The following is a 288,358-nucleotide window of genomic DNA, read 5'->3' as shown; positions in this document are numbered from 1 at the left end:
CTTAGCGCTCCTGGCCACTGGGGGCGAGGATGCGGGAAGATACCGGCTCTACACGTAAGCTATAGAATCTAGCAAACGTGTTAGGTGTCGCCCAGCCCGCAGCTCTACATATGTCTGTCAGCGAGGCGCCTTGCGCCAGCGCCCAGGAAGAAGCAACACTCCGAGTGGAGTGAGCTCTTACACCGAACGGGCAAGGCACGTCTTGGGACTGGTAGGCCAAGACTATAGCATCCACTATCCAGTGGGCTAACCTCTGCTTGGAGACAGCCTTTCCCTTCTGCTGGCCTCCGTAACAGACGAAGAGTTGCTCTGAGGTCCGAAGGCTTTGGGTCCGGTCAACGTAAGCGCGAAGAGCGCGGACCGGACACAGCAAAGCCAGGGCTGGGTCTGCCTCCTCCGAAGGCAGCGCTTGCAGGTTCACCACCTGATCCCGGAAGGGAGTGGTAGGAACCTTGGGCACATATCCGGGCCGGGGTCTCAGGACAACGTGAGAGTTACCTGGCCCGAACTCTAGGCACGATTCGTTGACCGAAAGTGCATGCAGGTCCCCTACCCTCTTGATCGAGGCCAATGCCGTCAGGAGCACTGTCTTCATTGACAAGATTTTCAGCTCACAAGATGCCAAAGGCTCGAAGGGAGGGCTCTGAAGTGCTCGGAGCACTAGAGCTAAGTCCCAAGAGGGTATCGAGGATGGACGAGGAGGATTTAGTCTCCTCGCACCTCTGAGGAACCTGACGATTAGGTCGTGCTTCCCCACGGACTTACCTTCTACTACATCATGGTACGCTGCTATTGCTGCAGCATATACCTTGAGGGTGGAGGGAGACAGCCTTCTCTCCAACCCATCTTGCAGGAAGGAAAGCACGACACTGATCGAACACCTTCGGGGGTCTTCCCGGCGGGAAGCGCACCACTCAACGAACAGGTTCCACTTCAGAGCATAGAGGCGCCTCGTAGAGGGGGCTCTAGCTGAAGCGATGGTATCTACGACAGCTTGTGGTAGTCCATCTAGAACCTCCGCGTCCCGTCCAGGGACCAGACATGAAGATTCCAGAGGTCTGGACGCGGGTGCCATAGCGTGCCCCGTCCCTGAGAAAGAAGGTCCTTCCTCAGGGGAATCGGCCAAGGAGGGGCTGTCGCGAGGAGTGTGAGTTCTGGGAACCAGGTCCGGTTGGGCCAATACGGCGCAACTAACAAGACCTGCTCCTCGTCCTCCCTGACCTTGCACAGAGTCTGTGCAAGAAGGCTCACTGGGGGAAACGCATACTTGCGTAGGTCCCGGGGCCAGCTGTGCGCCAGTGCATCTGTGCCGAGGGTACCCCCGGTCAGGGAATAGTACCACTGGCAATGGGTCGAGTCCGGAGAGGCAAACAGGTCGACCTGTGCGGCTCCGAACTGGTCCCATATCAGCTGGACCGCCTGGGGGTGGAGTCGCCACTCTCCCGGAGGTGTCGGCTGACGAGAGAGCTCGTCGGCTGTCTGGTTCAGCACACCAGGGACATGAATGGCCCGAAGCGACCTCAGCTGCTTCTGACTCCACAGGAGGAGGTGGCGGGCGAGTTGGAGCAGACGACGGGAGCGTAGACCACCCTGACGGTTGATGTACGCAACGGCCGTGGTGCTGTCCGTACGGACCAGTACATGCTTGCCACGCAGCGGCCCCTTGAGGCGGCGGAGTGCCAGATGTACTGCCAGTAACTCGAGGCAATTGATATGCCAATGCAATTGCGGCCCCGTCCACAGACCAGCAACTGCATGCCCGTTGTACGTGGCCCCCCAGCCCGTGGTGGAGGCATCCGTGAATAGCACAGCATGCCTGGACACTTGTTCTAGGGGCACCCCGGCCCGGAGAAACGAAGTGCTGGACCACGGGCTGAAGGTTTGGCGGCAGTAAGGAGTCACTGGGACCCGGTACTGACCGCTCTGCCACGCCCACCTCGGGACTCGGCCATTGAGCCAGCGTTGAAGCGGTCTCATATGAAGCAATCCGAGCGGCGTGACCGCGGCTGCAGATGCCATATGCCCCAGGAGCCTCTGAAAGAATTTCAGTGGGACCGCTGTCCTGCTCTTGAACATATTCAAGCAGTTCAACACCGACTGGACTCGCTCCTCGGTGAGGCGCGCCGTCCGGTTGACCGAGTCCAGCTCCCTACCGAGATAAGAGATCCTCTGTGTGGGACAGAGTTTGCTCTTCTCTCGGTTGACCCGAAGGCCCAACTGGCTGAGGTGACTGAGCACCAGGTCCCTGTGTTCGCACAACTGGTCCTTCGACTGGGCTAGGATCAGCCAATCGTCGAGGTAGTTGAGAATCCGAACGCCGCGTTCTCTGAGTGGAACAATGGCTGCCTCCGCGACCTTCGTAAAGACGCGGGGCGACAGGGACAGCCCGAAGGGCAGGACCTTGTACTGATATGCTTTCCCCTCGAACGCAAAGCGTAGGAACGGTCTGTGTCGAGGGAGAATAGACACATGGAAGTACGCGTCCTTCAGGTCGATCGCTGCAAACCAATCCTGGGGACGGATGCATTGGAAAATGCGTTTCTGCGTCAACATCCTGAACGGGAGCTTGTGCAGGGCCCGATTCAGAACTCGCAGGTCCAGGATTGGCCGTAACCCACCCCCTTTCTTGGGCACAATGAAGTAGGGGCTGTAAAACCCCGTCTTCATATCGGCTGGAGGAACCGGCTCGATCGCGTCCTTCGCCAGTAGGACCTCGATCTCTGACCGCAAGACTTGAGCATCGCTGCTTCGCACGGAGGTGAAGAGGATGCCCTTGTACTTGGGTGGCCGGCGTGCGAACTGAATCGCGTAGCCGAGTCTGATGGTACGGATGAGCCAGCGAGACGGCCTGGGGAGACCTAGCCAGGCCCCCAGAGACCGTACAAGCGGGACCAACGGCACCACAGACGTGCCCGGGGTGGGGCAGCGAAGCGGAGTACTCTGGCCCGACTCGGGAGGCCCGGAGGCGGCCCGTAGTGTTGCCTGAGCACTCCTGGTTTGGACAGAGAGTGGGTGAGAAGGCCCGGGGGCGTCCTCGGAGCCCACTCTGCTGTCCACTGCCCGGAGGCAGGGAAGTGAAGCACTCAGCCCCGACCCGGAAGGCCCGTGGGCGGCCCGGAGTGTTGACTGAGTGCTCACAAGAGAGGCAGTGTGTGGGTGAGAAGGCCCGGGGGCGTCCTCGAGGCCCACACAGCTGCCCCCTGGCGACGGGAGGGTAGGAAAGGAGTGACAAGGCCCGTGGGCGTCGCACACTGCCAACCTGACCCTCTTGGGGCCCAGAGAGAGAGGAAATTGCTCTTTTGGTGAAAATGTGGGTACCGCTGGACTCCGGAGAGCCAGCGGCAGAGATGTTGTGACCAGTGTTGCCCCCCCGGTCCTCCTCCGGGGGGGTGGGAGGGATGCGGACATCATCTCCCTCAGAGCAGCTCCTCTTCTCCCTGGGCTGCCCGTCTCAGGGCCGCTTCCCCTTACGCTTGCCGGCAGGTTTGGCGGGCCCTTGGACGGGTTGGGCGGCCCCCTTGCGTCCGGCGCCCTGCTTCGCGGGTGGAGGCTGCTGCTTGGGCTTGGCAGGGGCGGAGGCGGACGCTGGAGGACGCCCTCGGCGACGAGCAGACTGGGGGGCTGCCCCGGGCGGCTGGGTGGAGGCAGCAGCGGGCCGCCGGGGCAGGATGTTTTTGATGGCCTCCGTCTGCTTCTTGGCCACCGAGAACTGCTGGGCAAAGTCCTCGATGGCGTCGCCGAAGAGGCCGGCCTGACAGACAGGGGCGTTTAGAAACCGAACCTTGTCCGAGTCCCGCATGTCTGTCAGGTTCAGCCACAGGTGGCGTTCCTGGACCACCAAGGTGGACATCGCCCGACCCAGGGAGCGGGCCGTGACTTTCGTCGCCCGGAGGGCGAGGTCCGTCGCGGCTCGCAGTTCCTGCATAACTGCCTGGTCGGAACCACCCTCGTGCAGTTCCATGAGCGCTTTGGCCTGGTGGACCTGCAGGAGCGCCATGGCATGCAAAGCTGATGCAGCTTCTCCGCAGGCTGTGTAAGCCTTGCCCGTCAAGCCGGACGAGAACTTACACGCCCGGGAGGGGAGACGCGGGGCGTGCCTCCAGTCCGCAGCGGTCTTAGGACACAGGTGCATCGCAACCGACCGCTCGACTGGAGGGATCCCCTCGTAGCCCTTAGCTGCACCACCATCGAGAGTGGTGAGGATGGAGGAGTCAGTCGATCGCTGGCGTACGCTATACGGCGCTACCCAGGACTTCGTGAGCTCCTGATGCACTTCCGGGAAGAAAGGCACCGGGGCGGGACGCTGAGAACCAGCGCGACCCGTCCCGAGAAACCAATCATCCAGCCGCGAAGGTTCGGGACGTGGTGGAGGGTTCCACTCAAGCCCGACACTTGCGGCGGCCCGGGCAAGCATAGCCGTAAGTTCCGGGTCAGACTCGGGCAACGCTGTCACACCCGAAGGGGGCAACGCAGCCGAGTCTTCATCCTCGGAACCCATTAGCTCATCCCCCGATGCAGCAACCGACATCTGGTCCTCCGCCGGAGCCCCAAAAGAGACGACTGGCGCTCCACGTGGGAGGTCAGCGCGCCCTTCCGGAAGCTCCACCGGTACAGTGGAGGGGGGAGGGGCCCGAGGAGCCGTGAGACCCGTCGGGTTTACCCTGACCGACACCCTCAGGTCCCCACCAAGGTCATCAGCCAAAGTAGTAGCCCTCTGCTTTGCAGCTGGAGGACCACTAGATCGGGGGATGGACGATGGTGTTCCACCTCTTCTGAGGTACTGGAGACGGGACCGCAACACTGCAATGGACATATTCCCGCAATGGGAACATGTCTCATCCACGAACGCAGCCTCAGCGTGCTGTGCGCCCAGACACGAGAGACAACGAACGTGTCCGTCAAGCGGGGACAGAAATCGACCGCACCCAGAAACACACGGCTTGAATGACATCTTGAAAAAGACGCAGGGTCAAACCGTGTTGCTCTTTTGTGAATGGAAGTTTTGCTCTTTTAGTGCTGAAGCACTCAGGGAGATGACCGCGGCTCCACGCAGTTCGATAGTGCAAGCCTGCGTGAGCTCTCAGTGATATGTATGTGTGAGCGCCCAGCGAACCAACTGTAATGTGTGTGTGTAAGGAAACGCTCAGCGAACCAAAGCTCTTTGTACACTCTATCACTGAAGTGACGGTCTCTCGCTGACGCGCCGTATCACCCGCACTGGCAAACTCTTTCACAGGATATTCAAGACTCGTAGTCAGAAAGCTCTTCGTAGAAACAGCAATGAAGACTGTTCGGCTCCGAAGTAGAAAGCGCTGATCTACCATTCCACTTCCTATTTATACCCGCGCTGCGGGGCGGAGCGTGGAATGCGTGATCGCATGCCAAATTTCATTGGCTCGTTGTTAGATGCTCGAAGTAGGATTGGTCTCTAAAGTAAGATCCCATTCGTCGGTTCAGTTCTGACGTACGTCGAACGTGACCGACTGAAAGGGAACCCAAAATTCCTAACTCAATAAAATAGCATATTTCATCCAACCAATAAAAGAAAAGTGTTTTTTCTTGTGCAAAAAAAAGTCAACCTTCAAATAATTATGTTCAGTTATGCACTCAATACTTGGTCGGGAATCCTTTTGCAGAAATGACTGCTTCAATGCGGCGTGGCATGGAGGCGATCAGCCTGTGGCACTGCTGAGGTGTTATGGAGGCCCAGGAGGCTTCGATAGCGGCCTTAAGCTCATCCAGAGTGTTGGGTCTTGCGTCTCTCAACTTTCTCTTCACAATATCCTACAGATTCTCTATGGGGTTCAGGTCAGGAGAGTTGGCAGGCCAATTGAGCACAGTAATACCATGGTCAGTAAACCATTTACCAGTGGTTCTGGCACTGTGAGAAGGTGCCAGGCTGTGCTGAAAAACGAAATCTTCATCTCCATAAAGCTTTTCAGCAGATGGAAGCATGAAGTGCTCCAAAATCTCCTGATAGCTAGCTGCATTGACCCTGCCCTTGATAAAACCCAGTGGACCAACACCAGCAGCTGACATGGCACCCAGACCATCACTGACTGTGGGTACTTGACACTGGACTTCAGGCATTTTGGCATTTGCTTCTCCCCAGTCTTCCTCCAGACTCTGGCACCTTGATTTCCGAATGAGATGCAAAATTGGCTTTCATCCGAAAAAAGTATTTTGGACCACTGAGCAACAGTCCAGTGCTGCTTCTCCGTAGCCCAAAAGTGGCTTGACCTGGGGAATGCGGCACCTGTAGCCCATTTCCTGCACACACCTGTGCACGGTGGCTCTGGATGTTTCTACTCCAGACTCAGTCCACTGCTTCCGCAGGTCCCCCAAGGTCTGGAATCCTTCTCCACAATCTTCCTCAGGGTCCGGTCACCTCTTCTCGTTGTGCAGCGTTTTTTGCCAAACTTTTTCCTTCCTACAGCACTCTGGGAACAGCCTATTCATTCAGAAATTTCTTTCTGTGTCTTACCGTCTCACTTGAGGGTGTCAATGATGGCCTTCTGGACAGCAGTCAGGTCGGCAGTCTTACCCATGATTGCGGTTTTGAGTAATGAACCAGGCTGGGAGTTTGTATTAGCCTCAGGAATCTTTTACAGGTGTTTAGAGTTAATTAGTTTATTCAGATGATTAGTTTAATAGCTCGTTTTGAGAACCTTTTCATGAAATGCTAATTTTTGGAGATAGGAATTTTGGGATTTCATGAGTTGTATGCTAAAATCATCAGTATTAAAACAATAAAAGACCTAAAATATTTCAATTCGAGTGCAATGAATCTAAAATATATGAAAGTTTAATTTTTTATCATTACATTATGGAAAATAATGAACTTTATCACAATATGCTTTTTTTTTTTTTTTGAGAATGACCTGTATGTTGCGACTAATTTATTTGAGATTAGTAGCTGTGTAATAAGCAGGACAATGTACACCTATATATTATTATTATTATTATATTATTATTATTTTTTATTTTTTTATTTTTTTCCATCTCAAATACAACAATCTTTTTGAAAAATTTCAGTCTGGTATCCATTCTGCACACAGTACTGAAACAGCCCTGGTTAGAGTCACAACTGACCTACGGATGAAAGCTGATGCAGGCTCACCACCCCCCCCCCCCCCTCTTACTCCTTAATCTGTCAGCTGCTTTCGATACAGTGGATCATGGCATACTCCTTAAACGGCCTCATCAAACCACTGGACTCACTGGCACTGCTTTGAACTGGTTTAAATCGTACCTCACTAACAGATCAGAGTATATTTCACTTAGAAGTTCAAGGTCCTGACAACACACAGTTACCTGTGGGGTCCCTCAGGGGTCAGTCCTTGGCCCCATTCTCTTCATCATTTACATCATCCCCCTTGGCCATGTCATTAGCCGCTATGGAGTCTCATTTCACTGCTATGCCGATGACACACAACACAACTATACATGAAATCAGAAACACACACCTCTGCAATTTCAATACTCACTGCCTGTCTGGAGGAGATAAGGGTGTGGATGAAGCACAACTTCCTCCAGTTAAACAGCTCTAAAACTGAGGCAATTCTTGTTGGCACACCACATCAAACACAGTTGTCCTCAATAACTGGTATAACTATTTCTGGTCATGACATTCCCCTCTCCACAACTGTCACCAATCTTGGTGTAAGATTTGACCCACAACTCGGTTTCGAAGCCCATATTAAAAACCTCTGCAAGACATCTTTGTACCATCTCACAAATATTGCTAAACTCTGTCCAACACTAACCGTAGCAGATGCTGAAAAGCTGGTCCACACCTTTGTCTCCTCCAGACTGGATTATTATAATGCACTTCTCATCGGATCCCTAACAAAAGCTTGCAGAGACTGCAGTCTGTTCAGAATAGTGCACCAAGGATCCTGTTGAGAGTTAGAAAATTTGATCACATCACACCCATTGTCCATTCGCTTCACTGGCTTCCTGTTTCCACCAGGATTGAATATAAGGTCTTCCTTCTAACTCACCAGTGCATCTATGGAAAAGCCCCCTCCTATCTGAAAGAACTACTCACACCTCCAACTACAGCTCGATCACTTCGTTCAACAAATTCAAACCTCCTTCATCTTTTCCAAGACTAAGCTCAGCACTATGGGTTATCGGGCCTTCTGTTCTGCCACTCCTCAGATTTGGAATCGCATTATGAAATAAATGCTTTTCTCCAAAACACGTTGGCCACAATTGTTGTTACCCTTTTATTAAATACTTTTTGAAACCTCCTTTTGCCAAGATAACAGCTCTGATTATTCTTCTATAATGCCTGATGAGTTTAGAGAACACCTGACCAGAGATCAGAGACCATTCCTCCATACAGAATCTCTCCAGATCCTTCAGATTCCCAGATCCATGCTGGTGCTTCTTCTCTTCAGTTCAGCAACATTATCTTCTATAGGATTCATGTCAGGAAACTGGTATGGTCATGGCAGAAGCTTCATTTTGTGGTCAGTGACATATTTGTGTGTTGATTTTGATGTTTGTTTTGGATTGTTGTCCCGATGGGAGATCCGACCACTGCCCATTATAAGATTTCTAGCAGAATCCATCAGATTTTGATTTTTATCTTTTGGTATTTGCTAAAATCCATGATACCATGTGTCTGAACAAGATGTCCAGGACCTCCAGCAAAAAAATAGACCCACAACATTAAAGATCCAGTGGTATTTTTAGCCGGGGGTATGGGGTACTTTTTATCCCTGTTTGCACCAAACCCATCTGGCAGATTTGCTGCCAAAAAGCTACTTTATAGTTTCATCTGACCACAGAACCAAGTCCCTTTTGACTTTCCAGTCGTGTCTGACAACTAAATATGCTGGAGTTTGTTTCTGGCTGAGCGAGGAGGATTTTTCTTGAATCCCTCTCAAACAACATGTAGTTATGCAGCGGTTGTTTCGAAAAAAAAATAGGCTTTCTGACCCCAAGACTCAACTAATTATAATAAAAAATAAACTGTGATTCTCCATCTGTGATCCTTGGAGAGTCTTTGTGCACTCAAACGTTCCTCCTCGCCATGCATTAGGACAATATACACACATGTCCTCTTTAAGGCAGATTTGTAACATCTTTAGTTAAATGGAGCTTCTTAATTATTGCCCTGATGTTGGAAATGGGGATTTTCAATGCTTTATATTCCTACAGCTGCTTTCTATTTTGTGCTCAAAAATCTTTTGCTGCACATCAGAACTATATTCTTTGGTTTCACTCTATGTGATAAATAATTAAGGGGATTTGTCTTTTATGCCTCCTTATATTTATACTCCTCTGAAAGAAGACATCAGCTGGACAATTTCATGTTCCTTGTCACCCTGGTGTGCTAAAAAAAAAAAAAGAAATATTAATGTAATATACTTCAGAGATATTTTACTCATTTAAAATTCTAGGGGTACCAACAATTGTGGCCAACGTGTTTTAGAGAAAATAATTTATTTCATAATGTGATTTACCCCCATTTTCAATTATTTTATTTAAATGAAAGGTTGGATTTTTGTGATTTTTTAAATAAAAAATCAAAAGGATAAACAATCCAGATTATTTTTTTACAGCCATATTTGATCATATTTACCAACAATTTTGACCACGACTGTGTGTGTGTGTGTGTGTGTGTGTGTGTGTGTGTGTGTGTGTGTGTGTGTGTGTGTGTGTGTGTGTTTGTGTGTGTGTGTGTGTGTGTGTGTGTGTGTGTGTGTGTGTGTGTGTGTGTGTGTCACCTAAAGGATTATTAGGAACACCATACTAATACTGTGTTACTTTCTAGCATCTGTAAAACCGCATTCTATCATCTTAAAAATATATCTAAATTACGGCACATGCTTTCGACGCAAAATGCTGAACAGTTAGTACATGCGTTCATGAGCTTGAGGCTAGATTATTGTAATGCTCTACTGGGTGGTTGCCCTGCTCGCTTAATAAACAAACTACAGCTAGTCCAAAACGCAGCAGCTCGAGTTCTTACTAGAACCAGGAAGTATGATCATATTAGTCCAGTTCTGTCAACACTGCACTGGCTCCCTATTAAACATCGCATACATTTTAAAATCTTGCTTATTACTTACAAAGCACTAAATGGTTTAGCTCCCCGGTACTTAAGCGAGCTTTTAACACATTATACTCCATCACGTCTATTGCGGTCTCAAAACTCTGGCCAGTTGATAATACCTAGAATATCTAAATCAACTGCAGGCGGTCGATCATTTTCCTATTTAGCTCCTAAACTCTGGAACAGTCTTCCTAGCATTGTTCGGGAAGCAGACACACTCTGTCAGTTTAAATCTAGACTAAAAACACATCTCTTTACTATGGCATACACATAGAACATTTTTAACTTTCATTATTCAAATCAATTGACTGATTGTTAGGCTGCATTATCTAGGTCAGCCGGAACCGGGAACACTTCCCATAACTCCTGATGTACTCGTTACATCATAAAAAAGAGTGGCATCTACACTAATGTTAGTCTCTCTGTTTACCCCGAGGTTTATCCCGGATCTGGGCCCTGTCCGGATCGGATGGTGGACCTGCCTGGACATGACCAGCTCATCCTGGAGTGTCTGCTGAGCCGTGTCAAATGGTGTCTCCTCCGAATTTGCCTCACCAGCACTACATGCTCAAAAACCCGTCTCCGGCGCAATAATTCCGATCTTTCATGTATTCATACTCTTGTGTAATCGACACCCCATCCTAAATAAATCCGTCTCTTCCTTGATACCCTGAAATTTTGAATATTCCAATCTAATATGATTTCTGACCTGTAAGGTTGCCAGAATAATAATCTTACACGGTGTGTTAATAGGCCAGAGGAGAACTGGCACCCCGACTGAGTCTGGTTTCTCCCAAGGTTTATTTTTCTCCATCGTGCCCCGATGGAGTTTTTGCCACTGTCGCCTTTGGCTTCGCTTGCTCAGTTGGGGACACTAAAATTTCAATTAAAGTTATTCAACTAATTATATTAATAAAATTTATGAATTAGGTTTTATTTAATTCTATAAACTATAATACTGATATGGCAACATATGATAAATGAAAATAAGCTGATAACATCACAGTTTTCTCCAGAACGACTGTACAGCCAAATCTAATTTTGTTGCAATATTGTCCTGTTTGACACTGTGAAGCTGCTTTGACACAATCGTGATTGTAAAAGCGCTATATAAATAAAGTTGATTGATTGATTGATTGATTGATTGATTTGACCCCCTTTTGCCTTCAGAACTGCCTTAATTCTACATGGCATTGATTCAACAAGGTGCTGAAAGCATTCTTTAGAAATGTTGGCCCATATTGATAGGATAGCATCTTGCAGTTAATGGAGATTTGTGGGGTGCACATCCAGGGCACAAAGCTCCCGTTCCACCACATCCCAAAGATGCTCTGTTGGGTTGAGATCTGGTTACTTTGGGGGCCATTTTAGTACAGTGAACTCAGTCATGTTCAAGAAACCAATTGAAATGATTCAAGTTTTGTGACATGGTGCATTATCCTGCTGAAAGTAGCCATCAGCGGATGGGCACATGGTGGTCATAAAGGGATGGGCATGGTCAGAAACAATGCTCAGGTAGGCCGTGGCATTTAAATGATGCCCAACTGGCGCTAAGGGGCCTAAAGTTTGCCAAGAAATCATCCCCCACACCATTACACCACCACCAGCAGCCTGCACAGTGGTAACAAGCCATGATGGATCCATGTTCTCACTGTGTTTACGCCAAATTCTGAATCTAACATCTGAATGTCTAAACAGAAATCAGGACTGACCAGGCAACATTTTTCCAGTCTTCAACTGTCCAATTTTGGTGAGCTTGTGCAAATTGTAGCTTCTTTTTCCTAGTTGTATTGTACAAAATTGTCATTCTGACATTTAGTTTGGAGTTCAGGAGATCTTCTTGACCAGGACCACACCCCTAAATGCATTGACGCAACTGCCATGTGATTGGTTGATTAGATAATTGCATTAATGAGAAATTGAACAGGTGTTCCATCCTTTAGGTGAGTGTATATATATTAAAAATGAACAAGTAAAAATATAGAATAATAAAAAAAATCAACCAACACATAACAGTTAAAGGCTTTTCGAACGGGATTAGTATTACCCAAAGTCATTTTTCCAGACCCTTTTAATGTCCGTAATGATTACCGAGATGGCACATTCGGACAGGACTAAAATCACAGAGAACCTCTGGTAATAATTACTTTACCCTCACGTCCCCATGTTAAACCAATCCCGTCCGAATAGGGCTATTGTCCGTAATGATTCCCGAAATGGCACATTCGGAAAGGACTAAAACAGGTGTTTTTTTTAAACAGAAATTTATTTATTTCACTAATTTCATTCAAAAAGTGAAATTTGTATTCTGCATCTCAAAAAGTGAAATTTCATTACACACATACTGATAAATTTCAAATGTTTTTTTATTTTAATTTTGATGATTATAACTGACAACTAAGGAAAATCCCAAATTCAGTATCTCAGAAAATTACAATCTTACTAAAGACCAATACAAAGAAAGGATTTTTAAAAATCTTAACCAAGTGAAAATTATATACATGAAAAATATGTGCTTGTACAGCACTCAATACTTAGTCAGGCTCCTTTTGCCTGAATAACTGCAGCAGTGCGGCATGGAGTCGATCAGTCTGTGGCACTGCTCAGGTGTTATAAGAGCCCAGGTTACTCTAATAGTGGCCTTCAGCTCTTCTGCATTGTTGGGTCTGGCATATTGCACTTTCCTCTTCACAATACCCCATAGATTTTCTATGGGGTTACGGTCAGGCAAGTTTGCTGGCCAATTAGGAGCAGGGATACCATGGTCCTTAAACCAGGTACTGTTTGCTTTGTCACTATGTGCAGGTGCCAAGTCCTGTTGTCACTTTTTGTTATGCTGGTTGAAACTTTTCACATCCTGATAGCAATCATTAATAGAAGTGGTCTAAATATATATTTTTTTAAATTACATACCTCCTGTGTTAGTCTCAGGACCATTTTTTTTGTATTCAATAATTGCATTCAGTTTGTATGCAATGATGTGCTACCTGTCTGTAACATATGTATTTCCATTTCCATACCTCCACGCACCTGCTCGTGCATGCATTACATGCCATCAACACGTTCGGTAAGGTTATGCAGTGTTAGCCAATCACAGAGCGCCAAAAACAAATAGCAGCAAACTTTTACAGTTCCTCTTGAACCAAAACAACAAGTTTATGCTGCGTTCACATTGTACTAACCTTAATTATAAAAAGGCAACCCGTGACGTTCTATCCAGAGCTGTTCACATCCTCAGACTTGGATTTATGCATTTCTATGTCAACACTATCAGCGGTGGAATTAATCTGCAGCAGTCAGGTGGTACAAATCAGAGACCTGTAAGTTGTCTATGTTCATTATTATTGAAATGTTATGTGCTTTGAGATATGAGGTAATTTAATGGTGTCTCTCGTCTTGTGACACAGCAGACTCTGCTATACTTATTCATGTGTTTTGAAGGAGGTGTGGCTTTGGAGACGCTCTGAAGGGAGGGGGGTCTCTCATGCTTTGAATGCTAACTTGCTAGAGCTAGCTGCTCCAAAATAGCCCATCCTACATTTAAGCAAAATGATACTCACTATTGTGCTGTTTTTCTGAATATCAGCATTGCTGTGATTCAGCAGCAGATATTTCTAACCACAGCACTCTTGCTTATATATATAGTTTTACTTATGATAATTTATAATAAAAATCACCTCACAAAAATTCCTCCCATGATACATGATACAAATTTCTTGCAGATAAAGGTTAACTCTACCATGCATCCATGGTGGGAGGAAATGTAATTTAATATAGCTCCTAAAATGTTTGCACTGGACACATCATAGAAAAGATTATGTTACCAAGACTAAAGCCCTATTCGGACGGGATTAGATTAACATAGGGACGTGGGGGTAAAGTCATTTTACCTCAGGACATCTGTAATTTTAACGGCCAATTTGCACGGGATAAGACATCTCAGTAAAACTAGCAGAAGTGGGAGGGGTAACTTGCTTTACGCACCACAGTAAACTCCGTTTCATCATGTGTGTATGACGTTACTGTTATCACGTGAGCAAGAGCGCACGTCTGAACTCTGTCTCCAATATGTGTGTTTTAATAAACATTTAGGTCCAGTCTAACGATTCTGATTGGATTGTGTTGGTAATAGACACTTTCCTAGAGCTAAAATAAGTGTTGTGTCTCTAATAAGTGCTTTTGATCTTCTTTTTGCTTTAAATGATATGCAGAAAATACTGGACATTTGACAAAGATTTGTCCTACCACCTAAAACGCAACTGAATACTTCAAGCGCCTCCAAGCTCGCAAAAGTGCTTTTTTAACTTTTAAACCTATTGTCCATAATGATTACCGAGATGGCACATATTGGCATAAGCCCGAATAGGGCTTAATACACTACACTAATAAGAGTTATCAGATACAATTGAGAATAACCTGAAACTACAGTTAAAGCATTTTAAAAAGCCAATGTGTGCCAATGTGTAATTTTTGTTCAAAATACCAGATCCTCCCAGCTAGACAGGAAAGCCTCTGGAGGTCTAATCAGAACACAGTATTCTCGTGCTCTTGCTTCTGCCATGGCAACAATAGTGGCAGTGTGGACTGGTCTGTATTTCTGGGACAACTCAAAGGGGTTCATTGCTGTGTCAGCGATCCCTTTGCAAAGGAGCCATTGACAGTGCAGTGAAGATCGATTGTTATATCAACTTTATTGCCCCCTACAGCAGCAATATTTTCTCATAAATAAATGTGTGGGGAATATGAAAAATTCATGAGATCTGCGCATACAACATGCACATACTCATACAATGTACAGATTCACAGGGGCTTGATATCTGCAGCTGAACATTTCATTTTATCTTGTATAACAGTACTGAAAGACATCATTGAAGAGGGGAATTAACCACACACAGACACATCTCCATCTCCCCTCTTGAAGGTTATTTAGCAGCTGTTTGATAAACAGCACAGAAGGCGACGCATTTATTCCGCCTCCATTTGTTTGTCTTGCTCATTGATTAGCCCTGATTGTTTTCTTCTGTAGGTTAGGCTGGGATCACTGCAGTACTGCAGCTATACACTGTAAAAAAATATTGTTGGTTTAACTTTTAAAAAGTAACCTTGTTTATTGAAATAAAAAATTTGAGTTAATACAATTAAGGAAACTGGTTTAATAAATAGAAACAAAATATTATTGTATCTGAACCACAAAATTTTTGATAAATCTTGAAAATAGCACAATTTGGCATGTTTCCCTGCATCATAACAACTAAAATGCACACAATTACCCAATATTCTTAAAAAATATATATTTTAACAATATTTGAATAAAGGTTGTCGATTCTCAAAAATTTACATTTTATGAACTCAAAATTTGAAGGCAACCAGGTAACTTATTTTTTAAATCATTTGTTACAGGGTACTGCATATTGTGGACATGCCAAAGTTTATAAACTACTAAAAAATAAAGGTTCCAAAAAGTGAGAAAAGGTAATGTAACACAAAATTCAACCCAACACTGAATATGACATGAAAAAATCTGAGTGTGGTATGGCTTTTTTGCAGTGTGTATACTGGTTTGAACAATAGCAGTCTAACAATGACACACTTATCTTAGCTTGACATTTAATGCAAACACACTTAAAGATTATAAATAAACATAATTAGTGATGTTGCTTAAAAAATACTTTGCACTGTCAATATAAGATATTTAGGAAAACCAGCAGCATTTTGAGAATAATTAAGAAAATAATCCTTTGTGAAATTAGAAGAACAAACAATAACATTCTTGTTCAATCCCCCAGGCACGTCATTAAAAAAAGAATTTCAGCCATGCATTCATAATAGTTTGATTGTTTGAAAGAGTATGCACAGTTTTCGGAGGTGCAGTTTGTCTACATCCAGGGATAGCACAATTTTGTGACTGATAGACAGACATGAGTTATTAAGGGCACATTGCCTTGATTTACATACCCTTGTTCTTTTCAGACATACAAGACCAACTACTATCTGCTTGAATAGGGGAAGACCGATATGTCTAAATGGTCACAGTAAAAAAATAAACAAAATACTGACCATAAATTAAATCTGACATCAACCATATCAATAACTTTGACCAACTGAAAGGGAACCATCTATTTTCAAGGCTGCTTCATCAACTTCTTTTGAGTTCTTATGAATATTAATTTAATTAAAAGTCTTTAACAATAGTTAAAGACCAAAAGTTTGGCTCTTTATTGAAGATGGGATTTCCTTCAATAAAATGTACAAATTGGCATTGCATTTTCTCCTTTTTATTGTAACGTGGACCTTCTCTGTGCAATATCGTCTCTATGATAATTCAGACCCTGAATCCACAAGGGTCAATTTAAAAGTGGATTCCCTTTAATAAATTACACGTCAATTAACAGAGGTACTCTGAAGCCAATATTCATGTGCTTACTGTGAAATAAAGAGCATTTTATTCCAATGCACAATTATTTAGCAGATGCTCTTTACTGCTTAATATCACAGTTAGAGCTGAGAATCAGATTCAAAACATCTAAGTTTTAGCAAAGAAAAGAGCCAAAGTCGCTCAAGTAGCCTCCGATGCTAATCTCACTTTCTTTATGTAGCTTCAACAAAAACTCAAAGGGGGACTGACCTTTCCTTGACATAATTTGTCACTCATTGAAATGCTAAAACAGCTGCCTAAAGCCCAATCAGGAGGAATGAGACCTGTGTCCTTGATTTGTTTTCACATTACAGTCTGTCGACTAGCACAACTCAATAGACAAGACTCATTACACAGGCACAGATGAAAGAGGGTTTTTCTCTGGCTCTAATGATTTAAATACATGGTTATTTTCTAACAAAAAAAGTACTCTAAGAGATAAAAAAGGAATCAGTTTAATTGCAAGTAAAAAAAAAAAAAAAAATAGTGAGGATATGTAAAGTATTCCCAGGCACTGTATGTGTATTGTCATGTTAAAATTTTAAAAATAAATAAATTAATTAATTAATAAATATGTTAATATATAATAAACTCATAATAATGCCATTGGTTTATAATTATTAAGTACCAGTTTGTATATTTTATATTTTATATTAGTATATTTTTTATCCACCTTGATTGACCTGGCTGTGTGGCATGGAGCATTGTCCTGCTGGAAAAAACAGTCCTCAGATTTGGGGAACATTGTCAGAGCAGAAGGAAGCAAGTTTTTTTTCCAGGACAACCTTGTACATGGTTTGATTCATGCGTCCTTCACAAAGACAAATCTTCCTGATTCCAGCCTTGCTGAAGCACCCCCAGATCATCACCGATCCTCCACCAAATTTCACAGTGGGTGCGAGACACTGTGGCTTGTAAACCTCTCCAGACCGCCGTCTAACCATTAGATGACCAGGTGTTGGACAAAGCTGAAAATTGGACTCATCAGAGAAGATGACTTTACTCCAGTCCTCTAAAGTCCAATCCTTATGCTCTCTTGCAAACCACAGACTGGCTCTTCTTTGCTTCTCATTGATGAAGGGCTTTTTTTCTAGCTTTGCACAACTTCAGCCTGTTTTGAACCGTTCTCACTGTGCACTTCACTCCAGCTGCCTTTTGCCATTCTTTTTGTAGGTCACTTGATGTCATCCTACGGTTGTTGAGTGACATTCGAATAAGTTGGGGGTGATTCTGGTCAGTGGAGAGTCGTTTTCGCCCTCTGTCGGTCTGTTGCTTTGTTGTCCCCAGTGTCTGCTGCTTGACCTTGTTCTTATGAACCTCTGTCTTTGAAAGTTTAATGATGGAAGCAACTACCTTTTGAGGTACTACTAGCACTGTTTTTGCCATCCACCTGGTCCTACTGCAAGAGTTCTGTAAAAAAAAAAAATTGAGAAACCTTAAAGGGTTACTTCAGCGATTAGCATATGGCTTTGTATAAGTAGAAACCCTGGAGTATATTCAAATGATTGTGCTAACCTCCCAGCCAGGAAAAAGTCTGGAAATATCATCAATTTGTGTCATCGGAGGACTTTTTGGCCAGAGACTAAAGACTACAGCCAGCAGAGGGAGCTATTTTGTCATTTTCAACGCCGCATGGGGAGTGGGATCGCACTCACAGCACTCAGCTCGGGCAGGCATGCAGGCTGCAGGCATTCATGTAAATGGAGCAATTACCGGCGGAGAAAAGTGAGTGTTTCAACTTCTCAAATTAACTCCTATTAAAGTTAAGCTTCCAAAGGCATGACTGAACATGCGCTGTGAATGTATATGCCGCAAGCGCGGCTGTGATTACCTCAGCTCTCATCATGACAGCTCATTCAGCTCGTTCATCATTGTGAATGTAATCTGACTACTGCTACGTTTGTGCTGTGAGACTCCCTCAGCGGCTAAATCCCATTATATTAAACAGACACGTTCAGTTTTTAATTGTAGTGTCTGTTCTTTAACTGAACTGATTTTATGAAAATGAATGCAGTGGGCAAATGATCCAGTAATCCAGTAGCGGTGGCTTTGGGAATGGCCTCGTAGGGCAACAAAGCATTCTGGGAATTGTTGTCTTTCATCCCCATGAGACAAAAATACATTTTCTGTCTTCTCTCAGTCTAGAAGGCTACTACATTAATGACCCAGTTTAAATACAGATTCATCCTCCCAGCGCTAAAATACCCCTTTAAAAGTTTAAGGCAACTATCTGCAGAACATTTTTGAGTTTTCTCAACTTAGGGCGAATAGTTGTACAATAGTTGTTGAGTTATCTCAACTTTTTTCATGTTAAATAGTTGAATAATCTTTAAAAGCTGAATTTGTCATGCAAAACATGAGTTGGATTTTTTTACAGTGAGGATAGTGATGACCACATATATATATAATTTTTCTTATTAAATAAGATTTGGTTCAGGTGATCACCTAATCAGCACCTCATTCAGTAGAATGAGGTTTGCCTGTGTTGGAATTCAACAGACATTGGAATTGAATGGCTTCCATACTTGTAGAGATGCTGATTTAAGAAAAAAATTGCAGTGGTCTCTTAATTTTTTCCAGAGCTGTATGTAATTATCTCAACATTCTGATACGTTCCTGTGTTTCTTGCATATGCACGCTCTGCAATAAAGCTCTGTGTCGAGTCCATCTTCCATGTTTGTCCCTTGATTCAGTGTAACAGTCATAATATTTAGAGAATTTCAATGCTACTTTTTTTATAAAGAATTGTTTAAAAAAAACTGTTGACCAATTTTCTGTACAATATAGCATAAAACACTAAAAATATATAGTTGTTGTAACAAATATATGGTTGCAGCAGGTGAAATAAAGAGATGGATTTAGGCGCAGCAGTACAGATTGAAGTACAAAATTCTAGGATGACAAAATAGAATTTCTCACAGGTAATTTAAGAACAGGAACAAAACAACCACCAAACACATTGCCAACAATAGAAACTGAACAAAAGAAAGGGCCTGTGCCCGAAATCTCTACCTATATCATTAAACAGGGCCCTTTTTGAAGAGACAACTACGTTTAATAGTATAGTGGCCGTTGTTGAGTGCTCTCATTCAATCCCACAATGCACCGCAATAACGAGTGTACAACCGATGTTCGCTCAAAGGCTACAGAATACCAATAATGCACTGTGAGAGTTGAATGATTACCCGCATCTGACCAGAAGACGGCACCCGCAGTTGAATCATCTATCCATACATTTTCCAAACCACTGGTCCAATGTGGCTACAGCGTAATATCATACAGGTTCATACAAAGTTCCTTTTTTGTTTATTAAATTGTTTCCATGGCAGATTTCAAGATACATCTTTGCATCACTACTGGAGCTGGCAGTTTGCAGTTTTATTAAACAAGCACAAACTATGCAAAAGCGGCAGCCCTTCCGGTGCACTCAGTGTCTGAATTCACTCACTCATTTTCCTTCACTCCCTTAAGTGAACTTTATTAGTGGAGTAATGTAGGGAGTCATTAGTGCAGTAAATTAGAGTATAGAGGGAGATTTCAGACACAGTCAGGGCTTAAAGGTGCACTATGTAGTATTTTTGAAGTAAAATATCCAAAAACCACCAGGCCAGTGTTATACATTTTGTTCAGTTGAGTTCTTACAATATCCAAAATGTTTCCAACTATTTGTAAATTGCTATTTTAACCAAAGAGGATATTTTGCTTAATAAAATGATCCTGCCAGAAGGATTGTGTGATAACTTTATGATGTCTGTATCAACTCAGTGAGCTTTTATTAGGTTTTACGCATGCGCAGTAAGTTGAATTTGGAGTTTACTGACGTTTCAGTGTGGAAGAGAACCTTTTGGAAAATGTAAATGTGGACAGAGGGTATTTTGAAAGACAACTCAAATCTATCCGGATTAATGTAGACGAACCTATCATACAATGTCACGGCAGGTGGGACACCAGTCTTGTTTGGTAGTTTCAGCCAGACGCAGTTAGCATTTTCACGTCCAGTGCATTGTTTAAATAGCAAATGCACTTGCGCCCATCTGTTCGCCCATGGGCATGCTGGCCTAAAAACAAGGTGTGTTCAGGTGCACGTTGGTATTTTAAGGCAATTGAAATCAACTGTGCAGTATTTCTTGTGTTATTTAAAGGGTGCATTATTAAAATGCACCTATTGGAGGGTACACAACACGCATACACTGGACAATCACTGTAGAAGACACTGGAGACGGGTAAGTAACATCGAGGGAGTCCTTAAGGTAAACAGAAGAGGTTAGTACCTTTCTCAAACGAGACCGGACAGTGACTGAGTGCGTGTGTGTGCCTTTTGTGCTCCTGGTGATTGTGGTGATGATGGGTTGCAGGTATGCGTGATTAGTACTCTGGTGAAAGCATGCACTATGTGTCTGTGACGTGGGAGCCTGGCGTGTCTGTGGCATTACCCCCCACCCACTGGATTCCAGGAAAGAGACTTGGGCTTACTTCGCAGGAGGTGAGTGAGGGGACTGGAGATGACACAAGTTCTGGATAAATCTTTGGTATAAATTTGTAAACCCTAGGAAGCGTTGGAGTTCTTTGATGGTGGAATGTGTTGGCCAGGTCTTGATGGTGTCCACCTTCCCCTCGTCCATCCGGATGCCACTGCTGTCGATGTTGTAACCAAGGAACTGCACTGAGGGCTGGTGGAAGGAGCATTTCTCTGCCTTGAGATATAGATGGAATTCCCTCAGGCGTTGCAGGACCTCCGCAACGTGGTGCCGATGGTCGCCCAGGCTCCGCGAGTAAATCAGGATGTCGTCGATGTAGACCAAGACAGACTTGTGGAGGAACTCCCGGAGCACCTTGTGGATGAAGTCCTGGAATACGGAGGGGGCGTTAGCTAGGCCATAGGGCATCACCAGGTACTCGTAGTGGCCAGTGGGGGTCACGAAGGCGGTCTTCCACTCGTCCCCCTCATGTATCCGGATGAGGTTATAGACGCTGCGGAGGTCCAACTTGGTGAAGACAGTTCACCAAAGAGATGTTCCAGCGAAGTTGGGACGAGAGGAAGGGGATAGCGGAGCTTAACAGTTATCTTATTAAAGGCCCGGTAGATGCAGGGCCGCAAGCCTCCGTCCTTCTTGGCCACGAAGAAGAAGCTGGATGCAGCAGGGGACGTGGATGGTTGAATATAGCCCTGATCGAGTGCCTCCTGGATGTATTCTTCCATGGCCTTCTCCTCTGGCAGGGAGAGGGGATAGATTTTCCCCTTGGGTACTGGCTCACCCGGAAGCAGATCAATGGCACAGTCCCATGGCCGATGGGCAGGCAGCTTGGAAGCCCTAGGATCACGTCAGCGGTGGATTCCTCCAGAACCAGTAGGTGAATGTTTTCCACATGAAGAATATGGACGGAGTGCGAGTTGTCTTTTGGTGGAGCTGACGGCAGAGGGCGCCGGAGATGAAGTTCCCACTGAACCGGAGTCGAGGAGAGCGGAGACTGGCAAGGAAACATTGGCAGTAATGAGGTTCACAACAGTGGTCAGTGGACGACTCTTGTAAGTAGCAGGATAGATTACACTCGCCAGAGGACGAAGAGGACGTGTGGGGCACTTGGCGATGTAGTGATCCGAAGCTCCACAATATAAGCATAACCCGTGTGCCAGCCGTCTCCTCCATTCTGCTGGGGTTAACCTTGTATTTTCAATTTGCATGGGTTCAGAGACTGGTTCTGGGGAGCTGACAGATTCTGGTCAGCGGAGGGATGGCAGGCTCAGACACTGGTCCTGGTGTTCTTAGAGACAAGCTTGCATACGAGTGGCGGAGCGGATGAATAACTGGATGAAGCGTTCTAGCCCGATGGAATCCTCATATGCAGCGAGATGCAACCGCATGGGGGGATCCAATCCTTGACGATAGGTAGTCAGAAGGGATTGCTCGTTCCATCCGCTGGCGGCTGCCAAGGTCCGAAACTGCAAGGCATACTCATTTACAGACATATTATTTTGCTTTAAGTGATACAATTGCTCACCTACTGAAGTATCCCAAGCGGGCTTTCTGAAGACTTCCTTGAAGTGAGCGGTGAAACTGGACAGCGATTACACGATGGAATTATTCTGGGCATACAGGGTTTCCGCCCAACACAAGGCTTTGCCACTCAGTTGGGATACGATGAAAGCCACACGGAAACTATCGGTCCGATATAGGTTCGGCTGCATCTCCAGGACCAGTGAGCACTGCAGAAGGAATCCATTATAATCCTCCGCCGATCCAGAGAAGGGCGCTGACTTGGCCATGGGACTGGTGAACAGGGGTGACATGGAAGAGGTGCTAGTGGATGCGGAAGTGCTCGCCGGCGTTTGGGATGGTGGCTTGGATGGTAGAGCGTGGCGAACTGCATCCACCAGTTCTTGAAAGGGATCTGGGTGGCTCATACTGGTTCTCATGGTTGTGGTCCGGTCTTCTGTTACGGTACAGATTCTACGGAGACAAGATGGTGAGTATTCAGGTTTATTGAGCAACCAGTAGAGGAATAACTTGATGGAGTGAAGATATGCTGGTGATGGCTCTGGTCTGTGATTCTCAGGGTGCACTTGGAGATCGTAGGAGGATTCGCAGGAGAGGAACGATGGAGAACACGGAACACACACACGCTGGACACTGGAGATCGCTGGAGACTGGGTAGAAGACACTGGAGACGGATAAGTAGCATGGAGGGAGTCCTTAATGTAAACAGAAGAGGTTAGTACCTTTCTCAAACGAGACTGGACAGTGACTGAGTGCGTGTGTGTGCCTTTTGTGCTCCTGGTGATTGTGGTGATGATGAGTTGCAGGTGTGCATGATTAGTACTCTGGTGAAAGCATGCGCTGTGTGTCTGTGAAGTGGGAGCCTGGCGTGTCTGTGACAAAATCTCATTAACAGACTATAGGTAACCCTTTTGGACCATGCGTCAGGCGCACGCAACCATTTTTTGGGGGGTTGTTAAAATAGCAAAAGTCGATTCAGACTTGGTGCATCTGCGTCATGCACTTCAGACAATGCACTCAGATTGTTAAAAATAAGGCCCAAAAGCTGTCACAACTGCATGAATAAAATTACATTTAAAAAATTGCTTGATGCATTTCACAAACAGGCAGTAAATGCAAGTGAACAAACGTCTCTCCTTGGGCACAAGAGTGTTTCACAGCAATCACAATCTACAAGGCCAACAGCATTATTAGAGCAATACCAATGTCTGGCATTGCCATAGTAACAACTCACTTCTGCCTAATGCCCAAACACTGTGCATAGTTCAGGTGCAGATGCATTATCTCTGAAACACAAGAACAAATCAACTGAATCCAGCATTACACTCTCACCTGTGATTTATGAAATAAAGGATACATATGCCTAGATAATGAAATAAAATTAAATGTTCAAATAAAGTTACAGAACACACTAATATTAAGCCTATAAAGCCTCATTACACCTCATAAGTCAAAAGTATTACAATTACCTTCTTTTCAGAATACCTTCTTTAGTTTTTTTAACTGAACAACACATGGTATTGCAAATACCATCTTTCAGACTTGTTTCAATTAATTTGTAATTGCAATTAACTTTGAAAATTGAACACACCGTCTAAACTCAGAATGAGATTATAGGCTAAAGATCTTTATCCTTGATAGATCACATTAAAGCAGGAAATTTGCAAACTATTAACAAATAATATCAAGGGAAAGGGAACGACTCACTCTTTTAAAGGCTCATATAACCTCATGATTAAGAAAGACTCAGAAGTGTAATTGCAGCCCATCTAATCTGAGTGTCAAAACCACAAGGGAGTTATGTCATCTAAAAATGAACCGCGTTACTTATTCAAACATTCACAATCATGGTGGCAGTTGCCTGAGCACTTGTCGATTCAAAACAACACCTGTTATATTTATCTTTTAATTGAAACTGTACAGGTACCACACTGTGTATCAAAGTCAGAGAGCAGTGTGTGCCAGAGTCGAATGATTAATGATGATGATAACAGTAAACACGTAGTTCTGTCTCGTATATGTAAACATGCTGCTGAACTATCCGTTAGATAAAGGTGCTCCTCAGTTTTAATGTAAATTTGTGCTCAAATTAATTGCATCACAATCTAAATTAATAAAACATGAATATGTTAGGATATTCTTAACTTCTGTAACTTTTGATGGGATTCAACCCAAAATTTCTGCTATTCTCTATACTCTCTACTCCTATTATTAGAATTTAAAGTCATCAATTTCATATGACATATACATATATATATATATATATATATATATATATATATATATATATATATATATATATATATATATATATATATATATATATATATATATATATATATATATATATATATAATAAAAAGCATTATATAAGCTTTTTTGTGGGGTTGGTAAATCTCGTCATGCATGAATAAATAACAAATTATGCTAACCCTCTGATTCATGGTGACCACTACATGTAACTCCAAATGTATAATTTATAATTATTCATTCCATATTATATTGAATATGGAATCATTATGTTCTTGTTTTGAAATTTAAACCAAAACCTATAACTTCAAGTCAAGTCACCTTTTTTAAAACGCTTTATATAATACGGATTATTTCATAATGGATTATTTTAAGTAGCTTTTACAGTGAAAACTATTCAATAATGCAAATAGAGTTCATACAGCAGCTATAAAAGAAATTGTTTCATTGTTTAGCTGAAGTTAGTTCAGTGTTGATTCAGTTCCATTGTAAAGATCATCAATTGTTAAATTAGTTAATTTCATAAAGCAGTTCTGCAGAGAACAGTGATGCCATCGTCCAGTTAAATCCAGTTCTCATCCAACAGTGTCAGTGTAGTCAAATCAATAACATTGCTTAATATTAAGATCACTGTTATTATTGTTAACTAAAACTAAAACCCTTCAAAATAGTTGTTGATAATTGAAATAAATCTGAAATTAAATCAAATATAATTATTAGATTTAAAAAATATATAAATATTAAATCTAAAAATGTTATTAAAAATCTTTAAAATGAGAAATGTTGCCTTTGCAACCATTGGCAATAAAATAAACTGAATTTGAAATATTAAAATTACTAAAACTAAAATAAATAAATTAAAGCTAATCATAAATATTTTATTTAAGAAAAACAAAAACAAAAAAACAAAGCTAAAAAGTAATTAAATTAAATTAAATTAAATTAAATTAAAAACCACTCAACCTTAAATTAAAACGACCAAAATCAAAAATACAGGTCCTTCTCCAAATATTAGCATATTGTGATAAAGTTCATTATTTTCCATAATGTAATGATAAAAATTAAACTTTCATATATTTTAGATTCATTGCACACCAACTGAAATATTTCAGATGATTGATGATGATTAACAGGGCAGTTTAAACAGTATGGTATGCACGTAACTAAGCGACAGAGTCCCTAAGCGACAGAGTCCGTCATAGATGATGAAGGAGTATGTCCCAAAGCTTGCATACTTTTCTTTTCTGTATACACACTCAAAAGTATGTAATTTTTCTTCACAAAAAGTGTACATACTTTTAGGACATAGTATAAGTAGGCAAATTGGGACGCAGCAAGAATCTAACTCAAACACAGGAAACAGAACTAAGGCCATGTCCACATGGAGACACATTTAGCTGTAGGCCTATACATATAAATGTTGTACCATATTAGCATTTTGTCCACACGGATCCGCCGTTTTGGAAGCATGAATCCTATATTTTCTGAAACCGGGTCTCAGAGTGGATAAATCTGAAAACGACATTCTTGCATTTCCTGTGTACAGCCAATCCCTATATTTTGTGAAACGATGATGTCATCACACTACGTCCTGCACGGTGAAAGACTAAATGGATACAACTACGGGCTCTGGGCATGCGCACATCAATATTGCTTTATTTAATTACCGTATTTGCATTATTGTAAGGGTAGATTGAGGGTTGGGGTAGGTGTAGGTAGGTTAATAAAACACATCTTTTAAGTAACAAATTTATTTATTGTTATTTTATTGTGAGATTTTGTCTCACCTCCTACCACTGCTAGACCCCTAGCCATAACTTTTCTTCTCTGTATTTACTGTATTTCTGTGGCAAAATTACAGTGCCACACACTTGCATGGCATGTATACTAGGGGAGAGAGGGGCACTGACACATTTTGACTTGTGTTAGGCTGGGTTCTCAGTTTGTGTAAATCCACTTTGGGTTAAGAGTATTTATTTTTTCCCACATTAATTGCACATATGTCTAATACAATTATGTGGTTTTGTTTCAATACAGTGTATACTTTTTTTTGATTTACCCCAAAATGATGGAAGTGAAATGTGACAACATGCCCCGGTGGGGTGCATTGTAACAGAGGAGGCCCATTGTAGGCTAACATGAGCAAATGACAGCTTAAAATGTTATCTGATATAATAATAAAAAATATCCAAAACAAACTAAAATATTTTGTCAATAAAATACAATTATTATTTTATTGAAAAAAATGATAATAATTAAATAAATGAAAAAGATAATGGCTTTTTTATCATTAAAAATACACAATTTTTTACTTTGACAACAAACACGTCGCTAATACAGGTATGCAGCATAGTTAAAAACGGAATAATAATGAATAATTTCTGAACATTGACTTTCAGTCCTTATTTACCCTTTTCTCGTGGTTTCTCAAACGAATTCAAAAAAGTATAGAATATAATAGCGTAGTCCTAATAGGGGCTCATTGTAACGCAGTGTTACAACGCACCCCATCTGCGCGACTAGGATTTAAACTGTGGCTCGTGTCTTCTGCTGTTAGATCAGCATTAAAGAACCATCTCAACTGTTAAAAAACAGATTGGCCTATAAGAATAATATCGGATTTGTCTTATTTTAAATAAACATTAAAAACAGAGATGAAAAATAAACTTTAGAAAGAAATTTACTTTTGCTATGGTAAAATAAATGTTCAGTGATATCTTCCAAAGATTTTTAAATTTTGCAGCTATTTTTCTCTATATAGTGTCGATATGGCAACTAGTAATACACAAAGTTTCGTCATCCTGGCATGTGTGGAAAGTGTTAAACCATGCGTGTTACAACTAACCCCTCGTTAGGTTTCCCCCATACTCCCCTACATCGTTTTGAGTCGGTTTCAGCGATCTCGTATGAACGCAGATATTTCTTGAAACATGGGGGAGGGGGGGGGGGGGTCGGATTGGGAAAGCTCTGGCTTCATGGGGGGGGGGGGGGGGGGGCTTAAACACAAGAACTGAACCCATCTGTAATGAAGTCCACTGGAGACAAGCTTACTGAACCCAAGTGCACTTTATTACATCCAAACACAAACAAAGTACACAATGACTTGTCTTGATCTTGACTTGACTTGACAACAGGAACCAAAACATAAACTTGGACCAAACATGGACTCACCAACAATGGGTTACAACATCAATAATAGACCTTACACCATCGTTACACCGGTATAATCAATACATCTCATTGTATCACCCTGGGAGGTCTTTACCTCACATAAATAAAAAAGAATGGCTTATTGAGAACCTTAAAACTATATAAAGATAAGAAGAGATCATAAACCCATGACCGCAGAAAAACTTGAATTCAGAAAGAATTCTGTGAGCTGACTTGTTTTAACTTTAACTCTCAGCTGGCCAGTTGAATTGAAAACAAATATGATTTGTTCTGCACTGACTGCCATGGAGTCTGTGCTTTGAATCTGATATTGACTAGAAGAGAGTTAAACGATCCAGGCAGAGACCTGAAAATGCAAACACAATTGTTTTAAAGATATCAGTGCAGTGGACTGATTATTCTTAAGTGTAAATAAATGTACAGTTATTCAGCCAAGACTTCAAAATCATAATTTGAACAGAGAACCAAAGCATTGTTATGGAGATTTAAATTGATAAATCTTCCATCTTGGTGATCTGCCCAGACATGAGACAAATAGGACTGTTTGCATTGTTTTGATGCGAGTAAGCAAAATGAAGAAAGGGAAAACAGGAAATGGGGAAACATAAATATGATGTTGTCATTTATCAAGTTAATGAATGAGCTAAGATGGCAGAGTTTGTATTTATGATGTCTTATAGTTATAATATTTATATATATATATATATATATATATATATATATATATATATATATATATATATATATATATATATATATATATATATATATTGTCCCAAGCAAGTGTCACGCCCTCACAGCCATCAGACACTGCCACACCAACTCGTTCCCCATCACCGGCATTCTGATCACCTGTGCACTATCACCAGCAACACTACATAAGCACTGCTCACCTTCACACTCACTGTCTGGTCTTGCACCGATCCCATCATCGACTACCTGTCCTTCCTAGAAGCCCTCGCATGTGACCAGCTTCGTCTTCGCCATCATCGTCTTTACCTCCATCGTCCTTCGTCTGAGTGTCACCATCCATCTAAGTATCTCCTGTGTCCGTTACCTCTGAATAAATACTTTGCACTTGCACTAACCCATCTGTGTCCTCGTCTGTGTCTGACAGTAAGCTGAGAGGGAGACTCGAACAAATTTCGATTATAAAATACTAATCATGCTAAAATACTAAAGCAAAATGCCATTCTAAATATTTCTGTACTTCTTATTTTTGCTTAAATATAGACCTATTCAAATATGCATTAAAGATATTCAGGTTTGATTTTTCAGAATATTGTTTTATTGTTTCTGTCTTCCTTTTTATTTATGGATAGTGACAAAGACCAAAATGATTGTATTGAGGAAAATCAACAAAAGCTTTGCTATGCTTTTGCTATGCTTTTTTGCTATGTTTAGCACATGAATTTTGCTTGAAAGAAAAGGTGTTCTCTTTTTTCCAGCTAGGCCTCCTCAGATTCTTCAAAGAAATCTGTGTCCCCACTTGCCCTCAGGTTTTTCAGCCAAACCAATGCAAATGTATTTCATATATTTCCTTGCAACTTCGACTGTAAAAGTCCAATTTGGGTCACTTCAGTCTTTCTCTGAGGTCTCGGTCAATCTGAAGTATGTGTTTTTGTAAACAAAACAAAAAAATTGTAAAAAAAAAATGTACAAAAACAGTTATAAAGTACTATATGAAAACTAGATGATAATTTCCTGAAGACAATACCAGTGCTTGCAAGCCAGAAAAAGAAAAGTGTTAAATGCAAGCTTATGTTGTTTTAGGTATGCTTAGGTTTTATCCTTTTGCTGTGTAGATAAATGCTGCAAGCCAGTTAGATTTGAAAAGCTGAAAATTAAAAGCGAGTTGAACTGTGAGACCTTTCAATCCCTGTATGTACCGAGAATGTCCCATGTAGTTAAAATGTTTTGTTTAACAACACTCAAGTACATTTTTTTCATGGTTATTAGTACATCATATGCCAAAGAACAAGTCAAAGGATCAAACAGATGTCGAAGGTACAAGGACAATGGCACCATAGCAGATTTTGTACACTTTCATACTGAAGGAATGTGAGGTATGAGTAGAATGAGAAAAAACAGCAAAAGTAAAGCTGTCAGTACAGAGCAGACTCAAATGCTAGATGACAGACCTTGAGAATAATGTGCTTAACCCTTGACCTGAGCAAATAAAAGGTCAGAGTTTGCTGTCTAAATCCACATATTTTCCAATAAAAATTGTGTAAGTTGCTTCAGTGGCACCGAAGCCCCTAAGCACTGCTGCACTTCTCTATTTCCAGATGATCTGTCCATCCATTATTTACACTGCATCAGTTTCTTACATAATTAATTGGAACCATTAATGCATAATTTGGCAGATTAATGAGTTTTAATTAAGCGAGTGTTTTATTGTGCCGTTAATTAGGCTTGCTGGGGAATGAGGTGGGGGTGTGGCTTGTGTCTAATCACTCTGTGCCTAATTATATGAAGTAAAAATTGATTATATGGACACTAGAATTTTCTGGCACTATATGGCTATAGACACGTGGCAAATGGCATGAACTTTATAATCTATAAAACTGACCAAACCCTCTCATTCTGTTTAAAACCTGCATTGAAAACTACACAGCAGAGTAAAAGCAATCTATGTCGCACTACATTGTGAAACACGATAGCAAAGTTGGCATTATATGTTTTAGCATTCCAAAGGTCATTGTGTCAGAGCAACAAATGCACAATACAACTCTATTTGTTTATGTCTGAACAGGAAAGCGCTGACCTTAAATGAAATTCTGAGAAACACTGAGAACGAATGTAACATAAAGGTCTTTCCTGTTGTGAGATGACTGTTGCTGTGAGACATCTTTAGATCAAGACTGAACTGTCAGACCTTGTAAATTAGATCTGATACGCAGAGTGCGGGACTGACTGGCTAAAAAAAAATCACCTAGTGATTCATGACAGTTAATGAATGAACGACTGGAGCTTTTCACTTCAATAACAACTGTCAGATCATTCAGTCAGATCATTCAATCATTTATTGTTGCGATATATTTATCATCGGAATATCTAAAAGACAGTTTTATATGATTTATTCAACTCAGCTGTCATAAGTCACAAATTCTTTGGGCAAATAAATTCTCTAAGGCAAATAAGACAGTCTTAAAGATGGGATAAAATGAAACATTTATTTGTTTTCTAAATCCATCTTATTGTTCTTAATGTGAACGATTTTTTCATATATTTATTTTGATTTATTTATTTTGATCTCATAATTTCAATCAAATTGTCATAACTGGATCTACCTGTGAGACAACAGACTTCTTACTGGTGACTTATTCCAGACTTCCAGCTTGCATTCAGATTTGTCTCCATCCGATCAACAAACAATACTAGAAACAATTCCCCATATGGGGAATTTTTTCTAGTATTGTTTGTTGATCGGATGGAGACAAAAAAATCTGTTCACCAAAATTGTTTCCAAAATTGAATTCCCATTTATTAACCCTCGTGTCGTATGACTTTATTCTGTGGAACACAAAATAAGTTAATGGGATCCAAAGCAACATTAAGAAAAAATTGGATTTTTCAGAATATCTTCATTTGTGTTCCACCGAAAATGTGTAAATGATTGGTAAATGAGTAAATGATGACAAAAATCCCACAAAGTAAAAAATATGATTCAATATTAAAGAGAAGGTGGCAGTCACATACATCATGGGGATTTTATACACAATAAAGAGATTCTAAAGAAGAAACCACGTTTTTGACTCTTTCTGGGACAGAATGAGAAAGTGAGAGAGAGCTGTGACTATGTCTGAGACATCCGACTTCCTAAACCCTCTGTCTGTGAGTTGGCAAGCCTGGCGCACACAGGCGTCAGTGGGCGTGACGTTGGGGTGAGAGCGGGTAGCGGACGAGTGTCTAGCTAGAAAAAAAACCACACAACTATATTTCTGTCTGACTGCGTCACTGTGCAGACTAAAATTATTTATGAACAAGCTTAAATGAGAGACTTGAGGAGTCTCTCTGGGTGGGACACAAAACCAACAGGCCCGACTGTTACATAAGAGGGGATAGCCAAATGATCTGTCAGCCCAAGATAAGGGAGGGAGACTGCCTCAGAGTACCTTAACACAACTTCCTATTCATCTTGCAGATGGGCTGCACTAAATATATGGCCACCATAAAGCACAGCATAATAACGTGACTGGAAGAGCGAGGGAGGAGGGGGAGCACTTACACCAGTAATGGAAGGAGAGCTTTCTCCAGCATTTTAGAGCAGCAGGGGGCTTCTCTGATGTGTTAATGTGTTGACGGAGACAAATGAGGCCGTGTGGTCACGAGGGGACATGGAACAAGAGCCCTGTTGTACACAGCACTGCTCCGAATACAGGAACCCCTGCCTAGCTAAACAACAGCACAGGAAGCCAGGCCTGCCAAACACAAAGGCTGTTTATTTACCCTCATGTCAACCAATCATGAGTACACAAATCAATAAAGTGTTAGACCGCAATAGACAAGCCAGGTTAAACAGAGAACGGAGGTTAAATAATGACTGCTTTAAATAAAGAATCATTAGAACTACAAAGATGTTTACAGATTTTTGTTTTGGATGTTTTTCGGGCCACCGTATGTGGTATACTGTTTTCATAAAATATTAATTAAATCCACAATCATCCACATAAACACATGGTATAATTCATAAACATTTAACTCTGTCTCCATTTTGTGTTTCAGAACAGAAGTGGAACACAAAACGAGAAAATTAGCAGAGTGTCTTAACCAGTGTTTCTCAACCTTTTTGACTTTAAGGCCTCCCATTCTCCATCACAATATTTGGACATTCAGCTAACTCTGGTGATGTTCCAGTGTTGAAAGAAAGTCATATATGTTTGAAAAGTAATCCATGACTAGCTTTGCATTAACCAATTTTAATGCACAACATGGAGGTAAAGAACAACCTGACACAAAGCATGGTGCATTAAAATAATTTAATGCACAGCTAGCCGTGGATTATCCCTCTTATACATGGTCATTTGCCAGCATTGACAAGTTAAAGGGTTAGTTCACCCAAAAATGAAATTGATGTCATTAATGACTCACCCTAATGTCGTTCCACACCCGTAAGACCTTCGTTCATCTTCGGAACACAGTTTAAGATATTTTATATTTTAGTCCCAGAACATAATGCAGTCAATGCCCACTTTACTGTTCATGTCCAGAAAGGAAATAAAAACATCATCAAAGTAGTCCATTAAAGATGTAGAATATGGTCACTCATAATAAGGTGTTATGTGCTTTATGAGTTCTAATAAACAGCTATATAGTGATATACAAGCAAATAGTTATTAACTGTGTTTTGCGCACGTGAGTTACTATTGCAGCTGACAAACAGCGACAAACTCTGAGAAAGATAATACAGGCATCTGCCAAAAGAAGTCCTCCACCGCGCTAGCCTGCGTTCGCGCTCGCTCGCACCACCTGTATATCGCGATGTGTGAACGCGTTCGTGTGATTGGCTTATAAATCAAAGTTAACAATCCCCCACGAGGGGTGCGTTCTTGTGATTGGCTAAAACAAGGGCGATATCTGATTGGTTGCTGAGAATTCCCTGTTTAAAAAGGGGACCGCAATCAGTTTGTAAATCAAGGTATATTTGTGTGTGCATCAGAAATACATTTCTGAATCTTGCCCTGTGCATTTCTGAATCTTGAGCGCATTTGTAAATTTTCTTTGCATTTCTGAATGTTGTGTGTATTTATGAATTTTGTATGCATTTGTGAATCTTCTGTGCTTTTTAAATTTTGTGTCTGCATTTGTGATTTTTTTGTGCATTTGTGTATCCTGTGTGTGCATTTATGTATCATGTGTGTGCATTTATGAATCATGTGTGTGCATATGTAAATGTAGTGTGTGTATTTATCTTTATTGATACTCAATTAGCTCCATAGTGATGAGCGCAGCGTTTTACTCAAAGTTGAACATTCTTCAACTCTCGGCAACCAGTTAAAAACGCTGAGCGCTCAGCGCTTGAGGTTGAACTCGCTCAGCCCCTCGTTGCGCTCCAGGCGTTCTAAAAACACGGCGCTTTCATTGAAAACTATTGAAAACGCCAGCCAGCAGCCTGAAAAAATTATTTGGTGGAAACGGCCTAATTGACGTTTGTGGCACAATATTTGACTGGAAGGATAAAAATTAAGTTTAAGCATTTTAGTAGCTAACTAAGATAGCATTTCTCTGAATTAATTATAGAGAGAGAACGATCTAGACTAACAATGAAGCTGCAAGTTTAATTACTTCAAAAACAGCAATGTTACTCCCTCGTTGCTGAGAAACATAATGAAGCAATTTAGCAGTGCTGCTACCATGGTGTAATGATCAGTTTAACTGTACATATTGCCAAAAGTATAGAGTATACATGTGATGTCAGCTGGAGTGACTGTGGTTACGCCCGGCGCCAGAGTGGAAAAAATAGCATATTATTAGTAAAAAAAGATTTGGCAAAATATCCAGTGCATATCTGTATTTGCGCTCTTCAAACTATTCAATTTTCAACATGTTTTAACTGGTGAGTAATGAAGCTATAGGAGAGTGACAAGATCTAAAGAGATCTCGAGATTTCTCGTCGAAGTGAAAAGATGTCTCATGTCATATTGTCATGACAAAGTGTGATGTTGATATAGAAGTTAGATAACTAACTATGACCCATAGAAGATAGATAACTAACTATGACCTAAAAGTATGTAGGCTATTCTTTTTTTGAAGAAAAAGCTTTCGAGTGTTTTGCAGAAAAGTAGGCTATGCAAGCTTTGGGACATACTATTCCATTCCATGCAATTTTCTCACAATTTACAAATAACTCAACTGAACAAAATATATAACACTAGTCATTTTTGGATATTTTACTGCAAAAATACTACATAGTGCACTAAGTGTAGACATTATGTAAATAAGAGATGCGCTGTGTTGTCAGCTTCACTGATTAATATAACAGAAGTGTGTAAGATCACATCCATGTTAGCCCAGGGCATTTTACAACCAGAACAGACGATGTTCTACGGCCATGTCCGGAATAAAGAGCAGCCTATCCATGTCACACAGTACAGTTAGGGTGATATGACTTAACCCATGATATAAGACCTATTCAAATAATTCATTCATCACAGACAGTATCAACGTCAGTAGGTTATTGTATTTCAGCCTCACCACAAGATGTCACTGTGGCCTCAACGCTTCGCCCTCCTATTCTGATATCGATTGCTATGTCTGAGGTAAACCACACCCTCCTTATTACCCTACGGACAAAGAAATGTATAAATAAATAAATGTAGAAATGTGGAAATAAATAAAAATATTAATTAATAAATGTATAAATAAATAAAATAATGAATTAATGAATGTGGGAAATAATTATATATACATAAATAAATAAAAAAATATAAAGAATTTTTTGTTTTTGTTTTTTGATTTTCTATGTATATTTATTTGCATATGTATTTGTTTATTTTTGATTTTTACGTTTCTTTGTATATTTATTTATGTATTGAATTTTAATATTGGCAGCTTTGGAATTCCATAGACTGCATGTCAATATCCATAAATCACTGGATCTTTGACTGGAGTTGTAAGGAACACAATATCGAATCCAACCTTTAGTTTAAAAATGCTTGTTTTATTTTCTATTTTTCCCCTTTAACTCCAGTCACACAGCAGCTCTTCTGCCACTCGACCCCGACTGAGAGGGTCATGTTCCGACGGGAAAGTGATGGCGATGCATACCCTCTATTGGAACACCCCTCCAAATCATTAAGTTCAGGTGTTCCAATCACTTTCATGGAGGGGAGATTATGGTGTGGGTTGTTTTTCAGGGGTTGGGCTTGGCCCATTAGTTTCAGTGAAAGGAACTCTTAATGTTTCAGCATATCGAGGCATTTCATGCTCCCAACTTTGGGGATGGTCCTTTCCAGTTCCAACAGGACTGTGCTCCAGTGCGCAAAGCAAGGTCCATAAAGACATGGATGAGCGAGTTTGGTGTGGAGGAACTTGACTGGCCTGCACAGAGTACTGACCTCAACTCGATAGAACACCTTTGGGATAAATCAAAGCAGAGACTTTGAGCCAGGCCTTCTCGTCCAAAATCAGTGCCTGACCTGACAAATGCACTTCTGAAGTGCACTTCTAGAAAAATTATCCTAAACAAACTCCTAAACCTTATGGAAAGCCTAGAAAGAGTTGAAGCTGTTATATCTGCAAAGGGTGGGCCAACTCCATATTAAACCCTATGGATTAAGAATGGGATGTCGTTAAAATTTGTGTCCATGTAAAGGCAGATATCCCAAAACTACTGGCAATATAGTACATGCTGTTTACTTATATCGCTGTGTTGTCTTCTCTGTTGCACTCTAAACTATCAATAGACAAGACCACCAAACTCAAAGTCAACAGGACTGACATTTCCTCCAGCAATAACATGTTTTATAGCTTCTCGTCGGTCTGATAAACTCCACTACTGTTCTTCTCACTAGAACCATCATTCTTGAGCCGGAGAGAGAGTGAGAAAAAGAGAGAATCATCAGCTTTGAGATGATGTGATAAGAATCAGGAGCATGTTTCTCTTTCAGCTTCTCTGAGCGTGACGCCGAGGGCAGATCGCAACTCTCCATGGGTGACAGAGAGGAAGTTCACAGAGATGCCACAAGACGCCTACAGTGGATCACTGTCTTGCCTCTAAAATGGGATATGAGATAATGACCTGCCAGTCAAACAGTCGGACAGGTAAAAGAAAAGGGAAAAAAAGTACGGAAAAAAATAGATATGAGTCAGACAAAGAGAGAGAAAGGCAGGGGGAGAGATTCATTGAAACAGATAATTGGGGCCTGAAAATTGGGACAGCTATGCACCGCGAGACTCATTGAGTGCAGCTGGTACTTGAGAATAGGTTCTCCGGGGAATAAAATCATATCACGATTCAGATGTTACACAAAATCCAGGGCTAAGATTACAGGGACAAGCAAGCAATTGTAACCAAACACAAAAATGGGTGTGTGACAAGAAACAATCAGTCATAACACACATGCAATCAAATTGCCTCTGGGAAAGATATTTTCAGATTGTTCTCTGAAAAGCTGGGTATGCAGTACTAACCGCGTGTCTCAGGAAACTGACTGTTCCTATAGCAACCAGAGCTTCTAATGGCACCTGCATTAACACAATGACTTTATCAATTGGCATTTGTCTCTTTTATTTAGAAGACGGGACTTATTCCACAATAATACTATCTTAGTACACCTAATGTTTTTGCATCCAGTCAGAAACTTTTTTTCACTTTGTTTGCTGACTTTACACACTCTCTTGCACCCACAGTATGCTGGAGCTTGATTATGTAATATCCAGTTATGAACTTCTACAATCAGTTCCTCTGCAACCATGCTTGAATTTTAATATGCATGAGGACAGATACTTTGGTCCAGTAAGTTTTCTGTGTAGGTGGAGCAACCAGGACAATTAGAAAGTAAAATAAAAAATAGAAAGCAAGCCAACAACAAAATTTTGTCATTATATTTATTCATTATTATTAATGTATAAATATATACATGTAGAATTATTGAATTAATTTATTATACATTGCAAAGTAATAAACATATATATCATATAAAAAAACATTATTCTTAAATTTATTTTTGTTTTGCCAGTGGTTTTGGGTAGTGTAGTAGTCAAGACCACCTGGTACCACTTGATAATAACTATAGTGTAATGAAGTATTTACAAATCATTTGCAAATAGTTTGTTAATAGTTTATAAACTGTAGTTTATACTTTAATAGTCTATATGAGTTCTTTATTTATTGTCAATGTAAAGAAGTGTTATTGTTTAATTAGCTTATATGTAAAGATTTGTATAATGCTTTGTTAACAACGTATTAACTGTAAATATTTATCACTTTAGATTAGGTCATGGAAATTGGGAAAATTAAATTAAAGGGTTAGTTCACCCAAAAATGAAATTTCTTTCATTAATGACTCACCCCAATGTCGTTCCACACCCGTAAGACCTCCGTTCATCCTCGGAAACAGTTTAGATTTATTTTAGATATTTTAGATTTAGTCCGAGGCCTTTCTGTCCTATGAATGTAAGTGTATGCCCACTTGCTGTCCACGTCCAGAAGGTAATGAAAACATTATCAAAGTAGTCCATATGTGACATCACTTGGTTAGTTAGACTCGTTTGAAGCATCGACAACACATTTTGGTCCAAAAATAACAAAAAGTACGACTTTATTCAGCATTGTCTTCTCTTCTGCATTTGTTTTCAAACCTCAAATAAAGAATCAAACGGTCACAAATCAGCAGATTGATTCGTGATTCATATCGCCAATGTCACGGGATTTCGGTTTGACATGCAACACCCGTTTGACACGCGATCCGAATCTTGAATCATGATCGTTTGTTTCTTTATTTGAGGAACACGGAAGAGAAAACAATGCTGAATAAAGTCGTATTTTTTTATATTTGGACCAAAATGTATTGTCGATGCTTCAAAAGAGTAACTACCAACTGATGTCACCTATGGAATCAGGGCTGGACTGGTAATCTGAGTAAGAGTAAGTAACCACAACTTACTCTTCAGCTATTAACAGCGAAGAAATATGGTGTTTTGGAAGAAACATTTATTAAAAATGTTCCTATTATTACATAAATTAATATTGCAGAATATAAATCACTTTTATAGAGGCTATTTTCGTATTTTCTACAGGTGTTTACATTTTTTTTACTTACAAATATAATAGTTTATTATATATGTTTTATATAGTTTTAGAAACCATATAGCCATATAATGAGGAGCACGGTTTGTACAGTCTGTTTTTTTACACTGTGACTGCCATGATCTTACATTTAAATGAAACTGGCCTACAGTTAGTCTATAAAACAGCTTTAAAGTCTGGATCCCATGAATTAAGGACAAAGCTTGTTTTCCTCTTTAAAAGTTTTATTAACTTTTTTTAATAGATTTAATTAAATTTAATACCCTCATGAAAGATAGATATCAGTGTCTTACTGAAATGATGTGTTAACTCTTGAAAAATATGATTGTTCAACCCAAAAATGTGATAATTTACTCACCCTGATGTCATTCCAAACCTAAATGAATTTATTTCTGTGTAGCATAAAATAAAATAATTTGAGTCTGTTTTTTTGTTCATACAATATTCAAATGGTAGCCTAACCAAAATGGCTTGGTTGCCAACATTCTTTAAAACATCTTATTTTATGTTTCACAGAAGGCATACAGGTTTGGAATGACACGAGAGTGAGTAAATGATGACAGCATTTAAAAGAAGTAAATTTACTTTACTGCATCCTAGCTCAAAATCATCAGTGCTTTACTGCCAAGGGCATTTCTGTGTGACAAAAAAAAGCAATATTAAGTTTATCTGCATTTGCAGCAAATTCGATAATATCTATCATTATTTTTCTGTGTCCTAGTTTTATTTATATACGCCAATTTAAGGCCCCAACCCCAGCAAAAACATTCACGGGGACCTCATGGGCCGGATGTGCTGGGTATGCCAGAGCCGAATTTTAGCCCCAGTCCAAGCCTGTATGGAATACTTTGATGATGTTTTCATTACCTTCTGGACGTGGACAGCAAGTGGGCATATACTTACATTCAAAGGACAGAAAGCCCTCGGACTATATCTAAAATATCTTAAACTGTGTTCTGAGGATGAACGGAGGTCTTACGGGTGTGGAACGACATTGGGGTGAGTCATTAATGAAAGAAATTTCATTTTTGGGTGAACTAAACCTTTAAACAGAACTTTATTGGACATTAATTATATTATTATGAAGAGTTCATTAAAATGTTTACAAATACATTAAGCCTATCCACAAAACTAAACATAACCACTTAAAAATAAATATATACAGGTGGTACAGTATAAAACTCGGCCAATTTAGTCTTGAGGAGTTTTTTTTTTTTTTTTTTTATAACTTTATTTAATTTTCTGATATGACATTTGTTTTATCAGAACAAAGGTCCAACAAAGGAAACAGTGGTACGATATACCGAATACATAAAAGTTAAGCAATTCTAGTTGAGGATAAGTATTTCTGATACATAAAATAAAGGGGTTCCAAACAGATCACCGTGGTAACATCAGGAAAGTAGATTAATCGTTACGAATATGTAATGTAGTATGAGACCCAGTATATAATGATCATATTCTCAAGTATTCTAATACAGGCTTCCAAATTTTCAAGAAAATATCATGCTTGTCATGATTAATAAATCGTAACTTCTCAATATGAATAATGCTCACTAGCTCACTCAGTAGCACATCGAATGTTGGAACAGAATCCAGTTTCCACCTTTGAAGAATCAGTCTTTTTGCAAGAACCATAAATAAAGAAATACATTGTTTTTCAAATTTACTAAAAGATGGTACAGAAGTTGCCCCAAAAATAGCAATCATCGGATCAGGAACAATCTTGAGGAGTTTTTCAATAATACACTTACAAGTATTAGCACAGTGATACTTACTACATAAAGTATGCTTAAAAAAATATTTTAATGGGTTAGTTCACCCACAAATGAAAATGCATTAATTACACACCCTCAAGCCGTTCCAGACCCGTAAGACCTTTATTCATCTTTGGAACACAAATGAAGATATTTGCGCTGAAATCAGTTGAAATCTGATTACTCAGAAAGGCCTCCATTGGCAACTATTTAATTTCCTCTTTTAAGACCCATAAAAGGCACTAAAGGCATCTTTAAAAAGCCCATCTCACTACAGTGGTTCTACAATAATTTTATGAAGCGATGAGAATAGTTTGTGTGCGCAAAAACTAAATAACGACTTATAACTGTATAGTGATCACTGATTTCAAAACACTTCTTCCTGAAGCCTCGGAGCGTTATGTATCAATTCATGAACTTCAGCGTGTCAAACCACCAAACTGCTGAAATCATGTGACTTTGGAAATCAGAACCGCTGATTCGATACACTGATTTATTACGCTCTGAAGCTTTACAAAGCGGTTTTGAAATCGGCCATCGCTATATACGTCGTTATTTAGTTGTTGTTTTTTTGCACACAAAATCTATTCTCATTGCTTCATAAAATGATTGTAGAGCCACTGTAGTGAGATGGGCTTTGTAACGACATCTTTAGTGCCTTTTATGGGTCTTGAGAGAGGAAAGGACATTGTGGCCAATGCTCAGCCTTTCTGAGACATTGGATTTTTTTGTTTTAAATATCTTAATGTGTTCCGAAGATGAACGTCTTGCAGGTGTCGAAAGACATGAGGGTAAGTAATTCATGACAGAATTTTCATTTTTGGGTGAACTAACCCTTTAAGTATACTTATTTTTGGTAAGTTTCTAGAGCTCAGCAAACAGGGGAAGTCATTTTTATTCTCTCATTTTTTAAAGTAGGTTTTGAGTGTGATAAACCTGAGAGACTCAGAAAAGGTCATATAATCCATCAGTTGAGATGGAAAGATCTTAAGCAATACTCTCAGTGTGGGTGAAACACAGCAGTTGATATGAAGTCAGCATAGAAAAGTTTTTTTCTTTTATGGTTTTGCCACATGCATTATTTAAAGACTGAATCAATATTACAGATTCTGTTGGTACTGTGCTGGTACTAACTCATAGAAGCACACTGTATGTGGTATTCCTGCTTTATCTGTATGCTACAATGACGTGTTCCAGAGCAAACTCTTGTCACTAGTGCATCTGCTGCATTAACTCAAATTATGTAGCTGAAATGTTTGGATGCCACTCCTGTAATGTGACTTTCGATCAAATTAATCCCTTGCTGTGGTAATACAGCCGTGGTCAGGCATGTCCCTGAGTATCAAGCCCCCTATTTAACAAAGCCATGTTTTAGAAACTCAGGTCCTATTCCTTTTGGCATTTTGATATTTAACAGCTAAATATCAGCTAGTAATGAAAAGGTGAAAATTGTTGCCCCAGCAACCTGGAGCTGAACCACACAGAAAAGATTTTATCATTTAATGCACTGAGAGCAGAACATACCTCTGGCCATCTATGAACAAATTATCATTTGATAGGTGTGTCCCCGACTAAGTATTTACACATTCAAATCAGAATTGTCAAATCTTTCTATGGTCGACTGATAGTCAAATCATCTATGTGTGTGTGAATGGGTTGAGAGAGGCACGACATTAGTAAGCAGGAGGATAAAACAATTTTTATATTCCTTTAAACACTGCACACAGCAACAATTTTTCATAAAGCGACCAAAACTGCCTGCCAACTGACAGATGAACTGACAATGGCTTTCTTATTTAGATTTAAAAAAAGGTAATGTGGTGGATAAACATTCATAAAATGTTTTCTCATAACATTTTAAAGCCGCGATCGAAATACAGAACATTACACAAATATATATCACATTTTTGCTAAATAAACCTAAAAAAATACCTCCCTAGAGAGCAAAAGAACACTTTGAGTGCGTTTACATGCCTGTTCTTATTATGCCTAAAGGGGGTCGCACACCGGACACGCACATTATATACGCACAAGCTCAATTTTTAATCAACTTCTGACAAAAGAGCTGCACGATGGGTGTATGTTGTAGCACAGGGTGAAATCAGTACATTGACGATTTGAGGAAAATATAATGTACATTTAATATAAAACCTTGAAATGGTTCTGTGGCACGACAGGATTTTAAACAACTTCCTTAGTCGCCGCGGACAGGCGCAGAATACCGCCGCCGGTGTGTGTACACTCATTGAAAAAAATGTGTTCGAATTTTAAAGTCACAGTGCGGCACATCCGTTGTGAAGCTCAGCTCCCTTAAAGGTGGGATAAGTGTTATTTCAAAACCGTTTTAGAAAAAGGACTCGGGCCGAGTGGAACAAACTTGTAGCCAATCAGCAGGTAAGGGTCTCTTTCGGTCTCTATGTTTGTCTCTATGGTGAGAAGAGAGGCCCAGTGCAAGCCATTATTCTAAACACACCAGTCACACAGGACGGACATTAGCCAAGAAAGAACTAATATATGCTGGCTTTTGCTTGAAAATGCTCGTGTGTCATGTTCGCTTGTTTGTCCACTTGCGATCGTATTGTGGCTCACTTCAGCGATGATAAAGACCCTTTCATTTCCACACCGTATGGAGCATCTTAAACCCCTCAGTGTTTCAAGGTTTCAAGCGTCAGCTCACAAAATGTGTCTGACAAGTAAGATACTATACTCCTAATATATGTTTGTTTCCTCTTTTCATCTATATAACCCATCCGGTCATCATTGTAATATACAGTCCCTGACAAAAGTCTTGTCGCTTGTGTACAAATTGACCTAAAGTGCCGCTGAAATATATTTCTAATCAAGATTTTTTTTACAAGAAATGGCTCATTTTTATCCCACCAGCTTTTGTGATAATGTTTCAGTGAAAAACTAAACTTTCAAAAAGTATTCTAATATTCACAGCTTGGTAAAGCCCATTGAGTCAATTTTTGCAAAGACATAAGTGTTGTCACCTTGTCATATGAGCTTCACCTGTGACTAATAATGGATCAATTAGGTCTCAAGTGTGTATAAAAAGAACCCCAGTACACTAGACCTTCACATCAACTGCAACTAGACCTCTGCAAACATGCCTAAGATTCACCCTGAGACTAAAGTTTTGATTATCAAGAGGCTGAAGACCAGATCCACTGCTGATGTGCCAGACACCTTCAATGTGTCTCAGCGTCAAGTACAGAGGATAAAAAAAAGATTTGAAGAGACTGGAGACGTTTTTGACAAGCCCAGGTCAGGCAGACCCCGAAAAGACAACTGCTCGAGAGGACCGTTTGTTGGCTCGAAAATCCAAGGCCAGCCCATTTTCCACTGCAGCAGAGCTCCACGAGACCTGGTCACCTGAAGTCTCTGTGTCAACCAGAACAGTTTGTCGGATTCTGTCTCGAAATGGCCTCCATGGTCGAATCAGTGCCAGAAGCCAGCACTAAACAAAAGACAATTGAAAAACCGTGTGGCATTTGCCAAGGCCCACAGCCTGCTAAAAGGATGGACGCAGGAAAAGTGGCAGAAGGTGGATTTTTCAGATGAATCTTCTGTTGAATTACACCACAGTCGCCGCAAATATTGCAGGAGACCTACTGGAGCCAGAATGGATCCGAGATTCACCCAGAAAACAGTGAAGTTTAGTGGCGAAAAAATCATGGTCTGCGGTTACATCCAGTATGGGGGTGTGCGAGAGATTTGCAGGGTGGAAGGCAACATCAATAGTCTAAAATACCAAGAAATCTTAGCTACCTCTTATATTCCCAACCATAAAAGAGGCCAAATTCTGCAGCAGGACGGTGCTCCATCGCATACTTCCATCTCCACATCAAAGTTCCTCAAGGCGAAGAAGATCAAGATGGTCCAGGATTGGCCAGCCCAGTCACCAGACATGAACATCATTGAGCATATGTGGGGTAGGATGAAAGAGGAGGCATGGAAGACGAAACCAAAGAATATTGATGAACTCTGGGAGGCATGCAAGACTGCTTTCTTAGCTATTCCTGATGACTTCATCAATAAATTGTATGAATCCTTGCCAAACCGCTTGGATGCAGTCCTTCAAGCTCATGGAAGTCATACAAGATATTACATTTGGATCTCACAGCACCACAACTTAACTTGCTGACATATTTTTGTATTTGCAGTAAATTTGTTCAATTTCTGTATAGGCGACAAAACTTTTGTCTTGCCAAAATTTGACCTTTCTGTCTTGATTAAATGATAAATATTTTTTCTGTGAAAATTATTTATTTCAGTGCATTAAACATCATTTGGGAGGGTTTTAGCTTTCCATAGGAGCTATTTCTAATACCAATTAATTAATTAAAAGTCAGTTTAATATCAGGTATTTCTAGAAAATAGATAAGCGACAAGACTTTTTTCAGGGACTGTATGTCGTTAGCTGGACTATCGTGCTTGTATAGCCTACTAACGTTATCGAGTTGTTCATGACAACTATTTGTGTTTTGTGATCGCTATAATAACTCTAATCTTGCCATAATTTGAATATGTTCATTAGCTGCACTGTCGTGTTCTATCAAGTTGTTCATGAGAACGGTTTGTGTTTTGTGATCGCTATAACTCTAATCTGGTCATAATTGTAACATGTCGTTAGCTGGACTGTCGGCTCGTGTTCTATCGAATTGTTCATGAGAACGGTTTGTGTTTTGTGATCGCTATAACTAATCTGGTCATAATTGTAATATATTGTTAGCTGGACTGTCGGCTCGTGTTCTATCGAGTTGTTCATGAGAACGGTTTGTGTTTTGTGATCGCTATAATAACTTTAATCTTGCTATAATTCTAATATGTTCATTAGCTGGACTATCGTGTTCTATCGAGTTGATCATGAGAACGGTTTGTGTTTTGTGACTGCTATAATAACTCTAATCTTATCATAATTGTAATATGTCGTTAGCTGGACTGTCGGCTCATGTTCTATCGAGTTGTTCATGAAAACAGTTTGTGTTTTGTGATCGCTATAACTAATCTGGTCATGATTGTAATATATTGTTAGCTGGACTGTCGTGCTTGTGTTCTATAGAGTTGTTCATGAAAAACGGTTTGTGTTTTGTGATCGCTATAACTAATCTGGACATAATTGTAATATATTGTTAGCTGGACTTTCTTGCTTGTGTTCTATCGAGTTGTTCATGAGAACGGTTTGTTTTGTGATCGCTATAATAACTCTAATCTTGTCATAATTGTAATATATCATTAGCTGGACTGTCGGCTCTTGTACTATCAAGTTGTTCATGAGAACTGTTTGTGTTTTTGTGATCGCTATAATAACTTTAATCTTGCCATAATTGTAATATGTCTTTGGCTGGACTGTCGGCTCGTGTTCTATCGAGTTGTTCATGAGAACTGATTGTGTTTTGTGATCGCTATAACTCTAATCTTACTATAATCGTAATATGTCATTAGCTGGACTGTCATGCCCATGTACTATCGAGTTGTTCATGAGAACGGTTTGTGTTTTTGTGATGGAAGGGGTGACTTTTTCATTGAATATTCAACCTGGATAAGTTACACTCAGGTTCTGTCATAGTTGTTGCCTGGGTAACGTATGTGTGGGGAGGAGCTATCAAAATAGGGCCGAAATCCTTTTTGGGGGTAGGGGCGTGTTTGTTTTGGTGATTTGAAATATCAACAACGGTTACCAGATAGCACTTACCCCACCTTTGAAGGGGTCACACACCGGACGTGAAGCGCAGCGCTGCACCATGTCTTTAAAATATTGAACACCCCCATATTGCCAAAATGGTATGATCCTCGTTTTATAACACCCGCAAAGATTCGACTGTGAGGTCGGTGGTCGAATCCGACTCTGCATATCGATGCATCGAATCTTCGACTATTCGGGGTCACCCCTATTTGATACACAAATAACTGCCAAACCAACCAGCCATGCTTTCATTTGTTTATACATTTATTCATTCATTCATTCAGCCCATTTTTATGGAATATTGCAGTATTTATTATGAATTATCTATGTACATCATGTTTGTTTTTAATTAATATGCCCTCATAATCTTCAAACAAAACAACTTCCCCTCCCTCTTGTATCTCACTCATATGAGATTACAACATAGCAAACTACAAAGATCCACTGTGAACAAAATCAAGTTCCGCCTTGCATTTTTTTCTTGCTCAAGAAGCTGTATTACTCTGATATACAGTGGGTACGGAAAGTATTCAGTTCCTTTTTTTCTTATTAATGTACACACAGCACCCCATATTGACAGAAAAAAACACAGAATTGTTGACATTATTGCAGATTTAATAAAAAAGAAAAGCTGAAATATCACATGATCCTAAGTATTCAGACCCTTTTTGGTGACACTCATATATTTAACTCAGGTGCTGTCCATTTATTCTGATCATCCTTGAGATGGTTCTACACCTTAATTTCAGTCCAGCTGTGTTTGATTATACTGATTGGACTTGATTAGAAAAGCCACACACCTATTTATATAAGACCTTACAGCTCACAGTGCATGTCAGAGTAAATGAGAATCATGAGGTCAAAGGAACTGCCTGAAGAGCTCAGAGACAGAATTGTGGCAAAAAAAATTCTTCTGCACTTAAGATTCCTAAGAGCACAGTGGCCCCCATAATCCTTAAAAAGAAGATTTTTGGGACAACCAGAACCCTTCTTAGAGATGGCCGTCCAGGCAAACTGAGCTAGAGCCTTGGTGAGAGAGGTAAAGAAGAACCCAAAGATCACTCTGGCTGAGCTCCAGAGATGCAGTCGGGAGATGGGAGAAAGTTGTAGTAAGTCAACCATCACTGCAGCCCTCCATCAGTCGGGGCTTTATGGCAGAGTGGCCCGACAGAAACACCTCCTCAGTGCGAGACACATGAAAGCCTGCATTAAGTTTGCTAAAAAAAAAAACCTGAAGAACTCCAAGACGGTGATATAAGATTTTCTTGTCTGATGAGACCAAGATAGAACATTTTGGCCTTAATTCTAAGCAGTATGTGTGGAGAAAACCAGGCACTGCTCATCACCTGTCCAATACAGTCCCAACAGTGAAGCATGGTGGTGGCAGCATCATGCTGTGGGGGTGTTTTTCAGCTGAAGGGACAGGAAGACTGTTTGCAATCCAGGGAAAGATGAATGCGGCCAAGTAGAGGGATATCCTGGGTGAAAACCTTCTCCAGAGTGCTCAAGACCTCAGACTGGGCTGAAGGTTCGCCTTCCAAAAAGACAATGACCCTAAGCACACAGCTAAAATAATGAAAGAGTGGCTTCACAACAACTCCGTGACTGTTCTTGAATGGCCCAGCCAGAGCCCTGACTTAAACCCAGTTGAGCATCTCTGGAGAGACCTGAAAATGGCTGTCCACCAAAGTTTACCATCCAACCTGACAGAACTGGAGGGGATCTGCAAGGAGGAATGGCAGAGGACCCCCAAATCCAGAAAGACTCTTGGCTGTATTAGACCAAAAGGGTGCTTCTACCGTATACTGAGCAAAGGGTCTCAATACTTAGGGCCATTTCAGTTTTTCCTTTTTAATAAATCTGCAAAAATGTCAACAGGTCTGTGTTTTTCTGTCAATATGGGGTGCTGTGTGTACATTAATGAGAAAATGTTTTACTTAAATGATTTTAGCAAATGGCTGCAATATAACAACGAGTGAAAAATTTAAGGGGATATGAATACTTTCCGCACCCACTGTACGTCACAATAGGGAAGAAAACTTTAACTTTATTAACTTTAAGTATTAACTTTAATAGCACAAAAAAGATGTAGGCTAAAGAATAGAATAAAAAATATTGAACCCAGGCTCATTGGAAAAGTGTGCCTATGGCGACATTTACTAAATTATATTACGCTGCTTCTTACACACAACACTTTAGAAATTAAATTAGTGCTGTTAATTTTTATCAGAAAACGATTTTAGCCAGTTTTATGTTCTTGGAAGTTAACAGTTCAATGCACAAAACCCATTGGTTATCACAAATGATGTCCCTGTTGCGAACACGTATTCAATATAATCTGTTTTTTATTTTTTTATTTTTTTTATTTTTTTTTATTTTTTTACTTTGCATAGTTTTGTTCATGATTTTTAACTTGGACATGTCATGCAACTTGTCCAAGTTAAACATTTAAATTAATTAAAGTTATCAAAATACTGCATAGTTTGATTGCATGTCAATAAAATTATGAAGTAAACATTGTCTCCCCTTGCATTTTATTATTTGCATTTAATACAGTTTTTTTCACCTTTCTCCCGCTGTCTGTGAACGATCTGCACCACTTTTGGGTTGCAGCCAACCAGTTGAGAACTACTGATCTATGAAATTTAATCATTTTGCAGAAATGTATTCATTCATAGCCTATCATTTATTTAGTTATACAAAAATGCTAACAGGAGTCATGGTGGCTCAGTGGGTAGCACTGCAAGAAGGTCTTTGGTTTGAGTCTCATCTTTGTTGAGTTCACATGTTCTCTCTGTGTTGGCGAGGGTTTCTTCTGGGTGTTCTGGTTTCCACTACAAGATATAGACATGCAGGACATGGAATTGGAAAACAGTACAATGCCTGAAGAAGTGAACGTGTGTGTTTTAGCCCTGTGGTGTACTGGTCATCTAGCCAGGGTGTTTTCCCTGCTGGGAAAGGTTCCAGCATTCATTTGAAAATGGATGGACATGCTAATATTAATTCGGTCTCTAAGCAGGTGTCTTTGGAATTGGTTTTAATAACTGTTGTGTTTGTTATCAAACACAACAGAAACCTGCCATTTAGTCAGACCTCCACTATAATTGCTCTGCATGAGCCAAAACAGCCTTTTCTGTGAGTCTGTAGGTTGTGCAGCAGGTAGAATAGATCAATGCTGTCAGAGCGGTTGTCCAGAGGGACTGCTGACACTGTCAGAATTACTGCCTGCAGGGCTGCCCGTAGAATGCAGGCATTTCAACACACACAAGCTCACTCCTTCCAGGAAAGATGTGCCTCAAACACACACACACACACACACACACACACACACACACACACACACACACACATACACACACACACACACGATCTGGTCCAGTCAGGGCATGTTCTCAGGTCATTATTCCTGAACAAGCTGTGTCTTGAGAGCCAGACAGAACCTCACCCCTTATACAAACACACGTGAAGTATGTGTTTGGTTATGCTGTTTAGGTTTAAACAGCAGAACATCTTCAGATAATTGGATGTGGGTTAATTAGTGATGACTGAAGTGGTGATCGATTGACATTCTGGATTCCAGAGAAGAGCCACAGCACAGTATATCTAAGACAAAAATTGTTCATCATTTCCTACAGACAGCATAAAGGACAATCAAATTATTTATTTGATTTATATAATGACTTGATTATTTGTACCTTGCATTTGCAAAATATGTTGTATTATTTGATTTCCATGTAGAGCAGAAGTAAAAAGTAAATTTACATTTTAAAGTGAGACTTTCAGAGGTTACAATTCTATTGTAAATGGAATGAACCCAAGTGACTGCTAAACTGTTGTCTTAAACTAATAAGACTTTTGTATACTTTTATAATATATTTTTCTATTCTTTTAAGACATTTCGCCCCCCAGTTTCACAGACAAGACTTAAGCTACTCCCTGACTAAAATGTATGTTTGAGATGTTTTAAATGAAAATGTGAACATATTTTAAAATATGTCAGTGCCATTATTTTGTCCCAAGATTCATGAGTAATTTCCTGACACTGCGAAGGTGCAGAATTTTAATCTGAATAGACTATGGGTTTTGGTGTTGGTTTATTGAAGTGGAATGCGTTAAAATCAACATTCTGATTCTCTGAGAGCACAACATTTTACCAAGCACTGATTACAGTTATTGTGAGAGCAAGAAGCTTTGAGAAATCTTGAATAGTCAAGAACCTTTCAGTTTCAGATCTTATGATCTACAACATATTCAGCTCAAATCTGCTGTAGAAGAAAAAAATAATTTCATGTGTTGTCCAGGGTTAGCCTCCAATTTTAACACCAAAATTGAAATATGAAACATGGAACTAATGGCATTTTTTCCTTTAAATATGTATTTGGCCTCCAAACCAAAAATTTTGTCTGAGAAAACATGACAGTCATCTTTTGATTGGCCGTTTGTTCCTCTGATGTTTCTTCTGAGAATGCTTTGATCAGCTCCTATAAAAACACATTACTATGCAAGTCATTCCACATGGCCAGAGGCGATGATGTTATCGCAAATCATCTGTAGCTCCTTCACAGACTTCAACTTAACCAACAATAGCAGCGCAGTTTTATGTTTGCATGTAAAACAAGGAAGAGGAGAATGTCAAAGGTGTTGAAAAGTATCTTGTACTTTTAAAATTATTTTTTAGGGAAGTTAATGTATTCCCATTCTGATCTGCCTCAATCCAATTAAACACCGATGGATAGAACCAAGTTCCTTTTTTTTTCTTCAATAATTTGTTTCAATATTTCGTTATATTGTGACTTAAAGCAACTTGACTGCTTCATATATACAAATTTTAAAGGGGTGATGAATTGAGAAATCAACTTTCCCTTGCGCTTTTGATATATAAAAAGGTCATGGTAATATAAGAATATCCTGTAAGTTTCAGAGCGGAAAACTTCCTTGTTAGTCAAAGAAAAGCTTTTATAGCCACTAGGCCCAGAAAAACTATCGTGTTCGCATCTTGACGTCATCGACTGACGAAACACCGCCTTTAAAAAAAATAAGCACGTGTGGTTCAGTAGCCCCACTCACCGACTCATGGAGCTGTTCGGATTGCGCTAGCCAGCAGCAATAAACATGCCGAAGAAGAGAGCAAGATATTGTGGAAGAACACAAGTCGCTGCATAAGCTTCCTTCGGATCCTAATAGGAATGTGTGGTTGAACTTTATTTTTAATTTATTTTAAACCAGCCAACAGCTAATAGATAAATACGTACTTGAATCATTCCAGTTGCCGCTTTAAAAACAACCCCTCTCTCGTGAACTGAACTGAGAGGGGGGTAGATATGACAGGAGCTGAAGCTCATTAAATATGCAAATCTTATCCAATCCTAGCCGTGGGGGTTTATTTCCAAGTCTGCAGTGTGCCACGCCCATCAAAACCCAGCGTTTTGTAGAGAGCCTCAAAACCAGTGTAGAAAATAGCCAATGACTTATTAGTTATGATATTATTTAAATGTCAAAACCACACAAACGTCATAAGTTGAACTCAGACAACAGTATACATGTGTTAAAAAACTGATCATCCTTTTGCCAAAACTTTACTTATACAGACAGTGGATGTGTAAAAGAGCACAATAATGCCAAAACAATAGACATATACAAACATATAGATAAATAAAATGGGGAAATCAAGTGGAACCCTTTTAAACGGAGGCCATGAATCTTTCCTTTGTGTCTTTATCATTAAACCTTTCATGTGAAAGTGGTGTAATGTCTTGTTTTAAATGGGAAATTGAAGACGAGCCAATTGATTATGCAAACATTGGGGCATTTCTCGTTAACACTAAATTACAAGTTAATTAAATTAGTTTTGATGACCTCATTAATCAAGTGAAGCCAGAAATTATGAGAACGGAGATGATCAGTATGTAGAGCAGAAGAGCTCAAATATTTCACTAAACATGAGGAAACTGAGAAAAAAATATTTTCATGTACATTGTATGACATGACATTTAACATTTTTAAAATGTTATGTTAAAAACTATATTTTTAAATATTTCTCCATGAGATACCCATCTTAACACAGTATTCAGACAGGGAACTCTTGATCACAATAAATTGCTTGACAGGATGTATATACAGTAGCTAGAAGCGATGTCTGGGTGAGGGGGGGGGGGGGATTTTTTACAAGAAGTGCTTTTTAATAACTTCAGGCTGTAAGCAATCAAAATAAGAGGAGGAGTATTTGTTATATAGGTTAAACGAATACACTCAACTTGATGAAGATATTAAAATGACAAAATTATTTGGCAAGAAAGCCAAACTCCAGCACATAAATGGGTTTTATTGTATTATGCAACAAAGAAAAGGCATAAAAAAACAAAAATCTCACAGGAGATAAGCTTACTTTGATTGCATTGTAATTAGTCATTAATATTTTGTTGGTGCTTCTTTGTTTTTGATTACAGCAGCCATTCTCCTGGGCATTGACTCACTAAACTTGTCTTGTGTGTCAACTTCTTTCCAATTCAAGTTCTTCCCAAAGATGAGATATATTGTAAGACATGCATGCCAGTTCAGGTTTATAAATTCCCACAGGCTTTAGGTTCAGGGCACCGAGGACTTGAAGACTTCAAAATGCTGAGCATGAACACTTTTGTTGCGTACAGCTTTGTTGTATGCGTGGTGTGTTTGAGATTGTTATCATGTTGGAAAATACATGTTTGACCTCCAGACAGATACTCCATACTACATACATTGTTTTCTTACCAAGTATTTGTCCATTTTCAAAGTGCCAGCAACACTGTACATCCTCCCAACGCTTGCTGCATACATATATCCCCCCAATACCATTACATTTACCCTGCAGTGTTTAATGGCATGCAGTTGGTATTGAAACACTACAGTAGTAGATACAACTAATACATGGTTTATTAACTGGTACACAGCCTCTCAATCCAGCCTCTTGTGGCTAAAGTCGAAATTGGAGGTTGGAGGTCTCATGAGCTTCATCTAGTTCTTTAGAAGCTGTTTTGAGGTGGTCCCACATTCAGCTGAGTTTCATCCTCCTGTCAAAATGCTCACTAGTCTTCCTTGACTTTACATTAAGCACTTTACATTCTCATTGTGTAGTCTCACAATGCTTTGAAATAATTATGTGGACACTGTGACCATTATATCCTAGACATGAGCAATATCCAAAACCGACTGACCAGATTTAGCCATTTTAAAAATATCCACCTTTTGTGAAGAAAACAGCTCCTTCTGTCTGGCCATTTTCACTAAAACCCACAAAATAACATTTAATATTAAAGCTAACGCTTGCCACATGTGATTTATTGAATTGTAGGGAATAATAAGTGTAAGACTGGTAGGACCACTTGGCCAAAAATTATGTTTGCACAATTCTAAGTTGTGTCATGACAAATGATACAACTGAGACATGGAACACGTACAGTTTTACACTCCAGGCATAATTTCACAACATGTATAAAAAATATTTATTGCGAAAAAGCCAATTTTTCAAAGACAAACATCACTTTTGGCCACTATGTGCATAAAATCTAGATGAGGAAATCACACTCATTTTTGACACTGTCCTTTGACCTTTCAGAGGTACATCATAAGAATTTGTTGTGTTGAAAATATTTCTGGTTGACATGACATCATTTTTCTTAAAGGGGGGGTGAACACTCAGTTACAGTCAATCTCATGTCAATCTTGAGTACCTACAGAGTAGTATTGCATCCTTCATATCTCCGAAAAGTCTTTAGTTTTATTATATTTATAAAAGAAATATGGGCTGTACTGAGTCTTTCCGGAAAAAAATGAGCGCCTGGAGGCGTATCGAGTGGGCGGAGCTAAAGAATGACGAGCGCGCACAAAGCGGTGATGTCCTCAAGCGTGGAGAAACCCATATATGCTATCGACCCATGTATGCTATTGATCGGATTCAGCTAATACATGATCCAGAATCAGATTCGGAGGCTGAAATAAATTGAACAGGAGAAACAGCAACACAGGACGTCCGTCTCTGTGGTATGTACTGTATTTAGTGGCCTGTCAACATTTGTGTGTGTTTACTCGCAGTTTATGAGGACATGATTCGGTTTATGGACTATTGTATGCGACTAAACCTTAGCAGTAGCAAGCAAAACGGTTTTGCACGTCAGACTAGTGTAACGTTATACATAGAACAACAATGGAGTAACGTTAGCGCATTTGAATGACGACGCACGCGATCGTGTCGTTTACTGATGTTTACTCACGCGACAACAGCATAGACATTTGAAGCAGTTTTACTCACCGGCTGCTTTCAAAGCAGGACCGAACTTTTATCACTGGGACCGCTCCGTCAAAAACACACTTCTTTGGTATGATTTGGTAAAGTCCTGTGACAGCAGTGACCGTGGAAATCTGCGATGTTGTGAAGCTTCCCGTCATTTCTGCGTTCAAATCAGTTCAAATGCAGCGCTGCCTTCCCGGAATGCTGTGCTGAAGCGTTGAAGTCGCTTGATGTCACCCATAGGAATAAAGTGGAGCGCGGCGCGTCATAAGTGTTCACGGGCGACTGGATCTGCAGCTTGAGAGAGTGTTTATGGGCGTGCATTTCCTATCTCGCTCTAGTTACGCGCGCACGCACCCTACCCGGAGAAGAGCCCGTACGGCCCATACAAGGACCTTCCGCTCTATTAACGTCAAACCGAGCCATACTTTAAAAAAACTCTCCAAAACTTGTGAGAAACCGTAAGGAGTATTTTTGACAAAGAAATACTCCATCAAACGTCCAACATTAGTTTTTAAAACTTTGTCTATGTTTAGGATGGGAATCCAAGTCTTTAACAGTGTAAAAAGCTCAGTATGCATGAAACAGCACCAACCCCCCCTTTAATACCTGAAACCATCCCTTAAAACCCAAAAGCACCCACTACAATAAATTTAGCTACTGAGAATTCATTACAACATGAAAACGCAGTATTGCATCATGCAAAAACACTTGATGTGACACGTGACAGCACATTTTCAGATCCCACATTATTATGAGGCACAATAATCAATTTTGATTTAAGTGTTTACGTTCACACTAACTGCATTGTTCTGTGAAACGAAAATTGTCTTTTTCACTGACCAGCACTTTGACTGTTTTGATGAATGTGGTGATTAAACATAGCTGTGGTTTTCGATGACTTCACACTTCAAAAACAATTAAACAAAAGAAAATGAAAAACATCATTTCAGAAGCCAGATCATTTATTTACTGGCCCATGTTTACACAGCATTGTTTTAAAGAGGCTTCCAAAGTTATTTGAGCATATCTGCTATAAAGTGTTTTTCCTAAAGCTGGATAAACCCTTCAAACATCTGTTTACTGGTTGAGTTTAATCTCTAACTGTGTATTACATACTTTTTTCCCTGTCTTTTGATTTCTAGAAGCATTATTGAATTTAAAGGTTCAGCCATTGTGTACTTTGGATCTAAGAAGGAGGTCAAATGTATGACGGCGTATCCTGGGACTGCTATCAGCATCAAACAGAGGAGAGGGATCCAACACTAGTTCATGAGGGATGAGTTTCAGGTGAATGTCATCCTTCCCTGAGATCCACTTCCCTTCCCTGCGGTGTTTGGTAAGGCTTCTTGCACCAGACGCTGCAATGCAACTGTAATATCATAATTTAGTTGATTTTAAGCCTATTTCATGCACATGTAAGGGAAGTGGCAGTGCAACAGAGCCGTGGCTCTTCACAGAAAATAAAGTGATTTCTGTTTTGGGTATTTCCTCATATAACACTTACCAGAAGTGCGCCACCGAAAAATATTTCAAACTGTATTTTCATGAAGAGGTAGGCTACATTTACAGTACATCCTAATGGTAATTCATTTGAACGCAACATAAACCGCATATTAACTGAAGCTTTAAACTGCTTAAATAAATCATATACATTTAGTCAGATTTATGGTTTTACATACCACATTTTGGTAACACTTTATAAGGTTTCATTTGTTAACATTATCTGATGTATTAACTAGCCATGAAATACATTTGTTACATTATTTGTTCATCTTTGTTAGTTAATACAATAATGTTAACATTAACGTTAGTTAAAACAATAAAGCTACTCATTGTTTGTTCATATTAGTTCACAGAGCATTTAGTGTTATCAAATAAACCTTTGGATGTTAATAATGTATTAGTAAATGTTGAAATTAACATTAACAAAGATAAATAAATGCTGTAGAAGTGCAGTTCATTAGTTAAGTAAGGGATAATGTACATAGTGTACATTATCCCGCTTATTACACGGCTACTAGTCTCAAATAAATAATTATTAGACACAAAATATTGTCTCGAGATTAAATATTTTATTAGCTCTTACGCAAAGCTTCCGCGAAGGAAAACAGTTCCAACCTGCTTTAAGCCTTTATCTATTGCTGAAGATTTGCCATATGCCCTTGCTAAATGTTAAAATGAATGCTGAAAGGGTTAGTTCACCCAAAAATGAAACCAAGCCTATGATTTACTCACCCTCAAGTTATCGTAGGTGTATATGACATTCTTCTTTCAGACAAATACAATCGGAGTTATATTTAAAAAGTCCAGGCTAACGTTAATCCCAGCAGTAGTTGTAGTTGTGTTTGAAGTCCATAAAAAATGCAGCTGTCCATCAAATAACGTGCTCCACACGGCTATGATGGGTTAATAGAGCCTTCTGATTCGAATCGATGCGTTTGTGTAAGAAAAATATCTATATTAAAAACGTTATAAAGGAAACCTGCCTTGAAGTCTTCCATTGTAACCCACGGCTGTTTAAGCCACAAGATGGCGCCAGTGTTAAGCATAGAAGTAGTACCGGTCAAGATAACTCGTAGTACCCGTATGAGCGGGTGTTATCTGGAAATAACTTACCGATGGAATGCGCGATTGACCAATCAGAATCAAGTATTTCACAGAGCCGTGTAATAACTGGAAATAACGTACCGCTGGAATGCGCGATTGACCAATCAGAATCAAGTATTTCACAGAGCCGTGTAATAATGTTAACTAATGTTAACTAATGAATCTTATTGTAAAGTGTTACCAACATTTTTAACAATATGAAATGATGATTCTCTGCAATATGAAATTACTACCTGTGTGTACTACCTTGCTTGTGTGATATTGCATATATATATATATATAAGTTACACACACACGCACGCATGTATATACGCTGAAAAAATGACTTTGTGGTATTGTATAATCTATTACATTAATTAATGTAATTTATACATTGTAAAATCAAGATTAAGTTGGAACCATATATCTTATGTAAAATTTACACAATTTATTAATGTAGGCCTAATAAATTCACTGAGAAGAAAGAGTCCATTTTACCATATATTTACAAATACTATTTAATGTTTTATAGTCACAGCACATTCACCTAAAAATACTAAGTCAATTTGATGGTTTGATTATTGCATAGATGTTACGGTTCAAAATTAACTGAATGTGAGTTTAAATCACAACAACGTTAGCTAAAGCGCCGACATTATCCACTTTTATAAAGTTGAGACTGGTGGTTAGTCAAAAATAGAGGGGATTAAATGTAGTTAGCTGCGTTCTTATAGAAAAAGTCACCCAGTCTGGTTAACTTCAAAATAATTTAATGTTAGCTGGCCGTGATTAAGTGTTAAGCCTGTGTGTGTTGTTAGCCTTATTTAAAAGTGTCTAGTCGTTTTTATATCCACTAAATTTGGATCGCAGCAATTCATTTATCAAAGCTAATAACCAAAGAATGTCAAAGGGTGTTTTGGCGTTGTGTTCATGTTTCATGTTTTTAGGTTTTCATGTTCACTGTTATGTCCTGTCATGCACTTCCTGGTTTGTCATGTGATCCTGCCTGCCTCTTCTTGTGTTCTGTCGTGTCATTGGTTTATTGGGTGATCAGTGTGTCTTGTCTTGTCTTTGTGTATTTAAAGCTACACTGTGTGATAGTTTCCCCCATCTAGTGGTGAAACGGTATATGACCATCCAGTGTATAATAGTTTCTGTTCCTCTTAATTTCGATTTCGTTTCAACTCCTACGGTGGCCGATTTAGTCATGGCTTCCAGTTCGACCTCTTCGGTGAGTGTTGCAAGTGATGAGGTTACTTTTGAAAACTATTATAATTTGCAGTTATTTAATTTAGCAAATGATCTATGATCAAATTAATATATGTAAAATGAATAATAGTTTTACGTTTTCGTTATTTTTTACCATTTCATTGCTAACATCAGCTATCAGGTTCCCAGACGAATGCAAGCTATTCTTAGTAAAGGAACATTTTCTTTATCAGTGCTATCGTTATTCTTTATATTATATGACATCACTAGCGTAAGGCAAACAAATTATAATGCAATTCAAATATTAATCTCATGTTATCCGTCATAGAACACTGATTTATGTTATAAGGTAAACAACACTTTTTCATCATTGACGCGAGGAAAACTATCCTAGACGTCGTTCTAGTGTTATGCACAGCACACCATGATATAATTAGCCAAGCAACAATAAAAGGCTGATATTACCTGTCGAGAAGAAAGCAGGAAACGTCGGCGTTCTTTTTAAAATCGTTGCTCCTCATGAGCTCTTTCCATCTTGGAAAGGCCACTCCAATATTTATTTTGTCTTGTTGATTTGCCCGTTGCGTTGCCGTCTTAATTCCCTTTTCCGCTTCCTTGGCGACTCTGATACATATCCCGCAATGTTACTAGGTCCCCGACCCGGGTCGAATTCGGTAATCAATTCCGGGACGTGCTTTCACACAGAAGGCGACCCGGCAATGTTCCGGGAATATTGCGGGTCCGACGTGCATTTAGAAAGGGGCTTAAGAGTGATCCTCCATCATCATATAGCAGCCTCAAGCAATCCTCCTCTTCACATGCGACACGGTGCCATCGAGTGTAAAAACGCGAAAAGCGAAGCTTGAATTTACGGGTATGTCCCTCTTTGGCAAATGTACTTTTAAGATGGAGGAGCAACATGGCGACCGCCATCCGAACCCCTAACACTTATGCATTTTCAATGGTATATTATAAAATTACGAGAATGCATTATTACTTGAAAGAAGTAAATATACATTAATGAGCACATATATTTTTGAAAGAACTAAGTGATTTTAGCTAAGAATAAACTAAAAAAGTTACACAGTGTAGCTTTAAGCCCTCATGTTTGCCATGTATCTTTTTCTGTTATTGTGAATGAATATGTACCTGTTTGTTGGTGAAGGTTTCAGATTATGTTTAGATTCTTGCCAAGCCAAGCCATCTTTTGTATTTGTTTCTCAATAGAGTTGTTCTTTCTTTCTTTATTATAAACTGTATGCAGGAGGACAGTCGCTGAACAGTGATGCCGCTCAGGGGCGTAGCACCAAATTTTGGGCCCTGGGTACAAACCATCTTGCTGGGCCCCTGTACCATGTATGTGTATGTATAGAAAACTGACTTCTAAGGCCCCCCCCTGCCTCGGGCCCTGGTTACTCAGTACCCTTTATCCCCCCAGTCCCACGCCCCTGATGCCGCTGAACACATCGAGAGGATCCAGTTGATGTGTGAATGGGCATGAAGGAGAAGTGATCATTCTGTTTCAGCTGGACTATGCTTGTGCTTGTCATTAATGTTAGTTATGTCACTGTTGGCTGCTGAGGTTTAGTGTAACCATACAAGGTTAATTCTATAGTTATTGTAAATTATACTGAATGTAGCTAAACTAATCAGTTGATTAGTGTGTGTGTGTGTGTGTGTGTGTGTGTGTGTGTGTGTGTGTGTGTGTGTGTGTGTGTGTGTGTGTGTGTGTGTGTGTGTGTGTGTGTGTGTGTGTGTGTGTGTATGTGTGTGTGTGTGTGTGTGTGTGTGTGTGTGTGTGTGTGTATATATATACACTCCTGAACCAAATCTTAAGACCAGGGGATTCATTGCAAGTTTTACATATTTCGCAGTTGTGGATCATAACCGGGTTGTAAGTGCTGATTCAAAATGCCAAAAGAAGAAACAGGAGCAAGAGACAAAAAATAGAGAGTAGGCAATTTATTGAAAACTGCATTTAAACTGAAACAGGCCGTTCATCAGCTGATCAAACGTTTAAGACCATAGCCATAAAAAGGTAAAATCTGCACAAAATTATGGCTTTCATGGCATTGTCCTTCAAGTAGTCATACTGTCAAGATCTCCTGATGGCAAAGGCAAAAAAGGCTTTCTCTCTTTGAACGTGGCAGGATTGTTGAGCTGCACAAGCAAGGCCTTTCACAACGCGCCATCACTGCTGAGGTTGGACGCAGTAAGGCAGTCATTTTACATTTCTTAAAAAATCCTGAGAGTTATGGGACAAAAAAGTCAAGTGGTAGACCCAAAAAGATTTCACCTGCACTGAGCCACCGGATCCGATGGGTTGTCTGTGAAGACACAGGTCGATCCTCAACCCAAATTAAGGCCCTTACTGATGCTGACTGCAGCCCAATAACCATAAGACGTCATCTGCTAGAGAAGGGCTTCAAGAACAAAAAACGTCTTCAAAGGCCACGTCTCCTCCCACGACACAAACTTGCCCGTTTAGAATTTGCTAGGGAGCACCAAACATGGGACATTGAAAAGTGGAAGAAAGTTTTATTCTCTGACGAGAAATTTTTTAACCTGGACGGTCCTGATGGCTTCCAACGTTACTGGCATGACAAGGAGATCCCACCGGAGATGTTTTCTACGCAGCACATTGGAGGAGGCTCCATCATGATCTGGGGTGCTTTTTCCTTCAATGGGAAAATGGAGCTTCAGGTTGTGCAGCGGCGTCAAACAGCGACTGGCTATGTGGATCTGTTGCAGTGGGCATCCCTCTTGACCGAGGGCCCCCGTCTGTGCGGTAATGACTGGGTCTTTCAACAGGACAACGCTGCAATTCACAAAGCCCGCCTGATGAAGGACTTCTTCCAGGAGAATAACGTTGCTCTTTTGGACCATCCTGCGTGTTCCCCTGATCTAAATCCCATTGAGAACATTTAGGGATGGATGGCAAGGGAAGTTTACAAAAATGAACGTCAGTTCCTGACCGTGGATGCCCTTCTTGAAGCCATCTGGAAACCAGCCTCCTGGAAACAGTCACATCAAGCATGACGAAACAAGTTTTTGAAGTGATCAACAAGAATGGTGGAGCTACTCACTACTGAGTCCTTTTTTGACACTTTTAGTACTGTTGTGCGTTTATTTCTGGGCTATGGTCTTAAACTTTTGATCAGCTGATGAATGGCCTGTTTGAGTTTAAATGCAGTTTTCAATAAATTGCCTACTCTATATTTTTTGTCTCTTGCTCCTGTTTCTTCTTTTGGCATTTTGAAGCAGCGTTTCTTACAACCCGGTTATGATCCACAACTGCGAAATGTGTAAAACTTGCAATGAATCCCCTGGTTTTAAGATTTTGTTCAGGAGTGTATATATAAACGGTAACACTTTAGCATGGGGAACACATATTCACTATTAACTACAACTTTTGCCTCAATAAACTCCTAATTGACTGCTTATTAATACTTAGTAAGGTAGTTTTTGTAGCATTTCAGTTTAGGTATTGGGTAGGATTAAGGGATGTAGAATATGATAATGCAGAATAAGGCATTAATAGCTTTATAAATTCTAATAAACAGCCAACATTCTAGTAATATGCATGCTAATAAGCAACTAGTTAACTATACCTTAAAATAAAGTGTTACCATATAAATCAACAGCAATAAGAACTACAGGGTAGGGACATTTTCCCCCATATCTTGCCATTTTATATCACATTTGGAGGCATTTTTACCCCAAGCCCCATTAACCCTGGATAGGATTTAGATTAGTCTCATCTCTGGTCAAGAGAAAAGTTTGGAAGGATGGAAAAGATCATTTAGGATGCATATTCTGCCTTCAATTTACACACACACACCCAAAAGCGTCGGACCCCTGACATTGTAAACAGCATTAAGCTGATCTCTTCTGCTCCTGTGGACACGCACCATTAGAATTAAACATGCTGCTTTTGCTCCAGTACCAATATGTAAATAAACACTGTTATGATTGCCTAACCTCTGCATACTTGTTGCACAGCATATACTTTTATCAGTCGCCGAATACTGATTAAGTGTTAGAGAGAGGCCAAGTTCTAAGTCTAAGACGCACAATATCTCCAGAAACCTCTGACTAGTTTATGGGGAAATAAACAGAACTTGTGCATTTTATATGGGCACAATAACTGGAAGTGGCTCTGCCTGCTGCATGGCTGACTATAATCATTTGCATGCCCTGTAAAAAGATGGAGATGGAAAGAGAGCATGAGCTTCCCTCATGGGTGAGCGGTGACCATGCCAGTGTAATAACAGAGCTGTCATGGTAGGCAACATGCTGCAGATCTGTTAGATGGAGGGTATAATTACTTGGTGAGCCTGGCCTGCTGCTATTTGTGATAATTGCTTGTATATGCAGCTTCCCTCTCTCTAAACCATCTCTCATCAACTGGTCTGCAGAGGCAAACATGTATTATGAAGCATGGCTGGTGAAAGCGTAATGCAGGAATGACCTTTCGGAGCTCACAACATGCAGTTGTGACTCGATGTTTATCAAATAGATCCCCATCTGTACAGATGTGTTGAGAACATTTCAAAAATAGGGTTGACGTCTGAGAATTCATTAAAAATAAAATAAAGGTAAAACATTGTAATGAATCTACACGGTGAAATTGATGGCATCGCTGTTTTCTCCTGAGCTGAACATTCCAAAAAATATACAGTTATTGACTCAAACTGAATCAACACTGAACTGATTTCAACCAAATAATGGCTGTTTACTATTGTTTTTTAGGGCTGCTTTACAGCACAATTTAATTCTGTTTGCATCATTGAATCGTTATTTTCCTGTCCATCATTGTAAAGCTGCTTTGAAAAAATCTGTATTGTATAAAGAGCTAAAAAAAAAAAGAGCCTTTAGTGACTCATGTACATGTACATCTAACAACTATATGAGACTTGATCAGTTCATATGACAAAGTTGTTAAATATGTTTTAATACAACTTACTGGAAGAAACATGTTTTGGTTTGTTTAGTATTGTTGATTAGTATTTAGTATTGTTAATAAATATCCCATACACTCTCAGAAAAAAGGTACAGTGGAGGTACAATTTTGTTCCTTGGGGAACAAAACGAATAACTGTACCTTAATTGGTCCTTAGGGTACAACTATACCATTGTTTTCACTGTCCTGCAGAGTTTGGTTCCAAGCCTGAAAGACATCTATAGAAGCTCTTATTGAGAATTAACAGGTTCAGATTTGGATGTTTTATTGAAAAAGTTTGGTAACCTTTATGGAGATCAGTGTTTCCTTTAGGTGGGAAGTTTGACTTGGATTTTTAAGTAAGTATGTGGTTTAAAAAAAACATAATTGTTAAAAACTAAAGTTTAGACACACACATATATTAAGAATCAGCATATGAATCTCAACAATGGGTGACATACTTAATGCTGCAATGCATGTTGGAAGCCATGAGTTGTACACTGTGGTGGAGTAGGGTTGGAGCCAAACTCTGGAGGACATCAAATCTCTAGGACTGACAGCCACTCTACAGCCCCAGTGACGGCCACTTATACCTTAAAATGTACAATTTTGTACTTTTTTTTTGACAGTGTAGGTCAAATGCTGAATTGCATTTATAGCACCAAAAAGAAGAACAAAGAAGAAAAAACAAAGAATTCTGTATAATACACCTTTTGTGATAATTGTTTCAAATGCATTTAAATTTATTGAAATTATCTAATTTAAATATTTAATTGATATTGTAACATTGAAGAAAAAAATCTACAATAGATTTCTTTTACCAAATATTTAGTATTTCCAAGTACCTACTAACAGGAAAATGTTAAAGAATCAGAGTATTATATACTACCTTATATTACATTTAAGACATTAAATAGATATAAGGATATCTAGGGGGCTGCATGATAACTTAAATTGTTTAAATTAATATTATTGTTATTATTATTATTGTTGTTGTTGTTGTTGTTGTTGTTGTTGTTGTTGTTGTTGTTGTTGTTGTTGTTGTTGTTGTTAACTTCCTTAGCTCTGGGACCATTTTTGGATATTTCTGACCTCCCAAAATGTAAAAAACTGTTAAAAGTGATAAACATTTAAGTATATGTTGTCAAGCTGTAATAGCAAAAAGAAGAATGAACAAATATTCTGTTTTAGGTCAGCTGTTATAGCTGCTCAGACCCCCCAATTTTAAACATTTTTTGGTTATAATTCCAGTGTATAACTCCTAAGCTCTAGCACCCTGCAGACAGTTTTGGCTGTTTCCACTAGATGGCAGAAAATACAAAAAAAAAATTATCAGTATTATGTTGTACGCAAGATTTATTCAAATGGATTTCAAGGGAGGAATATTACCTTTTTAAGGTAATTTCCACCTACCCAAATCTCTCCAAAATACAAATCTCCCCATATACAGTGTTATAAATGCAATATCCCAGTGTCTTCCATGTTTGCTGACATGCCAAAACTGGAATGTTGGAAACAGCCAAAACTGTCAGCAGTGCTAGAGCACACAGGGCCTGAGATATACTACACTTTCAAAACATTAATTTATAACCAAAAAATAAAATTAAACATGTATTTACAACCAAACAATCAAAAAAGTGCTGCTTCATGTAACTTCAAAAGGGTTTCTGTAAAATGACACCAAACTTGTGTATTTAGACCAATCTATGTGGGTATGGGAAGCTTTTACATTTTGGTAGGCCAAATTCAGGCAGAAATGGTACTAGAGTAATTTATTGTAAATAAGTTACTTTGTGTAAAACAAATGCAAAAGTGATGCATATCTCCAGAAAGTAGAGACTCTAAGCTTTCAAATAGTATTTAAAATTTAAGAGGTTAATAATAATAATAAAACTATTCATTTTAATTTGCAGTGAACAGGAGACAACAGCAAATATAATTGTTTTATTCCCATTTGCACAGATTTCAATCCATGATAGTTTTCCATGACTGTCCAAAATGGGAAAAATAGACAGTGATTGATTACAGTAGCCAGAGGAGAGAATGATGTGAAATTTGCCATCTCTCCCTCAGCTGCTGTATTAGAAACACCCTCACTGCAGCATTCATTTTTCTTTTCAAATGAGGCTATTATTAGAGATGTTGATAACTAGTCTGCAATTGCATCATCACAGTAAAGAGCCCATTATAATAATCTAATTTAATTCAAATGCTTAAAAACATGTTCCATTGGACAATGGGGGCATTTGAGTCTAAAAGGTTGAGAATCACAAGTGAGCTGGAGCTCCAAATGCCACTTTAAGTCACATAAAAGCTACAATCTTGTGAACAATTTATCACTCAATTAAGAAAATTATCGGTCTCCACAAGAATTATAGACATGGATCTTATAAGCTGACCAAAGAAAAAGCATTTATGCTTTATAGTAATTTAGAACAATTGCCAAGAATTACCGCATAAATGACTTTTGAATGCCGTGCATTGTTTTAAACCACTACAGTCGGTTATCCAGTTGTTTAGTGGCACAGATCAAGCTGTGCAGTGAGCGGAGTAAGTCCATGAAACAAAAGACTGACTGTGTTTGACTCGCATCACTGAGCTCTTTCTGTAGACAAGCTGGCTTTGCTGTAGTGCACATGGGAAAAACAGCCATGACTTAGTGGGCATCAGTGCTTCCCTGGGCACCAAGCTGGCAGAGCAATAACCAATGGTGCCCCAGCTGGCGATGAGCTGACAGGATTATGCTAAAGCGGGTCATGGTGATGAAAAATGCTAATGTGTCTAAATGTTCCATCCCTTAAGAGCCGAAAGGTGACTGAAAATGTCACTCATAGGTGCAAATCATGTCCGGCTACGTGACACAGGTCAAGAGTTCAATCAACCTCTAAAAACAAAACAAATGCAAAATGCAATTGAGAACCATATTAAAGGTCCCATTCTTCGCGTGTTTTCGAAGCTTTGATTATGTTTACAGTGTGCAATATAACATGAGTTCATGTTTCGCGTGTAAAAAAAAACAGTATTTTTCACACAATTTACATATCTGTATACCGCTGTTTCCTCTGTCCTAAAAACGGCCTGATGATTTCCTTGTTCCATGAAGTCCCTCCTTCAGAAATACGTAAGGAGTTCTGATTAGGCCAGCGCTTCCCGCGCTGTGATTGGACAGCAGCTTAGCACGTTGCCCGGAAAGGTCCCGCCTCTTATCATAACCCGCACGCTCAATGTTATTGCAAAAATGTCTATATTGTCTTATCAATTTGAGTCGGAATCAGACCCGGAGAATATTGAAGAGGATCGATTACAACCTGCTCAGGAAAGACTTTTGCTGGATGTTTCAGAATGGTAAGCTGTCTATTCAGTAGTTTAAACTGATCATTACAAACACCAACAATCGATGGTGTCTGAATGAATTACTACACTTTTATATGCTAAGTTTTTCGGATTAGTTTCAATTACCATCTAACGTTAGTTAACAAAGCTAAACAGCGTTGCACTTTGTGTCATAAGTTACATAAACTGTTAAACGGACCAACTTAAATAATAAAATACACTTACCGGTTGTGGTCCATAAACAACAAAGAGGGAACTGCGTCATCTTTTAAAAATAATCTTTCTGCGAATCCGGCATTAAACTGATTGAGATTGAGGAAGCAGTTCTCAGCAAAATGTGCTGCACATAGTTTTAAATTGTGATTATAATTTTCCGGAACCGAGTTAACCATAAACTGTAGCCATTGATCTCTACGTACAGCGTCCGTGGGAAGGCCAAACAAAGGTGATTTGACTCCGGGATGAAAATAACAGCGTTTCAATGGCATGGCGACAAACACACTCTACAAAAACAACGTTTCCTATTCTCGACCTGCGAGAGCAAAAGGACAACGCCCCCGAATTTGCGTGTTCTTGTGGGCGGAGGGTTCATCAACAAACGGTTTTAGTTGCGACATTAAAGCAGGAAGTGCAGAGGTGTAGTCCAAACCGGCCGTTCGCTGTAGGCTTTGAAAGGGAACTTCTGTTAAATAAAATATCTCGCTTGGCATTGAACTTTGAGCTTTATAATTTTACAGGTATTATTGATGCTCTAACAGCAACATTGCACACTAACTAAAGTTTGAAAGATGGAATCGCAAAGAATGGGACCTTTAAAGGGTTGGTTCACTCAAAAATGAAAATTAGATGTTTATCTGCTGACCCCCAGTGCATACATGTAGGTGTGTTTGTTTGTTCAGCAGAACACAAATGAAGATTTTTAACTCCAACCGTTGCTGTGTTCCAGTCATATAATGGGGTGAATAGGTAACAATTCTATGAGAGTAAAACATAAAAACAAAAATACATGCTTAGGCAACGTGCACAAAAACCCTGCTGCTCCTCACAACATATTGATTTGTTACGACACAAACCGATCGGTTTCTGGGAGAAACCGAACAGTATTTATGTTTTTTTTTTTTTTTACCTTATATCCCAACAAGTCTCATCAAGTTTATGATTGGTTCGGTTTTGACCTCACCTAACGGATGTTACCGCAGATGAAAAAACTTGATGATGAGACATGCAATGGGGGTAAGCAGATAAACATCTAATTTTCATTTTTGGATGAACTAACCCTTTAACAAATATGTTATACAATTGTAACATTTTGTAACAAACCAATAAAGACAATAGTTGTTTTTTTATCATCTCAGGGGTATTTTATAGTTCACCCAATTCTGATATGATTAATTGATTCAGTGTAGCAGCAGCTGACAACTCACTAAGGTAAAGGTTATCAGTGAAATCGTATACCACTTTCAACAGTTTGGGGTCAGTAAGAAAGAAATGAATACGTTCATTCAGCAAGGATTCAGTAAATTTATCAAAAGTGACACATTTATTTACAATGTTACAAACAATTCTACAGTTGTGCTTGAAAGCTTGTGAACCCCTTGCAGAATATGTGAAAGTGTGAATTATTTGAACAAAATGAGAGGAGATCATACAAAATGCATGTTATTTTTAATTTTGTACTGGCCTGAATAAGATATTTTACATAAAAGATGTTTACATGTAGTGCACAAGAAAAAAAAAAGCAGAATATATAAAATTTAGCCCGTTTAAAAGGTAATGTAGGCTACCCATGATTGTTAAAACTGTGTAGGTTTTTTTTTTTTTTTTTTTTTTTTTTTTTTTTTTTTTTTTTTGGACGATGGTTGTTGAGTCACTTGTTTGTCCTGAGCAGTTAAACTGGCCACATTCCTCCAAGTCCCAGGAATTTTTCAGGTTTCCAGCACCTTTTGCAATTTTTAACCATCTCCAGCAGTGACTGTATGATTTTGTGACCCTTTTTCTCACATCGAGGACAATTGAGGGATTCAAAAACACCTTTATTTAAAAAGGTTCATTCCATTGACTGATGCTCCAGAAGGAAACGCAATGCATTAAGAGCCGAGGGTGAAAACTTTTTTAATTCGAAGATCAAGGTAAATTGTACTTTAATTTGAAACAAATCTCTTCTGTTTCTTCCGAAGAGCAGAACTAAATGAAAAATAAAAATATATATATATTAAAATAAAATAAGAAAAATTTGGACATCTGTAGGTCTTTACTTGATAAAGTTTTTTATATGGATATTTTTCTTACAAAACCCCATCGATTCGCTTCAGAAAGCCTTTATTAACCCCCCAGAGCCGTGTGGCGTACATTTATGAGGAATGGATGTACTCCGTCACTGTCATTATAAAGCTTGGAAGCATCAGGATATTTATAAATATGACTCTGACTGTGTTCATCAGAAAGAAGAAAGGGTATGGTCCCTCTTATTTTCCACAGATTCTGCAAGGGGTTCACAAACTTTCAAGCCCCACTGTATATAAAATAAATTCAGTTCTTTTGAACTTTCTATTAATCAGAGAATCCGGAAAAAAAGCATCAGGGGTAGAAGGGTAGATGAAAATGAAAAGAGACAGGGAAAACAGACTGAATGATATCTTCAGTTATCTTCTAGCTCTTAGTTAGAAGCACAGCTCAAACAGGCCTGCTACTTAATTGGTACTTTAGCTGTTCGGCAATATAGTAAGTAAATGAGGCGCGAAGCAGTAATACAGCATCCTCCAACACTCTGACTGCAAAATATATTTTATATGGGAATACATTGCAGTCTTCCCAATTCCCAGACCTTTATAGGACTCAAAGGTGTAGTCTGCATATTCATGGGCTTTCTTCTAAATTAAACTTTTTTTGTAAGAACTATATCAACATTTACGGACAACAGCTATTTGCTTCTAATTATACAAAGTAATTTTGTGTTGCCAAATCAAACATAAATTCATGAATCTGCCAGGATTTCCCTGCTCGGTGAGATTGCTTTTCTTTCCTCTTTCTCTTTTTTTTAAATACAGATTCCTCAGACTCTATCACAGCAGTGAATATGATTGTAGATCGGTTATCTATTGTGATGCCGGTAGTATCAAACCGTACAGACAGGATTCTCCCATGAAGCGCCACTCGTGCTGGGGGGCAGGATTACAGGAACAAAGAAAACGGTGAAGAAAAAGATCTTAATCCTTCACCCCCCCCCCCCCCCCCATCCCCACTCCTTTATAAAATTTCTCATCTCTTCAATATAGGCCTTCCTTTCTTCTTATAACAATAATGATACTCTCTTGCTCTCCTTTTTATCTTTCACATTGTGTTCGACTAATAGACAGGGCTCTGTGCACTTCTGAATCAAACAAAACTACATTGAGGGATATTTATTTAAGCCAATAAATCGCCCGAATATGAAAAAAGATCAAACGTTAACGAACGAGCGAGACTTAAGAAACCGATCTGGAACAAATTTTTGACATTCACATCAGCCAAAAATGTAAATGACTTACTAGCTGCATCTAAATAAGATTAGTGAGTCAAGTGGTGTCAAGTGTGCTTTAGGTGAGAGAAAGCAGTAGATGTGTCAAAGGTGAACATTTAACAACAACTGACATCCAATCCCATGGAAGTCCACTGCGATTAGTCACTGACTGTCAAACGAGTCAATCTTTAAGCTTGATTCTGCAAATATTAATATTTGCAAAAACTATTCTGAGTTGGTAGTCAAGAATCAGAATTCCATTTACAGTTTTTCTCTCAAGGGCTCGGGCTGGTTTTTAATGTGCTTTAGTTTTCTTTTCTTTTTTTGAGAAGTGAATAAAGAACCATATCACCAGAGCTGACAGAGAGAGCAATGTTTAAAGGCTTTTATAATACCAACATGACACAAATATTGCTGCACTGATTTGGATGCAGAGTCCAGCAGAACTGGTTTCTTTGTATTAGTAGGTTTCTTGACATAGTTTTCTTAGGCACATCCTTATTTTTAATACATGAGTCATCCATCTTGAGCCTTACATTACTACATTTCACTACAGTTCATGTAATTTATTTATTCATCCTTTTAAAAGTTGGACATGGTCTGTGAGAGAAAACTTTCTTTGATCTTTCCTACGTTTCCAAAGTAGCCATACATACATCTAGTATCTTCAAATGTTCCTTAAAAATACATGTATTTATTTAGCAAATTTTAAATGAAATGCCCATAAATGCAATTTGCTTCACAGCAAAATAATCAGTGCAAGGCATTATTTATATATTTTCCATTCCAACATTCCAACAACCAATGTCAAATTCAATTTGAAAAAAAATATATTTAAAAACCTGCCTGAAAAACTTAAAAGATCAATGTAGTCTAATTTTTTTAGTAATATTTACACAAAGACTGAAAACAGCAGCAAATGCCTGCGTTTTACTTTCCCATACAACAAAAAACTGTAAATGGTTAACATTGAATTTGTCATTTTAATGTGAAATACTGCCAAATGTGATGGTTTTGTAAGTAAAAATTAAGAATGTATTGCATAAAGTCCCTGTGTGACATCACAAATTATTATATTTATTGTTATCAGTAATGTGCATTAGAATGTTTTTGTTAAATTTAATTGTAGTTGTATTTTAGGTTATTTTTTTGTCATGGTTTGCTGTTTCGTCTCTGTAAGCCCCTTGTGCACCATCCAGCAGTATCAGCCATGTTTTATGTCACAAAGAACATTTTTAGTAGCCTGACAAGCCAGACCCACATCAAGATGTTTGGTCTGGAAACTCACCATTGACAGCTCAATCCGAGGGGCGGATAAACAGTTGTCTTTCAAACTCCCTCTGCATGGCGTGCACGCAATTGGATAGTGCTACAACCAACCAGAGCAATGAAGGTGAAGCAGAGCTAGTTGACAGATTAAACTTTCGCCTAATCTTCCCTTTTTTAAAAATGACTTAAGTGCCGTTCTTTGTTCTTTTCTCAGAGAAAAGCTTAACTCCAAGTCTTCCAGAGTCGCGGTCAAAGCTGATTCGAAAGACCGCCGTTCGCCAGTTTCTGTTTAGATTAGATTTGCTGCCGCTAGGGTGCGCTTAGATTTCTAGGCTACATTTTTAGGGAAATGCTAATTTAGTTCAAGTAGTTACATAACTTAACAAAATATCCAAAATAATTAACTTTTACTGTTGTTAGCTGCGCTCAAATCATCCTTGTTCACATTACTTAAAAACTCATGTAACTACATGAACTTAAATTTACTGAGTTGTTTCTATTAAAAATGAGTATTGTCAGCTTTACTTAAAGTGTTACTTCAGCGATTAGCATATGGCTTTGTATCAGTAGAAACCCTGGAGTATATTCGAATGATTGTGCTCCCCCTCCTCATATCCCCCTGAGACAAGAGATTTATGTATTTTATTTCTGGAAAAATTCCTTCAATGACGCAAATATCGTCTTTTCGCGTCATCGGAGGAATTTTTGGCCAGAGGCTAAGGACTACAGCCAACAGAGGGAGCCATTTCCACGTTTTCAACCAGAGCATGGGGGATGGGAGATCACACTCACAGCTCAGCTCGCTGCTGCAGCCTCAGGCAATCATGGAATCGGTGTGGCCAGCAGAGCAAAGTATGGTTTGGACTACAGCAGGAAGTGCAGGGATGTAATGACGTAACCGTTTGTCGACTAACCCTCCACCGCCCACAAGAACACGCAAAAAAGGGGGCGTGGTCTTGTTGCTCTCCTACATGGAGAAGAGCGCGCATTCAGGGCTTGCATCTCCCCGTTATGGTAAGAGGCGGGACCTTTCCGGGCAAAGTGCGCTAAGCTGCTGTCTAATCACAACACAGGAAGCGCTGACCCAATCAGAACTCGTTACATGTTTCTGAAGGAGGGACTTCATAGAACAAGGAAACACATTTTTAGGACAGAGGAAACAGCGCAGTACAGATAAGTAAATTGTGTGAAAAATACTGTGTTTTTACACGTGAAACATGAAGTCATGTTATATTGCACACTGTAAACATAACCAAAGCTTCGAGAACACACGAAGAATGGGACCTTTAACATTGCTGAGTGAAACGAACAAACTGAGCAGTGGATCTATATTTCCCAGCATGCTTTGCAAGGGACTGCATTAGGAGAGTAAATTCGGGGGTCATTTTTTTTGTTTTTTTGTAAATGGAAAGATGTAGTTAGTTTTTAATGTTCAGTTATGTTGGACATTTAGAGGAGTTTCTGTAATTTTGTGGTTACCATTGAGCAGGGGAGTGGCAACTGTGTTTAGGCTCTGGGCATTCTTGCCCTAAATTAAATTGAGATTGACCAATGAGTTATTTTTTTTGCATTTTGTTACACATTTTGTGTTCACCTTACATAATAAACTTTTATAAATTTAACATAACCTTAAGTAAACAGCACATATAAATATGTTACAATGACAAATTCAAATGGTTTGTATTTACTCAAAAATAAATTGTCAGCTCATATAACTAAATTGTTATTTGTAAAAATTACTCCGTATAGTTGCATGAAACCACGATGCTGCTTTTTCAAGTAAATATAACAAGTTATTTTTTTGAGTGTAGGACCTATGTTCCACCCATAATACTAAAAAGAATTCTTCCAGTGAATTTCTGTCAACTACAGTTTATCATAAATTGTATGCAATCATTTTAACAGAGCAGAGAATCTTACATACAGTATGGGTTTTCTTCCAGTACTCTTGACTTACAGTATCAACTATTTGAACGCTGTTGTAAATAACCCGAGCTGAACCATTGCTAGGCAACAGGCTATGAACATTATGTAGCTTTAGGCAGGATGACTCTGCAACAGATACAGAGAAATACATCATCCCTCAACTGAAAAAATAAATAAAAATGTTTGGTTATGTCTAAGAGCTCAGATTTACGTTCTCCTGATGCCAAAGGTTTGTCATCATGGAGGCCTAAGGTGCATAAAAAGATTGCGCACAATTTAAGGTTGCATAAAAATGACAAATGGTTGGCTAGCTGGTTTAGAAAGGTTACTGATCTACCCTTGAGAGATCAGACAGATATGAGTTTCTGCCTTATCAAATGGATATCACATTAATAAGCCCCATGGTTGGAATGCCTTTTTTTTAAGCGGAACAAACTATAGAAGCTTTATTGGACACATGACACACTTTCACACATTGAGGAACACAGACAGCCAAAATCGTTGAAATGAACAAAGAAAAACCCACATTTTATTGCACTTAAGTTATAAGAAAATAAAAATTCTAAATGAATCAAACAAATACACAATCCCTTTAAGGTTTCTTTTTTATCTGTCTGTTACGCCAGGCAGTTTACATAAACTGGAAAAAAAAACAAAAAAAAAAAACAAAAAAAAAACAGCTCCAACATCTGATTTCTCAAACCAGATTATAAATTAAACAGGAGAAAAAGAAGAAAAAAAAAACAGGAGAAAGAACAAGATTGTTTTTTCTTTTAATATACAGTGTTAAACCACTTTCACAGTTCAGCTTGAGTTGTGTGACTTGGAGGATGAGACATTGTTTGGCTACGGATGCGGTTACGTTCTGTTTATCTATGAAGCTGCTTTACCATTAAAAAAAAAAACAAAAAACAAAAAAAAACAAAAAAAAAAAACTCATGAGAGCATTACCAATGGAACCAGGTAAGCTCTAGCACTTAAAACGTAATCAGATGTCCATTTCTGTACACTAAGACCACCTTTTTTTCTTCGGTAACTTAACATCGGTTCCAACAATCTCGTTTTTCAACTAATTAAAAACAAGAACGGTATTCTTTTTTTGTCAAAGCATACATTTCCACACAGAACAGGCTGGCAGAGCTTTTGTCCCAAGGAATGTGTGAACAATTTGCTCAAACACACACCCGCACGCACACCCAGTCATGCTCACAAACGCGCAAAATAGTTTCTACTCGTCCGTCGTTTCATCTCAGCAGACAAACCCGTCTCTTTGTCAGACATTCTCCCTCCTCTACGCCTCGTAGAGGCACATTTGGCTCAAGTTTCACAAAAAAAAAGAGAAGCTGTTATGTCGATATCTTGCTTTTGTTGGTACGTTTGTTTGTGTCGTTTTTATAAGTTCAAACTCTGCAAGTAACTTTTGTTTAGAATTTCGTCTGGGACTAAAACGTCACAGCCAGTTAAAGTTCCACCTTATTTTCTGTGTCTAGCAGCATAATATCCAGTTTGGCCACTGGGATGGACAGTACTGGGGGGAAAAAAAGGTGGGGAGGAGGGGGGGAGACATATTCCCAGGAGCTTATGGGAAAACATTCCCATTTCCCACAGAGCACCAGCACTGATGAACTAATGAGACCAGACTGGTTGAAAAACAATAAATGCAGCTCATCTCCGATCCAGAGAGGCACTGCTTATGGAGTACAAAAAAAACAAAAAGAAACCACTACAAAATAAAATCTCAAAAATGTGTGAAACAGCAGAGTGGGTTTAGCTTAATACTGTGACCTGCTATTTGCAACAGTAGGTGAACAAAACAAAGTGAACAAAACAAATGCTGAACTTGAAAAGAAAGCACAAAACTTAATTCACAGCTGTTGATGCGAAAACCAAAAAAAAAAAAAAAAATGTTGTGGGGAATAAAAGCAAAAAAAAAAAAAAAACGGATAAAAAAAAAAAAAATAACGTGCGAGGAAGAAAGGGATATTTGGCGTGTGCTGAGGTTGATGAGGACTGACAAAATTGGCTTCCTTTGTCTCTCTTTCTCGAAATTGCTCCCGCAGTACAAAGCTCTTCAAATCTCAACTTTCTCCATTAAAATTTTATTTGTATACACTATTAATCACTCTGTCCGTGTTGATGCGTTAGGGTTTCATGTGTACAGTGTTGACTGTTTTGATCAAAAAAATAACGTTTGTACATATGGGTATGAATTTCAGTCAGGCTTGAGCGAACAAGTCTCTGTGCGAGGTCGCCTTGAGTGGTAGGAAAAGGGACAATCCAGTCTTCCCAAGTCCTCTTTGTCAGTTTCCTTCCCAGAATGCTGCGGTGCATGAGCGTCTGCCCCCACCCCTCCCCCATTCGGAAGGTGAACGGAACCGGGGCGGCAGTCGTGGACCGTGGCACGACGGGGAGGGATGTTGGCGGCAACTTATTGGGGAGGTGGAGATGCCATGAAGTGAGCGAACGGTCCTGGCGCGGAAAGACCCGGGGCAGGTTGCTCTCCCCCCACCTCCCCGTTTTCCAAACAAGTCCCCTTTAAGTTCATACCCCTTTCACTTCATGTCCACGTCGAAGTCCAGCACCAGGAGCTTGGTTTCCTCCGTGCCGTTACGGCTGCCCACCGCGCAAACCAGTTTGGTATTGGAGGCACGGATGCGCCAGACCACACCGCCGCTGCCTCCGCTCTCCAGTGTGACCAGGTTGCGGATGAACTCGCCTGTCCGAAGGTCCCACAACTTCACCGTACCGTCATCGGAGCTGGTGATGACAAAATTCTTGTTGAACTGCAAGCACGTTACTGCACTCTGGTGCTTGTGGGGACCTGAGGACGAAAGAAAAGAAAGGTTAGGAGTTGACATTCATTGTGTAAAAAATAGTACAATTGAATTGTATTAGTATTATGTAATAGTATTAATGTACACTTGTCTTAAAAAGTATATTACAAACAAAATTACTTGCAGATAACACAATATTACTGAAATAAAAGGTCACTTAAGTGCACTCGGAGTACACTTTCACTTGGATTGTTTTTGGAGCTCACAATAGTTTTTTTTATTTAAAATAGAGTCTAAAGTCTGCAGGAAAGAGATCAGAATTTCTGTTAAAAATCATGTTTTTTTAATGTATTTTAAAGCATGACAAAATATATTTATTCGTGGGGTTAACTAACATACGTTTAAAGTACTTGATAAACTGTATCAATATATTTAACTGTAGCGTTTTATTCAATATAACATTTAATGTCAGTATATTTTAAATGTACTAGATGTACATGACATAAGATTCAATAGAAATTACATAAATGTATATTTTAGTTACCATAAATGCTTACAAGTATATACAGCATTAAAATTTAGTCATATTTCAAAGACAATAGAATTATGAAATTGCATAATTACATGCTTGAGTCCTACTTAAACTGACCAAATAAGTTCAAATAATTGCATTAATATAAATTTCAGCTAAAATAAATGTTCATTCTACTGCAAATAACATGTATTTAAGTGTTGAAAACATTACATTCAATTTGCACTTAGGTATATTCTTTTAAAGTATATTATTTAAGTACTTTTCCACAAGGTATTGCAGATACAGGTTCATCACACACACATCGCAACGCTAAAAGCATCGAAAGATGGGAAATCGAAATGCAGCTACTTGCAACAATTGAGAAAGCGGAGAGAAAATGTGTAACTATGGTTACGAGAAATACTGTGGCATAAATGGCTTTGATTCTATGCCCTTGAGGTATTGAATTGAGCCAATCCTTCTGATAGGCCAAGGAACATGCGAGTCTAAACAAAAGTGCTTAGACTGCTGTCAGAGAGGCATATAGGGCCAAAAAAAAGAAAAGAAGAAGAGATGTGCTACACTGGCTCCTGTTACTGCAGCGGGGTGTGGTGAACTATTACAGCAACATCCACAGGCAATCCACAGGCAAATACTGAAAATCATGTTATCAAACATCTAGACCTGAGAACAAAGACAGACTGAAGTTCATGAGTGAATGAAAACTAAAATTTCCATTTCAAAGGCATGAATTTGTTCATGAATACCCATTAACAGAGCGCTAAAGTCAACTGTGTGAATGTAAATGAGATGGCCGCTCTCTATTGATGTGCAAGACACTACAGAGTGACACAATGGACCCTTTTCCTTTAATGAGTGACTGTGTATTATGAGCATTCGCATTTCAAAGCTCCGCCGTTGAGTTGAGCATCTTGTCTGGGGTCAAATGTGTGTTTCTGTGTCAAATGAGAGTCATTAAGTGATAACAGGAAATGCTCAATGACCTAATTAAATGACCTACAAACTGATACATGGTCCATCCCCCTTCGTCTTGCCCTCTGGGCACCCCCAACAAGACCACCACAACCCCCTCCAATTCCTTTCATCATGCCATCTATTCCCCACCCTTCCAAAAGATAAAGGCTCAAGATTCTAAGAGAGGCAGGGAATTATGAAAAATACATATTTGGCCTGAAACCAAAACTAAAAAATGATTTTATATATATATTTTTTTATTTCTTACTTTAAATTAGCTTATTTTTGTATAATTTAATTAAATGTTTTAATGAAATTCAATAATTTTAAATATACTGAATATATATAAAAAATAAAAAAAAGCCAAAGTAAAAGCCAAGATCAAATACACTAATTACAAGCAAGGATAAATGTGGTATAAGAAAGATACAAATAAAGTAAGGTCTAACTTTTAGGTGTATTCAGGTACAGACATGTAATAATCATGTCTAAATGTAAAATAACACTAGTGTTCACTGTATGAAGCAAATATAGATTCATCTTTGTTAAAGCTGTGTTTTGTTGTTTGATTAACACGGATGACTTAGCAGAAAAATGCTGCGTTTAAAGTCAGCATGAAACACTGATTTTATTTAAAACGGATTTTATTCCCTATTGTCCCATTTACCAAAGTAAAATGGCTTCTCAAACTAGGAAAAAAAACTTTTTGCACATCAGAAATTGATTGGATCGTTGCTAATTGCTAATTGCAGGTTGTTGAAGGAAAGGGATTATTGTCCCGCCCTCACCCATGTCATCAGAGAAGAGATTTCATTTTGATTAAAGATTACAAGGGTGCATTACTTTAAAAATAAAATAATGTGTACAGATAAATCATTTATAATAAACACTGCGATGATCCATAAAAAAATTAAAGCTACACGCAGCAACAAAGGGAATACTCGCTGTGAAGACTCTGAGTCTGAATGGATTTATGAACCCAGATAGACCAGTGCTTGTGCTGCAGATAAATAGCCACGATGGCAAAAAAACACTTGCTGTTTTTTGTTCATTTTTAATATTAATAATTTGATGCACTTATTCCCTTTACATTTTGTCTTTTCCCTTAGTTTAGTAGCCGTCCACCGAAGACCAGTAAGTCAGTATTTTCTTTTATTAAAGCATTACATTTTAAACTGTATACCCTTAGAACACTTGGTATATGTTGTGTCGTGCGATTTTTTTGTCTTTTTTTAAAGCGTTTGATGCAAACCACTATTCACTACCATTATATGGACAAGCCAAGTAGGCTCTCCTTTTGTGGTCCATAACAGAAAGAAGGGCGTTGGCATTTAAGAAAAAGTGAGTAATTTATGGCTTAATTTTGATTCTAGGGTGAACTATCCCTTTAAGTCACTGATCCGTCATTGTCATTATTAGGTGAACTATTCCTTCCAGTGAGTTGCGATCAATCCTACTCTCTCTGCTCACCTTGCAGTGTCTGTAGGCACTGGCCGGTCTTGATGTCCCAGATTTTGACGGTGGAGTCTGCGTTTCCAGAGACAAGGATATTATCCTTGAGCTCCATGCCGCTGGTGAGAGACTGATGACCTGTGAGCGTGTGAATACAGTTTCCCGTCTCCACATCCCACACCCGAATTGACGTGTCCAACGAACCGCTCACTACATGGATGCCGTCAAACTGCAGAAAGAGCGGATTAAATAAATCATTGTTCAGTAATTAATAAATTACATTTTGTTAGAAAACGACTGTGGCTAAACACCCAGAGTAGTCTTTCGGCTTATTCGGTCTAGAATAAAACCCAAGAACAATTCGATAAAAGCTGTATTGAGCAGGGCAGGGATTTGATTCATTTCACAATGAGATACAGCACAAGCTGAATTCCAGATATTTTCCATTCCATTGTTATTGCATTAAATGGCACTATGCTTGATTATTTTAATGTAATTACTGCAAAGCTCTTCAAATTATGGATATATGAACAAATGAGGACAAATGCAGATTAGCAGGGACTACAGTGCAAATGCTTTGTCCCACAGTTGCTAGGTCAAAGACAAATACAAGATACAAAAAATAAATAAAATAATAATAATCATCTTTGCAGTAATGTTGGTTTAGAATGGTCATTTTTAAATGAAAGATTTCCTTCAGTGCACCTTAAGTGCATACATTAATTAAGTTTTTTTGTGGGGTTGTAGAACAAGACAATTATAATGACCTTGCCATGTTAAGAAAATTGTCAAATTATCTGATATTTTAGCAATTATCTGGCTTCTTGTCGGTTGCACCACATGACATGACTGATTTGGCAGAAGCAGCCTGAACCTGTATTATAAACCAAAATGAAATATAATTAAAAACACAATTGTTCTTGAACCATTTTTGCAGATCCTATTACGGTTGCACCTAATAGCACTCATGATTAGATAATGCTGAGTCACTGAAGGTATGTGGTTCAGGTAAACTTCCAGCAGTTAGCAGTAGGTCATAAAACTCTTTTCAAGAGAATAGACAGAATGAGTGCTTCTTATTCAGGCCAAATATCTCTTTAACCCATGTTCCTTTAGAGCAGTGAGGGATGATTTAGCTGTGAAGATCTCTTGCCTTGCTGCTCAAGAATTAACGTAGCAATGACCCGTGAAGCCATTTCATTTTTCTTTAAGGAGATGGCTTGATAGTTTTTCTTTCTTTAAAATACTAAATCCGTCAGCCATTAAAGAGGCAGGTGAAGTGGTTGAGCGTTAGTCAGGGTATGTGTGTCAGGTGTAGGTAAATGCCTATGTTTACCTGTAGGGAGTAGACTCTGTTGGTGTGACCCTGGAGTGTGTGTAGGCAGGTCTCGGTTTCAGGATCCCACACTTTTACCATGAAGTCATAGGCCCCGCTGACCACCCTACGGCCGTCATACTGGACGCAGCGAACGGCTGCCACGTGACCCATGAGCACGTGCAAACACTGACCCGTCTCTATGTCCCAAACCCGGAGCGTGGCGTCTCGAGAGCCGCTCACCACCCTGAGAGAGAAAAACAAACTAGTTTACTTTTCAACATCATTAAGTGTGTGCTCGCATTAAAAGTTTCACATAATAATGTTGAAATAATTTCTTTTTCAACTTATGGCAGAATTTAATCAGGCATTAATTCAGCAGTCTATGACAGTCAATTGCTTGTACCTTCAAGGGTTGTATTAGCTTATGGCATTACATAAATCAAAGGGAAAACATTATTTGCTTATAAAACCAGACCCCTAGGACACGAGTTTGATATATATTTTTTTAAAACAAACAAAATGAACATTAAAATGGGTGCTGGTGAAGCAAAGAGTAACAGAGAAACTACTATTGTTGTTGCTGAATGAAGCCTGAGGTCAGTAAACAAAATAAGCAATCAAGCTTGACACAAAGGGAAAATATGCACAGCAGTTGGCCCAAAGGCATTGAACAGAGAATATTGTCATGCGAGCAATTGTGTAGTTCACAACAAAGCATAAAGAAGCATGTATGCGAGTAATGTGTATTGTGTACAGCTGAAATCAGATGGGAAATGTGCGGTTTAACAAGCTATTGAAGGGAATTCTCTTTAAAGAAGCATTACATAAGATATTTTGCTTTACATAACACTTAAAAGAAAATTAACTCTTGCATGGTAGTTTATCCAAAGCTGAAACTCTACACCAGTGTTTCACTAACAATTTATTTTAACCTGAAATGTTTCAATTCAATTTTAACATCTAATAATATATCTAATTTTTAATATTTAATTATGGTAAGAGTGCAGTCCACACAAATGTATTAATTATGCACTTTTTGGATTATCTTAACATATTTAATAAAGCATTTCATTCATGTAAATCTATTATTAAATTCTGTTTAATACATTAAAAGGCTCACAAATTAAGAAACAATGTCAATGGGGTCTAATTCTAATTAGACCCCATTGACATACTCTATACGAAAAACGGTTGGAGTCAAAAATCTAATTTGTGTTCTACTGAAGAAACAAACACACCTACATCTTGGATGCCCTGGGGGTAAGCAGATAAACATAAAATTTTCTTTTTTGGGTGAACTATCCCTCTTAAAGCATAATCATGTAGCCCTTTGCTGGGAATCCCCCTATATATTATTTAATCCAACTTATTTGGTCATATGGACCCCCCCTCAAAAAAAAAAAAAATATATCCAATATTACTGTCTTCACTATAATAATACCCTTAGTGGAGTAATCTATATGCTTCTGGATGTAAAGTGCCTTTTGGGAGGGGGTAGTTGTTACCTTTTCTCATGCAAGTGCATGCAGCGCACTGTTGAGGTATGACCATACAGCGTGTGGATACATTCTCCCGTCTCTGCATTCCAGACCTTCAGCGTTCGGTCTGTGGAGCCACTGATAATGATGTTGTCTCGCATCTGAGAGGACCAGACCCCACCGGTGTGGCCGACTAACGTCCGCAAACACTGGCGACAAACAGAAAAGGAAAATGAGTGTAAATCAAATGAATTTTAATTGAAACTAAAAAAATGCTGAACAAAAAAGGTTGCAAATGAATTACCACTAATATTAAGCACTCCGATCCATCACTTTGACCTTTACCCAAGACATTTTCAACATATATCAAATAACTCTACAGTCCATTTGAAGTAGGAAGCTTCAGCAGGGTTTAATGGAAAAAGAAACACCCTTTATTTCACATAATATATTAGCTATTGATCGGCATGATGAGAGAAATCCCTTAGAATAATCCATAAGGCTAAGGGCCATTTCCTTGAAATATAATTAAACCAAATTCAATTTAATTTCAGAGGCAAACACAGAATCAAAGGTGCCTATGGTCATTGTATTACGTTATGAGGCGAGTGGAAAGCTTTGCAAGTGTCAAAGGCGTAACCTCTGAACCATGACCAATAAAAGCAGGGGTGATAAACCCAGGAGATGTGAAAGAGGAGGTCCTCGAGGCCTTTAATTCATAATGCAGCTGCTCCTATTTCTGTCTCCATCTCGATTCATGATCAACCGCAATGCATCATTAATCTTTAGAAGTGGCGACCAACCTCCACGACACCGAAGGCTTTCGAGCGTTTTAACCGCCTTGCTTTGTTCTATCGCCGTATGTGGCAATTGATGGAACAAAGGAGAAACTACTAAGGAAATCAATCCAATTAACAATCATTTCAAACCATTACTGTACCTGCAAAAATGACAAATGGGATAAACAAATGGGTTAAAAGCAGAATGTCTCTTCACAGGGAACCGGAGAAACGACAGGGATGTCGTCTCAACAATCCCGTGCCCAAAGCCAATTTCTTATCTTATGATCAAAAGCTACTCCACTCACATTTGTAGTGTCCATAACACGCCAGAGAGAAAAAGGAGGGAGGCTAAATCATGAATATTAATGTACTTCTTACTGCATTATGCATGAGGTGTTGTGTTCCATAATGAGTATGTGTTACTAAGGCGATGGATCTTTCCCATGGAATGTTGGGGTGGTTTAAATAATGCCGGTGAGCACGGAGAGCTTTCATTCCATGTTCTCAGGCGATTACAGCCTGCTCAGGCTGTGTCTGTGAGAGGACCTTTGAAACCAAATGGCTTAGGTGTCTGTTTATCTGCCCGTTGAGAAACCATAAAAGAGCAAGTCTGTGGCACCCACGAGGCATTGAGATTAGCATTCCGTTTGAGTGGCTGGTGGGAAACGTTTGAAGCCAAGGATCGAGGTTTAAATCCATTTGAGTAACCCCTTCCAAATTCCACTCATTTTACAGTCCACATCTAATCTTAGGGAAGAAGATACCGTGCAAATTGTGTCTAGGGTGGTAAAGTGCCAGTGCTTATTTTGTTTAGTCTCCTTCCAAAAAAAATCCACATTTCCCTTGTCGGACTGAAGCGGGTCCCGTTTCAACACCCTCGTTCTCATGTTCAAAACCCACCGTATCCTTGAATGGTCAGGGTTGGCGCACAAATTCTGTGTTTCAGATGTTTAGAGCAGCTGTTTTCATTGCTAACCCTATTTCCATACTAACAGAAAGTCCTCTCCCATCTGGTAGAGCACTATTATTAAAGCTTTTCATCATCAAACCACAGACTACAATGGTTTGTGGGAACTGGAAGTTTGAAGAACATCTGTCAGTTTAACACAGTTCAGCTGTTGAGCCTGGGCTTTGTAAAAGAGTTAAAAGAGGGTATACAAGGTAAACAGAGGAAATTATAGTGTGCCATAACCATGCTACGGTTCTCGTTGGCATAAAACCTCTTCTAGGAGCCAAAAAATGTCTGATGGCTGTTTGCATAAATAGAAAGGGTAAACAGAGTCTTTGCGTATAAAACCTAGCAATGCGGTCACCACCATATTACATAAGTTCCAAGGATTCTGGGAAGGGCTGACTATTCAAAAGGTCATCAGAGGTTAGATCAGTGTTATTGTTAAAACAAACTATAACTATAAACAAAGGTTTAAAATAAAACAAGTAAAAAATGTAATTAAATAAATGGATGAAAAACACACCAAAATTAGTACTAAAATAACAAAAAAAACAAGGGTTCTTTCACACTTTTGGTGGGCACCCGGGTTCGATTGACGTCAGAGTTTGGTTTGTTTGGATGATGTGAACACTGTCTTCCGAACTCAGGTGCGTACCCGTGTAGAGGTGGTCTGGGGTTGGTTTCATGTGAACTGATGTGAACGTAATCGTACTAATTTATTAATGACATAATAGCTGATAAAAATGTGTGTTTTGTATGTGTTTCACTCATTTACCTGATGAGCGTCACTGAGATACTGCTAGCAGAGAGCTGTAGATCTCATCTCTGCTCGTCTTCGGCGTTCTTTAGAGCATTTGCGGCAGATAGACGCAAGTGCCATTACGTGCAGAAGCATTGGTAACAAAACCAACGGTTCAAAACCAAAAATATAAAAGTGACGGGAGCAACGCTATGCATTTCACCACCTTCGCTGGCTGTCGTTACTAAGCAACCAGGTAAACAACTGCTGCTTTGATAACGCAAACGAACTCAGATTCAGAACCAAATAATATAATATGAACACAGTCCAGCGGGGGCAAGGGCAGAGGGAGCAATTGAACTCGGGTTCGGTCCGGACAATCGAACCAAGTGTGAAAGCACCCTAATTTGACTTAAGCTGAAAGGATTAAAAATTACAAACAAAATTGAAAGTTAAAAAAAAAAAAAAAAAAAAGCTAATTCAGCATAAGTAAATAGTACAATAATATATAAATAATGCACAAATAAAACTGGGTTAGAAACATTTCACCTCATTACATATGAATGGAGCTAATTATCTATCTACAGCAAGCATAAAACCCATTTCAAATTCTTTAGCAGGGGTGTTAAGACCATCAGGCCTTAAACAAGCAGAGGTTTAAGCTTATTCAAGAACATCTAATATACAATTTGCAAGATCAGCATATGAAGGTAATCTCCGGCTTGGGTGTGTTTGTTTCTCTGATGCAGGAGTGGGTGGATGGTTTGGGCAGGAGTGCTGCAGTCTGCATGTTAAGGAGTTGGTGGTCAGCCAAAGGTGCAGTCTGAGTCATGGCTGGAGCGAGAGAGGGGGAGGAGAGTCGCAGGAAATTAAAAGCAGAATAAAGCAGCGAAAACGAGGGGACAGAGCGTGAAACGGAGCCAAAGGCTTTAGGATGAGTGAAAGCAAGAAGTAAACAGGAGGATGGAGGCTGGAGGGCAGTTTTCACAGTGAGAGAAGCAGATGTATATGCTCATACACTCCCTGTGACCTCCTCACTCCTCTCTACAGTACGTCCTGTCACACCCAGGCCTCCTGCGCTACCGTAAACATCTCCACGAAAGGTGACCTCCAGTGGCAGCTGCTTTCAACACATTGCATAAACGGTCTCGAGGGCTTTCGGTATGAAATGGTCAATTTAAACCAAGAGTTCACTGTTTTTGGGCTGTTGTTTTTTTTTGCACAGTTCACACTTTAGCCTGGGTACGTTTTGAAATATCACACTGTACATTTGTAAAGACCGGATTAATGTTCTTATTTGCATATTCATGAGGTGATAGCATGCAAGTAGACGCTTTAATAAGTTGATTTGTCTGTGGAAATTGACAAATCCGCTTCGGCATCTTAAATCTTCGGAAATATAGTACAAACATAATACCGCTGCTGGTTTATTCCAGTTAACATTTGTTGTCGGTGTTCTGTGTTATTTTTCCCCTCAGGTGCTGAAACTAAATAGTACAAAATGCTCATGAAATTTTAATGAGGTAAGAACTGAGGATGTTTATGACCAGTTATTTGTTTCCAAATATTTTGCTGTAACTTTCCAGCACAATTTTGCATTGTTCCCACATTTTCAGATAAATGTATTTCAATTATTTAAGACATATTTATCTATATATAGAGAGAGCATTACAAAAACATTTCTATTGACTACAGAATTTGGACTTCTCCAAGATATTTTAGGATTTTATTGACGTCCAGGACTTTTCCAGGCTAGGCACTTTTGAATCAGTTTGATATTGTGCTAATACTAGTCACCTCTAAATGAATGCTAATACATATGCAATAATGCATATCTCAAAAAAAAAAGTTGTGATGTGCATCGATTTTTAGAATTTTTTAATTTAATTTTAGACACTTAAAAGAAAATAACACTATTTTAAGGTTCAGCTATTAACTATTTGCTTATTAGCATGCATATCACTAGGATATTGGTTGTTTATTAATATTTATAAAGCACATATTAATGCCTTATTCTGCATGACCTTATTCTACATCTCCTAATCCTACCCAATACCTAAACTTAAATACTACAAAAACTACCTTACTAACCATTAATAAGCAGTCAATTAGGAGTTTATTGAGGCAAAAGTCATAGTTAATAGTGAATGTGTTCCCTATACTAAAGTGTTACCAAAATTTTATAATACAGCATAAGGAACATTTCTAGTGACTATAGAATTGCCCATGATTTCTCTATAATTTTATTAATTAAAAAATGTACCAGGCCTGAAAATCACACTTTTGAAAATGCTGCTAGGTCAGGGATGTCCTTCAAAATTACAAGTGAGAAATGCTGCTCTAAGCACAGTGTGAAAAATCCTTTTAGTATTTTTTTAGGTCTTATTTTCAAGGCATCCACATAACCTTTTGTGGTCACCAAACCTTTCCATGCCACTCATCCCTGAACAGGTGAAAAGAGCTGTGGGTAAATCCTGTCGACACATCTCAGAGAAGCCAGATTAAGTACGTCTTAGCCCTGGGCTGGTTGTGACGTGACAGAAGAGAGAGATGTTGGCCAAGTGTCACTGTCACAATATGAGGAATATTCCACAGGCATTTTAAAGCTGCTAGATGTCAGGCATGTTCGTACAGCTGGCATCGAGGAAACGTACATTGCTTCAGAGTGTTGTTGATCGTCTCTGAAGTTTTAGGATGAATCCTTTTCAACTCGGGGAGTGTGTGGACGAGTCCGACAGTTCCCAGTGAGATGGAGAGATTGCTAAATATAATCTGTGAAGTGGTTTAATCGATAAAACGCCTCATATATTTACCAGGTAATCTGAACAATGTAGCTTATTTTGTTGGTCATGCCATGGAGACAACATTAAAACCAAAGTCGATAAAAGCCCCTATACTTATCTTGATCTTAAAGGGGTGGTTGCGTGTTTTTTTCCCCTAGGCTTGCTTGTGTTTATGGGGCGCAGTATAACATCTCTTAATACTTTTTTTTTTTTTTTTTTTTTTTTAACGCTGTATTTTTCTTTTATTAGTTGTAGTCCAAACCGGCCATTTTTGTAGGCAATAAAGTGCCAAAACTTTAAAAGACAATATCTCCGTTTGCATTGAACTTTCAGCGCTGTAACTTTGCAGATACTGTTCATGCTCAAGCAGTAACATTACACACTAACTAAATTTAAAAAAGTGAAATCGCATTCAACCACCCCTTTAATCCAAAGCAGCTCATCTCTTTGCTTATGTTTCCGTCACATTTCATCCCTCATCAGACGCTTATCGTGCTGTACACATCCTCAAGCATGGCACATATTCAAATGAGCAGGATGCTGTGTTAGAGCCTAATCTTCACTCAAAATCACTTTCCTATTACACAGCATGAGGCCCATTCATTTACTGTGGAAGGGGTCCAGTAATAGCATTATCATGCAAGTGCGTGTGAAGATGGTCTGTAATCCATGGCATGCCTATCAGATCTTTATCTACCATTCATATCAGGCATTGCTCAGATATTTACTTATTTTTATGTTGGGCTAATGATACTAGGGGTTGGGTATAAATCAACAAAATACAAATGTGTCAACCAATATACTAAAGTAGTTATGCCAGTGGTTCCTAGGCAGCTTTCTTGATTCAGCTAAAAATAGACACATAGCCACTAAATAATGGCAAGAACCCATCTCTAGTGAATTGTTCTCACAAGCGGGGTTCATTAAAACATGACTCTTATGGGCAAATTCTGGTATTAGGTAAAAAAAAATCTGGGTATAATATTATGGTGGGATTCAATAATATTCATAACAAATCACTATGTAAAACATGGGGAATCTTTTAAATTTTTTCATAAACTCTGGATATTACATTTTTACAGTCAAATGCATATATGTAAATTGATTTTTTTCAGTTTCTCAACTACCATTTCAATAAAATAAAAAAATCAGCTCTATGAGGCTGCCTTTATCAATGAAATATCCGGGTCAAACTGAACCACAAACATTATAATCATGACAAAAATGCTGTACACATTCCACGACACTGTTTCATAAGTGTGTTCCTTAAATGACCAAAAGTCAACCAGTATTAACCAGTATTTTACTAATAAAATCCAAAATGGGTCAAATTGGCCAATAACATAACATAATATAAAAGAATCATTCAAAAAGATATGCAAATAAAACAGTGGAGGTTTTTGAATAACAATTTTTTTATATATATGGCTCATCTGTAAATGAAATGAACCGTAACCTTAGCCAAGACTGCATGTCTCACACTGATAAATATATTATCCTTGATTGAAAAACTACTTTTAGCAACCAGTATTACATGTTCCTTCCCATCCAAGTTTTTTTATTTCATGAATCACTTCTACAGAAAGTGGGAACCAGCCCATAGTGGTGGTGTTGCCAACCCTCAATAAACATTATCTGTAATGGGAAAAGCTGTTAATCTGCTCTCAGATCAGCAGTGAAGGGCACCTTTTTACCTAAACAGAAAGAAACCTGCTGCTTCCAACAGATGGACTGCAGCAAAATGGCCATTTGGACTGGCAGTTTTTTGTTTTTTTTTTGCTTGTGAAAAACAAGTAATTAGCAATTTTCTGTTTAAGTCGATAAACTCAAAATGGGCTCCACCACAATGAGTGAGATGAGTGAAGGGTGTTTAATGAGAAAGGAGCACTTGTGTGCAAAGGAATTCCAACTATTCTCTCGCTATGACGTTCTTTGGCCGGCTTTATCCTCAGACAATATCAGAGCACAGCAAACAAAGAACGGAGAGAAATTTGGACAATGACACATCCAACCACAACACAAAGAGAAAGCACATACTTTCATTCTTTAGACAAAATAGAGGTCAAAGTGGAAAAAAATAATGTTCACAGTGTTTGTCTGAGTATGTGTGTATGTGGGGGTTTGAGATGTAGAAATTTGGGACCCATGACCCAAAGGAGCCTATTTGTCTAGATCTGCTATCGATCCCAACCCGAGAAGGTTTTGGTCTCAGAGGATGAGTATCTGCCTTGCATGAGCTCCTGGGGTTTTCAGCACTTAAATGGTGAACTGAAGTGTAACGAGAGGAAAAAGTAAACAGACCCAAGGTCAAAAAGACAGAAAGTGTAAGAGAGCCAGAAAGAGACGAACAGAGCAATGAAGCAGAGGGGAGGGGGGCCACATCCATAGATTCAGAGTGGCATACACAGCCGAAATAACATTTATGGCTGTGGCCATGACAACAGGACTGCCGACCGCAAAAGTGCAAAAATGCTTTTTCTTTTTTACACAAAAACTGTATATTGGAATTTATTAGTGTACTAGTCTTAGTTTACAGTTGAGTGAACTGCAGAAGGGAAGAGAGAGTATAGTTGAAGTGAAGCAGTCGCACTAAATCCCATTGTCTCCTGTTTTACTGTTCTACTTCCTCTGACAGGCGCTTCAAAGGACACAGCATTTCCTGTTTAATTGGCCACAGCCAGTGCCACGGGACTCTCTAAAGCATTGCATCAAACTTGAGACACGGTTCATATAGCTATAATCTCCTTTATATTAGGGAAGCATAAAATACCGGCATTTCATAGCTACCGGCCTATACCGGCAAATAAAAAAATATATATTGGTAACACTTTATTTTAAAGTTCAGTTATCAACTAGTTGCTTATTAGCATGCATATAACTAGGATATTGGCTGTTTATAAGTACTTATAAAGCACATATTAATGCCTTAGGCCCCGATCAAACAGAACGCGTTTTTAAGCAGTGCGCTGCAGTTTTTAAAAAATGTTTCTAGGCAACCCCCGAATCACCTGTACTGTCAGTCAAATCAATGTAACGGTGACCACAACGGAAGACCACCTCTCCATTCATTCGATTGGACAAAAGAAAATAAACGCGATGACGTTGGGCGCTTTTTTGCTCAGAGTTGACTTTTTTCAACTTCATGCGCTCGGTGCGCTCCTCCAAAAAAACGCGAGGCGCAGTAAGCGGTTAAAACGCGAGGCGCCCAGGGGGCGCATAAGCAGCGCGCATAACGCTCCCTGCCAACCGAAATCCATTCAAAGGCAAAAGTCGTAGCTAATAGTGAATATGTATTCCCTATACTAAAGTGTTATCAAAATATTAAATACTGAGTTTAATTGACTTATTTTAGCTGCTGAACGTATCAGCTGATATTAGGTATTTACTGCAATATCGGATATTTGTGTTTAAGATTACTTCTGCCATCTTACTCTTTTTTTTTGTAGACTTACAATGTTGGCAATATAAATAATTATGAACATATCAATTATGTTTTCCACCGCGGGCCAGCTGAAAACGTTCAATACAAATGTTTTTAGAACATACATAGACACATGCATATACAAACTATGCTCGCTCTCTGATTGGAATGCCTGTTTTAGCCTTTTTTGAAAGAATTTGGATATTTTTCTGGGTAACAGAAGTTGATCCAAGCTTTACAAGCAATTTCAAGCTGGTGCTTCTTTTTTTGACAGCTCCGCAAACAGAACTGCATGATGGGAACTAAGAGGCAGCCTGCCATATATGCGGCGATGACCCTAATCATGGCGCATCTGCCATCTGCTACGATGATGTGTCTCATCAGACAGCATGTTGCTGCTGCACCAATCGCGTCTCCGCTGTGATAAGACGAGAGCCAATCAATGCACGCTAGATTTGATTACAGAAGCTCGAAGGCTGATAACCTTGGGAATGATTTGAGATCCTCTTCCGTGAAAAGCGGACTAGTGAGGGTCACATGGGGGATTGAAGATGGAAAAATCTAACAAATGAGGATAACGCACGTGTTAGTACCCGTTATGATACTGAACATTGAAAGGAGAGATTTCATTAGACTCTGAATGAAAATGGAGGTCAGGACAGAAAGGGCAGCGCTGCATGAAGAGCGAACCACACACACACAAGCGCTATTTTACAACTGCCATAAACTTGCAGCACAAGGTCCATGTCACAGCATCAGCTAGCGCGATGAATCCTTAAAGTGCAGGAGGGAGGGAATGGAGAAGAAAGGAGATGAGAGAGAGAGAGAGAGAGAGAGAGAGAGAGAGAGAGAGAGAGAGAGAGAGAGAGAGAGAGAGAGAGAGAGAGAGAGAGAGAGAGAGAGAGAGAGAGAGAGAGAGAGAGAGAGAGAGAGAGAGAGAGAGAGAGAGAGAGAGAGAGAGAGAGAGAGAGAGAGAGACAGTGAGCCAAAAAGACAGAGTGTTTGCAGCTAGTGATGATCTCAGTGTTCAATAGAACATGACTGTTCCCACATTCTCACGTGAATAAGTGATGAAGATGCTCATGTGCAGGTTTTCTGGATGAATTGAGACGGCAGTAAGTGCTGTTGAACAAGGATGTTCAATGAAAACACACCTCCCATGAGAGAGAGAGAGTGAGATGATGAAGAGAGTGAGAGGAGGACAGAGAGGAGTCAGCTGCCCATGTATGTGCATGTACACCTCAGATATCAGAAAGAGAGCAAAGCCACCAAACATTATGGAAAATGGTTAATCAGTGATCACATTTATCATTCAATGATCATTAATACCGATAGTGGAACTAAAGCCAATCTTTTTTCACTGATAACCCAGCAAATTCATATCTCGTGAAGACATGTGACTAATAGAAGATTAATATGTTACTCTAGGACCCCTTTATATGAATTAAAATCGCAAAACTTCTGCAGTGGATTGCAGTGTTACAATAAAGTGACGGAGATGGCACATTTTTACATTTTGGATGTATTGTTGAATTATGTTTTTAAGAAAGTTGTCATATTAGAACCACTGCCGTGACATTTAGCATGATCAAAGTGAAGTGTGACTGTGGCTTTAAGATAGGGTGACGAAACAGCATTTGTTTGTCTTTATTTTAATCAGAATCCCCTGCAGTACTATTCTTATAGCAGATATTCAACAGAATATACTATATTCCATTTCTTAAATTTAAAATGTATGCATTTAAATACAATGATGCATTCACCTTTAAAGCTAAATAAATAAAACCTCACCTTTCCAGTAACAGCAGACCACACTTTGAGTGTGTTGTCATCTGAGCCGCTCACTATGCGATTTCCACAAAACTGGAGACAGGTGATGACATGATCGTCATGGCCTTTCAACACCTGGAGAGGAAAGGCACAAGAAAGAAAGAGAAGATTAATTACAAAATGAACAGAAATGCCAGTATTTCAGTGATGTGTGAGAATAATGTGAAATTGCTGATGTGTTAAATGGCAAAGCGGTTTCCAACTTGACATAGATGAATGAAACCGACAGGTTCATGGTCACCATGGTAACAAACGAGTGTCAGGTAAATAACTGCTTCTGTTGTTCTGGTGCAGCTGAGCACACGTGTACACGTAAAAACCTACAAAAAAATATATTTTTTGCACCCCCTGTGCCGTAAAGCTGCACTACGTAACTTTTTCGGCCGCTTGAGGGTGCCTATTCGAAACAAATGCGTAGTTTGATGACGCCAAATCTTGGGACATGTGGTCTTCACCTCACTGATGCGATTACTGTAGTATGAAGAAGAGCAGGACTGAGTGTTAAAGGAGCTGAGCAAGGCCACTGGAGTGATTGTTAGGCAAACACACGGCTCCGCGAACAACGGGAAAGTAATTATGACAGGACACAGTTTCTACATTTCCGCTTTTTTGGTAATGCAGCTCTGTTTATCATATTAGATACATTGAAGTGTGTTTAAAATGATGTTATAATGTTACTCTGTGCATTCGCTCGACCCTTGTTCACACTGCTAAGAGTAAAGCATTCCTGCCAAATAAAACCAGAAACCGAGGGTAACGCAGGTATGATGCAATTGACAGACGACTCCCTCGGACGTTCCGGTTCTTTGGTTAAAATAGCAATTTTCTCAAAATGTACAAATAGTTGGAAACATTTGGAATATTGTAAGAACTCAACTGAACAAAATGTATAACACTGGCCTAGCGGTTTTTGGATATTTTACTGCAAAAATCCTACATAGTGCATCTTTAAAGAGGATTTTTAAGTAGATCTTTACAGGCTTGTGCTGGTGTTTTCTTTAAACATTTCCACTCATATGTATTTCAGGACTAAGCCCCAGGTGACAGACTGATGGGTGTCTCTCAAAAGGAATTCTAAATTAGATTTGCAACAAAGACTAACAGCAGTAAAAATCCGTTTGAGTGCCAAATCTAACTAAGGGATAAAAGTGACTTAATATTATGCCTTGAAGTAACAAGGAAGAAAAAAATGAATGTAGGAATAAATGGGAATAGAAACAAAACCATATTTTCTGCTCACTAATGCTGCGTTTCAGACAACCCGTAACCCGTTTTTCTTTTCCAACAAAAAAGTGAAGAATAATTTGGCCTTAAGAGTCAAAATGAAAGTGAACACGCACTACCTTAGGTGATTTGAGGTCCCCTCTCCTCCAGTTGGTGTCTATTCTGTGTTGTCTGATGTAGGCACTCTTCCAGGGACTGTGTGTGAACCCTGGCTTGATAACCTTCCTTCTTTTTATGTGCAAGGGCTCGTCAATACCTGCGAATCAGATACTTTCTATGTTAGTGAACACCGATTCAATGAATGATTCTACTATTATAACAGCATCAATCAGGCAACCATTTAATAAATGTGTGGTTGATGGAAGAATTTCCAAAGTCACAGAGTTTGTGGAGAGCAGTGAAATCACCATCTTCTTTGCATTTTTCCCTCCAGAGCAGGTTGTCCTCTGCTAGAATGCGCCAGTAACGACACGTCTGAGCCGCCTGAAGTAGATCCTTTGGCTCCAGAAATGACAATACGTGTAAGGCCAACTACAACACAAGACAGACAAAGAGTGAGACATCAGGAGAGGGTGAGGAATGTGGTTAGAGAGTAGACTACAACTGAGTTCAAGACACTATTGGGATAAAAGAGCCTTTTGAGTTTATTTCTCAAACTTTTCCATAGCGGGGGTGGGGGGAGGGGGTGTTCTATTGTAGTTAAAAGTAAAATTACAGGTTGTAACAGCTTGATTCATCAGAACATTAGCTAATTCATTCTGATTTCTTTTGTAAACTTATTTTTAATAAACCTGCTCTTAAAGTATGTTCTTAAATTATCAAATAATATAACTCAATTTATCTTGCTATCAAAGGTATTTTCATATGGTGACAAACTGTCATAATTATTAAATAACATATCTAATATAAGCTAATATAATAACAAAACGTATCTAATATATATTTATCAGAGGTGGACAGTGACTAAGTAAATTTACTTGAGTACTGTATTTAAGTACACTTTTGAAGTATCTGTTCTTTACATGAGTATTATTTTTTCTGGAAACTTCACTACATTTGAAAGACAAGTATCATACTTTTTACTCCACTAGATTTCTATCAAGGTCCTCAAGGTCGAAAGTCGTCTCTGTAGCAACTTTTAAAGTCAATGGATATTTTTTTTTAAATTATATATCAGGTTATATATCAGATGTGTATCAGAGTATACGGTCTGTTCATTCAGCCTTAAAGTGACAGCAGCTTTGTAAAGGGCTTTGTAACTTTAGTATGGAAATTAGTTTAAGGTAGTCATATGCTAGCATGTTGAATAGAGCATCACTGAATAAACTGGCTTAAACCATCATGATGGCATATTGTGCACTTATACAACAATGCAACAATAATACAAAAAAATGCATTGACATAAAAATGAAAATTTACTTTTGATAATTAAGTACTTTTAAAAACAAATACTTCTGTACTTTTACTTAAGTACATATCAGTTTGTACAACTTTCACTTGTAATGGAGTAATATTTGACCAGCAGTACTTTTACTTAAGTAATATACACACACACTATATATTTAAACTATCAAACATATAGTTTTTATATATATAAATAAAACGCCATTTTAACCCTATTAAATGACTAAGGTCTTCACTTGATCACAGTAGTGGATAAATCAATGTTTGTTCTATTTTCTTTCTTTTTTTCTGTTCTCCCATTGTCAAGTGTGCTGCCATTTTGCAAAGATCTCTGTAAAGACAAAGCATGTCCAAACAGTTCCCCCAATCCTTATGCAATCAATCAGAAAGGTTGCAGTCTGAGATTCCACTGTGTGTACAGTATTAGCCTAGAGGAGTTTTTTCCACAATCTGCTTCAATCAGGCAGACAGACACACCCTGCATATTACTGCACTGACACAGAAGAAAAACAACCTTGACGGGGAGGAGAGCCAGGAAAGAGGGAGACAAGATGACAGGTGATGGAGAACAAGAAAGGCAAGCTGAAACAGCGACAGGAAGAAGAGAGGATGAAAGGAAGAGAGCGGATTGCCGTTACAGAAAGAAAGAGCAGAGAAAGGTGGGGGAAGGGGGTGCCAAGGTAGTTTCCTCTCTATATTCTTGAACAGAGGCTGAGAGAATTGTGATCTCTCACTCTCTCTCTCTCTCTCTCTCTCTCTCTCTGAAGAGGTGTAAAAGAGGACATGTCTGTCAACTAATCTCTAGCACCTACTACTTTGCTCTTAAACCACCAAATATCAGAGCCATAAACTGGAAGACTACGTTAAATGAAACGTAAGGGACAGAGTTTTGTTTTCATTAACTAGTCATTCTTAGAAAAATGTGCATTTAAGAACGTGAACACAAACCAACGGTATACCTAAAATGCTTGTTTGAGCTGTTTTAACTGAAAGCAACTTGCAATGACATCTCTTAAAATTTGTCAGCAAAAAAATGTTTGTCTCAAGATGCACACCCGTATTTTTTCTTCTTTTTTCTAAGGCACGATTATTTAAGCAACTTAAAGGAACACACCAACTTTTTGTGACTTTGGCTTATATTCCCCATCCCCCCCAGAGTTAGATAAGTCCACACATAACATTCTCGCCTCCGTGCGTGCCATAACTCTGTCTGACACAGCCATCGCTAGCCTAGCTTAGCACAAAGACTAAAGGTAAATGACTCCATCTAGCCTGCGTAATATCACTGCACTGCTACATGTATGGTACGGCAGAAAAACTCCTTGATTATTACGCAGGATTGAGAGTATAGTTCCTCGCCATATCGGTCTAGAAAACTTTACATTTTCAGTCAGTCTTGGTACACAATGCAACTGTACACGTCACAACATGTAAATAGGAAAATGTTGGCGTTATTTTGTCACTTATTAAGCAGTAGGCTTTGTGCCAAGCTAGGTTAGCGGTGGCTGCGTTAGAAACAGTTATGGCATCTAACTCTGCGGATACAGTGAATAAGCTAAAGACCCAAAAAGTCAGCGTGTTCCTTTAAATGTCCTAATTGAACTAAGGCATAATTCCTGGCTTAGTCTAAGCCCTGTTTGTGAAACCAGGCCTTTGATAAGTGATTTTGGGGATATATTTACCTCTCTGGGCAGCAGTGAGATGAAGTCTCTTTGAAACTGTGGTTCGATCACCTGCATCATGTGTTTCACCTGCGTGGGCTCACAGCTGTCAATCAACTCATCCAGCGCAAGCAGCTTCTCTGGGCCACTCCAGCTCTGTAAAACACATGTCAGCACATGTGACCAAGAACATATAAAGAATATGTGCACGTTTACATTTAGAGCTGGCAGTGCTTTTTTTATTGGCTATGCTGCAGCCAAACATTCCCTGAAATTGTAACTTCTGGTATGAACAGTACTATGAAGGTTTCTGTGAGTTAAATGGAACAGACTTCATGTCTTGGGGCTGTTGGAAACTTCCCAGGGTTCATTCTCTCCATATTAAGCTGCGGTCAACTTGATCCTGTTGAATAAAATGTTTCGCTGATCTCATGGTGTTCAGAACTTAATTCGCTCTCAGTGAGTTCGTGCTGCACCAGAGAGATTGTGCCAAAGTCATTCCGCTCTGAAGCGCATCAAATGAGGGAGGAGGATTGCTCAGGGATGCTTATGATGGAAGAGGGATGTACAGAAGAGGACTATGGGGAGGTAAAGCGTCGGGAATTTACTGCTGAAACGCTTCAGCTGCATTGTTGTCGCAGGCTGGTTTATATCTATATGTGTTTATGCAAGCATAACTGACACTTTTACCAGCTCAAACTAATGAGATACCATTAAACAGTTGAGTAAAAAGCTGATCCAAATGCTCAATTGTCTTTAATCGAAGCCAACTAATTAGACTAATCTTGAGATACAGGTGTCCTAAACAATATCAATGATTTTCCATGACTTTTCAACAACATTTGTTATTAGTTGGTAAGGATTTTTAAAAATAATTTTCATAGATTTATAGTTTCATAAATTTAATTTACAAAGCACAATTTCAGCATAATGATTCTATAATTAATATATAATAATAATAATGATGATGATAATGACAATAATATTTTTGGTAATTAATGTATGGGGAATAAGTCATGTTTTATATTAAAAAAATTCAGAAAATTAGACAATTTATTCAACAAGGATGCATACAATTAACAATTAACCAAAAGTGACAGTCAAAACATTTAAAATGTTATAACACATTTTATTTCAAATAAAGGATGTTCTATTGAATTTTCTATTCAAAGATTCCTGTAAAAAAGTAGCACAATTTCCACCAAAATATTAACAGTTTTCAAAATTTCAGTTGTCGTCAAAAGGAAACAATGAATTTTAGAAAAACAAAGAAAAATGTATTGTGTGTATGTGTGTGTGTGTGTATATATATATATATATATATATATATATATATATATATATATATATATATATACACACACACATACATACATACACACACACACACACACAAACACACACACACACACACACACACACACACACAAACACACACACACACAAACACACACACAAATTAAATACAAAAATATACTGTATACTAGGGCTGTAACGATATGCGATATGAAATCGAAATCGCAATACGCAGGTCCACGAACCTGTATCGCGATGTGAGAAGGCAGAATCGCGACACACCCCTTCCAACTGCCAGAATTATCCTTCCTGTCCAGGTCCAACTTTTAAGTCAGCAGTATGGCAACATTTCAGCTACCCGGTGGAGAACAAGGATGGCAATCGTGTAGTTGACAAGACCCACACAATTTGCCGTAAGTGTTTCAAGAAGCTTCCCCAACCGGCTGGCAACGTGGTGTGAGCGTGGCGTTTCTGTTGCGTGCCATCCGCGGGGCGGCTGCGTGACGTTTTCTCTTTCTTTGCACACCAGAAGCGTGTCTGACGCGGCACTTCTGTTGGTATTGATGTACAGGAGGCCCTATACTTCATGTTAAATATATATTGCCTATTGGTACCGCAAAGAGAACGTCGGCAGTAGCCTATTGACCCTACAGATATATGGTATTGACGGCAAAATAGGCTACAGAATACTGTACAGAATAAAACTGTTTTGTCCCCCCCATATCGAGGTTTGTATCGTACCGTTGGTCAAAAATCGTGATACGAACCGAATCGTGGGTTTGGTGTATCGTTACAGCCCTACTGTATACATTCATTGTTTTTGTAAAATGTATTTTATATTTCTCATTACTGTTTTATTGCATTTTTTGATCAAATAAATGCAGCCTTGATTAGCATAAGATTCTTTTTTTTATAATGATAGATTGCAAAAATGTTAAACAATCAATTTCTCAACCTGGGGGTCTTATTTGATTTTCAGGATTTGAAAAACTCACGTTATATACGCATTAAACTTGCTTGCTTAAGCAGCATTTAGCAAAGTTAGCAACAGACTCATACAGGCACAACATGCAGTGTAGATTTATAAGCGCTTAACACTGTCAGTAAATAAAATGTACGCCAAGCTAGTGTGTTTGAGGTGGGGAGTCATTAAGAATTATTAAAAAAGGGGTCTCCTGGAAAAAACTTTGGGAACCACGGTTGTATATTATAACTTCCCTCCCCTAGCAAAACTAACAGGGAAAAACAAACTAATGAACTCTAGAAAGAAAAAAAAATATTTAAAATTCCTGCAAGGTTTTCCATGACTGTCAGGACTTCAAAGGTTTCAATTCTAATGCCCAGCTTCAATCCTTAACACAGAACTGCTACTAAGATATATCCCCACAGGCTTGCACTGTAGCATGCAGAAATGAGACATTTAATGTGAATCACGCAAGCGATACTGAAGCTGCTGACTCATAGGGATATGGAGTGTCATTTGCACCTCCAGATATAAACCTTACAATAACTCAGGACAGAAACAAGTAACTCAATTCAAGCACTGACTGAGCAAACAAGCAAAGCCATTTCTAAAGCATTGACAGACCACAATTGAGAGGATGTTATACAAAACTATTGATTCTCTCCTGAGATAGCATTTAATGACTCGCCTTTGACGTCATGACGTGAACATTCCCAACTGAACAATTATTATTAAAGGATTTTTTAAGTAAACGGAAATCCAACATGACTCAATTAATTCAGAAGAAGCAAGAACATATCTTGGACAAAACTTTTAGCATTAGATGAAAGCTTCTTCATCCTTTCAGTCAACACAGGTATCTGCCATTTCATGCCAGAGCAGCTTCGTTAAGCCCGAGGACTGATCAAGCCTGTAATTATCTGTAAGGCAGAGCAAACACAGACTGAGGTGGAGCTTCTGCTTTCTGTTGAGGCTTGAATTGTTCTAGTAAGATGGATATGACAAAGTAGTAAACAGCTGCAAACTCAAAACGGCCGCATTTCCTTAAATATCTCATTTAGATTCTGTCAGATCTTAGTACCAGCACTTAGTAATTACTGTGAAAACCAGACGGCAGAAAAAGTTTCATAGCGCATGTTGTCAAGGCACAGTACGGAGCCCCCAGAGTCTCACAAACATATTCAAGGAGACGTTTAAAAATGGAAAAAAAATTCTCCTTTTAGTTAATTCATCACAAACTAATTTCTTTATTATAATTTAGCTAACATGCAGAGATAAAACAAGATATCATAACCAATTGACAATTAATTTCCACGACTTAACTCATTTCCTCGCAATGAATTTATACCGAATTTATTAAGTTTTACATGCATGTTACATGCAGGGCTCCGTAGTAACTTTTTATGATGCTTAAAACATTTTTTTATTTATAAATATGGGTCAAAGACAGATTTGTGTCCAAGTGCATTATTTACTTTTAAAATATTTTGATAAATTCATGACAAATTTATTCTATAAAGCCTAGTTAGTTTAAATACATTTTTAGTACATTTAAATAATGCATATGCATATGTTTTGCATAATGCATAAAGTTTTTTTTTTTCTTAAACCTTATTCAAACATATGAACAGATGAGAAAACTATTTAAAATAGCGTCTTAATAAAAATAAAAAAATAGGTTTGAAAACTTTTATATAAACAGTTTTTATAAATATCAGCTGTTTAAAGCTGTTGAGATTATTGAAAAACGGATATATGATTGCAAACATGGCTCTTTCATTATGAATTGACAAGGTAATAACAGTAAACATGATAATCCATCACCTAAAGGACACCAACTGATCCTTATTTCAGAATGAAAAGGTTTGTAGACCTCTCTCAAATACTGGTAAAAACTGATTTTTGCATGTATGGGTTGGAACACTATGTCAGGAGGTACAACTGCAGTATAAACTATTTGGTTGTACCGCTTGACATAACATTTCAAAGTATTTAAATTCACTTTGTCTTTTTATGTTATTTAAAAACTGAAACTTATATATTAGAAACACTATATATATATATATATATATATATATATATATATATATATATATATATATATATATATATATATATATATATATATATATAGTGTCAATAACCTATACATATGTGTCGTAAAATAGCTAATATGCGCACATATAGGATTAAAATGCTTTATTAATGCTTGTTGAAATCTAGAATATTTACTAGCAACCATAAACAGGTTACAGGTAGGCTAAGGAACCAAAACAATTGGCAGAAAATTGATATTATTACACTCTAAAAATTCTGGGTAAAAACAACCCAATGTTGGGTCAAATATGGACTAAACCCAGCAATTGGGTTGTTTTAACCCAGCGATTGGGTTGTCTTAAGCAAACATTTAACCCAACCGCAGGATTAAAACAACCCAATTGCTGAGTTAGTCCATATTTGACCCAACATTGGGTTAAAACAACCCAGCATTTTTTAGAGTGTAATAATAATGACAGCAAGATATAAAAAAAAAAATGAAGATGCACCTGGCTAACTCCTCCAGCAGGTCTTGTGAGAAACTCAAATTGTTTGGTTGAACTCACCTGAAAGGTGCGGAGCCACTCCTGCAGGCCCGTGGGGGGCTGGATGGATGTGATACGCCGTCTCTGCTGACCCTGCCCGTTGACCGCTCGCAATCCCCCAAAGGTGGTGGGGGTGGCTGGGTACGGCAGCCCTGTGGGACTGTTCAGTGAGGGTTCAGGAGAGAAGGATAAAAAGAGAGGAAAACTAATTAGACATCAGGAGCGGGAAAAAGACAACTTAAAACACATGAAAAAAACATTAGTAAAGGGCATTCTGGTGAAGAATTTCTGACACGAGACATGTACTCTGACATGAGGCATCTATATTGTAGTAATTTAACACTGATACAGTGCAAGTCTGTAGTTTATGGAAGGAGCAAAAATAGTTTACTGAATGTACTGGGAATGACGCTATTATGAAAATCGGAGGCTTTATTTCAGAACAAAAGTGTGAGAACTACCGCCAAAACCAAAGTGGTTAGTGTGGACTGAATCGGTGCCAGAGGAGCACTACAGTCCACTTGAGCCACCGTTGTGGTCCAACATTAGACAACATGGCCATTTACCTCGGCCTCACAATTCAATCAGTCGGCATGATTTAATTCAACCACCTGCTCCAAACCGATTCAGTCAAATGTTTATCTGTGTTTCATTCATGGAGTCCATGTAAAACTGTGCTCAAAAGCATAATGTATGCAAGCTATTAAGAACCAAAGCACATTCCTTTTTCCACTTGTGGTGAGAAAGGGGCAAAGAGAGTTGTCCTATGTCAGCAGTCCTTTCTGCACTTCTATGTCTCTGGGGCCCTACACTAACACCAAAAAGACAATTCAGCAGTCCTTCCTTGCATTCTGCTTATCTACAGATACCTTCTCTGGTGCAAGAAACGAACGGATGAGGAGAGCGAGAAGCGTACAGGCGAGCACGTAGTGAGGTCTGTTTCATTATGGATTCATATTTAATGGGACTGGAGACCGAGATGCTTCAATTACCCAGCGCGCAACTGCAGCCTGGTTGGTCGTGTACTATTCTAGTATAAACCAGGAGAACACCTGCGTCTTGACAATAAGGCATGAATACTCGTCAGAGCTGACTGCTGAGCTTGGGTTTGCCAAATAAGGAAACTCTCCGGTGGTGATTCCATGTTTAAGGTGTTTTAGTGTGACTCCGTCTCATTTCTGAACCATTTGCGAGAGTAAAAAAAGCTTGATTTGCATTTCCTGATGTATACATTTGCTTTTGCAAAGCAGCAAAACTAAATGTGTTTAGGTCATTTATTTATGTGATGGCAAAGCTAAATTCTCAGCAGCCATTATTCCAATCTATAGCGTCACAATCTTTCATAAATCATTCTAATGTGCTGATTTGGTGCTCAAGTAACATTTCTTATGATCAATGTTGAAAAAGACTGTGCTACTTGTTTTTGTGGATAAACAAGATTCTTCAAATGAACGAAGTTCAAAAGAACAACACTTTTTTGAAATATTAATCTACTGTAACATAGTATATCTCTTTATTGTCACTTGTAATCCATTTAATGTGTCCTTTCTCAATATATATAAATGGAAGAAAAATAGAGATAGATGTCTAACACTTTGTAAGTAAGTAACATTTGTTACAGTATTTATTAATCTTTGTTAATATTAATACAGACGTTGATTGTTTGTTAATGTTAGTTCACAGTAAATTAAATAGTGTTAAACACAACTTTTGATTTTAATGTATTAGTAAATGTTAAAACTAACATTAATTTAGATTAGGGCTGCTAAACGATTAATTGCGATTAATCACATGCAAAATAAAAGTTTGGATTTACATAATATATGTTTGCGCATGTATGCGCTCTGCATAATTATTATGTCTATATAAACACACACACACATGTGTATATTTAAGATTTTTTTATATATTTATATATAAAATATGTATATAAGAAATGCTGTAGAAGTCTTGTTCTTTCTTAATTCATATATTAACTAAAGTAGTTAACTAATGTTAACTTATAAAACCTTATTGTAAAGTGTTACTGATATCTCATATAAACAATCATGTCTACCTGTTATTGTACTATTTGGTAGGCGTGCTCACTAAAAGTTTAGCGCAACAAAGGCTAAAACATTTAGCAAATTTCAGGTAAGGTCAAGGTGGTGAGAGGAGAGTTTTACCTTGGACAGGGTTTTTTTCCTGAAGGGAAAGGTCGAACCTCAGGGCCATGGTCCAACTTTCTCTTCATCTGCAACAAAGGGAAGGAGGGGTGCTGGTTAGTTTGGGTTTGTAGAGGGCAGCACAAAAACGACAGTATAAACAGCCAACAAAGCAATTTGACAGTAATCAGAGGGAACATTCATCGACCTGTTTAAAACAACATGCTACTGAATGCCACCTGCGTTCCTTCCCATGTTAAGAGGTCACCGAGAGAGCCTGGGTTTTGTAGTAGAGTGTGTGTTGGGTATTGTACTAGTTCCCTCACCGCCAAATGTAGGCCAGAGGAAGGAAGGTCATGTCCACTTTATAGTGACATGGCACAGAAAAGATAAAGTCTGACAGCTGATGCTAACGCTTGTCATGTGAGTCTTCAAAGAGGTGTATGAGATAAACGTGCACAACCCCTCAGAGGAGTCGGAAAGGGGGGCACATACACACAAACACACATCTGTGTGGGCGTGACAGGCTGTGCTTTCACAACAGCCTAAATTTATATGGGCTTAAAAAAAAAGACTAACCCTATGCTTCACTGTCTTTTTCTATGTCACCCACCCCCCGCACAGGCTGAAATGGCCCTGGTTTTGCTGCATAGTTGGTGCTTGGCTACGGAGCATCTACTCTGGAAAAACAAGGGTTCAGTGTCCTCAACACAATGAGGTATTAAAGCACATTTGAATAAAACTATTTTAGGAGGGTACAGCGCTGCCAGTGAATCTGTGCAGTTCACTTTCAGGAGGAGCTCAGTGATAGACTAAATTATGAACCATTGTGCTGTGGCCAAGGGTTAAGGATACGAGCAGAAATTAAGAGTGATGAGTGAAGATTGTCACTACTTATATAAGCACATACAGTACATATACAGCACCATGTCACTAGTAAACAACAGGTCTGAAATGATTCAAATCAACAGGCAGTGTTTTTACATGCACAACAATATGCTAAAAAATTACCATGGGGAAAAAAGTCAGATTCTATTAACTCTGCACTGTTGGCATTGCCAAAAAACATTTAACTTACTTTATTATCTATCATGGATGTATTAAATTGACCAAAAGTCTGATCCTGAACGTTCTAGTCAACAACAAAAAAAGTCACAGGTTTTCAGAAAAATATTTAGAGCACAGTTTTCAAAACTGATCATTGATAATAAAATAATATTTCACAAATGTATTTACTGTATTTTGATCTAATAAATGCAGCTTTGGTGAGCATAAGAGACTATTATCACTATTACTATTGATGATAAATGTAATATTCAGCAGATATCAAAAATAATATTACATTTTCATACTGTATTACATGATTTGAAGCCTAAATTCACCTTTTTAGTTTATATTAAACCTGCAACATTTATTGCAAGCACTTTTAAAATAATTACTGATGTATAGCTATCAGCTAAGGGTGTAAAGATACCCTCATGTCACGATTCAATACATATTATGATAATAAACTCACGATACAATATTATTGCAATACTCGAAGACATATGGTAAAAGGTTAATAAAGAATGTACTGTTGATTAAAATGCTGATTTTGGTAATTGGGGTGGAAATGAATAGGCTTGGTGCTGGTAACCCAATGCACAGGACAATGGTGACGCAAGAATAAAACATATTCATGATTCTGAAATTGAAAATACAGAATTATTCTAGATAATAATAAATATGTTTGCATATGGAATTTAACATAATTCCACTTTTTACTGAAAACATTTGGCATTATCAGGACCAGCAAATATTCCCTCATTGAATCATTGTAAATGATCAACATTATATAGTACTATTTTTAATTTTACCCCCGACGCATATTGTTGTATTTAGTTACACCCCTGAAGTCAAAACTGTATAATTGGTGCATTTCTATGCTTAAAACATTTATGACATTTCATGGTGTTGACGTTTGAGACGACCATAGAAATTCCTGGTTTAAGATCAGCATACTCAGTTTACATTTTGAGAGTTTTGGTTTACAGTAAAACTGCCATTCATTGATCTGATATTTACGTGAAACCAGTCAAGCATTCGCATAATCACATTTGCTGCAACTGATCTAATGTCAGACGAGTCAGGTGTTTAATACACTGGTGTGGTTGAGCAGAAGGGTGTGTCTGATAATGAAGCTCTGTCTGGATTTCAGAAGGGAACATGCTGTGAGAGTCACAGTAAGTGTGAGTGTGAGTGTGTGTGTGTGTGTGTGTGTGTGTGTGTGTGTGTGTGTGTGTGTGTGTGTGTGTGTGTGTGTGTGTGTGTGTGTGTGTGTGTGTTGGGGGGGGTGCAGAAACGTCTATGAAATGCAACGAGGACATGCATGAATGAAGAGAAGATACAAAAAAAAAATGTACATGACAAAGAAGATGTATGAAAGTGCACATCTGTAACTGCTTAAGAGCCGGTGTGTGTTCGAAAGTGCTAAGACACTCTCGGGTTACTCCATGAGAACGTGTAAACACAAAACACGCAGGGAATGCCACATTTGCTAATCACTACTAATACCTAAACCTGTCAAGCCTACTCGGTAAAAAGCACTTAACACAAAATAATGTGAAAAGTGAAAGCATTAATTTGCTTAGTTATACATTCATTTCCCGGAGTGTATTAGACTGTCGCTTTTCTCTAGGGTTCACAGTGAGAGCCATCTGATTTTAGATGAGTCACTGTGTAATCATTCTCCGTGTCTGACACCACAGAGCAAAAATGGCTTGGTCTGTGGTTAACAGGAATGCTTGTGTTCATGGAAACCGGTGCAGCAGTCTTGGCAAATAACCTGTTTTAGTGAATAAATCTGGTGATTTATGAATGAATAACCTAGCTCTTTATATTGGGAATTGCTTAGATTGGACATGACTGCTGTGTATAAAGCTGAAATTCTCGCATTTTGGACTATAAAAGTATGCTATACTTCACAAAATGTAACCCCAACAATCAAAAAATGCTGGATCAAAGAAGAAATGTGAATGTTAGGTACTGAGCATCACGAGCACATTTTCACATTTTGTCCATCTTACACAAATCAAACCATCCTTGAGTTTCGTTTTTCAAACCCTACAATCAATGAGATTGCCGGGAGCATCCGTCAACGTCACTGCAGTTTACTTAATGTTGTTCTGATCAGAGGACATTTGGAAAACTGCAGTGGCTGCAAGCTTCTGATAAGCTCTCGGATTCAAAACATTCGTTTCACTCAAAAATTTTAAATCATAAAGTGTGTGCTTCGTGCCAGATGGGGCTCGGTTTCCTCCATCAAAAGCAATGACACAGTGACCCAATCACTGTAGGGTGGTCCGATGCCGACAGCAAGAGGAGGATACACACCCTTCAACAGGCAGCGCAGAAGCCGACACGACTCTACAAAATCATTCACATATCGCAATGCTATATTCACAACTGTGTTACATATCAACATGGCTAAAATAACAGCAAAGGTGCACAAGTAGGGGTTCTGCTGCATATCAAGCTACATAAAACAATATTACCAACAGGTTTACTCTGAATGGTGCAGGGAGACAAGTATCAGAAATACGATAGGATCATATTCATTTCAACTATGAAATAAGAATCAATTATACATCAAAAAGGGGGTAACTCTTATATAACATTCAATAAATCAGATTTACAAGTAAGGCTAAAAAGGATGCAGTGCTTCTAGAGATGTAGTATAAGGATGGATAGATATGTATGATGTAGGGAGCGCAGGTGCAGTGTGTGTGTGTGTGTGTGTGTGTGTGTGTGTGTGTTAGGATGGGCAGATGGTGAAGAAATAGTGATGGAGCCTATGTTCTCCAAACCCACCCTATAATTAAGTGCATCACATCCATTTTTACATATGAGCTTCTTATAAAAGGAGACTTAAAAGTACATTGTTCAAGTGAATGAATATCGAGGAAGGTGATTCTCTATGTCAGCTGGAGATTTTTCCGCAGTGGCCATAAGAACAGTCGCATATTTCACCGACGCACCCTTAAAGACGCGCACGGATCTACCCCGTGTACGCGGTCAGAGCGCGACGCGACAAAGCCGAACGCTGACGTTATAATCAACCAAGCTGTGTACATTGCACGCGCGCACCTCGTATTTGACTATTACACATCGCGCTGAACGAGTCGACATCGTTCGCATACAGTGTACACCGCTTCTTTGATTTATAATGGGAGCGTTCCTCACGCGTCGCGGTATTAAAGCGAGTCCCCTGAGAGGAGGCGGATGGCCGTATCGATATAACAGCCGCAGTGCATCCAACACGAATAACGGCGTTTACTCACTTTATAGAAGATCATCTTTAAAGTGCCGTAGAAACCCATGGTGATGGTGATGAAGATAATCCGGCTGTGATTCACTGAGAGTCGAGAAAGAATTTATGGAACGATATCTGCGCGATAAGGGCTCTATTAATCCCGGATAGATCCGACAGGGACATACTCATCCACGGACGGATGCATATGAAGCCGAGAGGAGGAATCCAACGACCCGCCCGTCTGTCTCTTTGACCGTCCTCTGAGCGGACTGACTGAGCGAGCAGAAGGAGAGAGAGAGAGAGGGAGGGGAGGAGAGAGAGAGAGAGAGAGAGAGAGAGAGAGAGAGAGAGAGAGAGAGAGAGAGAGAGAGAGAGAGAGAGAGAGAGAGAGAGAGACCCTTCCTTCTTCAGAGAACTCCCCTCTTCCAGTCATCCACACTTTATATTACTTATTACAAAGCAGCCTCATTACATTTTTTTGAGATAAAGAGTCATATTACATTATATTTCAATTGTAAAAGTCTTTATAATCTAACACATATGCCTGAAAAAAAACAAACTCTAAATTAAACGTTTGGAATCACTTTGAAGCTTATTCGGCTGTGTATTATCCCATATTACAATGCTGCCTCTTTCATTTAATATAGAAATACTGATTTCAATTTAAATTATTTTATTACATGGGAACAGTTTTCATTGTTCTCAGCCTGAAAACTGTTTAGTGGTGTTTATTTTGTGATAATGACTGTCTGCCGGTACATTATCCTGCTTATTACATAGCTTCTTAAATGAAAAGACAAAACATTGATCTGAGCTGAAATTCATCTATTAATTTATTTGTAGAGACAGAGCACAGCTATGTATGAAACAGATTTGCCAAACAAGCGGGCAGTTATACAGCATTTGCCCTGGACAACTCATTATGTTTGATATCTGCTGCAATTGACAAAATAGATTAAACTATTCAAGAGTGCCCTGTAATAAATTGTATTATGTTATTAACAAAAAGGACCAAAATGAATTGCTGGCTCTCAGGAGAATACGCTGGCTATACAGAGGGATCAAATGACAGGTTTTCTGCAGATGAGGATGCGAGTTGTGCAGCTCAACGAACACGTACATGCAGCAAGAGGACGAAAGCGGAAGAGCCTGAGATTATATTCAACCGAAACCGGGTGGTGCACACCTTCCACTTGTTGCTGATCCTGAGCCCGCCCCTCAGCCTGCCCCTCCTCTTGTTATTTCCATCAGACTGAGCAGGTGGTATTTGGCACTCGGGGTGGTTTTGTGTGGACTGCATGATTAAAGATCGCCCAAGCGTATACAGACACAAGGGTTGTTTGAAAAAAAAAAAAAACTACATAAAATGTTTCAAATAATATCTAAACTAAACTCCACAGGTGTGCTGTTTAGATGTGGAGAGGAGCAAAAACCAGCACCAGAACAAATAGGTCTGCAAATATACTCTGGCAACTCTGTAACACTTTACAGCAAGGTTCCATTTGTTCCACTACATTAACGAACAACAAAAATACTTCTAAAACTTCTATTAATCTTAGGTAATGTTACCATTTACTAATAAATTATTCAAATCAAAAGTGTCATCTGTTAATATTTAATGGACCCGAGCTAAAATGAACTGACAATGAACATCAGCATTTTAATAAACTAATGTTAATAAAGACTAATACATACTATAACAGATGTACTGCTATTGTTAGTTAATTATAGTTATTGTAATGACTAACTTATGGAATGTTAATGGAAACGTGTTGCCTACTAACAACCATGGGAGGAAAAAGGTTCTCTAAAAATCAGATTCCTGCTGTGGCGCTCTCCTGTTTAGATTTCAAGATATTTTGAACAATTCAAACTGAAGATAAAAGAAGTGACAAACAGAGGTGACTGCTTGTTGTCTGTTTTGTTCCTGTGACTCACTGAACAAGTCGAGACATGCCCCACAGACACCTCAGTGATGCCTATACTGAACAAAACTTCACTGCCTTCAACAGAGAGCCATGAGAAATGCTTAATTGTGTTCTTTAGCACTCATAATTATATTTTCATGACACAAATTTAGATATAATTTTAATAGCATAGTGTTTAGTTTGATTTAAGTTACTTTCCTGACTTAGATAGACACTGTCCAATTTAAGTTGTTTATGCAAACCCATTAATTACTGATTAACACGTCTAATCTTCCTATACAATGCAGTTTCAGTAAAAGTCAACGAATCTAAAACTAAGACAACAGACAGATTCATTGCATCAATAAAAAACTGAGAACAGTCCGTCATCAATGCAAACACACCACAGTTTGTTCACAGGTAACATGCAGTACCTTCCATCTATAAGCACTGGCGCTCAGAACAGTTGTGTTAAAGTAATCAGAGGTTGCCTTGCTTACCATTCAACATGCAAACCATTTTATTACACTTCCCCCAAATGGATCAGATCAAACAAACCGGCAAGTGTGATGAACCCAGACTAAACAAATCTCAAGGGACTGTGGTTGGTGTAAAAATGCTCATTAAAGTCTAATCAAGGTAAATGAAAAAGGGAATGTATCAAGAAAGTGTTAGCAAATGTAATTTCTGCCATTTGCCTGACATTCATTACAAAAGGAAAAAGCACAGGATTAATAGGGCATCTACTTGCGAAACAATCAGCATGGCATCAAGCATCTACTATTGACCGCCAAGGGCTAGGTGCTCCAAATAACACCAAACTGAGTTAAGGCTATAAGTAACCACGTTTTTCGTTGAGTTAGCAGTTTTAACAACCACTTTCGAATCAACATCCTAATCTGCCCCACTGAGACGGATTCTCGGAGAAACACATTTACAGTATAGCACTGTTGCCTCATCCTCCTTATAATGAAAGTTTAGGGGTTTGAAATTGTATTAATGAATTTTATTTACAACGTGTGCGGTTGTTCAGCAGTGAAACGAAAAGAAAAAGAGTACTTGAAAAGAAAGCAAGTACTGGAAAACAAACATTGTGGGCTTAGACCTTTTACAAAACAATTGCAAGGTTGGAACAGATCCCTTGGTTCGTTCTCTTTAATGACTAAATAATTGCACTTATTTAGTCATTAAAGATTCAATTATTGTTGTGCAGAAAAAAATATCCTATATGCTAACTCGGGTCGTTAGTGACAATTTTTACAAAAAAAAACTAAAATATGAATGGGACAACATGCACTATCATTTTATTATTTTCTCTTGTTTTATACCGTATATACCGGAATATAAGACGACCCTGAATATAAGACGAGCCCTCATTTTTCAGACTTATTTTTTTGGGGAAAAAGAGATTTTTGGGGAAAAAATTGGTTTTCAACAGAAAGTTTTATTTGAAAATTCTACTGATAATTAAAGCTACACCATGTAACTTTTTTAGTTTATTCTTAGTTAAAACACTTAGTTCTTTCAAATATATATGTGCTCAGTAGTGTATATTTACTTCTTTCAAGTAATAAAGTATTCTCGTAAGTTTATAATATGCCATTGAAAATGCATACGGGTGAGGGGTTCGAATGCCGGTCGCCATGTTGCCCCTCCATCTTGAAATCCAAAGAGGGACATACCCGTAAATTCAAGCTTCGCCTTTCGCGTTTTAACACTTGATGGCACCGTGTCGAATGTGAAGAGGGGGATTGCCATGTTAATCTTGGACTAAATCGGCCACCGTAGGAGTTAAAACTAAATCAGAATTGAGAGGAACAGAAACACTGGATGGTTATATACCTTTTCACCGCTAGATGGGGGAAAATATCTCACAGTGTAGCTTTAATTGGAATTTTTTCAACACCATTCATTACACAGCTCAACATTAAGCATGTTCATGTGCTTGTCCTTTGGATAAGTAAATCGGTCGTTCACTTGTCAGTGTAAAAAATGTGATTGTTCGGGGAAAAGTTTTATTTAACGTTTTTTGTGTTGTAAATATAATTTATTCTGAAGCAATATCCTGAACAGTGTTCAATCTGCTTTGGCATATTGAAAACTTCATATTTCTGATATGTTAACCTTTTTTAAAGGGCATTTTTACCCCTAATCTTATATGTACATTTTACCTATACATTCAATTAAAATAAGACACTATAGGGCTGTTACCAATTAAATTAAATAATTTACACTGAAAAATTACAACTGCATTAAATAATGTTATGAGATTTGCATTTTTGGATAAATAAGACATTTTAGAAAGTATTTTTAAACATGAAAATATACAGCCGGTAAGTCTTAATGAGAGCATTGAGTCGATTCATCCAAACGATTCATTAAAACGGCTGAATAATTCAAGATTGAGGCAGTCGTTTAAGAACAGGTTATTGAATCTTTGATTCAACCGATTAATTCAAAAACGGAATCATTCAGTAACGCACACTGTTGTCTTATGGTTCTGCTGTTTGGAACTTTGTTGCTTAGAATGTTGTTTGACTAATTTCACTGCTAGAACAAACACACTTATACTGCATCTAAAATGTAAGGGAATTAATGTTAATTTGTTTATGGAACGGACATATGAAATCAGTGTAATTTTCAGTCGTGATGGAATTCAGGAAAACACTTTTGGTTTAGTGCTGTTATTTAATTGTATCATATGTTATAAATATAAAAACAACATTTTGAATGTTTAGTGCAGTTTCTCTGTGTGAGCGGTGTTCATGCGTTGTGATTTATCCTCGAGAGGCTGCGCGAGCGTCAACAGCGTGACCTTGTTATCATCAGTTTAATAGATATGTGATTTTTTTTCTATATCGCGAATATAAGACGACCCCCCACTTTTCAAACTATTTTTAGGACATAAAACCTGGTCTTATATTCGGGTATATATGGTAGTTTATAATGAATTCATTGAGGAATACTAAAGAAGGTTGATGTCTAACTTTAAAACATTTATGAGAAGGAGGGTAGTAAATGATATCCCAGGTCACTAAAGACCCAAGGTATATGTTTAGGGTTAAAAAAAAAAAAAAAATAGAATGAATCTGTTCAGGTGCAGTGTTGTGCAGGGAGAGGACCACACTGAGTTACTGCGACCATGCAGCGTTAGGGACAAAATTGCACCTGTCAAAAGTTTCCAAGCAATTTGTTGATGAATTGCTAAGAAAAACCCTTCATCTTGCACTAGTTCCAATAAATCTGTGTCCTGAAGCCAATGAAACTGGAGAGCGAGCGTGCAGCTATAAGGGGCCGTTACGGCAATAACCTTGGTAACAAAGTCTGCATGAAATGGAGAAGAAATGTATTAAGATAAACTTGGTAACATCTCTGTCCTTTACAAATGGCAAACATTGTATTTTGTTGGAATTAATATAAAGACACAGGTGTGATGATGACCCATTTCATGGCTGTTAGAATATCACCATGGCAATCCCTAAACAAACTGGAGTGTATGTATGTTAGGAGGGGTCACAGGACTGGGAGTTTGTGTGTATAAAAGCCCTTTCTCTTGCCTTCGCAGACAAAAACCCTCCTAAACTTTACACAGCGGATAGGAATGTATGGCATGTGAGAAAGTCCTGCCCGCGTCTTTTGAAGAGACTCTGACCTCTCCGCGTTCACAGTGGAAAATTAACCAACTCCATGGCGAGAGGCTTTCCCTGACAAGCAACTACAAAAAACAGGTGCTTTCCTGGGAAAGCTTGGGTTGTAAAGCCTATTTTGTTAACTCCCAATTTCATGGATTTCAGAACGATATAAATATGCTTAAAGCAACAACACCTGCCAGAGACATGATAGATGGCCCACAAAAATGCTATATTGTTTTAGTGAAGCTGCAATACAGGTTCCAAGAAAATGTTAATTTCTGAAGACACTATCACAAAATAAGCAGGCAAACCGCCAAGGACATGCTGCAAACAGGAGGACAGCAAGTGAAAATATGTGGATGCTAAAACAGCTAGTAGATTTGTCCATGATGATGTTAATTCTTTGCCTGGATCTATTAAAATGAATTAATTTGGGGATATGAAGTCAGAAAGGTACAATATTCCTTATATCACAATGAGAAAAATGTAGAAAAACAATGAAATTCTTGAAAAGAAATCAAGGCATCAAGAAAAGAAAGCAGCTTGGCTTTTTGGTTGGTTTGGCTTAATCTAATATTAACTTAGTAAACATAAAAATTAACATCAGAAAAAAAATTGCCTAACAAATCAGTCATGTGGAGCACCAAAGTTCAGAAATATGCAAGGTGAAAAAAATGTCAACCCAACATGACCATAAGGGTAACATTAAAAATAAAATGATTAAAAAAAACTAACTAGTTTTTTCATAAAAAACATTCTTTCATTCTTTGTCATTGACCCTGAATCAGGAAAACTCATGGAAATTTAAATTCAATGTTAAGAAACTTGAAAGAAAACAATTTAGACATTTTTTTATTTTCTCTTTTTTAATAGAAAATGGAGGACAGGCAGTGTCCTCCCCATGAATGGGCAACCGGTACAAAGCGTGCAAACGTACATTCCAATCGGCCAGATGACATCGAGGTTAATGAATTCGCCTGCGGACTGCCACATCCTACGAAGCACAATGACACCATCTGCTCCTGACCCGGGCATTTAGCCTCCCAACTTGACAAAAAGGCCCTGATCCATCATGTTTGATTGGGTCATGCAGAATGACGCTCAGGCAACATCATGGGTGGGTGGGTGAATGATGGGATGGAATGATACACAGAGATGACGTAGGGTCACTGTCCAATTTAGGAATTGGATGAACAACAATGCTGGGTTGTTTGAATCACAATATGTATGCATCACATACGTGTTCTTTGCACAAATTAAATTAGATCAAGAGTAGAGGGGATTGACTTTTACAAAAATCAGTTAACCTCAGATGGAGATGTAGACAAATGTGATGTAACAAATAATCACTAAATATTCACTAAATATGATCCAGAAACTGCAACGTCTTACAATTTTAAAATGAATACAAATGGGCTCGAGTCGTTTAACTCTTCAATTCCTTTATGAGAGATGGGACAATGTTTTTATGGTCTAATGTACAGGTTTTTCTCAATTAGCACATTGCCATTTCATATGTCATGTGCACCCTTACATATAGGCACAATCAGTTCATTTTCTGGAGTCATACATGCAAATGTAGCCCATAATTCGCTCCATGAACTAAATACAAACTAGATACACGCATACATGCTCACTGACCTTCACACTAATCTTATCTCATCATAAATTCTTTGCAAACATCCTGACTCATATGTGGTTCATCATGCAGTAAAATCAAAATAGAGCTTTTTGTTTGTTAGCAACAGAGAAGGTAAGCCATTTTCTACTAAGCCACAAAGAGCTGTTCCACATCTATCAAAAGCACAACTGCAGTCTTAAGAAAAATAAATGTCCTTTAGTTTCTAAAGTGAGGCTCTGGTCAGTCCTTTTAAAACACCAGGAAAGAGTACTACAAAAAAACGTTCAGGTGTTGTTTTCCTATATGAGGACTGTAATTTGACCCTGCCTATAGTGGTAAAGTTGTGTAATTAGTGGGGACAGTGGCTACAGCTTTATTTTTCCAGCTGTTTGTGAAGTGAAGTTCTCCTTGATTTCAGTAATAGTAACTGTTACTGACTGGTCACAGACTGGTTTGTCAGCATTCTTTAAGAGAAGAGAGCCTAAAGCATTATCTTAAACACAGCGACAGATTTTGGTTCTAAAGAGAAATATGAACCAGCTCTTGGAGGGCCTCTTTCCTGCAAATTTGAGCTCAAATCCCAATTAAACACATCCGAATGAACTAATAACTGCCTCCAGGATCACTAGAAATCTTCCAAGCAGACTTGTCGGGGCATGTTGGAACTAAACTCTGAAGGACACTGGCCCTCCAGGAGCAAGATTGGACACCCTGTTCTAGAGAACCTCAACGTGACAAAACTGAGGTGCTGACCTTATAGTAATTCAGTGAGCAGATATGATAAGTTAACCCCTCCCCGATAGCTTGAAGTGAACCATAACAGGAGGGCAGCAGCCAGTCCTGCACAACATGAAAGAACAAACTGTTAAAAGCTCCACTTTTGACCCTCTGTGTTGCGGTGAAAGACAGGATTCTTCAAAGGTGCAGTGACCTTTAACACAGCAGATTCCCACAGAAAGTCTTTGCCCTGATCTGGTTTCATATGATTTTCAGGCCACTCAAAGTGGTGTTAAAAGTAGTTAAGGTGACGAAAGAGACGTGTGAAGAGCAACCGGCAATGTCCTCTGGAAAAACTATGAAGAAGTCTAACCTTTTTCCTTTTTGAATGAAGTTTGAAGACCAAATTGTATTACCATTACTCTGAAACTAAGTGAAACTTTGAATTTCCAGAAGACAGAGAGGCAAGAATCTTGTAACCAACACAATTAGTGAAGAAATGTCAATGCATGACAGGGAAACTCCACATAATTAATACAGTTTGATGTTTTATCTGAAGACAGTTGCCGAGGGTCTGCTCGGAGCATGTGCGATTTAGTAAACTGATGCCTAGCGCCACTGCAGTTGTTGATATTCTGGCTGAAGATTTTCTTCCCACCGAGTCACATGGTGCAGATACTGCAGTCAAGTCCGGATATAACATCTTTGACCATCTTCCTTATTAAAAAATAAAAGTCTCATTAAAAGCTGACCTTTTGTGGGCTGTTTGTTTTTGTGGCGAAACACTTGAGAAGCGACCGTTTTTTAGAATCCGTGACTGGAACTGTGTGTGTGTAAATGAGAAAGTAGTCGGGATGGAAGGTCAGCTAACACTGTAGATGATGATGATTACCACTAACAGATAAAAATAGACCAAGATTACAGTCCTGGAGCTCCACTAACAATGTTTTGTACTGTCATGAATGCATCTAAAACTGAGGAAAGGAGACATGGAGTCTGTGGGGTGAGAGACCGCTGTGGTCTTGAAACCTCAGTGTGAACCAAACAGCTCCACGCTCACAGCTCAAAAGAAAATGGAAAAAAAATACCCCCTATGTCAGCTACAAGTTCTAACCTCGATCCGACAGATTTCCAGCTCTCTCTATGAAGATGATGAACATTATGGAAGGTGAAATAATATTCTGTTAGCACATTCCTTCAACTTCGGGTGCACTTTATCTTCTCTAAAGGAAACTCTTGTGATGGATTACGTGCATTTAAAGTAATATTCTAGAGTTTGAATAGTGGAAAAATTGATGGAGCAAATATCTAGAGAAGCTAGAATTTCAGGAAATTAATCTTAAGATCTGAACGGTAAACAGCCTGTGCTCTAAGCTGCACGTTTTAACGTGATATATGGCCTCCACAGGTGAGTCAGAGATGCTCTTATGTGGAAGGAATGCAGGTGGAACATCTTAGCAGAACAAGTGTTCAAAACCGGCTAAAGATGTTTGCCTCAGTCATTTACACTGAAATCATCCCTTGTGAGATTTATTCTTAAAGGGTTAGTTCACCCAAAAATGAAAATGATGTCAATAATTACTTATCCTCATGTCGTTTGACACCCGTAAGACCTCCGTTCATCTTCAGACACAGATGAAGATATTATTGTTGAAATCCGATGGCTCAGAAAGGCGTCCATTGACACCAATGTAATTTCCTCTCTCAAGACCCATAAAAGGCACTAAAGACGTCGTTAAAAAGCCCATCTCTACAATCTCTCTACAATCATTTTATGAAGCGACAAGAAAAGTTTTTCTGCGCAAAAAAAAACCTAAATAACGACTAATATAGTGATGGGCCAATTAAAAAAAAAGTTTCGAACAGTTATGAATCAGTGTATCGATTTATGATTTGTATCGCCAATGTAACGTGATTTTTCAGCGTGATTTTACACGAAATCCGAATAAGGAATCAATACGCTGACTATTCTCGTTGCTTCTTAAATGATTGTAGAACCACTGTAGTGAAATGAGCTTTGTAACGACCTCTTTAGTGCCTTTTATGGGTTTTAAAAGAGGAAATGACATTGGTGTCAATAAAGGCTTGTCTGAGCCATTGGATTTCAAAAAAAATATCTTCATTTGTGTTCTGAAGATGAACGGAGGTCTTACGGGTGTTGAATGACATTAAGTAATTAATGAGAATTTTCATTTTTGGGTGAACTAACCCTTAAAGTAGGTCACACTAGGTACACTTTCTTCCAGAGTGACTTACAGTACAAATCTATATCAAGAGCCTTAATGGTGCTTGTTTAAGAGCTTAATGGTGATTGTTTGTCTTGAATCAGCAACCTTTCAATTACCAACCCTGAGCGCATTTTAGGTAAAAGCCATGGTAATCTGTGCAAAATCATTAAGTGCTTAATATCAGATTATTCAATACACACTGCAGCCAAGACTTTAGTCATAAGTGTCAAATTGGTAGAATGTAGAGGCAACCACACTTTATAACTGACATGAAAAACAGTTCTGTCCGTCAGGGTGAAACTGAGGCAAATGACATTCTAATGTATGTTTTGATATGCGTGTAACTCATGGAATAAGTGTTCCATCTTAATGTAGACCTTTAGCTTGAACTACGTAAACTGCTTTACTGCACAGGGCCTGTTCAGTCTTGTTGCAGCTGTCATTAGGTGTTTCCTTTTACACCAGCTCCTTTTCCAGACACTCCAGTCGGGCTGGTATAATACATAGTTTTCTACGCTGAGGGAGGATCTCAACCATGTGGTTAAACCCCAATTGCAGCTCTATAATATCCCTGTATGCGGATGCTGATTCTGAACCTGTTTCACCTTTTCAAATCTTACTCCTCCACAAGAAAAAAAGCATCAAAGCTGATCAGATATCAGTGTCAAACTTCAACTATGAGGTGCATTTCACAAGAACAACGGCTTTTGAAGAATGGAAAAATACCTGTAAAAATCAATCATAACTAAATGTACTACTGGTCGCTGTCTTTCAGAAGAAGAAAAAAAGCAAGCAAAAAAACACCATGGCAAAGAAAAACAGTTCTTGAATTTTTGTTTTGGATGGTGTGTCAGTTGAAGCGAGATGATGCAACACAATAGTAATGCTAGCCTGTCTCGCATAGTAAGTGAAAGACATTGCGACTTTAAACATCAAGCGATTAAAACAGGAATATTATGGTGTTCGTGATTATTTTTCTTATTTTGAATAGAACCAAGTTCTTGCTCTGGTTGGTTGGACAAATATAAAAAGAAATGATGTTCTACGAACTCAAGTCTTGTCAATTTAGTTCTGAATGGCTGTCAGAGCTTAAATCGTTTCATAAAAATGTTAACCAACAAACAAAACCCATTACAATGTCCTCATTTAAGTGTACCAGACTTCTAAATAACAGTGAGGATCCGATTTAGCTCAATTATGGAGCAGTGCCTGTGGGAAAGGTTTAAAGCGCTAACCACACGCAAACAGCAAGAATAAACATAAGCAGTCTCCTCAAGAGCCTAAGGACAGGCCTGAGGGGTTGGAGGAGCTTGCGCTCGCTCAGTTATCTCAAACAGTTTTCAAGAAAAACAACTCAAAGTTAGTAAGCGCATGTCAAAAATGTGTGTAACCTGCTAGAAAAGCTGGTATCTGAACTATTGTACATCCAGGACTTAATTATGCATTATGTTTGAATATGGAGCAAGATTAATCACTTGTGGCACAGAGGCACAAACCACTCTCCCTTGAGATATAAGAGAAACCCACAACTCTGGGTCAAGATGTGAGAGTGTGATGAAGTAATTACTCTTAGTCAGGCCCTGTAGGACAAAGAGTGACAGCCGCTAACGGGGTGACATCAAGTGTATGGTTACATCTCCAGAGGGTTGAGTGAGCAGTCAGTCCTGAGCAGAGACACAATCCTCTCAGCTCCTGCTGTCTGTGTGTACTGCAAAACGACAAGAGCAGGTTCTCCCAACCCGGTACCACAGGTGATGGCTTGGGTGAGGGAGGAACACAATGTAGCGATCAGAGACATAATGAGGCACTGAAGAAAAAAAAAGCAGGATGAAAATGAAGAGAATAAAGACGCATTGACAAGAGAGTCTTGTGTCCTATACTTTAATACTTGTCATCGTGTCATTTGACTCTCTGCAGATTGTGCACACAGTACATAGCCCATGGGGTTTACTTGATTTTTGTGTTTGCTCCTTTCTTGGAAACAACACAAGCACACAATCACTTACGTTTACATAATAACTTGTGTTTTTTTGCCTAGTCAAAATGAGGCTATTACAATTATTTTTATTTGCATTGTTTTAAATTAAAATTAAATTAGAATTTAAACTACATTTTAAAAATAAGGTTTCATTTTACACTATATAAAACCCTATTAAAATCCTATATATTGTACACTGTAAAAAGATTGCTTGTTGGTTGTTTTTTGTTGGTTTAACTTAAAAAAGTAAGTAACCTGGTTGCCTTAAAATTGAGTTTATTGAAATAAAAAAATTGAGTTGATACAATGAAGGAAATTTGTTTAATAAATAAACTCAAAATATTTTTGTATCTGAACCACATAAAAAATTTGATAAATCATGAAAATAGCACTATTTGGCATGTTTCACTACATCATCAGAAATAAAACACACAATTACCCAATATGTTTACAAAATCTTTTAATATTATTTTGATAAAGGTTGTCGAATCTCAAAAAATGTTCATTGTATTAACTCAAAATTTCAATTTCAATGAACTCAAAATTTTAAGGCAACCAGGTAACTTTTAAAGGCAACCAGGTAACAGTGTAGGGATGATATAAAATTTCATACTGGTAAATAAACTTGCCACAACAGGCGGGAGAGGGCGATATTGTATATCATTTTTGGCCATCAGTGAGCCGCTATCAATATGCAAAGTATTAAAATAGTGTTTGAATGCACGCTCGCATTTCATTTTCGAATTTGCGACCACGTGTACTCGGTATATAGGGAGCAGCGATACTGACTTTTACAAGGTAAGTCTCTCAGGATATGTTGCGGAACAAATGACTCTGAAATACTTAAATCTTTTTTTCAGTCATCTTACCTTACTCTCATCCAGTGATAAGTGAAATCTGACTCCTGCTGCACTGTGCTGCAACTCTGCAGCTCATATTATATGGAGCAGATTATAACTATAACCATTGTCAACCTATATTAAATGGTTTTTATTTCTAGAAAAAAAAGCAAAAGTAGAGGTGGTGTAGCAGTGGGAAAGTCATTTAATCTTAACACAGTGTAACAATGTCTACCGCAGCAAGCCTAATATATTTTTTAGACAATTTTATTAACTCTTTCCCTGTCACTGACAGAATTTTCCAGCTTTCTGTGATTTCATTGTTATATGGTAGGGGGCACTATTATGCATCTTCTGAAAGAGTATTGAATCTCCAGATGAAAAGACATGTGAAGAAGCAGAAACAAATGATAACATATGTACCACATATGTAAAATAATGCAATCATCAACATCCTACGTCATTTTTTACATTTATATATAAATGCTTTAGGGGTGTTGATGGGCTTGATCTACTCCATCTATGTTTTGATCATCGTTCTGAATCCGATACAGACGTACTGTAGTCTTGACAAAAATGTGGATTTCTTAGCTTGAAACTAGAATAAAACAGGGTTTTTATTTCTTTTGACATACTGCATGCTCAGATAATCACACAACAAAATTTTCTGGGGGCCATGAAACTTTTTGGCAACTTTTTGCAAAAACGTTGGTGGGGAAAGGTTCATTGCACAGAAGGTTCAGTGCACATTCCTAAAGAAATTGCTAAATGTAATTTCATAAGCTTGGTGCTTTACACTGCCTTAAAACATACAGACTTGACCACCCTTCCTTTACATTTGCCCAGCAGGGCTCAAGTGTGAAGTTACAAAAATTCAGTTGTGCATTATCACACAAAAACAGCCTTGCAGAAACAATGCACACTTCTATAAGCGCCTCAATGGTGTCACTTGCACCCTTGCATAAACCAGGTTTAGCGAGGATGGGGATAGAGGCCAATGTGGGCCTCTTATAGATTTAAAAAGAAAATAAAGAGAGGAAAAAGCGAATGGAAAAAAGCTCCATCATACCCTCCTTCAGGGTGTTTTTGGTACTTGATTATAAGTTCTGCTAAATTTTATGCTCAAGGAAACAGCTGGACCACAGGCATGGAAATTCACTAATTAAGACTGTTGTGATATCCATCTACACAGTCCCTTAAACCACCCGGGATAGACAGTTTGTTATATATAATGTTGGAGAGAGAGAAAAAAAAAAAAAAAAAAAAATCATCACTAAACCGCAATTAAATGAGAAGTTCTACATTGTTTGGAGAAAACCAGTTAGATAACTTTTGCTTTTTAATGATCTCAGAAAAGTAACAAGCAGTAAAGAGGGTGCAAGAGATCTCTCCGCAAAGTCGAACGGGTCAAGATTTCTCCTGCATTAACACCTCCAAAGACAGGCTTCATAGTCCAAAACAACACAAAAGAGTCCTATATTATTCAAGGGAGCAATCTGCCAGTCATCAATAATAGATGTCTGCCAGTGGCAGCAGAACGTTAAGTGCTCATGTATTCTTGATGAGTCTTGGGTTGGAGAGGAACTGCGTGCCACCTCGTGTTCTAAACGGCCAGGCCATGGGGAATCGTGGTTATGTATCCCTGTTAACACGCATGACTTCACCAGAACTGCCCCATCAACCTCCTCTCCCATGAATCCAACAGCCCTGAGCTCATCCAGACGGACCACACAGAGCGTTGGAAGACCGCAATGCCCACACTGTTTAACACCATTTTGAGTTCCTACTATGAATGAAATAAAGGGAATGTATTGCTCATTAAAGGTGCAAGTCTCTGTTTATTCAGTAATTGGGATTTTACCATGTCTTGTAGTTTCTAAAAGTTCCTTTGTAGTGGTGGCATTCAAAAACCAACTGAGGAATGTAGGTATGAGCTCAAGTTTTCTATAGTCTGCTGGCGAGAAGAGACCAGAATAAATACAAATGGCCATTTTGAGTGAGAGCCGGGATATAATGAACTACTTCCATTGTCTTGGGTAAGTTTGCGGAGGTCTTGAAAAATCGTGACTTGAATGCAAACCAATTGTGGGAGTCTCCTCTCTCCGTCATGCTCAAACAGCAAGAAATGATCTATAACCAATTCATAACAGAGTAACACTTTCATAATTATATAATGGAGCTCATCACCAATACTTTCATTATATTTTACTGACTGAAAACATGTTTATGTACATTTACCAGAACAATTACTTTTTATTTCCCTCTTTTTTTAAACGGTGTCTATTCACACCAAGTGCAAATAGCGTACCTTGTTGAATCTGCCTTTTGCAGAGCTTGCTCTTGTCTCTTTTCTCATCAAAAATCACATCGGACAGGCATTTACTTTCAATTTAAAAAAAAGTTCTAAATGTGGAAATAAATTTTATTATAATAAAAGCATTTATTGGGTAGGTTTAGTTGTAGGTGTAGGGAGGGCTTAATGTCCTTTTACGGCAGCATCCATTTAATAATTCAAATAAAAATGATTGCATCCTGTTAATGTACAGCAATACAAATAGTATGAATAGGTGCAAATAGTATGTATCTGTAAAAATAAAGAATATATTACATGTAATTACTAATTACACATTGCAAAGAAACACTACTTTTATATGGTGTAAACAGAATATATAACCATTTTCAATTAGTAAATAGCATCAGCAGCTATATCGTCAATATTATTATGCTATTTCCACTGTGTAAATATAATCTAGTTGTCATTTACACTTGGTGTAAATAGCATTTATCGCCATTTGCACAATTTTCGTCTTACGGGCGTTCCTATTTGTTGTTGCATGTATGTCAACATGTAAATGTACACAAATATTTGTAAAAATATATATATATATATATATTAAGGTAAATAAATGTAAAACCATTCACAATGCAATCTACAAAAATTCACAATTTATTCAAATTGAAATCAAGAGTGGATGTTTTAGAATAAAATTTGGAAATATGTGTAGGACACTGTTCTACTAGTCCTAAATTATTCTGGGTTTACTGTCGGGGAAGTTAAAGCTATACAGGGAAAGTAGCTAATGAAACGCATCTCATATACTACTTAGAACAGAAGAATAAAAAGAGTAAAAATGAAGGCCACAGGTTATCTAGTCATATTTCTCCTATGGAAGAAGCTATGAAGCACAGTATCCCAAAAGTCTCTGCTCAAATCTCTGCCCGGGCCCTCTGAGAGCACACTCCAGCGTCTGCTAAAAATAAAACCTCTCCTAATGATACTTCATGTCAAAGTGTATTAACATAGTGGTGAGGCAAGGCATTTACATAGAAGATTCTTTCATTCAAAAATTAAACATTTAGTTTCAGATACACAAAAAACATTATTCTTAATGAATAACGCACAATGATTAAAAGAACTGGAATGGTGACAAAACCATGAACTTTACAACAAACGTTTCTTTTCATCTAAGAGAAGGCCTATAAGTACTGCATCCTACCTTTCAGTGACAAACTGAGAAATGTTAGGAATTTAAATTGAATTAAAGCGACAACAAAAAAACTATTAAAAAAGATCCATGTTCCCTTGAGGATGGATAACTTTATTTGACTATTCATAATATCTGAATAACAACAAGCTGCCACTCCCAAAAGGTGAGATGAAAATAAGCAGATAGAAAAGGATTTAATTATTCAATCTTGATAACTGGGTTTCGTTAAGATGCTCATAACTATTTAAAAGTTATTTATATGTCTATTCAATATAAATGTGTGTGCATGTGAGATTTTTGTCATATGACCCTTGTTTTTCCAGTTTTTACATCGTTCCCAAAGTGTATATCATGGTTAAAAAAAAATGTTTGATTTAATATTTGCATCATGATTTGAGATCTCAGAATATCAGAATATTACAAATTGTTAAATTATTACAAACACATTTGTGTCAAGCAGAATTTCATCAATTGTGAATGTCTACCTCCATCATCCACCCCTTTGACACTATAAAACTCCAGAATTGCACTCACATTGACGCTGGCAGCCTGCAGCGGGCCTGAATTAGAGATGCTGATTAAGGAGTTTGTGTTGGGCCGGCCGCGCCCCTCTATAGCACATGCTGAGAAATGCAAACTGAACGTGGTGCTTTAAGTGATGAGAGATGCTAGATCAGTGACGCAGTCTATGCACCAGCTACTCAAGCGCTTTCTCCAACTCCTGCCTCAGTTTGGTTTTGGATACTGAGTTGTTGATTAAAGTCCAACGGGATCCAACAAGGCAAGAAGTGTCAATAAACGTGTGTATAGAAAGACTCAAGCATCCACTGGCACACTGTACAGAGCTGCTCTACTGAAGATAGATTCAGTACAAACATGACTTCCCTTCCTTCCATCAGCCTCGCCACAAAGAGGGAACATCTTTCATGCCAGCTGGCCATCCTCCTCTGGAGGATAAGACACTACATGATCCAGGGAGCCAGAAAGAGAGGTTAGAACATCTTCCCAAAAATAGACGCTCGTCTTGCTTTCATACCACAACGGCAGTCAATTTTCCGTAGGAGGATTCCTTGAATTTTCATACCAAAGCCACACTGCTTTTTCCAGTGATCACTGGACAGATTCTGTTTTAAAAACAGCCAGGTAGGAGCCACTGAATGAAAGGAGATAAATCTTCTATAACACTGAGGCTGATATCTCGGCTTCACAACCATTTGCATATTCTCATTTTATAATCACTGCTCCACACCTCTGTCTTGGGGCCGGGTAGATAAGAGTTGAATCAATGGGCTTGTTCATGAACCATCCCTTGCTAAATCAATCATGTACACTCAAAATATAAAGGCAATTCTACACTGAAATATTAAAAAAATTGTTCACCTAAAATTTGTACTTATTTACCATCTTAGAACACACACAAATCATACTTTCAGATCAGATCTTTTCAATGAATTGGTTGATCTGGCTTCACACAACCTGAAATAAACTACTGACAGAATCAGTGGCTGTATCCAAAATCGACCCCTACAGCTTCATTCGCTATTCCCTGTTTTACTGCATTAATACAGTCCACTGAATGAGTGAATGAGAACGAATGAATGAATTTGGATTGAATTGTAAGAACTCCTGGCAAGACGAGGGAATGTATCTGGTGCAACGCTCAGCATATTGCTATTTTCTAGGTTTTGAAAAAAAAAAATATTGACTGTATATTGGTTGGTTAAATTGTTATTGAGGTGAATTATGCAACTGAATGAGTGTACTCAAATGTCCATTATGGTTTCATAGACCACTAAAAAGGCTCGTCTCTTCAAACAGTACACTTCGTAAGGGTGATTTGCCTCATGTCACTTTAAATCCATACAACTTTTGGTCATCTTTGGAACAAAAATTAAGAGTTTTTTATATTCTGAGCATTTTCTGAGCATCAACCACATCTACTGAAAGTCGAGGTAATCAACATTTTCAAGCTTCAAAATGTACATGAAGACATCGTAAAAGTGATCCATATGAGTTAAGCACTAAGTCCGAAGAGACACAATTGCTTTATGACAAACATTTAAATCAGATCAGATATGGTGAAAGATATGGCACATCAGATATGGTGAAAGAAACTCTAATGTGATTTAAGACACATCCAGTGAATTAAACCAGAGAAGCAGATAGGTCTTGAATCATTCGGACTGTTTTTGTGAGCCAAATTGATTACTTGAAAACACCTGACTTCAAGAATCAGATTATTCAGATTATAAATGATGGGTTTCTCAAACAATGCTCATCATACAGCTTCTAAAGACTTATGACACACATGAACTTTTATGGTGCTCTCACTTATATTTCTTGAAAGCGCCAGTCCTCCAGTTTTTTCTTAGTCTAGAAATTTAGACACACCCTAGCGGCAGCAAATCTAATTTGCAGTGAGTGTCGTCTAGCAACTCTCCATAGACTTGTGAGCTGGATAAACCAAACTCTGGCCAATCACATCGTGTACAGAGTTGGTGGGTGGGGTTAAGATAATGACGGCAGAGTTGCAGCCTTTCAAATCGGCTTTGACCGCGACTCTGGAAGACTTGGAGTAACGCTTTTCTTTGAGAAAAGAATAGCACTGAAGTCATACTTAAGAAGGGAAGATGTGTTCGGAGTTTTGCCGACCGGATACGTTGATAGATTTAATATTCACTTAGCTCTGCTTCACGTTGTCTGGCTGGTTGTCGCCATCCAATTGCGTGCAGAGGGAGTTTGAAAGACAACCGTTTATTCCGCCTCTCAGATTGAGCCCTGCCAATGTTGAGTTCCCAGACCAAACATCTTGATGTGGTTCTGGCTTGCCAGGCTAGTTTTTGTAATAATATAGAAAGAAGTACATCATTTCAAAATGTCTCCTTTTTTGCTCAATTGAAGAAAGTTAATAATATAATAATAATTGTTTGGAACAACTTGAAGGATGATGTCAGATTTGCATCTTTTGCTGCACTTCCTTTAAATCCACTTCAACATCTGACAGTCGATTTACCTTTTTAGACTGTAGATTGTAGGTTATATCTTGAAATTAGTTTTATTTGGTGCCTATCTACGATGGATGTACCCACAATGACTAACTTCTAAGTGTCAATTAGCCTTTATGTACAGCTTAGTATGTTAGCGTGTAGGTACATGAACGGTAACAGCTTTTTTCTTGTGTTGGCATATCTGCACTGAGACCTGCCCACCAGGACAGCTGTATGGAAATGAGAGAGCTTGGGCTGCACCATTACATGGCCCGCCCTGGCAGCGCTCAGAACAACGGCTCTCTCAGCAGCGTTGCTTCAGGCATGAACTTGGCAGATTAGCCATTCAGGAAACAAATAAGCCCTGTAACACAGACGGCCCCCTTAAAGGGAGAAATAAAAACAACCTGAATGCTACGAACCGGACACAAGAGGCCTGAAAAACACCAAGTTTCCTCCCTCTAAAGACATTGTGTCTGAGAGGTGGAAAACCCTCTGTCGGTGAGCTTGTTTTCCAACTCGCTTGCCTCTCTCTCTCGATGCACAGGCAGTGATATTTAACAAGGTTGTAAATAAGCAGCCCTGGGGCATTGCATTACAACAGGATACGTGCACCCTAAAGTGCTCGACAACAGAGGGTACACATCTCTGAACGAGCAGTACAAATTTCTGAACGAGAGAAATCGTAAAAAGTACGGAGCTGACCGCCCACTCCTCTGCTACTTGTGATGCTCATCTGCTGGAACGTGTTGGTGTGAGATCTAACATGTAGCACATACCACTAAGGTTACGCTGCTCTATTGATTGGACCATAGCATATGTTTCTTGCTGAAGAGGCTGGTTGAGTCCTTCGCTCATTGTCGGTGAAACTCTGATGAGCAGAGAGAGAGAGCGGGCAGGCTGTAGATCTCACTCGCTCCATAGCCACTGGCGGTGGGCGGCAGCGAGAAGGACGCTGTCCACCTCCCTCTATCGGTACATGGTTGCCAGGCAACACGGAGAGGTCTGGCCAACCGGAGGGTTGTAGTGCTCTCCTTCTGGCCACTCGTGAGTAAACTCCAGGACTTTTATGAATATGTATGGGGATGATGGGGAGATGATGGGAAAATGAAATGCAAACTGCAATACGTTATTGTGATTGTCATTAAGACACTGAATCAACACTTAGGTACCACTTAGGCCTGTCTATCAATTGAATCAAATTAATTACATATAATTCAAAGATAGTGACAGATGAGAAAATCATTAAACCATTTAAAAAAGGCCTATTTAGAAATCAATTTAGAATATGATTGATAAAAAAATTTAAAGGGACAGTTCATGCAAAAATTACGATTCAATTAGTCACCCTCATGTTATTTCAAAGCCATAAAACATTTGTCCAAATTCTTTGGAACACAAATGAGGATATTTTTAATATTCTCTCAGCATTTGTTGTCAATCTATTGAAATTCTGGGTAATCAACATGTTCAAGCATCAAAATGTACATAATGACCTCAAAGTCTTCGGACCGGACATCGCTATTTAGAGGAGCTTTATGATTTAGGCATAGAGCACATCAAATGGGGCAAAAATGAAGCTCTAATATGTGCCTGATGGGCAAGAAAAAGATGTGCTTGACATTTCATTTACTACACTGTAAAAAAAAAAATTGGTTGGTTTTTGTTGGTTTAACTTAAAAAAGCAAGTAACCTGGTTGCCTTAAAATTGAGTTTATTGAAATTAAAAATTTGAGTTGATACGATGAAGGAAATTTGTTTAATAAATAGAAACTCAAAATAGTATTGTATCTGAACCATATACATTTTTTTATAAATCATCAGAAATAAAACACACAAAATTACCCAATATGCTTACAAAATCTTTTAATAATATTTTAATAAAGGTTGTCGAATCTTAAAAAATGTTCATTGTATTAACTCAAAATTTTAATTTCAATTAACTCAATTTTAAGGCAACCAGGTAACTTTTTTCTAAATATTTTTTACAGTGTATACTGTGCTTTTTTTCATGTGTTGATTTTTTTCATTTTTTAATAGATCCATGAAATATTTAGGAATTTAAAAATTGTGTGCATTTTTATTATTTACTCAACATTTATATTTCCATGAAATGTTTTTGTATAAAGTTAATACAGCTTTAAAAAATAAAATTAAAAAATAAGTAACTCAAATTCCCAACACTTTAAATGGAAAACAAATGTTTGGAATACTATGTAAAATGCAGTTTCTAAGTGTGTGAAGATGTGACTAACTCCACACAATAAAATGAACTTTTTGTCTAGATTTAATCTTGTAAATGTTCTAACACTCTTAAAGTTTGAGACATATATCATGATCTATTTTAATTACTAAAATAACTGTCTGATTAGCAGTCCTGAATTGTTAATAAGGGGTATGAAAACTAGCCCAGTCACAAAAACCCATCTAATTTGTGTATTGAGGGTGGAAATAATTCTCATAATTAGAGTATTTTTTCTTTTTTTAATTACACTCCACCTCAGCCCTCATTTTTTTCTATTGGCCAGCCATCTGTCTCTGATTCGTTGTGTGCTGATGTGTGTTAATAACCGTTGTGGAAATGTAAGGACACAAACAGCGACATGGTTTCCGGCCATCCGGCCAAATTATGATGCATCCAGATAACATGCATTTTAATATCCTGATTTTTCAAGAGGGCAAATGGAAGAAAAAGCACAATGGCATGATAATACTCGGGGACGGCAGCACTCAGTGTGCATTTATTAGGAAAAAGAACACCGAACTGGACAGCTGGAAAGACGCTAAAAAGAAGCTGTGAATTCTACGCAGAATGAAAAAGGACTACTTAGTTAAGAAAGACAGGATTACCTATAGATGAAAAATTCACAGACATGGTGAGCTTATCTGTCACTCAATCCACAGATTAAACTTCTGACCTAACTAAACAAATAAAGATAAATGTAATACGAACTGTGATCTACCTTCCTGCAAAGTTCGTCTCCAATGTAATCAAACACACCTGAACCAGCTAAATAAGACCTCTAGAAACACTTCTTAATTACAGGAACAATCTCTCCAAGAACAGGATTGGGAACCCCTGACCTAAATCATTACAATAAAGTGGTAAATCCTCATGAGTAGAACACCAGCCAGACCCCATATGCAAGAATGAGTTTCTATGACTTTGAGAAGACAAAACTTTGAGGCTGAGTGTTTTGAATTTCGGTCTGGCCTCCGGAGATCTTCTCCTCTGAACTTTTAATTAGTAAAGAACCTTAATCCGTCACAGTCTAGCTAAATCTTTTCAAAAGCATCCAACGTCTACAATAAGACTGTTTATTAGTAAGAAGTAAGGTAAATTGTAATTTTCTTTAAAAAAAAGAAGAAAAAAAGAGAACGTTTTTAAAGCAGTCTCTTACACTCACCAATGCTGCATTTATTATTATCATTTAAAATACAGTAGAATAATAATATTGTGAAATACATAAATATATTGTGAAATTTGATTTAAAATAAACATTTCATATATTTTAATCCTGTGAAGGCAAAGTTGAATTTTCAGCAGAAGTCATTTTGATTCTTCATTAACCATTCTAATGCCTCAATTCCACTGAGCATTAGCGAACAATGCCATGCTCAAGCAAAGAAGAAAGTGACAATGGGAGACATGCAGCTGATCTTGTTCTTGCTTCTTGGCATGTGGCTGTTCGTCAAAAGAAGAAAAGGTATTGTGGTTCAACTGTATTAAAAAAAGTATCCCCTTGTATCATGCACAAGTGAAGATTCTCTGTCAACCATCACTGTCTGCAGTGAGTCTAGCTCCATTAGGCTACTGTACCTGGCACCCCAATACAAGAGTGCCAAAAAAGTGGTATGGTGTGGTTTGGAATTAGGGTGCTATTCACAAATTCTGCCAATGGAAAGGACGAAAATTAAATACTGCTCGGTGGCAGAAATCATGCTCATGGAAGCAGTTATTAACGTAACTGTAAGATGAAGCAGAGCAGAGCAGTGTTGTGGGAGCTGAGCAAGGCCACTGGAGCGATTGTTAATAAGAATGAAACACACACCTCACAAGCAATGGGACAACGGGACACAGTCACCAGTGCCATTTCTGCTTTTCCGGTCATGAGTATGAGGTAACAGCTCTGTTTATTATATTAGATACATTTGAGTGTGTTTAAAAGGATTTTATGATGTTCCTCAGCGGCTGCTGTGATACTTGTTGCTCACTGCTAAGACTAAAACTGAGTTTAAGAGTTTCTGTCAAATAGAACCGGAAACCGAGGGTAACGCTGATATGACTCAATTGACAGGTGACTCCCTCAGACAACCCGGTTCATTGGTTAAAATGGCAATTTTCTCACAATTTACAAATAGTTGGAAACATTTGGGTTAATGTTGGGATAATTAGAACTCAGCTGAACAAAATATATAACACTGGCCTAGTGGTTTTGGGATATCTTACTGCAAAAATACTACATAGTGCACCTTTAACAAAAGTCGGTTTGAAGACCTGCTACTGTCGTTTAGTCAATCTACTGGCACCTTCTCCATTTTTCTTGTTATGAAAACAAGTCAGGTCTCTCTACTCGCTTGTCATTGGTCAGCTGTCAAAAAGGTGCTTGATGTAGCGCATTTTTAATGAGAAAACTTGTACTTTTTTAAACAAGAAACAAGACCTGCTGAGCTGCAGAAAAATCGCGTTGGCATTTAAAAAAACGCTCACGACTTTTTTGAAAACACTGATTACTCTATAGGATTATAATGTAAAACAGACACTGGCAGCTTCAGAAAAGACGTCAAGTGTGAACACGGCCTTGCTGAATAAAAGTAGTCATTGAAGAGTGTAACTCAAGTGTCCTAATTGATGAGCATTCTGCACAAGCATCCATCTTGTTAAATAAGTTTGTCTGGAATGTCTGCACTGGCAAATGATGAAAGTGCCTCTTCTAATGACGCCTAATGACGAGAGCAGTAGGATATTTTAAATCTCCTTTTTAAATTCGCACCTGACAGATTTCAACCAACAAATCATTCTCCCTTCTTCCACAGATTTGGCAACTCCGACAAGCTCTAAAAGTATATTCACTCCTACTGTGTGAACCGATGTCTGAAAACATTCCAAACTGAACAACTTTTGTCAGGAGATGACTGGCAGGTCAAAGCACGAGTTTCTCTGCCGTGTTTACCGGTTACCTCAACTGTTTATACCAAGCTGGAAGTTTAACGGCCTAAGAACAGTGATATAAAAATAGCCCTTTTGAATGCGACTGATTTGGGATTTTTGATTGAAAACCAGGTGCCAAAGAGATCCCATGTCTCTTGATGCAAGCATATCTCGACTAACCCACATGCGCGCGTGCTACACATTTAAATAAAACCGCATCTCTAGAGGATTCTTCGCACCAGCACTCAAATTTATGGGATTAGGATGCTCAAGGTCTGTTTACACATCCAAGCCTGTTTGTGCGTGACTAAGAGCGTGTGCACACGTGCACTTCCTGTTTACTCTGTCAAAGCTAATATCTGAACGAAGAATCTGAGGCGGTGTTTCTCAGCAGGTTCTGACAGGGGAAATGACCCTAGGGACGAAGAGCTTTCAGCAACACAACGGTAACAACACTGGTTGAGGGGTTCGCAGGCGAGTGTTTATTCATCAAACGGGATTAGGCTTTGGTGTGCCGTATCAAGTGATGGGGGCTTGTTTTAAGAGACAAAACATCCATTGCGGGTCGCAGAAGTTAACAGAATATGACAGCGGGATGAAGAAAAGGCCTAGATGAGCTCATTCTTTCTGTCTCTCTTGTTAGTGTTATCAATGCGCTCTTATTCTCTTCAGACAAGTGCACTTCGTTCCAAATATTGTGCAAAGATAAATATTATCAGGTCACTGTCGGAGACACTACGGCATCGAAAGTGGAGAGATGAAAGATAACGTATTCTCAGCCTCCAAAAAAAACAGTTGTTCTTAAAGGGATAGTTCACCCAAAAATGAAAACTCTTATTCACTCTGTTTGTGTAACCCATGACTTTTGCTTATCTTCATATTAGATATTATAGATTATATATATGATTAGAAAATATAAGAGAGATTTATGACCATTAAGTCAAAGTCTAATCACCCAAAACTCTGACGCTTCAAAATGTTCATAAAGACAACAAGAAAACCATATGAATCGAACGGTTCAAAGCCTTCTGAGGAAAGGACTTTATATGATGATCAGATTTAATTTAGGCTTTTATTCACATAGAAACATTCATCGCCGAACGTACATATTTTAAAATGTTCATGAAGAAATTTGAATGCTCTGTCTTGTGTTTTGGGTGAACAGACTTTCAACAGAGGGACAGAAATCTCTCAGATTTCATTAAAAAATATCTTCATTTGTGTTTCGAAGATGAATGAAAGACTTATGGGCTTGGAACTTATAGTAGATGACGGATTTAAATGTATGTACTATCCCTTTAATATCACTTCTGCAGCCCTCATACGCCTACACCAGGGTGGCCTCATGAGTAAGACATGAACATATATGAAAAGAGATACACAAACAGAGACATTGAGCTAGATGGACTGCACAGCTGGTTGGAAAGCAGACAAGGCTCTGGGTAGCCTCAGGATGACTCTCTCTCTCCCTCCACAGAGGTTTGAGTCCATCAGACACACAGCAGGAATTACAGCAGATACCTGACCACATGCCAGACATTCAATACAAACAGACCTGTGGACATCCTCAGGACGCCATTCCTCAGATGTGCCCAGAAGCATGAATTAGAGATGTTTATTTAGAGAAATGGCACATAATTAGGCTGATTGGTGACACTTTTTCTCTCCTAAAACTTAACTGGATTTAAAGTGTTTTGATCAGTTTAGAATAGGTCCCCTTACAGTGAAATCGCCATTTTGAACAATCATGTTTCTACAGTTTCCCTAATTGGACAAACTTCTCTACAGAGTGCTAGTCACTCTATGCTCTCTCCGACAACATTTGTGTCCTGTGTTGGCCACCGTAGCTTCTCATGCTTCGAAAGGGAGGGGTGAACAGTGAGTCATTGTAATTCACAACCTCACCACTAGGTGTAGCTGAAATTCACACTGCACCTTTAAGGATGAATAAGGGAGACTTCATTAACATGCATTAAAGGGGTCATATAATGGTACACGCACTTTTACAAGTTGATTATGCAGCAATGTGTGTTGATAGTGACTGTACACAACCATCCTATAATGATAAAAATTCATCGTGATTTTTTTAATCTCCTTATGTTTTCACCTGTCTGAAATCAAGCCGTTCTATGTGTGACGTCACACAATCAGACACCCCTCCCACGACTGTTGAGTGACAGCAGCGTTTCAGCTCAGACCCTCCCTGAGCGAGCTCAAGCTGTCTGCCATTGTGGATACGCTGGAGCAGAATGGCGTCTAAGCGATTGTGGTGTTCTGTTCTTGGGTGTAATAATGAACACAGCAGTCATTTTGATGTTGATATCTGATATATCGAATTGATACGGTTGAACTTGCACAGATGTGTCCTGAGAGAGTCGTGTTGTCAAACTTTCTCCTGTTGTCTAAGCAACACTTCACACTCAAAGCCCCCACAGAACAGGGGGGCGGGGTGAGCAAAGCTCATTAGCATAAAAGGCACATGCACAGGCCCCGTCCACACGGAGAAGCTTTAAGCTGTATATCTATACATTTTGTACCGTATCAGCATTTCGTCCACACGGATCCGGCGTTTTAGAAGCATGCATCCGATATTTTTTGAAATCGGGTCCCAAAGTGGATAAATCTGAAAACGATCATCTTCCGTCTTCGTGTGTACAGCGAATCCATATATTTTCTGAAACGGTGATGTCATCACACTACGTCCAGCACGGTGAAAGAGGTAAGGGATACAACTACGGGCACTGGGCATGCGCACATCAATATCGCGTCATTTAATTACCGCATCTGCATTGTTGTAAGGGTATGTTTTGGGTTGGGGTAGGTGTAGGCATTAATAAAACATCTGTTAAGTAGCAAATGTATTTATTGTTATTTTATTGTGAGATTTTGCCTCACCTCCGACCACTGCTATACCCCTGCTAGCCACAACTCTTCTTCTTCGTTTGTAGTGTATTTCTGTGGCAGAATTTCAGCGCCACACACTGGCCTGGCATGCAAACTACATCGTTTTTAGTCTGTTTTTGTAATCTCGTGTGGACGCAGATATTTCTTGAAACGAGGAAAAAAAAAAGATCGGATTGGGAAAGCGCTGTGCTTCATGTGGACAGGGCCACAGAAACGGCTTGCTGAAAACAGAGCTGTTTTTCACCAGGTTAAATGAGTGATTTCTTAGAATACTAAATAGAATTTTTTTATTAAAGTATATTACAAAGTTTTAATTTAGACACTAAATAATCATATTAACTTGTACAAAAATAGCATTATATGACCCCTTTGAGGCCTGATCTCTTCAAGAACAGTAACTATAAAGTTAACTATTAGCATCCAGAGACATTATTCTTTTTTATTCCAAGCGTGTGCTTTTATGTCATGTTTGAGCTCTTTGATGGATTCTGATTGGCTGTCAATGAGTTTATCATTTATCAGCTAGATAAAATCGTTCTGAAAGTGATTCCATCAATATAATTTCTCTGTGCCATTATTGTTATAGCTGTGGTGGGAACTCTGCTATTCTTTAACATTGAGAATGATTTTTAGTACTATGTCTTTATTTTTAATGTTGTGTGAATGGGCTTTTAGGACTCACTAACAATTAACAATACTTTTACAGCATTTATCAATCTAGACTGTTCTTTTTTTTTTTACACATACTAAATACTGATATATTAATATTACACATTAGTGTATTATAAACAAACATGAATGAACAATGTAGTATATTTCGTAGTATTGTAATCCAGCCCTATAGTGGAAACAACAACAAAAATATAAATAATAAAATCAAATAAAAATAATAAAAAAAACATGCACATGCTTCTGTTCAAAAGTTTGGGGTTAGTATGATTTTTTTATGTTTTTGAAAGTTGCATATTTTGCTCACCATGCTTAGTAATATTGTAAAATAATAATAATAATAATAATAGCCTAAATAAATACATTTTAAATTAAATTCCATTTTTTCATATTCTTTGAAAATGTCATTTTTCCTGCGAAGGCAAAGATGAATTCTATGAGGAACAATTACTCCAGTCTTCGGTCTTACATAATCCTTCAGAAATAATTCTGATCTGCCTCTTAGGGTCTCAAGAAACATTTATTAACCAGATGAAATCATGATACATTTTCTTATCTAATGATGGATTTGAAAATAGAGATATGTATTATATTATTTAAAATATAAATATTTTGTAATGCAATGCAAGTCTTTACTGTCCCGTTTGAATAATTCAGTGCATCATTATTGAATAATGAATTACTTCAACAACAACAAAACATTTTGAATTATAATTTTATGGTCAAGCTATCTGGAGCTTGTCACTAAAAACACCAAATAAATAGTCAGAACTGGTACCAATCTATATATTGAATTGGTGCAAAAAAGTAAATATACTGTTGTATAAGTGACTTCAGAGCTGTAGAAGCTGAGAGTGGCCATGTATGAAAAGGTTAGAGCTATTGGTGATTAAACCTGGATCAAGCCGAGTTAGCAAGACTATAATGAGTAGCTGTAATCAGGACTGTCTGAAATGAAGATGTTTAATGCTTTTTTGTATAACAGATAAGCAGATCTTTCACTCAGGATATCTTAAACAAGCATGAAGGATAATGATGTTGGTAATGAGAGCTGGATAATCGCATCAGAGGTTTATTTAAAGCATGATTATGCTCAGACAGCGAGGTAATCAAATCAAGAAAAGGAAGTCCCTTATGTATCAAATAATAAGATTCATAATCATCTTGCTGACCTCGGTCTCAGAAAGGTTAAAGAGAAGCTATTATGCAGTTTTGACCTCTAATTATGAGGATCCAAAAACTGATCTCAGGTCTCTTAAGCCAAAGTACCGTTCACTGGTGGTGCAAATATTTTCAGATAATCCTGATGTCGATGTCTGGGATGTTCACTAACCATTCAAATGTTTGAGGTTGGTAAGATTTTTTTATATATATTTGAACGAAAATCTCTTATGCTCATCATAGCTACATTTCTAATTTTTTAATTAAAAAGAAAGTAAAACTATTATTACAGTGCAATTTTAAATAATAACACATTGTGGCAAAAAAAGTTGGCAAAACTCAAATTTGAAGTAATCTTTTACATATTATTTTTACATATTTTTACATATTTTTTTTTAAGTTAAGAAATTCAAACTATAAGTAAGCAGAACTGGAAGATTTAAATGTTATAGTCATACAACTTAAATGCTCTTAACTTGAAAATTTTAAGTATGTTAATTCATACATTTAACTAAATTGTCATGTAACCTCAATTTAAATATTTTTTTTAGTAGTGCAACTTCAGCTAGCTATAACTGGATAATTCAGCAAATGCTAATTGGTAACCATGCTTTGTTTAAGGTAAATTTAAATTTGTCTAAATTAAAAGAAACAAGTTCATAGAACTCAAAATAATGAAACAATTCAGATTACGTAAAATGTGTCAGTTTTGTGAGCTCAAAAACGGAAAGTTCTAAATATTTATTTAGAGCATTGAAGTTACAGTGCATCAGTGTCACATAATACTTTAGAAATCATTATAAAATGATTGGTGCTCAAGAAGCATTTCTTATTATCAATGTTTAAAACAGCTATGCTGCTTGAAAAGTGCCGTATACACTCTATTGTTACAATAGAAAGTTCAAAAGAACAGCAAGTTCACAGCCGGCCCTGACCAATTTGCTGCCCTAGGTAAGACTTTACCTGGTGCCCCGTATAAAGGTTTAGCTCTACTCATTATCAGTCCAAGTTGTGGAAACACTGGTACAGTTATATTTAACGCATTGCAGCAACTCAACGTAATAACTGCATTATTCATATTATTATTATTCATATTATTATTATTATTATTATTATTATTATTATTATTATTATTATTATTATTATACAATGTTCATAATGTTGTAATTTTTCCAAATGTAAAAGAATCTTGAGATCACAATGTAACATTTTTTTATATTATGAGAAAATATGAAACATGCCATATTTTCATTATTGTAATATCTTTTAAAACATTTTATAATAGTATTCCCTTACAGTAAATTTAAAACAATCTAAATCCAGTCTTATCCAGTCAATTTACCTGTGAAATGTAACATATAATAATATAAAGAAATATATTATTATTATAGATGTATTAAACAAAGCATTAGTATTCCTTTACAGATTGATTATGATTGATAATGATAATAAAACAATTTATGAAATTGGGAAGTATTTCTAGTTCCATGCTTTGAATAGATAGGGAAAATAAATGTTGGAATTTAGTGTTGTTTTATGTTTGTTAGGTTTTTTTTTTGGTAAAGAGAAAAGACTGTTGGTGTTGTTTGATATTCAAGTTTCTGCTATATTGAAGTTTTTGTGGTTCCCATTGTGCTGAAGAATAGACAACGTCTGAAAGAAGAATGTCATTTACACCTAGGATGACTTGAGGGTGAGTCATGAGGTAATTTTAATGTGTGTTTATTTTACAAATTAAGTTCCTCTAACAAACTCAATGTAGTTTGTCAGTTAAACAATTATATTCAAAGTTGTCATAACTCAAAAAGATTGATGCAAACGGTTGCTTTTTTAGTGAGATTGTGAGAATAAATGTATTTATTTTAAAATAATTTAAAATAAAATTACGGACCTAAACTAAATGGTAGTGTATGCAAATAATAAAAAAGAAACGACTTTAAACCCCATCATGCCTCCAACACACTATAAGTTTGTTATGCCTCAACACACTATAACACACCTTAATTTTTTTTTAATTAAATGTTTTCAGCCTCCACCAGATAATCCTCATTGTATGGTTGACTTGCTATTGACCACAGTACTGCAATGGCTTTGTTAAAGCTATTAGACTGATAATTTAAATGTAACTCAAGACCCTCAGAGAAAAGTGCAGTACACATTGACTCTGGAAATTGATAAGGATTTAATTTAGTTTCAAATGTCTTTTGCTTTGTAGAACACAGCATGCATGTTAAATTAGACAAGCACCTTAATAAGAGACAACAGTGATCAAACAGGAAGGAGCTAAATACAGAGTGCAAAAAAAAAAAACCACTAAAAAAACACACTGCTCAAGCAAACCTCTACCTTCTGCAGACCAAAATTGGCCTTTAGACATCAAATACATAAATGTGCAATTTGTTCATCTTGTGCGTATTTTTATGCTTTTTAAAGTAAATGTGAAAATTGCCAGTTCAAAAGAGTGATTGCTAAAACAGCAGAAATATCCAAAGCAGCTGTATAGTAGGAGTTGGTCAAACAGGAGATGTATATTTATTAAATGGGCGGCTTTCAGACAACCACTTAATAAAGAGCAGATGTGAATATGCTGGTGGGTGGTTTATAGCACGTCTGACGGCCGATGTGATGACACTTTGAACGAAGATGTTTCTTAAGATGAATAGAAAATATGGTTGACTTGCACCATGAGGAGATGATTACTTGTTTAAACTTAAGTTACAATTGGACGTTTTTTTCATGCCCCTCATTTTAGGGCTTTCAAAAGGTCCACAGTAAACTGTGTAAATTCTCTGCTAGAACGCATTAAACATCTCAAGAGATGAGCGTTTGAAGTCCACCTGTTTCTCATTGAGATTCCTGTGATGTGCGCTCAGCCGGAACGCCTAAGCGTCTGAGGGAAAGGAAAGACCGGATAACTGGCAGACTCTACACTGTCCTAACACTGACAACAGTTGGGCTGATTTGCTCTAACAGGAGGGAATGCGGCAATGAACTCCGTTGCTGGTGGCTGGAGGTCAAGTATGCAGTTGTGGTTTCTCTGACGTTGGAAGATACTGGGGAGGTGCTTGCTTTGTGGGCACTATTACACCACTGAGGGAGGGGGAAGGGGTAAAAAACAAAAACAATTTTAAGCCCAAACATGACATTTTAAAACATGCAGCTATATGAAATCTAAACGGATCAGAGGAAAATAAGCCTGTCTGCTGCTATAGCAACTGCATTTGAAGATGAATGTCCTTGGTTGGTTTGTCACAGAGTTTGAAGAAATTCAACCTCACAAACACAATCTGCACTGACACAGAATGGTACACGGGAACAGAAAAATGTAACTACAACAATGACACAGCAACTTTCCAGATCTGAAGTGTTACTTGATTTGATCACACCAGTACAATGATTCTTATAGAGGAAGAAATATTTGGAAAACCATAAGTAATTTGTAAAAAAAAAATTAACGGTTATGTGATTCACTTAGAAGAACCAGCTCATAAGAGTTGATTTGTTAAATATTTGGACTTCACTGATCATTCTGTATGAATTAGATTCCCTGAAAAGAACCAGTCCACAAAAATTCAATTGTTAAAGGGTTAGTCCACCCAAAAATGAAATTTATGTCATTAATGACTCACCCTAATGTTGTTCCACACCCGTAAGACCTCCGTTCATCTTCAGAACACAGTTTAAGATATTTAATATTTAGTCCAAGGGCGTATCCAAGTGTATGCACACTATACACACTATAACAAAAACTATGACTTTATTCAGCATCGTCTTCTCTTCCGCGTTTGTTTTCAAACCTCAAATAAAGATTAAAACGGTCATAAATCAGTGTATTGATTCATGATTCGGATCGCCAATGTCACATGATTTCAGCGGTTTGGCAGTTTGACACGCGATCCAAATCATGAATCAATCCGCTGATTCATGACCGTTTGAATCTTTATTTGAGGAATGAAAACAAATGCTGAATAAAGTCGTAGTTTTTATGATTTTTGGAGCAAAATGTATTTTCGATGCTTCAAGAGATTCTAATTAACTAACTGATGTCACATTTGGACTACTTTGATGATGTTTTTATTCCCTTTCTGAACATGGACAGTATAGTGTGCATACACTTGGACACGCTATCGGACTATATATAAAATATCTTAAACTGTGTTCCGAAGATGAACGCAGGTCTTACGGGTGTGGCACAAGCCTGCAGCACTCCTCTCAGAAACGGAAGCCTCCGCTCCTCGATCGTATAACTAATTGTTCTGCATCTGTGAGAGTGTGGGCATGCTTTTGCAATCGCTGGTGTATTTCCTGTTCTCTACTGCGCAACTCCGGTCCCGAAATCACTACTGCACAGACTCGGTCCCAAGATGTCAGCGCCGTACAGGACATCTGAAAGCTTCAACTCTGGCCAGCCGAAAAGGATGATGTCGCATCGTCCATTTTTTTTTATGGTCTATGGTGTAGAGCGATATTAGGGTTAGTCATTAATGACATAAATTTCATTTTTGGGTGAACTAACCCTTTAAGGAATTGGATTACTATGCTCATGCTGTATGCTTATGATTCAGTAAATGGATCTTCTCATAAGAGTCATTTGCTCATGAATTCGCTGGACTACACTGGCTGTAGGCTACTAGGGATACCACAATTCTCAATATAATATTGAACTGTTCGGTACGGCATTCACTGTTCAATACGAGCTAGTGAATTGTGTTTTTTTTCCAGTTTTGCATTTAATGAATTATTTTTCTACAAATTTTAGCATTTGCCTCCATCCCAATATACTGAACAACACGACATACATTCACATCACACGAAAGTGGTAGAGTTATACTCACGGAACACTATAGTAATTCACAATCAAAGTTCATTATTTGCATGCGTTTAAAGCCTTGCCGGTTAAACATTTGATTTGCGTGCTTGCACGGTTTTAACATGCACTTTTCCTAGCGTGCAACCTAAACGCCTGTCAAACACATGATTACTGGACTTAGTAGTACTGTGTTAATACTGTCAAATACACATAAGGTTTACATAAACACAGTCGGTATCGGTAATGTCTAAAGTGAAAGTAAAATCGGCATATGTCTGTATATTAGATGCACGCAGGTCTTAAAATTGACAGCAGCGCAGCCTAGTGAACAGTTGCCCTTAAAGGGAAAGTTCAGCTCTAAAATTGTCATTATTTACTCAATAATGTTGTTCCAAACCTGTATTCATTTCTCGATGACGGTTTTCATTTTTGATTCATGAACAATCCCTTTAATGTTAATGCAACAACAGAGAAAATCACTCACTGCTCTTGACTGAAGTAGTAAAGAGTACTACTTTACTGAGTAGCTAAGAATCAATGTACATTTTATAGTGAAGTCTATAGTGTTTTATTTTTACATTTATTCATTCAATTTCACACTTAAATGCTGCTGAACAGCTCTGAGCTGTCAGTGTAAATCTTTATATTTTATATTATATAATACACTAAGAATATATAAACAAGTTGTTGTTTTTTAAGTAAAGTTAAGTTTAAGTAAGGCTTTTCAATTCTTTTAAGTAAAACAAATAAAGGGTATTGCCAAAAAAATAAAAATTAATTCTCCTTAACCTCCTTCCTGTTCCTGTCGCTTAAGAAAAGAATAGCAAAAAACTGATATGACAAGCCATCAGAACTGAACCGAAAACGGTGGTTAAAAACCAAAGTATGTATTGAACCGTGGACTAACTATATTGTTGGATCCCTAGCCTGTACTTGAGTCATTTGTTCAGTAATTGGGCCATAATGGCTGGATGTTCGGTTTCGTGTAAACGCATGTACAAAAAACCTTTCACATACAAAATGTCATTTGGTTCTGGTAGTTAAAGAAATGAACTGGTTTTGAACTGGTTTCCAACCCTACTCCCATGATAAGTCGGATTCCACGACACAACCTGAAAAATAATCTTCAATATTTATGTATTAGTAAGCAGCTTTTGACTCCAAACTGGATTTCATGTGGGCTGGTCGGGTTGCAACTTGAACACAGAGTAAACCAATTACATTTTACTGCCATTAAACAATTTTGTTGTTTAGCTCAACACAAGACAAGGCTCCATTTAATCACTTTATGTGAATGGAAAAAGAGAGACAAGAAAGTGTTCGCCACATTCTGGATCTTAGCTTAGCCTTGACAAAAAAGGCTTCTGCGGCTCTGTTTCAGGCTGATAAAATGGAAAAGCAAAGCTTTTATAAGTAAAAGAGCATTAAAATGCTTTACAGCTCTTAAACGCAACTTTCCCATTCAATTTGGCTGGTTCTGATGCTAATTCATTAGGGTTCGTTTCTTTTTATGGTCTGCTGAGTTAGACTCTGGGTACTATTGTGGATTGACAAGCCCCGTTTCACAGGCTGGTATTTGCGTCATAGACCTCCATTTTACTACAAAACACTTCTCTAACAGGATGTAGCTGAAAATAGCCTTGAAAAATGAACTAATAGAAAGAAATCCATGCAGAAAGGGGATTTAACCACCATCTTGTAAAGACACAGTGCTTTTGATGCACTGCCAGGCTCCCAAGGTCCCTCATCTCAACCACCCCTCCGCTGGCAATGACTTCTGCCCCCATGACACGTGTCGGCCACTCAGCTTGCTTAGTCTGAACTATTGGAGAGGCTGCAGGGGGTTCCAAAATACAGTGCGCCCACTGTGCTGTCACAAAGTGCGCTGCAGGAAAATTCAGTTATCTGATTGCTCCCTGGCCTTGGATCAGTGACTCACAGCCCAAGGTTAACACAACACTCCAGCCACCTCCACGGTGCATGGCAGAACAATTCCACCATGCCAACAATGGCACCCTTATTCAAAGCCAAGAACAACCAGCATGCCTGAGCTCAAGCGCCTTCACTATGCACCCGAAGAACCTACGCGTGTTATCTTATCTAGACTATGCAAGTTCCATAAAGTCAGTGACGTTATTTCAAGCCCTGACTACATAAATTGACCACTGCGTTTTTCAACCCAAAGCAAAGACTGACCAATTGCTAAAGTCTGAAAGAGAAGGTTTTTCAGAAAGTCCATATTTCTCAGATTTGGTAGTGACGGAACAACCACAGTGACTAACATCCAGAAAATCTCTTACCAATGAGTTTGGCAAGATTAACAATGAAACACTTGTTAGGAAAATGCCAAAGGGTACTTGCCCATTTTTTCCATGACAAAATTACCCATTTCCTGATCGGATTCATTAGTGCCATTTTTTTTGTTGTAAAACAGCTCATCACTGGGCAGTGCCCTTAGAGAAAAAACGTTGTACCTTATCTACCCTCAGAATGCTCATATTAGATCAACAAAGTAGCAAATGTATACGTAACAGCTTGAATTCACTACTTTAAAAAATCTGAACAGATTTGAAAACACTATAGGCATCATACACTTGCTGTCTTTGTAGTTTGTACAACTGAGCATCATACAGTAAACAACTGAGGATTGCAAAGGTTGACAGTGTTGCCAAGTTTTTACAACAAAATCCGCCAACTACTAGTCCAAAACAGGGGGGGGGGTGTTCTTCGGAAAAAGGGGCGTTTTGGGGGTCAAATGTGTTATTTAGGCAAGGTTGCCTGCTAAAATTTGCATTCCTGGTTCTATGCTAGGGCTGAATGATATATCGTTATCGTATCCAGAGGCATAGCTAGCAATTTTGGGCCCTATGAAAGAATATGAGCTTGGGCCCCCTATAGTACCCAAACATACAGGCCAACCTATAGCGATCCAAAATCATTGTCAGCCATTTAATTATATACTACTCAAACCAAAGTTTGAGGACGGTATGATTTAAAAAAATGTTTTTAAAGAAGTCTCTTCTGCTCACCAATGCTGCATTCATGTTATTAAATTCAAAAAAGCTGTAATATTGTGCAATATTATTGAAATGTAAAATAACTTCTCTATGTAAATATATAGTAAAGTGTAATTTATTCCTGTGATCAAAGCTTAATTTATCATCATTACTCATCTTCAGTGTCCTTCACTAATCATTCTCATATGAGGATTTACTGCTCAAGAAGCATTAATTCTTATTAAAGTTGAAAGCAGTTTTTTTAGGATTATTTGATGAGTAGAAAGTTTTTTTTTTTTTTGAGAAATAACTTAAATATAATACATAATACATGAATACATATTCAGCAAGGATGCATTAAATTGTTCAAGTGACAGTATAGAAATATATAATGTTGCAAAAGCTTTATATTTCAGTTCTTTTGAACTTTCTATTCATTAACTAATCATAAATGTTTCTTGATCATCAAATCCTCATATTAGAATGATTTCTGAAGGATTATGTGACTCTTGATACTGGAGAAATGAGGATAAATTCAGCTTTGATCACAGAGCAGAAAATACTTTTTAAAAAACATTTTACAAATCTTACCGTTCTCAAACTTTTGACCGGTAGTGTATATCTGTGTTAAAAAGGCTATCATACACATTAGCTTCTTCTCATCTCCATCACCTTCTCCTTCCTTCCTGACTTGCATATTCCCCTTCTCAAAGCTGAGCTTTGGTTGATACAGTCTTTGCAAACTGATTGTTTCTGTCGCTTGTTTAACTTCTATCGTAACTTACACATCTTATCTTGCACTTTGTGATTGTTAACTGAAGCTCAGCACCTGTGAACATTGGCGTTTCCATGGTGACGCGTCATTGCTTGTCACGTGACACACCGCAGCAGCAACAGCGCTGAATGAATGATGATCTGCTTTTATGTCATTTTTCCTTTTTTATTCAGAATATTCACAAATGTGTTAGCTATGGCATGAAATATCTGATATTCCGATTTTCAAATACATGCAAGTTGTTTAAACACCTTTATAACGATCACGTTAGTTGAGCTGTATGCACGATGGGCGCCGCCATGTTAGTTTGTGCCGCGGACGCAGTTCAGAGAATCGGATTTGATGGACAACCTCTATGTTTACAACACGTCTTTACTTCTCCCGAAATACTTAAAAGTAAGTGGTTGGTAAACTGGGAATAGAATAGAGTAAACATTGAAGTTACTTGATATGAATAAAATGTTTCGAATTATAATGGAAAGGATTATTATTACCTGTTCCATAGACATCAGTGTGTTTTTAAAAAACTCTAAATGTATTTATTTTTTTGTACTTATGTGAGAAATGCTTGGTTTTCACCGAACATGTAGTCATATCGTATTGTATCGATATCGAGATATCTGGCATGAAAATCTAGATATTAATTTTTGTCCATATCGTTCCGCCCTATTCTATACATCACATAATTGAGGTCGCTTCAACCCGGGGATATGGAAAGCAACCCACGGGAAAACCACAGACTTGGCAAGTCCATTTGAGTTCTGTTGACATTTGACAACTAACGTTATGCGTCGCTCCGTTGCTCTGATTGGTTGTTGGTCTATCCAATTGATGAAACACGCCCCATAATCACAGCCCAATGGAGCAGTATCAGACATGTGACCACGTCAGGCTATGTAATTATAGTCTGAAGAAAACAAAAAGAAAAAGAAAAAGGAAAGTAGTCTGTTCCATCATACGCAACACAAAATCTCAAACTCTGATCTGCCAAAATCTGCAGATTGCCTCTGATTTTCAGAAACTACCACTGACTCTTCCAGACTGCAAATCTGGGCCAAAATCATGTAGTGCATTCCAGCCTTAAGGTGCTACTATTTATATTTTTTCCCTTTAAGGTCCCGCCCCAGTGACAAGCTGTAGGTAACATTTATGCATAGTCCTTTTCTGAGAGTGTGCACATCAGAAGTCTCACTTCTCAGAACTAAAAACTCCTGACCTAATGGTCAACCATGACCAGTGCCGTCTCTCCAGTTTGATTGACAAGTGTTGAACAACTGTGATGGATATAAAATAGTGAGAATAAACAGCATTAATGAACAGCAATGGCTAGAACAAGCATTACGGGACCATTTAGAGAGGTTAGTAGCGAGCTGCCAAACTCAATGAAAACATCAGCTGTTAGACCACACTGCCACCTGCTGTTCACCAACGGATAGTGCGTTTTATTCTTGTGCACTATGATTCAAAGCTTTGTTGACTGCTGGGGGAATTGTATGTAGTGCATTGAAGTACGGCTTTTTATTAGAAAATATTCTGCTTACCTACCATGCGACAATCCAGCGATGACATCAGATGTGGAGGGTGAACATAGAAAGAAAGAAAATATATATATATATATATTACATCACTAGTTTAGAAATGGTTATGCTTTAACTGTAGCACAAATTATAATTAGTCTATAACGTGTGTAGAGCCAATGTACACTTAATGGCTGTCCGACTTCACACACTCGATTTTATTAACTCCTTCAAGTGAACTGTATTAGTGGACTAAAGAAGGGAATAGTGAATAAGAGTTTTGGGGGGCGATTTCGGATTCAGACTATGACTTTACCAGGACTGCCTTTAATAATCAGTGGCACAGATGGCGCATTCTGAATCAGTATTCCGAATCTCTGCCGCCCTTCCATCAGAATGAAGACAGATAGGGATATAAATCAACAGGGGAAAGCAGGATAAACAAAAGGCCATGGAGTCTGTGCATGCTGATGGGAGACTAATGCAGTAAAATGTATTTCTGGGTGCGGCTATGGACCACTTAAACACAAACACCCCAGGAGACTCCATAAGGAGTTTAATTATCAAACTAAAACACAAGGTGTTCGACGCAACATTAATATAAATGGAACGGGAGGCAGAGAACGTGTGCCAAGTGTGAAAGAAACTGATTTTACTCCCTCATAAACACCACAATAAATGTATCCATTAATCAGTTAATGAAAAATAATGACATGTAAAATCGAGACTGAACTGAACACAAACTCATACATACTGAACACTGACTTCAACAAAGTTCTGCTACAATAACCTATATATAAAAAAAATTAAAAACATGATTTTCTTCTATTAGAACTACTCTTCCTAAACATTTGTCTGCCAAATCAGAGTCATGTGGTACAACTAACAGGCAGAAACATGCAAGAAAGAAAGAAAAAAGGGGGGGGGATTGGATATGGTAGAAAGGCACCCTGCAGATCCTAATAGTAATATTATAATATTTAAAAAATCATTTAAATCAACAGATAATTTATGATGGTAAGGTTGTTGAATGCAGAGGTGGACAAAGTACAAACTGGTCAAATATTACTCCATTACAAGTGAAAGTTGTAAAAACAGATTTTTACTTAAGTAAAAGTACACAAGTATTTGTTTTTAAAAGTACTTAAGTATCAAAAGTACATTTTCTTTTTTATGTCAATGCAATTTTTTGTATTATTAAGTGCACATTATGCCATCATGATGGTTTAAGCCAGCTTAAGCAGTGATGCTCCATTCAACATGCTAGCATATGACTACCTTAAACTAATTTACATACTAAAGTTACAAAGCCCTTTACAAAGCTGCTGTCACTTTAAGGCTGAATGAACAGACCGTATACTCTGATACACATCTGATATATAACCTTTTAAAGAAGAAAAAAAAATATCCACTGACTTTAAAAGTTGCTACAGAAACGACTTTCGACTTTGAGGACCTTGACAGAAATGTAGTGGAGAAAAACGTATGATACTTGTCTTTCAAATGTAGTGAAGTTTCCAGAAAAAATAATACTCAAGTAAAGAACAGATACTCAAAAAGTGTACTTAAGTACAGTACTCAAGTAAATTTACTTAGTTACCGTCCACCTCTGATCAAATGTAATTGGGAGAAACTAAATTTTGTTATTAAAAAAAAAAAAAAAAAGATTAAAACAGACACATGCATTGAATCTGTACAGAAAATTGTTACCATAACTGTAAATGTATTAAAATCACAGTTTACATAGTGGTTAAATGTTAACTTTTCTTGAAAATTTGTATAAACATTTTCAAAACTGTATGAAACCAACATTAATATATCAAAAAACTAATTTCAAATAACTTGATACAAGTTACTGTTTTAAAGAAAATATCTTTTATTTTCAAAATTCTAAATATTGAATTATAAAAGTAATAAAGACTCTTGCAGAAAAATGAGTGCAGAACAAATATCACAAGGTCTCCAAAACGGCAAACAAGCACAAGTGAAAAAGACACCAATGAAGCTGATTTTTTCAGTGAACTAATGTCCTCCAAGAGAGACAGGAGGTTGAGACAGCAGTTATCTGGCCTGAAGTCGCTTCTGCCACCCTGGCGAAGACATACTGTGCTCCTGACATCATTCCAAGCACTGAGAACAGCCAAAGCCTGCAGATTCCACACTTCTGATCTCTGAGCACAGACACAAGCCGTTCCTCTCTGACCTTAGAAGCCTACAAGATTATAGGCGGAGGAAACCCAAGTGTTTTCCAACAATGAAATCTGCAAATGCATCTAATGTATACTTTCGTGATATGCACATTTGTTTACCACATCTGAGAAGCTTTAAAGAACACACCCGCCCTCTTTATCCTTTAGCGTTGACTGATGTTGCCATTAGCATGCTTTCATATATACTAAACCCAGTTGTGCTTATTAACAGAGCCCCCAAAGCACAAGCATTAAGATACATCTGTTACGGTATCTTACACTTTCAAATCCATCTTCAATCTAACAGCGTTCTTTTAGGGTAGAGGAGGTGAGTAGGGAGTAATGTGGGTCTAAAGAGACTGTCTGAGATGAAGATCAGGAACCAGGGACTGACTATAAGACTAAACACAGAATCAAAAGACCTGCTAGATTCTCAAAGTCATCCCTCATGATTGATCTTCAGAGACCGGCCCAAGAGAAAAAATCCAATCATCCAAATATTACATAGCAAGAAAATGCAAATGCGACTAACTTAATGTTCAACTGCAAAGGCAACTGCAACTCTATTTCTTTTTTTTTTGTCTAAGGACACTGTGTTCTTGCTTTGCTCTGCACTGCACAAATCATCCGAGACCAGATACTTTCAGAAGTTCTCAGGAAATGTGTATTTGCACACTGTAAAGACCAGACTTTACAGGGAAATGATGGGGATTGGGTTTTAATTTGGTATAAAGAATCGCACTCACAAATTCAATGCAGTTACTGAGACACAACGGCATGCTGATCTTTTAAAGGTCATAATAGGCCTAGACATTATAGCTAAAACAAAGATCTCTCAATATAACTCTAGCTGCTTTTTTGTTAGACAAAATGAACACTACCTGCAAGCTGCAAGACAAGGGAACGGCAAAGCTAACCTTTGCAATTCGAAGAAAGGTGCTGTTGGCACTTTTAAAATGTATAAGCTAAATGCAGGTCTTTGCTTAATATTTTCAAATTTTTTCATCAACAAGTCAGCTGCCTAGAACCCCTGACCCATTTAGGCAACGAATACCATCCACTGGTCAGGTCTTAGTGGGCGAAAAGGACCGAATAAGCCATGGCTCCCATAAATGAACAATCAGAAAGGGATGCACTGAAATGGAAATTCTGGAAATTCTTTTTTTTTTTTTGTATAATTGTATTACTATTAGACATTTCATAAAATGAATTGAAATTCAATCATCCTTTTAATGAAAAAATAATAATAAAAAAAAAAAGGAAAAAAAAGGCCAATGGACCCTTTCCACAGACTGTGATGACTTGTTATAACAGTCATCAAAATTGTATATTATATATATATATATATATATATATATATATATATATATATATATATATATATATATATATATATATATATATATATATATATATGTATATATATATATATATATATTTTTTTTTTTTTTTTTTTTTTTTAAATTAATGTACATTTATAACACTAATAGTTTGTATTATATTACTCATGCATTAAATTACACACACACACCACACACACACACACACACAACAAAACTTACTGCTGCTATAAAGGTTGATTCTAAAACACTGTCTATGGGAGTGATGATAAAACCATCACTCTCGTTTCACTGCCATTATCAATCTCAAAGATTTTTTCCCTTTTTGAAAGTTGCGAAATCACTATTGTTGTGTTTTTCTCTTGCTATTTGAGCAAATGTGGACACAAAAGTATTTATATTTAACGTATTCTCTCATTCACTGCTGTAAAAGTTAACCCAACAATGACAACTTCCGCTCTTTTTTTCATCTCAGAAATGTAAAAATGGTCTATAAAATTAACACTTTTACTGAAAGTAACACTAAAACGGACAGAAAAAAATAAAAGAAGTGTGTGTATATATGTGTGTGTGTGTGTGTGTGTGTGTGTGTGTGTGTGTGTGTGTGTGTGTGTGTGTGTGTGTGTGTGTGTGTGTGTGTGTGTGTGTGTGTGTGTGTGTGTGTGTGTGTGTTTTCCTCTCTCTTTATTCAGTTCTATGCAACAATCACATTTAACATTTATTTTTGACCAGTTATCCAAAAAATGTATAGTCCTAATCCTACAAAGCTATTATTATCAGAGCATGTGAGCAGAGTGTAGCGGGGACCATTGACAGGGTAGCGCCATTTTACCAGCGTTGCCCAGCACAGATAATACCCAGGGTCATCGCTAGTGGGGTGAAAGTGACGACTATAGGTGCCCCCACTGCCTATTAAATGCAGTAGTTATTCTATATATTCCCCTACTCATATGAATCAATATACATTTGTATACCTGAGAGTTCATTGAAACCCCCCAAAAAGTGCCATTTAGGCTAGTAAAAGAAGTTAATTAGTGAATAATAGAATCAATCAGCGAGTTGAGGCTGCTCCAAGAACAACTGAAGTTAGAAGTTATATAATAAATTAATAATAATAATGATAATAACAATAATAATAATAATAATACTACATTTTATTTGGTAACGCACTTTATGTTAAACAAAATCTCAAAGTGCTAACATCATGAAAACGAGACCGAGGCCAGGAAAAAAAAAACAGTCCATCAAAACATTTATTTATTTTATAAAACAGATTAGAAGGTTGGTGCTGTGCTCCAACAGGACACCTAATAAGAGACGCCTCCCGCACACTCCGCTATGGTCACATCTCTGTGCGCCATGCACCACCTGAACGATTACGCGCTCAAAGTCGCCATCTTTTCTAAATGTAGTTTGCTGCTTTGTGTAACATACAGAAAAATGGATATGCGAGTCAAAAGGATTACAGACGTGTTGCTGCTGATGTGATGTTTTTAACAGTACTGTCAAGAAAACAGGAATACAACTCATTTCTACTGGATACATTTATTAGCTTTATTTAATAAAATAGCACATTATAAGTGAGAAACTTAAATGGTTTTTATTATATTTGACTGCATTGATTTTCAATTTCTTAATCAGCTGTTAGACATCAGACTGACTGGAAAGACATTTTTAGGCTTATCATATTGCTGGTAGGCCTACTCAAAAAATGTGAAAAGGAGCATCACACATGTGCAGCGGAAACGGATATAACAAGAGTGAAACCCAAGCGCTGAACACTGAGGGGTTGGGCGGCATATATTTGTGGCCATTTTTCTCTTTCAGCGGTCAGTTTTGACTTTGGTCAGTAATGCCCGGTGGAATTGCGATGCATCTCTTACCAAAAAATCCAATGCACGTCACTGATCATGCTGATATCACGTGATCTAGCACCGGATGTCCCCTTATGCACAGAAACTGAAAAACAGGTCACTTTTGAGCTGCTTAATGCATATAAAGAGATGTTACATAAAGATAAAACATAACCTTGCCTACTGAGCGAATTACCAAGCAGGCTGTGTAAAATCTCTCTACAGTCTTATTATCATATTAAAAGCATGGATCACTTGACACGTATGTAATCTGCGGACTGAGAAGGTCTGGTCTCCTAATGTCAAGTCAGCAGTAAAAGGGTTCTCGAAATGTGCTGGATGAGCAAGTCATGAATATTTCATTCAAAATGGTTATACAACACAACAACTTGAACGTTTATATTGAGTGAGCCTATCAAACCTGACTTAGAAAGTAAAGTTAACTCAAATGTATTCATATTACTAAATATTGTGCAGTGCAACTTAGTAGGCCTACTTGATATCAATTATTTATTGGGTTCAACATTCTTAATTTAATTAATTCTTAATTTTTTTTGACACCAGTGACAAATAAATGAAAGTATAAGGCTGCAATTTTTTATGTACATGCAAGAGACACTTCTGTTATAGGAAAAACACTTGTGGTAAATCTAATCCTAGATTAATTTCAGGGTCCATACAACAGAGAATGCTAATATATGTGAAAAGATGAAAACAGAGGATGCCTTGTAGCTTTTCAGAACTAGAACATAAAACCTTATAAGCAACACTTTCCTCCCTTTTCAAACTTCCATCCATGTAAATGCATTGCAATGTCCATGAACACACAAAGCTATTTGGTAAACAGTTAATAAATAAGGGTTAGGATTTACAGTATATTGTATAAAAACTAAAACTTCTGGAAGGAAGGGCGATGTGCTGCTGAAGTGACGCACCTCTTAAGACCAAGGCCCTTGAAGTGATTGGTTGTGATCAGCTTGAAATGGAAAGATTACTGTGCAATGCTCCAGCGAGGATGGTAATGCTAGGAACCTATTAATAACCAGGCATGTCAATGGGTTACATTCGTGCACATACTGCCAAACCGTTTATTCAGCATCTCAACTGGGTGGCTACGTTTACATGCAACCAAATAATCCATTAGTAATCAGATTGAAGGCTCAATAGGACCGAAAAGCCTTCATGTAAACACCTTAATAGATCCGATCGGGAGAATATGTAAATGCTTGATCGGATTGAAAACCCAAACTGGAAAGGACTGCGCATGCGCGACGTAATGATGTTTTAGTTAAATATATAAAATGTCATAAATGACTCGTGTTATTCTAAAATTCTCCAACTACTCGTGTGAAGTGGAGCAGCACAACGTCCCATCAGTCCTCACTTCATACTCTCATCCACAGCACTGTAAAAAATATTGTTGGTTTAACTTTAAAAAGTAAGTAACCTGGTTGCCTTAAAATTGAGTTTATTGAAATAAAATAAAAAATATTTGATACAATGAAGGGAATTTGTTTGATAAATAGAAACTCACAAAATAATTGTTTCTGAACCACATACATTTTTTTGATAAATCATATAGCACAAATTTGGCATGTTTCACTGCGCCATCACAAATAAAACACACAATTGCTCAATATGCTTAAAAAATATTTTTACAATATTTGAATAAAGATGGTCGATTATAAAAAATGTTCATTGTATTAACTCAATTAACTCAAAAATTAAGGCAACCAGGTAACTTATTTTTTTAATTATTTTTTAGAGTGAGACATTTTATTTTGAGCGTGTGAAGGGACATTTTTACTGTTTGATAAATATAAGCATAATATGCACAAAAAGCGGGAAACTGTATATCCGTGCAATGTGCACGGAAAAACTAAAACAAAAAAAACATTCGGATTAGAAGCTTGTGACTTATAAAGATGCACATCAACACAATCACTATTTATCGTTCACGTAAACACTACGTTTGGATGAATTCATTCTATAGAAACAAACGGTGAGATCCCACTAATGGAATCAGAATCAAGTAGGAAAAGGACTAAGCAAATATTTTTAATTTGGACCAAAATCAACTTTAGTTCTTTAAGACTTATGATACGTTATCATACAGCATTCCTGGTGGACGCTGATGGTGGTGCATGTTTTATTGGATGTGCAGACTAATATACAGGTTTTATAAATAGGCATAGAGAATGCCTGCGCTCTATCACCCACATGATACACAGTCTTGATAAATCTAGGAATCCGAGTCAAATTTCCTGAGCTGGGCATCTAACTCAACATGAATACAGCAACTTCACTTCTACTGAAAGCAGTCGTGATAAATAAGTTCATCAGACCTGTATGAAAGCATTGAAATTCCAAAAAATAATATCATAACAAAAAAGAAAACAACACTGACACGAGTCATTGAGGACATAAGGAGCCTCAATATTTTTAGACAAGGAGAGCTTACACGGCGAGAGCAGGATTGTATATTATGCAGAACATTTGATAAAATCTCTAGGGGGAGTATGTTAAAGTACAACGTCTGGTAAAAGGCAAAAACTGGAAAAGTTTTGCAGCGAAAATTCAAACCATCTCTTCCAGTTGGGTTTTTATTTTATTTTATTGTAGGTACTGGGATGTTACATGTGTTTACCGAATTTCATACTTGTACGTTAAACAGCGTGGACATCACTTAATTGACGTTTTGTAGGTGCGCTAGGGAGCAGAGGGAGCCATTTCTGCATGTTTTTAACCCGCGCATGGGGGATGGAGATCACACTCAGAGCTCAGCTGGCAGCTACAGGCACTCATTTAAACGGAGCTATGGTGAGCAATGCAAGTCGTTTAACTTCTCAAATTAATTTCTATTAATGTTAAGCTTGCAAAGGCATGAACTGAAACGCGCCAGACTGAACTTGCGTTGTGAATGTATGCCGTGAGTGTAGTCACGATTACCTCAGCTCTCATCACAAGAGCTCAGCTCATTTATCTGACTCCTGCAGTTAGTGCTCAGTGCTGTGATACTCGCGCGGTGACTCACTCATTATATTGAACAGACACGTTCAGTTACGTTTTTAATTGTAGTGTCTTCTCCAACTCAGTCACAGTAATCTAGTAGCGGTGGCTTTGGGAATGGCCTAACAGGGCAGCGAAGCATTCTGGGAATTGAAGTCTTTCATCCCCATGAGACAAAAATACATTTTCTATCTTCTCTCAGTCTAGAAGGCACCAAATTCAACAATAATTTCACATTTCTACTACATTGATGACCCAGTTTAAATACAGATTCATCTTCCCAGCGCTGAAGTACCCCTTTAATCTGAAACCCATATCAGATGGACATTTTATCACTTCTGATGCGTGTGCTCAGTTTTCAAGCGTTTAGGCCCTCAAAAATGTGATTCATTTTGGAGAAGAACAATAATAGAGCAATTCCAATACAGTCCACACACCATCAGTGCTAATTATCCATTCTCCAAACTCAAACAATGAGGCTAGAAAAAGCATTAAAAAAACGAGCAACGGCCGAGCATGTTGAAGGCTCTCTTAAAGGGGTACTTCAGCGCTGGGAAGATGAATCTGTATTTAAACTGGGTCATTAATGAAGTAGAAAGGTGAAATTATTTTTAAATTTGGTGCCTTCTAGACTGAGAAAAGACAGAAAATGTATTTTTGTCTCAAAGGGAAGAAAGAAAACAATTCCCAGAATGCTTCGCTGCCCTGCGAGGCCACTGCCAAAACCACTGCTACTGAATCACTGGATTACTGTGACTGAGTTGGAAAACAGACACTACAATTAAATACTGAACGCGTCTGTTCAATGTAATGAGTGAGTCGCCACTGCAGGAGTCAGATTACATTCATCGTGATGGATGAGCTGAATGAGCTCTCGTGATGAGAGCTGAGGTAATCGCATCCGTGCTCGCAGCATACATTTACAACGCGTGATCAGTCTGGCACGTTTTCAGTTCATGCCTTTGGAAGCTTAACTTTCATAGAAATTAATATGAGAGGTTAAAACACTTACATTGCTCAGCATAACTATGTTTACATGAATGCCTGCAGCTGCGAGCTGAGCTGTGAGTTCGATTTCCCATCCCCCATGCAAGGGTTGAAAACATGCGGAAATGGCTCCCTCTGCTGGCTGTAGCCTTTGGCCAGAGTTTTTCCAGAAATAAAGTGCATAAATCTCGTCTCAGGGGGATATGGGGGGGATTAGCAAATGGCTTTGTATCAGTAGAAATCCTGAAGTATACTTCAGGGTTTCTACTGATACAAAGTCATATGCTAATAGCTGAAGTAACCCTTTAATGTCTGTGCATATGGTGAATTGTGTGATGTTGCATGTGCAATGTACTGTGTGCCAGTTCAAGACAATGCTCCAAACTGACATTTCAAATGAAAAAATCCTTGTTCAATCACTGAAGCTTTCTTTAGGAACCTAAAAAAAGCAGGGATGCCATAAAGCAGTGTCATTTGATAATGGATGAATTCAGTGGTGATGTCACACTGACAACACTGTTTTGACCAAGACTTGGAGACAAACTCATGGGACTGAAATAGAGATCAGTTTGAAAGGCTGGCTACAAGTGTTCAGTCATAAGTGGGGCACGTAGTGGGTATGCAACGCCTCCCAGAACCTCAGATCCAGTGTCTGCTATAAATCAGTCTCTGCTTTTTCACTAAATTCAGAAAGCTTGCCCGTCTTTCTCTCTCTTTCTCTTTCTATATCAATCTAGAGGGCAATCTAGGCTGGACCACACAAGCAGTGGCATACGGCTTTATGCCCAAATTAAATGAACCATGTAGACAGCTGCGTCAGTTACACCATGGCCAACTGACTGCTGCTGGACCGCAGATGAGCCAAGTAGCCATGGGCAGAGAGGATAGGGTGATGGAGAAGGGTGAGAAATGTTCCCAAAGAACTAGCGATGAAGACCAGACATAGCGTTTAACCAGGTTCTGGGCTCAACTCCCAGTCTGCTCCAGTTTGTACTTCAAAAAGACACATCCTATTCACTTAGGCACATGTCAAGCAACCTGTACTTGGCAGTGATAAATGGGCAAAATTGATCATACTTCATGAAGATTAGGATTATGTAAGTGAAGTTGCATTTTGGTTATATGCCGGGGTTCCTCAAATCCATCTGTTGAGGACCACTGGCCTGCAGACTTTAATCAAAGACACCTGAGCAAGCTAATTTAGATCTTCAGAATTACTAGAAAATTGCAGGTAAGTGAGTTTGAGCTCATCTTTGTAGGGCAGTGGCCCTCCAGGGGCTATTATAGTATAAGCCTTTGAGAAATAAGTAACTTTTGGGGAAATGGAAAGCTTGTTATACTGTATGAAGAACACAACAAACAGATTTAGACCATACTTAACCAACAGAAACTCACAGACGAGGCATTGACTATGATATTTTGGACATGTCACATCAAAAGAAATACCAATAGAAAAAGACGGCATTCTTTAGGAGGACTGATGTTCTACGGAAATAAGACAAGTTATTCATGAGGTCACCGAGTCGGCATCGACTCAATAGCGCTTAGATAGTTTACCCAAAAAAAGAAACTGACATAACTGACTTACCCTCACATCGCTCCAAACCTATATGACTGCATGTTCTGTGGAAAACATAAAATATATTTTTGAGAAATGCTGCCTTTTTTCCCCCCTCCAATACAAATGGAAGCCGAGGGTAACCAAAACTGTTTGGTTAACCACCTTTTTCAAAATATCTTCTGTAGAAGAAAGTCAGTCAGAAAAGTTTGGAACAACATATGTTAGAGCAAATGTTGACAAATTGAATTTTGGGGTAAATTATTCCTTTAAAAACGAAATAAATTGTCAGTTAAACACAACATATAAGCTTTAAAAAAACGTTTAGTTAAGGGTTTGATCAGGTCATGGTCATGGTCAGGTCAGGTCAGGTCAGGCTATCCATGGAGGAACGTTGTCCAGGGTAACTGTTGCTTGACCTGCCATTCTTAAATATTCAACTACCACCTCTCAAGATATCCTGATAACCAGACTCAGATTACGAGCTGTTAACAGCAACAATGTGCTGACAACGCATGTTTAGCACAAACATTCATTATTGCAATGGTCCCGGATATTAAAACGCACAAATGTTTTAAACGGAGCAGCCCCATCTTCAGTTACAGCCCCTGAAAGCCTTTCACCCACACTGTCAGCTCTGCAAGAAATGTTAGCACCTCTTGGCAGCCTCGCAGCAGGTGGGAGGTCTTCAAACACATGGTAAAAGTTGCTGTCTGAGTTCAGCAGCAGTTTTAAAGGCGCTTTTGGTACTGAGGGTGGCCCAAAATCGTCAAAGGCCAACTTTTGAAACAATGTCAGCAGTTCTTTGTGGCTTTGCTGCTATCAAGCGCCAGCTGGGCTTGCACACTTGGGTATGCCACTTACATTTAGCTTCAGTAGTTGTTCAGATTCTCTGTGCTGTCATGAAAAATGTGTGGACATCTACATTTTTTGTTTCTACACACAAAAAATACTATTAACAACATGGGACAGATGAACTGACATCCCCTTTATGTTTGTTGGTGGGAGTTTAGCCTTCCCATATGGAGAATGCCGCAATACTATTTGCCTAACACTTTCTGTTTGTCTGTCCAGTGCTGGTACGGGCCGGCTCAGAATAGCTTTGGGCAGATGCCTTCACCCAGTGTTATTTGGAGCTCAAGGGCAACGCAATCCCATCATCTTCCTCCCATAGGAGCTGGCGTGGGAGGACACATCAGCTGACAGGATACTCAAACAGTGCTCATGCACAACAAGGTAAAGAAAAGTCGTATAGGTAAAACCATTTTCACTTAAAATCACGCCAAGATGGAATGGCAAGAGTTTCAATAAATGTGAAAAACTACTTCCGCCCTTTTTGGGAATGAGCCTCGGGTTGGTTTTCTATGCCCACAGCACAATGGCAGACTGTTTACTTAAAGAGAGGCTATGCCCCTGAAATCTTTCTCTGTTTTACAATAGAGTTGTAGAATCTGATTCCTTTTAGAAAATCAGACAAGAAATTTGAATGAACCATTCATAAAAGGGTTGATATATTCACTTGAATCACTATGCAACAATCTACATCTTCAATTACTATATTGTCCTAGTTAAAGCATTTTAAGCACAGGGTGGCTTAAATATTGTTTGTTTGCTTGTTTGAGCAAAACTGTTTGGAGAAAGTTTAAAATGATCACCAAGTAACAATGTATACCGCTAATGCACTGAATTCACCAAACCAGATCTTATTTTTAGTGTCCTCTTGTGTTTTGCAGAAGAATATAAAGTGGAATAATTGACATTAAAACAAGACACTGTACCTTTCAATAACTTAATAGTACTTTGTTAATACTTGGTAGTATAGTCAACTGTTTAGTTTGCTTAAGTGTTTTTTCAGTTGTTGTTAGTCTTTTCTAAACAGTTAACATGTATAGGGAATCTCCTGTAAAGACAGCACTACAAACATGCACTAGAGAATGCAAGCTGAGGCGACTCCAAAGATGTCTGTGCACAACTTGGCAAGAAATCTGGTGGATGAATAGGAGCATCAAAATGTAGTGATCCAATTTATTGATACATCTTGAAAAATCAAAAAAAAATTATAATAATAATCTTCAAATTAAACATCTGCAGCTTGATCCAACATGATTCATGAGACCTGTGTGATCATCACATTGCCCCTCAGCTAACACATGCATGACGACAAGCACCATCTTGTCTCCATCTAAAATAAAGCCCCTGAACTAACCGCAGTGCATAGAAACAAACACTTCAAAACAAATCCAAGTACGCCGACAACCCTCAAAGCCAGATCTTAAAAAAGCCTGAAGTGTGCAGCATGTAGCATTTACCACACTTAAATTTGTTTGTATGAGCTGCCGGGCTCTTGTGTGAGAGATTGTTAACACATGGCTCACTTTAAAAAACACACAGAAATTCTTCCACAATCAGAACATAAAGGAGACTGTTTAAAGAGATTTTAAAAAGTACATAGCTCTGGCAATCAACTGTAGACAAGATCCATTTTTTGAAAGTGTACTCAAAAAGTTGCTATTTAAAACAACTGTTTCATTTTATCACTGACAAAAAGGACAAACACTCCAGAGCACTGACTCCATTGTAAGAAAACTATTCTCCACAATTTTTCCAATTCTTTATCACCAGCATTAACTCTTTCCCCGCCAAACACAGAATTTTCCGTTATTTGTAAGAAAAACGCTTCCCGGCCAAAAACGGAATTTTCAGGGCTTCTGCGTTTTCACTGTCAGATGCTAGAGGGCGCTATTACACATCTTCTAAATGAGAACAGAATCTCCTGATCAAAACACACGTGAGGAAGACGCAGTAAAACCAAGCGGCAACCTCCCCCAGTTTCTGCTGAAGCCAATACGGAAGTAACTTAAACTGCAATCCCTCGACTGGCCACTAGGGACTTGATCATCGTCATTAAACAGCATATGAATCAAAACGATCTAAAGTTACTAAATGAAATGTGGACTCAAGATGAGCTATGGGACTGTGCAAGCATTAGGGGTGTTGAAGGACTCAATCTACTCCATCGGTTTGATAATCGTTCTGAATCTGATCTGGAAACAGTCTTTCACAAAAATGAGATTTTCTCAGCTTTTTTTTCACAACGTTGCTTTTTTATGAAAATTACCCATATTCAAGTGTTGATTAAAAAAAGGAATGCATGAAGCTAAAAGTTGTTTTTAAAGAAGAGGGTCAGCTCTTTATTTTTATATTACATACTCAGATATTCATTAAACAAAATATTGTACAGCTATTACATTTTTGTCAAAATTATCAAAATCTTTGGCGGTGTCTGGCAAAAAAAAATTAAAACGCTGGCAGAGAAAAAGAAACCCTGGTGCTTGAATGGGTTAGGGAAGTTAAAGGGACATATGATCTAAAAACTGAAGTCATTACTTACACACCCATGAAATTTCAAACCTGTATGCTGTGGGGGAAAAAAAATCATTGTCAAAGTTGATGTAATATTTGACTTGAGAGCTGTGGAGAATTTAACAAACTGTACATTTTGGTCTGTTCTTTACACATCATATGGCTTCAGAGAACTTTGGAAAACTTAGGAATCATTTAGGGCTTGAGAGACATGGAAATATGGAAAAAGCTGCGTAAAGCTTCTTCAATTCTCCTTTGTTTTCCTCTTTAAAAATGGCTTTGAAATAACATTAGGGGGTCAATAAATGATAATTTTCTTTTTTGGATGAACTATCTCTTTAAGGAAACTGGCATAATGAGACTTACAGGCCAAAGGTAAGAGCTCAAGTGGCAAATAGCTCTTGATGGTGACCATGGCATAGCATCGATGGGCAGGACCGGATCACTTTACCCAAATGGCAAAGCAGATCCGGAACAGAAAAGCAATACACACCCAAGGGCTCTGGTGTGAAAACAAGTTAATTTCCTGGGGGTCTTTTCGGAAACAGCCGTCTCCTATACCAGGCCTGGGAAAATAGAAGGTTTTTTCTCCTCAGCAGTCTTCATTGGAAACTCGGTTGCCATCTATTTATAAGAGGGTCTCTGAGATGACATAGAAGTAAGGGATAAAAAAGTTAAACTGGAGAGAACTTTTGTTTTGTTTTGTTATAAAAGACCATACCCAGACTTAAGGAATATTTGGATATTAACAAAAACCTTTTCAATTCAAGTTTCATCCCTGTAGGACATTTTTGTTATTTCCTTTCTACAATTATAAAAGAAGCTGTTTCTTTATGCTCAGTGGAGCTGCTGAACCTGCTGAACGGAGTTTCAGGGATCTTATATTGGCCTATGGGGACCACGAGAAATTCAAGCAATTTCATTCAGTGGGGCCAGCTGGTGGATCTCAAGTCACTTCTGCAAGGTGGTGTCCGAACCAGCTGCTCATTTGGTTAGGCATGGGGATGCCTGTTTTGTGGTGTTGAGGTTTTGGGATCTATTTTTGCTCTTTTCTCTTCCTCCTTTCGATTTAAGAGACTCTGCCATCTCAGTGGAGGACTGATTTTACAAGGAAAGAAGAAAGTGAAGGGACAGCATTAATTCTGAATGCCGCTTCTCAAGAAAAAAAAAGTCTAGTCTCAAGAGCAATGTTTGTGGAAGTTAATCTTCTGCAAGGAACATGTCCACATTAGTGATACAGACCATTTTATTTGGCTTTCTCCCTGTGCTATCAGTTGGTTGGTTCCCACCACATCCTCAATCGCTTAAGAACACAGGTGGCAGGTGAAAAATTAAGGGCTGAACAATGTCATGGCAAACAGGGCATGGTTTCATTACAAATGACTTGAGTAAGAGATGTGTTATCGCTTGCTTGCAGTTTTTTTATGAATAGGTTACCATGGACAATTGATATACAACTAGATTCAGTATTCTCTATTCTAAGGGTTTTCAAAATGTTTTTCAGAGACCTCCAAACATAATGAATCCTTTTTGAGGGACCCCTCACTTGTGTGCAAAAAGGCTGCATTTCTTAAATCAAAAATCCAGTAAAAGACGAACAATATGAATTATTACATTTTTAAATAAATGTATTTTAATATTAATTTTAAAAATGTAATTTATTATTGTGATGGCGAAGCAGAGTTTTCAGCATTATTGCACCAGTCTTCAGTGTCACATGATCTTTCAGAAATCTTTCTAATAATAAATAATAATAAAAGAACAACAACTATTTGCAATGGAAATCTTTTGTAATCATTAAATGTCTATACTCTTACTTTGGATCAATTTAATGCATTCTTACTGAATAAAAAAACAACAACCTTTGAACAGTATAGCGCATTAAGACACTTTCTCCACATATCCATCACTCCAATGGCCTTCCCTCACATAACTCTTCATTACTCAGACAAATTCCAGATAAAGGATGCTTACGGTTGAATCTGTAATAACAGTAATAACTTGAAGCTAAATGCAAAAGTCAGTGACATTAGACACCCAAGACTACAATAGAGGCTGCCATATATGGAAATGTCTATAAAAAGAAATTTCTTAAAATTATGATTTAGTGATGAGGATGATGACTTTGCTTGTTTTCTTCAGCCAACCCACTTGAAGATACAACCATGTTTGTTTGCTGTACCCTAATGCCCTTATTTTTTGATGAAATGGCTGATACCGGAAGGTCATGAGTCAACTTTAAGCCAGTTGGCGAGGTGTTACATTGCAATGAGTTCTCCATGAAAAGAGTTGTCACGTATAGTGTCTTTCCGGCCGCTCCCGCATTGACTATGCAGCACACGTGTCGCTGTATTATGGGATTGGTGGGACGTTCCATAGATCAGTGAGCAGCTGCTTTCCTAGCCAATCAATACATTTTCTCTGGATCTGGGCAGGGTTAAAAATAGGAACTCCCAGGCAAGACTTTTTAAGGTCACCGGATGGGATATTAGTGGCGACTAAAGAAATCATGAGAAATAAGCTATGCAAACATAAATGGACACCATTTTCTTTGGAACAGAGCAAAAAACAGATGATTTAGATAAATGAGTAGTTCTTTATTTTTATACTCGCGTATCTGTCTTGGTCAATATGATTACCCAAATTTTTTTTACTAAAGCACACCCCTTAGTCAATGTCCCTGAGCAACTTCGCTAAATAATACGTGTAACTTCTAAAAAAGCAGCACTAAAATGACATCAATGTAGCAGTATGACATGCTCAAACCAGCGCTGCTATATTAGGTCTCCTGACTGTGCCCAAGCAATTACTGCTATTGTTGGTTTAAGAACGACAGGGAGGCTGAAGGTTGAACGATGACTCACAATCTCAGCAGTTGCCAATGCAATTTAAACAGCACCAGAGAGCACAACACTATGACTGAAATTTCCTGGGGAACAGTCACAAAATCTTGCATAAATAAACTGAAAGTGTCAAGTAAATATCTTTTCTAGAAAAGAAAACAAACATAAACTGGTATTTTGCAACATATAAATGTTTAAAGCAAAATAGTATGTTTTTTTTAAATCATAATTAAAATGCCCGGTACAGACTTGCTTCATCGCAAGCGTGATGATAAATAGACATTTCTGACCAAAAATACCTCTACTCATTTACGCATGTAAGTAAACATCCCGACAAGACGATAACTATTCAATCATGTGGTAAAGTAAATAATCTGAGCAAAGCAAATGGCATTAACATAGGCATGCTTTAGGGCACAGTCGTGTGTAGACTCCTGGGACTCACCCGTCTGCGACAGAAGGGCAGACTTTGAGCTATGATGTTGATGCTGAAGATCCTGAGGACTTTATGTGGGGGCATAGGCTCCTTGGTGATCTCCTTGGGGTCAGCCAGATCCAGTGCCTGGCTCTCCGGGAGAGCCTGGGGGGCCTTCTCCTTGCCCGAGGACTTGGTCATCTTTTTCCTCGGGCTGGATGACGAGAAACGGGGAATGGGGCAATGCCTCAGCATTGCCAACCCAGGGCTAGTAGGTCATATCCCAGAAAAGGCAAATTTGTGGGACTCTTGTCAGTGGCTGAATCACTGATTTTTCCTAGAAGCCAACTCACTAGAATGTTTTCGAAGAGACAACAGCTCTAAGTGTGCACACCAAGTCTGCTGCCCTGGATTGTACCCCCTTTTAAAATATCCGAGGGTCTGATGTCACGAGTCTGTTGGACCAAGGACCAGCTGTCCTGTACTCGACTGCCCCTCACCCAAGCAGACAAGCATAGCATCTATTCCCCTAGCCCAACATGGAGCAATGTACCCTCAGAGATAGATATATATTACTTTACATCTCAACCTTTACAGTAAAACACGAATTTTGATCAGAGGATAACGATCGCTTGAGTATGGACAAAAAGAACGTCATGGGCTAAGTGACTATGGGCTACCATTGTGAAATGACATTATGAACAGACATGATTACTAACCAAGTTCAAATCAGCATGTCTAATAAAAGAAGGATGAGCAATACAGCAAAGCGCACATTTAAGCTGCCTTTTTAACCGTCTAAGAGTTAGCGTTTTATAATGGCCATCAGTAGACTGACAGCAGTCATGCTCATCTGACAACTATGAACATTTTAAAGGCTTGTAAATCAATGTTTCCTACAGAATTATGTTAAGCAGCTGGGGTGCCTAAATCCATCCTTCATAATATATAGTCATATAAGCAGTCAATAACAATATTGATTTAATTTTCACAAACCTTACGTACACAAAACTATGTGGAAAGCAATAACTTACAGTTCAGTGATTGAGTCAGATGTTGATTCAGTAACTAATCTTACTGATTCAGTGAGTTCATTCAGTGAAAAATTATTCCGACTGATATGAATTCATAATTTTAGAGTTGACTTTTTGAATTATTCATTAACAGAACCAATCATAACAGTCATTAGTTCATGGTGTTGCCATCCAGGTTTGTTTATTACATCATGCAAACCATAATGACAACAATAGAATGGAATTGGAACAATGCAATTATTTTGTGATATGCTGTAATTTGAATTCTCCGGAAAGTAGTAGGTTATACAGACACTTATTGCCTTCTTTTTTATCAATACTGAGAATATACTATTCTTTTCTTAGTCTACTATATGGTAGAGAAGTATGAATGTTCAGATTCAACATTTAACCATAGCAACAAAAGGGGGGTTGGGGGGTGAAGTCTGTCAGATTTGTCTATGCTGAAAATCACAAAATCACACCACTGGGAAAAGCAAAATGGAAATATTGCTGTAAATTCAATCAGACCAACAAAACTACTTTACTTATTATACTGTAATGTAGCCTGGATGCCAGCTGAACTCAGCCCCAGCCACAACATTTGAGCTTGAGCAGTTCGGTCTGGACATGATCAATAGGAGTGATTATGCCCAAACAGAAACTGTTCTTAATGAAAAAAATATTTTTGGGGGGTAGGGTCCTCCAGAAAAAAAGGCGTTTGGGGGTAAAATGTGTGTTATTTTGGCAAGGTTGCCTGCTATAATAAGCATTCATGGGTCTATATATATCACATAATAGTCGCTTCAACCCGCAGAAGAAAAAAAAAAGCGGACTTGGCAAGTGCAGTTGAGTTCTGTTGACATTTGACAACTAACGTAATGTGTCGCTCCGTTGCTCTGATTGGTTGTCGGTCTATCCAATTGAGGTTTTTCCTGGTTCGGTTTTAAAAACGCCCCATAATCACAGCCCAATGGAGCAGTATCAGACTCATATTCTGACTAGAATTGAGTATGACCATGTCAGGCTAATTGTAATGAATACTACACTAAAAAAAATGCTGGGTTGTTTCTTCCATTTTTGACCATGTTTAGGTCAAATATGGAAGAAGAAAAACAACCACTGGGTATAAAATTTAGTTCAAAATTTTAAACCACCGGTTGGGTTTGTATTTGTTTTCATGAAACAACCTAGTATTTTGTAGTGTCCAAGTGTCCCCATCCAAGACCAATTCAAGGGTTGATTGGAGAAAAGTACATTTAGGGTTTGAGATTGTAAAGTAGGGTCTGTGTAAAACAAGATAGATACACATAAATACCTGCATTTTAGGAGCCCATATTAGGGCCTCAATTTCTCTAGTACAATGTACATTTGTGGAATATAAAGCGGAATATATTTGTGGAATTAAAAAAATTAAAATAAAAAACTTACGATGCAGAGGACAGGGTTTACTCGATTCAAACTGACCCGAGAGGGCAGATCTCATTTTTAGCCCTGCCCTGGAAACCCAAAAGCTTCTGTCCTCTCACTTCATACAGACACACATAAGCCTTCACCTAATCTCATGACGCACAACTATGTGCCGTATGTGCACTGCTGAGCCTCGGCCCGTTAGCATGACTGGCACAAGGTAATTGCAGGGAATGCCAGAAATGCAAGGGATTTAACCCTGGCTCCTGCAGAATGTCAGGCACAGCCTTCTGTTAGAAGGAATCCTTTATTCTGCATGCCCGTCGCTTTTTAAATATAGTCTCTCTAGGGATGTTGAGGGAAGAAACTAGGGTCTGGAAAGGAAGAAACTGGAATTTTCATTTAGGAGATCGACACAGATCAAACGGTTGTTCAAACTTCCCCCAAAAAAACAAAAAAAACGGGGGCTACTATTAATAAAATAAAAACCCAAGACAAAAACATTTTTATTCCCACATTACCATAATATTTTACTTATAAATTACTATGGGTGTAAGAAAATATCAATAACCGGATTGAAGCGTGCACCCATTTTGGTTTCCACTATAAAGAACCCATACAGGAGGTCAACAAGAATCACATTGTTTCCAAAATGTATAGACTGGGCCTGTCAAGATGACATTTTGCTGGACGAAAAATTGCCCAAAAATTATTGCGATAAACGATAATATTGTCGTTCTGAGACCATTTTCATCTAAAATAATGGCATAATAATGCAGGTACAGCTTTTCACAAATCAGTAAACCTTTATTTCTAAAGACTATTTAGCACTGAATACAGAAAACATTTTAAATATTCACAATAAATGAACAAAACAACCAAAAACAATACAACCAATGGACTCTCAGTCTGTTAACAAAAATGCACTAGAATAAATACCAAAAACAATAAATAAAATGGATGAAAACTGCAATGGATGATTGTGTTTTAGGTACATATTAGGGTACACAGTTCACAAAACTCAGGGTTTGGTTGGTATCATGGTTTTAGGTTCTGTACAGTTCTTGTTGTTTTGTTTTTTTTTTCTTTTAATTGTTAACACTCCAGAAATGTACTACAGCATATGATATACAGGATATAGCTTAGTTATCCACAATTTAGGATACAGTATTAAAAAAAAGTTTACATATCATGTAATCAAGCACAAACTGAACTGGACTTGACCATCTCTGAGAAAAGCTAGGTGAGATTGAGATACCGCAAGAGAGAAGACATTGATGGCATGCTTTCATTTCTTTGTCAAAAAAGGAGAATGTGTATTGCTATCTCTACAGGAACTTATGTGCCTTTTTTTAGCACACAAAGATTGAAATGAAGAATTAACTTGCATTTATCAAACTAACAACTTCGGTGTAGCTTACCTTGTACTTGACACGTTTGATGCGAGGGTGCACTTGGCAAAAATGACGTTAACGAGGAGTGTGCGAGAGCCCATTTCACTTGCCGGTGTGCACGTCAAATTTTGTAACTTTACGAGCGGCTCCGCAACCGAAAAATCACGAGTTCCAGGTGAATCTGGCCGAGCATTACGTCTCATCACGCCGGCACCCAGTCTGCGCGTCGAGTATAAACCAGAGACCGTAAAAAGGGTATAAACACCTCCCCAAACAGAAAAGGTGTGCACAGTTAGCAAAAGAGACAAGGAAAACAAACAAGCATGCAAATGGAAATTATCGTGTCCAGAAAAATTAGAGCAAATTTTTTTGAATTGTGCGATTAATTGATTTATTGACTATCGCGACAGGCCTAGTATAGATTTTTTTTTTTTTTAAGTTATATCAGCAGTCTGTAACTTTTAGGGGTTACAAATTAAATTACCCCTCAAACAAACAAAATAAATTTGAGCAAGTACAAAACCAGCCAGTGTTCAAAACGGCTTACCTTAGCTTGATTTATAACAGTAAAACTTTAATGTTTTTTATTCCAGTGGTACTTGGTGTATTTCCGTGGGAGATTCGAGCATATCTTTGTGTCATTACCTCCCATCTGTACACATAAAGAAGGTGTCCCGGCTAGTAGACTATATTGCGCATGATGATGTGGAGGCGGACACAGAGACAGCTTTTTCTGCTGGACAGGTAATACATTTCAATGGTTTAATTATGAAAGAGTATAACACACTTGTTCACTTAATTCATAGTATTATAGAGTTTTCTTTGTTGTGCCTTTCTCGCTTTGCTATTTGCATTATGGTAAATTTCAATTATTTTGTGCTTGCTATAAGGAGGAGCAATTCACCTCTACACCACATTCATTTGTTGATATATGATGATTAGAAATTAGACTAAACTGAATTACAGGTAGCCCTAATACACATTGAATGTAGTCACGCAATGCTGATGTTAACATAACAAATTTGTTAAAGTATTATTTGCACGGTTTAACATATGAAAAGCAATCGTTAGATTTAATCATCGTGATTTATTGCAATGTTTTTTTCCTCCTTATATATTATTACTTGGTCAGAATAAAAGTGGATATTAGCTACTCAGTTGTTCAGATGAAAATTCTTATGTTAGTCATAGTTTCAAAAAGTAGAATCTGTGATTCCGAATGACAGTGTCCACATCGGCACCGTGACTGTCAGACGCACATTCTCCTCAAAATATTGGATTCATACGCACTGTGCCGTGCTGAGGCACAACTCGCATAAAGTTGATAATTCCGTGAATAACTGTAATTGCAAACAGATGTGACAACAAAAAGGAAAAACTACGGACTGCAGCTTTATGGAATTAAAAATAATATTGCAAGTGTAATAAATTAAATCTAAAATGTATTTATTTTTAATACAAAATAAAAATGATAAAGGCACACTCAAACAAATGAAAAGTTAAAATATAAAAATAAGCTAATTCAAAATACTGATAAATACTACATCATATGATATAAATAATACTAAAATAACCCGGGTGGGAGACTTTGGAAATCTTCTTAAAGCAATATGCTCACTTTTATGATGAACAAACTGAAATTTCACTGATCAACTTTGTATACAAAACCCAAATTGAGTATGGCAATAGATCAACAACTTAATCTCACTGGCTCTTGAATGTCATGTCACTTGAAGTGAATCTACTACTACTGACATGTCACCATATTTGATTTATCCATTGATCAATTACCAATTATATAACTTGTTCCCTCTTCATCAGCAGCCATATCACCCTGTAAACCAAGACCCATGGTTTCCCTCTGAAGCTAAGCAGGGCTGAGCCTGGTCAGTACCTGGATGGGAGACCAACTGGGAAAACCAGGTACCTGCTGGTAGAGGTGTAAGTCAGTCCAGCAGGGGGTGCTCACCCTGTGGTCTGTGTGGGTCCTAACACCCCAGTATAGTGATGGGGACACTGTACTGGCAAAGAGCACCGTCCTTCGGATGAGATGTTAAACTGAGGTTGTGACTTTCTGTGGTCAATAAAAATCCCATGGCACTTCTCGTAAAGAGTAGGGGTGTAACCCCGGTGTCCAGGCCAAATTCTCTCAGTTGGCCCTTACCACTCATTGCCTCCTAATAACCCCCATCCACTGAATTGATTCCATCATCCTCTCTCCTCTCCACCTATCACTGGTGTGTGGGGAGTGCACTGGCGCCGTTGTACTGTGGCCGCCGTCGCATCATCCAAGTGAAAGCTGCACACTGGTGGTGGTTGAGGAGAGACCCGTCATGAGTGTAAAGCAGTGTAAAGTACAGTAGTACATATGAAATCACTATATAACTGCCTCACTCATTCATTTAAAGTGTTCATCACTTTCAAAATCAAAAGATCAAGTCCACGGTGTTGTATGCATTACTTAATGCTACCTTTATGACATTGTTGGACCCCACTAACTTTCCTTGTATGGACAAAAACAACTGATATATTCAAATATTCTGCATTCCAAAAGAGAACGGACTATTCTTAGCCTTACTCACTTTCTATTAGAACTACAGTCAAGGAGACAGACAGACACACATGTTCTGACAGTCCCCTGAAGTGAGGACATGAGGCATTTCTTAAGGTCACAGGGGTCTTGAAAAGCAGACCACATGGAAAGAAAATTGTCCACACACTTGCAAAAAGTACATTAACACACACTCATAAAAGTTTCTTAGTTACACTTTAGTTTGGGAACACATACACTATTAACTATGACATTGGCCTCAACAAACTTCTAATTTACAGCTTATTAATAGTAAGGTAGTTGTCGTCATCATGGTTAAGTATAGGTATGAGGTAGGATTAAGGGATGTAGAATGGTCATGCAGAATAAGGCATTATTTGTACTTTATAAGTAAGTACTAATAAACAGTCAACATGCTAGTAAAATGGAAGCTAATAGTCAATGAGAATTGGTCCCCAAAATAAAGTGTTAACAATTTCCCTTCGCTGCCCTGATGAACCGACACTCCGGCAGGCAGTAATTCACAACACTTCACAAGACACCTATACACCACCAGACTCATGACAGACGCAAACGCCGCTACCCTGACAGTGTGACAGCCCACCATATACATGTGGGTTAAATTAACAAGATCTACTCTCAACTTCACCACGATATACTCGCAGACTGAAAATAAAAAAAACACTTATGATGACATCATGTTGAGTTGAGGGGAATTTGGGTGACATCATAAAAATATAAATCAATTTCACCTGGTGGAAAATAAAATTATTTTTTGCAGTAAGCCACCCACTTGCATTCTACTAAAAAAGTCCAGCTACGAAATGTATATAAAAAAATACAAAATGGCTCGTACAGAGACAAAATAAATGCAGCACCCATTCTTCTTCACCTGCAACACTAAAATGTAGAATAATTCAAAAGAGACTAGTGTGTGTGTGTAACCATGACTCTACATACGGTATAGCTACAGTAAGTAGTGCTAACACCTAGGCCCAGCCAAAAACTGCAGTCGACTCATTTGAGAGTAAAACAACCAAATGAGCGATTAAAATTTCAAATGCTCATGAATCATTTATGCTTAAGCTGCTTGAGGGAAAAAAGTTCTTCAAAAGGTTCTTTGGGGACAAAGTTATGACAATAGCACATTTTGAACAAAAGGCAATCCTCCGGTGAAGCTCTAACACGAGTTTTCCACATAGATAGTTTGCAAGGGCATTTGGTTGTTCATAAAACTGTTTTTTTTTTCAAAGACCTAATAATAGTTTGAGCAGGATTTGAATGATATCTTCTTTCTACACAGGTTTATTAAGAGCACAGAAGGTTGCTGAGCAAAAATCAATAAGCAAGTTCTGCTTTATTTTTGGAAAGTTTAAGGTTTGGATCTAGATATGAATGTTGAATCTTTTTGTGAACCTTTCGGTTGAACCACTTTTATGTTGTCTCAGGTCTCAGAGAATGTTCACGTCTGGCAAAAAAAAAAACAAAAAAAAAAAAACAAATCTGCTCTAATCTGATTTTTGTTTTGTTTTTTTCTTCTAAATCACATCAGATACCGATCTGAACTGGTGATTCTCTTAAACTGACCGCGAGTAAAACTTTTGTGTTGGCATGATCATTAGAAAAAAAGGCAAAGTTTGCGATAAGAGTTTGGCTTGTAATTGCATTTTCAGATATTTAGGAAAGAGCTAAAAAGGTTGTCTGGGTGAGACCATTTAAAAGTTTGGGGTTGGAGTTTAATGTTTTTTCGTTATATTCAACCCAGGCTGCATTTATTTTCAAAATAGGGATGCACCAAAATTGGGCTGTGGGATATTGAAGAAAAATGCAATAAGTGATATCTTGTTAAATAAAGCGATATTTAATATGCGATGCGACATTGCTATTAGTGTGTAAAATCTATTTACCGCAGATTATATTTTAAAGTATTTAAGTATTTAAAAACTGAAAATGATATTTGTGCGTTTCACATTCTTTCGGGAACAAGAAAGCATCACTGCAACTTCTGAAAATAACAAGCAGTGTTTTAGCAAAAACTATTTGAACATTAATGTAAATAAACAAAAAATAACGCAAATATTTAAATACCAAAAACTCTTTGCTTGACTTAACCTAAAACTGAACATCAAGAACATCCAGGTAAACAAAGAATGTCCTGAACTATAGTGGATGATTATTTTTGTTATTTTAATTTATTCTGTTATTAAAACTAAAAACTGTAGTCTTCACGTGAATTAAATATACACCGATTTATGATAAAGCTACAAAGGTTATTGAGCCAAGAGCACAGTGATTTTCTCTTTTGCACAGATCCTATTGGCACATTCGGCTTCGTTCTGATATCGTTCACTTAAAGCATAACCGACTGGGTTTGCATGAATACTCATACAGCCATAACTGTGTGTGTTGACAGTTTTAACTATGTAACAAGAAACGAAACAGAAGTGAAGGGATCAGACACTTTTAGAGTGGCAACTTGTGCGCATGTTTTGGTGTGTGTGTTTATCAGACAGGGAAAGACTGAAGGGAGTTATTTTTTAACCCTTTTTAACATCAAGCAAGTCACATAAGTAACAGTCGTGTGCCCAGTCTATTCTCTGCTATATGCCGACCTAAAACGTACACTTTTCACAATGTTGAAGCAGTCTATTCAAATCATTAAGATATTACGTGCCGCTGAGATATATGCATATTTGCGATCTTTTGATCATTTCTATATATTGCACAGCCCAAAAACAAAATATATAAACAAAACAAAAAATTCTGCCAAAATCGCTATTTTTGGTTTTGGGCTAAAATGTTTTTGGAGGGCAGAAACCAATGACCGAGCCAGGGATTTAATTGTTCAGTGTCTGTTTCGATGAGATAAACATGCTGTGTGGACACTAGCTCCATGAGTATACTAGCTCTGCATTGACCATTTTAATCAATAATGATAAGGTTTCTTAAATCCAAAATCTTTCAGTCTGTACTGTTTTCAGTTGTGTGAACAAAACTTCACTAAACATTTGTAGTGTGGCTGCCATCCAATAATAACAATATGCTTAGTGCTCTGTTGTATTGTTGTAGCTTTTTCCTTTTAATATAAAGTTCTCAACTTCTAAAAATTCTGTTTTAAGAAATTCAAACAAATCTTGTTCTGCCGCACTTAAAGGGATAGTTCGCCCAGAAATGAAAATTCTGTCATCATTTACTCACTCTCAAGTTGTTCCAAACCTGTATGAATTTCTTTGTTTTAGCTGAACACAAAAGAAGATATTTTGAAGAATGTTTGTAAAAAAGCAGATAGAACAACCATTGACTACCATAGTAGGGGGGAAAAAATACTATGGTAGTCAATGGTTACTCTATCTGCTTTGTTACAAACATTCTTCAAGATATCTTCTTTTGTGTTCAGCAGAACAAAGAAACTCATACAGGTTTGGAACAACTTGAGGGTGAGTAAATGATAGGAATGTGACGGTGAGGAAATTTTCCAACCGGTTAATTAACGCGTGACAACACCGGTAATACGGGTATCAATGACTGGGCTTTTAAATTATATTTAACCGAAAGTAACATGCACACCTGCACATTTTAGATTTGGTTTTGAATTGGCGCCAATTCGGGTGCGGGCTGCTTGAATTGTGGGTTCATTAGCCTATTATTCTTCATGAAAAACACAAAAACAACATAGTACAAACATTTCACTTTGAAACCAAAGATTCCGCTATCATCTTAGTCAGCTCTTCGCGCTTGCTCAGATGAATGAAATCTGATACCTGCTGCGTTTGTGCTGCAACATTCGTTCGGATTATGCTTTAAGCAGACACATTCAATTTGTACTGTCTGTCCTCTAACTAAACCAAATTATTTTATAAGTATTAAAAAAAAATCTAAACTATTGTAGCAAGCCTAATAAATGACAGAATTGTAATTTTTGAGTGAACTATCGCTTTAAATACGGCGTGACAGATTACTGTTGCCCCCTCAATTTAAGCGACAACATGGATAAAGCATGCGTGAACAATCATCTCATCTCCTCTTTACTACTAGTTACAGCATTAAATAAACATATATGAACATCAGAAGGTAAGTTGAAAAATACATTACATTTTATCGAAAACAAACCTTGTCCTGTGTCATGTAATTGCTCAGTGTTTCAACAAGGGTGATACCTCAATAAAACAGCTTATAGAGTCACTCAATGTCACATTTAACTCAAGAAATCTAGCCAATATCCATAAACCCAGATAACTAGAAAAAATAACCGTAGAGGAGAGCATTTTGCTCTGCTGTAGAACCCGCTTCGGGCAGCTCATTATTGGCCAGCTGCCGCGTCAGCATCACACGTATGTGTTGCGATGTTCACGTGAACAGTGTCAGCCAATGGTGAGCTGGCGTTCTGACACAGAACCCTGAAAGCGCAGCACTGGAAGACTGACACAGACGAGAAGAAACTCAAAGATACGGTTAAAAAAAAAACAACAGCAATATTGTGAAATAGTACCATTTAGATTAACATTACAATTTAGATTCATATTTCAATACACTGTAAAATGTTACATGAAAAACAATGTATGTAAAATGCGATGGCAAAGCTAAGCGTTGTCTTCAATCTTCAGTGTCACATGATCCTTAAGATTCTTTAAATAGAAAGCATTTATATTAAAAAAAACATTTATATTTTGAATTGAAATCAAAAAGAAAGTTTGAAAAAAACAGTTATATTTTAAATAGAAATGTTTAAATAAATGTAACATTTTAAATGTCTTTACTGTGACTTATGATCAATATAATTCATCCTTGCCATTTATTTTTATGGGATGAGCGTAAATGGTATAATGCTGTGTAGTGCCAGCCAAGTGACAAAAATCGTTGTGTTGAAAATATATTTCTATATTTAAAAGTGATCCACATGAAACGGACAGATTTAGATTGTGATTTTTGCAGTATCACATGATGAGAAAACTCTAAATGTGGTCCACATTCAGCTGCAGTGTGAATGTAGTGTGAAAGAGCTGACATTTGAGGATGTTGCCATAGCTGGTTCAAACCTTGTTGAAACCTGGGATTGCTGCTGCATAGCTGCTATTGCAGCTTTTCCTCGAAAGTTTTCAGTTTCATTCATCTCAATATACTGTATCTTCACTTGATGCAGAATCAGATAATCAAAGCAAAACTCAAATTGAAACGGAGTCTTTGGCAGCCTCATGTGATCAAGAGTGGAACTGCATGAAAATGCAAAACAAGATGAAACTTGAAAACAAAGTAATTCCAAATAAAAGACCCGGATTTAGAAATGCGGTAGCATGTCAGGCATCTAATTCTCTTAGTTTGGTCCCATAAAATGTAAAATACTTAGTAAAACAGGTGATCCTGCCTCAATTCGCTATCCATAAAGATGTAGCAAGTTTCCTCATTGCAACAGCGTCCAGTCACTCTTCACCTGTTCATCATCTAACTTCTACACTCCAGTGACTCTTTGAGCAGATGGGTGGGCTGATAATGAGGGTTGCCAGGCAACATTTTGAAGGGCTCTCACAAGAAAGTTCCACCTCACAGGAAACAGAGCTAAGGTAGAGAGGAAGGAGTCATCTGCCCAACCAGACAATGTCTGAGCACTCCTGATGTCCTCATTTCAGTCTCGAGTTAAACACTGGCATATAAATGTAATCAATATGCTAAATTTATGCAAGAGACCACAGCAGTACAATGACTATTAAAGGGACAGAGTTAATTTGATAGTTAGCTAGAAGAATAATTGGATAGTTGAAGAACTGGAATTGAGAATTTGGCTTAGTACAAAGAAATAACATTTTTAGTAGCACTTTTCTCTTGATTTTGGAGTGAAACATGACATTTCATTTCATTTCAAACACAAGATTAACCATTTGGGCTTTTGTCTAATTTTGGGAATGGGGTTGGAACTCACAATCTTTTGGTAGAAGATAAGATCCAGTATAAACAATCCTGACACTGAGTATAAAAAAGCCAAATACTCCAACAAGACAGCAGAGTGCTGTAGATTATAGATGCATGAGGCTGTGGGTGTGTAAATCTTGTGTTAGTTTCCTTCAGTTCTGTCTGGCGAATGACACTCGGCTCCTTGAAGAAGAGTTTAGAGTACATGAATCAGTGCGCTAGCCTGAAAACACCTCTACAGAAGTCAAACGATCAAAACCATAAATATGAATGGTGCTACCAAGCTTCATCCAGAAGAATAAAACAACCCTATTGAGCAGAATGACAGACCCATACAAGACTTTCAACACTGAACACTTTACTCGATGCGGTTTAGACATGGCAAGAGAACAACATTCTGGACAGTGGTAAAATTATACCGCACTTGAAATATTTACTAACTTTGTGAGCATCCTCAGTGAAAACCTGCCTTGAAGAAAAAAATGAGAAAAAAAACCTGCTCAGTATGCAGGAGAAATTCCTTCAATCTCATTAGTGCACAAGAGAGAACACTGTGAAGCAGCTTCACATGACCTTCGACTCAATGGTTTCCCAGAGAACAGGTGTCTACCAATGTCTGTGTGCTAGTTCTCTCTCACACACACACACACCAACACTAGTCATAATTAGTCAGGTATGTGAAATGGAAGCTTGTCACATGTCTGTGTGTATTAGACCCAATTAATTTATAAACAATTTTAAGTACCTTTCAATAACCTTTCAATAAATACATTAATGTATGGTTCAATGTTTGAACCAGTAGGTGCACACGGGTCCTCCAGTATCCAACCTCCAGGCTTCACTTTGAGCATGCAACCGTCCGGATGTTAAATTATGTACTTTTTCGCTGCTAGAGGTCACCTATTTACAACAAAGGCGTAGCTTGATGATACAGAGATTGTCGTCTTTACCTCACAGCCGGTGGAAAAGTATCAGGACGGGACTCGGGTAGAAATCGTACATGGATGTGATTATTAACGTTAGTGAAATTCAAACAATACGATTAAACATACTGAGCAATATTAGTTTTAGTTCTATAAAAGTATCCAAAAAGTTTGTCTAATAAAACATATAATATAGGCTATTAAAGCATTTACATTTTACATTTACGTTTATGCATTTGGCTGACGCTTTTATCCAAAGCGACTTACATTGTGTTTTTAAAGTACACATTTTACATTTTTTTTGTCAATTGTCAATTCTTGCTTTCCCTGGGAAATGGGAATCGAACCCATGACCTTGACGTTGTAAGCACCACACTCTACTGGTTGAGCTAGAGGAAAGCCTGTACCTCAACCAGTAGAGCTGGAGCACTGGTGTCCACTGGATTTGTGGATGTGTTCTCTGGATTTGAAACATCTGGGATAACGTAAGTACACAGGTCAACACAATATATAACACTGTTCTAGTGGTTTTTGGACATTTAAATAAAAAAATCTTACATATTGTGCCTTTAAGTCTCTTTTCTCCACACTGCAAGATAGTGAAAATGGACTCGGAGAACAAACAGAAATAAAATTAACCACAAAAAAAATTAAATTGGAGTGATTTGCAGTATTCATTAAATGATAGAATCTCACCTGTGCACTTGTGTGGGAGAAAACATCCCATCTGAAGATGGGAAGATTACAGATTTCAGACACTGATCACAAAGATGTAGTTTCTTTCCTAAAAGAACATGTTTACTTGGCAAGGTCTTGTTAGTTCTTCAACTGATATGTAAACAAAATTTTTTTAGAAATAGATCCATAAAAAGCGGACTAACTATATCAAAACTGCTGCTGAAACAAATACAAGTGCATTTGAAACATTTTCATCTGAAAATGTGAAACTATAAGAAAATAGGGTAAGAAACCCTATAAGAAAAACTATAAACCTTAAAAAAAAAAAAACGCTTGTTTTTGTAGAAACATGTTACGCATGTGATTCTTGGAGCTCGGCGCAGAAGCTTTCATGACACGATGTCAGCTCTCAATGATGCGTCTTAAACCCACACACCCACGGCGGTAATTCACAGCTCTACATACGACGCCTGTACCTCGACATGCCAACGAGCCAAACGCAGCTTCCCTGACAGTGCGACAGTCCGCCTACACATGCGTGTGCAGGAACAGGTTAAATTAATGAGCCCTGCTGTCAAATCAGTCACATCCACACAGCTGGCATTCCTGTTCATGAAATGAATCTCAATGCAATGAGAACTTATGATTTGAGATTCATATAAAAACTACACAAAAATCTACACTATAACTCAATAGATTTACCATTGTATTTTTTGTTATTATAAAAGTTTCATGGGCTGTATTGTAAAAAAAAAAAAAAAAAAATTTTTTTTAAAAGTTTATTAAAAGGTGCAGCAAGCAATTTCTGAGAAACAGTGTTGACTACTTGAAATCAACACCCAAACAAACACACCCTACTTCATTACTCCACCCCTAAAATAACAAACACACTATGCAACACACACAGTCAATGAATAACAGCTAATGCTCCAGCTCCAAAAAGCTTTTCTAATATTAACTTGGGTCATAATTCTTGTCTGATTGTAACAATTCGTCTTCCAATTATATTCCTCTGACCTTTTCCTCTTTGGCAATATCTCAGCTATGTCTCTTTCAACTATCTTTCTACAAATGTCGCGCTTGCTTGCTCTCTCGCTCTCCTCCCCTATCAAGTTGGACATACACCCCTATTGCTGATGGGCTGCAAGAGTGTCTTGGTGCTCGGTGGATCGGTCTAATCCGCTTTGATTCGGTATTTCTCCACATTTCTTAAGTCAGTCACACAGACAGCTGGCCTGACAAGCCAGACCCACACAAGATGTTTGGTCTGGAAACTCACCATAGACAGGACTCAATCCGAGGGGCGGGATAAACGGTTGTCTTTCAAACTCCCTCTGGACACAATAGGATAGCGCTACACCAACCAGAGCAACGAAGGTGAAACAGAGCTTGTTGATAGATTAAACATTCGCCGTATCCGGTCAGCAAAACTCCGAATGACTTCAGTGCCGTTCTTTGTTCTTTTCTCAGAGAAAAGTTTAACTCAAGTTTTCCAGAGTCGCAGTCAAAGCTGATTCAAAAGGCCGCCGTTCGCCAGTTTCTGTGTTTACTAGAAGCACGCAAATGCAACTCGGCCGTCGTCATTATGGCCCGCCCACCGACTCTATACACAATGTGATTGGCCCAGCAAGAGTTAGGCGATAACAGCTCAAAAGGGTATTAAGAGTTGCTAGACGACACTCGCGGGCAGATTAGATTTGCTGCCGCTAGGTTGCGTCTAGATTTCTAGGCTAACAAACAGCATGAGTAAATGACTGAATGTGATTTATTTTTGGGGAGGGGTGAACTAACATTTAAAGAACATTCTTGCAACTTTGTCTTTCTCCAAAAGGTTAGTAATATTGTTATTAATAACTTCAGGTTTTGTTCATGGCTTGGAGTTAGTGATATTGTTATTAATAACTTCAGGTTTTGTTCATGGCTTGGAGTTAGTGATATTGTTATTAATAACTTCAGGTTTTGTTCATGGCTTGGAGGATTTTTTTAAAATTATTATTATACAATTAATAAATATATAAAACCTTTGACTTGACTGTTCTTAAACTCAGAAATGGCCAGTCTATTCAGTGATTATGCACAAACATGGTTATAAAAAAAGAACATTTTTAATTTGTGGTTGGTACAGCATCAGAAAGCAATTTGCATCACTGTTGCTTTCACATTGACATTCAGTCCAGGGTAGCACTCAATACCCCAGAGGATTGGGGTGTTCACACAAGGCGTGTTTATCCTTTCAAACGGCCAGATTGAGGGATATAACTCAGCGGAACAGGACACAGAGGTCTTGAGATGTGTTAGGCACGTTTTTAAAACAAGCTGTTTTAGCAACGCAAAATGTTGAAGCCACTGAAGCACAATGCAGCAGCCCAAGAAATCAGTCTGATGCATATAAATAGGTTAACAATTTAGAAACAGAATGGACACCCACCCAGCATAGACAAAACGACCCAAAATCAAACTGGTTCTCTAGTAAAGAAGCAAGTATAAGAAAGTACATAGAAGCTGTTTTAGTGTACTGTTAAAACAAGAATAAAGGACCTGTCTATGTATTGTACTGACTCAGATCAAAGAATTGGACACGCATCTACACAAGTTTGATCTCACTCTCTTAGTTTGGCGCTACAAAAACATACCACAGTAAAGCAGACAGTGGAACAGACAGAGCTGTGCCATATGACTGTGTGGTGTTGTGTCCCAAGAAAGGGCATACATAATGAGACGTGCGTATGAAACATTCAGAGCGCTCTTCCTGTGATGTAGCTGCTTTAGGCTCCGAGCCTGACAGATGGTGCCAGTCAGATGATCCCAGAGCGGGAAAGTGCCAGTGCTTTCCTGCTCTCACCTGGGAATGTGGGGAAAGTGGGCGTGTGTGCGTCTTGGCCTACCTAACTGAAATCTACACTTTACAACTGTCATATAGAGGGCAGGGTAAGATGTGCCACTTTACACTTAAGCTGTACTCAAGTAGAAATTATGTAATGCTAATGTTTTTTTCTATTATCTACATTTAGAAGAGGAGCATGAAACAAAACTAAATTTAAAAATGTAAAAAGTTGTAAATGTAAAAAAATGGTGTATGAGTAGTGTCAGGTCAAGGCATAATATGAACAGGAGATAGAGAGTGGTGCATTTAAATGATTATAAATAACCATAAAAAAGCACAAGGTCTTAATATATTATCCCAGAAAAATGCTTAATATTTAGAATATGAAAACAATTTGTATTAGTAGTTGTACTAACATTTTGTACTTTTGTAGATTGTACATTCTACCTGCATTTGAAAGCAAAGCTTCCGAACACTATAAACTAGTAGTATATAATTGAAAATGTACGCGTTTATCCGGAGGTATCATGCAGTCAGCCGGATCCAGGCCGCATCCAGATCAGATGGTGGACCTGCCCCCAGACATGACCAGCACATCCCTGAAGTGTCTGCTGAGACCGTGTCAATTGGTGTCTCCTCTGATATTTCCTCACGACACATCATCCTCAATAAACCCGTCTCTGGCGTGATGACTCTGATTTTTTTAAATATTTGAGGCTTGCTCAGTTGAGGACACTAAAATTTAGGTTTCACATAAATATCCAAATAAAGTGAATTACTAAATTAACTGTATCAACTATATTACTGATCAGCCCACATTGTCGCTATATGATAAATTGAAATGAGCTGATGACATCACCGTTTTCTCCAGAGCGACTGTACAGCCAAATCAAATTTTGTTGCAATATTTTTCTGATTGACACAGTGAAGCTGCTTTTAAACAATCAGCATTGTAAAAGTGCTCTCTCTCTCTCTCTCTCTCTCTCTCTCTCTCTCTCTCTCTCTCTCTCTCTCTCTCTCTCTCTCTCTCTCTCTCTCTCTCTATATATATATATATACATACACATATATATATATATATATATATATATATATATATATATATATATATATATACATACATACATACATACATACATACATACATACATACATACATACATACATACATACATACATACATACATACATACATACATACATACATACATACATACATACATACATACATACATACATACATACATACATACATACATACATACATACATACATACATACATACATACATACATACATACATACATACATACATACATACATACATACATACATATATATATATATATATATATATATATATATATATATATATAAAGTTGACGGTGAAAAAAACAGGACTTTCCCCTTTTAAATTATATCGTGACACAACAAATGTGTATGTGTATACTAGATTAAAAGGACACAATTTACCCCACTCTAGACTTCTTGCCCCTCAAACGACAGGTGGTACACAATTCAAATGAAGCACATGACTAAAAGATTCGTTTCAAATGCAAATAAACATTAGCATTTGCATTTTCAACAATAACAGCAGGAAATAATTTAGAGTAGAACATCATTTTATCCACTGGGTTACAACTGAATCAGGAAAAGTAGACTATGGTATCATTAGACTAAGAACACTTGAAAAAGTAAATAGGGTCACTTTCTTTCTTTTTGTCTTCGATAGCTAATTGCCTATTTTAAGGCCATTTCTGATGTCAAAGCTGACAGGAGTCACAGTCCTTTTCCCAATTTTCAATCTCAGAATTCAATGCCAAAGACTGCAGAAATATCCTGCAAATAAAGTAAATCAAGTACATCTAACATGACTTCTCCAGTGTAAATAACAGTAAATAACAGTAAATAACAGGAAGGCAGCAAGTGTTTCATGCCTCTGTAAACACAAGACTGAGACCAAAAAAAGTAGAGCTTTTGATGGCGCAATAGCTTTTTGAAATTAGAGAGCGATTAGGCCTACTTCTTACTCCACTTGACGACAACACAGGCTTAACATCAGCTTACCAGACACAACAAGTCCATTTCATCTTCCCTTCTTTGAAGAGCATCTGTGAACCCACACAGGCCGTTTAACTCGATTGGCACTTAATGTGGCTGTCTGATGCGGGTCTTCAAATAACTGTACCGCTGCCGCCCTTTGCCAAGTGTGTATCTCTTCAAGACACTGCTAGTCTATATGACTCGATATTGTGTAGACAAGCTAACTTTTTTTTTTTAGCTGAATGTCTCCTCTTCTCAAACACACATCAATTGCTGTATTCCTACTGGTTTGTCATCAGACAGCTGTCGTAGAAGTAGTTGCAGTGCAGGACTGTGACCTAAAACGACACTGCAAGAACTTCAGAGGATAGTAGGATTCAAAGCTAATTAATCGGCTGTCGTTAAAATTCCCAAAATTAGTCTCAGACAGCAACAGCTTTAAAGAGAAAAATTGAGTGAAAGCAGCTTGTTTTAGCCCCACTGAAATTAAATTGTATCTATAGCGTTGCAGACTTTAAAATCATCAATTTACTCCCAATGATTCCAGATATATATATAAATCAAATTAACTCATGTTTAATTTATGCGCTAATTTAAGGAATGCCTTTTGGGCATTTTCTTACAGCTTGTTCATTTTTCAGATTGTTTATACACTGCCTGATTCAATAGTCTGTTTGAATCTATAAAACCCATGGCTAGGGTTCAGCACAGATCTGAAGAGGCTCACGGTTCACATAACAGCCTTGAGTTAATTACACCTTATATATTACATAAACCATGAACGTCGAACACAAGGGAACAACTGACACTCACCAGCTTTCTGCATAATTAACCATTTCTCTAAAGCACAAAAAGTCCGTCAACTTTGAGCAGATAGCTGGGAGTTACTTTTGGAGAGGGGAAAAAAAATTAAAATCACAAGACAGGAGACCATTTGAAAATGGAACTGAGTGAGCATTGTGAACCCAAACTCAGTAGTCAGCAGAAAAAGGCAAAAAGATATATATATATATATATATATATATATATATATATATATATATATATATATATATATATATATATATACAGTCTTGTTCAAAATAATAGCAGTACAATGTGACTAACCAGAATAATCAAGGTTTTTCATATTTTTTATTGCTACGTGGCAAACAAGTTACCAGTAGGTTCAGTAGATTCTCAGAAAACAAATGAGACCCAGCATTCATGATATGCACGCTCTTAAGGCTGTGCAATTGGGCAATTAGTTGAATTAGTTGAAAGGGGTGTGTTCAAAAAAATAGCAGTGTGGCATTCAATCACTGAGGTCATCAATTTTGTGAAGAAACAGGTGTGAATCAGGTGGCCCCTATTTAAGCATGAAGCCAACACTTGTTGAACATGCATTTGAAAGCTGAGGAAAATGGGTCGTTCAAGACATTGTTCAGAAGAACAGCGTACTTTGATTAAAAAGTTGATTAGAGAGGGGAAAACCTATAAAGAGGTGCAAAAAATGATAGGCTGTTCAGCTAAAATTATCTCCAATGCCTTAAAATGGAGAGCAAAACCAGAGAGACGTGGAAGAAAACGGAAGACAACCATCAAAATGGATAGAAGAATAACCAGAATGGCAAAGGCTCAGCCAATGATCACCTCCAGGATGATCAAAGACAGTCTGGAGTTACCTGTAAGTACTGTGACAGTTAGAAGACGTCTGTGTGAAGCTAATCTATTTTCAAGAATCCCCCGCAAAGTCCCTCTGTTAAAAAAAAGGCATGTGCAGAAGAGGTTACAATTTGCCAAAGAACACATCAACTGGCCTAAAGAGAAATGGAGGAACATTTTGTGGACTGATGAGAGTAAAATTGTTCTTTTTGGGTCCAAGGGCCACAGGCAGTTTGTGAGACGACCCCCAAACTCTGAAATCAAGCCACAGTACACAGTGAAGACAGTGAAGCATGGAGGTGCAAGCATCATGATATGGGCATGTTTCTCCTACTATGGTGTTGGGCCTATTTATCGCATACCAGGGATCATGGATCAGTTTGCATATGTTAAAATACTTGAAGAGGTCATGTTGCCCTATGCTGAAGAGGACATGCCCTTGAAACGGTTGTTTCAACAAGACAATGACCCAAAACACACTAGTAAACGGGCAAAGTCTTGGTTCCAAACCAACAAAATTAATGTTATGAAGTGGCCAGCCCAATCTCCAGACCTTAATCCAATTGAGAACTTGTGGAGTGATATCAAAAATGCTGTTTCTGAAGCAAAACCAAGAAATGTGAATGAATTGTGGAATGTTGTTAAAGAATCATGGAGTGGAATAACAGCTGAGAGGTGCCACAAGTTGGTTGACTCCATGCCACACAGATGTCAAGCAGTTTTAAAAAACTGTGGTCATACAACTAAATATTAGTTTAGTGATTCACAGGATTGCTAAATCCCAGAAAAAAATAGTTTTGAGTTTGTACAGTCAAAGGTAGACACTGCTATTTTTTTGAACACACCCCTTTCAACTAATTGCCCAATTGCACAGCCTTAAGAGCGTGCATATCATGAATGCTGGGTCTCATTTGTTTTCTGACAATCTACTGAACCTACTGGTAACTTGTTTGCCACGTAGCAATAAAAAATATACTAAAAACCTTGATTATTCTGGTTAGTCACATTGTACTGCTATTATTTTGAACAAGACTGTATATATATAGTTGTCACCATTAACGTGATTAATTAAAGGTCCTTAACACATTAAAATAATGTTAATAAATTACAGAAGTACATGAAGCTGCATCATTAACGTAATTTTTTAATGAAGTTAGATGATCTTTTAGAAGTCAAGAGTTTATCACAATCACACTGAGTATCTACAGCACCTGCAACCCTGGGAGGAGGAAATAACCAATTCTCTAACTCTTGAACTCAATTTTGCTTCTCTGTTTGTGATCAGGCCATTTTAAACCGTTAAACTCTAGAAAACGTTTTCAGTGATCTGGTAATCGAAATCGCACAGAACAAGCTAAAGTAAAGAAGGCTAGGTTGATTACGTCAAACATATCAGAGAATAGAGACTCACATTGTGCTTTTAGTGAACCATTCATTCCAGTGAGTGCTTAGCTTTAAAACATGAGCTCTGTCATATTCTGCGATTGTTTCTGAAGAGCGCAATTTCGGTGACATACTGGAGTCGTACAGTCATACACTATGAATTATGTAGTGTTTTTTTTTTTTTTTTTTTACATGGGTGCTTAGGTGTGTATAAATGTATTATAACCGAATTATATGGACTTCTTATATTTGGTTATTTAATTGGTGTCATTTTGGAGTCTCCAATGATCCTTGAAAGCTTGCAGAAAACACAGTTTTGTGAGAATCACTATTCAATTTCATGATAAGTCTGTAAAAAATATCCAGGTCTCCAATTGAAAATGTTCTAGTGACTGATCACATCTAAATCATCTAAATTTCTCAGTTGGCCAAATTGAATTTCTGTGAATTAAATCGAATCAATTCACAGAAATTTAATTTGGCAAACTGAAAAATTTAGATATGATCAGTCACTAGAACATTTTCAATTGGAGACTTTTTTTTTTTTACAATGTGTGTGTGTGTGTGTGTGTGTGTGTGTGTGTGTGTGTGTGTGTGTGTGTGTGTGTGTGTGTGTGTGTGTGTGTGTGTGTGTGTGTGTGTGTGTGTGTGTGTGTGTGTGTGTGTGTGTGTGTGTGTGTGTGTGTGTACACACATACACATTGTAAAATATGAAAAAATAAAATAAAATAAAAAAAGTCTCCAATTGAAAATGTTCTAGTGACTGATATATAATATGATATATATAAAACAAGGTCAGGTTTATTTTGGAGCCTGCCTACATCTGTCAAAAGGAATGGCAAACATTTTAAAGCACTAATAAGACAGCCATTTCAACACAGGTGCTCAAACTTTTTTTAACCAGCTAAGTAATTTCCAAAATGCAAAGTCACTTGTTAAAGACAAGCTTTCAAGGCTAGTTTTCTCAATGAACTACCAAAACAAATCATGTCTGTGATTAAAAACAAAACTACTGTTCATTGTGTTTGTACATTTTTTACATTTGAAATTAAATGTGGGTATTGATTAATTCTATTTTAAATATGGGTATTGAATCTGTTTTAACTAACATCTAACCTAACTAACATCTATGATTTTACTCCGTATTTAAAAATGAAAGGAGTCTTTACAACTGTTGAGTCTTTCAGAGTGACAAACTCCACTTTTAAATAGGCAGTCTGGAGATCTTTGAAAATGTGGCTAATCAGGAACCAAACAACAAAGCAAGACAAGGTCATATTTCACCTCTTACCATTAAAAGTTTATGTGGAACTGCTTCAAAGTTCATTTATTCAGTCCTGCTAAATTCAAACTTGAGGTCAAGACTCTGACTTTAGGCACTGACGTCAGATGAGAAAATGGCACAGAAGTACTGCGTTTCACTTTTTTTTCTGTTCTCTAACACTGCATGAGGGAATTCAATCATTAGTGAGCTTAACGCAAACACTATCAGTTACAGCGTATTGCTTTTGACTACAAATTTGACATTAAAACCCAGAGTTACTTCTATCACAGCCTTTTCAAGAGCTCAGCATGAGCATACTATGAAAAGTCCTGAATGCATAATTCCTAAACACGCTGGAAGAACATTTCCTCAAGAAAAATATTTTATAATGACCTCTTTTATAAAGGTTCAGCATTATTGATGTTTTTAATCAAATCTTGTTCTAGCCAAGAGTAGACACCGAGCCACAGACGTGCTCTGTACTATTGAGTCATTATCCGGCCTCCTTTACATTGCAGGTCTTAATGTCCAATTCTGAATCGCTGACTATATCAGTTTTTGTTTAGTTTTTTTTACAACCAGCTTACATCTTTTAAAAGTGACCCATATAACTGATATCTACATTTACACTATACACTTGGCAAAACAACCCAAGTACTGACCTGGAAATCTTAGTTTGAAAAGGAAGTAAAAACAGCGTAATATGTAATGGACAGAGATTAAATGATAAGATTTTGCTTTCTGCACCATGTTTAAAAGGTCATCAAAGGTCTTTTAAGGTGGAGAAAAAAGAAAAAAGTGTGCTTGTTGCAAGCTGGGCGAATGTAGCAGTGATCACTGCTGTAATTGCTGTGGTTGGTATCCATCTGAGTTTTTACGACTCGCATTGACGGGAATATCCCAACTGTCGGCTTGCATAGCAGGCAGACGCAAATGCACATATCCGACTTGTATCAGATTTATTTCCACATATCAATGAGGCCTGAAACTGATCTGAGAATATTGGAATCCATGCGCATTTCCCCTGCTTTCACATTCATGGGTCATATCCGATCTGTGCCACATGGGAGGGAAAAATCATAATTGGGTGACCTGGAAAATATACTGTAAATGTCACACTAGACCAAAACAATACAGTAAAGATGCTTTGGTCACACTTTAGTTCAGGGTCAAATTCTCACTATTAACTACGACTTTTGCCTCAAACTCCTAATTTACTGATTATTATTAGTAAGTAAATTGTTGTGGTTAAGTTTAGGTATGGGGTAGAATTAATAGATGTAGAAAAAAGCCTTTCAGAATTGGGTAATAATTATGTACTTTATAGGTATAAACAGCCAATATCCTTGTAATATGCATGGTAATAAGCAGCTAGTTCATATTGAGAATTGTACTCTAAACTTGTTAGTGTTACCAATTTTTTTCACAATTACTTCAAATTCCATTACTAATCAGTTGGTGGACTAGTCAACTACGTTGTAGGTATGTAGTACTTTTGCAGTATAATATCCAAAAACCACTAGGCCAGTGTTATATATTTTGTTCAGTTGAGTTCTTACAATATCCCAAATGTTTCCAACTATTTGTAAATTGTGAGAAAATTGCTATTTTTAACAAGGAGCCTGGCGTTTGAGGGAGTCGCCTGTCAATTGCATCATATCTGTTACCCCCGGTTTCTGGTTTTATTTGGCAGAAACGCTTTACTCTTAGCAGTGTGCAACAAGTGTCACAGCAGCCGCAGAGCGAACGCACAGAGTAAGGTCAAAACATCATTTTCAACACACTTAAATGTATCTCATATAATAAACAGAGATGCATCACCGGAAATGGCGCTGGCGAATGTGTCTGGTCATAATAAAAATCCCGCTGCTCGCAAGGCTCCAGCGGCTTTGCTCAGCTCCCACAACACTCTGTCCGATTTTTAACTTGCCATCATAAAAATGCAACACTCATGGTATAAGATACTCAAAAACAAAAATACATACATCATAATGCAATAGCCAACCATGTAATTTATATTAAAATAAAATTAATTTAAGGATAACTTCTAGAGAGGTTTGACTGATCAGACAGACAGACACCTTGTAATGGACCCCATACCTAAAATATAAAGGCAGTTATATTTGCATGACCCATGTATACTAAAAAAAGAAAAGAAAATAATTGCAATTCAAATAAGGCCACCTATTACAATCAATTTGTTAAAACTGACAAATCATTTCCTTTTGTTAATCTAATGAGCAACAGAATGTGCACTGTAATGATCAACTAATGTTAATTCAGAACCATATAACAGCAGCAGCATAAAATTAAACCAGTAAAATGTAAAATAATGATCATTTATTAATAAATTCAAGTTAACACAATTTTATCAAGCTGCAATGCATGCTAGGAACTTTGCGCAACGTAACATTGTTTTAGATTCCTGTTTTTACATAAGTACTTTTTGCAGTTTACTTGCATTGTATTTACATTTTTATTAATTTTATAATTTTTTTATGCTAAAATATAATCTGGAAATTATTTACAAAATGAAATTTAACTTTGTGACTTTACCTTAAATGTATTACCCAATAATAAACTATACATATATATTACTATACAATAATTGCTTAATATAAATATTTCCAGCAAGCATTTCAAATGAAATGTTTAATCATCATCATCATCATCATCATCATCATCATCATCATCATCATTATCATCATCACATCTTCTCTCCAAACTTTTCTGTGGAGCCAATAGCACCCTCTTGCTGCCCCCTAGTGTGGCCAGAGACTAGTTTGAAACCCAATGTGCTTTCAGCTTAAGCACAGCCTACTGTCAACAGGCTCATTAAAATTACCTCTATGAAAAAACAGTTCTAATACAAATCTAATACTTAGCAAGGTCAGCTAGTCGACCATTTTGACCCTATCCCTAGTATACAGAAGGAGCCAATATGTTGTTAAAAAAAACCCTTCCAAAACATTGACGTCTTTTTGAAAAGGCACACTCCAGAACATCACTGTTCTGCAAACTTCAACCCTGCAGTGACTGCCTCGATCAGATAAACAGTGTTCTCATCCAAAACACAGCGCTTTCAAAAGCCAGATGATACACTCTCCGCACACAGATGTGATAAGATGTTCTCTGGAGATTCACTCACCAGTAACAGTGCGACCTTCTTCATACTGCGATTCCCCATGGCAGCTCGGAGAGAAACAAACGGTTTAAGGATTTGCGGGTCGCCTTCTGTCAGTGCGATGACAAGCGTGTCGACATCATGAGGATGAGGAGGGTCTGTGCGCTCTTGCGTTCCCTCCCCTCGCTCTTCCCTATCGCCGCTCATTTGCATTTCCTCTTTGCTCAAAAACAGACCCAATTTCTCTATTTTGTTTCAAGCTGACTAATAAAATGAAATGAAACTGCTTGTGTATACAACATGGCTTGCCAAAAATCACATGTTACTGGAGTGAATGTTTATGGCCTTGAATGTTTATATTTGATGATCAACCACTGCAGCCAAAAAAACTGGGCCAGTCGTCTCAGATCCACAGACACATGTATCATTAATTATGGTGATTGCAGAATGACAACCATTGGCTTGAAAGCCAGCCTCTGCGACGTTCCTTATGACCAATCAGACTCGAATTAAAGCTTACTTGCGTCCGACCCCATAAACATCAAAACACATCTCCATACAGTTGTTGAATTTGCCAGTCTGTGCAAACTAAGCATAGAGGAACAACCAAAGTCAAAAACACTTTGCTACACTATCAGAAAAAAGGTACATTATTGTCACTGGGGCGGTACCCAAAGGTAAAAAAAAGAAAAGGTACTAATACACACTCTTAAAGTACTGATATGTACCTTTTGAGGTACTAGGGGGGAGTAAGGTACAAAGATGTACCTTTTCCCTTTTGTACCTTAGGTTACCGCCCCAGTGACAGCACTGTACCTTTTTCCTGAGAGTGTTTGAAGGTCAATGACAAGTAATAACAGGCAGCTTGCTGCATAGCACCAGCCTGCTGTTTAAAATCTCAGAACATGGACGAGTCCAGACATGACTTTTTCAACAGAACACTATAAAGTAGCCAATATGACCAAGATGATATCTGGAACCATCAGTGTGAGTACATGATAAGATTTGCAATTTTAACTGAATCATTCCTTTAACTCAGGGTTTCCCAAACTGGGGTTTTGGGAGGGAACTGCAGGGAGTTTGAGAGTTGACAAAAAGCTAATCATTATTTTTATTTTTTTTAAGTCAAATTAAACTAAATAAAAAGTGCTGCAAAGGTAACCTGAATAATCACAGTATGGTTTAGTGTAATAATCAAAATGCGATTTAGTCGGATGAGCTGTTCATTTACACTCAAGAAGCTCATGATCCGGTGATCTCAGTATTTTAAAGCGTATCGGTTTACAGTAAATGCTGCTCTGCATGAACTCCATCTTTAGGAATGCAATTTACACCAGGTTCACCACATTTTTAAACTTGCCAACTAAACACAGACTTACATAGTCTTTCAAAATAAAAGTTATAGGGTTTAACATCTGAAAATGAATAATTTAAGACACATTAGTACCGTCACCTGTAATGTAAATTATTCTTATAATCTTCAAATATGATTTTTAAAGTACAATTGTAGCATTTCACTAATTATAAATGCCATTTTAGAAATAGTTAAAAAATAATACAAATAAAAAAGCAATAAAGAATGTTTTATAACCCCCCAAAAATATTTTGCCGGCCATTTAAGAAGCTACAAAAGACGTTTTGTTATGAGATAAAATGTTTATCTCATATTGTTTATCTCAAATACAAAATAGTATTGAGCAGCCTTACACTGTACAATCTTTTTCAAATAAAATAACAATTAAATATTGTATTTGTTTACTTGGATGTCAATGACTGACATCAGAGAACCAGGAACATGAGAATGTGTAAAATGTTATGAGTACAAATTTTTTTTACATCACAGGTGTTCAGCTGGAAAAAAGGGGGAAATCCCAGCTTTAACTTCCTTTACCCAAACGATCCAAGAATGTGAGAACAAATAGAGCAATTTAGTTTTAAAATAAAAACCATCAAGCAAATCCAGACACACCTGAGCACATTCAATACAAGCTAATATTTGACATGATATCAGCAAACTAGCCTTTTGTTAGAAAGCATATCGCCTTATTTAGTCGTGGATGTGATGTTTGGGTTATGAATGTCAGTTCATTACTCCATAAAATCAATTCTCCCAACAAGATGATTGTTTAGCTGCTGTAAAGCCAAAAACGACCAGTAGAGGGAAGCAAACACCATGACTGCCGAAGCCCTGGCTCAAGAACCTCATCCTCTGCCCGCATTAGATACTTCTCACTACATTAGACTTAATCAGAAGAATATTTGAACTTTGGGTTAAGTGAAGTTCAGTCGCTTACCTTTTTCTTGAAGACAGAGGGTGAGCTTTGGTGCTGTCGTCCAGAGGACTGGTCCGTGTTATCATTAGGGTCCGACACACTGGTCCTGTGGGAGGGAGAGTGGAGGCCATCCTCTCCTTCCTCCTCCTCTTCAGCCTCCTCCTCCTCTTCCCTCCCACTCTCTTCTGAATGCTCAAACTCAAACTCGTCGCTGTCCTGGTCCATGTCCTCCTCGTCGCCATTGTCCTCTTCCTCCGGCCGGTCGTCGTCTTCCTCTGAACGAAGTCCTGCCCCGACCTGCCCATCCCTTCCGCCATTATTATTCTCCTCTTCCTCGTTCTCCTCCTCGTGATGCCGTCTTCGCCGCCGACGCTGCTCCCACATCCACTGGGCGCCCTTCTCGGCTCCGTTCACCTCACTCCTCCGCCCTTCCTCGACTGGTTCCACTCCGGAAGGCCATGGCTCCTCCTCTCCTTCCCTCGGCCGCTCTCGTCTGCCCTCTTCCTCCTCGGCCGGTTCTCTTCTCTGTTGTTGAGCCTCCTCCTCCTGCTCCTGCTCCTCCAGCACCTGGTTGACGTGCTCCGCCTGGGGCTGAGGTGTGCGGCCGGAGGTGCTGTTACCTGCCCCCGGCCTCTGCTGCTGGGCCGCCCTGCTGCCGCTGCCCCCCGACAGCAGATCCTGGTTCATTTCCAAAAGCCAGCTTGCTACCTCCTGCACCTTCGCTAGGCTGTCTGAGGAGGACAAGGACTTGGCATTCTGAAAGAGAGATGGAGACATGGAGAAATGGTTTAAATCACCATGAAATCAACATAAGGCAAAATAAAACAGGGCTGGTTATACAAAAGAAAAGAAAAGAAATGCTATTCTCCTGTTTGCATTCAGAGCGTGCTGAAAGTGGTTTAACTCATTCTTTTATTCATGCCTGTGAAATAAAACAATAGATATTTGCATCTATGCTGGGAAAGATGCGATATGAGGAACCCTCAAACAATGGGCACCTCTCCTGCTTGGCAGCTGATCATCTTCTAGGCTTGGTTTGGCTTGGAAACCACGGCAACAGTATCACTTCAACACATGCAAACAAACATTCAGTTTCAGTCAGTCAGTCATTCAAGTTTATGTTTTTACTTTGTTCCATGTCAATTCTACTGTCCTCATAAAAAAAAAAAAAAAAAAAAAAATTAGTTAAATGCCAAAATATATAATCTATTAATGCTAAAACAAGCCTGCTTGCATAAATGTACAAAAATAATACACACCTACTACCTTTGAGGACAAATTACACTGATCAAAAGTATTAGTAAAAGCATTTATAACTGCTGTTCTGTTCAGTTTCTACTTGCATTTTAAGAAAGGTTTCTTGAGCACCAAATCAGAATGATTTCTGAAGGATCATGTGACATAGTATAGTGTGTGTGTGTGTGTGTGTGTGTGTGTGTGTGTGTATAAATATTATATATATATATATATATATATATATATATATATATATATATATATATATATATATATATATATATATATATATATATATATATATATATATATATATACACACACACACATAGTATATCTGTTTTTTGTTTTTTATATAAGCTTTTGTAACATTATATATATTCTATATTTAGAAAATAAATTCCAACATTTTTGAATTAATACTTCAGAATATATATTTTTTTTACTTTATTTTTCATCAAATGATTTTGCCAGCTTTGGTGAGCCTTTCCGCGAAAAAAAAAAAAAAAACATTGTTAGACTCCAAACTTTATTTTATCTTGATGCAATCATTTTATCATCTTAACATGATTTTGTATTTAATTCACAACTATGGGGAGGGAGATTACAAAACAATTTTCGCCGTAGGGGGCAGAAATGGACACCAAGTCTAGACAAAAAGTCTTGTTTAACACTGACTCACTGTTCAAGTACAATTTAGATAATAGAAACTACAATAACAGCTTCAACAGACCAAATACAATCACTGAAGACAATAAAAAGCCAGCAGAGGGCATCACTGCCAAATAAGCGCCATTCATGTACAAGGGTTTAAAATCCAGACTATACCACATGCCTGCAGCAGGATGTACACAATAATATCATGTTACAGTAAGGATGGGTCACCAGTGTGAGCGAGTTTGGCAGTTGTTATGTGCCCGTCACCATGTCTTCACATACATTTTTAGATGCGCATTATGCTTTTGTTTTGCGGCATGTGGATTTAGGACTACTGAAATGTTAGCTGGGCAAGTAAAAAAAAGAAACGAAAAAAAGGAAAGGAAATAAATCCTTATTAAACCCTAAAATTAAACGTTGTGCAGAAAGAGAGGCCAGTAAAATGGTAGATGACGGTATGAGTGAGAGCAGGGATGTGCTGTGTAATCCAGACAGGAGTGCGAGAGCATGAGTTTGATAAAGACCTGCTGATTAAGATAACGGAGGGAGCGCGCAAACAGATGGGCCGAGACAATAAGAGATGAGAGGCTGACTGACTGAATGAATGCTGTTGTTTGCATAAAGATAAATAAGAAAAATACACAACAGCATATTAAAAAGACCTCAACACCATGAAGAGGGTTACCTTTGAACTAAAGGACACGATTAACACTAAATTCTCTGTGTTTATTTTTGTGTTAAGTGGCCATGTTCTTGTTCATAATTATGTCAAATAATTAATGCACATTCATAAAAAGTAACGATAACTAGATCTAAAGTTTTAATAATCATTCTAATTATAATAAGCACATTGTCTGTTGGCATGGATGCAAATACAGTTAGAGCACTGCAAACAAGCCTTTATATCACTTATTGGCCGTAGCAATCTGTTGGAAAATTATGAGAAATTCCATAATTCTTTCAAAAAGTCTCTCACTGTACATTTTGGGTTCACTACAAAAATCCAACTCAAACAAAACAAGATTAAATCTTTCGGGAATCCAGCTATACTTTTTGCACTGATCAGTCAGTCAAGTCAGGCACTAGTAAACATTAGCAAAAAAAATTGATATCGACCATTGTCAGAATATACACACAATTATGAATGATTCTCAATGTGCATTAGCCATGTTTTTTTTTAGTTTTTTTCTAGGTGGTTAACTTACAGCACCGACCAGCAGAACTAACAGAACCATTCTAACCTACAAAACCTTGTCCCTGTTTTTTAACGCAAGCATCCATTACTGCTATATCCTTCATCCATCGGATCTATGCATTTACTTTTCTCAGAGGTCTGAATTAGGATCTAATCACAGCATATATATGAAGGCAGAGATCTCAGGGCAATTTAAAATGGCTTAAAGCATCCGATTAGATGAGCTTTTGATTACCCAATCCTTTCCTTTATAACAGAGAAGATCAGAGCGCAATCAGCCAAGATCTAATTGGAAAATAATTGTGTGGCAATGAACTTCAAATAGACATTTCAATTTCCCTTCCCACAGAGGCTGAACAAGGTGAGTTCTATACCCATCCATCCTCCGGGGATCAAACCGAAACTTGGTTAGTTTATCAACGTGCTAAAAAGCAATTACTTAGCAAAGTGTAAGATGCATGCCAGTCCAAACACAAAGCGCCTGGTGAAACGGGCTGTTCTGTGTCTGGAAGGTGCTGGGCTTCCTGTTAGTATTCATGTCCTGCATGCGGGCCTATTCGTGCAACTGCATTAGACACAGAACACAATTAGTGCTGTTAGACTGCACAACTGAACCAGTGCGTGATCAAGTGACACTACTGCAATCTAACCGGCAACACACACACACACACGATTACATTAAGCCTCATTTGCATTGAAGGCGAGACATTAAAGTGTATGAAAACTGCCTTAACAACAGTAATTTGGTTTAGCACGCTTTACACAGAATGCAGCTCTAGTCTCTTGCTGCAGGTTTCTATATTTTTGAAGATTAATAAGTATGTTCTGTCATCGGTAGTAAAGTGGGGTGCAGAAGGTCTCTAAAGGTCCGGGTATACTTTTTTTTTTTTTATGCGTTCCGATCCATCTTGCGGTGTTCAAGCCTTTCGAAGTATGCTCTTTTGTCTGTGAGTGTGAAAGACATGTTCAGTCATGTTACGTCATGTGGACAGTGAACAGACATGGACAGCCGGAGTATACTTTAGAAAAACTAGATACATGTTTAAGGACTTTCACCGTTCAACAGATAATTAATAAATCATTATACATACACATTTTATATTATTATACTCTAAATTATCTTTATTTCTGTGATGCAACACTGAATTTCAAGGATCGTTACTACAGTCTTCAGTGTCACATGACACTTCAGAAATCATTATATTATATATATATAGAGAGAGAGAGAGAGAGAGAGAGAGAGAGAGAGAGAGAGAGAGAGAGAGAGAGAGAGAGAGAGAGAGAGAGAGAGAGAGAGAGAGAGAGAGAGAGAGAGAGAGAGAGAGAGAGATAGTGTGATAGATAGTGTGATAGAAATATATATATAGTGATGGAAAAGTTGTAATCACTGAAGAATACTGATTATTTTGTGTTTGTGTTCATACAGGAGCTAATATGCGTCTCTGCCATGCAGGACACTTCTGTGCTATATTTAACTCTCTTACCATGTGTGGAAAAAGGCAAACAACAAAAATAAAGAAAAGAAATACATTAAAGAAAAAGATTATAGTTCAGCATTATATAATTTCTTAGGGAATTAATATTATGAGTATGTACACTTGTGTATTCATGTAAGGAAATGTGTTGTACTTTTTATCTTATTACATCACAACATTTTTCTGAAAACAATAATAAAAAAAGCGTAACAACCACATGAAACCAACACATTTCTAAGAACTTGCTACATGTTTTTTTGAACTAGATTTTTAAAAGCTATTTTCTTTTCTTTACTGTTGACACTCTCATTTGTCATTGACCCTCAAATTACTTGGGAAAATATCCGAATGATTCAGGCTTGGTATTTTCACTGGCCGCAAAATAGCCCAAAGTGTTTGGCTTGAACTCAGGAGTAAGTGTAATCCAAAGAAACTAAAGAAGGAATCAAAACAAAGAAGTCTAACAAATTCATCAAATTCTTACATCAAAAGCATTTACTTGACTAATGAATACAGCACGGTTTGTGCAATGACACAGGAAACACTCCAGAAGTTTTATAAGGATTCATTTCCAGACATACGCTCTGATGTGGAAAAATGGAAGCATTGCCTTAAAGAGAAGCATTTGGCTTGGCTCCCACCTGGGAAATGCAGCCAGCCTGGCGTAGGCGAGAAAAGTCTGATAAGGGAGTGAGGTGCATCATTTCTTTAGTTATTACTACTGTGTACACTTCAGCAGCAGGTCATTTATCTACATCTAAAGGGGCTGAGAGGAAGGTGAAGCCAAATGGGTTTTGGCACATTCTCTCAGAGAGAACATTTTCAAAGGAGCTGAAAGGGAGGAGGAGAGAGTACAGGTATTATTGGTTTTACGTCATTTCCTACAAATCTGCCCGACTGTCATCTACTCTTGGACACCTCAGTTACAGGAAACATTATAAATGAACAGGAAAACTGAGGGTTATTTGAAACAACCTCAAAGGTACCTGGATGGCTCTTTATGATAAGAACCAAGCCAAATAAAAGGAAAACCCATCACCATTAGGAATTACTCGTTCACTCAAAACTGCACCAATTCCTCTTGTGCCGTTAGCAGCAGAATAAATGACAAAGGCCCATTTGAAAGATACACAAGAACAAAAGATGAACAGAAATGTGGGTAAATATCTGCAACCTGTGCTGTAAAACAGATCTCCTGCTGAAAAAAACCTTGGTTCTTAAAGGTTTTAGTTTAGCTACAGCAACAATGGGGGATCGGTTTGTTCAAGAAAAATGGTTTGTGAGAATAAAACAGTGTCTCTGACCTTGAGCCAGGCAGAACAGGCTGAAAAGACTATCCGCTGACAGGCAACGAATAGCTGAACTGCTTCAGTACATACTGGAAAAGACTCGGTATATCTCAATATGCAGAAATCATACGCATTGGCGTGTAGTATAGGGTTGCAACAGTATACCGGTATGGCAGATTATCACGATATTGACATGTGCGATTATCATACCGTGAGCATTTGCATATCCAACGTCATTACACATCACTGCTTAGACTCCACTCTATATATACAACTGAGACCCCTGACCCCTATCTTATCTCTTTATTCTTTTTATAAGTGTTTTAGTTTACCTTTGTTCTTATCTTTGGTTATTGTTATTTTATATGTTCTTTTGATTTAAATATGATGAGTGAAAACTGGGTTTGATGGAAATAGTAAGTTTGACAATAAGGTTTGACTATGTGTAAATCTGTGGAGGGTATGATGAGTGAGTATGGGTTTAACAAGAAGGTTCCTGAGTAAAAATCAGGGAATAGTGATCAAAATGGATGTTATGAACGTGTTTGAGAAAGAAATGAAGGAGAGGTGTTCTAATAAAGATGGTACATGTATGTAGGCTGTAAACTGAAGAATGTTTATTTTTATATCAGACAATTACTGTGGATCTGACCATTTTATTTTATGTTATCTTAATTTTATTATTATTATTATTATTATTATTATTATTATTATTATTATTATTATTATTATTATTATTATTACTATTATCTTTACAACTGTTTTAACTATGCTTGTTTTTAATTTTTTATTCATCCATATGGTATTCTTTTCTCTCATGTATTTGTTACCACTGTTTTAATTAATTTCTATGTAAAGCACTTTGAATTGCCATTGGGTATGAAATGTGCTATACAAATAAACTTGCCTTGCCTTGCCTTGTCTTTAAATTGTTTCTACAAAAATTTGGAGAGTAACTGAAATTACAATATCAAAATATTAAAAACTCCAAAAATATTAAAGTTTAGTTTATTATTTTCTAATCTAAAAAGATAAATAGAATTCCTTATTTTGTTCAAATTAGATTTTTTTTATTTCTTGTATTTTAGGCCATCCTATGTATGGCAACAAGTAGGAGAGAAGAAAGGAAGGAGAGGCAGCACAATGTTCTTTATTAAAAGAACAGATTTTAGTTTTCATTTGGTTCATTAAATACCAGCTGTCATCACTAGTATTTAACCAGCTTAAGCTGCTTTTCCAGATGTTAACTTTCTGCCACTGAAAGGTGCCCCATCTTTTGACATAACATTTACTCTAGTCGAACATCAAAAGATTTCACGATCCAAAAATCTCATAAGGCTAATACCATAGACCTTTTCACACAAACAAACATGTTATTCTTTTGTCCATATCCCCACCTCACCTCCAGGCATCACATAATGGAGAGGTAAAATCAGCAAAGGACAGAGACACAGACAGGTGTAAACACAGCTCTACTGTGGTAGAATGACTCACGGCCCTGAGGGGAAAGCAGTCCTCATTCATAAAAAAAGAGGACAAGGTCACTGCAAAAAGAGCTACTGGCTACAAAAACGGCTAGATGGAGCAGTGATGTGGTGAGTTTAGTGACAATTGCTTCTACATATTCAAATGACCAAAGGTTAGTCTCATTCAACCTAATTATAATTAGTCAGTTGGTCATATCGTAATTTGGAGCGAAACAGGTCAAAGTGGACTTTGGATAGTGGACTTCAGGAGAAACACCTAAGCACTCCCCCCACTCACTATGATGGCCAGCACTGTGGCAGCAGTGGAGTCATTCAGCTTCCTGGGCACTACCATCTCTAAGGACCTGAAGTGGGACAATCACATGAGCCGTGTTTCCAATGTCAGGCCATATGCAGGCGTGCTAGGGCGTGCCAGGGCAAGTTGCATTTCCACTGTCTCTTCTGGAGCTTGATCGGGTCTTGCCGGGGGTTGCTTGGGGTCAACAGCCAGGGGGTTTGCCCACAGAATAGCTTGGTCCAAAGCGGGCCAGCTCAGGCTTGAGGAATGGTTCCAAACAAAGGCAGAGTTTATCTGAGTCTGGAGATGGCAATGTTGTGGATGATCATATACCAGATAACATCAGCATTAAAGACTTTTAAAAGAATTTCAAACAGCAGTGAGTGTTAAAATAACGTTTGTGATTCGATGTGGATTCTGATCAACGTGTAAGGCAGAAATATTTATATGTATGCTAACCATTACTATTAGACTGGGTAAACCCAGCCTGATCTGCCAGCGATTTGATTTCAGCCTGCAACTCAGTCTGGAAACCCGTACATGCATTTCTACTGCTTCTGTTACACGTTTGCAGGAACCAAATCACAGACTGGCTTATCCACCAGGTGCGCTATTGGCGGGTTTAACACGATGATGGATAGAGACATGATGGGTCTTGCACGTTGATCACGCCTCTTGTGGTCTGATTGGTTGAAGGACTATCCAGTTGCATACAGAGTCATTTAAATGATGCTCGTTTATCACGCCTCTTATGGCCTGATTGTTTGAAGGACTATCCAATTGCGCAGAGTCAATTGAATAATGCTCATTGAGCACACCTCTTGTGCAGTAGAAAATACATAGCAGACTCCCAGACTTTTATACAGAAATATAAAAGATAAAATATAAAGCAAACAAAACACAACTTACACATGAATCAATCAATCATATCATTAAAAGCTAATCTAAACAGATATGTTTTTTATTTGTACTTTAAATTGGGAAATTTAATCCGACTGTCGAATGAGTAATGATGGACAGTTCCATAACTTGGGAGCTGCACAACTAAAAGCCCTACCACCAAAAGAGCTCATCTTGAAATTTGGAACAGACAATAGTTCTGCCTCAGATGATCTCAGAGACCGAAAAGGAGTAAACAGATGAAGAAGGTCCGAAAGATAATCAGGAGCCAAATTATTTAGAGCTTTATATGTAAGGAGTATAATTTTGTAATGCACGCGGTAACAGTGCAAATTGAAAAAGAATAGGAGTGATATGATCAGAGATATGTGAGTGAGTAACAATCCTGGCTGCTGAATTCTGAATTAAACTGCAGTCTGTGAAAATGTTTTTCAGGAATACCAAATAAAAGAGAATTACAATAATCAATCCGGGATGTAACCAAGGCATGACTAAGTACTTCTGTGTTGTGGTATTAATTGGCCTCAAAGTGAAGAACGGAGTCTAGCAATGTTAAGTATATGAAAAAATGCAATGCATGAAATATTATTAATATGTAAACTAAAAGAAAGTAAACCATCAAGTATAACCCCCAGGCTGTTCACTTGGGTGGAGAAGTTCACCGAACAATTATCAATAGCCAGATTGAAGGATTGGGCTTTGGATAGAACAGATTTAGTACCAACAAGAAGGGCCTCAGTTTTGTTGGTTGTTGATAGTTTTCCAGTGATATCTTTGTTGTTGTTGTTGTTTTTGATAAAACTTGCATTTGTTGGCGAAATGATGGGTTTTGCGTGTCGCTTTTCCAGAGAGGCGTTTTAGTGAAGTGCTGCCGAGCTTCTGAGCCGATGGTGGAAGCAGCGTGGTTGTGTGCTCGGTGCTCCAGGTCCGAAGCTATTAGCCCAGCCTGGCCCGTTGAAAGCCCTGGTTCACACTGGCCCGACAGTGGAAGAGCAGCTAATGACTCTATGGTGAAAAAGGTCCAGATGATATTGTACTTCCTTCACCAGCTGTACTACTGTTCCATCGAGTCAGTTCTATGCACCTCTATAACTGTCTAGTTTGGTTCAGCTACCAAATCAGTCATCAGGAGACTACAACAGACAAGTCCAGACTTCTGAGAGGATTATTGGTGCTCCCTTGCCCCCCCCTCCAGGACCTGTACTCTTCCAGAGTGAGAAAGAGTAAATCTTATGTGAAAGGTTGCTGTCCAGACAATATCTTAGATCAGTAGCCACTAGAAAATCTAGGCACACAAACCATTTATTCCCACAGGCTATTTCCTTCTTCAACAGTTAAATTGCCTTCCAAAAGCAATGCGCCACAATTTGAGATTCTGATTCTGATAAATGTGCAACTAATGAATGTCTTGAAAATAGTTTGAAAAATCTTTAGTCTGGGGGCAGCCCTAGTAGCATAACTGTAAAAAATTATATTTACCCTGCAAAATGTTTTAACGTTTTGTAAATATATTAATATGAATTTTATTACTATTAAATACAATGCCTAAATTATTTTGCAGAAAATAAAACTACTGATTTTAACGTTATATATATATATATATATATATATATATATATATATATATATATATATATATATATATATATATATATATATATATATATATATATATATATATATAAACTACAATATGGTTCCTACCCTTATGTGTTCAAAAGCCTTCTCACTGTCTATATCATTTTAGATGTCCCATGAGCAATATTTTCATAGTCAGCAGAAAAACCTCTCAGACACACAATGAAAGTGTCATTAACTGCGTAGGACGCCATTCACAGCAACAAAGGAATTCAGTGCAATAAATTTGTTTGCGTCCCACAGGCAGTGTGCAGATCATGTTCACCTGTCTGTCGGGCTCAGACTACTATTGAAAATGAGCTGACAGCTCCAGCAAATTTTAATCTGTAAATCATGAAGAGAAAGCAACAAGCTCCTCAGGATTTATCAGTAACTTAGTAAAAAAAAAAAAAGTAAAGGAGGAAATGACAAATATGGCTTTGCAGTTTGCACGATTGTGATGTTTACACAGTTCACAAGGCAAAGGGAACAAACCTTTTTTTTGTAATAGGATTTGTTTGTCATAAGATTCAGTTATTTTCTTTGTTTTGTTTTTTATCAGTAAATTGGCACAAAAAAACAATCAATCTAAAAAAAAAAATGTAATTATTAGTATTAAATTACAACCTTTTATGTCTAAAAATGGTGGCAGACGCAGCTTTTATCAAAGCAAAAGTGATGTCAAAAAATGCCGTCTCTGAGCAGGTTTATTTAAATGAGCAGATTGATCCATTGAAAATGGCTCCCTGATATGTTTTTGGTCCATTTAAACCTGAATGCAAGCTAAAGTGTTGCTGAATAGTTGTAGTGAAAATATCAAACATACTCAATCCAAATCAATTTCTCTTGTTTTAACCCATGTGACGGTAGGGTCATCAATCAGTGACAAAGGCTCCACATAGTCAGGTGACCATCAATATTGCCGTCCAATTCACACCTTACTTTAGTTTAGAACCTCTATGAAAATGCAATTAGATAAGGGAGTGAAAAGATATGCTATTATAGACATAATCTTGTTTTACTTTTGTACTGTCAATTATTTTTCACAGCCAATATTTCTGGAGAAGGCACAGCCTCCCATACCACCTTCCAAAATTCCACTGGTAATGAGCAAGTTTGCAGATAAAAACTGAAGAGATTTGAACCAGTCCCTGAAGTGCTCCCGTCTCCGAATCAATTCACTGTACAGCAAAGACATGCACTCTAATGCAATGAACAATTCAGACTGACCCGTACAACCTCTGAGCAGTCGACACAAATATTTACAACTGCCCTGCACCGACTCAGAAAGCGAATAAATAACATTTAATCACGTGTGTTTAAAACATTGATATTACCTATGGATCTGAAACCATCCCAGGCAGCCTTGAGTGTTCAGCAGAATGCAACAACACAAGTTGTCTCACCTAAGCCCCTTTCACACTGAACGTCGGACCCGCAATATTCCCGGAACATTGCCGGGTCGCCTTCTGTGTGAAAGCAACCACGTCCCGGAATTGATTACCGAATTGAACCCGGGTCGGGGACCTAGTAACATTGCAGTATTCGACCCGGGACGAGCGCTGTGTGAACAAAAGCCAAAACTAATGCCGCAACGTGTACGTAGTTATCGTGCGACTTCTAGAATTTTTTCAATAATACAACCCTGCAGTCCCAGAAGAGCTAGTCGGTGATTTAAACGCAGAGAGTGTTCGTATACAAAAGAAACTAAAATTAAACAAGAAGAAATGTGCGCAAACTGGACACAAGTTGAGACCACGGAGCTCCTTTCTATCCGCGCTGAAGCGGAGATCGCTCGCCGTTATACTTCACATACGGATGTCACGTGTCAACTCGATCCGGGACCGTTACAGGTTGTGTGTGAAAGCGCACATATTACGGTATTTCGCTGGCAGTGTGAATGGACCAAATCTAGCGAACCGGGAACAAATGCCGGGTCGCATTATCCGTGTATTTGCCAGAATCGCAGTGTGAAAGGGGCTCTACATACAGATTGTACAAAAGCATTGTGACTAAAGCATTACTTTTAACATTTTTGCACAGGCAAAACATGGACAGTAGTATTGACTAAAAGCTTGCGCCAGTCACTTAGCCAAAGAGCCTGTGTCTAGAGCCAGGCCTTTTTTGTATTTAAGTACTTAAGCAATAATGTGCCCAGCCAGCATCCGTACGCGGTTGTGGATCCGTCTGTATGGCTTTGGCAGACCATAGCACCAAGCTCTGATATCCCTGAACAAAAGACACAGATGTGCAGTTGAAGTACTGCAAAGGCCTACTCTATGCTGGCTCTGTCAGGATTGAAACACAAGCCTTAGTACCATTGATAATCCAGAGTACCTCTCCAACAGAACAGGCAGACAGCCAAGCAGACAGAAATCTGTTTCGCAGAACATGCTGGCGTTGGATCAACTCTATAGCTACAAGGATTTTTATATTTGCACTATTCCACTTTGCATTTACTGATTTACGGAAATAAATGAGACATAGATTGAGAGAACATGAGCCAGTGGGAATCGTGTGGTCGCAAATGAAGCACCAGACTATCATCTTCACAAGTCATTAAACATCCCATGAAATCAAAATTGGAGTTTGTGGCTTTTAGCTCATGTTAGCAATCAAGCCATCTAAATGTTAGTGTACTTCAAAAAGGTGATTAAAATTCACTTTTAACAGATATTTCAAATTTACAGCCCTTCTCTTCTGGGAAAAACCAACCAAAAATATGCATGACTCATCCTGCACTAGACAGATTTTCATCCAATTAAACAGCATTTAACTCTTATGCGATCGAAGAACAGGGCTGAGTCAATACTTTTGGTCCATTTCCCAGAATAAAAAGACACTAAAACTGCATAAGTGAAATTTGTCAATGTTTAGGAGTGCACGAGGATACATATGGCTTTAAGAAAATCCTTTAGACTCAAATTATACCACATGCCCAAAAGTAAAACTTGTCAAATGTGAAAGATGAAATCTGATTACAGAACATGGAGAACATAAAAATCTTGATTTAAAAGAAAATTGGAAAGGATAGTTCACCTAAACATGTAAGACTTTTGTTGAAGTTCAAAACCCAATCCAAGTCTTCTAAGGAGACACAGTTGCTTTATATTATGAACAGATTTATTGTGGGCTTTTATATATACACATCAAACATGTTAAATGGAAGCGTGAACATGCTCGCTTAAAGGGTTAGTTCACCCAAAAAAGAAAATTCTGTCAGTAATTACTTACCCTCATGTTGTTCGACACACACAAGATCTACGTTCATTACAAATTAAGATATTTTTTGATAAACCCGATGGCTCAGAAAGGCCTCCATTGACACCAATGTCATTTCCTCTCTCAAGACCCATTAAGGCACTAAAGATGTCATTACAAAGCCCATCTCACTACAGTAGCTCTACAATATTTATATGAAGCAACGAGAATAGTTTCTGTGTGCAAAAAAACCCCAAAGAAAATAACGATAAACAAACAAACAAACAAACAAAACGCTTCATAAAGCTTTAAACCGTTATGAATCAGTGAATTGAATTAGCAAAAAAATCTTAATTTGTGTTCCAATATGAACAAAGGTCTAACGGTGTCGAACGACATGAGGGTAAGTAATTAATGACAATTTTCATTTTTGGGTGAACTAACCCTTTAGGTACCAATGAGGATTGTTCTCTGCTTACCATATTTAATGTGGTCTAAGTATGTACACTAATTAATACAGAGCCAAAAATCTTTCAAGTTTCAAGTTGCGTTTCAAAGATAAACAAAAGTTGGTTTAGGTTAGGTTTAAAATAACATGAGGGTGAGTAAATTATGCCAATTTTATTTTTTTGAGTCAACTAACCCTATAAGTACTTCCAGGTGGTGAATGTGTGGCATGTATTAAAAAAAAAATCCCTCTACCTAAGAAAACTAATTTGAAAACCGACTGCAACCATCCGTCAACTGATTAGAAGTATCCTGAAGGGCTACCCTCGACTAAAGACTTTCTGGTTACACTTTATTTAACAGTACGTGCACTTACAATGTACTTACCTAAGAAAGTACTGGAAATGTAAGGCAACGATATCGGTTAAAGTTAGGTTTAGGGGTATGTTAAGGGTTACCTTGCTATTACCTAGTTATTGTAAATACAAAGAACAGGATTGTAAAATAAAGTGCTGCCGACATTTCTGGTCGATATTTCCTTGCCACTGTCGCCTTTGGCTTGGCTTGCTCAGTTGGGGACACTAAAAATATGATTAAAGTTATTCAACTTATTATACAAATAAAATGTATGAATTAGGTCTTATTTAATTCTATAAACTTAAATACTGATCTGCCAACATTGTTGCTATATGATAAATTAAACTAAGCTGATAACATCACTGTTTTCTCCAGTACGACTGTACAGCCAAATCTAATTTTGTCGCAATATTATCCTGTTTAACACTGTGAAGCTGCTTTGACACAATCGTGATTGTAAAAGCGCTATATAAATAAAGTTGATTGATTGATTGATATTCATTTAAGCTATTAGTGGATTAGTCGAATAACCCTTAATAGCACTCCAGCACATGCATAAAGCTCTCTTTAAAAATACAGCAGCAAAAAACTACAACAATATGGACAATTAGGCTATACCTGACTCAGTAGTCACCCTTTTCCCCCTCCAGTCTCATGTTATGAGAAATGGACACGAGCTTGTCCATGTTGTCAGGGAGAGACGAGCTCCATGTCTTGCTTACAATGAAGCCAGCCTTTGAGATGATGTGCTCCGATGGCATGGAGGTGGAAGTTAAGTTAAACTTGTCGTGCAGTAAGCTTGGTACTAATTTAGCTACCACACTCTACAGAAACACTTGGATATGTGCCTAATATTAGCGCACATTTATCTAGGTTAATGTTAGAGCAAGCGGCCATGTTAAGTGGCTAACTTTAGTCTACTAACATGTTTCAAATGATAAGTCATGTTTGAGGTCGCATGTCAAATTTTTATAGTCATTCTGTAGCCTCTTGAAATGGTCCCACACTTGCCAATATTCAGCGTATTAGCACATGGCCCAGTCATGTTAACAATCCCTAAATGAAGATTTATTTTCCTGTGGCTATCCGACTAATTAGAGGCTGCACGATTATGGATGAATTGAGAAATCATTTGTGCATGCGCGCACGTGTGTGTGTGTGTGTGTGTGTGTGTGTGTAATGGAGATCGCAATTTTCCCAAGATTCTGAAGAAGGAAAAAAAAAACAGGCAACTAAGAAAATTACATGAAAACTAGAGGTTCTGACAAAATGGCCATTGCTTTAGTCTATTTGAAAGAAATTCATTTGAATGGAGTCAATCTCTCATTCATCAAGACTCGTTTCATTATTGGATGATTCAGCATGTCAATCTTGAGTACCTATAGAGTAGTATTGCATCCTTCATATCTCTGAAAAGTCTTTAGTTTTATTATATTATAAAAGAAAGATAGGGTGTACAGAGTCTTTCCGGGGGGAAAAACAAGTGGCTGGAGGCGTATCATGTGGGCGGAGCTAAAGATTGATGCAGCTATTCTGTTGAGAGCGTCTGAAAGCTCTGACATCCTTAATCGTGAAATTTTTTTTTTAAATTTTTTTTTATCCTAAATAAACAATTGAGATCAATCAGATTTAGCCATACATATATGATCCAGAATCAGATCTAGAACCAGCAGCAACAACGACTACAGCAGGATGTCTCAATGGTATGTACTCCAACTTATATATGCTTAGCGGCTTGTCATGCTCGTGAGTTTTACCACATTTGTGTGTTTACTTATGGTTTATGAGGTCATCAATTGGTTCATGGACTATTGTATGTGATTTAATGTTAGCAGTTGCACGTGGAATGGTTTTCCACGTCAGACTAATGTGCGTTTACATAGAAAAATAATGGAATGGTATTTGAATGAACATTGTTTATAAAATTAAAAATGTCAAAATGCAGGAAACAAACAAAAACACTTGCACAACTCCATTGCTCCCCCGGAAAAACAAACTCCATCCACTGTCCCATTAACGCTGGGTGCTTTGGGAAGCTGTACAGGGTTGTCTTTAGCCTAGAAATCTAGACGCACCCTAGCGGCAGCAAATTTAATCTGCCTGCGAGTGTCGTCTAGCAACTCTCAATACCCTGCTGAGCTGTAATCGCCTAACTCTTGCTGGGCCAATCACATCGTGTATAGAGTTGGTGGGCGGGGCCATAATGACGACGGCCGAGTTGCGTTTGCGTGCTTCTAGTAAACACAGAAACTGGCAAACGACGGTCTTTCGAATCAGCTTTGACTGCGACTCTTGAAGACTTGAGTTAAGCTTTTCTCTGAGAAAAGAACAAAGAACGGCACTGAAGTCATTCTTAAAAAGGGACGATGTGTTCTGAGTTTGCCGACCGGATATGGCGAATGTTTAACCTATCAACGAGCTCTGTTTCACCTTCGTTGCTCTGGTTAGTTGTAGCGCTATCCTATCGCGTGCAGAGGGAGTTTTTAGGGAAGCCGGCTGCTACGCTGCTGTCACAGGACTTCACAAAATCAACAATGTCACCAAAGAAGTGTGTTTTGGGTTGTCAAAGCGTTTGCTCTCTCGCTCTAGTCGTGCGTGCACGCCCTTCCGGGAGAAGATCCCGTATGGGCCGTACAAGGACATTCCGCCATTTCTCACGTCAGATAGACCCATACTCTTAAAAAACTTTCCGAAACTGATGAGAAACAAGAAGGAATATTTTTGCCACAGAAATACTCCAAACGTCCTACTTTTTTTGTTGAAACTTTGTCCATGTTCAGGATGGGAATCCAAGTCTTTAAGAGTGTATGCATGAAACAGCATTCTCAGTATGCATGAAAACGCATTAGTGTTATTTTAATGTTTGTAACACAAATAACAACGTGTTGTTAAAAAGCTGTGAAGCTGCTTCATACTGTAGAGCCTACATTTATGGAAGCTTCTCTCTCCAGATCAGCGCCAGAGCGACACATATGAATGTTGCAGTATGTGATGATCGTACTTTCAAAAGGTTTGCCAAGGTCCCTAAAGTCTTTGGTTTAAACAGTTTCACATCACAAGCGCCAGCGGAGCCGACCCTCTCATTCATTGACATGGGCAGCGGCAAACACGCGTTGTTCATGCTCCACTGACGCATGCGTTGTGAAATGGGCATATAAAGACATAGCAGAATCATGCTCGTTTAGGAATAAGATCGCGTGGGTGTTTGATTCGAGATTACGATCTTTTAACGATTAATCGCGCAGCTCTACAACTGATTAAAATTTAGTCAACTATTAGGGGGCAACCTTAGTATATTGTTGGGTGAGAAAAACAAACTAGTCTAATTTAGTCTTCGCGTGAGACAAAAAAATGCAAACCAAGTCAAAAAAAATGTGACTGTAAAAGCTAATCTAATATAGCTCTCAAATTAGCCTAGTGTCACAATGACAACTCACAAGGCTCGGAGTCTGAATAAAACTTCCTGCCAGCTAAGCAATTAGTTTTATCGTGTCGTCCTGTGTTAATGTGTGATATTAAAGAGGATGCTAATCTATGCAATTATACTTTTGCAGCAGTCACGGGGAGCAACAGCAGTGTCTAGGACGCATTCAGCCTGGTATTTCTATAAATAAAAGACTAATGTCTCCTTTGTGCCCTTGAGTCTACGTTTCATCGAGGAAGGTATTAATCAATACCAGAGCCATGAAAGGATTTAGTCCAGTTTGAAAAGAGGTAACCCAATCCTTCAAGACGAGGCTTACCCAGGATGAGGGAGAAACGTCTCACTCAGAGAGAGAAAACCACTACCTGCCTACATAGCAATCAGAAAGCCACAGAGAGGAAGACAAATGGCGTGAAAGCAAATCATCCTTTTCAGCTTTCAAATCAGCGTAGCATTGAGCACTCCTTTATCTGCAGTTCTTATGATTACAAGTTAAAAACAAGGGACTAATTTTGCTATACGGTGCCAATGCTTAAAATCTGCAAGCACTCTTCACTTTTACAAAGTTTGTTTCTTTAATAAATGATTTTGGATCAATTGTCTTTACCTGAAAAAATAAATGATCGTACCTATTGTGGAGGACTGATCAAATAACTGTCAAAATAAATTAATCTTGCAACATACTCTATTTCCCATGCTCTCAACAAAGCAGATTATATGAGGCAAGTCGAAAAATTTAAAATAAAAGGTAAAAAAAAAAAAATTGATTATTTTCCTATGAAGAACTAGGACGATGTGGTGTGAAGTGAACATCTCAGAGCCAGAGCTTTTTGAAATCCAGGACTTTTAAAGACTGTCAGTCCTGCTCAACAATCACAGCAGGCCAAACTGACTATAGGCCACATATGAGGGTCCATGAACTCATATGCCCACACTTTTCTACTGCGAAAAACTCTCTTCAAAAGCAGAGGAGCGAAAACTCAGCTGCAGACAGCCTTTAACAGATGTCCATTAAGAATGCACGTCTGTTCAAAGACAGCTCTATGGTTGTCAAGGTAGCAGGACAGCCATTAAATCACCTGGTTCTATTACAAAATCAATTACTGCAGTGCGCTTGCATGGTCTCCAGTCCCTCTAATGGCCAAATAACAATGGAGACACTACTGCAAGGTCAGTCTTGCTGTGCTGATCCAGACAAACTGAAATCTTCATCAAGAGAATGCTAACAGATCCTCTCTCAGAGAACAACTCTTACACAACTAGTTGAAAACGCAAAAAAGATGGACCAACTGACCATTATTTATAAAACTTTAAGATTGTGCATCATGTTGGCCTTGTCGACCTTATTCTGGATTGACTAATGGTTGACTGGGTTGACTAATTAAATGTATGGTCTGTTCAGGCACTGGAACTGAAGCATGTCTCATTGTTCAAGGTCACCTTAAATTCTCCCTTTGTGTCCAATAGAAAGTTTTTGGAATTGCTCATTTCCATTTTTTCACTACTTGAACTATTGACAGCAAAGTAAAAAACAACAACAAAAAAAACAGTACAACCCATTAAAAAGACAAGTACATTTATCCTTCATCATAGCCTAGTTTTCATCAAAAATGACATTTACTCCATCCATAACTTTTTGCAACTTGTCTGTAAAGATACCAAGGATTCTTGCAGCATATTTCAAACACTCCTGCTACAGAACTACACATTTTGTTTTTAGCTGGAGGTTACCTTGTGCTGAGGTGGGCAGCCAGTAGCCAGGCGCTGCAGGTGCTCAGAAGTGTGGCTGCAGGACAGCAGGTCTGAGCAACAAGTAGAGCGGCCCAGCCTCTTCATCAGCGATGAAATGATGCTGCAGCCACAACCGCACATTGACTTGCTCATCAGAAGCCAAAAAAAAGTTGAAAGAGAAGACTGATGACACAAGCCTTGATGAAAGAAAGGTTCTCAGCAGTCAACGGCCAAATGCTTGAAGGAGCATACGGTCAGATTAGGTGACAGACAGGGACCAGAGTTTGACAAGTGGTTGCGTCAAAAGAGCGATCTGCAGTTCTCAGGAAGAAAACTGCCACGGAAAGTAAAGTTTCTCCAGAGCCAAATAAGTCACAGGTCTACAGCCTCTCACCTGATTTCTAGAAAGAGTTCCTTGGACATCTAAACAGGCAAGAAGACCACCCTGTGAGTTCACCTTAGGACACGGTTGTTCATATCAAGTCTTCTTCCCATGATCAGTATTTAGTTGTTCAGAATTTGGGGGGATACCTGTGAAGCTCCTGCAAGTGCCGGAAGCTTGTCCATGCCTGTAACGTAGAGCCTGAAGATGTGGTTGTTCCCGCAGGTGGGTGGTGATCCTCAGATGGCTTCGGAGCAGGTAGTCAGAGAGTGCCGCTCTCAAACAGGCCAAGCTTACCCTCCCTGCACTTCCCTCAGCTGCTTGTGATGAAGCTGCATCTCTTCCTTCTCTCTCCCACCCCCTCCCTCGTTCTGACACAGTCCGCTCTTCCGAGCATCTCGATGAACAGCAGCTCTGAAAGCCCCTCCCTCCGTCTCTCCTCCTCACGCTCATCTCAGCAGCCGGACTGCCTCCAGTTACAAACCAGCATCTGATGCATCTGGATTTGTAGTGGGTTCAGAATAGCACAGCACCAGACGACTTTCTACAATATGCACAATTTGTACACAATGTAACATGACCTACTACATTAGTAGTGCAGTATACCATCAAGCATACCCTTTGCAGAATATTATATTTAATAATGCAATGTCCTCGACTTTTCATTTTCAGTCTGATGAATGGACTGGAAGCAATATATTGCATAACTTCTTTCATGACTCATCATTTGAGTGGACAGCCAAAATTATTTTAAAACTGGATTACACTCATAAAAGATACATTTATGTTTATGTTAGTGTTTCAGTTTCAAATTCTACTTTGTTTTAAAACTGTATATATTATGTATGCAAGGTTTTCATTCCAAATATGGCCAGAGCTTTGTTATAATGCGATTATCCTTTACCCTTGTTATTGAGATACGTTTCCAAACCAAATTACCAGAAATATCTTTATCTTGATCCTGAACCAAGTTTACAGACATCTCAATCACCTACTATAAGCGGGGTTATGAAAGCAGGACAATCCCACATAAAAATAATGAATTTTAGAAAGAAATTACCTAAATTACAAACAACATTACAACAAAAGGTCAACTAAAGAGATCAACATCAACATTTTGCTGGAGGCATGATTACGCATTTAGGAAACTGGAGAAGAAATAACACTGATAAAGGTGCCGACAGGCTGTGGGTAAAACGAAATGAAGGCAATTCTGCCTGAGCAAACCTTCTTTAGCCCAAACGCATCATGACAGTCCATCTCATCCTAACCTTATCTCTCAAAGTGTTGAGCTCCCTCACGTAATCTTGCGCATCCAACCTGATTAGCGAACAGACTGGGCTCCCTTGGGCCTTGTGGGAGATATGCAAATTGCCTGACTCATCAGCAAATTATATGAAGGATGATAAAGAGATTCCACTGTAGGGATCACACCATTGGCTGATGGAAAGGAGAGGGAAGATATTGCAAGGCACAGTGGTGTCTCAGAGGTGGGCAAAACATGAAGCTCCAGGCGACCAGCCAGAAAACTATAAATAGACAAGCATAATCAGGACAAAATCACATTTCATCATAACCATTATCCAAAAGGGCATGCACCTTACAGGTATACGTGATGGGATCAAACGGTTAAGACCCTAAAGATTCAAACAGAGCCCATTTTGAATTGTGAGAATGAACACAGCAGCTTTATTTTGCAAAGTGACCCAACAGACTCATGAAGTCTGACAGCAACCTTGGACAAGTCTGTACTGGTTCTGTAGGGAAACGTGTTGAATCGAGATTCGATTTTTCAGTCAACACCAGCTGCTTCCATCATGATAAGATGTGGTCACAGCAAGAGACTGTCTTTCTGCTCAGTATTCAGGAAGCCAGGTGAAATCAGCCATGTGTGCAGAGGACATGCATGGGAGGTCCACGGCTCCACCAGCCTGGAAACGAACTGCAGTTATCGCTTCAAGGTGCAAACAATTTCCAGTGCATTTTGCATTCAGGTGTGATTTTTTTTTTAGTAACTGAAAGCTTGGCACTAATGGTTTAGGGGCAAATTAGTTGTCACTTTATTGCACTGCACTTATGATTAGGCCTGCTGCATTCTCTCTCTTGCAATCCATTTCAACTTCTTTCTAACACCTGTTACACCCTTGCTTACTCCACCAAAATTGGGTTCTGAAGTAAAACTCCTTACTGACTGAAACATGGGGCTTCACTATAAGTCGTCTTGACATTGTGATTCATTACACTCAGTGTATTCTCTGTGGAATCTTTAGCCCTGTTGCCAGAGTAAATGGACCAAATCAACAAAGCCCAGCAACACAGACAGAAACTCATTCATTCTCCCAACTGTGACACAATCAGAGATAAAACAAAAAGAAAAAGAAAGTCTCAACAGTGGGGCTTCATCTGGCTGGCATAATGATATCAAAGACTTGCAGCTTCCTGCACATTTTTTATAGGACAATGCAATAATCTCAAGACAGTTGAAAAGCCTTTACCTCCCCTATGAAAACATTTGTAGCATTTTAAATGAGAAAGCAACATTTAAATGTGTTCTAAGGGTTCAATAAAAGTGAAGCTGTAACCACAGCATCTCTAACATGCTTTAGATTGCCACAGAAAATAATTTAGACTTCTAGCGCACTTAAAATTGAAGTCAGAGAGGAAAGTCCTTCTGAGGGTTTAAAAGCCTAAATGTGCAGCTTATATTTTTGATAAAGCATTTACAATAACACTTCCAAACTAAAATGTTATTTGAGCTGTTAAGATGTTTAAATTGTCTTTTAAGTGGTTTTCAAAGGATGGATGTCATACATTACCAATGAAATTCCTGTGGCTGGTGTTTTCTCCATGTAAACATTAATGGATAGTCATGACAAGTCCTAAAAGTACCCTTCAAATGTACAAGTATCATGCACAGGTTTACCGCACATAAAGGGTGAAGAGATTGGATATAACCTTGCAAAGTTAATCAGCAATTGTATTCTTAAGTTGATAAAATGTTGATTACTGCTCGGTTTCATAAACATTTCAACGTACTATTTAATAACTGACAATATTATCTTAACACCATCACTCCTGTAAAAGTAATAATTGCTTGACAATTGACCCTTTGCTGAGTCACGCCTGAAAACCGCCACAGGCCAATCGAGGCTTAGCAACTGTAACTAGGCGTGGACGGTCTGTCAAGCTTTCTAATGAAGCAAACATGCCAATGCATTGTGCGTATGGATTGTGCAAATCTGATGCCTGGTATCCTAAAAGTTTGGACGGAGGGTGGAATTTGTCCTCGAACCTAAAACCCAAGGTGACAAATGCCAGGCGTGAATCAAGCAGTGTGTGAGGGCCCCATTCAAAACTAAATGTCGATGTGATGCAGTAAATAGACTAGTCTTGTAGCTTTATTTATTCGTTCTATTGTAGTTTGTTTAGACAAATCTACCTCCACTTTTTAGTACAATGTCCACATCTTCCATGTCTAATCAAGAACCAAGTTCCCAACCTGCATTTTTTTCTCCTCCTCTTATGAGAATCTGTTACACTTATGTATATAAGCATGGAAAAGATCTGTCACTACATTCATCATGACTTTAAACAAGTGACTGACTTGAAACCGTTTACAGATGTGATGGCCAATAGTTTGCCTGCAAGTACTGAGAAAAGAGGTAAAAGATCATGCTGTGTTCTATGTACATTATTTATGAATATTGCTTTTCACTGTGTCAGCTCCCTGCTTTCACATCGATCCGGTGCGATCCAAGGTCTAAGAGTGTGGATTTCACAGAGGCAGACAGAGAGGGATAGGAAGAGACATTCAGATTTTTCTATAAACATGTTAATGGAAGAGGGAAAGGGGTTTGATAACAGGATGGAATGTGATCAAGAAAAAAGGTCGTTGAAAAAGCAAATTGGACCATTTAAAAAACAAGTGATCTTTCTAGAGTATGCTACTACTAGATTTTTACATCACCTATTTTGATTGGTATTTGCCTGTGCAAAACTTGTTCGCCACAATGTAAAAACATGTCATGACATGGAGCTTCACTATGTTGCTTAAGTTATTTGCCCAAAATAAACACATTCTGAAAAATATTTTCAATCCTCGTTCCAACCCCTTGTTGGAAATGACCAGTTTTTAAGGGGTGGGTCCTCTTAAATCTGCGTAAATTGAAAGCTGAAACATCCTTTACCTCCCTATTGTGACGTATATCCAAGTGAAGCCGATTCTGAAACAGAAAAACATGTTTTGTCCCATGTAATTTCCAGGGAAATTAAATACTAACTAAACAGAGGCAGATCTGAAAGGCAGTTTGCAATCAGTTGTGGAGGAGTCTTGCCCTCCGTCAAGATACACGTCATGAAGAGAAATTATGCCATTTCGAGGGTAAACAGACACCGTTATGATTGGCTAACGTCATTGCATTGAAAAAAATATGTATCACCCTGACTATTACACACGAGTAAGAGTTTTGAAAAAAATATCCATAGACAACAAAGTATTATGAAATAATTGATTTACGATAACTGCTGTGAAATCAAACACAGTTGTCTGCTTTCTTTTCAAATAAAAAAAAGTTTCTTTGCAAACTTTCCATTACACTGTGCCTCATTTATCAAGCAATTTGCAGTCAAATGCTCTTAACAAACATAAAATGTAAAGACGCAATCCAGGACAGCATTGAATTAAACCAACCATTTCCTTCACAGGTGTCCTTGTAAAGTCTGTACACACACAAAAATGGGCAGAATAAAGCAAATGTTCTTTTACTCTTCCATTTGTCCTTTTGTCAGCAGAGAGAACATCAGAAACCGATCGGGCATCTGTATAATGTATCTAATGCAGAGAAAGTATCAGGGAGATGCGTTGTATTTTCTTTCTAGGGAAGCATTAAGCGATTGAACGGAAGTCTGATTGAATGCCAGTCTATGGTGCGAAGATGTATAACTATTTGTCAGTATATGCAAATACATTTGCCTATGTGCTTTTATTATAATGCAAAGGACATTTATAAAACTTGCAGGATGTTTTAATGGTAAAACAAAATAATAATTGTCAAAAGATGAAGGAACTTTTGATTTCTAATGTCATGACCTCATGTATGTAACTTTGACTGTTTTATCTCTTAAAGGGTTAGTTCACCCACAAATGTTCACCCAAATTAATTACTCACCCTCATGTCGTTGGACACCTGTAAGACCTTCGTTCATCTTCGGAACACAAATGAAGATATTTTTGTTGAAAGCTGATGGCTGAGAAAGGCTTCAGAAAGGCCTCCATTGGCATTCAGTACATTCCCACTGACCCACTCACAAGACCCATAAAGGCACTAAAGACGACATTACAAAGTCCATCTCACTACAGTAGCTGTACAATAATTTTACAATGCGATGAAAATAGTTATTGTGCACACAAAAATCAAAATAACGACTTAATCCACCAAATTATTGACGTGAAGTCGACGCATGTGCGAGAATATGCTGTTCGAATCATAGCGAATACATGACCCGGAAGAGGAGGAGCGCCGCTATCGCATGAGTTCCAGGTGAGTTTATGTCAGAGACCTAGACGGAAGGCAATAACTTGGCGGATAAAGTGATTATTTTGATTTTTTTGTGTGCATAAAAACAATTCTCGTCGCTTCATAAAATTATTGTACAGCCACTATAGTGAGATGGACTTTGTAATGTCGTCTTTAGTGCCTTTACGGGTCTTGTGAGTGGGTGAGTGGGAATGTACTGAATGCCAATGGAGGCCTTTCTGAAGCCTTTCTCAGCCATCAGCTTTCAACAAAAATATCTTCATTTGTGTTCCAAAGATGAACGAAGGTCTTACGGGTGTCCAACGACAAGTCTGACTGCTTTGGACATGTAAATGCACAGTATGAGACTAGTTATGCACTAACGTTAAATAAACAGGAATAAAAACTTGAATAGGCTTAATACACTCTTAAAAATAAAGGTTCTTAAATGGTTCTTTGGCAGGGTGTATGGTTCCATGAAGAAACTTTAATATCCAAAGAACCTTTCCATTGCACAAAAGGTTCTTTAGGCTGTAAAATGGTTAGAAAAAAATTGTTCTTTAAAGCAGCGCTTGGTAACTTTTGCTCTCGGGGTCCCCTTACAGTTTGGGAAAAATAATGCCCTCAACTACTGTCGTAAGCTCTGTCATCCTACAACAGGGGATGCCATCGCGCGTGCATTTGTTGACATGACAACCCTGATAGCCCTGAACTAATAATGCGCGGGTCGTCTCATAACCCGCGGACACCATATGTCTATTTAATGGTCGCGGGTGCGGGCCGGGGTTTTAAAAATATATACAGTGGTGCGGGGCAGGTCAAATAACTTCATAAAAGCGGCCCCACAGGTTGGTGCAGCACTAACAGTTCCCCTGAACACTGCAGGAGGAGTTCACATGCAGGTGTTCTTCTGGCGGCGTGAGTGAAATGTCTTCATCCCAGGTACAGTCAGTGGCATATGTTTCAGCATGTCATATGAATGTAATTTCATGGGTTTTATTTATTAAAACACCAAATAATCACGATGCTCACGTTTACAAGCCAGCGTCATTATAGTAGTCTATTGGTTACCGTTTTACAGAATCTATATGATACTTCAGTTCAATGTTTGAGTGGTAGGTATACCATAAGCATGACAGCATCGGACGGGCACGCCTCCTTCAGCTCACGCCAACGAGCAAACGCTGGGCCAATGTTGATCCTCGTCCTACCTTTAATCCCATCACTTTTTCATTTCCTCTTATTGCTTTCCTCCAACAAAACCTTTTCTTTCTTATTTGTCTCTGCTGCTTCGGACATGACTATATTATCAGACAAACAAAGTTGGGCTCGCACGTCCGAATTTAAGGAAGTGTGGATGTTGGTGGAAGTGACGTATTTGCCGTAAAGCAGTCAAATTTTGTAGTTCTTTTTTTTCTCGGGTTACTACCCGAAACTTGAAGTTTAAAAGTATGATTAAAAACGATACAGACCCCATCAAGCTATGGCAGATGTGTCAGTCAACCTATTGCAAGTCGATGTATCATCACAAGAGTCTTGAAAATATATTATGAAGGTTGAAAAGTTACCTGGTGCTGCTTTAAAGAATCTTTCACAAAACGGTTCTTTGGGGAACCAAAAATGGTTCTTCTATTGCATCACTATGAAACCCCATTTTTGGTTCTTCCTGGCACCTTTATTTTTAAGGGTGTATGCACAACTGTAATAGTGATCCTTCGCAAAAACAAAAGCAAACAATAAACTAGTAATATCTTACTGTACAGTTAATTCAGATATTCTTACTAAATGTTTCTACTACTAGCATTTGCTAATAGATCCAGGTCGAATAAGATAAAGCAATCAGACAATTTTCCCAGTTCTTTAATATAGCATAAGACCAAAAGGCTGTCAGGAGTAAAAATACATAATACAAAGAGTACTTTAGCTAGAATCAAGTCAGGAAACCCAGGAAGAAGGTAGCAACTGCTCCCAAAACATTAAACCATTGTTTTACCTACACAACAGTCATTGTTTCAGGTAAGAGTTATCAATTTCCTGTTATCAGGAATGCCGCAGTGCCTGATATCCCAACACTGAAGACTATTGGCGAACAAAAGCAGCAGACCATGTGCAGAGGCAACTGGCCAGATAAAAGTTCTGTTGGGTGATTTTACATTCAATGACAATCAGTTCAAATGACCTTTAGACAGCTATGGCTAGTGTGCGGAATATGAAGGGAAAAAGTCTTTTAATAAAACAGACACGCAAGGTCAATTTAAGACAGACACCCCTTGATTTTCAAACAACCTAGGGGTTTTATTAAATCCAAATTTTCAACATGAATTGAAAAACACAGCAAAGGAAAAGGCTGTACGTGGATACATTGAGACAAAGTAGTATGCTGCAGAGTTTGTTCAAAATAGGAACAGGCCATGATGATCAACTAGTCCACTGGTTGACCAAGACATAGTCTTGCCTCTATTACATGCCTATTAGTGAGGGTTACTAACATATAAGCCTGTGTGTTAACAATAAAAAAATGAGACAATATTATGTCTGTCACAAATGTTATTAGACAATGAATTGTCCCAGAAGTCATTGCGATACACTATATTATGGTCATGTTAAAGGGGTCATGACTAGGCCTGTCGCGATAGTCAATAAATCAATTAATCGCACAATTTAAAAAAACGAGCTCGATAATTTTTCCGGCTGCAATAATTTCCATTTGCACGTTTGCTTGCTTTCCTGGTCTCTCTCGCTGACTCCACGCATCTCGTTGGCCAGGTGTTTATGCTCGTCGCGCAGGCTTGGTGCACCGTGATGAGACGTCATGCTCGGCCAGATTCTCCTGGAAATCATGTTTCATTGGTTGCGGAGCCGAACGCAAAGTTACAATATTTGACGTGCACGGCGCCAAGTGAAAAGCACCCTTGCGCTCTTGCGGATGCGCCGAGTATAAACGGGTCTTATAGCTACACTGAAGTTGTCAGTTTTATAAATGCAAGTTAATTCTTCAGTTCAATCTTTGTGTGCTAAATAAGGTACATAAGTTCCTGTAGAGATAGCAATAGCAATACACACTCCTTTTTTTGCCAAATAAATGAAAAGCATGTCATCAATGTTTTCTGACTTGCTGTATCAAAATCTCACTAAGCTTTCCTCAGAGATGGTCAGGTACAGTTGTTTGTGTATGATTACAAGATACCAGTAACTTTAAAAAAAAATAATAATAATTAAGTTATATATCATATGCTGAAGCAAATTTCTGTAGTGTTAACGATCAAAAGAAAAAAACGAAAACAAGAACCGTACAGAACCGAACCGTGGGTTTTGTGAACCATGCCACCCTTAATATGCACCTCATCTGTTGCAGTTTTCATCCATTTTATTTATTGTTTTTGGTTGTTTTGTTCATTTAATGTAGATATTTAAAATGTTTTCCATTTTCAGTGTTAAATAGTCTTTAGAAATAAAAGTTTATTGATCTTTGAAAAGAATTTACCTGCATTAATATTAGCGTTTTTAGCAATAATTTCTTGGCCAATTTATCGTCCAGCAAATTTGTTATCATGACAGGCCTAGTCATGACATGAAACCTAATTTGCCTTGATCTTTTAGCATATAACATTAAAACGTCCTGCAAGTTTCATAGCTCAAGACGTCCTCCCCATTATAAACAAAGCATTTATTTAATCAAGCTCTAAAACGCAGCTCGTTGTGGATCCTACGGGGCAAGGTGACTTCACCTGGCACCAGTCATTTGCATATGACCGGCTCCAGCGGAGATAACAAAGCCTACTTTTGCATCATCTGCATTGCCCACAGGTGTTCAGCCAACATGCAACGAGTGGGTCTGAAGTAGCAGTTTACAATAAGACTGCGATGCCACGCATATGTGCCGTTCCTGGCTGTGGAAAAATAACGTGTTTGAATACGCTGCTGAAAGATAGACGTCAAAAAATTTGATTCAGTTTATTTTTACATTTCACAGTGGATTAAGTTGCAATAAATTTGCAATTTCAGTGCTTTGCGAATACTTTCATGATATGGATTTGATAGCAAAGCCAAAACCATGCAAGTAACAGTGTTCATTCTAATGCTTGATCTTTGACTTCTGATGTGTAATTATTCAAGTTCAGAAGTTCAGTTCAGAAAATTTCTTTCTAAATCGTTTTATACACTTTATGCATCAGTAAATCAAGCCAGTGGCTAAACGGTCAACTGCTAAGCATCATGAAAATAATGCAATTTTATCAATTCATTTATTTAAATTGATTAAACTATATACAGAAAGCAATAAAAGAACACACCATTTTTAATGGCTTAAACTGTCAATCAAACAGCATGAGTTTATCTGGACACTTGGCAAAAGTCACGTTATAATTACGCTGTTATTTCGCAGAGCAAAGCTCTTACTGTATTCATATCATGTTTGCTGTTAGTTACGATGACAGCATTCGTGAGTGCAGGAATCGTGTTGCAATGACGTGATCACTGCATTCAAGCGATCAACAAACTGTCTGTCATCTACTCAATGCTCATCACTGCAATTTTTTTCACAAGTATTTGAGAAGGTTCCAAACACATTTCAAAATGCAAAGATGTTAGCCAATCAGAGCAGTGGACGTTTACACTAAAGTCTCACAGCAGACATGCCCCTTCAAACAGAGTGTTTAAGCCAGAGGGCTAAAATCAGGATAGAAAAATTGAATTTTTTTGTTTTCTATTTTATGACGTAAAAATCATACTAACAAAGTGCACAACTTATAAAGGAATAAAAAAAAATTAGCACATTTACTTCATAAATTAAATTTAACCACGGTGCCCTCAGTGGCTCAGATGCCAGGAGACTATGGAGACACTTGGTTAGTTTGTTAGTACTTCCAATAACAGAACATTTGCACATAAAAAATAATAATTGTTGGCTCAGACATTGTATATCTCCAGCTACAAGTGGATTAATGAGGCTCACTCAGGGTGGAATCTATGCTAATTGAGCAGATCATCACCAGTCATGGGCAAAGAAATCTGGAACTGCTCATTTGGAAACTTGGCGACAGTTTGCATGCAAAGATTTTTGACCAAGGAGAACTTCGGCAAAGTTCTAGCAAAGTCAAATTTATTTATGTAGCACTTTATGCAATAATTTTTTTTTTTTCAAAGCAACATTTGGAATGAGTCAGATACGGACATTATTATTTCTGACGTCGCTACAAGGAAATAACCCGGTTTATTAATAAAGTCATGTAAACGAAATGGGGCATGAACTCCAAAAGTTGGCAGGACCTCCACATGAGGGTGGGGTCTCCAAGTGAAAAGATTTAAGCTACTGGCTCTGGCTTTATCTAATTGTCATTGACTTACATTTCTTAATGAAATGTTCGTAAACTAAACATTGTTTCTAGTTGATATTAGAACAAAAAAAAATTATATAACATATGCCTTTATAAATAAATATGCGTGACATCTCCTGAACTGGCATTTTTTTTTAACACTTTATGCAGCGCAAATCTGAATAAAGTGCCTTGCAGTCAATTTCACTGGTTAAGGTTAGGGTGTAGCGTAGGTTTAGGGGTTAGAATGGGTTGTAACATATACTTTATGAAATCAGCAGTGATTGACGTGATCAGTGAAATCTATAGAATCGGAATGCATGCGTGTCATGTGCCTGTCTGGCAATGGGAGGATGTCATGCCCTATTTTGGAGCTCCCACCCAGTTTTGGAGTTCCCATCCCCATTTGGAGATCTCCAGGCTGCAGCTATACCCTTCTCAGTAAAAAGACTATCAATGGAGACACCAAAATCTCTCCAGTTTCATATCAAAAAATAAATACAAATCATTTTAATGGGGTAGTTCCGTGTTTTTTTGTTTTTTTTTTCTAGGCTTGGTTGTGTTTATGGGGCGTAGTATAACGTCTTAATACTTTCTTTTTTTTGCGCTGTATTTTTCGTATCTTTTATCTTTACTCCACACAGATGTCTCCAAAGTCCTTTGAACGGCTCGTTTGCTTCCTACTTCTAGGAAGCCCATCCCTCCGGAAAACGCAATGGTCTTAGATTGGTTAGATGGCCAAATGTAGTTTCATGTATTTTTATTGGCTGAAGTGCCAAGCACAGGTTGTCCGGAAACGCCACACCCCTTACCATTACGAGCAGAAGTCACAGCGTTTATGTCAATTGCAAGGGTTTATGATATCACCAACCCGGGAAGAAGCAAACCGGCTTTTGTAGGCAATAAACTGCCATAACTTTAATAGACAATATCTCCGTTTGCATTGAACTTTCCATTTGCAAGTAACTTTGCAGATACTGTTTATGCTCAAGCAGCAACATAACACACTAACTAAAGTTAAAAATGTGAAATCGCATGCAACCACACCTTTTTTTTTAAAAAAAGATATATAATACCATCACCAATAAAAAAAAAATTTAAACCGGAGATATTTCGGTTCCTCCATTGATACTCTATACTGTGAAGGGTATAGCTGCAGCCTGAAAATCTCCAAATGGGGAATATATACTGTATATATATATATTAATTTGTGTTCCGAAGATGAACAAAAGATAAGACTAGCCGTTTAAGCAACCTACAGGCAAGAAGATTTGGAAATTACGGTGTTTTGCAAATTCCCAGTTTAAGGATTGCCCAGCAAAGAACATCATAGCTGCAAAGAAATCCACAGACAAACTCCTTTTCTTACAAATGAGCCTCTAACCTTCCGTGATATGATTTCCCTTGATTAATTACTTGTGCCAAAATTGCATGAATGGGTAACTTCAGTCTAACAGTCAGCTGGTATTCTGGCTGGCATGGAAGCACACCTGCTAGTGCCAACATCAAAACGAGTGGTTTGTGGCGACTCAACAGCAAGAGAGTGCCAAGAGCAGAGGGGGGATCATTACCTGCCATTTATTAGACGGACCGTGCCAATATGTCGTGGCCAATGTGAGTCATCAGAACACCTGCACGAACTGACACAATCACACGCCTGTATGAGGATTCATGGCCTCTTGCTCCTCCTAACACAGCAAAATCATGCGTGTTTTCAGAAGAGGCGATCATTCATACAAAGTAATTTATATGCAAAACAAAAAACATCAGCCTCTCTCAATTGTGAAAATGATTCAGCGCTTAATAAAGTTTCACTTAAAGGTTCCCTCAAAGTTGAACCAGCTTTTCCAATCCATGGTCAGGCGTGGGGAATAATACTGATTGCAATACTAATTGCATCCCTTCCATTAAAAGCAGTGATACCCTAGTACACAACGTTCAATGTTTTCCTCCCATTAAGGTTTGTTACAGATAGGTATTTCATTAATGTCTCCACTGCTCTCTCATCTAGGACTGCACGCTGCCAGTTAATGAGGATTAAAGTTAAACAGGTTTACAGTCATTAGAAGCTTGATCGATTTCAGAGCATCACAGAAGGCAACAATGTTTCAGAATAATAGGTGGGAGTTAAATAAGTTATGGCTAAAATAATGAGAAAGAAAAACGGGTTTAAAATAAAAATACACTGACTCACTGAAATAAAATGAAATTCAGTATGTAACTGTGAATATAACAATGTACAGATGGGGTTTCAGTGACTTCCTCCAGTACATATTCATGTCTGTAGCTGACAATAAGTGACTGTGTTTATGGACAGATATTCATTCATTCAGCAAACTTGTTTAAAAACACTGATTCATTCAGTAGCAAAACTCCACTATTTTGGTATAATATGCTTTATATAAACACTTCCTTGTATTATACGGTTTCATTTTAAACCGTATGCAAGAACTGTCATGGTAAAAGAAAGAATGTGAGTGAAACCCTAACCTAACCCTAACCACATTATGAGTAAATTAGTGCTCGGAACACAACCTAATGCAATAATGAACAAAAATACACTGACGTTCAACAGTTTGGTGTCAGTCATTTTTAAAAGAAATTAATACATGTATTCAACAACAGTAAAGACATTTATAAGGTTACAAAAGGTTTTTTTTTTTTTTATGTGACTAAAGGCATAAATATTTTAATATACTGTAAAGCCGCTTTGGAAAAAAATGTATTGTAAAATTAGCTATATATTTAATTGACTAATCCGTCTGAACAAATCTATTTAAAAAAGCGACTTCCACAACAATATTAAGCAACTCAAGCAAATTAGCATATTATACATTTCTGAAGGCTTATGATGTGACTGAAGACTTGAGCAGCTAGTTATAAAAAAGAAAAGAATTTGCCATCATAAAAATAAATTACAAAATATAAAACTAATCATTAAATTGTAATATTTCACAATATTTTTCACAACTAAATGCAGCCTTATATTGAGCATAATAAATAAATAGGCCTACAGTATATAGAATAAAATGTAAATATGTAATATATATATATATATATATATATATATATATATATATATATATATATATATATATATATATATATGTAAATATGTAATATATATATATATATATATATATATATATATATATATATATATATATATATATATATATATATATATATTCTTTTTTTAAATATTATTATTATTAAACATATTGCATAGGTATACATGCTTTTTGTCCAAGCTGACATAAAATAAAACATGTAGCTGTATTTTTTTCCCCCCAATTTTGTCAGATAGAATACCTTAACCAAGTTTAGTATTTTGTTCTTCCTTGATATTTAAAATACTTCTAAATCATAACATTTTTATTTGTCCTTATATTTTGATGGTTTGAACAAATATCCCCTTCGAATATCACTTTTGGCCACTACTGTATATAAAGGGACATAAAGGAGCAAACTCAACTATATAAAAATATAAAACATGAAATATTTATTTTAAACAAGTAATGGAATTTATATAAAACAAAATAATAAGATAAAAAATGATTAGTCCAGTTTTAGTGGAGGCTGTGTGTTATGCAGTGCATGGGAGAATTTTCTGAATAAAAGTGGTGACAAGAATGATAAGTAAGAGTACAGAAATAATAAAAGTATATGAATGATTAAATACAGTATCACACAGCCTAAACAGGCAAACTCTGTCCATGCACCTGTATATACTGCCCTCTAGTGGGACTCTGGACCAAACGCGTTGTTACCAAGGTAACAATGCCCTGCACAGGCAAGCTCAAAATCCTAACTTCCTGTCACCACAACAGGGACAGGCAGGGTGGGCTAACCGCTGTTCACTGAATGTATTTCCTGTTTTCAAGCAGCGCTTCCGAAACGTGAATGAGAATACCGACCGGTGTAAAACTGGGCATTTTTCAATGGACTGGAGGGGCCAGAAAAATCTAGTGAGCTAGAAAGCATTGTTGGGTATTTTTAGATCTAAAAATTGCTGCGGTGTCAGAACATTCCTACAGTTCTCTAAAATAATATTCCAGGTTCATTGCAAGTTTTGCTCAATTGACAGCATTTATGGAATACAGATGATTACCACAAAATAGTTTTATATAGCTGAATTTTCTGCATCATTACTCCTGTCTTCAGTGTCACATGCTCTTTCAGAAATCATTCTAGTGTACTGATTTGATGATAATGGTGATTAATAATAATCATATTGAGCACCAATGTTTTATGGACATTTTTCTTAGATAAACATTTTACACGAAATCACAACCTTTAGAAATCATTCTAATATACAGATATCAGATTTAATATTAAATGTTGAAAACTATTTGTGCGTTGAGAAAAATTGAGAAACGTGTATCTGAGAATTTCACCCTGGAGTTCTTCACTCGTCTCCACCAGATAAATTCATGAATATTAAAAGCCATGTATTTTGTTTTTACATCTCGGTTAAATTCAAATTACACGCATCTTGCATCACATACTGTAAAGAACCTGAGCAATGAACTCATTTGAAAAACCCCTGAAGACTTGACTGCTGTAAGCTAAGTTGAGAACAAAGGATGTAGACAAGCTGATGTCAGAACGACTGGGACTACAAACACAACAGAAACCTCATCCATGTCAGACTCATGATGGCACCCGCTGACCCACAAATGTGTCAAAGCTGGACTGACAAGTGAGGTGGTGTGGCGTAGGGGTTAAAGCTGATTAAAAATGGACAGTTGGACTGAAGCACGAAGGAGTCGTGCAGACTAAATGGCTGCCGTCATGGCCTCTCCTGTGAACCACACAGAGAAAGCTTAAATTATTAAAGAGGAATGAATAGAAGAACAGACTAAATGAAAGGGAAACACTGCAGAGGTTTAGAGTTTGAGAGTCACGATGGAGACTCTGGTCAGTTGTGTAAGTGATGCAAGACAATCCGGACGGGTTTTGATGCAGCTATAGATGTTTCCACAAGACAAAACTACATTTTCTCACACCTACTACATAACATTCATGTAAAAGCATAACTGATCAAGACAGACCATAATGGAACACCCACTCCTGACAGGATCTCTATGGCAGTTATCTTTAGATTTCCTAAATAAACCAGTTTTTAATGTAAATTGCGCGAGCAGCTTTGCTTGAAAGTGACATGCTTTCTGTAGAAGATGATTATGTAAAATTTAAAAATGTATTAAAAAACAGAATTGAATGTACACCATGTAACTTTGCAGTTGATGCTTGTTGAAAATGTATCTTGAATTCAAGGAGTTTAACAATTTGTACTATTTAGTATAATATAGCTAGTTGTCAGAGAACAACTAACGATTATTTTTCGATATTTCGATTATTAAAGATTGATTTTTTTTCCCCACAGACGGGGCATGTGATAATTTACTAAAATGTATGGTCCCTTTATTAACATAATTTAATGTATATGTATTAGCAAATGTGCACATGTATCAGAAAATGTGAACATGTATCAGCAAATGTGCACGTCTAAATATATAGATAATTATTGCTATGATATGCATTAGGGCTGCGCAATATATTGATATTATTGAAATAAATCAACAAATGTGCATATCGCTACGGCACGCAATATCTGATTCATTTTAACAGGCTGCTTCAACCTTGTGAAAAGTGTACGTTTTAGGGTAGACGCATATAACAAAGAATAGACTGGGCACACGACTGTTATGTAACTTGTTTGACGTCAAAAATAGTTATTAAATGCAATAACTTGAGAAAAACAACTCCGAAACGTGTGCACAAGCTGAAAGTGTGTGATCCCTCCAGTTCTGTTAAGTGTCTTGTTACACACTTAAACTGTCAAATACACAGAGTTATGTCAAAATGGCTGTTGAGTATTCATGTAAACCCAGTCGGTTATGCTTTGAGTGAACGATATCAGTTGGGGAAAGAAACCGAATGCGTTACAATAGGATCCATGCATTAGCTCTTTTAGTGACAAGCGGCTAATACAGTAAACCTGCCACTGTCTGTCAAACAACAGAAGAACAAGAGAAAAATCACTCACTGCTCTTGGCTCAATAACCTTTGTAGCTTTATGTATCAGTGTATATTTAATTCATGTGAAGACTACAGTTTTAAGTTCTTAATTTTTATAACAAAGATAAATAAACAGAAATAATCATCCACTCCTAGTTCAGGACAGTCTTTGTTTACCAGGATGTTTTTGATGTTCAGTTTTAAGTTGATATACCTAATATATTACCAAGTCAGCTACAGAGTTTTTGGTATTTAAATATTTGGATTACATTTTTTGTTTGTGTACATTGATGTTAAAATTATATTGTCAGAAGTTGTAGTGATGCTTTTTCCCAGAAAGAATGTGAAACACAAATGCCATCATTCTCAGTTTACATTTTTTCTTTTTCTTAATATAATTTAAATACATTTGGCACATTAATAGCAATATCGTACCACATATCAAATATTTAACAAGGTTTTGGATAACGCATTTTTATTTAATATCATACAGCCCTAATATGCATATAAGGATACAAATTAGTAGCTGGCAAAAATGCAATAAAAAAAGTTTATTCATATTATTATTAATGCCGCTTTGAAAACAACCCCTCCCTCGTGAACTGAACTGAGAGGGGGATAGATATGACAGGAGCTGAACCTTATTAAATATGCAAATCTTATCCAATCCTAGCCGTGGGCGTTTATTTCCAAGTCTTCAGTGCGCCACGCCCATCAAAACCCAGCGTTTTGGAAAGAGCCTCAAAACCAGTGTAGAAAATATCCAATTACTTATTAGTTATGATGTTTTTGAATGTAAAAAACAAACATCATAAGTTGACATCAGACAACAGTATATTTTTTTTTTTAAAAAGCCAGTTCATGACACCTTTAGCATTTGCACTTTTTAATTTATAAAAGTTGTAATTTATTGAACCATGCTTGAGACAGTCTTAGTAGGACAATTTTGAGACTTGACTCAAAAAAAGGTCAAAAATCTAATAAAGCAGTTTTTATATCAACAGGTCCATGTAAGACAAATAAATGTTTAACCATTTACTGCATTTTAAAGGATGACTATACTAATTGTATACATTTATATCTTGTGACAGTGTAAATTCCATGTCAACAACACAAATGCATATAGATGTGCAGCATATTAAATATAGCACAGTTCGATTTTTCCCCCATGCACTATGGAATAGCAAAGACGACATGAAACCATAATGCTTTTTACCTTAATAATGAGATATTTCAGAGTGAAAAAATATTCTGATTAAAATAATATATGGAAGGTTAATATGTGGATTTGATTTGGTATGGGAATGTTAGTTTATTAAGTTAATTGGGAAACAGGTACTTTGTATTTCTTTGGAAAACATACTTTTTTTTTTTTTAAAGGGATAGTTCAACCAATAAAAGTGCAAAGTGTGTCATTTAATAACCCTCTCAAGCTGCTCCAAACCTGAATTAATTTATTTCTTCTGGTGAACACGAAACATGATATTTTGAAGAATATGGGTAGCCAAACAGCTGACGAACCGCATTGACATCCATATTATTTTTAATATGGATATATTATTAATATATCCATATTAAAATGAGCACAGATAAACCATAAACTGAAAGACCAGCGTCGTCTATTTAGGAAGCGCTGGGCCAATTTGGATTTAATGTTGCCTTTTCGCATTGGATTAGTCCATACTATGTGCTGTAATACCTCTGAGACTCACACTCTTTTAGTCCATTTGTCCTGACTGCAGATTAAAAAAAATAACTTATCAAATCATATTGCGCAGCTCACACTGCGTTCAGAGCTTATGTATAATTCATCACTGATATATAACATTTCATATTAGGGGGCCGTCAGCCTCTTTCTACCCCGGTCGCTTCTCTTACATTTTATCGCAGACTCTCTCTCAGCTCAACACATCTTTTTAAAGCAAGGTATTATAAACAACCCAGTGGCCTCTAGCAGTGCAACTCTTTAAAAATTCATCAATGAAAGAGCTGCCCCCCCTCTGCACCATATCAGTTTACCTTTAATTCACAAAAGCGTGACAAGACATACATTACTAACCAGCTGCAAGACCGGCCAAGCACACAACACCCCCCTCAAGTGAATGCAGACACACAAAAACAAACATGGACCCTTGAACATGAAGTTGCCCATCTCACAAAAATCCATCTTTAGTGCGTGTCAGGGCTGCGCACAGTGAGTCTTAACCGACATAGAGGGGAAGTGTGAAAGTTCACTTCCTTGCTTCAACACCAAGGACAATAGGGGGCTGGGTGGGTCTCCACCTTTATTTTCTTCCTCCTGTCTTTCATCCTGTGAATGGTACAGCCATCACATCCGGGAGAAGACAACAAATGGCGGCAAGTGTTCTGAATGGACTGCTCATCTCGACAAAAACCTTTGTAGCAACCGTTATGGTGCTGCATATAGAGGTTTCAATAGCACAGGTATTTGGCAATGGTTTAGAACCAACAAGAAAACAAATTATGACGAAAAATATATAAAAAAATAAGACAGAGCTCAACTGACTCAATTCAAAGCACCTGCTAAAGTAAGAGCTGCCACAATCAATCTCCACCACTACTTGTTGACAGTCTAATTGCCACCAAACTGCACATAAGCTCAAACAAAACCAAATATTAATAAAATAACAACATGAATATACATTACTCGTACAAAGTACTCAAAATAATGTTTGTTTTTTGTTTTGAAAAATAAATACTTTTTTTCAGCAAGGATGCAGAGTAAATTGATCAAATTATAAAAGACGTGTTTAACATTCAATTCATCAAACAATATGAAATATGCATCAGTTTCAGCAAAAACCTTAACTGCTTTTAACATTGATAAGTAATGTTTCTTGAGCGGCAAATTAGAATGATTTCTGAAGGATCATGTGACACCGAAGACTGAAGAAATGGCTAATTAATAAACTACATCTGTATATAAATAAATTCAGCCGTGGCGAACATAAGAGACTTACAGAAACAAAAGAAAGTCTTGTAACTTTTGAATGGTAGTGAAGTTCTGAAAGGAGGTTTTTCTTTAGTAACGGTTTGTACATGTAGCTACAGTACTTACGATTCACACGTATGGCAGCTGAGAGCCTTTAAAAACTGGTTCTCCACCTCTGACCTCTGTGAAAGAGAGAAAAAGGTATTAAGGGCCATCTCATTTCCTCTTTTAAAGGACATACACACAAACAAAAATGCCAGTGTTATAGAAAAATGTGAGAGACCTAATATCTAGTACACAATCTCTGAGAAAAAGACTAGAAAGTGTTGTAAAAAAAAAAAACTATAGGTCCTAGGTTTAAGCTATAGGTAACTACTGGATATGCTAACATTATTGATGGGCTGCTCAGTTTACAATAGTAAACTAGATAAACAAATCTTAATAAACAAGTCATTGTTGGTCAAATAAATAAAAGACATTTCCTCATGCATTGATCATATTATGAAGGATTCATCCATGGATGAGTTTTTTTATTTATTTTTTATTAAATTAAAGCATTTTTACTTGGTGAAAATGGTGTGTAAACTCCGCCTCTTACAAATCAACTGCAAGCTCGCATTCACATCTGCTTTTGTCCAGTCAACAACTACCCCTACATTCGTTTATTTTTTTAATAATTTGTTTCACTCAGATGTACATCACAATAGGAAGAAAAGATCGGTTGCTACTTCCTGTACATTCTGACTTAAAACATTCTGCTGGGAAATGTTTGTATATAAAAATTACAACAGGGCCTAATATATATGAAAAGTTTGAACTATTGTCGACATTGAAGGATCTCACTCAGAATGGTGACAATGTCTGATAGCGTTTCCCATTCACTTATTACATCCATGCATGCAAGCAGAGACGGACGATATAGTGAGATCTGAAGAACTTGGTAGCAGTTAGTTAGTTAGCATTGTTAATCGGATGCCCTGTAGTAGACATTTGCATAATTTTACACACAGTCACCGAACACAACAACAACACATTGCCACCAGTCACCAAAGTTCATGTCGGTGGAAATCACATTTTTGGTGAAGGAATTCTGGTCATTTTGTCACTACACCATTTAAACGAGACCTCTAGAATGAAGACAGCCAAAAACAAAATCATTAGTTTGACATGCTACACTTTTAACATGCAAACACTGGGGGTTTCCAGCTGATTTAAATAGAAGAGATTTGTTATTAAAGGGATAGTTCACCCAAAAAGGAAAATTCTGTCATTTACTCACCCTCAAGTTTTTCCAAACCTATATGCATTTCTTCTGCTAACCACAGAAGACATTTTGAAGAAAGTTTATAACAAAAAAGTTGACAAATAGTTGACTATCCATTGTCTTCCATTGGAAAATGGAAAAACACAAATGGCAGCCAATGGCTACTGTCAGCTGTTTGGTTACCCATATTCTTCAAGATTTATTTTGTGTTCAACACAACAAAGAAACTCATACATGTTTAGAACTTGAGGGTGAGTAAATAATGACAGAATTGTAAATCTCAAGTGAAGCCAAGTTTCACTTTAAATGCCTGTGTGTATTCAATCAAATAGTTTGGCATGGCGTACTGTACTTGTTTTATGACCAAGAAACATTTCCTTTCCAGTCAAACATTAGGCATTTTGACAGCATTGATACAGAGTTCTGCCGTGATTACCTTTTTTTTGTAGGCCAACCCAACAAGTGTCATTTTGGTTCCCTAAACAAAAACCCAAATGATTTCTCTATAGAGACATATACTGCCAGTATACTGGCTTCTGGATTATTGCAGAAATTAAGCTCTGTGACCAACAAAAGTTTATGATTCTAAAAGAGGGTGACCCATTAGTGATTAATTTTGCTATAGAATAAAACATGAAAATATCTGGAGATTTTGTTAACCACAGACCTTTTTAGCAGCAACAACGGGGGAAAAAAACACTAGCTTTAAGGTGATGGAACCTAAAGGGCTAAAATGCTAATTTCCGGGTTTTGGCCTACAAAAAAAAAAACATACAGCACTCTATGGGAGATCTCTGAATGAGCATGCATACGTCCAAACTACACAGCAAATAAGAATGACCTGAAATGCACTCCATGAAGCCGTTCAATAACACACAGTGGGCGTGACCAGAGAATACAGGGGCCACCGAGAGGAAACCAGCTCATACACACCATTCATTGTAACTTACACCAAAAGAAATGTTTTCATAACCGAATTCCAACTTCTTTCACTCTGATCCCAACAGTAACATGAGGGCAGGCAACTTCCTGCTGACTTAATACATGGCAAAGGGGGTGGGAGGGAGACACCTTTGGCACTGCGAAACTGGATGATGTGTCTCATTTTGAAACTAAAGCAATTTCACGGGATTTTTCTCAAGAACTTTTTACAAAATCGGGGGGGGGGGGGGGGGGTGAGACAGCACTGGGCAAGAGTGATGAATATTAGATGAGACACAAACAAAAGAACAGTCTTTGGATAACAGCCTGCTTTTAGTATGAGTACAGTACAGCTGCCAACTCAATATCCACATGAGTTCTCCAACTTGACAAATGTATTATTTATTTGAATACAATTAATGATTTTATAATATTATATGGGAGGAATTATCAAAAAAAAAAAAAAAAAAAATATTGATGCACAATTCCAATTTGGTGACTATATCTGATTTTTTTGGGACGACCCGCTTATGTCATTTTTAAAAGTGACCTGTATCCGATATATGCAAAATCGAAATCTGGTTACTTGAACCGTGCAGTGTAAATGGGGCCATAGACTTTAGATTTATCTGTGAATCAGTTTAAAATTCTAAATGATTCAGACTTGCCATGTAAGTGAAGCCACTGTTCAGACATGAAGAAGGTGTGCTTAAGTGTGACAGCGCAGCTCATACACGTAAAAAGAAGTTTTGCTGTTTCTGAACATAGCTCACAGCTAAATAAAGTGTACACGTCAATTCAATTCCAAAGAATAAATCACTAAAATCCATATAAAGGCTTTCTAAATAAACAAAAAGTGCAGGTGCAAACACGAGACAAGTAAACATGCACTTCTAATCCAAGTCTATGGCTATGTTCACACAACCAGTTTTTGAGATTGAACAGGTGAGTCTCAATGTCCCATTCATATGGCAACTTACAGTAGCGTATAGTCTGTATGAACGTGCAATGGGAGTAAAGCCTATATTTTCTTACCAGCGACCAAAGTAGTAATCAAAGATGGTGACCTTAATTAAATTGAAAATTCTTATGATCACTTTTGATACAAGAATCCAATCGAGCTGCTAGTTCATCTGTCAAACCTTCATAACCCACATATATGAGCGGAGCATTTGAGTCACAAGTAGAACACAAAACTGATGGGAGAATCTCCGGTGGAGAACAGCGACTGGATCTAAAACCTTCAGGTGACACACAGCTCATATATCCGTCACTGCAAGTTACCAAAACAACACATGAAAATCCGCAACACACAGTAGACAGACACGCATTTGTACAGAGCACTCTCGCATTACATGACGTGACAGACAACTTGTCCAGTCCAGTTCAGTTCAACCAGCGAAGGTTTTCTGAGAAGGTGGATGAGTCATACAAATTTACAGGATTGAGTTCGGTTTTAAAATGCATTTGTAACTCTCATAAATAACCAAACGGTGTGTGAACATATCTGTATTAAGGATTTAAATACAGCACTGACCACTGCATTCAGCTACTGTGTGAACGTGGCCTAAAAACTAAGTAAAGCCAAGCCAATTCATTTAAATAAAAGACATGCTGCTGCTACATTAGCCCAACAACTGACTCTTGCTGTGACAGCAAATTACATTTCAGTTTGGCTGAAACATTGTCACTTTCATACATGCAGCGAGAGTTTGGCCAACACTAATCAGAGAGAAACAGAACCCTCCAGTGGTGACACTGCACCCATCTAATCTTGAGCCAGTGATGTAATGTTATGTTCCCTTGCACACTCTAAAACAAAGGGCAAGGGAGGGTCATGTTCTTTGAAAGCAGCTATGCAGCACTCTTTCTAACTACTTGCAGAGAGCCGGTTAGTACACTAGCATTGCTGTACACTGAGAAGAGTTGACATTAATGAGAGAACCTCTACTGAGGAAATTTGTGGCAGCTGAGATATTCGAGATATGGGCCGACTGGGTCTCCTGACAACCCCAGACGGAAGTCACCTGGAGAATCACAAGGAGTTACAAAAGGCTAGTTTTAGATGCCAAACATCTTACCTTGAATGGTTGATGAACAGAAATAAACAAGAAAAAATATTTTTTTTATCCATTAAAATTAATTAATTAATTAATCAAAATAAACCAACATTCTGGACAATAAAGCCCAGTGGACAATATAACTAAGCGGATACGTCAATGTAATTTCCCACGGATGCTGAACGTTTTTTTTGAGCATGCCAACAAGTCTGACTGCATTACTAACTGATATGCACCTGGTGATGATCTGTTCTCCACATACGCTAACCTACAACAAACACTAGGCTTATTTAGAGAATGCAAGAGGGTGCAAGTGCGCTAATACACGCGTGCTATTCAGAAATCCTTTTGTACCCTAAATAAAGGTTTGAGCTCATTAGAAATTCCATCATAGGAATAAACATGCAGTTGAGTAAACACAGACAAGGGAAAAAAAGGGAATAAAATATGGGGGGAAAAAATAATAAAAAAAAAAATTTAAATTCCTGTCATTAATTACTTACCCTCATGACATTTGACACCTGCAAGACCTCCGTTCATCTTCAGAACACAAATTAAGATATTTTTGTTAAATCTGATGGCTCAGAAAGGCCTTCATTAACACCAATGTCATTTCCTCTATCAGACCCATAAAAGGCACTAAAGACATCGCTACAGAGCTGCTGAAATCACGTGACTCCAAATCATGAATCAATTCTTGTCGCTTCATAAAATGATTGTAGAGCCACTGTAGTGAGACGTGTTTTGTAACAACGTCTTTAGTGCCTTTTATGGGTCTTGAGAGAGGTAATGACATTGGTGTCAATGAAAGCCCGTCTGGGCAATCTGATTTCAACAAAAATATCTTCATTTGTGTTCCAAAGACTAAAAGAGGTATTATGGTATCGAATAACAAAAGGGAAAGTAATTAATGACAGAAATACATTTTTTGGGTGAACTAACCCTTTAAAACGGTCATATATATTATATACAGTATATTATATATATATATATATATATATATATATATATATATATATATATATATATATATATATATATATATATATATATATATATATATATATATATATATATATATACACACACATACATATACATACATATACATACATATACATACATACACACACGAGGAAAACAAGTATAATATATTTATAAAATATTTCCTGTGGTGCACTTACAAATTTTACTATGATTCTTACATTACATCAAATTTTCCTATCCTGATTCTAGCCCTCTGATTTCAACGCTCTCTTTGAAGAGGTGTCTCTTCTGTGAGATTTCAGTTTTTTCAGTTCTAAAATACTTACAGGATATTCTTATAGATATTCTGACTTTTTGATTTCTCAGTTCATGACCCCTCTAAAAAGACAAGTAACTGTTGATTTTATTCAGGAATGACAAAAAAAAAGACAACACCAAAACAGGATAATCATTCTCCCAACCTTTAAATAGGTCCCATTACAGGTGATCTGAGGTATTCTATGCAATTTTGTAGCATACTTACCATAATAAAATAGCACAAAAAGTATAAAATATATATATTTTTATTATCAGTTAACATGAAAAATGTAATTAGTGCATTTCTAAACATATAAAAATAAAAATAATAATAATAATAATAATAATAAATGATACCATAGAAATGCATAAAGTGCAGAACATGACCTGCACTCTTTTGTAAGTATGATTGTTTTCAACGTTCCCATGTAACTTGAGAATTAACTTCCCTGAAGTGTACAGGCCTATGAGGAATATTCCCAGCCAAAGTAGTCTGGATGTGCAAGAGCAGCAATAAGTGCTACACAAACGATCACAACCTTGCCACCCCAGCTGGGGTTCTCCAAGAGAAAGCAACACTTGGTGTCTGGGTCAAGTACATTTGATACCGCGGTTCTCTCCAGAGAAGAGTTCACACCTCTCTCTACCAAAACCTTTTTTTTTTCAAATCCAGATGTGATGAAAGGATCTGGGTCTCAAAGCGCATTTGTGTGCCAGTTTGAAGGAATTTCATCAATAGGCCTATATGGAATTAACTTCCACTCAAGTTTAAGTACAAAGGCTCCACAAAAGGTCTACAAAAAGGTCAATTTAATGAAAACATTGTTATGTCTTTTCTTATAACAAGGTTTCCAGATTATTCTTTCACTAACAAACCCTTAGCGGGTAGTGCGAATGCAGCAGAGGAATGGGAAAAGGGTTGTCATAACAGTATTCCTGTGATATATAGGGCATACATGGATCCACAAAGTATTAAACAGGGTGTCAAGTCTTGGCTTGGATAGGTGAGAATTTGATCAACTAAGATCTGATAAGCCATGTGGAGTGTTAGGGAAGCTACTTGTGAGTAACAGTTTTAGTTTGTGTTTAGTAAAACTAATGAGAGGAAAAAAATTGATTATATTATTAGTTAGGGAAGTTAGTGTTGATCATTGAAGCCAAATCACAGACATTTACATCTCAAAATGCTTGAGGAAAACTTCAGTACCGATTTTGTACCAAAATCTGTACTTTTGACAACACTTACTAGCCATAAATATTTTTTACCAGCCACGAAAAATATATTAATCCTTTTTACATTTTGTTGTTTAATTAATATTAAAACCCCAGCAGCAGGACAGCGGTCACTCATAAAAGCTAATGCACGGATCAAATATGATGTTACATAATGGACTAGGTTTAAAGGATACTTGCCAAGATAGCCATTTTGACAATTTAGTTTAAATCGGTTTCTTCAAGTTTAAGAAGCAATGAAAGAGAGCTATGTTCAGTATTTGCGTAATGCAGCAGCCTAAAAATACCTGCTGTCTGTCCTTTTTCCTTAACGCTAATTTAAAAAAAAAAAATTATAAAAAAAACTCACTGTTCATTTAAATTACTTTTGTAATTTTAATAAGCAAAGCAAGATTAATTCTATAAGACTATAATGCATTTTATTTTACATTTGATTATTACATTTTTGCTGTAGCCTGTTAGCTGAAAACGTATAGACTTGCATAAAAACTTAAAGCAATGTTTGATTTGTTAGTACTTTTTTCCCTATTGTATTTGTCCTATTGTTTGTATTTTGCTTTTTTGTTTTTATTGTATTACTAGCTGCATTTCCAATACGGATTTGAATGGTAACTCAAATGTTGTTCTTTCGTTATTTTGGCTAGACATTTCTTTTGTTGGACATATTAACTGAATTTAGAAATTCATTGGAAAAGAAAAAAAAAAGCATTTAATAAACGTTTTTTTTTTAAATGAAAAACGTCGGCGCTTTTTTCCGCGATGGGTTAAAGAAAAAAAGCCTAACTACGAATCTAAATAGGCTACGTTCAGGCCTAAACATTAGCTTGTAATATTATTATTTTAATTTATATGTTGATTATGAAAAGTGAGCAACATGAGTAAGATATAAGATTCGCAATATGTTTGAGATGGGGAGTCACATGATTTTGACCACTTCGAGTTTTATTTTCTAGAAAGTCTTTAAAAAATGATTTAGTTTTGTATAAATTGTATTTTTATTTTAATCGATATTTCATCAATTAATTGCCTGTATATTAAATAAGAAACAAACCAAGATCGTCTGGAATGATGTGCGTAGCTGGCCTGTTTCCTCTGCCTTTGAGTAAGGCTGAAGCTATAGCTCTTTCTGTTTTGATACATTTCTTGAATATATGTCTTAATTACAGTAGGCATATTATTTGTGGTTGCACCGGGGTCCGTCATTACTAGGTTAAAGTTATGCCACTCTCCTTATTACGAGAAAATATATGTCCTTTTAACTACATTATATCTTGTTAAGTTATTATGACACAATTGAGTGGAAAATATAATAGGCTATATAGGCCCTATGTTGCAGCAATGTGTCACCGCACCTGTAAATGCGAAAAAAACGTTTCCATTGTAATTTTGCGAAAATGCCCTTTTTCGAATTCCCTGAAAAACCACCTCATGAGAGCGTAAAAACTTTGTGATATATGCAAGTTTTTGCGAAATTGCTGCATTTCCATTGGGTGTATTTTCAATTCGCTATTTCAATTTGCGCATTTTGAAGGGTAATGGAAACGCGGCTACTGACTGTTTACTTAAAGTGTATGTAGTAGAAATGTGATTTTTTTTAATTTGGTGCTTTCTAGACTAAGAAAAGACAGAAAATGTTTTTTGTCTCATGGGGATGAAAGAATACAGTCCCCAGAATGCTTCGCTGCCCTGTGAGGCCACTCCCAAAGCCATATGCTAATCGCTGAAGTAACCCTATAAGTTTAAGTTGAGTACTTTTTATACTTACATTAGTTAGCCTAGTATTCTGCTGAGATACCAAATAATTGCTATAGAGAATTGTGAAATGTTACTAGTATAAACATTAGATGTCATAGCAAAGATGTCATCCAGCAAATAAACACTTGATCACTACCGTTTAAAAAAAATACGGTTTTGGTCATATGGTCGGCACTTAATAAATGTTAAATAACGGAAATTACAACAATGACCAAAATAATCATGATGACTTTTTGCCATAATCAAGCAGTCCTACATTAAACTTTTGTTTGGTGGGAATTTTGTATTAATCCAAAGTCTGGAGCTAATAGCATGTTGAATTACAACACAGTAGGCTTTAAGACACTGGGCCAAGACTTGGACGCAACATCTGGAGACCACACAGATCAAAAGCATGTCTTCTACAGAAGAAGAAAAAATGGAGTGAAGAACAATACTTCACTATATACCAGAGGGGGGGAGGAAAAGGGAATATTCTTATGGTAGAATATTCATTTTACCATTCTTATTCTGTACATTATGAAACAAGAAATTTGAATACCTGCACAACAAAATTAAGTTTACAAATCATGTAAAAACCTGCCAGTGGACCAAGACAAATTGCACTTACAAGGACTAATGCTTTTTAATTATAATAGAAAATAACATGCAGCAAGACAAAGCAACAACAGAGCAATGCAAAATTCCATTACAAGATTTAGAAAAATCATCTGTCTGACAATGTGTCACTGTACAGATCTAGAGCAAACTTGTTCTCCGATCAGAAGCACAGGAGGAGTGCTGGCACGTGCGCACCTGGAAGTGAATCAGAAGGAGCGAGAGGAGAACAGCATTCATTAATCATAGAAGGAATGTGCTCGTTTCCTCCGCCCGTCCTGCTCTTCTTCATAGAGGTGCTGGTACTCCGGTTCAAGGCAGCCAGGATATGTTTTTCTCACAAGACAGTTGCGTTGGGGTAGGGCGGGGTACCTGATCTGAAATCGGCACAGTAGGGGAGCTTTTATAGGAGCAGGCTAAACCTGACAGTCTGTGTAATGATATAAAGTCAAGCAATGTGGCCCATGGCATAGCTCCACCGTGAGGCCCACCACAGAGATCCACGGCTAGGCTCAGGTTACAGTGCGTTCAGGTTCAGATAGTGTTGGGTTGGGCCAGCGAATGTCTACTCTAGTTACAAGAGAAAAAAATGTGGAACAAAGTGAGAAAGACAAAAGAGGGAGGGAGGAATTCCAAAGATGACACAACTTCTCCCTTGTGGTGAAACTCAAATATTATAATCAGTCATAATTCAATGTATATACATAATTATATGCACTCTCCAGCATCACTCAGTACATCAAAAGAAACGGTCTGTAATGAGGTTTGTTGTCCAAACGAATCCATCAAAGCTGCAATTATTAATACATGAACGATGAATCAGTATAATCTAAGGCCAGGGGTTCACTAGCCGATTTCTTTACTCATTAACATAGTTGAGAATCAGCAGGAGTTGGTGTTCATTGCCAACAATTGTGATTCCACAGGCTAATAGAACATAACAGGCCCTCTGTGCAGAGCCTGATTGGAAACCCTACAAATTGGCTTCAAGATGCATGTTGTCATATTTACATCCATTATTGTCTTTTAAAATTAAGACTACTGGGGGAGATTTCCATTTATATGTCCAATCTTTGGAATTAACATAAAAGCAAGAACACACACACACACACACACACACACACAAATCATAGAAAATCTTGAATGCAGCTCAATGGACATCACTCAGCATAGGATAAATTTGCTTTTACCGTATGCCCATGACTTCACATTTTATTGCATTTCTGACTTTTACATGTCTGGGAATGAAAACAAAACCAATTTAAAATTGTACGTGTGTGACAGACCTCAAACAGAAGAGGATGAGCAAAAACATTCTGAAAGTGAGACAATTTCAAACGAAATAGAGTTGTTTCGAGGCCAGCTAGCATGATGCGACATTAAGAGTAAACACTGGCCAGTGTCAAAAAGAGCCATTTCAATAGCAAAACCTTCCCTGAAAATGCATAAAGGGACACCACTCAGTCTCTATGACAAATGTCTTTTGTAGAAAAAAAAAAAAATCCTTGATGGAAAAACCTATGACAACATCTGAAACTGTATATTCAAGAGCCAATGTCAGACCTCAAAGAGCATAACCATCTGACCAATCACATTTCATTAGCTGCCTCTTACTAGAAAGGGCTGGTTGAGTTTATCAAGGCAATATCTACCTCGAGATCAGAGTTAACAGGCCACAGAAGTGCATTAAGTAATAGACTGAGCAGATAACATGGACCATTTCCATTGGACCATCTCTTATTTCAAACCAGAGCCAGACGAGACTAGAAAGAGCCCATTGAGGAAAAAAGTCTGTTAAACATATGGCTGTACGGCTGGGAGAGGTTCAGATGCTTTTACCACTGTACCGTTATTGCAACTGCCCCCACACATCTCTGTCACAGAGAATTTTCATCCATTTTATCAGACTGATGAGAGCGAGACATTGGGGAGGTAAAGCAAACCCAAACAGTGCGATGTCAGAAACGGGAGGAAAAGGTTAGGGAAGATGGGGAGAAAGTGCGTGTCTCTTATTCTCAATGTAATCTTATCATCTCCCTCCTTTGAGATGATCGCCATCCAGATGGGCCGGCAGTCTCAAAAAGCCATTTGTCTTCATTAGATCTGAGAAAATGAATAAACAGACTCTGCCGTCTGTTTTCCCTGTGCAGACTGTGGGCAAAAAGGAACCAGGTGCACAGTAGCAAACGCCTGCACTTAATAATAGATACGATACACCTTGACACCAACACGTACCCTGTTTTAAACACACGGGTCATATATAAGTGCCCCAGATGAAAAATAATACAAAATCTAAATGCATGTGCCTAGTTGTCTGAAATACCATTTATATTCATTTTGCTTTAACAGGATTTAAAAAAAAAAAAAACTTTTTCATGGACGATTTAAAGTAGGAATGTTGCAACAACAGTATTAAAAAAAAAAAATTAAAAAAAGAAATATCAGTATGTCAACACTAGGGATGGGACTGTTACCGGTTGTAGTGTTGCACGATATACCGGTACTAGAAAAGAATTGTGATACCCTGTTATTACAAATGGTACGATATAGGGGTGTCCATGGTTAAACGATTGACCGATTAACCGTTAAAAATTGCGTAACCGAGTGAAACATTTTGCTCGGTTAAGTGGCGTCAATGACGTGCCTTGAATTTAGTTGTAATATATGTTTGCACCCCTAGAGACCGCCAGAGCGCTCCCAGACATTTGTAGTATCCATAGGGTTAGGGTAGTATCCACAAGAAGAAGTCATGACCAGCTTTCTAAGCGGGCAAAGAAAGCGTGGGAGCACTTTAAAAAATGAGAGTGACAGGGCGAAATGCAAGTATTGCAATGCAGTGCTTACCGCATTTTTCAGGCTATAAGTTGCTCCGGAGTATGAGTCGCAGCAGTCAAAATATGCGTCATGAAGACTAAAATAACACGTCGCACTGGACTATACGTCACATTAGGGCAGAAGCAGAGCGCGAGCCGCGCGCACTGTGCATAACGGATCAGAAGAAAGAAAGTTTGAAGTGAGAAACTTGTGAATGACTAGAGAAAAGCAGACGTTACTTTAACTGTAATGAAGAAAACAAAAAAGCTGATCGCGGACTGAAAGCAAGATGGCCAGAGCTGAAGGGACGAGTCCACAGATGCTTGAACTCTCTGCCGGGAGAGGTTCATCAGCCGCGCGAGTCAAACGCTGAGTCTGTGTGAATCATTCTCGGCTGCATATTTTACTAACGTTACATGCTCTAATCGTGCAGGCGCCCTCGCGGCCACTCGCATTGCTCGTGAACTGGAGCGCATCTCATCCTAATTTAATGAAACTCAGCGTAAGCCTACGCCTCACAGACATGAAATAGATCTTAAGAAACTTGAAATGTCTTTTAACAATTTAAAACGAAAAGAAATAGGCTACTCTCTGATTGTGTAATCCATGATGTGCATTTCTCTCTATAGGCGCGTTCACTACGGAGATGGTGGTCGTCAAATTATAAGCTAAAAATAACCCTGACGCACACTATGTTTAACCGAGTATTAACCGCTAAGGGCCTCGGTTAACGGTTAATGAAAAACTTGAAAACGTGCAGCCCTAGTACGATATGGACATTTATTAGTACCGGTACTTTAAGGAGGACAGCGCTAATATGAGCTGTATTTCTTAATTTGCGTGGACGTGTGACAGCAGGTGTCAGGACGAGTGTGTGCAGAGCTCTTCTTCCACTGTTCACTAAACATTGGAAGCACACGAGTTAAATATATACGTGCAGCGCATGACAAAGAAAACAACAGAAATTTGCGAGCATGAGTAGAAAAGGCGCGGTGCGGGACGTGCTCGCGCTGCCGGACTCTGACCTGAAGCGCGCGCACACGCTTTTCAGACAACAAACATGCGATCACCATTCAGCTCTTTCCCGGCTTATTGTTTGGGTTTCAATGGTCAAACATATGTAAAAATGTATATGGTCTGGCGACAATTCAAGTAAACACAGTCGGACATGTATTTAGTGAACATGTACAGTTGAGGTATTTATATCCGTGCATGTATTAAGACAGACCTAATGTTCTGTGTGATTAATATAAAGCAAGCCACCACATGCTCGGCTAAATAACTAAAATATATTTATTAAGAATCAGTGTATAGATAAATTATAGAGTGAAGACTGTACGCAATTTTATATTTGATTATTTAATTTCTTTCTTGACTTGCTACTGTTAAATAGACCTAATGTAGCTGAAAAATAAAGCACTGTTTGTCATATTGTTTTTAATTTGCATTTATTTGCTTTTTTTAAAAACAAAGATACACTTAAAAATCTATATTATAATTATAAAATTACATTTAAAAAAAATTAAATTACTCATATCATCGAATAAGATTTTGGTCATTCAAACCTGAAGTGAAAGGTTAGTGAATGATAACACGATTGATAATGCGATCTCTGTAAGATCGCAAGTTCACACTGGCATATTATAGTAACAAGATGAGGGAATGGTCAAAAACCAGGGCATGGAACATGCTGGCCAAGTGAATTTTTAGTAAAACAATTAATAAAACAATGAATAATAAGTTCTGTTGTCATATTATCGGGGTTTTTTACCGTAGTATTAATTTAGTATCGGTATCGAGGTATTTTAGTCTGGTATCGCATCGAAGTCATAATTTTGGTATCGTGAAAACACTAACCGGTTGCAGGATAAACCATGATAAAATGTACTGACTGTTAGTTTTTATTTTTTATATTATCATTAAAACCATGTTTGATTATCAGATTTTTAAAAAGTGCTGTAAATCCTGTCCAGCCAGCACCAGTCTTGTGAAGGCACAGCACACAACGTTTTTTTGAATGAGAAGAAATGGAAGAAGGCAGTGGTGGTGCCCAGAGATTTTTCAGCCTGTTCTAAAAGGACCAAATCTAAGGTGTGATGTCTTAGATATTTTGGCTTTTACAAAAGTCCTGAGGGAAACTTAAATCGAGGAAGGTCGCCCTGTCTTGCAGAACATGCAAAAGAAAGTCGCTGCAATAGGGGCATACACTTTAAATCTGCAGTCGTCTTCATGACCACCCAATCTTGTATAGCTAACGCAAGGCAAGTGGACTTTGACCTCAACGCCGAAACTACGTCTAATTATTAGAGACAATTTTGAGTTTAAATATTATCTCAATCTCTTGTAATTAACATGAAGCTTCCACAAAGAAAGGTTTGCAGCAAGTGGCTTTGTGCCAGAGATGAGTGTTCACAAAGTTCAGACAAGACTATAGGTGACATTTAAGGGATAATAATGTATTCATTGTACATTTACAGATTTTCTTTACCAAATAAATAATTATGGGGACATACTGAATTGAGATTAATGTTTTAAATATTACCCGTTTATAAATCCATTTTGCACAGCATACAAAATTATCGCCCAGACAAGGTGATCACAAGTTTTAGCAATAATTATACTAAATTTGAATAAAATGACAATTAAAAGACTTTCAAATCACGAGAGTATTTTATTCACATTAGAACATAGATGACAAATTTTTAAACAGAGAAATGTTACACTTTTATCCACTAAATGAGCTCATTTCAAACATGATGCCTGCTACAGGTCTCAAAAGTTGGCACGGGCAACAAATAGCTGAAAAAGCAAGACATTTGGAAAAGATTGAGCTGGAAGAATATCTAGCAAATATTTAAGTTAATTGATATCAGATCTGTAACATGCTTGGGGATGTCTTAGAGAGGCAGAGTCTCTCAGAAGTAAAGATGGGGAGAGGCCCACCAATCTGAGAAGGAGTGTGTAAAAAGATTGTGAGGTACTTTAAAAGTAATGTTCCTCAATGGCAAATTGCAGGAGGCTTTGCAAATCTACAGTGCATAACACTGGAAAAATCTCTGTGTGTAAGGGACAAAGCCGAAGACCTTTATTCATCGCCCATGGACTTCGGGCCCTCAGATGACACTGCATCACTCATCGCCCTGATTGTGTCAATGACATTACTAAATGGGCCCAGGAATAATTCCAGAATCCATCGTCGGTAAACACAATCCGTCATGCCATCTGCATCTATGCCAACTAAAGCTCTATCGTGCAAAAAGGAAGCCATATGTGAACACGGTCCAGAAGCACTGTCGTGTCCACCTTGTGAGTCAAGGCTCATTTTAAATGGACTATTTGAAAGTGGAAAAGTATTCTATGGTCAGACGAGTACAAATTTGACATTCTTGTAGGAAAATCACAGATGCCATGTCCTCCGGGCCCAAGAGGAGGGAGACCTTTCAGCGTGTTATCAGCGTTCAGTTTAAAAGTTAGCATTTCTGATGGTATGGTGCCTACAGTATGGGCAGCTTGCATTTTTTGGAAGGTACTATGAATGCTGAAAGGTATATAAAGGTTTTAGAGCAACATATGCTTCTCTGAAGACAACATCAATTTTCAGGGAAGGCCTTGTGTATTTCAGTAGGACAATGCAAAACCACATACTGCAGCGATTACAACAGAATGGATTCTTCGTAGAAGAGTCCGGGTGCTGAATTGGCCTGCCTGCAGTCCAGATTTTTCAGCTATAGAGAATATTTGGTGCATAGATGAAAAATACATCAAAGACAACCCCAAACTCTTCAGCAACTGGAAACCTATATCAGGCAAAAATGGGACCAAATTCCAACACCAAACTGTTATGGTAAATGGACTGCATTTATATAGCGCTTTTATCCAAAGCGCTTTATATTTTTGTCTCACATTCACCCATTCATACACCGACGGCGACGTCAGCCATGTAAGGCGCCATCCAGCTCGTCGGGAGCAGCTGGGGTTAGGTGTCTTGCTCATGGACACTTCGACACTTGGTCAGGTGGAACCGGGGATTGAACCACCAACCTTCTGGTTTGTATAGACAACCTACATGAACCACTGAGCCACTGCCGCCCCAGTGGACAGAAGGCCACTGCCGCCGCCCTCTTGTTCTAAGAGGATAAGTGTAAGATTTGTTTAAACATTTGTCGTCATCTATGTTCTATTTGCCAATAAAATAATGGCCCATGGGATTTTAAAGTCTTTTAGTTTTATTGAAATTCCAGAACCCAACATTTCCAGAACTCGGGTTGTACCAGTATTTTTGAAAAGGTCCTGTTCACACATGATCCAGTACTTTACCATAAAAGACTATGTGTGAAAGGGGATATTAAAATTGAGCTAAATGTGCACCACAATAAATTATAAATATATATGTTTGTTTGGTTGTTGGACACGCACACACAGTGGTTCAATCCCCGGTTCCACCTGACCAAGTGTCGAAGTGTCCATGAGCAAGACACCTAACCCCAGCTGCTCCCGACGAGCTGGATAGTGCCTTACATGGCTGACATCGCCGTTAGTGTATGAATGGGTGAATTCGGGTTCGATTCGGGAATGTGACAACGACGCTCATAGCGCATAATTACCTCAATCCAAACAAAATAAACAAGGATAACGCAAAAGAGAATTGTCTCGGGGGCCCCCTGGTGTTCGGGGCCCTGGGCTGCAGCCCATGTTGCCCATTAGGATAACGCGGCCCTGCCTGTAGCCCATTTCCTGCACACGCCTGTGCACGGTGGCTCTGGATGTTTCTACTCCAGACTCAGTCCACTGCTTCCGCAGGTCCCCCAAGGTCTGGAATCGGTCCTTCTCCACAATCTTCCTCAGGGTCCGGTCACCTCTTCTCGTTGTGCAGAGTTTTTTGCCATACTTTTTCCTTCCCACAGACTTCCCACTGATGTGCCTTGATACAGCACTCTGGGAACAGCTTATTTGTTCAGAAATTTCTTTCTGTGTCTTACCCTCTTGTTGAGGGTGTCAATGATGGCCTTCTGGACAGCAGTCAGGTCAGCAGTCTTATCCATGATTGCGGTTTTGAGTAATGAACCAGGCTGGGAGTTTTTAAAAGCCTCAGGAATCTTTTGCAGGTGTTTAGAGTTAATTAGTTGATTCAGATGATTAGGTTAATAACTCGTTTAGAGAACCTTTTCATGATATGCTAATTTTTTGAGATAGGAATTTGGGGTTTTCATGAGCTGTATGCCTAAATCATCAGTATTAAAACAATGAAAGACCTGAAATATTTCAGTTGGTGTGCAATGAATCTAAAATATATATGAAAGTTGAATTTTTATCATTACATTATGGAAAATAATGAACAATATGCATTTTTTTTGAGAAGGACCTGTATTAGTAGCAGTACAGCATCCTACTTGTCAGACACATTTTGTAAACCGATGCTTGAAACAGACAGTGAGGAGATTTAGAAAGACAGATTCATCCGATGAGTCACTTGAGAATCATTGAAAAATGAGGAGACCTCCAAAACAAAATTAGAAACAGTTAAAACTGCATAATAGGGGCATTTTAAGGACTTCAAATGTCATAGCTAAAACATTATTACTGACCCGCATTCATTAGACCAACCCGTTTCATTTGAACTTACAACACATCACTTAAAATCTCTACAAATCTATATCCATGAGAAACTAAAAAAAAAACTACAGCCCATGAAACATTCAGTTTGAACGTGACCATGACTGGCAGCACGCACAGAGGTAGTCCCAGAGTACAGCTCAGTGCCATTCGCAAAACGGAAAGCCTCCATTGTCCTTAAATCCATCAACAGCTAGTCATCAATTCCCCTAAAAGTCTAAGTGAAGAAGGAGGGAGTGAAGGATGATGGTGGTGGGTGGGTGGTATGGGGGGGGGGTGTTGCTATATTACATTTCCATCTTGGTGGGGAACAGCAATTTCAGTGGCTGAAATTCAAGACAGTGTCTTGAGTTTAAAGCATCTTGCAAGGGAGCTAGACTGAATGAAGCAATAAGAACATAAAAAGAGAGCAAAAGATGAGGGAAGGGAAAGCGATGGAAGAGTGCTCAGAAATTTGCTCCGATAAATATGAAAAGTAACATGGGGAAAAGCTTGAGCAAATTCCAGGGCTGATTGCTGGGAAATTGCCATCTGCTCCAAATAGCTGTAAAGAAGTGACTCTGCAACAGCAGTTTTACCAACACTGATGTTCATCCAGTAATGAAAATTGTGTCATTACTCACACTCATGTAATTGTAGTATTTGTACTTCACTTGAAGACAAAACATTTATTAAAAGCACCATGAGAGAGAAAAGTAGAGTTGTACATTTTGTGAAAGAATAGTTTTTTTTTAATCAATTAATCTGTTGGTTTAGTTCACACAGCTGGTATGAAAGATTCGCTAATTGGACTGATACGGTTCTCTAGTTCAACCCACTGATAGCCCTTTTCCACCAGAATAGTTCATGTGCTGGAGCCAGAGCCTGATCTCGGCCAGATGAACTGGCCACATGCTTCCACAGATTTGATGAATGAATGGTAACGTAAACCTACTACATGTTGTTTACCTGACTATAAACAGTCTAAAATCAAAAGGCAAGTCCATTTTGCTGTTCACAGTACAGGGAGTGATTCTAGCGTATCGGCAGTATACAGTACTCGTGGCTTTAAATGCACACACATTGTACAATGGTGCTAGTGTACATCTGTCCAATAAAGGACAAAATGCCTACAAACTTGAATCAGGGCATTTCACTAGGTATCGGAAGAGGGATGTTTTTGCTGTCACTCTCGGTGTCGGTCTTAATCTTAAGACACTCATTTCCTGACGAAGCACCTTTCAAAGTCAGACAGTCTCCTCTGAATCTGTCCGTCTCTCTCCCACTCTGCAGGAGAACAGGGGTTTCTTTCAGTGCTCTGAGGAAAGGTAGAACGGTCAGACGAAAAGCTTTTTGAGAACCCTCCCCAGATCTCTGGACACACACTGGTGTTCATTGTCCAATGTGGTCCTGAGAACTGTGGGAATAGACACTGCAAACCCTACTGTCTGCGGTCTAGACATTAACCTGACGTCTGATGTACAACTAATACTTGCATTCATTCAACTGAATTCTCATCTGCTGTTCTGAGTGATGCCAAAGACTTTAGGTATACAAAGACAGTGCACTTGTATTACTATGAATGGAAGAAAGTACAACACGCAATAAGGCGGAATAAGTCTGCCTTCTAAGTGAAAGTGCCAATCGCCAATTGATAAATTCATTGCGTCACCGCAGCTGCTGTTAGAAGCTTATGACTGGCACACTTATGACTGCACATGCGCATTGGCTGCAAAAAAAAAAAAGGCCACCGAGTGAAATGACTTGCCTGAAAGGGACTTTTATTTTGGCTGTACACTCAAAAAATGCCCCAGAGATCTGATCCAGAGGAGAGGAACCATACAATGTCAAGCAATGTACTCCCTTTTCTCCACATCCTTTGGTCAAGCCCAATCAAATCTATTCATCACTGATATTGGACCTACAGCGGCCTGTTCGGATTGAAGCCTTCCCAAAGTCGGGCTGATGGCTTCCACTTAGATAATAGCCTCAGACAATAAAAGCACCCCAGGATCTGCATCTGACAACAAGGCAATTTAGTTTGTTCCTCAAAGTCTGATAGGGACACACTAAACATTATACATTGTTACTTAGCTATGCATAATTTATGATAGTGAAGATGGAATTGGGGTTGGCTTTACATTAAAAATATCTGAAGTGTTTTATGGCAGTGGTTCTCAACTGGTTTTGCTACAGGAGCCAGATTTTATACTGACAATCCGGTTGTTTATTGTACAAGCTAAAAATCATTTAGCTAGCACATTTCAACAGCTAGCACATACGCTTAACAAAGCCATGTTTATTCTGATTGCATATAACTTTTATTTATTAGCCTGGGATGCATTTGTGTGGCCTCACAGTTTTGCTGTCATCACTGCTCATCTGCTCATTTGTCTAGTTTCAATCTCTAAAATGTCAAGAATATTTGCATTAGTAATAGAATGCACTGATCTACGAAACAGCATACAAAAATATGAACCTTTACTACCCCACAGGAAGCCCTTCTCTTGTTGACAAGTTCTCATTACAAGTTTGCTAAAATGGTCTGCGTATGTTACGTTCCCAAATGCATAAGCAACCCAAACTCTGAGCAGATGCAGAAATGCACTCAACCATGACAACCAATCCTCAATAGATTGAAAATAAATGTTACATTTCATCAGTGTTGAATAACTCCACAACAAAGCAAATGACATCAAGCAACAAACTCAACCTTGAAGGTCTACTTTGACTGTTCAATTGAATTGGAAACCTGGAGTAATAGACTCAAATCTAAAATAAATATGCATTTTCTAATTGAGATTTCAACTGAACAATTAACCAAGAACGCCTTGAATCAGTGGATTTTCTCAAAATAAAATGGCAATTTACTACCTCTCCAGTGTTTCTCCTGTGTAATCAGACCATTTCCCAGAGGAAGCAAAGGTACCACAGATTCCCATGTTGATTTAAAAGCTGTGAAGTCCCACAGGATATCAAGAGCACATGAAGTGTTGACGGCCTGGTTGCCATGGTAACCGTGGAGTACATACAGGTGTCCATAGGTGTTTCTCAATGTCAAGGATGCTTCCTTGGAAGGACGGATCCTTCAAAGTCACTTCCTTCAGAGGCTAGGCGAGGCTCCTCTTTAGCATTCGGAGAACACATAAATGGAACAGGCTAGCAAGTGCACGTCATTGCGTCATTACGTCAGTAAAAAGGACCGTTGGCCATCAATAACGTTATGTGTAACGTTATTTGTATTTTTTTAATATCAATACAGTAGTAATTTGTACCGGTATTTAAACGTTAAACTTTACTTATATTTACTTCGGTTATAACAAATGTTTGGTAACGTAAATAAAAGCATTGTGGCAAGCAGCGAGGTGAGGGTCCGTGAGAGCAGCCGGTGGAGTAATAATGAGCGGCAGCTGATCGCCACACCGGTCTCAGCTCACGGCAGTGACGGGAGTATAATTGGAGGAGCATGGAAGACGAGAGAGGACTAGGCCTGGACTTTATGTTATGGTTTGTTTATGTTTTATTATGTGTGTGCGGGCAGTCGCCTGTGAGGGGGCTATTATAAAGTTGTTGAACGTTTGCCAGTTCCCGCCTCCTTCCTTCCCATCTACAAACCCCGATACAAGCATATTTGCCCCGTTCACGCTCCGAGTCCGACTCCGGGAACGTGCGGGAAGGCTACTCATATGCATCCTTTCCTGTATATGACATATTTCTCGAACGAAGGACTCAGTCCTTGGTTGAATTCCGAGGATCCTCGACATTGGAACAGTCCTTCGTCGGATGTCGATGACGTAGCATCCTTAGAATTCTGGCTTCCGAGGATCCTTCCTTGACATTGAGAAACGCCTCATGTTTCTTATCTAGTTAGAAATAAGAGTGCGCCAGAGGATCATGGGTGCGTGATCCTGAAGCGTTTTCATTCTGTTACGTGAAAAATTATATGGCATCAATTGAGAAATTACATGGATAACATAGTAACAGTGTTTACATGAATGCTGAATAAAATCATCAGGTTGATGTGCGTGTTTATATTCTACAAGCTTCAAATAGGAATTGATTTTTGTAGAGATCGACCGATAATCGGTTTTACCAATAGTTCTCCCGGTATGTAAACATTTTCCTATAAACGGATATTGGTTTGAAAATATTGGATTCACCTATAAATTGAATTGCATGCATTACCGACATTAAAGCACTGCATCTCAGGGGATATGAGTCAATAATGGTGTTCAAAGGTCCCTCACCTTAATTAAAAAATATATTATTTAACCTAAAAGCGAATAATGCACAAATGAGTTACATATATGACATGTAGTTTAAACTTGGCGGTACAAAAAGAGACAACTCAAAAAGTCCCGTAATCCTTCATGTCCCCAAAAAAAGATGTAACTTTACACAAATTAAATAAAACATTGATGAAGGAGCGCATGTTGAAAATATAAGCGCTGAATTTAATTCTCTCTCTGTTGTCTATGCTCATCATTAGTCTAGTGAAGTCAAGTTCATAGTGCCATTTACTCACTGGCTTGATGATCAGGAAATGCTCCAGCATGGCCACCGTATGCAGTTAAAACTCCTTAAATTAGATTAACATCTACTGTATAACCTTTATTTTGCTTCTAAATAATAACAGCTCTGTTTAAATTAATTATCTCCATGAGAGAAGTTCTGTGTAAACGCACAGTCTAGACTGACAAAAACATTGAAGTATTCATGAGATCAAAACCACCCTTACAATCCAAATTAAATCTTAATGGGATCTGGCCAATTCATTTCAGTTGACTTGGTTACATCATGTGGCTTTTTTATTTCGACTGTGTTAGCAGTCCAATTACAATCTTAAAAAACAAGATTATTAGGGTCCAAGTAAACGCAGCTATTGACAGAGGTTTTTTATCTGAAAGTGTTCTTAGGGAAAAACTTCATAGTCAAGCTTCATAAGACATAAAGTAAGGGCATGTTAAAGACGTAGTATATTGTACACGACCTGTACATCACGAAAGAAACAAAGAATCAAAACGTATTGCATTAAGAACTGTCCATTGCACAATTGTGCACATTTTTAAAACACAATACAAAAGTTTAATCTTTCATAACATCTTTTTCCACTGCTGAAACATTTATGTAAGCTGGTGTGGAAAATAAACAATAACACTGTCGCCTAACATGATTCCATTCAATAAAAATCCAATGGGTAAAAGCCAAGCTAACATTTGCCACTGAATATTAATTTCCCTCAAAAATTGTTTTTTAACAATTACTCCCGTCAACATACATTTCCAACATCTTAAGTTCATGAAAGAGATTCCAAGATTTAAATAATGGCATCCTGTGGTAAACAAACAGTGACTTTTAAACTGTACAATTGAGAGATGCTGTGAAGGTGCCACACTTAAAAGCAAAGGCGGACATGAGTCTCCTACTAAGCCACGTAAGCCAGAGTTCCCACTCACAATGACCGCCAGGACTGAATGATAAGACACTGGCCAGTGCTCACAGAGAAAAAAGATCAGCAAAACATAATGGCTCCATGAACAAAGAGGTGTGTGGGGGACGTTCAGCCATTAACATACCAAAAAGCTTTTCACATTCACTTTTAAAAGAACACTAGTAGTGGAATGCTAAATACTGGAAAACAATTGTGATCGAGACAGTAACCGTGTCTCAAAACAGTGAGCTCCCTACCTAGACAAGGTTGTTAAAATACCAAAATCTCAGTAGTATGAATCAATACCATAATTTCTCAAATCTAGACAATCAACAGACCCTTTTCACATTCCCTGGGTTCTCAGAAGCAGATGTTGTCATACTAAGTGGTTACATAGCTCATAACTAGAACAGGTATCATTTGTGCATTCCCATTTGGTTTAATAGCGGAAAATAAAAAAATTCAGATAGCAATTCTATGCCCTTAAAAAAAATACAGGTGCTGGCCATATAATTAGAATATCATCAAAAAGTTTATTTATTTCACTAATTCCATTCAGAAAGTGAGGTGAAGTTATTTCTTTTAATTTTGATGATTATAACTGACAACTAAGGAAAATCCCAAATTCAGTATCTCAGAAAATTAGAATTTTGTGAAAAGGTTGAATATTGAAGATACCTGGTGCCCCACTCTAATCAGCTAATTAACTCAAAACACCTGCAAAGGCCTTTAATTGGCCGCTCAGTCTAGTTGACTTGACAGTTGTCCAAAACACATCCATTGACATCTTGCACAAGGAGGGCAAGACACAAAAGGTCATTGCAAAAGAGGCTGGCTGTTCACAGAGCTCTGTGTCCAAACACATTAATAGAGAGGTAAAGGGAAGGAAAAGAAGTGATAGAAAAAACAGTGTACAAGCAATAGGGATAACCGCACCCTGGAGAGTATTGTGAAACAAAATCCATTCAAAAATGTGGGGGAGATTCACAAAGAGTGGACTGCTGCTGGAGTCAGTGATTCAAGAACCACTACGCAAAGACGTATGCAAGACATGGGTTTCAGCTGTCGCATGCCTTGTGTCAAGCCACTCTTAAACAACACAGCGTCAAAAGTTTAATTGTGGATAATTAAACTATATACCATGTTCTTAAGTAAATTTCTGGAGTGTTAACAATTAAAAGAAAAAACAACAAGAAATCCTTGACCCTAAAACCGTGATTGGAACCGAACTGTGGGTTTTTTGAACCGTGGCACTAACACCCCTACTGTGTGCAGGTGCCATGTCATCTGTTGGTGATGGTCCACTGCGTTTTGTAAGGTCCAATGTCAGCGCAGCCAGATAACAGGAAGTTTTAGAGCACTTCATGCTTCCTGTTGCAAACCAACTTTATGGAGATGCAGATTTTATTCTCCAACAGGACTTGGCACCTGCACACAGTAGGGGTGGCACGGTTCGGTTCGTATCACTGTTTTAAGGGTCACGGTTTGTTGCGGTTCTTGTTTTTTTCTTTTAATTGTTAACACTCCAGAAATTTACTTCAGCTTATGATATATAATTTAAAGGTATAGTTCACTTTAAAATGAAAATTCTGTCATCCTTTACTCACCCTCAAGTTGTTTCAAACCTGTATGAATTTATTTCTTCAGCTGAACACAAGGGAAGATATTTTAAAGAATGTCAGTAACCAAACAGTTAACTGGAGCCATTGACTTCCATAGTATTTTTGTTTTCCTACTATGGAAGTCAATGGCTCCAGTTAACTGTTTGGTTAGTTAATGACATTCTTTAAAATATATTTCCTTGTATTCAGCTGAAGAAAGAAAGTCATACAGGTTTGAAACAACTTGAGGGTGAGTAAAGGATGACAGAATTTTCATTTTAAATTGAACTATCCCTTTAATTATCCACAATTTAGGATACAGTATTTATAAAAAAAAGTTATATCATGTAGAAGTTGTTTCCTAACTGGCTGTCTCCTGCTTGCGCTGTCCAACACATTGTCTATTTTGATCAGAACAATGCACTGTAGCTTTAATTCAGCATGAGCAGCTTTTTGCCCATACTTCAAAGTCCTGTTAAAATTATTAAAACTAGAAGCTTATCTTAACTTTAATGTTACATTTATCATGTAAACTATACTTATATACAACTTGCTATATTTGTGTGTGTTTGGGACAGAGGGGAACACAGTCGCATTTGCAGCAGATACATGCTGCCCATCAAAAATCAAAGCACGAGAATGATAGGTGTCAGAAGAGAACAAGTGACAGGAAAAGGTGACAGAATGGACGATATTCATCTGTATTTGCAATACACCAAACACACTTTTGCCCTACTAACTAACTGCTTGCATGCAGTGTAAAGCCGGCGTTATACGACGCTGGCGCATCCTCCAACTCCGGCCAGCCTTCCTTATCTCTCCCACTTCACGTGACCTGCAGCACTCCCCTTTTAATGTATTTTGCTGTATGTCCACACACACACACACACACACACACACCTCTTATTTCGCACAAAAAGGACACCCACTGAGTCAGGTAACATACAGGCATGAGGCTACATTGCGCATTTGTCGAACCGAGAACAGTGAACCGAATGGTTCGTTTTTTTCATGTACCGTGCCACCCCTAGCACACGGAGGCATGGTATCCCTGTTCCTAATTGGCCAGCAAACTCACCGGACCATAACCCCATAGAAAATCTATGGGGTATTGTGAAGAGGAAGATACGATATGCCAGACCCAACAATGCAGAAGAGCTGAAGGCCACTATTAGAGTAACCTGGGCTCTTATAACACCTGAGCAGTGCCACAGACTGATCGACTCCATGCCATGCCACACTGCTGCAGTTATTCAGGCAAAAGGAGCCCGACTAAGTATTGAGTGCTGTACATGCTCATACTTTTCCTGTACATAGTTTTTCTGAGAGACTGAATTTGGGATTTTCCTTAGTTGTCAGTTATAATTGCCAAAATTAAAAGAAATGAACATTTGAAATATATCAGTCTGTGTAATGAATAAATATAATAAACAAGTTTCACTTTTTGAATGGAATTAGTGAAATAAATCAACTTTTTGATGATATTCTAATTATATGACCAGCACCTGTAATTTAAACACTCAAGCAGCATTATTAGAGGTTTCTGTAATATAATACAAGTATTATAGAGATCTATGTATAGTTATGAAAAGTAAACTGTAAACCCTAATGCTCAATAAAATTAATTAATTGATTTGAGTGGAGCCAGCTCAAATGAAACTAATTTATTTTTGAGTATTCAGAACTTTTTCTTTTGAGTTCTCAAAACTGACATGTTAAGTAATCTGAATTGTTTCATTGTTTTGAGTTTTACGAACACATTTCTTTTCCTTTAGACTAACTTAAATTTAACGGAAACATTTCCCAGCATCCTGTCACTCAAAAGGGACAGTTAATACCAAAATTAAGTGTTACATTGTTTTTTTGTGCAAAATTAACATCAGGTGGAAGATTTAGTCGCGTTTAATGTTTTGTTATGCTAGTTTAGAAGAGTTTATGTTATGCTGGTTTAGGGTTATCATCATGTTGACTTAGTTTGAGAAGAGATATGTTAAACGTATTATATCTCTGTCCTCATTCAGCAAGTGCTAAGTTATGCTAATGCTACCAAAGCATTGTGTAACCAATTAGCAAGGTGGTGTCTCAGGGAGACATGAGGGAGGAAAGCAGGAAGGTCATTCAAATATACTACCGGGTTTCTACTGATACAAAGCTTAAATGATAATCGGTGAAGTATGAAGTATCCCTTTAAACTGTACATTTCTAATCATAAAAATATGATATATATAGCCTTTATTTTGAGTTTTGCCAACGTATTCAGGTTTACAGTGTACATGTTTTTATTTTTTTTATTTATGTAAAAACAGATTTACAATAATTGTGTAAATCTGAGAAAAGCCCATGTTATAATAAAATTATTCATAAATAATTTATAGTAAATACAAATGAGAGAGAATCTCTCTTGGCTACATTTAAACTCAAATTCATATCCATAAAGCCATATGTTCAGATCAAAAATTCTGCCGGTGGGTTATGTTGTAACATTTAATGCAAGTATACCTGTGAGAATCACGAACCCTCCACTTGATATTAAATGGAGAATCTTGTGTGTTGAGTGGCTCAAGCACCTACAGGATTGGTGTCTATTCACAGAGCTGAAGTTTGCATAGATAAAATATGAAATAAAGCTCTGGAAAAAATTAAGAGACCACTTAACATTGAGAAATCAATGTTAATTGGTCTCTTAATTTTTTTCAGAGCTGTATTTTTACAAGTTTCAGTTTTTAACCAACCTCTAGCACTCAAGTAAAATAAAATCAGAACCTATCACATTGTCACTAAACAGCATTTTAGGCATCATAGGCACATTATTTGTAATGCCAAACTAAATCATATTCTTATGATGCCCAAAAACCCAAGCCAGCAACTTACTAGGCTAAGAAACAGGTTCTTTATATACATGAGCAAAAGACAGTAAAGCAGTCTGGCTTACAGAACGAACAACAGCTATCCAGACGGAGAGGACAACAGAGGATTGGCAGGTCAGCAAACAAACAGACACGTGCCCGCACGCACATGCCTCTCGTTGGATAAGAAGGAGGAAATATTGGCAAATGCCGGCACCACACAAACTCTACCTTGGGTGCGCAGCCAGCCAAAACACCATTGCACACACGCACATCTTTCCCAAGGCTTCAGGCAGACAAAAGAGGTAGTGGGTGCGCCCGAGGGCAGTGGAAAGACTCTGGAAAAGCTTAGCGGAGCAGCAGGGTTTATGCTACGCTGTTATCTCAGGCTCTGCAGAGAGACAGCCTTTGATGTGCTGAGCCACAGACTACAGGCGAGAGGAAACAGGCTGGTTAAGTAAATGTAGGCAGACAGACGCACACACATATGGCACATACAGGAACACAAAGATGCCAGTTAGCATATATCCCAAGGCCAACACTCCAGCTAGGCAAACACCAGTTTGATTCATGGTTTAAAAGAGAGGGGGGAAAAAAACTATGCCACAAATACATTAGGAAAGTGGTTTTGCCTATGGCTTCTGGGAGGAAAAAAAGAAGACTGTCTACAGTATGACAGTATGTGCTGTATTTCAACAATCAAGCATCTGTTGCAACCGTATTCAAGAGGGTGAATGGGAAGGATGAATGTTATTGTCTGCATTCAAAGGGAGGCAGACAGATATAATTAAAGGTAAAAATAGCAAAATACATATGCCTTACTAGATGCACCATGGTAACCACGTTTTTAGGCAAGATTTGACATTTTGTTTACATGGCTGACAGATGATTTTCTTAGCATATTAACTCACGTATTACTCAATGACTTCTTTCTGAAACAGGAAGTGCATACATTTATTTGCTAAAAACCCACCAAAATAACAGGTTGGCATTTAAACATTTTGAAATTTGAATGTTTGAATTATTGTTAATATCACCTTTGTAATTTTACAGATGTACCAAATAATGTATTAATACTTGATTTTTTATTTTACAATAAAATAGTATTAATATTTCTTGTTTTTGTTTAATATTTCTATATTAAATGAATTATAATTATAATGAAAATTATTTTTGTCATATGGGTCAAAAATGTGAGAATGTGGCTTATGAAAAAAAGCTGAAAAGAGAAGGGGGTTTTTTTTTTACTGTTCACTTATAAAGTTCTTATAAAGAGTAAACCCAAGTTTATACAATTTTTTCACCAAATCTTAAAATCCTAAAAGGATGGGTTATGCTCAAAAAGTTCTGAAATAATTATTTCCAAATATAACCAATTCAGCAGGTGAAAAGGCCTGTATTCTTAGTTTCAGTTTCACACACACACACACACACACACATAAAAGTTTATCACAGAAAAAAAAACATGCCAATGTCAATTTCCAATACCGTACAGCCCTATTAGATTTTATTTTATATTTAACAAGACAATACAAAATAAAATGTATCAGCATAAATCAGAATCACGTGACTACTGTAATGACAAAGAATGCTGTATTAACAGTAGTAACAAATAGTAGTAATAAAAGTTCTGCGGTTTTCAGTCAAAAATAAATGGATGCTTGTGCTACACGAACAACAGATGAAACTAGGACAAATATGGCTGTACAAGGCTGTATTCCCATTTTAAATATTTAATTACAAACATCAGAAGACAACTTCTTTGTCATGCTAATAAATTACTAAAACAGTAAAAATATACCACAAACCATGAAGACAAAAAGTGAGAGGGAGAATGCGACTGTCTTTCTGTAGAGCTTTGTGGCTCAACTCTCTGTCTCTATAGGATTATCTTCACTAATAGTCCTTAAGTCAGTCTGAGTGAGCCACCAGATGCCCATTACTCCGCATACAGCCACATCTCCTCAAAACATATGGACCCAACACATGGAGAGCGCTTTAAAGGGGGCTTATTATACATGTGGCCTTCAAGTTCACCTTTAAGACTTCTACACTGGAAAAAATACTGTTGCAATTAGCTATCACAATGTAGTGTTAGAATAATTTCCCTTAACAGAACTTGAGAAATCAGAATCCAAGTTGTTAGTTAATACAACTTCACATCTTAAAAGAATGCTATAGAGATTAAGGCGAAATGCATTTATTTTATTAGAAAGTAATAAAAGTGAAGTTTTTTTTTTTTTTTATTGGCATTGATAGTTCCATCTTTAACACCCATGAAAGCTTTCCATTGTGCAAAGTTATTTAAAGTGGAAAGTTATTTAGATTATTAAAAAGTTCTTCACATGGATAATAATAAATAAATAAAAAAGCTTCACTGAAAAGTTATTTGGAGAACCTATAATTGCTCTATTGCATCGCTACAAAAACCTCTCTTTTGGAACCTTTAATTTTTTTAAGAGTGTGATATGAAAAACAATCCATAATATGACTGGCTAATTTTCATAAGCCAAAAGTAGTCCATGCTGGTTTTCATCAGAGTGGGTGATAATCGTTGTAGCCGGTCATGTTATATGTTCATGGCTGTAAAGCAGTTAATGTTTTCTACAGCACCATGCCAAAAGAAATCAGAATTTGAGTTTGCAGTTGAAACGATGACAAGAAAACAACGGTTTCTATAGAGCTGTCCATGAAAGCAGTGCACAAAAAAATCCTTATAAGATGACCAGTGCAGTCTAAATTCATGAGCAAATGAACTGGTTATTTTAATATGTTCAAAGACATAAGAACTCAGGCTTAATCAGTTTAAATCAGCCTGATGAGTCCTTCACAGAATTAGTCTTAAAATTAGGTCGGGTAACGGGCCAAATATTAACGGGTCTGGGCGGGTGCGGATTTAATTTTGATATTTTCAAAATCGAATGGTTTTGAATCGAAAATCTTTTTGAATCGAAAATCGTTTATGAATCGAATCATGGCCTCAATAATCGGAATCGAATTGAATAGTGAGATGGTAAAAGATTCCCACCCCTAGTACACAGACATGATTTCTTCAACTATGTACAAGTACTAGATTGACACAACTTGCACTATACACTCAAGCCCTAATCCTTAGAGACATGCACTTCAACTGTTCCTGATGACAGACTGAGGGACAAGGTTCTTCAGTGCCCTGGTGCAGTACACACAACAAAAGGTTTGATGGACCTGTCCTTTCTGTAGACACACACATGCAGTCTGATCTCCAGCACCTCAGAATTCTAATGCACACAGTAAATAATTCAGTGTCAACAGGGTAGAAAGAAGATGTGAAAGTGGGCCAGCGAAAAAGCAGATGTTCAGAGACAGATGGACAGAGAAGAGAATTTTTAGGAGAAACAGTTTTTGGACAATCTGTTTATTCAAGGAAAGTTGGAATCCAGGAGATGAAGCCCCTCCAAAGCAGTGAAAGGTTGTTTCACATGAGCTCTGAGAACTGTGCTAAAGGCCAAAGGCTCCTTCAAGAATTCTAAATTATGCAAGATTTGGTACATGTGTCTATTACTTAAAAAGCACAACAGGCTTTGGGGAGAGGGGCATGCTTGGAAACTTCTCAGAATGACAGAAATCATCCAAAGTTTGAAATACAGTTATAGGGTGACCACACTTGTTCATTTGGTTCATCTGAAACCAAAAAAAAAAAAACTTTTTTTTTTTTTACTTCTGTTCCGCTTGGCATTCACAGTGGCATTTTGACACCAAAGCTAAAGGAATAGGGACCTGATTGGTCGGCTTTTATTATGTATACAGCGCGGTTAACAAAGATGAACCCGATTTGAAATCACTATCTCTGCAACTACAAACCACCCATGAATTAAATGCTCACCACTTAAACGAGTGAGTAATAGAGTTTCAATGACTCACTAAACCGTTTGTAATCTGTGCAATTGTAAGATGTTGCCATTTTGAAATTGATTAAACCATTTTTCAAACCCCCCTGTATTTTGCGACGGAAACATTTAAAACAACCTGTGTGCGGGGCTAAAAGCACCTGTTGTATGCATGTAGCCTGATGTTATTTTGACTAGCTGAGAATTCGTGCAGTCACTATAAAATGTGTAGGGAGTAAAAAGAGCTGGAGGAATCCCTTCGTTGCACGCATGCACGCACGCAATTGTTTAAACAGTCAATACGTGGATAAATTGTAACGCTATCTGATTATAATAAACATCAACCAAGAAGGGTATGAAAAGTCATCACGTCCCCTGCACAGCCTGGAACATGAAATTGTGTGTCCATGAGCGCTGCTGTTTTCGCTATCCTCGAGTGATGCCTGTTTACCTGCAGTCCCGATGATTCGGCTGCAGTTCCACCAGACAATAAACATATGCAAATATTGGGGGCGTACATATTAATGATCCCAGTGACTGCGTCACATTTGGGGTTATGTTAAGAATCACTTATTTTTCCGTGGTGTTTTTCATGCATAAGATTTACATAAGAAGTAGGAGGCAGTGGTGTTTGAGACTCACAGTATGTGATGTCCATGTACGGAACTCTTGTTATTTCACTATGGCAAGGTTAATTCAATTTTTCATTCTAGGGCACCTTTAAATCAAACCAAACATGCCAAGTGTGAACGCACCCTTAGAGACCCAAACTAGTTTACAAGGCAAGTGTGTTGCAGATGGTGGCTTGATTGAATCAGAATCGTCCTGCAGTGCTAGTGAAGGATGCTGGGATGCCACTGACCACGATTCCCCAAAGATCCATTCATACAGCCGGGTGTTACCATGGAAACAGCCCTTTACTCGGGCCCCCTTCTTGTGTGCTGCATCACAGCAGTGTGTGTGTGTTGGGCAGGAGATGGGGGTCTAAGTTCTTCCTCTGAGAACCAAAAGACAGATTTGTTGGCATGAGAAAACTAAGACAGCTCAATCTAAAGGCCACTTCTTATGACTTGCCATTTTCTGCAATGTTACCCAAGTTACCCAAGCATCACTCAAAGTTCATACAGTTTCAACTGTTTCCATTTTTAATTGCAGACCACTCAAAGCTCAGCCAATGAATACCAAGTCTCAGCCTCAGACGTCACATTCACGGAGCATTGGCTGAGAGTCTGATGCATAAGGCACACAAAATATGAAACACTTCAGTAGTTTTAAAGTCATCACCTGATTGGTTTAATTCTACAGAATATCCAGAAGACGCGTGTGTTGCGTTCTTTAAAGGTCTGCTAGGAAAAAGCCATAGATTTTACAACTGTTCACAGAGAAATTGAAGCTGACTGTTTTCCTTTCTAAAACATATCACAAAGTTATGATCTGCATCAGTTAAAAAATGTTTTTGCCCATTACAGCAAATCCCCCTTATTGTCTTTGAACAATATTATGGCCACCCTCCTTTTTAAATGGTATCAATGGTCGACCGATACATTGGCTGATATTTGCAATTTTTTTAAACACTGTCATCACCCGATCAGTTTTTCAGATTGGGTAATGTGTTAAAACCGATGTACGAGAATTTTATTTTGACGGGTGGCACTGAAAAACCCATTGCCTGAACACAGCAGCGCCTGATCAAACACCGCTTGCATTCTTCACGGTCTTCTTTAATTTAAGTCCTCTGTTAAACAGTCACATCTAATACTTTATTATATAGACATGTTAAACAAAAAGTAAACGCGTCGGAAAAAAGTATAGCGTTTGCTTTTATATTATTAGCAACGGAAAGGCAAACAGGCTATAACACTTTCGCATTTCCCATCAACATCCTAATATGAATCTATACTGTTTGAATTAAAGTAAAGGCTAAAGTATTTGTATCAATAATGTGCCTTTTGCCCTTAATATAAAAAGGGAACTGTTTTTTCACTCTGTAATACACTTTCTTGATATTTAGTATTTGTATAAAAACTGCACTTCTATGATAATACTTTAATTTTTCATATGGAAGTCAAGGCCCTGACCCAAATCAGGTGAAAGGGCACTTAAGACTAAGGCAGACTTTTTCCTGAAATGGATGAGGGGTTCCCACGTGAAGCCCTGATAATTCTTTTGTAGGACAACACTGATGGGAAACTGATAAATCTCATATTTGTTGATCATAGTTCATGTGAAGTATTGTGAAAGCACTTGGTCTCATGGAATACAGGGCCAAGTGAAGGAACTAGATTTTTTTTCCCTGTGCTGATGTTCTGGGGAGTTGGTGGGGGGGCAGGGCAGCTGTTGGGTCCCAGGGTGAACCCACAAAGACACCGAGGACACAATGAGCCCAAGACAATGCAGAGGGCTACCCTTTCACAACCTCTCACGGGCCATATTGAGAGCTAAAGCAAAAGACCCTGGTGGAGGTAATCCTTTTATATCTTGAGAGAGTGAGTGGATACAGCAGCATGCACACACAGACAGAGAAAAGGATTTTGTGTAATGCTCGAACACTTTCCAAAGTATTCCCAAATCAAAATATACACAAGCAGACATTATCCAGAATCAACATGCACGCTACTTTAATTCAGTAATGTAATAACTGAGAAAATGCCAGTTCCACTGAAGAACAATTATTAAAAATCATGTACAACTAAACACTGATACATCATTTTTCATATTCTACAGCTCACTTATTAAAAATATTTCACATGCTCATGTCATCACAAGTATGCAATAACTTTTGTTCTGCAGAACACACAAAAAAAGAAATAGAATTGTTGTTGTCCATACAATGAAAGTGATTAGGGTTCTAACAACACTGGAGCCCAGTGACTTGCATTGTATGAAAAATATCTTCTTTTGTGTTCTACATAAAAAAACAATGCATGCATTGCCTGAAGTGAACAATAACAATGTTGTTTATGTCATGAATTCTCCATGTTATGAAAAACCAGGTAACTGTCAATAGTGGAAAAACTCAAGTTGAACTCAAGTTTCCCACTTCTGACCTCAAAGTCCATTGAGTGTGTTCCATTGATTCTGTGTTCCAGACAAGTTGGAATTCCAAGTTGTAAACTCCAAGTTGCCAAATATAGTATTGGGAGCATTGAGGGAACACTGAGCTATAATATTTAATCTATCCATAATATCAATATATAAAAATCATTGGAAAACACATCTGTAATGAATCGTGTAAAGTTAACCACTCAAGTTTCAGTTTGCTTTATGGAACAAAAATATTTAGTCATATTTTGTCTTATGGTTAAATTTGTCAATTGTTTAATAACATTACAAAAGTGAAACTACTATGCAGGTGTTCTTCATTACTTGTTTTTCAACTTTTAAAAAAATCTTTCCATTTTTATAATTATTTGGAAATATTTGGTAGTCAGAGCTGTGTGATCAGACATGGCAATTCATGCTCACAGTTCATCATAGGTATTCTCTCGCCGTCGAGTGTAGATTGGTCCTCAATAAGCCCACCCCCGGCTTGATCTTTCAAATAATCTTATGAATATCTATTGATCTAATATGACTTCTGACCTGTAACGTTGCCAAAAATCATACACTTTGTTCGTTGGCCAGAGGAGAACGAACAAACGACTGAGCCTGGTTTCTCCCAAGGTTTTTTCTCCATTATGGCCCTGAAGGAGTTTTGGTTCCTTGCCACCATCGAGTTTGGCTTGCTCAGTTGGGAACACGTAAATTTTAACTAGATCTCTAGATATAGCTATATCTGCTAGATCTATCCTATTCATAGTATATGATAATCATTAAAATTAGCTGGATAACATCAATGGTTTTCTCCAGAGCGGCTGTATAGGCAAATCAAATTCTGTTATGCATTATATTCCTGTTAACTTTGTGAAGCTGTGAAACAATCAGCATTGTAAAAGTGCTATATAAATAACGGTGATTTGACGTGTAATTGCAGGGCATTATGGGATTGAATAAGTGCACTCATTGTCCACTATGGCTTAGGACACCTCTACAAATAGCAGTCCACCCAAATAGTGCCCCATTTCAGACCGGTGTTTAAGCAGGTCAGAGCAAAACTCTGGAGAAAAGTGGCCCTCCAGGAGCAGAATTAGACACCCCTAGTTTAGGTGTAGCACCTGAAAACCAAAAAAGAAATATTAGATTTCCAGACCACATGGAAAGCAAAATGTAAATGTGTGATGCAGCTTGCAGGCTAGCAGGATGCTTCAGTGGGTAAAGCTGGTAAAGAAGGATATCACTACACCATTTGCTGGATGCAGCGGTACATGCAATGTTCTCCCAGCTTCCTATGATCTCTTAAACCCCTTTATGCAAATCAGAGCCAAGGGCTGGATAGCAAAGCTCTGAATTATTGACACTGCCCTTGCTTACAGTGTCCAGAAGTTCTGCACGTACAATCTCAGAGGGACAGAGCAAAGCTGGAATTGGGCCGTAGGTAGGGATGGATTCATGGGAGGTAGAAATATTCTGAACTTTAAAGCTGAAGTGTATAATTTGAGATGTGCTATATTAAAATGCTTTCTCCTATCCTAACCAAACCATTGATGAGCGTGCCCATTGACTTCCATGGAAAACAATGTGGCCTATGGAAGCCAACTTGGTTACCTTGATTCCTCTACATATCTTCTTTTGGGATCAACAGAAGAAAAAGAGATGTATCCAGGTTTGGAAACAACTTGAGGGCCTGACAACTTGACAATTTACATTTTTTGATGAACTGTCACTTTAAAGACACAGACGGCAGCAGTTTATTAGGCTCAGGCTGCTGTCAATTTAAGACCAAAATTCACAGATCCAATATACTTTTACACAAGCAATTTATTTCCCAACTGTTTACGCTCACTTAAAACATAACCGATTGGGTTTAAACAAATATTTACCAAACTAGGCAGACACATATTTCTGTACACATTTGACACTTTAGGCAAGAACACGAACCCTAAAGGCGCTTTCACACTAGATGCAATTTTGATGCACAATGGTATTATTATTTTTTATCAACTGTTTGTGTAATGAGCGCTTCCACATCGAACACGAAAGTTTTCTCGGCGTAGCACAATGTCGGTGTTTCGATGTCGATTTATTTTTTACTCTAGTGGTGACAGAAACGGCTTCAACCAATCACATACAAGGAAACAAAGGTGATGAAATGTCCGGTTGATGTCACTATCTATTCAGCCGATATTAACCTTTGCCAGGTATGGCATTTCTCATGAGATTACAGCTGTAGGTCTAGTCAAAGCTGTACACCTGAAGCTGTGTTTACAGACAGCAATAACTTAACCTTTTATAAATCGTTGATTTTTTTTCTAAACCTTGTGTCCGCGATTATGGAAAGTGAGGGTGTACTCACACTAGGCACGGTTGCCATGAACTGGGCCCGAGTACGAATGTCCCCCCTCCCCACTCCCCCGCTGGCCTGCACTCACATAGGGTTTCAGCATTCGTGCCGGAGCACGCTTACGTCATTATAATGCGACGGTTTCGGGTTTCAGCATTCGTGTCGGAGCACGCTTACGTCATTATGGTGCGACGGTTTCGGGATAAACAAAAAGAGCGGCGCTCTCTGAACACAATGGAATCCATCGCTCTGTTTTCTTTGTGGATCATTTTGTGTCGTTTGGTCCACGGTGGTCCACAGCCCTCTCACAGCCTGTTGTTAAACAGATGTGTCGCCTTAGTGGCGCGAAAATGTTCACGTAATCGTGCTGCTCGTATTATGAGGAGGTTTGCAAGGTACCAGCTGAAGTGCAGCTAGGACTTTGCAGCTTTGAATACGGACTCCAGCACGGTTAGCGCTCACACTGCATGCGATCCGCGCTCGAGTCCAACTGAATCGCGCTCTGGCCCACCTCTTCCAAGCGGGCCAGGGCCGGCTAATCGAGCCGCGCTCGGGCACGGTTCGGAGCACTCACACTAGTCAAACGAACCGCGGTTTGGTAGTCAAACGCACTCGGGCACGGTTCAAACTGGCTAGTGTGAGTACACCCTGAATGTGTTTCCGTCTGTATGTCTGTTGCACTTAAATGTTTACATAGTGACTCAACTGGAAACAGCTGCTACGGATCGATTGATTCCCTGAAGTGTGTGTTAGTCTCGTCAGATGTGGTGCTAACGTTACGGTCTCTGGAGGAGCTCCTCAAATTGTTCCACAAACTTTAGAAAGTAAGTGCAGTACCGGCCACGATAAAGTTTTAGCTCCTGAACAAGATTAGCATACTCCCCTTCAGACCCTCTGTTCTTTTACAATCTGTTGCACCCAAAACCTTCTTTTTTTTTGTCTTTTCAATAAAATGAAAAGCTTGTCTTCACTGAATGATAAAGTGCCCGTGTTTTCTCAGCTATCGCCGCAAATGTTTTGGAATGTTGGAGCTGTGCAACGTTGCAAATTCGTGTCACGGCTGATGTGAATGGTTTTAACGCAAAATATTTGCATGCGAAATATTTGCTTACTCTGTTGCTTTTCTGTTACGCATCCGGTGTGAAAGGGACATAACCCGGTCCATGCACAGAAAGCCACTTGTGGAACAGTTTCTCTTTTGTGGCTTTATGCGGTTTTAGTAACCTTTTATTAGAGCACGTCCTGTAGTTTATCAACAGTGGACTGCATTTTATGACAATCACTGATTTGGATGTTAAAGGGGTCATGAATTGAGAAATCAACTTTTCCTTGAGCTTTTGATATTAAAAAAAAGGGCATGGTAATATAAGAATATCCTGTAAGTTTCAGAGCTGAAAACTTCCTTGTTAGTCCAAGAAAAGCTTTTATAGACACCAAGCCCAGCAAACGCTTGATCTCAGAATGAGCCAACATTTGACGTCAGAATATGGTGAAACACCACCTCTGCAGAAGAACAACGCCAACTTCATCACTGCCTTTTTACCCCCGCCCACAGACTTATTAATAATAATAATAATTAGTTACATTTATATAGCGCTTTTCTAGGCACTCAAAGCACTTTACATAGAAGGGGGAATCTCCTTAACCACCACCGATGTGCAGCATCCACCTGGATGATGCGACGGCAGCTATATTGCGCCAGAATGCTCACCACACACCAGCTGACTGGTGGAGAGACTCATTTAAAAGGGACTCTCGTTTTGTTTGCACTGTCGTTCTAATGTTTCCACAATAACGTTGCAAATTTGTCTTATTCAGACAACTTGTAGAACTGCCAGACCAGTAAATGTAGTGAAGCACATTTAGCTGCACATAAGAACATTTTCTCGCAAGGTTTGCGTTATCAAACTGGCCTTCACAGTGTAACAGATTAAACTACTTAAGACTACCATCGGCCGATAGCAGATGATCTGAGCACCCTTATGGGTTACCAACATTAATCTACGGGTCATTATATGGACTCAAAGGCATGGATTATTTTTCAAAAAAATCTGTGTTACAGTTCATCTAAATAAATTCATATACATCTGGGACAGCATGAGGTTGAATAAATTAAAGAATATCCTTCTAAAGATGGAAAAATAGAGTAAAACAATAAGAGTGGCGATGCACCGAAAATCAATTGGAACCAGCTGGTTTTTGTGGCAAACACAATTGGTTTTTCATTTTATTTTGGTCAATCTTTATTCCGGACATGCGCACAAACTGCATTGCAATCATTTCCCAAAATGTAAGTGGGTGAGGGGGTTTATATGAATGTAACTAAAAGGAACGATCATCAGTTCCAAACGCCCAAGTTTTGGTTTCCATAGTGGCCACCTGATTACCGGAATTGCCTGCCGCGCCAGCTTGTTCTTGCAGCCATGGAGCACGGTAAGCGGCACTTAAAAAAAGAAGTGTGCATTTATTTCACTTTTAAAAAGCCTGGGTCGGCACAGTGCAACTAGTGTTGTCAAAAATATCGATACTGAAATATCTGAAACGATACGATACTCAGTTTCTACAGTATCGATACTAACTGAGTGGAGAGTTGATACGCACCCGCATGTTTTCATTCAGCCCGGTTAACCTCTAAGCCCGGCGAACACGCGTTCTGCTGGATTTTTCCTCATGACAGCGTGTTAGTTTGTGATCAGTCTGAATTTAGCGCAGGATTGCACAATTCTACTAATCCTAGCAGATTTAGCATCTGAAGCGCACACACACCATAATAAAGACGCCTCTGACATACAAGTGCAAACATTTGCTACTTTTTCCAGCTTATTATTGGTCAAATACACTCACTAAAAATTCTTAGTGCACATCTTGAAGAGTATTAACGTAAACAGTCGTAAACGGTTCAAGAAGAATGAGTAACAGGAACAGTGTTTAGGGACAGCAGTTATTTGTTATTCAAGCTACAAAAAGACAAACGATCATCTTACTGCTCTTGACTGATCAACGTGTGTACCTGTAATGGATTCATCTGAAGGCTATTTCGTTTTTTACAAAGAACATTATCCAATGTTATTTTAAATGTAATAACTTATTTTTATTCCGTTTCTTACCTGAATGCTAGACCTATAGCAGTTTATTTAATTTGTAACTTTTATTATATTGTATTTATTTGTGCTATTGTTTGTAATCAGTTTTTTTTTTTCTTATTTTATTACTGTTTAATCATCTTTTTAAATTCAATTTACCATTCGAAATCAAGCTTCCTTGTGCTGTGTCCTGTGTGTAAACTATTGCAACACACTTGTAAAAAACACATTGAGTTAGCAATTATTTGTGAGATAATTTTAATAGTAATTGATCAATGTTTATATATGAGAAATAGCTTAAATTTAATCATATAAAGACAGACAAAAAATGACTATTTGAAAGTACTATTTGTCAAACTATTTGACAGTATATGCAGCGTTTTTCCCCGTGGTATTGAAAATAGCATTGAATATCGGTGTCATGTTTTGACTACCCTTCAAAGAATCGGAATCAAGAATCGAAAAGAACCGAAATCGAAAGTATAAGAATCGGAATCAGAATCGTTCAAATCAAAACGATGCTCAACCCTAATGCTATTTCACTGTTGTCACATAAGCACCACCTACTGTCAAGAGAGTGAATTTGCATTTTCATTCCATCTGTCTATTGTTTTTAAAGATGTCTTATGTAGCATAATTTCATTAAAGTCAGCCAAATCATTCTTTTTTGCTTATTTATCTTAATTATACGACCGAATTTAAGAAAAATGTTCATGCTAACTGTTTTTTGGATTGTGGTTAAATTCAGTGGTTGCACTTAATTTCGAATGGCTTCATGTTTAAGGCCAGTTTGGCCTGTTTTACAGCAAATAAACAACAAATACATTTCCTTAAATTGGAGGGCCTGAAAATCAAGATTGGTGCATCCCTAAACTAGAACATCATGTCACATTTCCACAACACAATTCCATTTGAAACTACACACTTCAGCTTTAAATGCTTGAGAAGAGATCTCATGAAAAGAGCAGTGGAGTGGGATAAGACCAGGTGTGAGGATTACATCTACATTCACAGATTACTGTGACGAGACAAGCTCTTCCTGGATGAAGTTTTTAGAGGAGATCACTACAGAACAAGACAAATCCGATTTAACAATTTCTACACAGCCGTCATAGATGTTTTAGACTGGACGAACAGTCAGTCTCACAAGTCATCTGTGGGGTTTGAATAGAGGATGGAATCAGTCAAGTGATTCTAGTCCCATGATCGGCCTGCTGTGACACACCTGCACATACAGGAAAGAGAAATGAACTAAACAGTGTAAAAGTGCAGAAACACCCTCCCACCCTTTCATCACCAGTGTGTTTAAAACCCACAGCAGGTAAATGGTAGTGTCAATGCTCAAGACTTCTGGCACAGCAGCAGGTGGAATAAGGGAGTAAAAGAGGGTAATGCATATCATCATTGTTCACAGAGTCGACACTCTTAATAGAACACAACTACCGTTTCCTCAACTAATTTTCTTGAGAACAGAGCAACTTAAGACATGCAAAACCTAAAATTGACTAAGGTGCCATAAACTTATCAGTCTGCAAAGACCCAATGGAAACTGAAGGAAAATATTGAGAAAGTGAAGAGCTCATTACAGCAAAGCAAATAAACACTCCATAATTCATCTGAAGTGGGGCAGGGAGGCTGTGTGTTCACGAGTGTGATTCACAGAACAACACAGGAATTCACCACCCATACAGCAAGGGCATACACCCAAGACGCAAAAAAAAAAAAAAAAAAAAAAAAGAGATATAAAGAGAGAGAAAAAAAGTCTCTCTCCAAACGTCACCAAAGAAATTAAAGAGACATCTGTGGAGAAATTAAGCTTTAGTCTGTAGGGTCTTGTTTTGATTTTCTACCAAACTTTGTTTTGGCTACAGTTATAGGAACATAAGGGTCTACAAGAAGAAAAAATGCGCATTACTGATAATTTATTATACTAACGGAGAGAAACATTTAAAATATTGCTCTCTGTGAATGTTTCACAATGCTAGTGTATTTTTAAGTGCTCTGGACACAAACGTATGCCTTGTCAAACACGGTTCTTGTTGTTGTCTAAACTTTAGACAACAACAAGAACAGTGTTTGACAAGGCATAGGTTTGTGTCCAGAGCGCTTAAAAATACACTTTTACTTTAAACTAGACACAGGCCAGGGTAGTCAACTAGTCATCCAACTAGTCAATAATTGATTAGTCAACTCATCAGTATAACCAAATGAAAAGATAAAGCACAGGTTCGACTGTCCTGTGGGTGTGCTAAAGGTATTAGCCTAAGCTAAGCATTCAGTTGCTAGTCAGCTAAACAACCAAAAATAGTTAAATCAGCTATGTATCACATGCTTAATGTTATGGTTGGTTTTAGAAAGGTTGCGTACAAATTCATCACCTTCAACAACACATTAAGACATTCAATCAGGTTACATTAAAGCACATTGTTCTGTGGCCGGGATGCACATAGGAAGTTTTGCTTCAATCTAGACTGGAGCCAGTGCTGAGGCTCCAGGTTATAGATATTCAACCTATTTATCTGCTAAAATTCTGTTAGTTACCCTACTCAAGGAATGTTTCTTAAGGCACAAACTGAGCCAAACTCCACATTAATATTCATGAACCTTCCAATTATGGCAAAGACAGACAATTACATCCTAGGGACAATTTCTGGGGTTGTAAATGGACCTGTTAAACCGTATCTGGACAATTTGAACCCTTAATTAAGTCAAATACCCTGTATGTAGATATCAGAGAACAATTTAAAATATTGTTTCAACTCCTTCTAGAGCACCTTTAAGCATTTTAAAAATATAACCCTATATAACACTAAACTGCCAAAACGAGGGAGAAACGCGAAGAACGGGACCTTTAAAATATGTAGTTTTGCACATCCCTACCTAAACACCAGTTATTTGAAATCAATTCGATATTTGAAAAACGCTGTTTGAAAGTCTGACTAATAACAAACGTGTATCCAATCAGCATTAGGTCAATCATCCAATGGTGGAGGAGAGAGAGTGAGCAAGAGAGAGATTTGGAGAAAGACATTACAAAAGAGAAATCAATAAGAATATCACAGAAAAATGAAGGATTTTGATCAGGAAAGAGCTTTAGGACCCATGTTGATATTAGAAAAGCTTTGTTCGTTCATCACCACTTTATTTATTGTGAAGCATTATTTTGTTGCGCTTGTGTTCTTTTACGATAAAAAGACATCCACTCTTGCATTGAGTGTGTAACAGAGGTCGGTAAGTGAGAGTTAGAGATTGTCAGCTAGAGATTGTGGTGTTTACCGTTTCACACCCTTGTTAGCGCACCCACCTTGCATGACAGGGATCGGGGTTTGAGAACGACTTGGATCAGGGCGGTTAGGATTAGAGAGTGAGCCTTGGAGGCGGAACAATGAAGAAAGGGGAGGGTTTGTTTGGGTTGATTTCAATAATCAACAATGGACAAGTTTATGAAAGGACTGTGGGTGCCAGGTATAGCAGATGATTAATCTACTTCAAATGTCACAACTACCAAAACAATGTGTCTACTCTACACCAGACGCAAGTGGAGTTACAAGCAAAACAAACCTATTATGATCAGCAAAGTTGTCTACAATAGATGTGGAGCAACACTACAAATCTTCAATCGATTCACCAGTACCACGGTGGGTAATTAAGAGAGACCACAGTGTGTTTTGCGTGCCTCAAAATAGTAGCTTCCGACAGTATGAAGCCGAACAAGTGAAGACACTACTCAGAGACTTCCCATCGCAAACACAAAGAGAGACCCATTGAAGTTGTAGGAATTGTATTAATTGCAATGATTCAAATAAACCCAATAAGATTTTGCAAGCAAGGTCATATCTGAGATCTTTATGAGGATGCATGTATGTGTAGGGCTTGAAGAAAAAATTGGTAACACTTTAGTTACACAAGGTCTCATTTGTTAACATCATTTGCGTTTGTGGCTCGACTGGTCAAGACTGTTTTCCAAGATGGCGCCTGTCCGTGAACGCGTAATGTACTGTCTTTATAAAGTATCTTCTTATTAAACTGTTTGTACACTTAAAAAGTTCTCAATGCGTCGGTTTGCATGTAAGGACCCTCATTATGCTAACGTGTTAGTGTGAGGCTAATTTGAGCCTTGTTAGTGGTATTAACTAGCGATTTAATTTTACTTATTCAATCCCCCATACGCTAGCATTATAAGCTAATCTGTTTTTAGAGATAAAAAAAAAACACTTTACATTCGATTTTCATGAAAAAGCATCCCAGAAAATGATCTACTTGGTATGTGCTAATTACCCCAGGTTCATTTTTCACCAGAGTTGTCCTCTAATGGTCATATGAGAGGATGTCATAAAAGACAAGTGCTAACTCAAAGCATGAGCGTTTGAGGACTGATTTCACCAACTCCCTGTAGAATTCACTCCTGAAAGAATCCCCATCCTCTGCTTGTGTCTGATTGCTGTGAGAGAACATGAAAAAGCGGCAGCCCTCCCTGGCAACTCACACCTCCGTTAAAGCAGAAGACATGACAGTCATGTGACCATGGGCTTTTCTCTTCCCAAGCACATGTGAAAAGATAAACTCATGAGGTATTGAGAGCACAAAGATTAAAGGGACAGTTAAACAAAAACAGAAAATCGTGTCAACATTCGCTCACCCTCATGTCCTTTCAAACCTGTATCACTTCATTTCTTCTGTGTTGCAGCATTTGTCGCCAATATAATGGAACAAACATTCTTCAATATATAATCTGCTGTATTCCACAGAAGAAGAAAAAACGTGTAGTTTGAAAGCATGAGAGTGAGTAAACAACAGGATTTTCATTTTTGGGTAAACCATCCATTGAAGACAATAAAACTAAATCCGTGCTGCGGGGCAAGATGGAAACGCAGAATTTGCAACCATGGTGCATCTTGAAGCAAAGCCAAAAAACAGCCACACCGTTCCTCAATAACAATTAGATCTGAGTCTGACTAAATACAACCCACCTGGACTTTTTCCCCTCCACACCTCTTCATGTTTCTCTACAAGAGTCCACAGTGAGTATCTTGGTATATCTGTATAAAAGGTAATGAGAGATCGCCAACCTTTTTTTAAATGACTATTTTCTGCACTGATTTTTGGGTAACACTTCCTATAAAGTTGCATTTGTTAACATTAGTTAGACTAAAGCATTTATTAATCTTTGTTAATTTCATCATCTACAAATGCATTGTTGAAATTAAAAGACTTTTTGGAAACACTTTAGTGTTTGGCCTTTTTTGTTAACATTACTTAATGCATTAACTAGCATGAACTAATAATAATAATAATAATAATAATAATAATAATAATAATAATAATAATAATAATAGAGCGTTTATTAAACTTTGTTAAAAAATAGTTAATCAAATGCTAAACTGTTATTTCACAGTGCATTGATTAATGTTACCAGATACAAATTGGCCTTTAAAAAAATATTAGTATGCTGAGATTAACACATTGGCAAAAATGAATAAATACTGCATAAGTATTGTTCATCGTTATTTTGTGTCAACTAATAAAGTTAACAAATGTTAACAAATGAGACCATATTGTAACGTGTTGTTATCTGTTAATATTTAATAGACCACACCAGACTAAGTTAAACTAACAATAAACAGTTGTATTTTTATCAACTTGCAAATAAAGTAATAAGATCTTATTGTAATGTGTAATCAATGTTTGATTATGTTAAATATGCAAACATGTTAAATGTTCACACAAAGCAGCAAGCTCCCCCAGTTTCTGTTGAAGCCAATACAGAAGTGACTTAAACTGCAATTCGTTGACAGGCCACTAGGGACACAATCTCGTTGAACCCCATGTTAATATGCACAACTTTACAGCAAAAAATAAATAAATAAACGTTTGCAGCCTGGTACAAAACTGTGTTTTTAGTCTATATGGTTCATTTGCCCTTCATCACAACTGTGAGGGGGGTTTACTTTATATTAAGCCTAAAAAACTCTGCATAATTAAGGGCGTGGCTACTTTGAGTGACATGTGGATAGCTGTTTGTCTGCTGTCTGTTAGTCATCACGGCACCTCAGCTCCACCCACGTCCCACCTCTTTGCCAATTGTCAGTTATCCAGGAGTGACACACGATGATGCGTTGCCAAGATGGCAACAGCCCGCTCGTCTCTTCTTGACGTTTCAGACCGGCTTATCGGAATCCTAAGGGTGAAGTCACGGACACCATGTCCATATTTCTTTTACAGTCTATGGTTCACAACATAGAGATATATACATCTATGGTTCATGTCACACTGTAAAGAGATGAAAATTTTACATTTTAAGAGGTTTTAAAGTGAAATACAACATATGCACATTTAATAAACAGAAAATTATGATCCGTTTCAATGGAAACTGGTATAGTTAGCATTACAGTTACATTTCTTCTTGGTGGGCCGTAGGGACGGAACGGTATGACAATTTCATATCATGATTATAGTGACCCAAATTATCACGATTATCAATAGTATCACAGTTTTGATGAGATTAAAGTGTCCAAAAAGAACAGATGCACACACTGAAAACATTTAAACTACTTTTATATTTGAAAATCATCAAACAACAAATAAAACAAGCAGCTCTATGCAGTTTAAGCAAGATTCTGTTCTGTGGGATTTCCTTCCTTATAATGACCGTCGTCCATAACAACATATTAGAGCATCGTCCATTGTTATGTGCACTCTCTCATTTTATCCAAATGCCTACTTGCGTATTGCGTCTAGGGCTGGGCGATAAATCGATTTTATGGATTAATTCGAGTTTTTAGTTTACGACGATTTTTGTGAATGAAAATCGGTTGTCTCTGTAAAATCCGCCGACGCTCCCCTCTGGGCTCCCGTAATGGCTCAGCACTCCCCGCGCGCGTTTGCCACAGAGGTACACAAACAACAAGGATAGCGTCAACATTCAGTTTTTCACAGAACAATTAACAATACCCCGCTGCAAAGTGTGTTTGAAGTCTGAACGGAACCGCGCTAGGCGCTATAGCCTACTCATTTAAAGCTGCGCTGACACGAACGCAGCGCGAGCTCACACACGGGCCAATCTCGTGACAGACACGATACACAGCGCTGGTGATCCAGTGAGAGACCGTTTAAATCAACACACCATCGCTACTGTTATCTAGTGGAAGCGGTCGGCGCACAATTCTGTTATAAACCACAGATATCAGATGAGATCAAACAGAGCTGAGCGAAGGTCAGGGGTTTCAGTCACAAATCACCAACATTCACCATGATTTACTGTAGTAAAACCACATGGATTTAATGTTGTTGTTGTCATTATTTATCTCAGGATTCGTACCACCTTTTGAGATTAAAATTCAAGCACTTTCCAATGGTTTTCAAGAGCTTCACACTTATTTCCAGCACTTCAAAGCTCTAAATATCCGATTGTAATGTTATTTTTAATGTGATGGTTTGTAAAACTAAAAGTTTAAAGGGGGTCTTGTGAAAGAAATAGTGGAATGTTTTTTTTTAGTTTTTTTTTTTTAAATGTGTAATCCATTTTGTAGCATTTTTATTTTAAAAAAGATATGAAATGCCCACCACTATAACCAGCAGAAGAGCACTTATTGATTTATTAGCGATTTCCACTCCCTAATGTATGGAGAAAAGTACGAAGTCACAGTCTCAGGAAAAACTAAACTTTTCTTCAAATTGTGACTAAATTACAGTAAAGTAAAGAGCTCCTTTAATAATCACTGAAGCTGTCGATCAGTTCAGTGTGAGACTATTGAAAAACAATGCTAATCTATATTTAATTAGCATAACATTTAAATTTTCCCTATACTTTTTTCGCACATTACTGTTGTTAATAAAAGTTAATTTTATCTGCATATCAATTCATAAACCTTTGATATGTATACTGTATATTGCAAAAGACATGGTGCCCATTTATACTGTGGAATAGTTGGGGATTATTCACATGCTGAAAGTTTTGCACCCCAGGTAGGCACTTCTACCAAGCCGCAAATATTTAATTTTACCTAAACAAAATAAAGTTAAAACTTGTTTTGAACAATTTCTTTGTCATCTGCAGATTGATTTTAAGTAGGAGGGGGGAAAAATCGTTTTAAATCGTAAATCGAATTTTTGGTGAAAAAAATCGGGGATTTTTTTGGGGGGTCATATCGCCCAGCCCTAATTGCGTCTCTGTTTTTGATTGCATTGAAAATGAAATCAGAGAACTTTACTATTAGTACTACTATAATTATTATAACTTTATCTTGTATTATCTTGTCTGGGCAATTGTTATGTTGATTTAAAACAATCTAAATTCAATATGTCCCCATAATTATTTATGTGGTAGAGAAAATCTGTACAATGTACAATGATATGTGCATTATTATCATCTCTTAAATGTCACCCTAGTCTTGCCTGAACTTGTTAGTTCATCTTTGGTCAAAGCCACTTGCTGCAAACTTTTCTTCATGGAAGCTTCATGTTAATTTCAAGAGTGAGATAAAATATTTCAACTTAAAACTTTGCGTCCAATTATTTCCCAGATGTAGTTTTGGCAACGAGGTGAAAGTTAACTTGACTTGCGATAGCTATACAGTGTGATGGTCACGAAAATGACTCTGCAGATATGAAGCGTTTCCTCCTATTGCAGCGACTTTCTTTTTGGATGTTCTGCAGACAGGGTGATCATCTTTGATTAAGTTTCCCTCAGGACTTAAAAATGATCACACCTCAGATTTGGTCCTTTTAGAACAGGCTGAAAAATCTCCTGGCACTTTCACTGCCTTTTCTTCTCTCATTAAAAAAAAACAAAACAACTGTGTTGCAAATAGTTAATGATAATTACATTTTAAACGATATTACTAACCACCAGTACATTTTATTGTGGTTTATTGTGAAACCAGTAATCGCACCATCCCTAGTGGGCTGACATACAGTCTGCACTGTTATTTGTAGATGAGGAACAACCAGATAAATCATGTACAACAAATGTGTAATAAACAACTGAAGAAGAGGTGTTCCAAATCAGCAGAAATAAGCAAATGCTTATCTTGAAGTATGCACTTGCCTTAAGCCTAAATCCTCAGCTAAGTGAATTAAAAGAGCTGATTCATCAGCAGATATACAAGAAGATTTCCCAGTGTTAGAAGACTTGGATAAGCCCTTTTACTCTCAAATTTATGAACAAAATACCAGGCCTTTGCACTGAGCAACATAATCAATCATCCTCCATCACAGGAGAAGCAGAATGCGAGTGAACTTCAAGAAAACTCGCTGTTAGTGAACACCTGGAGGAGCCCTGAGAATACAAAGGGAGCCTGCAGTGAAAGGCTGCTGATTGCGGCAACCCTTTTAACCAAGACTATCTTTAAATCAAAACCACACAGCAGACCTGCTCTTATTTTAGCTGAGTGCCATTAAGAAGTGGCTGGCCTGAAAAAATATATATATTCTCTTCAAAGAGCCACTCATCAGATGACCCGGTTCCCTTCTCTCATCTCCCAAACCGGTCATGCCTTCGTGTATGCTCTCTTTGTGTCTTGTCAAAACATTAAGAGCATTCAGCAAGTCACAAAGATCCATACGGGAGACGTAAAAGACTAGACCTTGTCTGCTTTTTAAAGTGTAAAGGCCACAGTGTGAAAAAAACTCATATTAGCATACACAGATATCGCTTCACCCATTCCTTTAGTGCAGGAGGGTGATTCTGGCATTTCTGACAGGGAAATGGATGTTGTGGAAATGGTGACAGTCTGGTGTGAAAGGACGAAAGAGCTTGCACACTATCCTCTGTACTTCCTGCTTTTTTCCTCTCTCCCTTCCTTCCAATTTTATCAAAACCTTTCCATTGTATCCCAGAGTGACCAACAAAATTAATCAACTCAAAAACAAAATCTAGCAAACCCAAAGGTCTGTGCATCACCGTCCCCAACTTTACAACAACTACTAAAACTAGAGGCACATTGCTTAGAGACAGTTTTAAAACTTGCAAACTGACCTCTGTCTGTTCTCTAGAGAAACCTCCCTCCCTCTTCCTTCCAAGCAAAACTTTATTTGACAACAGATATTACATAAACACATGGAGCAATAGATGGCATTACAAACCCTGTAAAACAAGTTACATAATATTACTGATGATGCTGAAACTTTAAAACGCAAGACTCTGTACTTAAACATGAGCCCCAATCTCATAGGTTTATAAAATTATAAAAGGGAAGCATTTTATAACTACAAGTCTACAAGTTCAAAAGAAGTTAAGCCATGTGTTCATATGGTGTAACTTAGTTGTTTTCATTTGTTCAAACCCCAGAGGTTGCAGAGGTGGATGAAAAGTTGTTATTGCTATTATTTTGTGTACGCTGTGTTAGACATAAACTTCCCGAAGAAAGAGTTTAAGAGAGATAAAAACTATCCTTTGACAAACTTGCATCGGCTGAAGTCATTGCTAACATGTGCTTGTCTCGCGCCGTACACGCGCTGCACATAAATCTGTACAAATTAATAATTTCACACTCACAACGTGCCAACCCGGTTAATATTTCCCGAAATGCCTATTACAAAGCAAAACCTATTTACTGCTATTGGCGGGTACTTCGCGTGGATTTAAAGCCCTATTGGGAGGCGGCGGTGGCGAAGGCTGAACGTCGATTGTTAGCAAGCTAAGCTAACTTGCTAGGTTAACCGCTATCAGATGTTCCAACTGGTATTAGTGACACGGACACAAAATAGAGCACTTTGTATTATAAATGTCACTACAGATGACACACGGAATGAACACATTAATTAACCAACTTGTCTTTCGATTGTCCAGCTATATGTGTGCTAATAGTGTTAGCTTAAGCTAACCCTCCCGTCGCTAACCGGCTAAACAGCAGCGAAACAAGATGAAAACATAATGAATAACGTTACAACTAATTCTTATGAGTTTAGTGATCGTTACTAATCTAAAACGCCGATCAAACTCGGATATATGCATATAAACACACCGTATCAACGGTGCACAAATCCATCCAATCCATTTAGAGGGCAACAACAGCGTTTGTATCTGCTGTGAAGTTACATTTTCACCAAACAAGAGAACATTGTTTTATTTAAAAGAATCTGAAGTGCGTCGAATCAATAGAAGAACACAATAACAAACAAGCAAAACAATGCAAAAGCAAAAAGGCAGTTCAAGTTTTCCCTGTATTATGTTTGTTTTATGCAGCTGCAAAACTCTACTTAACACAGTGCATTTGATATGTCCTATATATTGGGTTAAAATAGTTTATATACAAAAACAACAGTTGCGGAATAGTGCATGCGAGTTATTTCTAGTATCAATGCAACCATGCTATTTCAAATACAGTGCAGTGCTTCTACACATCAGATAGGCATTCTGGACATAAGCATATCATAAACAGCGGTACATAATATTAAGTGCTATATACACACGAGAAAGGGCCACGCAATCAGCTTCATGTGTCCAATAACGGGATGATGTTGTATGTTGAAGCTGATCACATGGCTCTTTACTCCTACAATATCAGGCTGGCATGGTCAAGTTTGCGGTTCTGCAAAACACTGTGTTTAAACCAGATGTTTTATTAAACAGAAGCATGTATTTACCCTGGAAACTGATGGAAAGACGAAGAAAAAAAGCTCCTGTGTACAGAAGGTCAGTTAGTTCCCCCTGATATCCTATCCAGAGTCCAGTTATGGTCACCGGTCTCTCCTCTTCTCCTCTCCGGTTTGCCCGAAAGAAAGATGAAACGATCCTCTGAAAACGAGTTGAAGTTTTACTAGAACAAACCAAACATTTTCATCCGATGAAATAAAGTCGGAGCGTTACGCGCACCCTTCCAATCCATGAACCAGAGAGAGCTTTTATGAACTATTTATCTTCTGCAGAAACTAAAATCCCACTGGAATAGTATGTGGCGGATCTGAAGAACGCTAGGGATACGGCACACGACTCCGATGCTTCTCTGTTAAAGCGCGATCGCCTTTATCCAACCGATTCCTGTACGACTCCCTGTCCACCAATGATGGCGTCACCGTGTCGTCCAGGAACGTCACCAACGCTCGCGATCCGTGTCGCTCAAATAAAACGCAATGACGTTGCCCATGCCTGCGGAGTGCGGACTGGTGGAGGCCGAAAAACATTTTAGTGGGTTTCAATTGTTTCACTTTAAAACACGGTTTTGCCAGTCATCCTTCACTGTTTTAAAAGCAATACCTCCTGGTAAAAAAAAAACAATAATAATGAGATGTTTCTTTAAGTGGTGGCTATTTCTTTTCTCTGGGGCAGCTAATTAGAGCACAAAAAAAATACATATTATAATCCAAACTTGCTACTCTTAATATATTTAATGAATATACTGTTAATGTTTTAGAACAGCCTATTTAATTTAGTTAATGTTCCTTGTAATTTCTGTAATTGCTCGTCTAAAGATAGGCTACAGAATATATAGCCCATGGGCCTGTATTTCTTTTCAATTAATTTTTTTAGCTCCTACTATAGAGATGATCTGGTTCTGATGTGTTGAGGCTTCTATGTCAAGTTCTTCTTGAAAATTGGCTGTTTGTGCCATTTTGTTGTTAATAAATAACTGTTAGGGCCTATAGGTGCCAAAAATGTATAATTTGAGAGGTTTTAGGTTTAGGTATCGATCAATGATCCGGATCGCTAATATCACATGATTTCAGCAGTTTAGCAGTTTGACACGCGATCCAAATTGCTGAAATCACGTGACATTGGAGATCCGAATCATTGATCGATTCACTGATTCATGACCGTTTGACTCTTTATTTGAGGAACACGGAAGAGAAGACAATGCTGTATAAAGTCGTAGTTTTTGATATTTTTGGACCAAAATGTATTTTCGATGTTTCAAGAGATTCTAATCAACCAACAACCAACTACTTTGATTATGTTTTTATTAGCTTTAGTTTCATGGACAGTACAGTGTGCATAGACTGCATATGCTCTGCATGGGACTAAAATATAAAATATTTTAAACTGTGTTCTGAAGATGAACAAAGGTCTTACGGGTGAGGAACAACTTTAGGGTTAGTCATTAATGACATAAATTTCATTTTTGGGTGAACTAACCCTTTAATGACCCAGTTCAAATTCTATTGCAATGTTGTCCTGTTTAACACGGTGAAGCTGCTTTGAAACAATCGTCATTGTAAAAGCGCTATATAAATAAAGTTGATTGATTGATTGATTTAAATACAGATTCATCTTCCCAGCGCTGAAGTACCCATTTAATTATGTTTTTTTTTTTTTTTTTTTTTGTAATAAATACATTTCTTGATGATTAAGGCATTTTTAAGTTGAATCTTTGTTGTTTTCTTCACTGTTCTTAATTTACCAGAAACTGAATGATGCCCTAAAGAATGAGGAGCATGGAACAGATGATGCACTGGTCAAGCTAAAAGGAATTTCAACAGCATATACAGTATTTAGTTATTTATTTATTTATTTATTTGTTTGTTTGTTTGTTTGTTTGTTTGTTTATTTATTTGTTTATTATATTTTATTTTGTATATATATATATATATATATATATATATATATATATATATATATTACCTTATGAAAAAATTACATCATCCTTTTTTTCTTTGTCCCAAACACTTTTTATTGTTTTTAAAATGTAGGCCTATTATTAATTATTTTTATTTTTAAAAATATATTATTATTACTCTATTATTATTAATTAACATTTTTTCTATTGTTATGTTGTTTTGTGCATTTTTCAAAAGAGAATATGTCAGATAAAATAGCTCGACAGTAAAAATAACAACAACAAAACCAGCCTAATGGTGTAAACAGAATGCACAGATAAGCTGCCAAGAACTCCACAATCTAAAAGCACAACAAATAGGCTATAAGGTAAACTGTTTTAAATGGATAATAACTAACAGAGCAATCTTTAATATGTAATCATTAATGCACGAGCAGTCTACAGGTCAACTCATTCAAAACCTTGATGCATCTGCACGCATTACCCTGATCAACAGGGTTTTAAATCCAAACAGATCAGACAGGACTGGAAAAGGAACAATCTAATGAGTTCCATCTGGTGTTGTTTTCCACCAGTGTTACACTGAAGTACAACGGTTCTGCTCGTGTCTGCTCTTGCCTAAAAGGTAAAAGGTTTGACTCAAATGGAAACAATGGTCTTTCATATTCCCATAGTATTCCAGACCTTCGGCATTAGAGAATGAACTCAGTAGAACAAAAAAACAAGGTCACTTTATTGAATAAGTGCAGCATGAACTACGCTCATGCGTAGATAAGAATATAGTTTATTTAGGTGATTAAAGTATATTTCTCCTATAGTGTACTGAAAGTACCAACTTATTTACTTATTTAGATGCAGTATTGTGGGTAAAATGGTACATGAATAGTAATTGCTGTTATTTTGAATATTTTATTGATCAAAAAAACCCTGGAACAAATGAATCACGGTTTGGACAAACATTTTAAGCAGCACAACACTTTAAACTGTGATAAAATTAGTAAATGTTACCTAAGCACCAAATCATCAGCCTATTAGCATGATTTCAGAACAACACGCAGCTCATTAATAACAGTTAGTTTCTCTTTTAATACATAAACATAGCAGGAAATGTGTTGGTGTTTTTTCAAGAATTAGTAATACGGTCATATATAAATTGTAAACACACACTTTCAATACCGCAAAATGAAGGAAAATCAAGAATACAAAAGGGTTAAAAGGATAATGTCTAATTTAAATGGAATGATGAAATTCATAATATCCGAAATTCTGTGGCAAAATCATTATTATATGATGAAAAAACTAAATTGTTTAACAATGTTTGTATTCCATCAAAAAGTGGTGACAATATCAACATAAAAAGTACAACTTTGAAGATATTGTATCACATTCAGTGCAACAGACAGAAAAAAACTTGTGTGTGTGTGTGTGTGTGTGTGTGTGTGTGTGTGTGTGTGTGTGTGTGTGTGTGTGTGTGTGTGTGTGTGTGTGTGTGTGTGTGTGTGTCTGTGTGTGTTTAGTGCTGTCAAATTGATTAATCGTGATTAATCACATTTAACATGAAACTTTGTAAATATATAATATGTGACCCTGGACCACAAAACCATCCGTGAAGATATTTTGTAAATTTCCTACTGTAAATATATATTAAACATTTATTAGTAGTAGTAATATGCCTTGCTATGGACTTCCTTTGGACAACTTTAAAGTCGATTTTCTCAATATTTCGAATATTGTCATATTCTTAAAGACATACATCAGTGGAAAGCTTATTTATTTATTTTTCAGGGTTACGTGTGTGTGTGTGTGTGTGTGTGTGTGTGTGTACAGTACAGTACAGTACAGGCCAAAAATCTGGACACAATACTATTTGTAATGTTTTTGAAAGAAGTTTCTTCTGTTCATCAAGCCTGCATTTATTTGATCAAAAATACAGATATTATATTTGGATAAAATATTTGGTTTATTATACTTTAATTTATCATTTATTTCTGTGATGCAAAGCTGAATTTTCAGGATCATTACTCCAGTCTTTAGTGACATCCAGTCTTTCACATGATCATTCAGAAATCATTCTAATATTCTGATTTATTATGAGTGTTGGAAACAGTTCTGCTGCCTAATATATTTGATGAATAAAAGGTTCAAAAGAACTGCATTAATTTAAAATAAAAAAACATATTTTTAAATAATATAAATCTCCTTTACTACACTGTAAAAAAAAAAAAATAGCTCCAATTGAAAATGTTCAAGTGACTGATCACATCTAAATGTTTTAGTTGGCCAAATTGAATTCCTGTGATTTCAATTGCATCGATTCACAGAATTTCAATTTGGCCAACTGAAAAATTTAGATGTGATCAGTCACTTGAACATTTTCAATTGGAGCTATTTATTTATTTTTTTACAGTGTATCAATTTTGATCAATTTAACACATCCTTATTTCAACAAAAAAAAAAAAAAAATGACTGACCCCAAAATACTGACCAGTAGTGTATATTGCTGTTACAAAAGATTTCTATTTTTAAAACATTTGCTTCTTTTTTTTTATTTATGTTTTATTTTTTTTACTTT

At 38.1% G+C, this 288,358-nt stretch overlaps 1 protein-coding gene across 4 annotated transcripts; it reads right to left on the bottom strand.

The window, feature by feature from the left end:
* Window positions 1-74,846: 74,846 nt before the first annotated feature.
* On the bottom strand, window positions 74,847-284,280 carry fbxw7 (F-box and WD repeat domain containing 7). 4 transcript variants are annotated; one of them, XM_067441663.1, is made up of 14 exons: window positions 284,109-284,280; window positions 283,880-284,030; window positions 232,690-232,745; window positions 193,102-193,836; window positions 103,445-103,512; window positions 101,301-101,439; window positions 96,459-96,593; window positions 93,780-93,903; window positions 93,492-93,628; window positions 92,110-92,223; window positions 81,669-81,850; window positions 80,182-80,407; window positions 78,864-79,074; window positions 74,847-75,951 (listed from the first exon to the last, which is right to left on the bottom strand). In XM_067441663.1, the coding sequence occupies exons 4-14, from the start codon at window positions 193,765-193,767 to the stop codon at window positions 75,683-75,685; spliced, it is 2,271 nt and encodes a 756-aa protein (XP_067297764.1). In that variant the 5' UTR covers window positions 193,768-193,836; window positions 232,690-232,745; window positions 283,880-284,030; window positions 284,109-284,280; the 3' UTR covers window positions 74,847-75,682. The 4 variants fall into 4 exon arrangements, with proteins under 4 accessions (XP_067297764.1, XP_067297767.1, XP_067297765.1 ...); XM_067441666.1 differs by lacking the exons at window positions 193,102-193,836; window positions 232,690-232,745; window positions 283,880-284,030; window positions 284,109-284,280 and adding an exon at window positions 190,832-190,879; XM_067441664.1 differs by lacking the exons at window positions 193,102-193,836; window positions 232,690-232,745; window positions 283,880-284,030; window positions 284,109-284,280 and adding an exon at window positions 164,683-164,907.
* Window positions 284,281-288,358: the final 4,078 nt, after the last annotated feature.

This window comes from Pseudorasbora parva, chromosome 4, assembly GCF_024679245.1.
Source record: "Pseudorasbora parva isolate DD20220531a chromosome 4, ASM2467924v1, whole genome shotgun sequence".
Lineage (NCBI taxonomy): Eukaryota > Metazoa > Chordata > Actinopteri > Cypriniformes > Gobionidae > Pseudorasbora > Pseudorasbora parva.
Note: the sequence above shows the minus strand (reverse complement) of the source record. Positions and strands in the feature narration are given on the sequence as shown.

What these genes read in the sequence shown, in the direction of transcription:
- fbxw7 (XM_067441663.1), bottom strand. Translation starts at nt 193,767, where the DNA reads ATGAACCAGGATCTGCTGTCGGGGGGCAGCGGCAGCAGGGCGGCCCAG. An exon ending in GGTCTGCTGTTACTGGAAAG is followed by an intron (nt 81,851 to 92,109) that starts GTGAGGTTTTAT and finishes GTTTGTCGCCAG; the next exon opens with TGTTTGCGGACGTTAGTCGG. An exon ending in ACAGAGTCTACTCCCTACAG is followed by an intron (nt 79,075 to 80,181) that starts GTAAACATAGGC and finishes CTCTTTCTGCAG; the next exon opens with TTTGACGGCATCCATGTAGT.